We start from the raw sequence: 245,482 nt of genomic DNA, 5'->3' as shown, positions 1-245,482 counted from the left end.
CTCGAGCACTGTAGCCCGCAGCCACCTCCTAGACTAGGCTCACTAACACCACCTCCTGTTGTAAAATTTCTGTTTCAATACAACGGCATTGGGCACGAACTAGAACATTTTATAAAGAATCATCTTTATCAAGAATCGATCGGTTCACTAATTGGTAGTGTAAAGCTCACGAGTTGAGTCAAAGGGTTTACACGTGACTGCAGGAAACGTGCTCTTTTCACCTTCAAATATTTCGAAAATCAAGGCACGAGCTTAGAATACATTGAAAACAAGCTCTGGTGAGTCTTACAAATCGTCTCCCATATTCGCTAGGACCACAAAATTCAAAAATTCCCCTTTGGTGTTATCAGTAAAAGAATGGAACGCCCTACCCCAAGATATTGTTTCAATCACTGACCCGTCTGCCTTCCAATCTGCCCTGGACACATATTTAAATGTATAAAAATGTTCAACTGCCACTTCTTGCTTGGCCTCTGTTAAATATATGAAAGTGTTTTGTAAATGGTGCGCTTTTCCCACACCCACCTGCCGCCTGTGCCTTGTTGAAACGTGCCGTCTATAGCAAACGTGAATTGTACCCTGTACTGTCATCCTAATTTCCTTTCGTTATTTTTATTATTCTTTTTTTGCAAACTATATCTCTTACCGAAACCTGTGCTTGATTGTTGTCTTCACTCGTTTTTTATTGCGTTGACATATCACATGTGGATTGTATTGCACCCCCCTTCCCCCCTATGTAATGCCTTTCGGGGACCTATAGGGTACGCAAAATAAATAAATAACTAAATAAGCAAATAAATAAATCATGCCGCCGCCACTTAGAAGGCGCCGGGTCGGTGCTTTCGCCGCTGGGTGTTATGTCACGGTGCCACGAGAGGGACAAAGAGGACGATAACTAACAAGACGACAGATACGACGTAGTGGGGCTAATCTTAGGTTCGGCCATACTGGTTGTACCGGCCATATCTTCCGCAGAGTAAACGCGATCCCACCAGTTATTATATCTCTGGCCCGTTTCAATATATATTGATAAAGATGATTTTAAATTACGCTTTCCAGCCACCACCTGCGTCCGTCCAGTTGTCTACTGCTACCTGCGAAAGATAGCGTCAGTGAAGTGGGCAACACGGGCTCACAAGACACGCGCAATCGCAGCAACGTGTCATCAGCGCAGGACACGAGGGAAAAGGGGTGCGGGACTCTGGCGAAAAGACTGTGCACGTTGTAGCGAGGCTCTCGCTTACGTGTTTGTCGGGCACAAGTTCGCCCATTGGGAAGTGATTGAAGCACCGTCGCTCAACTGTGCGTTACAATTTGCACAGCACACGCACCGCGATGGACGAACCAGCGCTAAGGTTGAATTTCACAACACAATTTCCCTTCCACGTTCAGTAATCCCACCGATCATTTCTGACTTCGTTCAGGGGCAGACGCGGGCTATCGGCTTGGTCCTTGTTGTTGCCTCTGGAGCAAGAATATGGCTAGGAGCACGCACCGTGTACGCGCCATCACGAGCAATATACACACATCATTTCTCCAGAAGCTGACGCCGAAAACGGGTAGCGCGGGTATCTTGTTGGGCTGACACGAGGTCTTCGTGGTAGCCGAATTCCAAATACTGCATATGCGGGGAAGGAAGCTATATGTATTCCTCGATGGGTCATCTTGTCTATTGTTGTAGCACAGGCAGAACGATATGGTCATGGAAGGCAGATGAGAAAATACACAGTGCCGAAACGTTGACGTGCGCCTTGTCTCATCGCATAGAACTTTGGAAAGCGCCGTTGCGCACTCCAAAACAAACTTTAACTTCAACATGCTTCTAAATTACATAACACGCATATCATTTGCTCATGAAATAGAAAGGTCACCAATATTATCATGTAGGCGTTTTATTCATTACAATGAAATAATTATGCAGCTCGTGCCACGAAACCTGGCAGTAAGCAACCCGTCGCGGCACTCGCAGTGCTGAAATTGCAATCATGTGAAATTGGCCGAATTAAAATCGCACTGCGACACGTGTGACTGCACCGATTTTCATCGTTCCAGTCGCAGCATGTGAAGGAGCCTCAAGACTTGCGCTCTAAAATGTTATGCGCAACTTAAGAGACAGGAACAGAGGCGTAGATCAAAAGGAAACGTGAGTAGATATTTTCGTTGACATTAAGACAAGCAAGCTGAGCTAGGCATACCACGTATTGCCTAGGGCACATAACCGGTGCTCGATTCTAATTAGCTCTTGCCTTTGAATAGTTTTTGACTTAATAAAGCAGGTCCACTGCACAAAATGCACTAAAATTGACTCAGAGCAACATTCTTTTTGAAACGCGCTTCTTGTCCCTTCTAGCAACAGCTGCATTTTACATTGTTCTACTTACAACAAATATTACCCTAACTAAAAAAGAGCGTGTAAGTGTCACGTAGAAAACATAAATGGGTAAATTTCTGACTAACATGACAACAAATTGCAGGAGCAGCTCAAAGCCACACAAAAACATTTTACTGTATTTCGGTCTTCAGATCAGATGGACAAAGTCGTCAAATATGGCGCAACTTGGTTGGTGAGTGAAGATATTTATAAACAAGATAGGTAACTTCAGGAGTTGCCTAAATGTGCGAGCTGTTTTCCACCATCGTTAGGCGTTGACTAAGGCAGATTTCACTCTCTCAACCATCAACTTTTATTCCTGGATACACAGACGCGAAAGAAACATATGTCAACAGCGCTGCCGATAACGCAGGCACCATTCCCGGGAACTAATTTGGATAATAGAATGGTCTCGAACTTCCAGTATCCATTCGAGTGAGGTCATCGCCGCGGTCCTTCATGGCAGCCAGTTCAGTAACATTCAGGACGCGAGCGTCGGGAGCGACAAAATCAGACGTGCCGAAAAGAACTGAGCGAACCATCTGTCCCAAGGCTGTATCGTAGTCTCTGATGGTTGTCTCGTTAAGCTCCTGACCATACAGTGGGTCCTCTTTCACATGATGGCGGTGGTTGATTAAGGTGTGCATGGCGTAGGCGTTGCGCCAGTAGGGGATGAAGTGGGGCAAGTAGATATCTGGAAGCATGTATGTCTCGAGGCCGTGGTACATGCGGTGAAACAGGTGAGGCCGCTTGTAAACCAGTTCTGTGGTCGGCACGTCTGCGGAATTGTAGTCCCACAGTGATGCATTGAACCTGCGAGCAGAGCGGTAATTGAAGGTGCCGCAACAAAACAAAACAAAGAGAAACCTCACCAAGTATACTACGCAAATGAATTTCGGTTTAAAGGTTACAATCTACATATTCAAGGAGACATGCCGTTATTTATTCATTCTCAGTTCCTTTTTTGTATTTACCATCAGGCAAAAATTGTATATTAACGTCACAATGATATTGCAAATATAGAACCAGCAGGAAAATTAGATGCCTCACTTCTCCATCTCATTCTAAGTAATTACAAGAACAGGCACTTTCTCAAAACCGCTAATGCAATACGATCTTCTTAATTCCGTTCCCAACTAAGCTACCAATTAACCACACACAGTGCATCATGATCATTTTGTTCAATTCTATGAGCCCTAATATACAGAGACAGAAATTTTGTGAGACATGCATATGAATATTGCAATTACAGGAAGTATGCCCTAAGCTCCACACAGGCCTGGAATTACGACATCCTATGGTAGCACAACCCATGGTATGCCAACTAATTTCCTGGTGTGATAGTTTTGTTAAATTAGTTGTAAATATCAAACACACTTGTTTTGCTTGTAAAACACTTGATCACAACACCGCTGCATCATCACCATAGGAACAGCGAGAGGCAAAGAAACGACCAATATTGATGGCGGTATGGGTTCTATAATTCAAGCGAATACTGCATACCTAAAACTTCAAATTTGAGTACCTCTTCTGTATACAGATTAATACAAAAAATCTAAAGGTGAGCAGGTGCTGTAGCGTTTGTTACAGATCACCGGCGGTCTTTAGGATCATTGAACGGCTCTCAACGTCTAGCTTTGATGCAAACGCTACTCACAAGGGTGACATCGTCCCGCGTAGATGTACAGAAATTCCAGAACTGTAAGCTGCATAAGTTGGGGCATATTGCCTATTGTAAAGGGCATGAATGGAAGCTAAGTAAGGACAGTCGATTTTGAATTGGTTGTTTAGTTCCATCAACTAGGAACAAATAGTGCACAGAAAAATCACTTATACGAATACACCAAGCGAGCACATTATTGAAAATTGGTAATGACATATGCTAGAGTAAAATTTTATGACTACATTACATATATAAATCTTGGAAAACTTATCACAGTCACCTATGCAACCATTGATCTCAGTTACTCAAGGACATTACATGTTGCTTTTAATAGTCGCGGGCTTTGGTCGCATTGTAACACTTATGTCATTTTTCGTAGAATTTTAGTTTGATAACAAGGGACTTAGCATGGTCAAATACAAGAACGGAATACTCCAGGCCTGCACTGATATAAAGCTTAGTTACGGCAAGTTCGGGGAACGGGACGCTGCAAAGGGATGACAGAAATTATAGGAGAACGCCGAGAATTAACAAATGAGTTTTCTTGAGTGGGTGCAGGAACCTCTCCTGTGCAGCAAAACAATATATAGAGAGAAGAAAAAACGAAGTTTTCCCTATAAATCTTCAAATCTTAAATCTTCAAATCTTCTACAAAAACTAACAAAGGTCGTGGGTGCCACAAAATGAACAGAATGGTTCAAAATCAAGTAACGAGGCTTCAGAATGCAATTTATTGGTAGAATTTATTGGCAATCATCGGCGAGAACGGGCTTTTGAAACGGAAGGGCAAAAAGATAGCTAGCGGGTGTGCCGAACAACACCGAAACTTCAAGGTCTGCTGTTGCAGCGACTACCTATGTTCACGGATTGAGCCAGAACCAGTAATGACGTGAGTAAAATACGATGCAAATACGTGGTTTCTTTTCTGCATCCCTGTGGCGTACTCAATCGTAATAGCGATTCGTAAATCGTAAATGCACATGGACGCCATCTACATTCATCATTTATTATCATCTACGTTCAATCAAATTTCCCGTCAGGAGAGCACTCGTCAAAATCCAGCTCGCCTTGTCCTTCTCGAAGGTCGCGCTGGTCACTCAGCATCTGGAACGCTAGGTCGTGGAGGCAACAGGACGCCCACACTAGATTACCACAAGCACAGATGAGCAACACGGCCAGAAACGACTGCCACAAAGTCAGTCGCACTGCACGCAAGTCATCACGGCTTCCACATGAAAGCAAGAGTGACAGCGCTCAGTCCAGGCAAAACGGAAATGGTCTAGCGAACACTGAGCGAGAACGGGAACTGTGTCGACTAAACTGTGTCAACTCACAACACCAGAGCCCACATCAGCATAGCATATAGCCTTGTGCGACCTTGACGCAAGGTGAGAGGGCACGCTTGCACGGCATGTACTGCTCGCATGTGCCTGGATGCGGCACGCTTCGCAGCGAACCTTGCCCCACTCCCTTTCCGAACCTTCCTCGAAAGGGCGCGAAAAATAGTGAAACGAGAAACCGAGCAGATACAGGTAGGGGGAGATCGAAGTGCGGGATCGTGGCCGACTTAGGAGCGTCAACTTGAATTGCCGGTCTTGCGATAAGGAGGCGCGTGGAACTGATGCGTGAGCGTTTGGCAAGGTGATGGATAAGGGCAGAAGAGGTCATTGCCGCTGTGGCGTAAAGACGGACAGCAAGGCCGACGACGATCGTGTACTCTCGCGCTCAATTTTTTTTTTTCGTTATGCAGTATTGGAATTTACACTGGGCGCCGTATCGCTTTGCTACCATCACCGCGACTTTAGCGAGTTTTTGTTTTGGGCGGCAAAATTAAGAGTACTCACTGATATTCAATCACAAAATAGATTTATTGTTCAGGACTCATTCGGCCTTAGTGAATAAAGTTCTACTGAGCTCGCCTCAATCCGACCCAGACTCACTAAAGTTATACTCAACCCGGCTCACTCGGACACAGACTCACAAGCATTTTACTCGGCATGGCTTACTCGTGCTCAGACTCACCGAACTCCTGTCCAGCAGCGCTCACTCACAGTCGCGGCTTGGTGAATGAGTCAGGTCATCGGTGAGTTTGGCTTCCTCTGCTACTTGGCGACACATTGCCGTAGCTGTGGTTGCCGGCACGCCTCATAAATAGATACGCGCGCTCAGCCAAATTAGACACACAAAGGCGTGTGTTATCTAAGAGACGGTGGCGATACAATAGAAAGACAGCTGGTGCATCAGCATAAAACGGAATCTCTTCCTGCCACGTGCCTGAGTCTCAGAAACTAACACTATTCAAATGCGTAAGTTCATTTCTTTAGTTTTCTTTAAGACATCCTTTTTTGCCTCGACATACAGATGTCTATTCCTCTTCAGTTGTATGTTAGTCGTGTTGTCTTTTTTTTTCTGTCCTCACTGTGAAATGCCATGCTGGTCGGACACTTCATTATGCACCAGATAGCTGTAAAATTTTTGCTATCTTTTTGCCGCTTTTTTGCCATTTTTTGCCACATTTTTGCCAAATTTTTGCCACTTTTTGCTTCTGCGTGTTCTCGTAATTTGACGATCTGAACTTTGTCGCTAGCGCGCAAAACATTTGTTTTCGCAACTGCTGCATCGGCGCGCTACTCACTCGCGGTAGGTGTCCATGAACAGACGCATGACACGGGAGTTGTTGTGCGCGATCATTATCATGTTGCCAAAAGTTCCATCTTCTACGCAACCCACGGTGGCCTCGTAACGAAGGAACCGTCGCAGAGACTGCACCACGAACACGTCCGCGTCGAGGTAGATGCCCCCGTAACGCATCAGGACACGCATGCGCACAATGTCCGTTGAGTGGTGGCCCCATTCTGGCTAGAAAACAAAACAAACGGCGTTGTGATGAACAGAATGCGCGCACACGATATTCTTTACCAGATGCACACACAGTTCGCAATATTCAATTTCAATCCATCGATCAATTGTGTTTTCCTGTTTGGAAAACTGAAGGCAGCAAGACAAATGCAGTCTCCCAGGAGTGTTTGTTGACCCTGGCAGAGGCGTACAGAGAATTATAAATCAATGCATTCGTCAGCTAATTGTAAACAAATGTACATTTTAAACCATAATTTTGCCAATATGCCTCGGTTATAAAAAGACGCACTGGACAGTCTCTGCAATAATGGATACCTCTGTTTCAATATGCTTCCTCTAGTTATTCGATTCCTCGATTTCAAAATGATGTACTTTCATTTCGATTTATCCTACAATAAATGTTAATTGCAATGCGCTGTCTCTGCAATTAACACTGGTTCATGTACGTTTGTCACCGACAACAGAAATGACACTTTTGTTCTATGATTTTTCAGGGTGAGTTCTTGCTTTCTGTGGCTGGCAATTGCATCGAAGCTATCTTTCGATTTCTCTTGGACGGGCACACCGCGAAGAAACAGGCAATCTTTTTTTTTCATTAAATTGCGCATTTTTATCTGCTTGCAGGATGCGACGCATTTAGCTCAACAGGTTCATTTCGCTTTTCCACCCGCCATATTGACACGTGAACTTATTTATCTTTTACGGGTGGGTGCCTTTCACCGTCTGAGAAAATTTATCGCGCTGCGCAGGATGCGGCTGCATGTTAGGCAAACTTGAGCCTGAATGTTTACATGCAGGCACAAGTTAGCCCAATAAAAGGATAGTTACATCATTCCCAGTTTTGCTGCTTTTTTCACCGTCACAACTACGTGAAAATATAGTTGCAATACTAGGAACTCGCTATGCGAATACAGATGTTAAACCGTAGGAACGCGAGTAGACGTGAAGTCCAGCATTTCTTATGTTACACCTATACACACCCCTACGAGGTAACGGAGTACATGACACAAAACTGCCCACGGAAATAAATAAGGAAGAGAATCACCATCAAAACAATCGTTAACATATAGGCAATTCCCTGACTGTGGAATAGCCATGTATATATATATAGTTAAAAAACTCGACAGTTGTAGTAGTAGTATAAAACTTTTATTTAAAAAAATCACATTCAGGCCCAGTGGGTGGGTCCCTCAGTCCAGGGCCCCACTGGCGATCGCGGCACGCCGGGCTTGGTCGAGCAGGGCCAATTGGTCCTCCCGCACCATGCTGGCTAGCCACACATCCCACTGCCGGCTGTCGGAGTTTTGCCCCATAACGGGTGATTGGGTTTCTTGTGGCCGACTCTGGCGCGACCATGTGATATGGTCAAGAGATGGCCGCCCTCCGCACCAAGGGCAAGTGTTGGGATACCGGGTGGAGTGTATGTGGTGTGGTAGGAGTAGGTGTGGGTATGTACGGGTTTGTAGTCGGCGCCAGTACCGCATTTGCGCTGAGTCCAAGGATGTGTCTGGAAAGCTATACCGTTGCCTTCCTCGTCGCTGTGCCTCCAAGATATCTTTTGCCGTGATCGGAGATTCTACGAGAGTGCGTTCCGTCGCTCGGATGCTATATTCCCGAGCGAGGCGGTCCGCCCTCTCGTTACCCCTCACTCCGGCATCTGCCGGACACCACGTACTAGCGTGGTGTTCCGTGAGATTTCTTCCTAGGATTTTGATGGTGAGTGTGGGCAGGGTGCCTGCCATGAAAAGGCGACATGCCGAGTGCAAGTCAGTTAGTATTAACGCAGAACGTGCTCTGTTTTCAGCGTCACGTATAGCCAGAGCCACCGCAGTAGTCTCTGCTGTGGCCACCGACACTGTTCTGACTGTTGCGGAAATAGTAGTTTCTGCGTTTGTGGCTACCACAGTGAAAGTTTTGCTATCCTGTTTCCACGCGTCCGTGTAATAAACCTCCGTATTTCAACCGAACCTGCGTTCGAGTGTCCTGGCCCGTGCAAGGCGCCGTTGTCTGTGGTATTTCTCGCTCATGTTTTTAGGGATTGGGGACACAGAGATCTGAGCTCGTATGTCCGGTGGGAGGAGTTCTGTTTGGTCGTTACAATGTGACGGTCTCAATGGATACACTCATCGACGGAGAAGTGTTCGACCTTGCTCCGTGGAATTGAGCCTTTCTCGTTGTGCGATCAGTGTTGGAGCCACGAGTTCTTCAAATGTGTTGCTAATACCTATTGCATTAAAAAGGGTCGTGCTAGTGCAAATCCGTAGACCAAGCGCAGCCTTATTACCTGAGCGTGCAAGGGCGTTTATTTTAGTTTCCTCTGAGTTCGATACTTTTTGGAAAGGAAGGCCAAAGGTTACACGGCCTATCATAAATGCCTGTACGAGCCTTATCGTCTCTTCCTCCTTGAAGCCTTTTCTGTTTCTTGCTACTCTGTTTATCATCCCAGACACGCTGTTAACCGTTTTCCGGAGATTTGCGATTGTGTGCCCTACTGCTCCATTTTCCTCTATCCATAGTCCGAGTATCCGATATTTAGATACCTCCTGCATTGTTTGACCACTCAGAGCAAGCTTTATCGGAAATCTATCGTCCTTTCGTGTATAAGGCGCTCTTACTTGGATTAGTTCGGACTTCTCCGGGGCGCAATTCATGCCAGTTTTGTTACATGACCCTCAACAATAATAATTGCCTTCTGGAGGGTTTCCTGACGTTCCCCTAAAGATCTCTTTGCAGTCCAGACAGTTACGTCATCCGCGTAAATCATATGTCCTAAGTTTGGGATCCGTTGTAGTTTTACCGCTAGTCCTTTCATCCCTATATTGAAGAGTAGCGGTGAAAGAATTGAACCTTGCGGCGTTCCTCTTTTGGGGTCCGTAGAACATCCGAGCGGGTGGATCCCAGCCGTATCGTGGCTTTGCGGTTGTCTAGAAAAGATTTTATGTATTCATAAGTGCGCTGTCCGCAGTGCAAGTTCGATAGTTCCGTTAGAATGCTTTCGTGCGAGATGGTACCGAAAGCTTTTTTGATATCTAATGCCACTACGAATCTGTCTGCATTTACTCTCTCTGTGTTTAATACTTCTTCTTTCTGTGCGAGAAACACGTCCTGTACCGACATATGCTGTCTAAAGCCGAACATAGTTTCCGGGAAAAGGTTGCTGTTTTCTATGTACCTAGTGAGTCTCATCTGTATAACCTTTCAAAATGCTTACCCAGACATGAGGTAAGGGATAAGGGTCGGAGGTTTTTTATGTCCCTCAGTTTCCCTGGTTTCGGTATTAGAATTATCTCTGCATGCTTGCATGCCTGTGGGATTTCACCTTCTTCAGTCCATACATGTTTGTTAAAAAGATCCGTTAGCCCTGTTAAAGCATTGAGGCTAATATTGCGAATCATGGCGTTTGTTATTTTGTCTGGTCCAGGCGCCGTATTTTTCTTGAAAGTTTGGGTTGCCGCGAAAACATCTGCCACCGATATAGAGGCATCTAGCTCCTCATTGTTCCCTCCTAAATATGTGGGAGTATCATGGTTTTGCGTGGAATTTGCTCCTATATACATGTCTTCTATATAGTGTGTCTAGGAGATGGGTGTCAGCGTCTCCAAATTCACATTCAAGTAATCGCAGATCTCGGTTCGTCACTGTTTTTGTACTTGCAGGATCTATCATGCTTCTTAAAATGGCCCATGTATTTTTTGTATGTAAGTTTTTGTGTAGAAATTCACAGAATTGGTGCCAATTATTGTTTTCTAGTGTTTGTGCATAAGCATCATTGTCATAAGCAATCACTGTCACCTGTATCGTTGCATTCATACGAGCCTGAGTTGGCGCAGAAAATGTGTAGCGTCTTCTTTGTATCTGCTGTTGCCAGTTTAAGCGTTGATCTACCATTGTTGAGCGATATTTCATTGAAATTATTTGTTTGAGACTCTCTCTCTGATTATCTCTCTTTCATTAGCGTTCATGGATTTTTACCTCGGGAGGAACGTACCACACTTATTATTCTATTGTTATTACTTCGTCTGTTACTTGATAACCATCAGGTACCTCATTTTCACTCAACGTTTGCTTTCACTTAAAGTTAATCCGGATTATTAGATGTCATGATACATCACGTATCGTCAGCGTACATCACTACGTTAAAAGACTTATACTATATAAAGAACTATATATGCCGAATCGCTGCCATAAAGAGATGAAAATTAGTGATCCAGGTACGATCCTTGTAGGCCACTGGTGCGCTACTCTCGCATAGAAGACGTGATGGTATTCATTAGCACTGCTCATATAGTATTTTTATGGTAATGGGAACGTAGCTCAATACATTCCCATGAAAACCGTAATTTAATCATTGATTTTCGCATACCTTGTAATAAGAGCATCAAATGCTATTTCGAGATAAAAAAAGATAATCCTATAAAGCGACGCCGATAAACGATGTGTGTTATTTGAGAAAGGGTCTTAGCGGCAGTGATGGTACTGTGTACGGTGATTGCTACTGTGTCCTTCATACGTCATTCCACGTGACATCTAGTGAAGGTGCTATTCCTTCATGCACCGGACACCCCCGACAAGCCGTGACCCATGCGCGAACCCCAACGAGTACACCAACGTAGTCCCGGACCATCGAGCAAGCCCCGTCTTCAGCAGCTGCCCCCGGAGCACGGACGTCTACCTGAGAAGACCAAGAAGATTGTGGCCAAAGCAACCATAATGGCAGCCCCAGTGTCACCCATCGTATGTCAACAGCCCAGAGCGCCCCCTACCTTCCGTGTAACTACGCCGGAGGATTAGGAAACCTGGCTCGAAACCTTCGAAAGAATCTCGACCTTCAACAACTAGAGTTCTGAGGATAAGCTACATGTGCACTGCTCCTTGGAAGATGCCGTGAGGACTTGGTTCCGGAACCAGGAGCCCGCCCTTACAACATGGGAAGTGTTCCGCAGTAACTTGCTGAGGACGTTCACGAGCGTTGTCAGTGAAGAAAAGGCCAAAGTTCTGCTGGAAACCCGAGCCCAACTACCCAATGAGACCATTGCCATCTTCAGGCAAGAGATGACCCGACTTTTCCGGCACGCGGACCCGGAAATGTCCGAAGAGGAAGAAGTGAGTTTCTTGATGCGAGGCGTGAAGCAAGAACTTTTCGCCGGACTCATCAGAAACCCACCGCAGACCGTACCCGAGTTCTTGACAGAGGCAAAGACGATTGAGAAAACTTCAGAAATGCGCACTAGGCAATATAAGCGTCAAGTGCTGACACATCAGGGCGCCATTCAAGCACTGGGTTCCGGGGATCTGCAAGAGACCATCAGGGCCATTGTGCACGGAGAACTGCGCATGGTCTTGCCTTCGTCGCAGACTCAAGTGGCCTCAATCGCTGACATCGTGAAGGATGAGGTTCAGCGATCGCTTGGAGTTGCTGAGGCGTAAGCTCAATTACCGCAGCCCCAGCCAGAAGCGATGACCTACGCCGCTGTCGCACGCCGTCAAGGTCCCCCTTCACGATGTCACTAGGGCCCTGTAACGCCCCAATTCCGTGGTCCGCCACCGCCGCCGCCAGCACGCCCACCCGTCGCCCAGCGCACCTACGCGAGAAAGACGGACATTTGGCGCACCCCCGACTACCGCCTGCTCTGCTACCACTGCGGCGAAGCGGGCCTTGTGCACCGCCAATGCCCATAGCGCGACTTGGAATTGCGAGGCTTCGCCGTCAACGCAGTGCTCACGAGGGAAGGTGAACGCCCTCGTGACATCGCCGACTACCTCGCCGCGACTCAGTGGAGCCCTCGACGACCGTCCCATTCGGCATCACCAGGGCGCTGCCGGTCGCCGCAGCGCTGTCCATACACTAGCCGAGCCCGGGGCCGGTCCGTGAGTCCATACCCGGGAAACCATACCCGCAGCAACCGATGGAGGTGCGGTTGCTCTTCATCGAACTGCCGAAGATCCTCCGCTTGCCTACGAAGACTACGAAAAGACTACCTCGACGACATAAGGACACTCTGGCGTCCCAACAAAGTCTGGAAGCAAAGAATACGCAAACGAAAGACCACCTGACGACGCCACCTACCAGCCACAGGTAAACGCGACACAGCCGTGAGCCGACGCCAAGACCTAACCATAACGCAAGGCAAATAACCACCGACCTCGACGTGCTCATCGACGGCCACGCATTCACCGCCTTAGTAGACACAGGAGCCGATTACTCAGTCATGAGTGGACCCATCGCCGCCCAGTAGAAGAAAGCTAAGACTGCGTGAGAAGGCCCGTGAAATCGGACCACTCGAGGACACATCATAACGCCTATTGGAATCTGCACGGCAAGAATTAGCATTCATGACCGGACTTACCCTTCCAGTATCGTTATACTCCAACAATGTTCACAAGACGTCATTCTCGACATGGACTTCCTGAACCAACACGGCGCAATCATCGACCTGAAGCCAAAGTCAATAACGCTGTCGGAAGATCAAGCTATACCGCCGGAGAGCCATCGGAGTCACCATGCCTTGAGCGTGCTAGAAGATCAAGTGGGCAACCCGCCTAGCTCCAGCATTGTTATTTCAGTCGGCACCTAAACACCTGCTGACGTAGAAGGCGTCATCGAAGGCGACCATCGTCTACTGCTAGACCATGAAATTTGCGTCGCTAGAGAGATCGCTCGATTGCGCGGAGGAAACACGAAGTTGATGTTGACAAACTGCAACCAGGAGTTCAAGCACATCAACAAGGGCTCGACGATCGCATATACCGAGGAAATTCTAGAGCAATGCGTTTGTCCTCTCGGATTCTGCCGCATCTGCACCGACGACCGTAGTTCCCGAGCCAGACATCGATATAAGTCCAAGTCTCCCCGTTAATAAGCAGCAACAGCTCAGAAGTCTGCTTCAACGATACAAAGATACTTTTCGACGTCATTGAAAATTTCACAAACACCAGTTGCAATGCATCGCACCATAACCGAAGAGTGCGCTCGACCACTCCGCCAGAGCCCTTACCGAATTCCGACGGGAGAACGCGAAGCTGTAACACAACAAGTCGACGAAGTGCTGGGCGAAGACATCACCCAGCAGTCGAAAAGCCCGTGGGCGTCTTCTGTTGTCTTACTGAAGAAAAAGGACGGGACGGAACCCTACGTTTCTGCGTCGATTATCGTCAACGGAACAAGATCATGAAGAAGGACGTATACCCAGCCTCTCTACCAGATATCACGTGGAGTGACTTATGAAGAACACAGTAGCAATAATGCGAAAGACAAAACTAACTTTTAATGGGTGAACCTGTGCCAACAAGAACAGGCTGCCTTAAAGAACGGCGACAACGGCGAACACAGGCGGCGATCGCCAGAATCTGATCAGCGGGTCAAACGCGTCGGCTTTTATAGATCAGTCGTCGAATGTTCCAGCGTAACCCCTGGGACCCGCCTCCCTTACGCAATGCTCGACACCATTCGCGTTGCGCATACATGCACTCAGATTACACATGGTTCCGTGACAACAGACAGCAGATAGAAGTATCAATAATATTCTAGAAATTTCCGATACATGTACACGCGTCCTGCGCTGATTGATAACAATTTTTAGAGGTTAAAAGCGCTCCGCCGTAAAAGATAAACGAGTTCACGTGTCATTATGATGAGCTCGGTATTGTTCAATGTCATAATAGACAATGTATTGAAAATCTACTTTTTTAATGATCCGAAAAGTTGGGAGAATTCTTGTAAATTGTTCCTAGTAAATCAGATGTGTGATTCCGCAAACAAAATTTGTGCGAGGAAAACCTTCCCGATGCTCAGAAATATTTACAGTCATAATTGAATTTGGGCTATTTGGCATCTGCAGCCTAGCATTGCTCAAGTATGCTAGCCTTAGCAGAACCTAAACGTTCGTTTGCAAGCTCTGAACATGTGGCATACAGAGAACTGAACCGTCCTAGACAGCCCTAGTACACCTCCATCTCACTCTGCATAAAGCTTTGAGCGACATTTCATTATCTTGACCAACTGTCAGTCGGTGCCAGGAGCTTCAGAGCTTTACCTTTTAAATATGTACCGCTTGGAATATACTGGTATATTTAGGAGGAACATCCTAACTACTTATCAAAATTCAATTTACATCTTACTATGATTTAAGTACAGAAGTCATTTACGACGGTACCTTAATATTTTAACTGATCCAAATGATTTGTATCCAAAGTTAGCATTTGCACGATGCTGTAGTACACTTTCTTCGAAGTATCACTATTACTTCGAAAATATATTTTTTTGTAAAAAATGTTGTTTTTATTTCCTCGTAACTATTCTCCTTTAATTATAGCGACCGCTTTGTTACAGTGCAAGGACGGCCCATAAACGTTGAATGAAACTTTTTAGCTGTCAAAATAAAACATTCTGCAAGGCCGCTTATTAAACAGTATTCAAGAGAACATCTCAAAATAAGTAAAGTAAAAAAGTCAAACAAGACACCAACAATTAAACGACTTGTTGTGTGCACCGCGTCGTCACCAGACAACAGTGCCAAGGTTCAGTGCAGGCACATAATGTTAATTGTTTACACTTTCTCGAGTCACCCTTAGGTGTCAGATAGAGGACATCACTACAGTTATCATTTAAAGGTAGCACCTAGGAAGAGAACCAAGCATAATTCACTGTGATGAGTTGCGTAGGGTGTCCGTCTCCGAGGCTAAGACATTCACTTACATTTATAGGTGTGCCGAAGATGTCTTTGGGGAATACTGTCGGCACATAACTGAACGGAATGCCTTCAACCAAGCGAGCGTAGGGCCCAGTGAATCCACACGGACTACAGTGGACCATTATCTTCTGCGGTCTGTGGTTGAGGTACATAGCGCGGTAGAACACAGCGTCAGGAAAGCTGAGCTCCGCCTGATTGTACCTGGGACAAAGGCAACGATATCTTCATTTATTGGCACTAGAGCATGCCACACTTGACAGTTCGTCATTTACTCCATTTATGCGAAGGGATTCTGAGCGTACTATAAGGAGACGTCTATCGCAAAGCTGCAGAAGTGTTTGCAAGCAACAACTACAAAAAAAGACGATTGCAGTGCTACGCTTTAAAGGATGGTATGCAGAATATTTTTTTTGTGAATTAGTAAAATTGTATATCCTCATAATGTCTACCGCGAAAGGTTGGTTTATAATTTCTATTAAGCATGTCATACTACACAGGAGGATAAATTAGAGGTTTGTATGCAATAAATAAATAAGAACAAAAGTAGAGAACACGACAATATCGTGCTGCTTATTTCAGCTCCTCCTGACCATACTGGTGGTGTTGGTAAAAATATCTTCACTTATTGTCACTAGGTCAAGCCATCTCTGCTAGTTTATTGTTAACTTCGCTTATTTAAACAGATTCTAAGTGCATTATAATGACGCGTCTGTAGCAATGCTGCAGAAGTGGTTGCAAGCAACAAATATACAGAAAGAATACGATTGCACTTTTACGCTTTGAAGCATGGTAGGCAGAGTACTTATTCTAGTCAATATTAACATATAACATTCGCATAATGTCTACTATAACTTGCACAGTAGCGCAGAAGCACTGGAAAGATGGGACACGGCGTTGTTTCCCCTCTTTTTCTTTCATTTTTTTTCGTCTGCCACGTGCTTCTGCTCTACTGTGTAAATAATGCAATACCACCAACTATCCCACCAGATAGTCATTTTGAATTTCTAGTAGCCGCAAAAGGCTGACTTATGACTTTGTGTAAGCATTTATTGATGTAGAGGATGAAAAATTGAAGGCTAGCACGCATTCAACAAACAAGAGAAAAAGTACAGAATGCGACAACACGGTGCCGCTTATTTCTAAGAGCAATCTCTTTCTTAGCGATGTACTACCACTTTTCCGTATCAATTATGTTTCACGTCCTTAATCATGGGCCTGTCCCTGACATAGTGCAGCCATAGATATGTGGGCTGGCATGTGCTACCAAGACCACTGGCCACCACGTCGTTGCCAACGGATATGTGTTTAATAGCACTTAAGCAAACGTAAATAAAAATTGCAAGGCGCTTAAACTTCGCCTTCAAGAGTGGAACACGATAACACCCAAAGATCACTGACTGCTTCTCATGCTTCCTGGCAACTCATGCTTATGTAACCTGACATTTACCGGGAAAGGCTGGCGGCGAACGCTATGCACGAAAGCAACTTCTCTGGTAAAAACGCGGCCTCTTGCGTGGGCCGATCCCGGAGGTCGTGCACTGTAGCGCCACACAAATTAAAACATTTCCAGCTTCCCATTATTGTTTCGCACATTTAATAATTAACTCGGATAACATATAAAGTAAAAGGCACGTGCTAACGGTGTTTTCTTTCACGACACTTATTCGTGGGCTGTCGTCTTCAAAATTCCGAGGAGTGACTTCATCAAGAATGAACGACAAGGTATGGGCACCATTAGAGACAGAATTGTGCGACATCATAACGCGCATATACCGCATGTCGTATAGCAAGGCATGTCATATACATATGCCTAAATACATACGAAGTCCTCCGTTCCTGGACAAGCCCACCGGCGCCGTAATTTATGCGACACGGAGCCCTTGACACTCTCGCGTTAAGATTGTCCGACAAAAGAATGGAACAGAGGACCCCCAGCACATCATCCCATGCTCTAGTCCTTAGCCCACGGATATACATGCCCCACCCATTTCCCGAATGGCTCCTTAGCCATTTCCCGAAGGCAAGCCAGAGCTTTCCAAGGCGCTTGGCGGCTTGTATCACAATAGCAATTCTGTGAACAATCCATGCCATCTTTCACGATCGTCGCTAATTGCACACAAAATTGTGACTTCCTCGGGTTTCTAACTTTTTCTCAATACAGTACTCATATCCTACTCTCAAAACCCTGTGCTATGCCGGATTAAGGGTCCAGTGTCGCCCGCTGCATGCTGGGCAGTTGCGGTATACTGGGAGGCACTGGCTACCGGTGCTACAAGCAGCGCCAGAGCGAGATAAACGCGGTGCCTGGCTACGGCATATATTTTTTTTAACGCAGAAAACGTTAGAGAGTGTTTGAGAGCAATAAAAATTTCGAGAACAACTAAAGATTCCATTACCAGGATTCCATCATCTAACCTGTACATCACGAGCTCAGTACTTTACCTCTAAGCCATGACAATTTATGCATAATTAATCATACAGACGCAGCCGCAATTATACATCCCAGATATGCCTCGAAGAGACATGGTAGATAGGCTATCACCCCGCTACTAAATCCTCACGCCTTTATCAGGAAGAAAAGGTTGTCCGCATGCAATGGTATGCACGGAAGTACCACAACACTTATTTTCTATGCGATCGGTACTTTAACTTAGAAAAATGTCCTAAATGAGCCGTCAATCCGGGACGCTGTATGGGCTGTTAGTGCCGATTTTGATAGCCGTTTCTTGTTCTTCGAGCAAGGTATATGCAACATTTCCTTAGTTTAACGATTTGTTTCAATCGGCACGTCTGTCTAGTCCCATATTTTCGTCAGAGAAGCGTAGGCTTGTGCTGGCAGCCTTCAGCGACAGGCCATATACCCATCTTTATAGCACACCACATCGGCGCTCATGGCTTATGGGCTGATATTGTAGACATAAAAAAATGTTTATTTAAGAAAATCGATGCAAAACATGAAATATAGAGTGATTTATCCTTGTTAGACTTGTTGATTCATGAGCCCAGTCGGGCCGATGGCGTGTAGACGCTAGGCCTAGGCTTCGCTGGAAGGGGCCGATCTCGGCGCGGGTACCTCGCGATTGCTAAAATGTTTGTGTTTGTGCCTCAGAACCTTTAATTAATATGTTATACAATCAATGGAAGTGGAATCGCACAAATAGCCTCAGCTTTGTGATCGGTGTAATAATATCAATCACCGGCAAGCTTCCTGGAGTACGTTCGACCTTGTCTGAAGGACTTCTCGATTTCGTGTCGACTCCACAACACCTCGACAACAGCGACAGCTCGCAGTCATCGGCTGTGCACAAAATACTACAAAGAAGGCGTTTTCGACGTTTCCGTAATTTTGTTCGAGAATATTGCTATCTACTCAGTCAAAAGGGAAATTCAAAAACCGAAAGTGATCTTCCGTGTCACATCGTTAGCATCATCAGCAGCATCTCGGTTTTTTCGTTCCACGCGTTTATCTTTTGGTGTCGGGAGCGCCCGTGCCATTTCGCCGTCGGTAATGGATCAGGCCTTGGCCGGCTTGGAGGACACAGTGTGCTATGTCGATGATGTCCTCACAGCAGGAAAGACCAAACACGAGTGCGTGATATGCACCAAACAGGTGCTACAGAGATTACGGAAGCATGGAATACGGGCCAACGCCGATTAATGTAAATTTTTGAAACACCGTGTGCACTACCTAGGTCACGAAATCGACGCAGTCTGCATTTATCTCACGAAGGATAAAGTGGAAGTCATATCGAGGGCTCCAACCCCCACTGGCGTCTCCGAACTGAAGGGTTTCTTGAGACTCGTGAATTTTTACGCTTGATTCCTTTCCTAAATATTAACGACCTTAGAACCGCTCTACAAGCTAGTTTGAAATTCACATTAGCTGCAATTCATTACCACCACAACGGTATCAATAGCCTACACAAACAGGGAGGCGGTGCCTTCAATTAATGTCAGTGTACCGACAAACCGTCGTCAAGAAACCTGTTCCCAATATATTGTCTCCTCTATAAATGAAAGAAACAAGGGAAAAAAGACGCCTATGACCCCGGTAGTCCACTTGAAGAAGGGAGCCAGTAACCGCAAAGCTGAGCCCTTGTGCAGCAGGCGGCAGGGGCTGGTTACTGCTGAGGAGATAAGTGCAAGATGGCATCGCGGCTCCGGCAGAGCATGTGACAATCCCTCGGCGACCATATTGAGGGAGCAGCATCCTATTGGAAGTTACTTCTGCAAGGCCTTTCGCAAAGCATCGTCACGGTGCTGGCCGCAGCATCTGGCGCACCGATCTAGCTGTCCTACCGTGTCTGCGACAATACTCACACCACCTTTGCAGCGGTGGCCTGCAAGTCGTTTCCTCCTCCCAATATTCCGTGAATTCCTACAATAAACTTCCACCTGGATAACAACAGCGTCAATATACAGCCTCAACACTTCTTTGGCGAGCTCGTCATCATCGTTCTCCCACCGATTGATCATCGGCAGCCGGTTACCTGCCTGGTCCTTCTGCCAGTGGTTCTCAACTAACGCGTGTTTTCCGGCCTTTCTACCCATGACCTAAAAGCATGCTAGACAGTCTATTGTTTGAGTGCCATTGATGACTTTTGTTTCCTTGTAAAAGTAGGATCTTGGCTCCTCAGCGGGCTAACTGGTGTTCTCCTGCACCTCGCCTACACGTCGTCATTGCGTTTCACAACAGACCTTTACGACTACCTGCTTCCGTCACGGCATACACATTTGTGTGCGAGGCTTATTTTTGTCGTTACTGTACAGTAGCAGCAAGGAATTGATCAGGGTAAATTGAGCAGTCTGTTTACTAAAGTACCTCCATTTTACTTCTGAGGGAAATCGTTACATATTTACGACACTCGTGGCGTGTCTTACTGTATACGACAGCATGCCGTTCGAAGGTTCGGACACGAATCTTTATTGCTTCCGTCTCGGAGCATATATATACGAAACAGAGAGGGGGAACGGGGAAAGGGAGAGCAAGGGAAAGACGTCAAACGATAAACGCACGTGCCGTCAGCGCATGCAAGGCAGTCTGATTGGGGCTCAGGTCAGATTACAGACGACCGCTCTGATGAAGGCACAAACGTTTTTGACGGGACGCGTATTTCGTGGGGTGTTTCAGTACCCTTCGGAAAATAAGTTTATTTTTTCCTTCCTGTCAATTCCTGCAGCAAACAATAACATATTCATTTAATTTGTGCCGGTGATTCAATAAGTTTTATGAAGAAACGTAGGATGCCTGACTCAACAATAAATAGGGAAAATATGGGGAAGGCTGGAAATGGAAATTGAAGACAGTGAGCAAAACGGAAACAAGGTAAAGGCAGGAGTCAACATTTCGGCAAGTTGACTTCTCATATTCAAGGAGAGATACTCTTTACTGAGCACAGTATATATAAGTAGAGTTCTAAAGGGAGAGGAGGCAAGGCGGGCGTACGAGGTAACGACCGAGGGTATGTTAGCAGCGAGGGTATAGAACTGAGAAGAACAATGTCCTTTCCAACTCGGTGGAGGAACCTCAGAAAGCGCCGGGTGGCAGACGGCTGACGTGTCACCGGCTGACACGGCTGGTGACATGGGCGTGCGTCAGCCGGCGGTTTGTTTTGATAAGAGCCTGCACGACGATGGGGGGATTATCTGTCCCGCTGCAGATCAGTGGAGCCGATTATCGCTTCCCCTCCCCCGTTGTCCAGGCTCCTTCCGCGAAAATTGTTCGGAGCACTTCCACCCTGTGAAAAGAGAAGTCCAGCGAAGCTGGCGATGTGGTTGGTTTTGCAATGTTCGGGTTTTCCTATGTTGGGGGGGGGGGGGGTATTTGCGATGTTGAATTTGACTAATATGAGTTTAGTATTGGGCGAATAAAGAGACATTTACTGAAAGAGCGCAGCTGTCATCATTTGTTGCGCGACCATTGTAATAATTGCCTTGGGATCACTGTGGTACACGGCAACTGGCTGCATTTCACTGTGTTAAGGTGGAACCGCATGGCGCGATTTCAGGCGCGGTGAGACGCGCGCGTCATTTTGACGGGTGCTCAGCATGATCTGTCACGAAATCGCGCCGCCGCGTTCTGCTGCTCGGAGTATAAAAAAAAACGCGTCGCGCGGCGCGTGCGCCAATCAGAGTTCAAGTAAGTCACGTGGCATTTTGGTTTTGCAACCAGATGGCCCTGCTCTCTGCGCATCTCTAAAGCCCCTTCATAATTTGAAAGTAGCGACACTCTCTTGCTCACGGCGCTTTCCTCCTCGATTTTCCTCGCCCGCCGGTGCGCACGGCACGCTTTTCCTCCTGGGCTTTCGCGGATGGGCCGCAGGATTCTATGGAGGCGTGTTATTTTGGGCCAGTAGCACGCTCCAGTGGGGTTGAAAATTTTGAGAAATTCTAGTAACAGCATCGATAATGCTGGAGGCGAAGTTTATGAGGAGGTTGGTTTTTTTTCTTAAAGCCTTATGAATGGGGTATACTGATGTAAAGGGAGCTTTGAGGCGAGTTCTATACTCTAGACAATTTTTCTGCCACATGATCACATGCTTTACTTCGTGCCTCTGATCTAGCATTGCTTGTGACAAACATCCCTTGCGTGTGGCTTATTGAGCGAAAGCCTTAGATCTCTGTTTCAAGGTCCCATTGTGAGCTACAGAAATATCACCTGACCGGAGGAAGGCGGGAAGCGAACCAAAGCATGTGCAGCCGCGTATAAGAGATGATTAACGATTAGCAAAGTAATCATTGATTAGGGATTGGATTAAGATGAATTCGGTTGTATTCAGGTGGATTAAAGTCGATGAAGGTGCATTAGGGTGAATGAAGGACTATGTTTGATTAAGGTCGATGAATGCGGATGAAGGTGCGTTGAGGTGCATTAAGGACGATTATAGTGGATTAGGGTGGATTAAAATGCAAGAAGGATAACGGTGGATTAAGAAGGATTAAGGTGCATTTAGGAAGATTATGGTGTGTTAGAGTGAATTAAAGTGAATGAAGGAGGATTAGGGTGGCCTAAGGTAGATGAATGCGGATTCGGGTGGAATAAGGTGAATTAAGGACAATTACAGTGGATTAGGGTAGATTAAAGTGAATTAGGTAGCATTAGGGTTGATTAAGGAGGAATAAAGTGCATTAAGGAGGGTTAGAGTAGAATAAGGTCGATGAAAGTAGATTAGGGTGCATTAGGACGACTTTCGTGGATTATGGTGGAATAAAGTGAATGAAGGAGGATTAAGATCGCTGAATGTGGATTCGGTGGATTAATGTGCATTAGGAGGATTATGGTAGACTAATCGGTCTTAATACTCAATGAACCCTAACTCTCCTTAGACGACCCTAATTCACCTTAATACTCCCTATCCACCTTAATACAACCTAATCAACATACATCGACCCTAACGCACCTTAGCTTACCCTTTACGGCCTTAATCCTCCTTTATCAACCCTAATCCATCACAGTCCGCCCTAATCATCCTTCATTCACCTTAATCCTGCATCATGAATGAACCTTAATCCAACTTAATCCTGATTAACAGTCCCAATCTACCTCAATACACCCTAATACACCTCTATCAAACCTAATCCAGCTCCATGGTCCCTAATTCACCCTAATAGGTCTTAATCCTCCTTTATAAACCCTAGTTCACCTTAATCCACATTATACGACCTTGCTCTCCCTTTACCCACCTTAATCCACCGTAATCATTGTTCATGCACACTAACCCACCTTAATCGGTATTAATACTCTCATCAACCCTTCTCCTTAATCCACCATAATCCGCGTTATTCCTCCTCCCTCACCTAAATGTTTATTCATGCATCTTAATCCTCTCTTAATACACTCCCATTCACCTTATTCTTCTTTAATACATTTTAATCAACGTTAATCATTCCTAATCCACCTTATGTCAATCACTAATGATTCATTAATTAACTTGGGTAATCATTCTGTTTTACATGGGTGGACATGCTTTGGGTCACCTCTGGCCTTCCTTGGGCCACGTGATACGTCTAGTTTACAGCGCGACCTTGAAACAGATCTAAAGGCTTGGAACCTGGAATACCACGGGTATACTTGCCACAAACTTTTCCAGGGCGCAAGGCAAAATCTATAATGCCGCACTTCCGACTGAATAACAACAATTAGAGACGTGCGAGGTGAAGGAGCCGTCCCAGCATATTAAGCATACTGAGGACAACCGCAACAAAAACGCTGGTGAGCACGCCAGAAAAATGAAAAAAAAAATGCAGCATTACGGGATGCTTTGCTACGAGCTCTAGAAGGATGCCTCAGCTCGCAAACAACGCTGTTCTTTGTCGGAACAAAGTTCTTTTGGCCAATGTCATGCAGGCACTGCGTTTTGCGCAAGCCGTCACGCCTTCCTTGTGGTATGATAAAAACGGCATAACCATCTTCAGGCTTTTTGCTGCAGTTATATTTATGCCCAACAGTCCGGCATAGCGCTACAACGTTCAGTACGCCGAGCTAAAGTGCCGAGCCAGCTCTCCTCAGGAGGAAAATGGCGCGAACGAAAAAGAAAAACACAAGCAAAACTCAAGATCCGCGAGTTTCCAAGGGCAACGGCAGGGAGACCAATCGTCGTGCAGAAAAACGGGGGCAAAACTGGTTGCCGCGGGGGAACGCGGGAAGAGCGAGGAGGAGGCGAGGAGGTCTCGCGGCGGCGGCAGAGTTCAAAGAGTGTCGCTACTTTCAAATTATCAAGGGGCTTTACGCATCTCGACGGAACCTCTGTGGCGCATTTATTTTTTCTCGAAAAAACTGGTGCGTGCCTCAAAGAAAGCACGTGCTACCGTGATTTCGCTCGCGCATCGTGTTGGTTCCTGCATCGTGTTCACCAAAATAGACAAAGAAACCTCCAACGAGGCCCTAATAACTGAAGTGGAGAAGCGTCGCGTCCTGCAGGACGTACGCGACCGCAATTACAAGAACAACATCAAACGTGACCAGGCTTGGCGAGCTATAGCAGATACCGTCAGCGTAGACGGTATAGCAGATGACCTCAGCATCCCCCTAAAATGTAGCGATCGCCTCTTCTGATCGGTAGTAAGCGGCCGACACTCTGTTTTCTATGTGAAGTTGTAAACAAGCAGCGGCCTCTCAGCCCGCGGAAGGTACATAGTCACAGTTTCGCCCCCAATTTTCCTGCTTGAAATTAAGCTTGATAAGTACACTCCGGAGAAAAATGTCGCGGCCTAATTACACTAACATCATTTTTATTGTAGTGTTATCTGTGTTTAAGGGCACATTGTATATGCGGTAGCAGAGACAGTTAATGTCGTTGAGAGTCATGTTGTCTATCAACCCGGAAAACTCGACGCGAAAGCACCGCTCCCTTTTTTCGTGCGGGTGCTCGCGCGTCGGGGGCAACGCGAGCGTGCGCCACGCCATAGGTTTTTCGCTCGCGGAAAACGCGCGGTTGAAAGGCGGTTGAAGGATTTAAGGATTATCGCTAGGCTAGCCGCAGTCACGTGCCCCTTGAGGAACATGCGACATGTCTCCTGGGAGTCTGTGACCAGGACCAAGTCCCTTTGTGAACGCTCGGCGTGAGCGAGTGCGATCACCCCTGCTAATATTTGAGCCGAGGTGGGGGATCCCGCCGTGGCCGACGTGATAATTTGCTCTTGGCTGATCGCATTCACGACTGTCAGGGCATACCTCGTTTGGTAGCACTGCCCGGTCGCTTCTGCACACACAGTTGCGTCCGTGTAGTACGTGTTGTACCTATGGTTATTAGAGTACGCTGATTGAATGTGTTGTGCGCGTGCTTTGCGCTTTTCTTTGTTGTATACTCGGGATGCATATTCTTTGGAATTGGGGCTACTGTAATTTTGGATCTCATCGAAGGAGGAAGAGGTACAGCCTGCTGTGTGAGGTAAATGGGGTATGCTGAGATATTGAGTCTAGCCAATATTGCCCTACCAGTTTTTGTGAAGCTGAGGCGCTCCCTCTGTCGCATCAGGGTGGCCTGCCTCAGTTCGTCGGAAGTATTGTGCACTCGCAAAGCTAACATGCGCTCCGTTGAAGTACACTTAGGCAGGCTCAGAGCAGCTTTGAAAGCGGTTCGGTTTATTGTTACCCTGCTTTTCCTCCTCCGTGTTCAGGATTTGGTACTATAAGCCATACGTGATTTAACTAACCACTAAGGCCTGTACGAGCGTTAGGGTATCGTCTTCTCGCATTCCCACTTTTCGATACGTCACGCGACGTATCATTAAGGCTATGTTGTGGGCTGTGGATTTGAGGGTCTTGAGTGTCTGTAGTGCTCTCCCGTCGTTCTGAAGCCACAAACCCAGCACTCGCATCGTGGGTACCTCTCGGACTGACTGGCCCTCAACCACGACATTAATCGATCCTCTGGATTTGTTGCCTTTCGCGTGTATCCGGACGACCTCAGATTTTTCGGGTGCGCACTTCAGGCCACTCCATGTAGAAAATGTTTCCACCGCTAATACTGCGCTTTGGAGCATATATTCCGTATCCCCAAGTGAACCTCTGCTCGTCCACAGCGTGATGTCGTCCGCGTAGAGCGTGTAACCTAGGTCGAGTATCCGATCCAGATCGCGCGCGAGGCAACACATCGCCAAGGGTAAGCTCTATGAACGGGTTATCCACAGCAGATTGCAGCGATACCTAGAAGAGCGGAGCTGGTTCGCGGACTCCACGATAGATTTCGCACGGGTTTATCTTGCCAGGACGGGTGCCTCCTACTTAAAAAGGAAATTCTAACTAATATACCGTACGGCGACGAGAGACTAGTCCTAGCACTAGAGCTCATAGGAGCCTTCGACAACGTCTCTCAGCCGCAATATTAGAGGAACTCGAACTCATGGGTTGTGGTGAGCGCACATATAATTACTTAAGAGCGTTTCTTTCCAACCGCGAGGCGAGCATCAGTATTGGCCAGATCACTTCGGATTTACTTAAAATGCCTCACAAAGGAACACCTCAAGGAGCTATATTATCACCCTTATATTAGAACTTCCTGCATGCTTCTGGAGCTGGGCCCGCTTTTTAGGTTTTGTGATTTGATATCGCTTACATCTGGCCCTAATGCGGTAGTTCACGTGGCATTGCGCGCACGTCTGATGTCGAAAGCAGCGCTTGTTTTTACAGCGGTGGGAACCATAAACTTGCTTATCCAATGGATGTTTTTAGCTGCGAGAATGGGCAAAATTCGCGAAAATTCTTTCTAAATTGGCTTTATGAATTTCACGCAGGGTTTTTCGCAGTTAGCGGCTGCACATACCTAACGAGATGGAGGATGTCGGGAACGACGTCATAGCTGTATCCCGTTACACCGTCCGTGTCGTAGAAGCTTTTTGGACGCTGGTGGACTTGCTTTGGGGGCGCTGTTGGTCGCCGCTGGGGTTGCGTCTTGAATTGCCACTTAAGCTTGCTCAACTTGATGCCAAGAAGGATGTTTATCACCGCAAGCACTCCAAATATCGTCCTGCAGCAACACAAGGTATTACATTTTCAAGAACACCACAGAGACGTTGCTTAAGGAAGTAAAGTTCTTCCTTGGAGGTAAACACTGTAAAATGATGCATTAGCCACAACACGTAAAGTGCGGCGGGCAGACATTTTAGGCCTAAAGAAGGTCACGGTATGTTGTGTCTTATAGTTTATTTATAGAAATGTATGAAGCTTTGAAAGTACATGACTCGACTTTAGCAACAAGGCGATTACGGCCTATAAGGAAGTAGGCTGGTGTTGAATTATAGAGCTTTATACAGTCTGGCTATTTGCATGAGCAGATCTAGCCTCGCGTAAGGCAGTATACGAAATTGAACATAGAACACGAGCCACTGTTCGTCAAGCTAACTTATGGAAGGTTGTCTTTCGTTCGTTTTTTTTTTGCTACCCAAACATTTCCATCATTGCGTACATTGTGCACATCGCATCATACTTAGTACGCGCGCCTCATCTGTTGCAAGGCTCCCCGAGGTGTCCGATGTCCAGAGGTACAAGACAAGGACGTTTAATAATTTCGCACAAGAATCGACCACACGGAACGCCTTGTAACCGTGAGAAGTGGAGATGATTGGCGATTGTTTGAAGCTGAACGAAAAGCGCACACACGTGGGAGCTTCGTGTTACACGCTGTTCAATTCACGAGGACACATGTCCTGCCGGGGTTTTCAACACGCTCCTGCTCACACAGCAATACAAAACAATTCCGCGTGAAGGAAAACACGTGCCGACTAATATGTGTGATCTCCAACGAGCATGTCATTTTCTTTTGTAGTACTGCCACTCGGCATGCACCATGGATTTATCGTGACAACAAAGACGAATTAACGGCTCCACGAGCTATTGTCTCTCAACTACACGGCCGCACAGACAAAAGCAGGGCGCGTGCCTCTCTCTTGTGAACAGCGTAGCCCACGACACTCGAACTGGACGGTGTCGTTTACCCTTCCGCGTATCACTGCCGTTCTCGCCGCTAGTCCTGGTTCTGTGGTTTGTCATTCCGTGTAGTCAACGATCACACCGTAATATTAAAATCCAGGAGGCTGAACTTGTGGTGGCCCGTCTCCTTCTATTTCAGTTGACAAGTATATCCAGATTATGTGGTACGTCTTATAAAACAAAACGCTAAAATTTACTTCGTCATATACATATATGTGAGGTGCAACACGCATACCTAAAATATTCAGTTATCGATTAATTAGAAAGGGCGGTCCTTCATTCTTAGGTTGTTCCGTGGCACAAAGGATTGAAATTGCCTTTTGAGGCACACACCTCTCTATGAACAGCTCATGGTCTTCATTGCTGCTATGCTCTACGAAAGCTGCTTGCGAAAATTGTTTTCCTCGCTTCCACAAATTTTGCGCTTTGCGTTCTCTCGTTGCTGCGAAGTTGTGAGCTTCAATGGACTTTATGAATGTAATACGGTAATATACTAATTAAATAAATCACAGTAATGAAAATAACGTATCCCACGCATTTGTGGGAACCGGTTGCAAGCGAAGCTTCCTTCACTTCCATAATATATTCACTTATATGTTGCGCAACATTTTTCGCTCAGTGCTGGTTCTGGTGCCATTTTATAATGATAATGATGATTACAATGTTAATGATCTTTTTGTAAAATATAGCACGCACCCACGATGCTGCTATGAATCGGCTGTTTCTACAATAATTTATGACAGAATAGAACATAGGAGGGTGTACCGGTGAATAAAAATTTGGACCACGGTTCAGCTTCGCCTTTAAGAGTGAAACACGATAGCATTCAAAGACCCCTGACTGCTTTTCATGCTTTCTGGGAACTGCAGCTAAACTATGTAACCGCAAAGTTTACCGGGTGACACGGGCAACGAAAGCTTTGCACGAAGGCAAGCTTTCTGGCAGAAACGCGGCCTCATGCGTGGGTGGATATCCTCTTATTGTTTCGCACTTTTAATAATTTTGTCTGAGAAGAACTAACATAAAAGATATGTGCTGTAGGTGTTTTTTTTTCATTGCATTACATTACGTTTTCATTAGAGTTGCCGTTATGAAAATTTCGAGAAATTTCTTTCTTTTTTTATTTATTTATTTATTTAAGATACTTTCAAGGCCCGAGAGCTTTACAGAAAGGAGGAAGTGAACATACCAAAAAATTGTGCAATATACAAACATATTCAACGTGGCGTATTATGAATGCTGGTTTAGAAGGCGTCGGTATCCAGGATGACTGCTACGGTGGCGGGAAGGTGGCTCCAATCTTTGATTGTGCTAGGGATGAATGCATTATTACAAAGTTTAGTACGTGAAGACGGCACACCAACATTGAAACTGTGGTCAGGGCGAGATGACTGTATGATGGTTGGGTGATAAGCTGTTCTTTCAGCGATCAGTTATGGTAGTATAATTTATGGAATAGCGAAAGGCGGAAGCATCTGCGACGGAAAGAAAGTTCTGGCAAGTAAAATGTCGTTTTCATTGAGGTAACGCTAGCATGTCGGGAGTAGTATGATAATGTGAAACGCGCTGCACGATTTCCGATGGCTTCTATGCTGTTTATGAGTGTAATGTTAGCCAGGCCCCAAATGGCGCATGCGTATTCTAGTTTGGAGCGAAATAATGTTTTGTAAAGAGTTAGTTTCAGTGACGATGACGTGGATGAGAAGTTTCGGCGCAAATAGCCCAACATGCGATTGGCAATGCTACATATAATGTCGACATGGATGTGCCAGGAGAGGTTGCTGGTGATGTTTAGTCCGAGGTATTTGTACGATGAGACAACTGAGAGAGGGCTATTATTGAGGCAATAGGTATGCAGATTAGGATTAGTGCGTTGTGATACGAGCATGCATTTACATTTGCTTTAGTTTAGCTTCATAGACCGCTTGTTACACCATAACAGAATGTTATAATGTAATAACTCAGTAAAGACTGAAACACAAGGTATGAGCAACTCTGGTGGTAGAAGAGTGGTTGGTTATGCGTTGTCCGAAATTTGGTTTGAACTTCCTTTCGCCGAAGCGACGTCCGATGCCGGACGAGGAACGGCGGTCGCCGACGCCGGATTTTTTGCGACACGGGACCGTTAACGCTATCGCGCTAAAACACAGTTTTTAATTGAGCAGTGAGACCAAATAAATGAAGTAGTAACCTAAAAAACAGACAACTATTTGGAAAATTTAGAATAGAAGGCATTTGCAATAATAATAAGAATAACAATTAGAAATGCAATAAGAATAGAAGGCATTTAGAGGCACGGCACCACTTCCAAAATTACAGGCTTACGTCCGTTGCCTTTTCAGGTCACGTTCACCATGGTCTTGTGTTTCAGACTGCTCGGTTCGTCTATGGTGTTTGGCTGCTGAGCACGAGGTCGCGGGATCGAACCCCGGCCACGGCGGCCGCATTTCGATGGGGGCGAAATGCGAAAACACCCGTGTGCTTAGATTTAGGTGCACGTTAAAGAACCCCAGGTGGTCAAAATTTCCGGAGTCCTCCACTACGGCGTGCCACATAATCAGAAAAGTGGTTTTGGCACGTAAAACCCCAAATATTATTATTATTGCTCGGTTCGTGCCATCTTGCTGCAGAGGATTCGCACCCAGCACGGCCACCATGGTTGCGCGGGACGCTAAGCTTGGATACAGCCAGCCAGCTCATCTGGCAACATGAATCCACCACGATTACGGTGGACGCAACCGGCTCCCTTCATAATCGTCAGGTAGCAGCAGCTTCGCTTGGGCGCGACACCACTTCCAGAATTGCAGGCTTATTTACTCTGAGCCCCACCGATTCTCAAAGGACCGAGTCTGCGTCTTTCACTTCTTACAATCGTGCTCGCTCCCTATTCGTAAAGCACCCACCGTGGTGAAAGGTGGCAGGCATGAATCAGCTTCAGTCTGTCTTGCTGCCCGAGTTTCCTCACGTAATTTCTGGAATGCGGCGGCGCAAGAAACAAGAAAGCAGGAAATATTCGCAAGAAAATCGCACTTGTAGGCCTATTATCTCCTGATGGGTACTGGTTCGTGTTCAACAGATCCCATAATACTGCTGAGCTATGCATATCTGAATGCCAAGCGAGAGGCTAAATGATACCAAAATATTCAAGGAACGTCAATCGTAGGTCTGCAGAGATATATGCGATAACGATATAAGGTGTTTTCGTTACATGTGGTTTTAGCGAGTGTTTCCTTCTGACCAATTTTAAAGATGTTTCACGTCAATACCAACTCTTCCTCTGTACAATGGGTTGATCTCTCTGGCAGATTAGATTACGGTAACAAATTTGAGCAACTTTATCATCCTGGGTGATACGCACGGGACAGCCTACATTTGTAACCTTTTGTGCATAGGACATGCAGTGCGTGCCAAGTTCGAAAAATCCTATTACGACAATGACGTAAATAAACCAGCCTAGGTTAGGAAAGTACTGCGATGGCGATCACATATATTCTCTCTCAGTGCATTTATTACTAATCTGGATTGCGCTAGCATATGCAGTACCAGAGCTCCTTTAACACAGCGACTGCTCCACCAAAGTCAAGCTGCACTGAAGGCATTTTACACATTCACAAGCTGTCACCAGATTATCATTATTGTCGATGAACTGCGTGCATTTAAAGGTGCGACCATGCCTAAAAATTTACACGGATGAAGAAATAATTTTTCACTCACCACAAGCTTGCTTTCAGCAAACGACGCCTATCTGTTGTAGCACATGATTTCCTCGGTCTGTTACCTGCCTTGATCGCTTCTGTCATGGTGTCCTGCACAGTTGTACGTACTGTTCCTCGACAACAACGCTAAAAATGATTGATGCTCAATAACTGAAACGCTGTATCTTCTTGCTGTCAAAGAAAAGCACTTCACCGCTCTCTATGCTTCTTCTTCTTCCTCCCTTCGAAGCTATAGATGATGTTTATGACGCTGCCCTTCCAAAGAAAACTATTTTTGCAGTGGATACGAAATTATTCGAGCTTAGCGAATAGTGTAAATGCAAGAAAGCATTCTTTTATCTTGCCTTCAGTGTCTGGTAAGGCTAAAATAAACGTTGGATGCATCAGTTGTATTACCTTTCAAGTTTTGATGTCTACGTATAAAAAAGGCCAACAATACTTCATCGTTTTTCGTAGTCTCCAAGATCGACATAGGAGGCCAAGGGTTTTTCAAATACTGCCATCGCTCTTGCTGTGCCTGTAGCTTAACGCATAAATGCCAAGATGTGCCACAGTGCGCACTCAGTTTCAGTATAAATTTAATATTATTTAAATACGATGAATGGGTAAGAGACAATATACAGGCGAGGGTCCCAAAGCAAAAGACTGCGACGGAACCCTCGGTTAATAATCACAATAGAGAGAACTGTTAAAGATGAGCAAGTGAACTAAAGCAAACAAATACAATCGCAAAAATACAACCTATATAAATTAAGCTAACTAAAACAAATTGTCTGTATGCAAGCCTAGACTACATAAAAAACAGCCGTCAATACAAACAAATGGCAAATGTAGTGTAATTAATGAAGCAAACTTAGTTATACAAATAAAAATCCTTAATGGCACGACTAAATGCATGAAAGGATGATGAGGTAAAGGTGTTGGTTAAGCCATTCTGCAGTTTTATAGCAGCGAATGATGATGTCATTTTTAAATAGTTAGAATGAACCATAGGCAGTAGAAAATTCGAGTTACGTGGAAACCTGGTATTGTTATTGTAGTGGGCTGAGGTGACAAATGAGAGGTCTGGTGGGAACGCGGGGAAGAAGAGGAAGAAGATTAAAGAGATCGTGCTTTGGTTCTGTGCGCGCTTGTCAGGGAATGTTCAATTGGCCCAGTCTATGACAGGATACAAGCCTTTATTATGTGGATAACGCTGAGTATAGCCAGAGGCGCGCAACGTCATTGTATTCTTCAACGTGTGAAGTGCATGAAGATGCCAAGTATGATTTACCCGAAAACGTCACGACCCCCCAAGCTTCGTTAGTTCATTGCCCAAAAGGCTGGGAAGACGCTGCAGGAGATTAATGTTCAAGCATCAGTGAAGATAAGAATGAAGGACTCAGAATTTCGAAAACATATCATGACACCTGTTGTGTCGGCAGCGGCAGGCAAGCGGGGGGCACCGACCAGCGAACGCGCGTCTAGCGCCGGCGCAGAGAAGGAGACTCGGAGCGAACTGCTCCCGATGAAAACCGGAAGGAAGACTCGACCGACCCTCGGCCGTTTATTCTTAAAAAGGTTTCACACGCCAGATGACACTTCCCTATTGGTCCAATGTTCGTCACATGACAGAAGGGGGGTGCGCTATCTAGCTAAACAACTAGAAAACATACATGTACGATGACACATAGATCTGACAGGGGGCGACACTATACTACATGAACCCCCCCTGGAAACAAAGTAAACATAGTGAAACGCGCACACTAGACGCGTACTTAAGTCCAAAGGTGATTTCAGTTCATTCCCCCCCCCCATGTTCACACACGCGCACCAGTTTCACACAAAGCACGCACTTAAGTCCACAACAAATTCAATCCGTCCCCGCCCAAGTTCACATACACGCGCACCAGTCTTGGGCACCAAAACACAGGCAGTCACTCAAACAAAGTTCAACAAGGAACACGGCACAAAACTCACTGCACCGCAACAAGGAACACTTTATACCGTGTAAATGAAAGATGTGGACTGTCTCCTAAATGTGGCAGCGAGGCCCCTAGCCGTGGCATTTCGAAGACGGCAATGCGCTCTACACTGCATAAACAAAATCATCGAGCCACGGAGGCCGTTTCCTGTCACGATGAGGACGCGTGCGTACCTCAGAAGAACTTTGGGGGTTGCGACGCGTATCGGTCGACTTTAAAGACCCAGTCGTCCCACTACTATTTCCCTCCCCCTGGTTGGACAATTGAATGTGGTTGTTGCTCAAAGCTGGAGAGGGTTGCCCAGGAAGCTCCTCTCGACGTCCCAACAAGTCCTGGGAGGCTACCGATCCCCCATGGAATCAGAGATGACTGCTGACTGCATAGACTCGGAAGTGATACAGTCAGACAAGCTACTTAACTGATGATGATGAAGAAGACGATGTCACTACAGACGAGTCATCGGAATGACTATCCAAGTTTGAATATGAGTACAAAAAGTCTCTATCATTTGTACACAATGTACTACCTGCGGAATCCTTTATCACTAGGGTTAACTTAGACACATGCTACGTCTTCCTATCACTGAGTAGAAAAGTAGATGGTCCTATCTGGGCCTTGACTTTACGAGGTTTACTGCACTTAAAAATTCCTTTCCTGTTAAATCTAATTCTGACGGTGTCTCCCACCTTGACACGAGTTGCCTGAACACCTCTACGTTTGTCTACGTACTGTTTGGTCTGCTACTGTTTCTGCAAGACCCTTTCTTGAACTTGAGATACAAGACTGTCCTGTTCCCGTGAATCTACACAGAGCCGCATGGTTCCATCCTTCTTGTGCACCACCACGAGTGGAGACACCCACTCAGAAGCGTCGACGCGCTCGATGACGTCGCAGTCCTCGAGACGTCGCAATTCATTTGTGACCTGGTCACGGAGAGCCAGGGGTAGTCGGCGCAACTTTGAAGATACTGGTTTCGCATCTTGCTGCCGATGAATTCGGTGCACAAAGTTGTTGACGAGACCCAACTCGTCACTGGAAAGGTGATCAAAACCCGGAGGCACACTTGTGGGGCTCTGTACTGAAGGAAGTGATGGTAGACATGTCAGCGACGTACCGTCGATCTGTATGCCCAAGCGTTGGATGGCGTCTAAACCCAGCAGTGATGTTCCTGTAGTCGTTACGTGGAACGTGACGGAGCATGACCTTTGAAAAAACTGGACAGTGGCTTGAAACAGGCCTTGAATGTCGATGCGCTGCTTGGAGAAATTTTTCAAGTCCACTGTTTGTGACAGTCTGGGCTGTCGACCATAGTGCTTTCCAATATCTTCGGCCGTCATCAATGAGACAGACGCTCCCGTATCCACCGGCAGTCGCATGGAGACGCCGTTAACTACGACCGGAACTTCCAAATCTTCAGTTTCAAAAGCGCTTACCGTCACGAGAGACGCGGACGGCTGTCCTGCGGAAGTTGAAGACAGCGTCTCTGTGGAAGAGACGTGCTGAACAGTACGGGTTTTTCGGCATACTGATGCAAAATGGCCCAACGTGTGGCAGGCGTTGCACCGCCGGTTCCTTGCGGGACAATTCCTGTATGTGGCAATATGTTTCGTGCTGCCACACCGATCGCATGCACCACGGTTCCCGGAGGAGCCATGTGCGAAATGTCGGCCCTCTTGGCGGCCTCTCGGAAGAAGTCCGTCGTCTTGGCGGCCTCTCGGAAGAAGTCCGTCGTCTTGGCGGCCTCTCGGAAGAAGTCCGTCGTCTTGGCGGCCTCTCGGAAGAAGTCCGTCGTCTTGGCGGCTTCTCGGAAGAAGTCGGACGTCTTGGCGGCTTCCCGGAAGAAGTCGGACGTCTTGGCGGCTTCCCGGAAGAAGTCGGACGTGTTCATGGCCTCCCGGACTACGTCGGCCATCTTGGCGGCTCCCCGGAAGAAGTCGGCCATCTTGGCTCGTCGACGGAACGCCAAGTTGAAATGCCTCAATTCTTCTTACATTTCCGGAGCCGAACGCGCGGTTCACTCGATGCAAGGCTTCTAACGAGCATCCAATTTCTTCTGCCTTGTCCAGGGACAGGGTTTCGCCATGAGCCAATAACTTTTCGCGAACGCTGGCGTTCGCTACCCCATGTATGATTTGGTCTCGGACGCGCTCGTCATAGCTTGTGCCGAAGTTGCACTGTACCGCCTTCTCCTTCAATGCGGTCACGAATTCCAGGAATCCTTCTCCCTCGAACTGCTTTCTGCTGGTGAATTCGTGCCGTTCCGCCAGGACATTTGTTGACGCGGCGAACAGCCGGTCAAGCCGCTGCAAGAGTCTCGGAAACTCTGACGCTGGCGGGACCGCATCACTTGACGTTGACGGTGCGCCGGTCGACTGCCTTGCTGCTTCGCTTGAAGCTGATGCTGCGCTGGTTAACTGCCTTGCTGCTTCCTGCTCCTCGGCTGCAAAGTGCTTCCGTTGTCCCTCACGCCCGAGAGCGCTGACGAGCGCAGACGCTCGTCGCGCGTCCGTCCAGTCGCCACCGCCGGCCGCTTCGAGGTGGGCCTGAAAAATTTTCTTCCAGCGATACCAGGGAATTAACGGTGGGCAGGGCACTTCAAGAAAAACGGGAAGGTTCGCCGTAAAAGCCATGTCGGGTAGCGTGCAGGAGACAGTGCAGGAGGCAAGCCGGAGCTCGCCGCAGGAATGGGGCACGGAAGAGCAAGGGGGCGAGTAGGCCTAGGCTCGGAAGCCTCGCGACGCCAAGTGCGTTGGCGGCGTTTGCCGGCCGTGCAGACACGGAAGGGACGCTTCACTTACGAAGCTCGTTCGTTTCCCGGGGCTTCGGTCGGAACCGCAGCGGGAATCCCATCCTCGTCGCCAAAAGATGTTGTGTCGGCAGCGGCAGGCAAGCGGGGCGCCCCGACCAGCGAACGCGCGGCTAGCGCCGGCGCAGAGAAGGAGACTCGAAGCGAACTGCTCCCGATGAAAACCGGAAGGAAGACTCGACCGACCCTCGGCCGTTTATTCTTAAAAAGGTTTCACACGCCAGATGACACCTCCCGATTGGTCCAATGTTCGTCACATGACAGAAGGGGGGTGCGCCATCTAGCTAAACAACTAGAAAACATACATGTACGATGACACATAGATCTGACAGGGGGCGACACTATACTACAACACTGCTGGTGCAGCTGACAGCAGGAACTGCACCGAGCAAGACCGACTCTTCCATAGACACCTGCCTGCTAGAAACGCTTCGCCTGCAGCAGAAACACGCCGAGCGACAGCAGCAACTCATGGAAATTCTTCTGACTGTTATTCAAGCCCAGACACTTGGATACAGTTCTACGAACAAGCGTATGAGAAGGGCTCCTGTGGTGAACCCTGCGATCGCATGAGGAACATGCGTCAGTTTCTCAGCGGACTTGCCAAGAAATGGTGTGGCATTCATTACGCTGGACATATGACGGATACATGGAAGTAGTGGAGAACGAGCAGTTTGGTAAATTTTGACGAAAACCCAGTTTAAAGGCGGGAATGAGCTATTTTTCATAAATATCGCTTAGAAAAGCACCTAGAAAATTTTCACGAGAAAAGACGGCTACTTCACAAGGCAAATGTGGAGCTACCGGGGTCCGCAATAGTGTGACTGATTGTTCATGGCTTACCCCTGGAACTTCAGAGCCATGTGCAAGTAAAGTTGCCTTAAACTATCAAAGAACTGTTGCGATGTCTCAAGAATATCTGCACGATTTGACACCACAAAATGTGCGTCGGACAGATCCGACTTTTGAAAGTGCTCCATGCAGGTCTCGCGAGTTCGAAAATCTTCATAGGCGAAATCGAGTCGTCAACCTAATGTCTACTAACAGCAATGACGCAGAACCAGGAGCCGCTTATTCAGAGGAAGCGCAACCAACCAAACTAATAATAGAGGGTGTCCCGTCTCGCTTGACGACAAAAATTGAGATGGTTTTCTAACCGCCCTTAACCTTGTGAATATTAAACTCAATATCTATTGAGACGATGTTGATACATTGGTTGATAGTGGTGCATCTGTATCTGTAATAAATGAGGCTATTGTTGTAACTGGCAAAATAAGTAGAGGAAGACTGGTGCAGGTGCAGAGCTTCAATGGGATGACGCAAATATACTATGAATGGGCGAAAGGTAATATATCTTATCAAGGCCGGAACGCTAATGTCGACGCCCGTGTTGTGCAAGGATGTGACTATAAATTCCTGCTTTCGATATGAGATATGCAGGCACTGAAGTTAAACATTTAGATGAATGATGAAGCAACTGTGGCGCAAGATAAGTGCGCGTCCTCGAACGTCGCAGACCATCTTGTTAAGTGTGAAAAAGGCGTTCGTGAAACATTCCCTGAACTTATCTGTCTAGGGAACTATCCACCGGCTACAACAAAATTTACTGTTCCCTTTCAGCTGAGAGATGTTACGTGGGTCAGAAAAAGCCTTACAGTATATGTCACGCGAAAAGCAAGTTCGGTTGAAAAGTGAGACCGAAATTATGTTACATGCTAGAATAATACGGCCATCTGTGTCGAAGTGCGCCCCGCCCATTAATATGGCTTCGAAAGAGGACGGATCTCTGCACCTGTGCACTGATTACTGTACTGCACTGATTACTGAACTATGTACTGAAGCCAGACAATGTACACGCAGTAAGAGTTTTTCTTGGCTTCGCAAGACATTTTATAAACTACATAAAGGATTTCGCGGCACGAGCTAAACCGTTGAACAACCTACTCCGTAAAAACACAGATTTCATTTGGTATGAAGAATGTGAAAGGGCGTACAGAGATTTGGTATTAGCCTTATAATCAGACCCGGTCCTCTCAACACCCGACTTCACTGTTTCATTGGAACTTACAGGGGATGCATTGAACTATGGAGCAGGTGGTGTACCGTACCAAGGAAGAAGCACAAGTGGCAGCGAAAGAGCAAGACAAGTAGTTGGATATTACCCATATACTTTCACAAAATCAGGGCAAATATACAGCACAACTGAAAAGAAGGCACTAGTTGTTGTGCTAGCGATTAGGTATTTTATTAGGATTAGGATTAGGTTTTAGCTCAAGCTCCCTAACGCCGACCTATTGCATTGATACTCAAGGATAAGTACTGCAGAATAGTTGTGTGGAAACCACGCACCGAGTTTGAGACATTCGGCCGGAAAAAAACGAAAAAAAACGCTAAATATTAATTAGGAACGTGACCACACCCTGAACATTAATAATTCTTCCATCTTGATCGGCACACATAGGAAGGCATTACAAAAAATAGTGATCAGCTTCGTCCTGTTATTAAACGGACTTATTGCTGGAAAAGTATTCTATGCGGCCTTTCAGTAAATTAAACTAGGTTCATTGAACTACGAGCGAAGTGTAGTAATTACTTCTAAAGTGTTCCTCTTTGCCCAGTGCTGATATGCGACCGCTGTGGTGTAAATAAAAAACGTGACTTAATGCTTGAGAAAAAATGCATTAGTTTCTAAACCACCACGGCTGATATGCACTCATCAAAATTCCGCTTTGATGAGGTGTTCGCATTTTAAGTGGCACTTTGTTTTCTACAATTTTATTATAGCCGGTGGATGACTTACTGCCACAAAAAAGAGAACGAACCTTTTTGTATTTTTACGCGATGCTTGCGCATAACTGGTATCTCCGTGAATCTATCTGAGTTGCATTTTGGTGCGGATCAGTCTTAGTGAGCCAGGCAGAGAATATAATTTCAGTGAGTCTGAGTGCGATTGAGCGCTGAGAAAAAAATGCATTCCGGCATTTAGCATGCCACCCGTATCACACGGCACGTGTTTGTTCCAAAAACAAAGAGTTCCAGGAACTCTCTTTGAAGGAGCAGCTGCTTGTCCCATATATCACTCCCTTTTCGAGAGCATATCGACTCCCTTTCAGAGTGAGCCGAATGATTCCCCCCGACAGTTTTGTTACTCCACCGCAAGGGAGTGCTAGTATTGTTCTGCCAGAGTGATAATATTGTCCCCACAATGCCAGCAGTATTTCCCCAGACGGAGTGCTTCTACTCCTCCAGACGGAGTAGTTATTCTCCCCAAAACAGGGCGCTTGTACTCCTCCTAACAGATCTAACGTACTCCTTCAGAACAGTGCTAGTACTCTTCCAAATAGTGGGAAAGCACTCACGTTTTAGAGCCATGGTCACGTTAGAAGGGATTCGCAATACTTACATGTGGCGAATATTTGATTGCCTCATAAGCAGCTCCTACACTTATGCGTGCTGAATTGGATGTAATTTGTAGGAGCCGAGCTACTCATCTGAAATATTTGGCGGTTTTGATCGTTTTTACATCGCGGCCAACGGCCTAGCCCATGCCTAATGAATTTTAGTGATGCATTTTGTATTGCGAAAATATATTATCTGCTCTAGTGGAGACGCGTAAGATTGTGTAATTTTAATACGCCGGTGTCAATATATTCCCCTAAATATATGACCGAATTATGGTATTTTCAGGTACCCACGACGCAGGAAGCTTCGAATGCTGCTTATGTGCAAATGCCGCATTAATCGCAGCGGGAAATGCATTGATATCCGCAAGAAAAGCACAATCGAGAAAAAAAAAGCAATCTGCATAAAAACTTCTGATATTCTAGGCCTAAAAATTTCTTTTTTTTGCTTCACATGGTAGACAAATTTACATTCACCAATTTCTCAGCGTTCGCCACTAGATGTCCGTACATTACAAATAATTGAGTGTAATCAACGTGCGAGGATAGGAGCACGCTTGCGCACAGACGTCGTGAACACTCATCGGACTTCGCTGCTAAGGCGAAGCCATTTTGAAACTCGTGCTTGAACATCAATCGCCTGCAGCGTCTTCCCAGCCTTTTGGGCAATGAACTGACGAAGCTTGGGGGGTCGTGATGATTCGGGCAAATCATACTTGGCATCTTCATGCACTTCACACGTTGAAGAATACAATGACGTTGCGCACCTCTGGCTATACTCAGCGTCATCCACGCAATAGATGCTTGTATCCTGTCATAGACTGGGCCAATTTAACATTCCATGACAAGCGCGCACAGAACCAAAGCACGATCTCTTTAATCTTCGTCCTCTTCTTCCCCGCGTTCCCACCAGATCTCTCATTCGTCATCTCGGCCCACTTCAATAACAATACCAGGTTTGTACGTAAGTCCAATTTTCTACTGCCTATGGTTCATTCTATTTAAAGATGACGTTATCATTCGCTGCTATAAAACTGCGGAATGGCTTACCCAACAACTTTAACTCATCATTTTTTCATGCATGCAGTCGTGCCATTAAGGTTTTTGATATGTATAACTAAGTTTGCTTCATTAATTACACTACATTTGCAATTTGTTTGTATTGACAGATGTTTTTATGCAGTATAGGCTTGCATATAGATAATTTGTTTTAGGTAATTTAATTTATTTAGATTCTATTTTTGCGACTGCATTTGTTTATTTTAGTTCGCTTGCTCATATTTAACAGTTCTCTCTATTTTGATTATTAACCGAGGGTACCGTCGCGGTCTTTTACTTAGGGACCTTCGCCTGTACATTTTCTCTTACCCATTAATTGTATTTTAAGAATAATAAACTTAAACTGAAACTGAGTGCGCATTGGGGCACATTCTGGCATTTATGCGTTAACGTACATGTACAGCATGAGTGATGGCAGCATTTGAAAAATCCTTGGCCTCCCATGTCGATCTCGGAGACTACGAAAAGCCATGAAGTATTGTTGGCGTTTTTATACGTAGACATTATAACTTGAAAGGTTATACAACTGGTGCGTCCAACGTTTCTTTTAGCCTTACCAGACACTGAACGCAGGACAAAAAATGCTTTCTTGCATTTACACTATTCGCTAAGCTCGAATAATTTCGTATCCCCTGCAAAAATAGTTTTCTTTGTAAGAGCAGCGTCGGAAACATTATTTAGCTTCGAAGGAAGGAAGAAGAAGAAGCATAGAGAGCGGTGAAGTGCTTTTCTTTGCCAGCAAGAAGATAGAGCGTTTTAGTTATTGAACATAAATCATTTTTAGCGTTGTCGAGAAACAGTACATACAACTGTGCAAGACACCATGGCAGAAGCGATCAAGGCAGGTGACGCACCGGAGAAATTATGTGCTACAACAGATAGGTGTCGTTTGCTGAAAGCAAGTTTGTGGTGAGTGAAAAATTATTTCTACCTCCGTGTAAATTTTTAGGCATGGTCTCGCCTTTAAGTGCACGCAGTTCATCGACAATAATGATAATCTGGCGACAGCTTGTGAATGTGTAAAATGCCTTCAGTGCAGCTTGACTTTGATGGAGCAGTCGCTGTGTTAAAGCAGCTCTGGTACTGCATATGCTAGCGCAATCCAGATTGGTAATAAATGCACTGAGAGAGAATATATGTGATCGCCATCGCAGTACATTCCTAACCTAGGCTGGTTTATTTACGTCATTGTCGAAATAGGATATTTCGAACTTGGCACGCACTGCATGTCCTATGCACAAAAGGTTACAAATGTAGGCTGTCCCGTGCGTATCACCCAGGATGATAAAGTTGCTCGAATTTGTTACCGTAATCTAAGCTGCCAGAGAGATCAACACATTGTACAGAGGAAGAGTTGGTATTGACGTGAAACATCTTTAAAATTGGTCAGAAGGAAACACTCGCTAAAACCACATGTAACGAAAACACCTTATATCGTTATCGCATATATCTCTGCAGCCCTATACGATTGACGCGTCATAAATTATTGTAGAAACAGCCGATTCATAGCAGCATCATGGGTGCGTGCTATGTTTTACAAAAAGATCATTAACATTGTCATTATCATTACCATCATAAAATGGGACCAGAGCCAGCACTGAGCGAGAAATGTTGCGCAACATGGAAGTGATTATAGTACGGAAGTGAAGGAAGCTTCGCTTGCAACCGGTTCTCACAAATCTGTGGGATACGCCATTTTCATTACTGTGAATTATTTAATTGGTATATTACCGTATTACGTCCATAAAGTCCATTGAAGCTCACAACTTCACAGCAACGAGAGAACGCAAAGCGCAAAATTTGTGGAAGCAAGGATAACAATTTTCGCGAGCAGCTTTCGTGGAATACAGCAGCTATGAAGAGCATGAGCTGTTCATAGAGAGGTGTGTGCCTCAAAAGGCAATTTCAATCCTTTGCGGCACGGAACAACCTAAGAAGAAAGGAACGCCCTTTCCAATAATTCAATAACTAATATTTTAAGTATGCGTGTTGTACCTCATATATATGTATATGACGAAGTCAAATTTAGTGTTTTGTTTCACAAGACGTACCGCATAATCTGGATATACTTGTCTACTGAAATAGAGGGAGACATGCCACAACAAGTTGAGCCTCCTGGATTTTTAATAATACGGTGAGATCGTTGACCACACGGAATGTCAGCACCTCAGAACCAGCACTAGCGGCGAGAACCGCAGTAGTACGCGGAAGGGTAAAACACACCGTCCAGTACGAGTGTCGTGGGCTACGCTGTTCACCTCAGAAGGGCACGCGCCCTGCCTTTGTCTGTGCGGCCGTGTAGTTCAGAGACAATGGCTCGTGGAGCCATTAATTCGCCTTTGTTTTCAGGATAATCCATGGTGCATGCCGAGTGGCAGTATTACGAAAGAAAATGGCATGCCCGTCGGAGATGACAGATATTAGTCGGCACGTGTTTTCCTTCAGGCGGAATTGTTTTGTTTTGTTGTGTGAGCAGGAGCGTGGCGGAAACCCCGGCAGGACTGGTGTCCTCGTGAATTGAACAGCTTGTAACACGACGCTCACACGTGTGTGCGCTTTTCGTTCAGGTTCAAACAATCGCCAGTCATCTACACTTCCCACCGTTACAAGGCGTTCCATGTGGTCGATGCTTGAGCGAAATTATTAAAGAACCCTGTGTTGTACCTCTGGAGATCCGATACCTCGGGGAGCCTTGCAAAAGATGAGGCGCGCGTACTATGTGCGGTGCGATGTGCACAATGTACGCAATGATAGAAATGTCTGGGTAGAAAAAATAGTAAAGAACGAAAGAAAACGTTCCGTAAGTTGCCTTGACGAAGAGTGGCTCGTGTCCTATGTTCAATTTCATATACTGCCTTACGCGAGGCTAGAACTGCTCATGGAAATAGCCAGACTCTATAAAGCTCTATAATTCAACACCAGCCTACTTTCTTACAGGCCGAAATCGCCTTCTTGCTAAAGTCCAGTCATGAACTTTCAAAGCTTCGTATATATCTATAAATAAACTATAAGAAACAACATACCGTGACTTCTTTAAGCCTACAATGTCTGCCCGCCGCACTTTACGTACTGTGGCTAATGCATCATTTTATAGTATTTGTAAGTAATGTAATACCTTGTTTAATGTAATACCTTATTATAGTATTTGTATTTGTAAGTAATGTAATGCCTTGTTTTGCTGCAGGACGATGTTTGGAGTGCTTGCGGTGATAAACATCCTTCCTGGCATCAAGTTGAGCATCCTTAATGGGCAATTTAAGACGCAACCCCAGCGGCGACCGACAGCACCTCCGACGCAAGTCCACCACAGTCCAAAAAGCTTCTACGACACGGACGGTGCAACGGGATACAGCTATGACGTCGTTCCCGACATCCTCCATCTCGTCAGGTATGTGCAGCCGCTAACTGCAAAAAAGCGTGTGTGAAATTCATAAAGCCAATTTAGAAAGAATTTTCAGGAATTTTCGCCATTGTCGAAGATAAAAGCGTTCTTTGGATAAGCAAGTTTATGGTTCCCACCGCTGTCAAAAAAGCGCTGCATTCGACAACAGACGTGCGCGCAATGTAACCTGATCTACCGCATTAGGGCCAGATGTAAGCGATATCAAATCGCAAAACTTAAAAAGCAGGCCCAGTTCCTCAAGTATGCAGGAAGTTCTAATTTAAGGGAGATAATATAGCTCCTTGAGGTGTTCCTTTGTCAGCCATCTTAAATAAATCCGAAGTGATTTGGCCAATACTGATGCTCGCCTCGCGGTTGGAAAGAAACGCTCTTAAGTAATTGTATGTGCGCTCACCAAAACCCACGTGTTCAAGTTCCTCTAATATTGCGGCGTGAGAGACGTTGTCGAAGACTCCTATGAGGTCTAGTGCTACGACTAGTCTCTCGTCGCGGTATGGTATATTAGTTAGAATTTCCTCTTTAAGTAGGAGGAACGCGTCCTGGCAACATAAACCCGTGCGAAATCCTATCACGGAGTCCGGGAACCAGCTCCGCTCTTCCAGGCATCGCTGCAATCTGCTATGGATAACCCGTTCATAGAGCTTACCCTTGGCGATGTGTTGCCTCGCGCGCGATCTGGATCGGATACTCGACCTAGGTTACACGCTCTACGCGGACAACATCACGCTATGGACGAGCCGAGGTTCACTAGGGGATAAGGAATATACGCTCCAAATCGCAGTATTAGCGGTGGAGAAATTTTCTACATGGAGTGGCCTGAAGTGCGAAACCGAAAAACCTGAGGTCATCCGGATACACGCGAAAGGCAACAAATCCAGAGGAACGATTAACATCGTGGTTGAGGGCCACTCAGTCCGAGAGTTACCCACGATGCGAGTCCTGGTTGTGTGGCTTCAGAGTGACGGGAGAGCCCTACAGACACTCAAGACCCTCAAATCCACAGCCCACAACAAAGCCCAAATGATACGTTGCGTGACGTATCGAAAAGTGGGAATGCGAGAAGACGGTACCCTAAGGCTCGTGCAGGCCTTAGTGGTTAGTTGAATCGCGTATGGCTTACAGTACCAAATCCTGAACAGGGAGGACCAAAACCAGGCGACCGCAATAATCTCAACCAATTTCAAAGCTGCTCCGGGCCTGCCTGCTTGTACAGTCGCGGACATAATATCATAGACCATGAAATCTATGAAAAAGCTGAATATCTCCGCAACCTCACAACGCAATCTCGTATTTGCATTTTGGAGCTCGACTAGAATAGGCTTACAACGTTGTCGAGGGCAGTTTTACTGGTTACTGCTACAGGCTGCTCGGGAATTGAACGTTTTCGGAGATCCCGTGGTCCATTTTATTCTGTCCGCGACTGTACTTCAACGGAGCGCATGTTAGCTTTGGGAGTGCACAATACTTTCGACGAACTGAGGCAGGTCACCCTGATGCGGCAGAGGGACACCTCAGCTTCACAAAAACTGGTAGGGCAATATTGGCTAGACTCAATATCCCAGCATATCCCATTTATCTCACACCTCAGGCCGTACCTCTTCCTCCTTCGATGAGATCCAAAATTACAGTAGCCCCAATTCCAAAGAATATGCATCGTGAGTACAACAAAGAAAGGCGCAAAGCACGCGCACAACACATTCAATCAGCGTATTCTAATAACCATAGGTACAACACGTACTACACGGACGCAGCTGTGTATGCAGAAGCGACCGGGCAGCGCTACCAAATGAGGTACGCCCTGGCAGTCGTGAACGCAATTACCCAACAGCGAATTACCGCGTCGGCCACGGCGGGATCCCCCACCTCGGCTAAAATATTAGCAGTCGCGATCGCACTCGCTCACGCCGAGCGTTCACAAAGGGACTCGGTCGTGGTCACAGACTCCCAGGAGACATGTCGCATGTTTCTCAAGGGGCACGTGACTGCGGCTAGCCTCGCGATAATCCCCAAATCCTTCAACCGCGTTTCAACCACGCGTTTTCCGCGAGCGAAAAACGTAAGGCGTGGCGAACGCCCGCGTTACCCCTGACGCGCGAGCACCCGCACGAATAAATGGACCGGCGCCTTGGCGTCGCGTTTTCCGGGTTTCCAGACAACATAACTCGCAACGACACGAATTGTCTGTGTTACCACATATACAACGTGCCCTTAAACACACAGAACACTGGAATAAAAATAATCTTGTGTAATTAGACAGCGACCTTTTTCTCCGAAGTGTATTTATCAAGCTTACAAGCTTAATTTTAAGCAGCAAGATTGTCTGCGAAACTGCGACTATGTACCTTCCGCGCGCTGAGAGGCCGCTGCTTCTTTACAACTTCACGTAAAAAACAGAGTGTCGGCCGCTTACTACCGATCAGACGAGGCAATCGCTACATTTGAGGGGGATGCTGAGGGCATCTGCTATACCGTATACGCTGAGGATATCTGCTAAAGCTCGCCAAGCCTGTTCACGTTTGATGTTGTTCTTGTAATTGCGGTCGCGTACGTCACACAGGACGCGATGCTTCTGCACTTCAGTTATTAGGGCCTCGTTGAAGGTTTCTTTGTCCATTTTGGTGAACACGATGCAGGAACCAACACGATGCGTGAGCGAAATCACGGTAGCACATGCTTTCTTTGAGGCGCGCGCCAGTTCTGCCGAGAAAAAATAAATGCACCAGAGAGGTTCCGTCGAGATGCGTAAAACCCCTAAACTTCGTAACCTAGTGCCACGCTTTGAAGAATGCCGCCTCCTCCTCGCGCGCTCTGGCCGAGGCCGACGCCGCGTCGCTATTGGCATAATAGCATCACGTGAGCCCTCGCGCCATGCATCAGCGCCATTTTTGCTCGAGAAGCGTCTACGGAGTGGCGAGGAGCGCATGTTCGTGCCATTGCGACGTGCGAGCAATGTAGGTGGCGCCGCGATCGTGGAGGGTGCGTGAAAGAGAGGAGAAACGAGGAGGAGGGAAGGCGGAGGAAGACAGTGTCACTACTTTAGGAAGTTTAAGGAGTTTTAGAGATGCGCAGAGAGCAGGGCCATCTGGTCGCCAAACCAAAAACCAAAATGCCACGTGACTTACTTGAACTCTGATTGGCGGACGCGACGCGTTTTTTTTTTTTTACTGCGAGCAGCAGCACGCGGCGGCGCGATTTCGGGACAGGTCATGCTGGGCACCCGTAAAAATGACGCGCGCGTCCCACCATCCGCGCGTCAATCGCGCCTGAAATCGCGCCATGCGGTTCCACCTTAACACAGTGAAATGCAGCCAGTTGCCGTGTACCACAGTGATCCCAAGGCAATAATTATGATGGTCGCGCAACAAAAGATGACAGCACCGCGCTCTTTTAGTAAATGTCTCTTTATTCACCCAATAATAAACTCATATCAGTCGAAATCAACTTTGCAAATTTTCTAAGACATTTTTCTAAGTTAAAGCACCGATCGCAAAACAAATCAGTGTTGTGGCACTTCCGTGCATACCATAGCATGCGGACAACCTTTTCTTTCTGATAAAGGCGTAAGGATTTAGTAGCGGGGTGATAGCGTATCTACCATGTCTCTTCGAGACATATCTGGGATGTCTAATTGCGGCTGAGTCTGTAGACAAATTATGCATAAGTTGCCATGGCTTAGAGGTAACGTACGGAGCTCGTGAGGTACAGGTTAGATGATCGAATCCTGGTAATGGCACCTTTAGTTTTACTCGAAATTTTTAGTGCTCTCAAACGCTCTGTAGCGTTTTCTGCGTCAAAAAAATATATACGGTAGCCAGGCACCGCGTTTATCTCGCTCTGGCGCTGCTTTTAGCACGGGTACCCAGTGCCTCCCAGTAAACCGCAGCTGCCCAGCATGCAGCGCGCGAAACTGGACCCTTAATCCGGCATAGCACAGGGTTTTGCGAGTAGGGTATGAGTACGGTTATTGAGAAAATGTTATAAACCCAAGAAAGTCACAATTTTATGTGCGATTAGCGACGATGGTGAAAGATGGCATGGATTGTTCACAGAATTGCTGTTGTGATAGAAGCCGCCAAGCGCCTTGCAACGCTCTGGCTTGCCTTCGGGAAGTGGCTAAGGATGTTCTGTTTCGCTTGCTGGGGCATGTATATCCGTGGTCTAAGGACTAGAGCATTGGGATGATTTGCTGAGTGTCCTCTGTTCCAATCTTTTGTCGGACAATCTTAACGCGAACGTGTTGAGGGCTCCGCGTCGCATAAATTACGGCGCCAGTGGGCTTGTCCGGGAACAGAGAACTTCGTATATATTTAGGCATATGTATATGACATGCCTTGATATACGACATGCGGTATATGCGCGTTATGATGTCGCACCATTCTGTCTCTAATGGTGTTCATACTTTGTCGTTCGTTCTTGATGAAGTCATTCCTCGGAATTTTGAAAACGACAGCCCACGAATAAGTGTCATGAAACAAAACACCGTCAGCGCGTGCCTTTTACTATATATATTATCCGACTTAATTAATAAATGTGCGAAACAATAAAGGAAAGCTGGAAATGCTTGAATTTGTGTGGCGCTACCATGCACAACCTCCGGGATCGGCCCACGCAAGAGGCCGAGTTTTTACCAGAGAACTTGCTTTCCTGCATGGCGCTCGCCGCCAGCCTTTCCCGGTAAATGTCAGGTTACATAAGCATGAGTTGCCGGGAAGCATCAGAAGCGGTCAGTGATCTTTGGGTGCTGTCGTGTTCCACTCTTGAAGGCGAAGTTTAAGCGCCCTCCAATTTTTATTTACGTTTATTTAAGTGCTATTATACACATATCCGTTCGCAACGACGCGGTGGCCAGTGGTGCTAGTAGCACATGCCAGCCCACATATCTATGGCTGCACTATCTCGGGGACAGGCCCACGATTAAGGACGTGAAACATAATTGATACGGAAAAGTGGTAGTACATCGCTAAGAAAGAGATTGCTCTTAAAAATAGGCGTCACCATATTGTCGTATTCTGAACTTTTTCTCTTGTTTGTTGAATGCATGCTAGCCTTCAATTTTTCATCCTGTGCATCATTAAATGCTTACACAAAGTCATAAGTCAGCCTTTTGCGGCTACTAGAAATTCAAAATGACTATCTGGTGGGATAGTTGGTGGTATGGCATTATTTACACAGTAGAGCAGAAGCACATGGAAGACGAAAAAAAAATGAAAGAAAAAAAGGGGAAACAATTCTGTGTCCCATCTTTCTATTTCAAGTCCATGTGCTTCTGCGCTACTGTGTAAGTAATAGTAGACATTATGCGAATGTTATATGTTAATATTGACTAGAATAAATACTCTGCCTACCATGCTTTATAGCGTAAAAGTGCAATCGTATTCTTTCTGTATATTTGTTGCTTGCAACCACTTCAGCAGCATTGCTACAGACGCGTCATTATAATGCGCTCAGAATCTGTTTAAATAGGCGAAGTTAACAATAAACTAGCCGAGATGGCTTGACCTATGACAATGGGTGAAGGTATATTTACCAACACCGCCAGTATGGTCAGGAGGAGCTGAAATAAGCAGCACGATATTGTCGTTTTCTCTAGTTTTGTTCTTATTTGTTTATTGCATACAAACCTCTAATTTATCCTCCTATGTATAATGACATGCTTAATAGATATTATAAACCAGCCTTTCGCGGTAGACATTATGAGGATATACAATTTTACTAATTAAAAAAAAATGTTTTTTGCATACCATCCTTTAAAGCGTAGCACTACAATCGTCTTTTTTTGTAGTTGTTGCTTGCACGCACTTCTGCAGCATTGCTACAGACGTCTCCTTATATTACGCTCAGAATCTCTTCACATAAACGAAGTAAATGACGAACCGTCAAGTGTGGCATGCTCTAGTGCAAATAAATGAAGATATCGTTGCCTTCGTCCCAGGTACAATCAGGCGCACCTCAGCTTTCCTGACGCTGTGTTCTACCGCTCTATGTACCTCAACCACAGACCGCGGAAGATAATGGTCCACTGTAGTCCGTGTGGATTCACTGGACCCTACGCTCGCTTGGTTGAAGGCATTCCGTTCACTTATGTGCCAACAGTATTCCCCAAAGACGTCTTCGGCACACCTATAGATGTAAGTGAATGTCTTAGCCTCGGAGACGGACACCCTACGCAACTCATCACAGTGAATTATGCTTGGTTCTCTTCCTAGGTGCTACCTTTACATGATAACTGTAGGGATGTCCTCTATCTGACACCTAAGGATGACTCGAGAAAGTGTAAACAATTAACTTGATGTGCCTGCACTGAATCTTGGCACTGTTGTCTACTGACGACGCGGTGCACACAACAAGACGTCGAATTGTTGGTTTCTTGTTTGATTTTTTTCTTTACCTATTTTGAGATGTTCTCTTGAATACTGTTTAATAAGCGTTCTTGCAGAATGTTTTATTTTTACAGCTAAAAAGTTTCATTCCACGTTTATGGGCCGTCCTCGCACTGTAACAAAGCGGTCGCTATAGTTAAAGTAGAATAGTTACGAGGAAATAAAAAGAAATTTTTTGCAAAAAAATATATTTTCGAAGTAATAGTGATACTTCTAAGAAAGTGTACTACAGCATCGTGCAAATGCTAACTTTCCATGGAAATCATTTGGATAAGTTGAAACATTGAGGTACCGTATTAAACGAGTTCTGTACGTAAATCGTAGTACGGTGTAAATTGAATTTTGATAAGTCGTTAGGATGTTCCTCCTAAATATAACAGTATATTCCAAGCGGCACATATTTAAAAGGTAAAGCTCCGAAGCTCCTGGCACCGACTGACAGTTGGTCAAGATAATGAGATGTTGGTCAATGCTTTATGCAGAGTGAGATGGAGGTGTACTAGGGCTGTCTAGGACGGTTCCGTTCTCTGTGTGCCACATGTTCAGAGCTTGCAAACGAACCTTTAGAGTGTTCAAAGGCTAGCATACTTGAGCAATGCTGGGCTGCAGATGCCGAATAGACCAAATTCAATTATGACTATATATAATTCTGAGCATCGGGCAGGCTTTCTTCGCACAAATTTTGTTTGCAGAATCACACATCTGGGCTACTAGGAACAATTTACAAGAATTCTCCTAACTTTTCGTATCACTAAAAAAGTAGATTTTCAATACATGGGCTATTATGACATTGAACAATACCGATTCATCATATTGACACGTGAACTCGTTTATCTTTTACGGCGGAGCGCTTTTAACGTCTAAAAATTGTTATTGCTCAGCGCAGGACGCGTCTAAATGTATCCGAAGTTTGAAGAATATTATCGATACTTATATCTGCGGTCTGTTGTCACGGAACCTTGTGTAATCTGAGTGCATGTATGCGCGACGCGAATGGTGTCGAGCATTGTGGAAGGGAGGCGGGTCCCAGGGGTTACTCTGGAACATTCGACGACTGATCTATAAAAGCCGACACGTTTGACCATCTGATCAGATTTTGACGATCGCCGACTGTGTTCGCCGTTGTCGCCGTTCTTTAAGGGCAGCCTGTTTTTGTGGGCACAGGTTCGCCCAATAAAAGTTAGTTTTGTCTTTCGCAGTACTGCTACTGTGTTCTTCATAAGTCACTCCACGTGATATCTGGTAGAGGGGCTGGGTATACGTCCTTCTTCGTGATCTTGTTTAGTTGACGATAATCGACGCAGAAACGTACGGTTCCGTCCCGTCATTTTTCTTCACTAAGACAACAGAAGACGCCCACGGGCTTTTCGACAGCTGGGTGATGTCTTCGCCCAGCATTTCGTCGACTTGTTGTGTTACAGCTTCGCGTTCTTCCGTCGAAATTTGGTAAGGGCTCTGGCGGAGGGGTCGAGCGCACTCTTCGGTTATGGTGCGATGCATTGCAACTGGTGTTTGTCAAATTTTCAATGACGTCGAAAAGTATATTTGTGTCGTCGAAGCAGAATTCTGAGCAGTTGCTGCTTATTCACGGGGAGACTTGGACTTATATCGAAGCCTGGCTCGGGAACTACGATCGTCGGTGTAGATGCGGCAGAATCCGAGAGGACAAACGCACGGCTGGTCTCTAGAATTGTCTTGGTATATGCGATCGTCGTGCCCTTGTTGACGTGCTTGAACTCCTGGTTGCAGTTTGTCAGCAACAACTTCGTGTTTCCTACACGCAATAAAGCGATCCCTCTTGCAACGCAAATTTCATGGTCGAGCAGCAGGCGTTGGTTGCCTTCGATGACGCCTTCTACGTCAGCAGGTGTTTCGGTGCCACTGAAATAACAATGCTGGAGCTAGGCGGGTTGCTCACTTGACCTTCGAGCACGTTCAAGGCATGGTGACTGCGATGGCTCTCCGGCGGTATAACTTGATCTTCCGACAGCGTTATTGACTTCGACTTCAGGTCGATGATTGCGCCGTGTTGGTTCAGGAAGTCCATGTCGAGAATGACGTCTCGTGAACATTGTTGGAGGATAACGAAAGTGGAAGGGTAAGTCCGGTTTTGGATGCTAATTCTTGCCGTGCAGATTCCAGTAGGCGTTATGATGTGTCCTCGAGCGGTCCGATTTCACGCGCCTTCTCATGCAGTCTTAGCTTTCTTCAACTGGGCGGCGATGGGCCCACTCATGACAGAGTAATCAGCGCATGTGTCTACTAATGCGGTGACTGCGTGGCCGTCAATAAGCACGTCGAGGTCGGTGGTTCTTTGTCTTGCGTTACAGTTAGGTCTTGGCGTCAGATCATGGTTGTGTCGCGTTTACCTGTGCATGGTACGTGGCGTCGTCAGGTGGACTTTCGTTTGAGTATTATTTGCTTCCAGACTTCTTTGGGACGCCAGCGTGTCCTTTTGTCGTCGAGGTAGTCTTTTCGTAGTCTTCGTAGGCTGTCGGAGGATCTTCAGCAGTTCGACGAACAGCAACCGCACCTCCATCGGTTGCTGCTTCTAGTTTCCCGGATATGGGCTCACGGACCGGCCCCGGGCTGGGCTAGTGTATGGACGGCGCTGCGGCGACAGGTAGCGGCCTGGTGATGGCGCAACGGGACGGTCGTCGAGGGCTCCACTGAGTCGCGGCGAGGTAGTCGGCGATGTCACGAGGGCGTTCACCTTCCCGCGGGCGCGCTGCGTTGACGGCGAAGCCTCGCAATCCCAGGTCGCGCTATGGGCACCGGCGGTACACATGGCCCGCATCGCCGCAGTGGTAGCAGAGCAGGCGGTAGTCGGGGGCGCGCCAAATGTCCGTCTTACTCGCGTAGGTGCGCTGGGTGACGGGTGGGCGTGCTGGCGGCGGTGGTGGCGTCGGAACACGGAATTTGGGCGTTACAGGGCTCTGGTGACGTCGCGAAGGTGGACCTTGACGGCGTGCGACAGCGGCGTAGGTCATCGCTTCTGGCTGGGTCTCCGGTAATTGAGGTTACGCCTCAGGAACTCCAAGCGATTGCTGAACCTCATCCTTCATGCTGTCAGCGATTGAGGCCACTTGAGTCTGCGACGAAGGCAAGACCTTGCGCAGTTCTCCGTGCACTATGGCCCTGATGGTCTCTTGCAGATCACAGGAACCCAGTGCATGGATGGCGCCCTGATGTGCGAGCACTTGTAGCTTGTATTGCCTAGTGCGCATTTCTCAAGTTTTCCCAAACGTCTTTGCCTCTGTCAAGAACTCGGCTACGGTCTGCGGTGGGTTTCTGATGAGTCCGGCGAAAAGTTCTTGCCTTACGCCTCGCATCAAGAAACTCACGTCTGTCCCTTCGGACGTTTCCGGGTCAGCGTGCTGGAAAAGTCGGGTCATCTCTTCCTTGAAGATGAAGATGGTCTCATTGGGTAGTTGGGCTCGGGTTTCCAGCAGAACTTCAGCCCTTTCTTCACTGACAACGCTCGTGAAGGTCCTCAGCAAGTTACTGCGGAACAGGTTGCATGTTGTAAGGGTGGGCTCCTGGTTCTCGAACCAAGTCCTCACGGCATCTTTCAAGGAGAAGTGCACAGGTCGTAGCTTATTTTCAGAAGTCTAGTTGTTGAAGGTCGAGATTCTTTCGAAGGTTTCGAGCCAGGTTTCCTAATCCTCCGGCGTAGCTACGCGGAAGGTAGGTGGCTCTCTGCGCTGTTGAAATACGATGGATAAGACTGGGGCTGCCATTATGGTTGCCTTGGCAACAATCTTCTTGATCTTCTCAGGTAGACGTCCGAGCTCCGGGTGCAGCTGTTGAAGACGACTGCTTGCTCGATGGTCCGGGACCACGTTGTTGTTCTATTTGCGGTCCGGGCTTGGATCACGGCTTATCGGGGTTGTCCGGTGCATGAACGAAAAGCACCTCCACCAGATGTCACGTGGAATGACGTTTGAAGGACACAGTAGCAATCACCGTACACAGTACCATCACTGCCGCTAAGGCCCTTTCTCAAATAACACACATCGTTCATTGGCGTCGCTTTATAGGAATAACTTTTTTTATCTCGAAACAGCATTTGATGCTCTTAATAAAATGTATCCGAAAATCAATTATTAAATTACGGTTTTCATGGGAATGTTATTGAGCTACGTTGCCATTACCATAAAAATACTATATGAGCAGTGCTAATGAATACCATCACGTCTTCTATGCGAGAGTAGCGCACCAGTGGCCTACAAGGATCGTACCTTGATCACTAATTTTCATATCTTTATGTCAACGATTCGGCATATTGTCACGTGGTGGTGATGTTAAGAACATAGTAGCAATACTGTGACAGAAAAAACTAACTTTTATTGGGCGAACCTGTGCCCACAAAACAGGCTACACTTATAGCACAATGATAGCGGCGAACACGATCGGCGTTCGTCGAAAATCTGATCAGCGGTTCAAGCGCGTCAGCTTTTATACACAATCGTCGAATGTTCCAGAGTAATCGTTGGGACCCGCGAGCCTTCCATAAAGTTCTACATCATTCGCGTCAGGCGAATAAATCAAATAACACAAGGTTCGGCAACAACAGACTGCGGATAGAAGCATCGATAACTTTCCAGAAACTTCGGATACATGCAAGCGCGTCCCGCGCTGTGCGATAAGATTTGTTAGGCGGTGAAACCTGGTCGCCCGATGAATATAAATACACGTGTCAATATATAGTGAACTCCTTTACGTAAACAGAGCCCGTTCTGCGTTAATACTAGTCGACTCGCAGTCGGCATGTCGCCTTTTCATGGCAGACACCCTGCCCATACTCACCATCAAAATCCTAGGAAGAAATCTCACGGAACACCACGCTATTACGTGGGGTCCGGCACACGCCGGAGTGAGGGGTAACGAGAGGGCGGACCACCTCGCTCGAGAATATAGCATCCGAGCGACGGAACGCACTCTCGTAGAATCTCCGATCACAGCAAAACATATCTTGGAGGCACAGAGACGAGGAAGGCAACGGTATAGCTTTCGAGACACATCCTAGGACTCAGCGCAAATGCGGGACTGGCGCCGACTACAAACCCGTACTAAACACACCTACTCCTACTGCATCACATACACCCCACCCGGTATCCCAACGCTTTCCCTTGGTGCGGAGGGCGGCCATCTCTTGACCATATCACATGGTCGTGCCAGAGTCGGCCACAAGAAATCCAATCATCCCTTATGGGGCAAAACTCCAACAGTAGGCAGTGGGAGGTGTGGCTAGCCAGCACGGTGCGGGAGGACCGATTGGCCCTTCTCGAGCAAGCCAGGCGTGCCACGATCGCCAGTGGGGCCCTGGACTGAGGGACCCACCCACTGGGCCTGAATGTGATTTTTCTAATGAAAGCTTTATACTACTACTACTACTGTCGAGTTTATTGAAGTATATGTACATGGCTATTCCACAGTCAGCGAATTGCCTATATGTTAACGACTGTTTTGATGGTGATTCTCTTCCTTGTTTATTTCCGTAGGCATTTTTGTGTCATGTACTACCTCGTAGGGGAGTGTATAGGTGTAACGTAAGAAATGGGGACTTCACGTCTACTCGCGTTCTTACGGTTGAACATCTGTATTCGCATAGCGATTTCCTAGTACTGCAATTATATTTTCACGTAGTTGTGACGGTGAAAAAAGCAGCAAAACCGGGAATGATGTAACTAGCCTTTTATTGGGCTAACTTGTGCCTGCATGTAAACATGCAGGTTCAAGTTTGCCTTACATGCAGCGCATCCTGCGTAGCGCGATACACTTTTTCAGACGGTGAAAAGCGCCCACCCGTAAAAGAGAAATGACCCTGTTGAGCTAAATGCGTCACAGCCTGCAAGCAGATAAAAATGCGCAATTTAATGAAAAAAATAAGATTGCCTGCTGCTTCGCTCTTTGCCCGTCCAAGAGAAACCGAAAAATAGCTTCGACTCAATTGCCAGCCACAGAAAGCGAGAACTCGCGAGAACTCACCCTGAATTATGAGATAGATTAAAAGTGTCATTTCCGTTGTCGTTGACCAGCGTACATGCACCAGTGTTAATTGCAGAGACTGCGCAGTGTAATTAACATTTAATGTAGGACAAATCGAAATGAAAGCACCACATTTGGAATCGAGGAATCGAATAACTTAAGGAAGCGTAATGAAACAGGGGTATCCAATATTGCAGAGACAGTCGAGTGCGTCTTTTTATAACCGAGGCATATTGACAAAATTGAGGTTTAAAATGTACATTTGTTTGCAGTTAGCTGACGAATGCATTAATTTTTATTTCTATGTACGCGTTTGGCCAGGGTCCACAAACACTGCTGGGAGACTGCATTTGTCTTGCTACATTCAGTTTTCCAAACGGGAACATGCAATTGACCGATAGATTGAAATTCAAGATTGCGAACTGTGTGTGCATCTGGTAAGGAATATCGGGTGCGCGCATTCTGTTCATCACAACGCCGGTTTTTTTTTTTGTTTTCTAGCCAGGAAATCGCCACCACTCAACGGACATTGTGGGCATGCGTGTCCTGATGCGTTACGGGGGCATCTACCTCGACGCGGACGTGTTCGTGGTGCAGTCTCTGCGACGGTTCCTTCGATACGAGGCAACCGTCGGTTGCGCAGAAGATGGAACTTTTGGCAACATGATAATGATCGCGCACAACAACTCCCGCGTCATGCGTCTGTTCATGGAGACCTACCGTGAGTGAGTAGAGCGCAGATGCAGCAGTTGCGAAAACAAAGGTTTTGTGCGCTAGCTGCAAAGTTCAGATCGCCAAAATACGAGAACCCGCAGAATCAACAAGTGGCACTTTATAACAGGACAATGTTTACAGCTATCTGGTGCATAATGAAGTGTCCGACCAGCATGGCATTGCACAGTGACGACAGAAAAAAAAAAAACGACAACACGACTCACATACAACTGAAGAGAAATAGACACCCGTATGTCGAGGCAAAAAAGGATGTCTTAAAGAAAACAAAAAAATTGAACTTACGCAATTCATTAGTGTTGCTTTCTGAGACTTGGGCTCGTGGCAGGAAGAGATTCTGTTTTATGCTGATGCACCAGCTGCCTTTTTATTGTATCGCCACCGCCTCTTAGATAACACACGCCTTCGCGGGTCTAATTTGGCTGAGCGCGCGTATCTATTTATGAGGCGTGCCGGCAACCACCGCTACGGTAATGTGTCGCCAACCATCATAGGTAGCCAAACTCACTTATGACCTGACTCATTCACCAAGCCGCGACTGTGAGTGAGCGCTGCTGGACAGGAGTTCGGTGAGTCTGAGCGCGAGTAAGCCATGCCGAGTAGAATGCTTGTGAGTCTGAGTCCGAGTCGGCCAGGTTGAGTATAACTTTAGTGAGTCTGAGTCGGATTGAGGCGAGCTCAGTAGAATTTTATTCATTAGGGCCGAATGACTCCTAAACGATAAATCTATTTTGTGACTGAATATGGTTGAGTACTCTTAATTTTGCGCCCAAAACAAAAACTCGCTAAAGCCGCGGTGATGGTAGCAAAGCGATGCGGCAACCAGCGTAAATTCTAATAGTGCATAGCGAAAAAAAAATTGAGACCGAGAGTACACGATCGTCGTCGGCCTTGCTGTCTGTCTTTACGCCACAGCTGCAATAACCTCTCCTGCCCTTCTCCAACACCTTGCCAAACGCTCACGCATCAGTTCCACGCGCGTCCTTATCGCAACACCGGCAACTCAAGTTGACGCTCCTAAGTCGGCCACGATGCCGCACTTCGATCCCCCCCCCCACCTGTATCTGCTCAGTTTCTCGTCTTCCTATCATCCGCGCCCGTTCGAGGAAGGTTCGGAAAGGAAGTGGGACAAAGTTCACTGCGAAGCGTGCTGCATTCAGGCACATGCGAGCAGTACATGTCGGGCAAGTGTGCCCTCGCACCTTGCCTCAAGGTCACACAAGGCTATATGCTATAGTGATGTGGGCTCTGGTGTTGTGAGTTGACACAGTTTAGTCGACACAGTTCCCTTTCTCGCTCAATTTTGGCTAGACCATTTTCCTTTTGCCTGGACTGAGCGCTGTCACTCTTGCTTTCATGCCGAAGCCATGATGACTTGCGTATACAGTGCGACTGACTTTGTGGCAGTCGTTTCTGGCCGTGTTGCTTAACTGTGCTTGTGGTAACCTAGTGTGGGCGTCCTGTTGCCTCCACAACCTAGCTTTCCAGATGTTGAGTGACCAGCGCGACCTTGGAGAAGGACAAGGCGAGCTGGATTTTGACGAGTCCACTCCTGAAGGGAAGTTTGATTGAACGTAGATGATAATAAATGGTGAATGTAGATGACGTATATATGCATTTGCGATTTACGAATCGCTATTACGATCGAGTAGGGATGCAGAAAAGAAACCGCGTTCTTGCGTCGTATTTTACCCAGCTCATTACTGGTTCTGGCTCAATCCGTGAACCTAGGTAGTCGCTGCAACAGCAGACCTTGAAGTTTCAATGTTGTTCCGCACACCCGCTAGCTTTCTGCTCGCCCTTCCGTTTGAAAAGCACGTTCTCGCCGATCGTTGCCAATAAATTCTACCAATAAATTGTATTCTGAAGCTTCGTTACTTGATTTTGAACCATTCTGGTCATTTTGTGGCACCCACGACCTTTGTTAGTGTTTGTATGCATGATGCAAAGATTTATAGGGAAAACTTCGTTTTTTTATTCTCTCTATAGACTGCTTTCCTGCACAGGAGAGGTTCCTGAACCCATTCAAGAAAACTCATTTGTTAGTTCTCGGCGTTCTCGTATAATTTCTGTCATCCCTTTGCAGCGTTATGTTCCCCGAACCTCTCGTGCCTAAGCTTTATATCAGTGCAGGCCTGGAGTATTCCGTCCTTGTATTTGACCATGCTAAGTCTCTTGTTATCAAACTAAAATTCTACGAAAAATGACATATGTGTTACAATGCGAACAAAGCCCGCGACTATTAAAACATTCTGTAATGTCCTTGAGTAAATGAGATCCATGGTTGCATAGGTGAATATGATAAGTTTTCCAAGATTTATATATGTAATGTAAGCATACAATTTTACTCTAGGATATGTCCTTGCCAATTTTTAATTATGTTCTCGCTTGGTGCATTCGTAAAAGTGATATTGCTGCGCACAATTTGTTCCTAGGTGATGGATCTAAACAACCAATTCAAAATCGACTGCCCTTACTTAGCTTCCATTCATGCCCTTTACACTAGCCAATATGCCCCAACTAATGCAGCTTACAGTTCTGGAATTGCTGTACATCTACGCGGGACGATGTCACCCTTGTGAGTAGCGTTTGCGTCAAAGCTGGACGTTTACACATATGACTGAAGCGGTCTGCTCAGCTGCGTACTTGTTGAGAGCCGTTCATTGATCCTAAAGACCACCGGTTATCTGTAACAAACCTTACAGCACCTGTTCACCTTTAGATATTTTGTATTAATCTGCATACAGAAGAGGCACTCAAATTTTAGGTTTAATGCATGCAGTAGTCGCTTGAATTCTAGAACCTATACCGCCATCAATATTGGTCGTTTCTTTGCCTCTCGCTGTTCCTATGGTGATGATGTAGCGCTGTTGTGATAAAGTGTTTTACAAGCAAAACAAGTGTGATTGATATTTACAACTAATTATAATAAACTATCACACCAGGAAATTAGTTGGCATACCATGGGTTGTGCTGCCATAGGATGTCGTAATTTCAGGCCTGTGTGAGCTTGGCGCATACTTCCTGTAATTGCAATATTCATATGCAGATCTCACAAAATTTCTGCCGCTATATACTAGGGCTTATAGAATTGAACAAAATGATCATGATGCACTGTGTGTGGTTAATTGGTAGCTTAGTTGGGAACAGAATTAAGAAGGTCGTATTGCAGTAGCGGTTGTGAGAAATTGCCGGTTCTTGTAATTACGTAGAATGAGATGGAGAAGCGAGGCATCTAATTTCCCTGCAGGTTCTATATTTGCAATATCATTCTGACGTTAATATACAATTTTTGCCTGATGGTAAGTAGAAAAAAGGAACTGAGAATGTATAAATAACGGCATGTCTCCTTGAATATGTAGACTGTAACCTCTTAACCGAAATTCATTGAAGGATTATACATGTTGTGCATTTATGTTCGTCTGGAGATGAGACTCTTGATCCATGACGATCTAGGTGCCACTGTTATGTCTGTGTAACAAAAAAGAAATTCAAGATAGTATACACATTGAGACGTGAGTAAGCTTTGAAAAGAAAAAAACATTGAAGCGTTCGCAGTGCAACGTTCATCAATATATGGCCATTCAGTTTTTTCATTCAACTCCTCAAAGGTTCGCTAGGGGGACACGGGCTCACATTGGTGCAGTGAGTACAAAGACCCGGCACGTCGTTAATGTTGGCGCTACAAGACAACACGAAATTTGGAAGGTTCACACAGCTAATAAAGTTGGAAAGCGATTCAACGCCTAGTTCAAGTCCATGAAAAAGAACGTCCTCCAGGGTGAATTGGGGGTGAGAATGGGTGTATGAACGGTATGACTTATTGAAGGAGCGTCGCGCCATCAACTGCATCGATCGACTTCAACAAGAGGACAAAGCGCCTCCCAAGGATTTGACATCAGCTATCACGAAATCTTCGTCGTCATTACGATAATATTTCTCATTGCCATCATCACAATCATTACCAAAGTCATCACTACAGACATGAGGTTAAGGCCCAAAAAAGATATGTTTTAAGCGTCTCTAACGGGCAAAAAGTTGTCATCGCGTGGATATGTAGGCGTCAAAAGCTGTCCTTTAGGCTCATGCATAGGCACAATAAATGAGAACTTCCACTCTGCACTTCAGGATAAGCGATGATCGTCTAATGAGCACGGCCAACTACATCATGGTATTGTGAAATTTATTTTCTCGATAAAATGGAACGAGCAAAAATGTGTAGGTCAGCATATGTATCGGAAATATGGTGCGACTACTTAGCGCGAGCAAAGTTCGGAAAGCACTGACAAAGGAGCATCATCTCAGCATTTTCGAGCTTCACATCGTACATTTCTTTCACTGAGTATATCAGTTTGCATGCATAAGAGAAACACACTTAGTATTGGCCAAAGTTAGTGTCACATAGTTGTATTTCGGAACGTTCAATACTGCAATGCCCTCTGGAATTGCAGAACGTCTGCCGTTCAGAACCTTTAAGAGTTCCTTCAGTAGCGAAAGCCGGGGATTTGTCCAAGACAGTTTGAAGTTTTGAATTCACTCTCGGCAACAGATTCATTGCGGATGGTTGCGGACCTTTCCGGGAGTATACAGCGGGGCGGGGCACTTGTGGAGACTACGGACGTTTGTGCGCAAGCGCGAGTAAGAACCGGTGCGAGATAGGAAATGTGGGGACTTTTGCCTAGAAAATACGGAGGAGTTCTTGGCGCTTGATTTATGCGATTCTCCCTAGGCGTGCCGACAGAAGTCGCGGGGCATTGTAGTGCTGAACTTAGCATCGCAAGTTGGCTGCTCGACGCAATTATATTTTTACGTGTGGATAAACACAGACGAAAGATGCTATTTACACGCTATTTACACTGGAGGAGGCAGCCAGGCTGACGCTCACTCGTGCCAAGGGCACCGACCAAATTCTTCGTCGTGCTCACGGCGGCTCGTCTCTTGAGCATCGCTTGATGATATCGTAATATTATCCCCCGGCAGCAAAAACACCATCATGGTGCTAAATATCCAAGGTGCATGGATAGTTGTAGGGCATGAGTCGGGCAACGTGGACAATGTCACTGGTTGTCACAGCGGTGGACGTAGTGGGCGTGTCTAGAACGATTTCGTAGGTGACATCGGTCACTTTGCGTATCACGCGATATGGGCCTACGTAACAGGAAAGCAGTTTTTCACACAGGCCGACTTTACGCGATGGTGACCAAAGCAACACGAGGGCGCCGGGCACAAAATGGACATCACCGTGACGGAGGTCTTAGCGTTGTTTCTGCTTGTCTTGAGACACTTGTAGGCGAGCGCGCGCAAGTTGGCGAGCATAGTCAGCATGCGCGATTGCATCAGGGGCATAATCGCTAGTTGAAGCTGTGGCGGACGGAAGCACAGCGCCCAGTGGTAGCGTTGGTTCGCGGCCATACAAGAGGTAAAATGTGGAAAATCCGGCAGTTTCGAGACGGAAAGAGTTGTATGCAAAGGTAATGTAAGGGAGAGCCAAGTCCCAGTCACGGTGATCGTCTGAAACGTATCGTAAGGCCGTTGTTTGGGGGTGGTAGGAGGTGGTAAAATTATGCTGTATTGAGCAGGCACGCATGATGTCGGCAATGACTTTGGCCAAAAAGGTGCGGCCGTGATCTGTAAGCCATGGACGTGGAGCACCATGCATAACAATGATATCATGTAGGAGGAAGTTCGGAACATCAGTTGCTCAACTGGTCGGAAGAGCAGGGGTTATGGCGTAGCGGGTCACGTAGTCCGCCGCGACTGCAACCTACTTGTTTCCTGATGTGGATTCCGGAAACTGGCCGAGAAGGTCCAAGCCGACATGATGGAAGGGCTTGGCAGGGATGTCGAGTGGCAGCAAGTAACCAGCGGGGTGCTGGGAAGGCTTCTTGCGTCGTTGGTAAAGTTTACAAGCGGCGACGTAGCGTCGTACGGAACGGGCAAGGCCCGGCCAGAAAAAACGGCGACGTACACGGTTATAGGTTCGAGATACGCCGAGGTGTCCTGCCGTTGGTGCGTCGTGAAACTCTTCTAGAATGGTGGAGCGGAGGTGTTTAGGTATTACAAGCAGGTACTCAGAGCCGTCCGGATGAAGGCTACGACGGTACAGAGTACCGTCGCGGAGGACGAAGAGGCGTAGAGCAGCATCGGCCGGAGAGTGTTCAAAACGGTCGATGAGTGCTCTGCTGCCGGCGTCACGGCGTTACTCGTCGGTGAAATGAAGCAGCTGGGATACAAAGAATCCGCAAGAAGCCGTGGCAATATTGGAGGATTCAGAGTCGTTAACAAGGTAACGCGAAAAACCGTCAGGGTCTTGGTGCAGGCGACCAGGCTTGTACATCACGGTATATGAAAATTCCTGCAGCCTGAAAGCCTATCGACCAAGCTGGCCTGTAGGATCTTCTAGCGATGAGAGCCAGCAGAAAGCATGATGGTCATTGACTACGGAAAAAGGCTGACCGTAAAGGTAAGGACGGAACTTTGCTACCACCCAGACAATAGCAAGGCACTCTCGTTCCGTAATGGAATAGTTGCGCTCCGATGGTGCTAGGAGGCGGCTCGCATAAGCAATAACGTGATCCATGCCACTCTGACGCTGGGCTAAGACGGCACATACGCCATGACCGCTGGCATCTGTACGTAATTCGGTAGGGGCCTCGGGGTCGAAGTGGGCGAGAATGGGTGGTAAGGTTAGAAGAGTGACGAGACGAGAGAAGGCGGCGGCTTCTGCAGTGCCCCACGAGAATTGTACGCCTTTCTTCAAAGGCTTAGTTAAGGGCCTAGCAATTGTCACAAAATTTGGAACAAAATGACGAAAGTACGAGCACAGCCCAACAAAACTTCGAACGTCTGCGGCTGTCTTCGGAACTGGAAACTGTCGGACAGCACGAGTTTTGTCGGGATCAGGCTGTACTGATCAGATGGCCCAGAAGAGTAATTTGTCGGTGGCCAAAACGACATGTGGAAGAGTTGCAGCTTCGCCTTTCGAAATACATCGAGTATAGTTGTGAGACGCTCAAGGTGAGTGTCGAACGTTGGCGAGAAGACGATGACGTCGTCGAGGTAGGAGAGGCATATGGACCATTTGAAACCTTGGAGCAACGAATCCATCATACGCTTAAAGGTGACTGGGGCGTTGCATAATCCAAACATCATCTTCATCATCATCGTCAGCCTAGTTACGCCCACTGCAGGGCAAAGGCCTATCCCATACTTCTCCAACAACCCCGGTCATGTACTAATTGTGGCCATGTTGTCCCTGCAAACGTCCTAATGTCGTCCGCCCACCTAACTTTCCGTCGATCCCTGCTACGCTTCCCTTCCCTTGGAATCCAGTCCGTAACCCTTAATGACCATCGGTTCTCTTCCCTCCTCATTACATGTCCGGCCCATGCCCATTTCTTTCTCTTGATTTCAACTAAGATGTCATTTACCCGCGCTTGTTGCCTCACCCAATCTGCTCTTTTCTTATCCCTTAACGTTACACCGATCATTCTTCTTTCCATAGCTCGTTGCGTCGTCCTCAATTTCAGCAGAACCCTTTTCGTAAGCCTCAAGATTTCTGCCCCATATGTGAGTACTGGTAACACACAGCTGTTATACACTTTCCTTTTGAGGGATAGTGGCAACCTGCTGTTCATGATTTCAGAATGCCTGCCAAACGCACCCCAGCCGATTCTTATTCTTCTGGTTATTTCAGTCTCATGATCCGGATCCGTGGTCACTACCTGCCCTAAGTAGATGTATTCCCTTACCACTTCCAGTGCCTCGCTACCTATCGTAAACTGCTGTTCGCTTCCGAGTTTCCCTTTAGTTTTCTGCAGATTGATTTTCAGACCCACCCTTCTGCTTTGCCTCTCCAGGTCAGTGAGCATGCATTGCAATTGGTCTCCTGAGTTACTAAGCAAGGCAATATGATCAGCGAATCGCAAGTTGCTAAGGTATTCTCCATCAACTTTATCCCCCATTCTTCCCACTCCAGGTCTCTGAATACCTCCTGTAAACATGTGGTGAATAGCATTGGAGAGATCGTATCTCCCTGTCTGACGCCTTTCTTTATTGGGATTTTGTTGCTTTCTTTGTGGAGGACTACGGTGGCTGTCGAGCCGCCATATATATCTTCCAGTATTTTTACATATGGCTCATCTACACCCTGATTCCATAATGCCTCTATGACTGCTGAGGTTTCGACTGAATCAAACGCTTTCTCGTAATCAATGAAAGCTATATATAAGGGTTGGTTATATTCTGCACATTTTTCTATCACCTGATTGATAGTGTGAATATGGTCTATTGTTGAGTAGCCTTTACGGAATCCTGCCTGGTCCTTTGCTTGACAGAAGTCTAAGGTGTTCCTGATTCTATTTGCGATTACCTTAGTAAATACTTTGTAGGCAACGGACAGTAAGCTGATCGGTCTATAATTTTTCAAGTCTTTGGCATCCCCTTTCTTATGGATTAGGATTATGTTAGCGTTCTTCCAAGATTCCGGTACGCTCGAGGTTATGAGGCATTGCGTATACAGGGTGGCCAGTTTCTCTAGAACAATCTGCCCACCATCCTTCAACAAATCTGCTGTTACCTGATCCTCCCCAGCTGCCTTCCCGCTTTGCATAGCTCCTAAGGCTTTCTTTACTTCTTCTGGCGTTACCTGCCGCATTTCGAATTCCTCTAGGCTATTCTCTCTTCCACGATCGTCGTGGGTGCCACTCTTCAGCCACTTGAACTATCTCATCCATATTAGTAACGATATTGCCGGCTTTGTCTCTCAACGCACACATCTGATTCTTGCCTATTCCTAGTTTCTTCTTAACCGTTTTCCGGCTTCCTCCGTTCCTGAGAGCCTGTTCAATTCTATCCATAATATAGTTCCTGATGTCCACTATCTTACGCTTGTTGATTAACTTAGAAAGTTCTGCCAGTTCTATTCTAGCTGTAGGGTTAGAGGCTTTCATACATTGGCGTTTCTTGATTAGATCTTCTGTCTCCTGCGATAGCTTACTGGTTTCCTGTCTAACGGCGTTACCGCCGACTTTTATTGCACAATCCTTATTGATGCCCACAAGATTGTCGTTCATTGCTTCAACAATAAGGTCCTCTTCCTGAGCTAAAGCACAATACCTGTTCTGTAGCTTGATCCGGAATTCCTCTAGTTCCCCTCTTAGCGCTAACTCATTGATTGGCTTCTTGTGTACCAGTTTCTTCCCTTCCCTCCTCAAGACTAGGCAAATTCGAGTTCTTACCATCCTATGGTCACTGCAGCGTACCTTGCCGAGCACGTCTACATCTTGTATGATGCCAGGGTTCGCGCAGACTATGAAGTCAATTTCATTTCTAGTCTCACCATTCGGGCTCCTCCACGTCCACTTTCGACTAACCCGCTTGCGGAAAAAGGTATTCATTATCCGCATATTTTTCTGTTCTGCAAACTCTACTAATACCTCTCCTCTGCTATTCCTAGAGCCTATGCCATATTGCCCCACTGACTTGTCTCCAGCCTGCTTCTTGCCTACCCTGGCATTGAAGTCGCCCATCAGTACAGTGGATTTTGTTTTGACTTTACCCATCACGGATTTCACGTCTTCATAAAAGCTTTCGACTTCCTGGTCATGATGACTGCATGTAAGGGCATAAACTTGTACCACCTTCAATTTGTACCTCTTAAGTTTCACAAGAAGACCTGCCACCCTCTCGTTAACGCTATAGAATTCCTGTATGTTACCAGCTATTTCCTTATTAATCAGGAATCCGACTCCTAGTTCTCGTCTCTCCGCTAAGCCCCGGCAGCACAGTATGTGCCCGCTTTTTAGCACTGTATATGCTTCTTTTGTCCTCCTAACCTCACTGAGCCCTATTATATCCCATTTACTACCCTCTGATTCCTCCAATAACACTGCTAGACTCGCCTCACTAGATAACGTTCTAACGTTAAACGTTGCCAGGTTCAGATTCCAATGGCGGCCTGTCCGGAGCCAGGTATTCTTAGCACCCTCTGCAGCGTCACAGATCTGACCGCCGCAGTGGTCAGTTGCTTAGCGGTTGCTAGAGACTGAGGGCCGGGGTTTGATTGTTGTATTCATATGGGAGGTTGTGGCCAAGTACTGCACCAGGGTGGCGAATCCTGCTCTGGTGAGAGAGTGCGTTACCGGTTCAGGTCGCCGGGATCAGGCCACACTCCAGGCCTGTTTGTGCAATTTTCTCAACACACGTTTTTTTTTCTATTTTCCGGTGGAGAATTGCGCGGCACCGAGATTTGAACCACGGTCCTCTTGCACGGGAGACGGATACTCTACCGTCCCCACAGTAGTTAAATAAAAAAATAAATTATGGGGTTTTACGTGACAAAACTACTTTCTGAGTATGAGGCACGCCGTAGTGGGGGACTCCGGAAATTTCGACTACCTGGGGTTCTTTAACGTGCATCTAATTCTAAGTACACGGGTGTTCTCGCATTTCGCCCCCATGGAAATGCGGCCGCCATGGCCGGGATCCGATCCCGCGCCCTCGTGCTCAGCAGTCTAACACCATAGCCACTGAGCAACCACGGCGGGTCCCGCAGTTGTTGTACGCCTCATTTAACCTACAGTGGTGCGTTATTTGATCAGTCAGGGTTGACCAATCTGAGCTCGGTTATACCGCACGGATGGCACTCGGCTAGAGAACCTGGTATTTATTACTTGCACATGTGTCGCCATACCTGATTGAGGATGTATATAAATTTTTTTTAGGAGGGTTCCCGTGCCGTCATAAAATAAAGGCAAAGACATTAAAAAGAAAGAAAAAAAAGAAAAAAGGGGAAAAAAGGAACATGACAGGTGATTTGAACTCATGACCCTTGGACGTTGCCCGGAAAGATAGCTCAGTCGGTTGGTTCGTCAGGTCCCAGGTTACTTTCAAGCGCCATTGCTCCTGCTCCGAGCCTCATACTTACGTGGAAAGGGACTGGCGTGGAAAGTGGTTGGAAGGCATAATTTCTTGGGAAAATGGGGGGGGGGACAGATAAGGGGGGAAATATGCGCTCACCGAGAGGGCGTCGTGAGCACGCGACCACCACCAGGCACCTTACTGAGATGTGGGGAGCTTCGCGGCCGGAACGAAGCCTCCCTTCTCCGCCGGCCAAGAGGGGAAAACGCGCTTTCCGATGGATCAACGTTGCGCGGACATAGTAGTATCGCTCTAGCGTCTAGGAAAAGCTTAAACAGGTGCGAGGGCGGCAAACATAGCGTGGGAAGCTAGCCGCCAGAATAGCTATCTCAAGGACTGCTGCTGACGATGGCGAAATACCTTCGTGTAATTATCATATCCCTAATAGGAGTACTTTCGAAAGAACAAAAAAAAGAAAAGAAAGGAAATGGCCCAGAAGGCTATATTACGAGAGCTATGACTGATAATTCAGTCAGAGCTATGACTGATAACAGATTAGTTTAAATTGGTATAGGCCATCAGCTGTGATGAACGCGGTTATTCTCTGTGTATATCGCCGACCACTTCGGAGTTCCGTGGTGAGGACGGGGATTGCTGACCTCCACCACGGATGTTACGTGTGGAAAAACACAGAAGAAAGATGCTATTTACACGCTATTAACACTAGACCCAGGCAGCCAGGCTAATACTCGCTCGTTCCAAGGGCACCGACCAACTTCTTCGTCGTTTTTGCGGCAGCTCGTCTCTTGAGCATCGCTCGATGATATCGTAATAATATTTATTCAAGAATGTTTTACTAATGAAAACAACGTGTCAATATTTCACATTATTGGCGCTGCCTCCACGACACCAAAGCGGCAACGGGGACATCAAAGCTAGAAGCCGGACTGGCCCGTGGGTTGGCGCTCGCAGAGGCCTGCGCGGGCCAGGGGAGTATAAGATCGGCTGTCTGCGGCAGCGGACAGCCAATTTTTTGTTTGTAAAAAATCCGATCTATCGTCGCGACGAAAAAAGTGACCCGCGAATTATACAACACCATTCAGAACATTGCCCCCTTCATCACCAAGCGGCGTCCGCGCCCACTGCCTCACCCCGCCAGCAGCCAGCGGCGGAGCCTGAAAAAACTCGAACGCACGCCGCAATGCCGGCATGTGTAGTGGTCAAACGAATACAGCGCGCGCTCAGAAGCCTCCTCGGTAGTGCTTAGGCTGAGTCATATATTCAAGGAGCAAATCCCAGACATTTTCTCTCTCGCGCCCGCTCTTACTCGCGCCTGCGCAGAAACGTCGAGCGCCGTAAAAAGCACCACCCCCCGCTGTACATACTAGCAATTGTGAAAACGCTTCCGGGGAGACGTCCAGAGTGAGCCGCACGTAAGGCAAAGTTGCGCCCAAGCATTGAAATTTCTCCCAGTCAGCTAAAATCTTCAAATGGACGCACAAGTACGCTTTCTGTCACGTTCAAGTTTATCGCCACGTAGAGCAGTATAAGTCCTCCTCACAGCGATACTCTCGTCTGCAGCAGCGCGATTAATAAGGCACTTTAGACAAACGAGCAGTTCGTTCAATTATCAGCTGCCTTCAGTGAAGTTCACCATGGGAGCTAGGATTATACGTATCAAGGGCTAAGGAAAAACACGGAAAGAAGGCATTTCAAGGCCCTTAAAATTCAATGTACACACCAATATTTTAGACGCATAGCTTATATTTTAAAATAAATTGGCACAATAATTACTTTAAAATGTAGGCATGTTGCCTGACCTGTTTTCTAGATATCAGATAACCAGTGGCCACAGTGCCACATATCCAGTATTCGTAGGATAGCATGCCAAGGGGTACATGCTCAGTGACCCCAGTTGTGCGTAGTACTCTTGGCGAGGTTTCTCTTTGTTTTCTTTTGTTGCTGCACCATCAATTACTGCTCTGCTCGCAGGTTCAACGCATCACTGTGGGACTACAATTCCGCAGTAGTGCCCACCGCGCAACTGGTTGTGAAGCGGCCTCACCTGTTCCACCGCATGTACCACGGCCTCGAGACACACATGCTTCCAGCTGTCTACTTGCCCCACTTCATCCCCGACTGGCGCAACGCCTACGCCATGCACAACATAATCAACCACCGCTATGTTGCGAGAGCGGACCCACTGTATGGTCAGGAGCTCAACGAGACAACCATCAGAGACTACGATACAGCCTTCGGACAGATGGCTCGCTCAGTTCTTTTCGGCACGTCTGATTTTGTCGCTCCCGATGCTCGCTTGCTGAATGTTACTGAACTGGCTGCCATGAAGGACCGCGGCGATGACCTCACTCGAATGGATACTGGAAGTTCGAGACCATTCTATTATCCAAATTAGTGCCCGGGAATGGTGCCTGCGTTATCGGCAGCGCTATTGACATGTGTTTCTTTCATGTCTGTGTATCCATGAATAAAAGTTGATGGTTGAGAGAGTGAAATCTGCCTTAGTCAACGCCTAACGATGGTGGAAAACAGCTCGCACATTTAGGCAACTCGTGCAGTTAGCTGTCTTGTTTATCAATATCTTCACTCACCAACCAAGTTGCGCCATATTTGCCGACTTTGTCCGTCTGATCTGAAGACAGGAATGCAGTAAAATGCTTTTGTGTAGCTTTAAGCTGCTCCTACAATTTGTTGTCGTGTTAGTAAGAAATTTCCCCATTTATGTTTCCTACATGACACTTACACGCTCTTCTTTAGTTAGGGTATTATTTGTTGTACCTAGAACGATGTAAAATGCAGCTTTTCCAAGAAGGGATAAAAAGCGCGTTTCAGAAAAAAATCACTTGCTCTGAGTCAATTTTAGTGCATTTTGTGCAGTGGACCTGCTTTATTAAGTCAGAAACTATTCAAAGGCAAGAGGTAATTAGAATCGAGCACCAGTGTCTGCCCTACGCAATGAGTGGCATGCCCAGCTGCGTTTGCTTGTCTTAATGTCAACGAAAATATCAGCTACACATGTTTCCTTTTGATCCACGCCTCTCTTCTTGTCTCTTAAGTTACGCCTAACATTTTAGAGCGCAAGTCTTTAGGCTCCTTCACATGCTGCGACTGGAACGATGAAAATCGGTGCAGTCACACGTGTCGCAGTACGATTTTGATTGGGCCAATTTCACATGATTGCGATTTCAGCACTGCGAGTGGCGCGACCGGTTGCTTACTGCCAGGTTTCGTGGCACGAGCTGCATAATTCTTTCGTTGTAATGAATAAAACGCCTACATTATAATATTGGTGACCTTTCTTTTTCATGAGCAAATGATATGCGTGGTATGTAATTTAGAAACGTGTTAAAGTTAACGTTTGTTTTGGAGTGCGCGACAGCATTTTCTGAAGTTCTATGCGATGAGACAAGGCGCACGTCAATGGTTCGGCACTGCGTATTTTCTCACCTGCCTTCCTTGACCGTTTCGTTCTACCTGTGCTACAATATACAAGATGACCCATCAAGGAATACATATAGCTTCCTTCCCCGCATATGCAGTATTTGGAATTCGGCTCCCACGGTGACGTCGTGTCAGCCCAACAAGATCCTCGCGCTACCCGTGCTCGGCGTCAGCTTCTATAGGAATGATGTGTGTATATTGCTCGTAATTGCGCATATGGGGTGCATGCTCCTAGCCATATTCTTGCTCCAGAGGCAACAACAAGGACCAACTGGATAGCCCGCGTCTGCCCCTGAACGAAGCCGCGAATGATCGGAGGGATTACTGAACGTGGAAGGGAAATTGTGCTTTAAAATTCAACCTTAGCATTAGCTAGCCTGGTTCGTCCATAGCGGTGCGTGTGCTGTGAAAATTGTAACGCACAGTTGAGCGAAGGTGCTTTATTGGGCGAACTTGTGCCCGACAAATACCTAAGCGTGAGCCTCCCTACAACGTCCACAGTCTTTTCGCAAGAGTTCCGCACCCCTTTTTCCCTCGTGTTCTGCACTGATGACACATTGCTCCGATTGCGCGTGTCATGTGAGCCCGTGTTGCCCACTTCACTGACACTATCTTTCGCAGGTAGCAGTAAACAACTGGACGGACACAGGTGGCGGCTGGCACGCGTAGTTTAATATCACCTTGTATCAATATATATTGACACGGGCCGGAGATATAAGCACTAATGGGACCGTGTTTTGTCTGCAGAACATATGGCCGGTACGACCAGTATGGCCGAACCTAAGATTAGCCCCACTACATCGTATCTGTCGTCTTGTTAGTTATCGTCGTCTTTGTCTCTCTCGTGGCACTGTGAGATAACACCCCGCGGCGAAATCACCGACCCGGCGCCTTCTAGGTGGCGGGTCGGTGATTTCGCTTTATCACATCTTCACGGGCGTTCTTGATGACCGACGCTGCAATTCTGCGACAAGCATCGCCAATGAAGTTGCGATAAAGCGAATTCAGCGCTGCGTAGCTGCAGAAGGAGCCCTATTCGAACACGCCATTTACGCAGCAGCTGGTGTTCAACGCCGCTTACGAAATGCCAGGTAACAAAGCCACGCTGAAATCTGATGGTTTTCTTATTTTTGTTTTTTTTTTCTGCAGACGCCCCAATTAGAGAGATATGACAGCATCAGCATTTCTTTTCCTGGCTTGGCAGCTAGCATTCTTGAATATTCACCATTGACTATTCAAAAGGACTGCGTTTTCTTCACTCCCTTCGCTTTCTTTCTCCAGTTCATCGAAATCAACATGTACGTTTTCAAATGGCGCATTTCATTGAGATGGAGAAATCTTGCTGTCTGTCTTCTGCTTATATTTTGCTTTGTTCAGTCGACATTGTTGACAAGAGCTAATGTGATCGCTAATATATTTCTTTTTACCGGGCCATGCAAATCTTCTCCTCATTTTGTTGTATGTTCGCCTGGAGCCGCCATGCCCTCTTGACTCTGGACTGTCGTGATAGAGGTCGAGAACTTTTCTTTTCAGTGTATCCGGTACGTGAAAATTTTTGTCTGAATGCATCAGCTGTTCTGTGCCTTCCCACTATTTAAATGAGTTCACGCTTTCCTCGTTCCCCCAGTTACTAACAGTGGCAGGACGAAAGAGTGCATCATTATCTGCGAAAGCTTGTCCGCTCCTTTGTGCCACCTCAGAATCAAACTGCTGAATTTCACTGATCCAGCGAGCAATCCATCCCTTTAGTTGACTACCGTTCAGCAAGTGAGTAATCGCCTGATGGTCAGTGAACAGTTTGAATTTCGTGCCTTCTAGGTACGATGGAAAATACCTAAGCGCTAGCACAACAACTTATGCCTCCTTTTCAGTTGTGCTGTATATTTACTCCAATTTTGTGAAAGTGTAAGAGTAACATACAACCACTTGTCTTCCTCTTTCGCCGGCACTTGTGCTTCTTCGTTGGCAGAGTACACCTTGTGCTCCATAGTTCGATGCATCCGTTGTAAGTTCCAATGAAACAGTGAAGTCCGGTATTGTGAGGACTGGGTCTGATGATAAGGCTAATAACAAATCTCTGCCCGCCTTCTCACATTCTTCAGTCCAAATGAAATCTGTAATTTTATGCAGTAGGTTGTTCAACGGTTTAGCTCGTGCTGCAAAATCCTTTGTGTAATTTCTAAAATGTCCTGCGAGGCCAAGGAAAACTCTTACTGCGTGTACATTGTCGGGCTTCTTCATGTGTCGTACACGTTCCATGGACTCCTCTTTCGTGCTCTGTGCGAATTCGTCCAAAATATGACCGAGAAATGCAATTTTATGTTTAAAAAATTCGCGTATCTTAAAATTCACTTTACGTTTGGCGTAACTTAATGCCATCAGAAAATATGTCAAGTATTCGGCGTGTGATGTTTCATCCTTGGAGTGAACTATGATGTCGACCACATGCACCTCACAGAATAATCCGAAAAATTGCTTGAGAAAACTATTCATTACGTTTTAGAACCATGCTGCACTGTTGTTCCTCCCAAAAGGCAAGCGATTATATTCGTACACATAAAATGGAGTGACAATGGCTGTATACATTTTATATTCCTCTTCGAGCGGAGTCTGCCAAAATCATTCGCAGAGGTCTATACGGGAAAATACTTTGTAGCCTCCGGTTTCTGGAATTATCTCGTCGATCCTTGGCATTCGAAAAAGAAAAATGTCCGTTTAGCTATTCAAGATCCGATAATCAGTACACAGTCGCAAAGATCCGTCCTCTTCCGAAGTCATATTATTGGGCGGGGCGAACTTCGACACGGATGGCCGTACTATTGCAGCATGTAAAATATTTTGGATCTCATTTTTCAACCAAACTTTCTTTTCGCGTGACATATACCGTAACACTTTCTTTATTACCCGCGTAACATCTGTCAGCTTAAAGGGAACAGTAACAGTAAAACAGTTAGAAAAACCATCTAAATTTTTGTCGTCAGGCGAGACTGGACACCATCTATTATTAGTTTTGTTGGTTGCGCTTTCTCTGAATAAGCGGCTCCTGGTTCTGCGTCATTGCTGTTAGTAGACATTAAGTTGACGACTCGGTTTCGCCTATGAGGATTTTTGAGCTCGCGAGACCTCAATGGAGCACTTTCGAAAGTCGGATCTGTCCGACGCACATTTTGTGGTGTAAAATCGTGCAGATATTCTTGAGACATCGCAACAGTTCTTCGATAGTTTTAGGCGACTTTTCTTGCACCTGGCTCTGAAGTTCCAGGGGTAAGCCATGAACAATCAGTCACACTATTGCAGACCCCGGTAGCTCCGCATTTGCCTTGTGAAGTAGCAGTTTTTTTCTCGTGAAAATATTTTAGGGGCATTCTTGAGCGATATTCATAAACAATAGCTTGGTCGCGCCTTTCAACAGGGTTTTCGTCAAAAGCTGCAAAACACCTCGTTTTCCACTGCTTCCATGCAACCGTCACATGTCCAGCGTAATGGATGTCTTACCACTTCTAGGCAAGTCCGCTGAGAAACTGACGCATGTTCCTTATCCGATCGCTGGGCTCACCCGAGGAGCTCTCCCCACACGCTTGTTCGTAGAACTGTATCCGAGTCTCTGGGCTTGAATAACAGTCAGAAGATTTTCCATGAGATGCAGCTGTTTCTCGGGGTGTTGCTGTTGCAGGTGAAGCATTTCTAGCCAGCAGGAGTCCATGGAAGAGTCGGCCTTGCTCGGTGCAGTTCTTGCTGTCAGCTGCACCAGCGGTGTCATGATATGTTTTTGAAATTCTGAGTCCTTCATTCTTATCTTCACTGATGCTTGAACATCAATCTCCTGCAGCGTCTTCCCAGCCTTTTGGGCAATGAACTAACGAAGCCTGGGGGGTCACGACGTTTTCGGGTAAATCATACTTGGCATCTTCATGCACTTCACACGTTGAAGAATACAATGATGTTGCGCGCCTCTGGCTATACTCAGCGTTATCCACATAATAAAGGCTTGTATCCTGTCATAGACTGGGCCAAATGAACATTCCATGACAAGCGCGCACAGAACCAAAGCACGATCTCTTTAATCTTCTTCCTCTTCTTCCCCGCGTTCCCACCAGACCTCTCATTTGTCACCTCGGCCCACTACAATAACAATACCAGGTTTGCACGTAACTCCAATTTTGTACTGCCTATGATTCATTCTAACTATTGAAAAATGACATCATCATTCGCTGCTATAAAACTGCAGAATGGCTTACCCAACACCTTTAACTCATCATCCTTTTATGCATTTAGTCGTGCCATTAAGGATTTTTATATGTATAACTAAGTTTGCTTCATTAATTACACTACATTTGCCATTTGTTTGTATTGACGGCTGTATGTTATGCGGTCTAGGCTTGCATAAAGACAATTTGTTTTAGTTAGCTTAATTTATTTAGGTTGTATTTTTGTGATTGTATTTGTTTGTTTTAGTTCGCTTGCCCATCTTTAACAGTTCTCTCCGTTGTGATTATTAACCGAGGGTCCTGTCGCCTTCTTTCACATTGTGACCCTCGCCTGTATATTGTCTCAAACCCATTCATTCTATTTAAAGAATAATAAACTTAAACTAAAACTGAGTGCGCACTGTGGCACATCTTGGCATTTATGCGTTAAGCTACAGGCACAGCTAGAGCGATGGCAGCATTTGAAAAGCCCTTGGCCTCCCATGTCGATCTCGGAGACTACGAAAAACGATGAAGTATCGTTGGCCGTTTTTATACGTAGACAATATAACTTGAAAATTAATACAACTGGTGCGTCCAACGTTTCTTTTAGCCTTACCAGACACTAAAGGCAGGACAAAAGAATGCTTTCTTGCATTTACACTATTCGCTAAGCTCGAATAATTTCATATCCACTGCAAAAATAGTTTTCTTTGGAAGGGCATCGTCAGAAACATCATCTATAGCTTCGAAGGAAGGAAGAAGAAGAAGCATAGAGAGCGGTGAAGTGCTTTTCTTTGACAGCAAGAAGATACAGCGTTTTAGTTATTGAGCATCAATCATTTTTAGCGTTGTTGGCGAGGATCAGTACATACAACTGTGCAGGACACCATGACAGAAGCGATCAAGGCAGGTAACAGACCGAGGAAATCATGTGCTACAAAAGATAGGTGGCGTTTGCTGAAAGCAAGTTTGTGGTGAGTGAAAAATTATTTCTTCATCCGTGTAAATTTTTAGGCATGGTCTCACCTTTAAGTACACGCAGTTCATCGACAATAATGATAATCTGGTGACAGATTGTGAATGTGTAAAATGCCTCCCGTGCAGCTTGACTTCGGTGGAGCAGTCGCTGTGTTAAAGCAGCTCTGGTACTGCATATGCCAGCGCAATCCAGATTAGTAATAAATGCACCGAGAGAGAATATATGTGATCGCCATCGCAGTACTTTCCTAACCTAGGCTGGTTTATTTACGTCATTGTCGTAATAGGATATTTCGAACTTTGCACACACTGCATGTCATATGCACAAAAGGTTACAAATGTAGGCTGTCCCGTGCGTATCACCGAGGATGATAAAGTTGCTCAAATTTGTTACCGTAAACTCATCTGCCAGAGAGATCAAGAAATTGTACAGAGGAAGAGCTGGTATTGAGGTGAAACATCTTTAAAATGGGTCAGAAGGAAACGCTCGCTAAAACTACATGTAAGGAAAACACGTTATATCGTTATCGCATATATCTCCGCAGCCCTATACGGTTGAGGCGTCTTCAATATTTTGGCATCATTTAGCCTCTCGTTTGATATTCAGATGTATAGCTCAGCAGTATTATTGTCGATCAAAGCGGGATCTGTTGAACACGAACCAGCACCCATCAGGAGATAATAGGCCTACAAGTGCAATTTTGTTGCGGAAATTTCCTGCTTTCTTGTTTATTGCGCCCCCGCATTCCAGGAATTAGGTGAGGAAACTCGGGCAGCAAGACAGACTGAAGCTGATTTATGCCTGCCACCTTTCACCATGGTGGGCTCATTACGAATAGGGAGCGAGCACGATTGTAAGATTGTAAGAAGTGAAAGACGCAGACGCTGTCGTTTGTGAATCGGTGGGCTCAGAGTAAATAAGCCTGCAATTCCGGAAGTGTTGTCGCGCCCAAGCGAAGCGGCTGCTAGCTGACGATTATGAAGGGAGCCGGTTGCGTCCACCGTAGTCGTGCTGGATTCATGTTGCCAGATGAGCTGGCTGGCTGTATCCAAGCTTAGCGTCGCGCGAAACAATGGTGGCAGTGCTGGAAGCGACTCCTCTGCAGCAACACGACACGAACCGAGCAGTCTGAAACACGACACCCAGGTGAACGTGACCTGAAAAGGCAACGGACGTAGGCTTGTAATTTTGGAAGGGGTGCTGTCTTCTATAAATGCCTTCTATTCTTATTGCATTTCTAATTCTTATTCTTATTATTATTGTAAATGCCTTCTACTCTAAATTTTCCAATTAACTGTCTGTTTTTTGAGGTTACTACTTCATTAATTTGGTGTCACTGCTCAAGTAAATAATTGTGTTTTAGCGCGATAGCGTTAACGGTCCCGTGTCGTAAAAAATCTGGCGTCGGCGACCGCCGTTCCTCGTCGGGCATCGGACGTCGCTTCGGCGAAAAGAAGTTGGAACCAAATGTCGGACAACGCATACCCAACCACTCTTCTACCACCAAAGTTGCTCATGCCTTGTGTTGCATTCTTTACTGAGTTATTACATTAACAACGTTCTGTTATGGTGTAACAAGTGGTCTATGGAGCTTAACTTAAGCAAATGTAAATGCATGCGCGTATCACAGTGTACTAATACTAATCTGCATACCTATTTCCTCAATAATAGCCCTCTCTCAATTGTCTCATCGTACAAATGCCTCGGACTAAACATCACCAGCAACCTTTCCTGGCACATGCATGTCGACATTATATGTAGCAATGCCAATCGCATGTTTTGCTATTTGCGCCGAAACATCTCATCCGCATCATCGTCACGGAAACTAACTCTTTACAAAACATTAGTTGGCTCCAAAGTAGAATACGAATGCTCCATTTGGGGCTTGGCTAACATTACACTCATAAACAGCATAAAAGCCTTTGAAGATCGTTCAAGCCATTCCATCGTAGATGATTCCGCCTTTCGCTATTCCATAAAATCTACTACCACAACTGATCGTTGAAAGAAGAGCTTATCACCCAACCGTCATACATATCATCTCGCCCTGACCACAGTTTCAAAGTTGGTGTGCCGTCTTCACGTACTAAACTTTGTAATAATGCATTCATCTCTAGCACAAGCAAAGATTGGAGCCACCTTCCCGCCACCGCTGCAGTCATCCTGGATACCGACGCCTTCTAAACCATCATTCATGAAACGCCACGTTGAATATCTTTGTATTTTGCACAATTTTTTGGTATGTTCACTTACTCCTTTCTGTAAAGCCCTCGGGCCTTGAAAGTATCTTAAATAAATAAATAGATAAAAAAATAAATTAATTTCTCGAAATTTTCATAACGGCAACTGCAATGAAAACGTAATGTAATGCAATGAAAAAAAAACACCTACAGCGCACATCTTTTTATGTTAGTTCTTCTCAGACAAACATATTAAAAGTGCGAAACAATAACAGGATATCGACCCACGCACGAGGCCGCGTTTCTGCCAGGAAGCTCTCGACTCCAGCGTCACCCGGTAAACTTTGCGGTTACATAGCTTAGCTGCAGTTGCCAGAAAGCACGAAAAGCAGCCAGGGGTCTTTGAGTGCTATGGTGTTCCACTCTTAAAGGCGAAGCTGAACCGTGGTCCAAATTTTTATTCACAGGTACACCCTCCTATGTTGTATTCAGTCATAAATTATTGTAGAAACAGCCGATTCGTAGCAGCATCGTGGGTGCGTGCTATGTTTTACAAAAAGATCATTAACATTGTCATCATCATTATCATCATAATATGGGACCAGAACCAGCACTGAGCGAAAAATGTTGCGCAACATATAAATGAATATATTATGCAAGTGAAGGAAGCTTCGCTTGCAACCGGTTCCCACAAATGCGTGGGATACGTCATTTTCATTACTGTGATTTATTTAATTAGTATATTACCGTATTACATCCCTAAAGTCCATTGAAGCTCACAACTTCGCAGCAACGAGAGAACGCAAAGCGCAAAATTTGTGGAAGCGAGGAAAACAATTTTCGCAAGCAGCTTTTGTAGAGCAGAGCAGCTATGAAGAGCATGAGCTGTTCATAGAGAGGTGTGTGCCTCAAAAGGCAATTTCAATCCTTTCTTGCACAGAACAACCTAAGAAGAAAGGAACGCCCTTTCTATTTAATCGATAACTGAATATTTTAGGTATGCTTGTTGCTCCCCATATATATATGTATATGACAAAGTAAATTTTAGCGTTTTGTTTTATAAGACGTACAACATAATCTGGGTATACTTGTCAACTGAAATAGAGGGAGACGTGCCACCACAAGTTCAGCCTCCTGGATTTTTATAATACGGTGTGATAGTTGACCACACGAAATGACAAACCACAGAACCAGGACTAGCGGCGAGAACGGCAGTAGAACGCGGAAGGGTAAAACACACCGCCCAGTACGAGTGTCGTGGGTTACGCTGTTCACCAGAGAGAGGCACGCGCCCTGCTTTTGTCAGTGCGGCCGTGTAGTTCAGAGACAATGGCTCGGGGAGCCGTTCATTCGTCTTTGTTTTCACGATAAATCCATGGTGCAAGCCGAGTGGCAGTACTACAAAAGAAAATGATATGCTCGTCGGAGATCACACATATTAGTCGGCACATGTTTTACTTCACGCGGAATTGTTTTGTATTGCTGTGTGAGCAGGAGCGTGTTGAAAACCCCGGCAGGACATGTGTCCTCGTGAATTGAACAGCGTGTAACACGAAGCTCACACGGGTGTGCGCTTTTCGTTCAGCTTCAAACAATCGCCAATCATCTCCACTTCCCACGGTTACAAGGCGTTCCGTGTGGTCGATTCTTGTGCGAAATTATTAAACCTCCTTGTCTTGTACCTCTGGACATCGGACACCTCGGGGAGCCTGGCAACAGATGAGGCGCGCGTACTAAGTATGATGCGATGTGCACAATGTGCGCAATGATGGAAATGTTTGGGTAGCAAAAAAAAAAAACGAACGAAAGACAACCTTCCGTAAGTTACCTTGACGAACAGTGGCTCGTGTCTTATGTTCAATTTCGTATACTGCCCTACGCGAGGCAAGATCTGCTCATGCAAATAGCCAGACTGTATAAAGCTGTATAATTCAACACCAGCCTACTTCCTTATAGGCCGTAATCGCCTTGTTGCTAAAGTCTAGTCATGAATTTTCAAAGCTTCATACATTTCTATAAATAAACTTTAAGAAACAACATACCGTGACTTTCTTTAGGCCTACAATGTCTGCCCGCCGCACTTTACGTACTGTGGCTAATGCATCATTTTATAGTATTTACCTCCAAGGAAGAACTTTACTTACTTAAGCAATCTCTCTGCGGTGTTTTTGAAAATGTAATACCTTGTTTTGCTGCAGGACGATATTTGGAGTGCTTGCGGTGATAAACATCCTTCTTGGCATCAAGTTGAGCAAGCTTAAGGGGCAATTCAAGACGCAACCCCAGCGGCGACCAACACCACCTCCGACGCAAGTCCACCAGAGACCAAAAAGCTTCTACGACACGGACGGTGTAATGGGATACAGCTATGACGTCGTCCCCGACATCCTCCATCTCGTCAGGTATGTGCAGCCGCTAACTGAGAAAAACCCTGTGTCAAATTCATAAAGCCAGTTTAGAAAGAATTTTCGCGAATTTTCCCCATTCTCGAAGCTAAAAACGCCCTTTGGATAAGCAAGTTTATGGTTCCCACCGCTGCAAAAACAAGCGGTGCATTCGACAACACACGTGCGCGCAATGTCACGTGAACTACCGCATTAGGGCCAGATGTAAGCGATATCAAATCACAATACTTGAAGAGCAGGCCCAGCTCCTCAAGCATGTAGGAAGTTCTAATATATGCGTGATAATATAGCTCCTTGAGGTGTTCCTTTGCCAGGCATTTTAAATAAATGCGAAGTGATTTGGCCAATACTGATGCTCGCCTCGCGGTTGGGAAGAAACGCTCTTAATTGTATGTGCGCTCACCACAACCCGCGAGTTCGAGTTCCTGTAATATTGCGGCTGAGAGATGTTGTCGTAGGCTCCTATGAGCTCTAGTGCTAGGACTAGTCTTCGTCGCCGTACGGTATATTAGTTAGAATTTCCTCTTTAAGTAGGATGAACGGGTCCTGGCAAGATAAACCCGTGCGAAATCCTATCATAGAGTCCGGGAACCAGCTCCGCTCTTCCAGTTGTCGCTGCAATCTGCTATTGATAACCCTTTCAGAGAGCTTACCCATGGCGATGTGTCGCCTCGCGCGCGATCTGGATCGGATACCCGACCTAGGTTACACGCTCTACGCCGACGACATCACGCTGTGGACGAGCAGAGGTTCACCAGGGGATACGGAATATATGCTCAAAAGCGCAGTATTAGCGGTGGAGAAATTTTCTACATGGAGTGGCCTGAAGCGCGCACCCGAAAAATCTGAGGTCATCCGGATACACGTGAAAGGCAACAAATCCAGAGGATCGATTAACATCGTAGTTGAGGGCCAGTCAGTCCGAGAGGTACCCACGATGCGAGTGCTAGGTTTGTGGCTTCAGAGCGACCGGAGAGCACTACAGACACTCAAGACACTCAAATCCACAGCTCACAACATAGTCCAAATCATACGTCGCGTGACGTATCGAAAAGTGGGAATGCGAGAAGACGATACCGTAAGGCTCGTACAGGCCTTAGTGGATAGTGAAATCACGTATGGCTTATAGTACCAAATCCTGAACAGGGAGGAGGAAAATCAGGCTAACAATAATCCGAACCGCTTTCAAAGCTGCTTTGGGCCTGCCTAAGTGTACTTCAACGGAGCGCGCGTTAGCTTTGGGAGTGCACAATACTTTCGACGAACTGAGGCATTCCACCTTGATGCGACAGAGCAGGTGCCTCAGCTTCACAAAAACTGGTAGGGCAATATTGGCTAGACTCAATATCCTAGCATACCTCATTTATCTCACACCTCAAGCCGTACCTCTGCCTCCTTCGATGGGATCCAAAATTACAGTAGACCGAATTCCAAAGAATATGCATAGCGAGTACAACAAAGAAAGGCGCAAAGCACGCGCACAACACATTCAATCAGCGTACGCTAATAGCCATAGGTACAACACGTACTACACGGACACAGCTATGTATGCAGAAGCGACCGGGCAGCGCTACCAAACGAGGTACGCCCTGGCAGTCGTGAACGCGATCAGCCAACAGCAAATTACCGCGTCGGCCACGGCGGAATCCCCCACCTCGGCTAAAATATTACCAGTGGCGATCTCACTCGATCACGCCGAACGTTCAGAAAGGGACTCGGTCGTGGTCATGGACTCCCAGGAGACACGCCGCATGTTTCTCAAGGGGCACGTGACTGCGGCTAGCCTCGCGATAATCCCCAAATCCTTCAACCGCCTTTCAACCACGCGTTTCCGCGAGCGAAAAACGTAAGGCGTGGCGAACGCCCGCGTTGCCTCTCGACGCGCGAGCACCCACACGAAAAAATGGAGCGATGCTCTTGCGGCACGTTTTCCGGGTTGCCAGACAACATAACTCGAAACTACATGAATCGTCTCTGCTACCGCATATACAATGTGCCCTTAAACACACAGAACACTGCAATAAAAATAATCTTGTGTAATTAGACAGCGACTTTTTCTCCGAAGTGTATTTATCAAGCGTAATGTCAAGCAGCAAGATTGTCTGCGAAACTGCGACTTTGTACCTTTCGCGCTTAGAGGCCGCTGCTTCTTTACAACTTCACGTAAAAAACAGAGTGTCGGCCGCTTACTACCGATCAGACGAGGCGATCGCTACATTTGAGGGGGATGCTGAGGGCATCTGCTATACCGTCTACGCTGAGGATATCTGCTAAAGCTCGCCAAGCCTGGTCACGTTTGATGTTGTTCTTGTAATTGCGGTCGCGTACGTCACACAGGACGCGATGCTTCTGCACTTCAGTTATTAGGGCCTCGTTGAAGGTTTCTTTGTCCATTTTGGTGAACACGATGCAGGAACCAACACGATGCGCGAGCGAAATCACGGTAGCACGTGCTTTCTTTGAGGCGCGCGCCAGTTCTGCCGAGAAAAAATAAATGCCCCAGAGAGGCTCCGTCGAGATGCGTAAAGCCCCTAAACTTCGTAACGTAGTGCCACGCTTTGAAGAATGCCGCCTCCTCCTCGCGCGCTCTGGCCGAGGCCGACGCCGCGTCGCTATTGGCCTAATAGCATCACGTGAGCCCTCGCGCCGTGCATCAGCGCCATTTTTGCTCGAGAAGCGTCTACGGAGTGGCGAGGAGCGCATGTTCGTGCCGTGCGTGAGGGTGCGTGAAAGAGAGGAGAAACGAGGAGGAGGGAAGGCGGAGGAGGAGAGTGTCACTACTTTACGAAGTTTAAGGAGTTTTAGAGATGCGCAGAGAGCTGGGCCATCTGGTCGCCAAACCAAAAACCAAAATGCCACGTGACTTACTTGAACTCTGATTGGCGGACGCGACGCGTTGTTTTTTCTTTTTTTTACTGCGAGCAGCAGCACGCGGCCGCGCGATTTCTGGAGAGGCCATGCTGGGCACCCGTCAAAATGACGCGCGCGCCCCACCATCCGCGCGTCAATCGCGCCTGAAATCGCGCCATGCGGTTCCACCTTAACACAGTGAAATGCAGCCAGTTGCCGTGTACCACAGTGATCCGAAGGCAATAATTATGATGGTCGCGGAACAAAAGATGACAGCACCGCGCTCTTTCAGGAAATGTCTCTTTATTCGCCCAATACTATACTCATATTAGTCGAATTCAACATCGCCTATTTTCTAAGACATTTTTCTAAGTTAAAGCACCGATCGCAAAACAAATCAGTGTTGTGGCACTTCCGTGCATACCATTGTATGCGGACAACCTTTTCTTTCTGATAAAGGCGTAAGGATTTAGTAGCGGGGTGATAGCGTATCTACCATGTCTCTTCGAGACATATCTGGGATGTCTAATTGCGGCTGAGTCTGTATGACAAGTTATGCATAAGTTGCCATGGCTTAGGTAACGTACGGAGCTCGTGATGTACAGGTTAGATGATCGAATCCTGGTAATGGCATCTTTAGTTTTTCTCGAAATTTTTATTGCTCTCAAACGCTCTGTAGCGTTTTCTGCGTTAAAAAAATATATACGGTAGCCAGGCACCGCGTTTATCTCGCTCTGGAGCTGCTTTTAGCACCGGTACTCTGTGCCTCCCAGTATACCGCAGCTGCCCAGCATGCAGCGCGCGACACTGGACCCTTAATCCAGCATAGCACAGGGTTTTGCGAGTAGGGTTTGAGTACGGTTATTGAGAAAATTTTATAAACCCAAGGAAGTCACAATTTTATGTGTGATTAGCGACGATGCTGAAAGATGGCATGGATTGTTCACAGAATCGCTGTTGTGATAGAAGCCGCCAAGCGCCTTGCAATGCTCTGGCTTGCCTTCGGGAAGTGGCTAAGGATGTCCTGTTTCGCTTGCTCTGGCATGTATATCCGTGGTCTAAGGACTAGAGCATTGGGATGATTTGCTGGGTGTCCTCTGTTCCAATCTTTTGTCGGACAATCTTAACGCGAAAGTGTTAAGGGCTCCGCGTCGCATAAATTACGGCGCCAGTGGGCTTGTCCGGGAACAGAGAACTTCGTATATATTTAGGCATATGTATATGACATGCCTTGATATACGACATGCGGTATATGCGCGTTATGATGTCACACCGTTCTGTCTCTAATGGTGTTCATACTTTGTCGTTCATTCTTGATGAAGTCATTCCTCGGAATTTTGAAAACGACAGCCCACGAATAAGTGTCATGAAACAAAACACCGTCAGCGCGTGCCTTTTAATTTATATATTATCCGACTTAATTATTAAATGTGCAAAACAATAAAGGAAAGCTGGAAATGTTTGAATTTGTGTGGCGCTACCATGCACAACCTCCGGGATCGGCCCACGCAAGAGGCCGAGTTTTTACCAGAGAACTTGCTTTCCTGCATAGCGTTCGCCGCCAGCCTTTCCCGGTAAATGTCAGGTTACATAAGCATGTGTTGCCGGGAAGCATAATAATAATAATATTTGGGGTTTTACGTGCCAAAACCACTTTCTGATTATGAGGCACGCCGTAGTGGAGGACTCCGGAAATTTTGACCACCTGGGGTTCTTTAACGTGCACCTAAATCTAAGCACACGGGTGTTTTCGCATTTCGCCCCCATCGAAATGCGGCCGCCGTGGCCGGGATTCGATCCCGCGACCTCGTGCTCAGCAGTCCAACACCATAGCCACTGAGCAACCACGGCGGGTTGCCTGGAAGCATGAAAAGCAGTCAGTGATCTTTGGGTGCTGTCGTGTTCCACTCTTGAAGGCGAAGTTTAAGCGCCCTCCAATTTTATTTACGTTTATTTAGGTGCTATTATACACATATCCGTTCGCAACGACGCGGTGGCCAGTAGTCCTAGTAGCACATGCCAGCCCACATATCTATGGCTGCACTATCTCACGGACAGGGCCATGATTAAGGATGTGAAACATAATTGACACGGAAAAGTGGTAATACATCGCTAAGAAAGAGATTGCTCTTAAAAATAGGCGTCACCATATTGTCGTATTCTGTACTTTTTCTCTTGTTTGTTGAATGCGTGCTAGCCTTCCATTTTTCATCCTGTGCATCATTAAATGCTTACACGAAGTGATAAATCACCCTTTTGCGTCTACTAGAAATTCAAAATGACAACCTGGTGGGATAGTTGGGGGTATGGCATTATTTACTGAGTAGAGCAGAAGCACATGGAAGACGAAAAAAGAATGAAAGAAAAAGAGGGGAAAAACGCCATGTCCCATCTTTCTATTTCGTCGTCCATGTGCTTCTGAGCTACTGTGCAAGTAATAGTAGACATTATGCGAATGTTATATGTTATTATTGACTAGAATAAATAGTCTGCCTACCATGCTTTAAAGCGTAGAAGTGCAATCGTAGTCCTTCTGTATATTTGTTGCTTGCAACCACTTCTGCAGCATTGCTATAGACGCGTCTTTATAGAGCGCTTAGAATGTGCTTAAATAAGCGAAGTTAACAATAAACTAGCAGAGATGGCTTCACCTAGTGACAACAAGTGAAGGTATTCTTACCATCAACGCCAGTATGGTCAGGAGGAGCTGAAATAAGCGGCAGGATATTGTCGTTTTCTCTAGTTTTGTTCTTATTTGTTTATTGCATAGAAACCTCTAATTTATCCTCCTATGTATAATGACATGCTTAATAGAAATTATAAACCAGCCTTTCGCGGTACACATTATGAGGATATACAATTTTACTAATTCTCAAAAAAAAAATTCCGCATACCATCCTTTAACGCGTAGCACTGCAATCGTCTTTTTTTTTGTAGTTCTTGCTTGCAAACACTTCTGCAGCTTTGCTATAGACGTCTCCTCATAGTACGCTCAGAATCTCTTCACATAAACGGAGTAAATGACGAACTGTCAAGTGTGGCATGCTTTAGTGCCAATAAATGAAGATATCGTTGCCTTCGTCCCAGGTACAATCAGGAGGAGCTCAGCTTTCCTGACGCTGTGTTCTACCGCTCTATGTACCTCAACCACAGACCGCGGAAGATAATGGTCCACTGTAGTCCGTGTGGATTCACTGGCCCCTACGCTCGCTTGGTTGAAGGCATTCCGTTCACTTATGTGCCGACAGTATTCCCCAAAGACGTCTTCGGCACACCTATAGATGTAAGTGAATGTCTTAGCCTCGGAGACGGACACCCTACGCAACTCATCACAGTGAATTATGCTTGGTTCTCTTCCTAGGTGCTACCTTTAAATGATAACTGTAGGGATGTCTTCTATGTGACACCTAAGGATGACTCGAGAAAGTGTAAACAATTAACATGATGTGCCTGCACTGAACCTTGGCACTGTTGTCTACTGACGACATGGTGCACACAAGACGTCTAATTGTTGGTGTCCTGTTTGACTTTTTTCTTTACTTATTTTGAGATGTTCTCTTGAATACTGTTTAATAAGCGTTCTTGCAGAATGTTTTATTTTGACAGCTAAAAAGTTTCATTCCACGTTTATGGGCCGTCCTTGCACTGTAACAAAGCGGTAGCTATAATTAAAGTAGAATAGTTACGAGGAAATAAAAAGAAAAATATATTTTCGAAGTAATAGTGATACTTCTAAGAAAGTGTACTACAGCATCGTGCACATGCTAACTTTCCATGGAAATCGTTTGGATCAGGTAAAACATTAAGCTACCGTCGTAAACGACATCTGTACGTAAATCGTAGTACGATGTAAATTGAATTTTGATAAGTAGTTAGGATGTTCCTCCTAAATATAACAGTATATTCCCAGCGGTACATATTTAAAAGGTAAAGCTCCCAAGCTACTGGCACCGACTGACAGTTGGTCAACATAATGAGGTCTTGCTCAAAGCTTTATGCAGAATGAGATGGAGGTGTACTAGGGCTGTCTAGGACGGCTCAGTTCTCTGTGTGCCACATGTTCAAAGCTTGCAAACGCACCTTTGGGTTCTTCAAAGGCTAGCATACTTGAGCAATGCTAGGCTGCAGATGCCGAATAGACAAATTCAATTATGACTATAAATATTTCTGGGCATCGGGCAGGTTTTCTTCGCACAAATTTTCTTTGCAGAATCACACATCTGGGTTACTAGGAACAATTTACAAGAATTCTCCCAACTTTTCGGATCACTAAAAAAGTTGATTTTCAATACATGGGCTATTACGACATTGAACAATACCGAGCTCATCATAATGACACGTGAACTCGTTTATCTTTTACGGCGGAGCGCTTTTAACGACTAAAAATTGTTTTTGCTGAGCGCAGGACGCGTGTACATGTATCGGAAGTTTCTAGAATATTATTGATCCTTCTATCTACTGTCAGTTGTCGCCGAACCTTTTGTAATCTGAGTGCATGTATGCTCGACGCGAATGGTGTCGAGCATTGTGGAAGGGAGGCGGGTCCCAGGGGTTACTCTGGAACATTCGACGACTGATCTATAAAAGCCGACGCGTTTCACCCGCTGATCAGATTTTGACGATCGCCGACTGTGTTCGCCGTTGTCGCCGTTCTTTAAGGCAGCCTGTTCTTGTGGGCACAGGTTCGCCCAATAAAAGTTAGTTTTGTCTTTCGCAGTATTGCTACTGTGTTCTTCATAAGTCACTCCACGTGATATCTGGTAGAGAGGCTGGGTATACGTCCTTCTTCGTGATCTTGTTCAGTTGACGATAATCGACGCAGAAACATAGGGTTCCGTCCCGTCCTTTTTCTTCACTAAGACAACAGAAGACGCCCACGGGCTTTTCGACGGCTGGGTGATGTCTTCGCCCAACATTTCGTCGACTTGTCTTACAGCTTCGCGTTCTCCCGTCGAAATTTGGTAAGGGCTCTGGCGGAGTGGTCGAGCGCGCTCTTCAGTTATGGTGCGATGCATTGCAACTGGTGTTTGTCAAATTTTCAATGACGTCGAAAAGTATCTTTGTATCGTCGAAGCAGACTTCTGAGCTGTTGCTGCTTATTCACGGGGAGACTTCGACTTATATCGAAGTCTGGCTCGGGAACTACGGTCGTCGGTGCAGATGCGGCAGAATCCGAGAGGACAAACGCATTGCTGGTCTCCAGAATTGCCTCGGTATATGCGATCGTCGTGCCCTTGTTGACGTGCTAGAACTCCTGGTTGCAGTTTGTCAACAACAACTTCGTGTTTCCTCCACGCAATAAAGCGATCCCTCTTGCGACGCAAATTTCATGGTCGAGCAGTAGGCGTTGGTTGCCTTCGATGACGCCTTCTACGTCAGCAGGTGTTTCGGTGCCACTGAAATAACAATGCTAGAGCTAGGCGGGTTGCTTACTTGACCTTCCAGCACGCTCAAGGGATGGTGACTGCGATGGCCCTCCGGCGGTACAGCTTGATCTTCCGGCAGCATTATTGACTTCGACTTCAGGTCGATGATTGCGCCGTGTTGGTTCAGGAAGTCCATGTCGAGAATGACGTCTCGTGAACATTGTTGGAGGATAACGAACGTGGGAGGGTAAGTCCGGTCATGAATGCTAATACTTGCCGTGCAGATTCCAGTAGGGGTTATCATGTGTCCTCCAGCAGTCCGACTTCACGGGCCTTCTCATGCAGTCTTAGCTTTCTTCAACTGGGCGGCGATGAGTCCACCCATGACGGAGTAATCGGCTCCTGTGTCTACTAAGGCGGTGACTGCGTGGCCGTCAATAAGCACATCGAGGTCGGTGGTTCTTTCCCTTGCCTTACACTTAGGTCTTGGCGTCGGATCGTGGCTGTGTCGCGTTTACCTGTGGATTGTACGTGGCGCCGTCAGGTGGACTTTCGTTCGAGTATTGTTTGCTTCCAGACTTCTTTGGGACGCCAGCCTGTCCTTTTGTCGTCGAGGTAGTCTTCTCCTAGTCTTCGTAGGCAGGCGGAGGATCATCGGCAGTTCGACGAACAGCAACCGCACCTCCATCGGTTGCTGCTTCTAGTTTCCCGGATATGGGCTCACGGACCGGCCCCGGGCTACCTGCGGCGACAGGTAGCGGCCTAGTGATGGCGCAACGGGACGGTCGTCGAGGGCTCCACTGAGTCGCCGAGAGGTAGTCGGCGATGTCACGAGGGCGTTCACCTTCCCTCGGGCGCGCTGCGTTGACGGCGAAGCCTCGCAATCCCAGGTCGCGCTATAGGCATCGGCGGTACACATGGCCCGCATCGCCGCAGTGGTAGCAGAGCGGGCGGTAGTCGGGGGCGCGCCAAATTTCCGTCTTTTTCACGTAGGTGCGCTGGGTGACGGGTGGGCGTGCTGGTGGCGGCGGTGGCGGCGGACCACGGAATTGGGGCGTTACAGGGCTCTGGGGACGTCGCGAAGGGGGACCTTGACAGCGTGCGACAGCGGCGTTGATCATCGCTTCTGACTGGGGCTGCGGTAATTGAGGTTACGCCTCAGGATCTCCAAGCGATCGCTGAATCTCATCCTTCACGATGTCAGCGATTGAGGCCACTTGAGTCTGCGACGAAGGCAAGACCTTGCGCAGTTCTCCGTGCACAAAGGCCCTGATGGTCTCTTGCAGATCACCGGAACCCAGCGCTTGGATGGCGCCCTGATGTGTGAGCGCTTGATGGTTATATTGCCTATCGCGCATTTCTGAAGTTTTCTCAATCGTGTTTGCCTCTGTCAAGAACTCGGCTACGGCCTGCGGTGGGTTTCTGATGAGTCCGGCGAAAAGTTCTTGCTTTACGCCTCGCATCAAGAAACTCACGTCTTTCTCTTCGGACATTTCCGGGTCAGCGTGCCGGGAAAGACGGGTCATCTCTTCCCTGAAGATGGCGATGGTCTCGTTGGGTAGTTGGGCTCGGGTTTCCAGCAGAACTTCGGCCCTTTCTTCACTGACAACGCTCGTGAAGGTCCTCAGCAAGTTACTGTGGAACAGGTCACATGTTGTAAGGGTGGGCTCCTGGTTCTCGAACCAAGTCCTCACGGTATCTTCCAAGGAGAAGTGCACATGTCGTAGCTTATTTTCAGAAGTCTAGTTGTTGAAGGTCGAGATTCTTTTGAAGGTTTCGAGCCAGGTTTCCTAATCCTCCGGCGTAGCTACACGGAAGGTAGGTGGCTCTCTGCTCTGTTGAAATACGATGGGTGACACTGGGGCTGCATTGTGGTTGCCTTGGCCACAATCTTCTTGGTCTTCTCAGGTAGACGTCCGTGCTCTGCGTGCAGCTGTTGAAGACGACTGCTTGCTCGATGTTCCGGGACTACGTTGTTGTTCTCTTTGCGGTCTGGGCTTGGATCACGGCTTGTCGGGGTTGTCCGGTGCATGAACGAAAAGCACTTCCGCCAGATGTCACGTGGAATGACGTATGAAGGACACAGTAGCAATCACCGTACACAGTACCATCACAGCCCCTAAGGCCCTTTCTCAAATAACACAATCGTTCATTGGCGTCGCTTTATAGGATTAACGTTTTTTTTTATCTCGAAACAGCATTTGATGCTCTTATTACAATGTATCCGAAAATCAATTAATAAATTACGGTATATAGTGAGCTCCTTTACCGCACGCTGACGATACGTGATATATCATGACATCTAATAATCCGATTAACTTTAAGTGAAAGCAAACGTTGAGTGAAAATAAGGTACCTGATGGATATCAAGTAACAGACGAAGTACTAAATGTAGAATAATAAGTGCGGTACGTTCCTCCCGAGGTAAAAATCGATGAACACTAATGAAATAGAGATAATCAGAGAGAGAGTCTCAAACAAATAATTTCAATGAAATATCGCTCAACAATGGTAGATCAACGCTTAAACCGGCAACAGCAGATGCAAAGAAGACGCTACACATTTTCTGCACCAACTCAGGCTCGTATGAGTGCAACGATACAGGTGACAATGATTGAAAGCAAGATATGTTTTATTCATTGTCACCTCTCATATTGCATTGTGACTTGGACTGACCCCATACCTGTGCTCGTAACGCTGGATTCACACGGCTGGTGCGATTGCGGGCAAATCGGTCACGTGGCGTCAGACGTCAGTCGGATGACGTCGCACGCACAGTGAGCATTCACGCGACAGAGGGTGACAGTGCGGCTGGAGCAGCCCTCGCCTGGGCAACGACGACTTCGCCCTCCGCGGTATCGCCAAGCGCCTTCTCGCGTGGACGGAGCGAACGCCACGTGAAGCCGAGTTCGCAGGCGCCTCTTCCACTACTCGCTGTGTGCAAAATGCGCACCTGTAAGGAGGAGCAGAACGGGCAACCAGGAAGGAGGGGAGAAGGGAGCCTCAACACGCAGTCGTGGGGAGAGGGCGGGGTGCCCCAGGGGGACAAAGTAAACGGCGGAGAGCTTTGCCTCACCCCCAAGTGAAATTCGGGCATAAAGCGCACGTCAACTTTCCTGTCGAGTTTTTTGATACATATCGAGCCAAAATCCGTCGCTCCCTAGGGAGGGCTTGCATTACAGACTGGACTGTACATCGAAATAAACAAGAGCAGCTCATTTTCACCGAAGATATTGAAACCTGGGTGGAGCAAATACGCGAAATACACGAAAGAGCAACGAGGGAGATTGCTACAACATCGGATATAGCAGTGGTAGACAGCCGCCCCATACATTTATGGGAAGCACGCAGAAGCCTGACTAGACGATGGAAAAGAGAAAGATTAAATAGAAAGCTCAAAATACGTATAGCTCAACTAACACAGGAGGCTAACGCTTATGCACAAACACTAGAAAACAATAATTGGCACCAGTTCTGTGAATCTCTACACGGAAACTTACACACAATATATACATGGGCCATTTTAAGAAGCAGGATAGATCCTGCAAGTACGAAAACAGCGACGAACCGAGATCTGCGATTACTTGAATGCGAATTTCGAGACGCTGACACCCATCTCCTAGACACACTAGAAGACATGTATATAGGAGCAAATTCCACGCAAAACCATGATACTCCCGCATAATTAGGAGGGAACAATGAGGACCTAGATGCCTCTTTATCGGTGGCAGAGGTTTTCGCGGCATTCCAAACTTTCAAGAAAAATACGGCGCCTGGACCGGACAAAATAACAAACGCCATGATTCGCAATCTTAGCCTCAATGCTTTAACAGGGCTAACAGATCTTTTTAACAAACATGTATGGACTGAAGGAGGTGAAATCCCACAGACATGGAAGCATGCAGAGATAATTCGAATACCGAAACCAGGGAAACCGAGGGACATAAAGAACCTCCGACCCATATCCCTTACCTCATGTCTGGGTAAGCTTTTTGAAAAGGTTATACAGATGAGACTCATTAGGTACATAGAAAGCAGCAGCTTTTCCCGGAAACTATGTTCGGCTTTAGACAGCATATGTCGGTAAAGGACGTGTTTCTCCTACTGAAAGAAGAAGTATTAAACACAGAGAGAGGAAATGCAGACAGACTCATAGTGGCATTAGATATCAAAAAAAGCTTTCGATACCATCTCGCACGAAAGCATTCTAATGGAACTATTGAACATGCACTGCGGACAGCGCACTTATGAATACATAAAATCCTTTCTAGACAGCCGCACAGCCACGATAGGGCTAGGATCCACCCGCTCAGCTGTTCTACAGACCCCCAAAAGAGGAACGCCACAAGGTTCAATTCTTTCACCGCTACTCCTTAATATAGGGATGAAAGGACTAGCGGTGAAACAACAACGGATCCCAAACTTAGGACATGTGATTTACGCGGACGACGTAACTCTCTAGACCGCAAAGGGATCTTTGGGGGAACGTCAGGAAACCCCCCAGAAGGCAATTAGCATTGTTGAGGATCATGTAACAAAAGCTGGCATGAATTGCGCCCCGGAGAAATCCGAACTAATCCGAGTCAGATCGCCTTATACACGAAAGGACGATACAATTCCGATAAAGCTTGCTCTGGGAGGTCAAACCATGCTGGAGGTATCTAAAGCTCGCATACTCGGACTATGGATACAGGAAAATGGAGCAGTAGGGCACACGATCGCAAATCTCCGGAAAACGGCTAACAGCGTGTCTAGAATGATAAACAGAGTAGCAAAAAACAGAAAAGGCATCAAGGAGGAAGAGACGATAACGCTCGTACAGGCATTTATCATAAGCCGTGTAACCTTTGGCCTTCCTTTCCAAAAAGTATCAAACTCAGAGGAAACTAAAATAAACGCCCTTACACGCACAGCTTACAAGGCGGCGCTTGGTCTACCGATTTGCACTAGACGACCCTTTTTAATGCAATAGGCAAAAGCAACACATTTGAATAACTCGTGGCTGCAACACCGATTCCACAATGAGAAAGGCTCAATAGCTTTCCAGACACATCCTTGGACTCAGCGCAAACGCGGGACTGGCGCCGACTACAAACCCGTACATAGCGACACCTACTCCTACTACACCACATACACCCCACCCGGTATCCCAAGACGTGCCCTTGGTGCGGAGGGCGGCCATCTCTTGACCATGTCACATGGTCGTGCCAGAGTCGGCCACAAGAAATCCAATCACCCCATTATGGGGCAAAACTCCAACAGTAGGCAGTGGGAGGTGTGGCTAGCCAGCGCGGTGCGGGAGGAACGATTGGCCCTTCTCGATGAAACCCGGCGTGCCGCGATCGCCAGTGGGGCCCTGGACTGAGGGACTCACCCACTGGACCTGAATGTGATTTCTTTAATAAATGTTTTGTACTACTACTACTACTGTCGAGTTTTTTAAATTATGTATATACATGGCTATTCAACAGTCAGCAAACAGCCTATATGTTACGATTGTTGTGATGGTGATTCTCTTATTTATTTCCGTAGGCAGTTTTGTGTCGTGTACTCAGTTACCTCGTAGGGGCGTATATAGGTGTAACGGAAGAAATGCTGGACTTCACGTCTACTTGCGTTCTTACGGTTGGACTTCTGTATTCGTATAGCGATTTCCTAGTACCGCAATTATATTTTCACGCAGTTGTGATGGTGAAAAAAGCAGCAAAACTGGGAATGATGTAACTAGCCTTTTATCAGGCTAACTTGTGCCTGCATGTATACATGCAGGCTCAAGTTTGCCTAACATGCAGCCGCATCCAGCGCAGCGCGATACATTTTTTCAGACGGTGAAAAGAGCCCACCCATAAAAGGTAAATAAGTTCACGTGTCAATATGGGGGGTGGAAAAGCGAAATGAACCTGTTGAGCTAAATGCGTCGCAGCCTGCAAGCAGATAAAAATGCGCCATTTAATGAAAAAAAAAACATTGCCAGTTGCTTCGCTGTGTGCCCGTCCAAGAGAAACCGAAAAATAGCTTCGACACAATTGCCAGCCACAGAAAGCAAGAACTCGCGAGAACTCACCCTGAAATATGAGGTAGATTAAAAGTGTAATTTCTGTTGTCGGTGACCAGCGTACATGCACCAGCGTTAACTGCAGAGACTGCGCAATGTAATTAACATTTAATGTAGGTTAAATCGAAATGAAAGTGTCTCATTTTGAAGTCGAGGAATCGAATAATTTGAGGAAGCGTATTGAAACCATGGTATCCAATATTGCAGAGACAGTCCAGTGCGTCTTCTTATAACCGAGGTATATTCACAAAATTATGGTTTAAAATCTGCGTTTGTTTACAATAAGCTGACGAATGCATTGATTTATAATTTTCTGTACGCGTCTGGTCAGGGTCCCCAAACACTGATGGGAGACTGCATTTTTCTTGATACATTCAGTTTTCCAAATGGGAACATGCAATTGACCGATGGATTGAAATTGAATATTGCGAACTGTGTGTGCATCTGGTAAAGAATAGCGTGTGCGCGCATTCTCTTCATCACAACGCCGTTTTTTTTTTTTTTTTCTAGCCAGAATGGTCCCACCACTCAACGGACATTGTGCGCATACGTGTCCTGATGCGTTACGGGGGCATCTACCTCGACGCGGACGTGTTCGTGGTGCAGTCTCTGCGACGGTTTCTTCGTTACGAGGCCACCGTGGGTGGCGTAGAAGATGGAACTTTTGGCAACATGATAATGATCGCGCACAACAACTCCCGTGTCATGCGTCTGTTCATGGACACCTACCGCGAGTGAGTAGCGCGCAGATGCAGCAGTTGTGAAAACAAAGGTTTTGCGCGCTAGCGACAAAGTTCAGATCGCCAAATTACGAAAACCCGCAGAACCAACAAGTGACACTTTATAACAGGACAATTTTTACAGCTATCTGGTGCATAATGAAGTGTCCGGCCAGATGATTTTGATCTGGCGGGGCGTGAAATGTACTTTCTTTAGAATTTGTAGCGCCGGTTCGTGGGTTCTGCCTTTGGCAAAATTACACACTGCCGTCTTGGAGTCGCAGAAAATTATTTTGGCTGCGGTATTTGTGATAGCTATTGCTATCGCGGTTTCTTCCGCTTCTTCCGCGTGCCTTCCAAAAATGGTAACCGCGGTGATTGGTTTGAGGCCGTTTCCTATCTCGGAGAACCTATTTCCTAACTCGGAGAAAGCGTCGCGTTCTCCCAGTTCGGCTACGTCTACGTAGACCGCCTCCTCGTGGTTTGCGTAGTGTCTCTGGAGTGCTTTGGCCCGGGCCTGTCTCCGTTTGCTGTGATACTCCGGGTGCATGTTCTTTGGGATTAGGTCAACCCTGAGGCGATTGAAGATGTCAAGGCACTCTCGTTCCGTAATGGAATAGTTGCGCTCCGATGGTGCTAGGAGGCGGCTCGCATAGGCAATAACGCGATCCTTGCCACGCTGACGCTGGGCTAAGACGGCACCTATTGTAGGGGCCTCGAAGTGGGCGACAATGGGTGATGAGGTTAGAAGAGTGACGAGACGAGAGAAGGTGGCTCCTTCTGCAGTGCACCACGAGAATTGTACGCCTTTCTTCAAAGGATTAGTTAGGGGCCTAGCAATTGTCGCAAAATCTGGAACAAATGACGAAAGTACCAGCACAGCCCAACAAAACTTCGAACGTCTGCGGCTGTCTTCAGAACCGGAAACTCTCGGACAGCGCGAGTTTTACAGGGATCAGGTTGTACTGATCAGATGGCCCAGAAGAGTAATTTGTCGGTGGCCGAAACGACATGAGGACGAGTTAAGTTGCAGTTTCGCCTTTCGGAATACATCAAGTATAGTTGTGCGACGCTCAAGGTGAGTGTAGAACGTTGGCGAGAAGACAATGACGTCGTCGAGGTAGCACAGGCATATGGACCATTTGAAACCTTGGAGCAAGGAGTCCATCATACGCTCAAAGGTGACTGGGGCGTTGCATAATTCAAACAGCATTACTTTAAATTGGCATAAGCCATCAGGTGTGACGAACGCGGTTTTTTCTTGTCCATATCGCCGACCACTTCGGAGTTCCGTGGTGAGGACGGGGATCACTGACCTCCACCACAGATGTTACGTGTGGAAAAACACAGACGACAGATGCTATTTATAGGCAATTTACAATGGAGCCAGGCAGCCCGGCTGATACTCGCTCGTGCCAAGGCCACCAACCGACTTCGTCATTCTCGCGGCAGCTCGTCTCTTGAGCATCCCTCGATGATATCGTAATTATATTTATTCAAGAATGTTTTTACTAATGAAAACAACGTATCATTATTTCGCATTATTGGTGGCGCCTCCAGGACACCAAAGCGATAACGGGGAGATCAAAGCTAGAAGCCGGACTGGCCCGTGGGTTGGCGCTCGCAGAGGCCTGCGCGGGCCAGGGGAGTATAAGATCGGCTGTCTGCGACAGCGGACAGCCAATTTTTTATGCGAACACGCCCTGGCACTATACGGACTCCGCGGGCCTCTTCCACGGGCCGCCCTGCTTCCAGCTTTGATCTCCCCGCTAACGCTTGCGTGCCCCGCAGATCCTGTGCCACCTGGTTTAATACAACTTCAGCTGCTCTCTTGAGGTTTCCATTTGTCGGTCACATGTGCCCTTCTGGAGCAGTGTTTGTAAAAAATGCGATCTATCATCGCGACGAAAAAAGCAACCCGCGAAATATACAACACCATTCAGAACATTGCCCCCTTCATCACCAAACGGCGTCCGCGCCCGCTGCCTGACCCCGCGGGCAGCCAGCGGCGGAGCCTAAACAAAGTCGACCGCACTCCGCAATGCCGGCATGTCCAAGGGACAAAGGAAAACAGTGCACGCTCAGAAGCCTCCTCGGTAGTGCTTAGGCTGAGTCATATATTCAAGGAGCAAATCCCCGACATTTTCTCTCTCGCGCCCACTCTTACTCGTGCCTGCGCAGAAACGTCGAGCGCCGTAAAAAGCGCCACCTCCGCTGTATGTACTAGCAATTGTAGAAACACTTCAGGGGAAACGTCCAGAGTGAGCCGCACGTAAGGCAAAGTTGCGCGCAAGCATTTCAATTTCTCCCAGTGAGCTAAAATCTTCAAATGGACGCACAAGTGCGCTTTCAGTCACGTTCAAATTTATCGCCACGTAGAGCAGTATAAGTCCTCCTCACAGCGATACTCTCGTCTGCAGCAGCGTGATTAATAAGGCACTTTAGACAAACGACCAGTTCGTTCAATTACCAGCTGCCTTCAGTGAAAATCACCATGGGAGATTGCATTATACGTATCAAGGGCTGAGGAAAAACACGGAAAGATGGAATTTCAAGGCCCTTAAAGTCCCATGTACACACCAATTATTTTAGACGCATAGGCAATAAATTGGCACAATAATGACTTTAAAATGTAGGCATGTTGACTGACCTACTGTTTTCTACTTATCAGATAACCAGTGGCCACAGTGCCACATATCCAGTATTCGTAGGATAGCATGCCAAGGGGCACATACTCAGTGGTCCCAGTTGCGCGTAGTATACTTGGTGAGGTTTCTCTTTGTTTTGTTTTGTTGCGGCACCTTCAATTTCCGCTCTGCTCGCAGGTTCAATGCATCACTGTGGAGCTACAATTCCGGAGACGTGCCCACCAGAGAACTGGTTGACAAGCGGCCTCACCTGTTCCACCGCATGACCCACGGCCTCGAGACACACATGCATCCAGCTGTCTACTTGCCCCACTTCATCCCCGACTGGCGGAACGCCTACGCCATGCACACTTTAATTAACTACCGCCATCTTGCGAAAGAAGACCCACTGATTGGTCAAGAGCTCAACGAGACAACCATCAGAAACTACGATACAGCCTTGGGACAGATGGTTCGCTCAGTTCTTTTCGGCACGTCTGATTTTGTCGCTCCCGATGCTCGCTTGCTGAATGTTACTGAACTGGCTGCCATGAAGGACCGCGGCGATGACCTCACTCGAATGGATACTGGAAGTTCGAGACCATTCTATTATCCAAATTAGTTCTCGGGAATGGTGCCTGCGTTATCGGTAGCGCTGTTGACATGTTTCTTTCACGCCTGTGTATCCAGGAATAAAAGTTGATGGTTGAGACAGTGAAATCTGCCTTAGTCAACGCCTAACAATGGTGGAAAAGAGCTAGCACGTTTAGGCAACTCGTGTTGTTACCTATCTTGTTTATCAATATCTTCACTCACCAACCAAGTAGTGCCATATATTTGACGACTTTGTCCGTCTGATCTGAAGACAGGAATACAGTAAAATGTTTTTGTGGGGCTTTAAGCTGCTCCTACTATTTGTTGTCATCTTAGTAAGAAATTTACCCATTTATGTTTTCTACATGACACTTACATGCTCTTATTTAGTTGGGGAATATTGGTTGCAAGTAAAACGATGTAAAATGCAGCATTTGCTAGAAGGGATAAAAAAAATGGCTGTGGCTTAGGTAAGGTTAAGCCCAGGATGCGAAGCATACTAGCCTTTATTTTAGTTGTTGAACCACTGTTTAGCCTGGTGAACTGCTGTTGCTTGGCTATATTTGGTTCGGCTAGACGAAGAAACAACTCATGCATTACTGCTTCGCCTTCAAGAGTGGAACGCGACAGCGTTCCCGTCGACCCGCCAAGGGGTGTAAGACAATGGGCTACAGGGCAGCGACTACGCGCCCCGCATTGGACGCGGTGAGCGTCGAGCAAAGCAGCGTTCGGCGCGGCAACGAAATGTGCGCCTGAGCAAGAGACGCACGCCTTAGAAACAGCTCGTTTCTAAGGCAACACCGCATTCACTAGAGGCGCTTTTGTACCGCTTTGAAGCATCGTACTCGTGGCTCAGTGGTAGCGTCTCCGTCCCACACTCCGGAGACCCTGGTTCGATTCCCACCCAGCCCGTCTTGCAAGAGTTGAGCCAAAGCCACTTCTCCTCTGTCGTGACGTCACGGTGTCACGTGGTTTCATGGCGACACCGCCGCGCCTGAGGAGCTGGGTTGAGCTCTCGTAATATGCTTCGCATAAAAGCGTGTTTCAAAAAGAATGTTCCTCTGAGTCAATTTTAGTGTGTTTTGTGCAGTAGACCTGCTTTATGAAATCGGAAACTATACAAAGGCAAGAGGTAATTAGAATCGACCCCGGGTTATGCGCTCTACGCATTACATGGCATGCCCCGCTGCGTTTGCTTGTCTTAAGGCCAGAATACATGGAGCAAATATGCGAAGAATAGTCGGCGTTCGGCGCCCGGCGGCGTACGCACGACGAGCGGCGGTGGAGAAAACGTCGTTCGGCGCCGATCCAGCTGGAGCAGAAAAGTTCGTCGGGCGGCGACGATACCGGAAGCGGCAAACGAGCGGCGCCCCAAAGCGAGTCAATCAGTTCTCACTATCCGCCCCGACTTCCGGCTAGGCTTCCCCGCTTGTCGGTGTATCCCGATCCCGCTCTATCGTTCACGCCGGTCTCCTGCTTTTCGTACTCATGGCATCCAAAGCGGTTAATAAGTTAATAACAGCCATGGTCAGACAAGCTCACGTGCGCTACTTTCGGGTCTGCTTGCTTCTGCCGCGCGCGCGTTGAGCCACAGAACAGAGCCGCGGATTTGGAGGTGCCGAAAGGTGTTTACCCGCAAAGTGTTGCCACAACGCATAGCATCGCCGCTTTCTTTAAACTACATCGGCACATGAATCTCTTAAAGACATAAAAAACTCTAGAAATCAAACAAAAATTAACGCGCTTTTAGAGTGTTCCGCAATTCAAAAGCGAAAATAGTTGTCGTTAAAGTTCTTGTTTTTTGTGTCACGTGTTTCACTGCAGCGCATTTGCCTCGTCTATGTTTGAAGTATTGGCTTAGCGCTAATCAAACTGCCTAGCCACACCGATACCAACGCAGCGACTCACCGGTGGCGGCCGCCGTTCTTCGCTCCATGCAGCGCAGCCCGATGAACATACGGCGTCGCGGAGCGGCAGATTTTCTGCCGCCCGAACTTCGTCGTGAAAGTTCGCTCCGTGTATTCTGTCCTTTAATGTCAAAGAAAATATCAGCTATTCACGTTTCCTTTTGATCCACGCCTCTCTTCCTGTCTCTCAAGTTACGCCTAACATTTTAGAGCGCAAGTCTTAAGGCTCGTTCACATGCTGCGACTGGAACGACGAAAATCGGTGCAGTCGCACGTGTCGCAGTGCGATTTTAATTGGGCCAATTTCACATGATTGCAATTTCAGCGCTGCGAGTGGCGCGACGGGTTCCTTACTGCCAGGTTTCGTGGCACGAGCTGCATAATTCTTTTACTGTAATGAATGAAACGTTTACAGTATAATATTGTTGACCTTTCTTTTTTTATGAGCAAATGATATGCGTAATTTGTAATTTAGAAACGTGTTAAAGTTTGTTTTGGAGTGCGCAACGGCGTTTTCGGAAGTTCTATGCGATGAGACAAGGCGCACGTCAACGGTTCGGCACTGCGTATTTTCTCACCTGCCTTCCATGACCGTTTCGTTCTTCCTGTCCTACAACAATATACAAGATGACGCATCAAGGAATTCATACAGCTTCCTTCCCCGCATATGCAGCATTTGGAATTCGGCTGCCACAATGACGTCGTGTCAGCCCAACAAGATCCTCGCGCTACCGGTGCTCAGCGTCAGCATCTGGAGAAAGGATGTGTGCATATTGATCGTAATTGCGCATATGGGGTGCGTGCTCCTAGCCATATTCTTGCTCCAGAGGCTACAACAAGGACCAACCGGATAGCCCGCGTGTGCCCCTGAACGAAGCCGCGAATGATCGGTGGGATTACTGAACGTGGAAGGGAAATTGTGTTGTGAAATTCAACCTTAGCGCTAGCTAGCCTGGTTCGTCCATCGCGATGCGTATGCTGTGAAAATTGTAACGCACAGTTGAGCGACGGTGCTTCAATCACTTTCCAATGGGCGAACTTGTGCCCGACAAACACCTAAGCGAGAGCCTCGCTACAACGTCTACAGTCTTTTCGCAAGAGTCCCGCACCCCTTTTTCCCTCGTGTCCTGCGCTGATGACACGTTGCTCCGATTGCGCGTGTCATGTGAGCCCGTGTTGCCCACTTCACTGCCGCTATCTTTCGCAGGTAGCAGTAAAAAACTGGACGGACGCAGGTGGCGGCTGGCACGCGTAATTTAAAATCAGCTTGTATCAATATATATTGAAACGGGGCCGGAGATATAAGAACTAATGGGACCGTGTTTACTCTGTAGAAGATATGGCCGGTACAACCAGTATGGCCGAACCTAAGATTAGCCCCACTACGTCGTATCTGTCGTCTTGTTAGTTATCGTCGTCTTTGTCCCTCTCGTGGCACCGTGACATAACACCCAGCGGCGAAAGCACCGATCCGGCGCCTTCTAGGTGACGCCCACAGGATTTATTGATTTATTTATTTATTTTGCACACCCTAAAGTCCCCGAAAGGCATTAACTTAGGGGGGAGGGGAGGAGGGATACAATTCACACATGATATGTCAATGCAATAAAAAACAAGTGAAGACAACAATCAAGCACAGATTTTGGTAAGAGATATAGTTTGTAAAAAAAATAACGATAAGAAATTAGGGTGAGAGTACAGGGCACAATTCACATTTACTATACATGGCACTATTCGACAAGGCGCTCGCGGTAGGTGGCTGTGGGAAAAGTGCACATTTACAAATTACATTCATATATATAACACAGGCCAAGCAAGAAGTGGCAGCTAAACATTTTATACATTTAAAAATGTGCGCAGGGCACATTGGAAGACAGACGGGTCAGTGATTGTAACAATATCGTGGGGTAGGGCGTTCCATTCTTTCACTGATAACACCAAAGGGGAATTTTTGAATTTTGTGGTCCTAGCAAATATGGGAGACGCTTTGCATGCGTGACCATTGCGGGTGGACAGATAATGGGCGGGCAAGATGGGAGCAGATGGAAAGATGCACTGCAATAGTAAAGGGAGTGAAAAAAAGACAGACGGAAGTATTTCCGTCGTGTGCCAGATCCGGAAGATTAAGGGTCTGCGTTAACGCCGACACACTTTGGTATGGAGAGTAGGAGCGCAAAATAAAACGGGCAGCCTTATTTTTAATTGATTCGATGCAATCTTAAAGGTGACTTATGTGAGGGCTCCAGATAATTGAGGCGTAATTGAGGGTTGCTCTGAGAAGGGAAATGTATGCAGGAAGCCTTGTGTCACTGTTTGCAAGGTACAGGCGGCACTTTGAAATGCTAAGTTTTTTCAGTGCCTTGTTGCTTAACATCCATGGCCCAGCTTATCTCGGACGTAAGAATAACGCCCAGGTATTTCAAAGAAGAGGTTCGTTTGAGTACGCAATTGCGTAGAGTGTATTCGTGTGACGGAAAGCTTGGTTTGGAAGAAAATGGCATGTCCTTAGTTTTATCTGCATTAATTTCGACACCACTCAGCTAATGTGGTTAAATCTTTTTGTAATATGGCAACGTCATCAGGGGTGGACATCTGTCTATAACTTACACAATCATCGGCAAACAGCCGTATTGATGAAGTTATATTTGTAGCTATGTCAATAATATATCTTAGGAATAATAATGGGCCTAACACTGACACTTCAGGCACCCCTGAACTAATGCGGCAGAAAGTAGATTGGGTGTTGTTAATAGTCTAATGTGGCTTGACATGATCCACGTGGACTATATTAGTGAAGTGGACGACGGGGAAGCATCGGCTGGAGCTACTTCATACGTCCCTTCATTGAGCTGTCCGACGACGCGGTAAAGGCCAGAGTACCACGAGAGCAGTTTTTCCGATAGGCCCACACGCCGCGAAGGAGTCCAAAGGAGGACGAGGTCGACGGCAGGGAATTGGACGGTTGTCATAAAGAGACTTCTATTTTGCCTGCGACTCAGAAAGGCGACGGTGGGCAATCTGACGTGCCTGAGCGGCTGTAGCTATAGCGTTGTGAGCGTACTCAGGCGGGGACTCGAGAGGAGTTGGCAGGAGCGTGTCGAAAGGCAATGTCGGGTCACGACCAAAGAGGAGACAGAAAGGGGAGTAGAGAGCGCTCTCGTAACGTGACGAGTTGTAACGCGAACGTCACATATGGAAACGCGGCGCCCCAGTCATGATGAGCTGAGGAGACATACATCGAGAGAATATCTAAGTGTTCGGTTAAGGGATTCAGTGAGGCCGTTTGTTTGAGGATGGTATACTGCCGTGAACTTGTGTTTCGTAGCACAAGAGCGAAATAGATCTTCAAAATCTCGGTATAAAAAGTAGCGGCCCCTGTCAAGCTGGCGAGGAGCTCCATGGTGTACGATGAAGTCTTGGAGTAGGAAGTCCGCCACGTCGGTAGCACAACTGGTCTGGATGGCCCGTGTGATGGCATAGCGGGTTGAATAATCTGTTTCAACAGCGATGCTCCAGTTCTGGAGATAGGTAAAGGGCCAAACAGGTTGAGACCAGCACGATAAAGCGGTTCGGTGGGTATATCAATTGGCTGGAGGGTTCCAGCTGGAATCAGATCAGGCTTCTTACGACGTTGGCATGGTTCGCAAGCCTCGACATAATGGCGCTCGGTACGGTAGAGTACAGGCCAGAAAAATCGTTGCCCGGCACGGTCGTAGGTCCTGGAAACACCCAGGTGCCAGCGGTAGGGACATCATGGTGTTGCAGGAGTACTGTTGCCCAGAGTTGAAAAGGAACCACTATGAGCAGTTCATGTCCTTTTATGCGCAGATTTCGGTGGTAGAAGATGCCCTCCAAAACGAGGAACAAGCTAAGCGGGTCAGAACGGCGACGGCTTATTAGGTCGCACAACGATGTATCACGCGCTTGCTCCTCACCGATGCGGTGGAAGGCGGAGAGCGCGAATATTCTAGCAGTTGCATCACTGGAGGCAGGAGCGTCGACGGGGTGCCGAAAGAGACAGTTGGCGTTCTGGCGTAGCCTATCGGATTTGTACACACAATTGTGTAGGTGAATTCTTCGAGACGTAGTGCGCAGTGGCCTAGACGACCCGTTGGATCCTTGAATGTCGAGAGCCAACACAAAGCGTGATGGTCTGTGGTAACAGTGAAAGGTCGACCGTATAAGTACGGCCGCAATTAGCAATTAGGGTCTGCAGGATGGAGAAAGCCGGCCGTTTTGACTGGTGGTTTCTAGCGGCGCTGACAATCGCGGCAGCTCTTCACGTACCGTTGTACAGAAGTATAAAGCCGGGGCCAGTAATACTTCTGTCGTATCCTTGCTAACGTATTAGCGAATCCCAGGTGTCCAGCGCATGGCTCATCATGGCACGCCTGCAAAATGTCTTGGCGCAGCGCCAACGGCATGACAAGGAGGTACGCATTGGGACCACTTCCGCAGTTTTTCCTGTGAAGGACCTTGTTGTGCAAGTAGTATGATGATAAGCCGCGCACGAGCGAGTGGGGTAAACCACCTGCAACTCCTTGAAAGCGCTGGATCAGCGGCAGCAGCGCAGGGTCAGAGCGCTGGTGTTCAGCCATTTTTATGGCGTCGATAACGCCGACAAATGGCAAGTCATGGTCAGGGTCCGATGACGTCGCAGGGAGTGGTGTGCGTGACAGTCAGCGTCACTGTGCTTCCTTCCAGATCGGTATGCAACTGTAATGTCTTAATCTTGAATGCGCAGGCTCCAACGTGCTAGTCTGCCTGAAGGATCCTTGAGGTCGGCAAGCCAGCACAGCACGTGGTGGTCACTGACTGCCTTAAATGGTCTACCATACAAGTAGGGTCGGAATTTACTAATTGCCCACACAACCGCTAAGCATTCTTTTTCAGTGGTTGAGCAGTTTTTCTCAGCCTTGGTGAGACTGCGGCTTGCATAAGCAATGGTGCGTTCCACACCACCTAGGCACTGCACAAGAACTGCGCCGAGATAGAATTGCTGGCGTCAGTATGAATTTCAATGTCAGCGTCTTCGTCAAAATGAGCAAGTATTCGGTCCTTGACACAAAGATGTGGGGCTCCCGCAAGGAGTCGGTATTGCCCAAGGGCATAGCGAGAGGGCCACGCATTAAGGTCCACACGTCGCGGTTGTATTGCCGCGTTCGTGCTGCAGTGCCTTTTCAATTTATGTGGCTTCGGTGAGAAGCTCTGCAATGGTCTTTGGTGGGTTGCGTATTAGGCCACCGAATAACTCTTGCTTGACACCGCGCATCAAGTTCCGGAGCTTCTCTTCTTCCGGCATGGATGGATCCGCGCGTCGGAAAAGTTGGCACATATTTTCAACGAACATTGCGACGCTTTCGTTCGGCCGCTGTACTCTCGCCTGAATTGCAGATTCAGCTCGCTCCTTGCGATCGAGTCTGGCATATGTGCCGATCAGCTGCCGTCGGAATTCGTCCCATGTCGATAGGGACGCCTCACGGTTCTCAAACCGTGTCCGCGCATAGTCCTCGAGGGCAAAATAGGCGTTGCGTAGCTTGCGCTCTGGTGTCCTCGCCGTTGTATTCTGCGATACGCTCAAAGTGATCGAGCCAGTCCTCAACATCCTCGAGGTCTCCTCCATGGAAGGACGTGGGGATTCGCGGCTGGTTGAGGAAGACCTCGGTCGGCGCGGTCGAGGATAATGATAGAACCGACGTACTCATCCTTTTGACTTGGTGGGGTAGCGGCTCGTGCTCAGGTGGCAGTCCTTGAAGTCGGCGGCTTGTCCGTACGTGCAGAGGAGTCAGCTCGACCAGACACCGTACTGGGCTCGTAGATGGTGTAGGATGTGGGAGTGGTAGCATATACGCCGCACCTCCACCAGAAAAATCTAACGTAGATTCGAGACGGAATGTTATAAAATAGAAGGAGGAAATAACTTTACTGGGTCCTGAGGAACCCCTCCCCACCCATTCTTTGTTTAGTGGTCGGCCAGGGTCGCGGGCCACACCCACGTTGGGGCTGGAAGCCAGTGAACCTTCGCCCTTTCGTGAGCCCTCTGGATGGCCCGAAGCTGGGTCTGGTGGTCGTCGCTTCGCAGGGCGTCCACCCAGTCTTCTTCTTTAGTGAACACGGTGCCGCTTAACGCGGAGCATTGCCAGAGCATATGCGCTACCGAGCAGTACGATGCGCCACAATCCGGACATTGCAGCTCTACTTCTGGCGAATAACGGTGTAACCTTCGTAATAACGAAGGTTACAAAATAGATCTTTCTCTTTAATGGCGGGCCATACGAAGACCGTGCAGCTTACGCACGTCATCGTCTTTCATGGCGGCGACAGATGCGCGCGCCGTTTTGCGGTGCGGGAGCCCCACATCTTTGTGTCAATATGTTTGCTACAAATCCGTGTTGTCTCTGTTTGCGACAATGGACTTCTGCCGACATTGTGCGGAAATAAATAAAATATATCGCCGCATAGCACAAATAAGACATGCTCACACAACTTTAACTAGTACGTCCCCTACAGCATAGAATAGAAGCAACAGCGTAAACAGCTTGGCAATTTTTAACAGTGCCCAAGAGACGGAAGTCGAAAGCACTGGTAATCATTTCTGCTTCAGCAATGCCGGCGTGACCAAGACGCGGGCGTGTATTGCCCAGTAACTCGATCCTTCGGTGCAGTGGTGATGCATCAATGGACTTCGGTCATGTTCACTGCATCGTGCACATATTCAGTTCCTCAGCACGCGCGAACTCCGGTCACTGCTAGCGCATACAACAGAAGTGGTTTCCAGTCTTGGGCAGCGCACACACAAACCAAACACCAGAAAGAAGATAGGACAAGCGCTGGTCTAACAATTGAAAGTTTTTACTTTGATAAAAGGATTACATACCCAGTAATTGTGAAATTCATGTGGATTACATGCAAAAACCGTCATACATTCAGGATTGATAAATGAGCGGCATCACTTCGTTTGTCAGTTGTTTACTTTGTTCGGCGCACCGCAGTGATCCATATTTGTCGTGTGCTTTTTTCGTACAATTTTCTTGTGAATCGGCAGAATTTCATTGGTGGCATCAATCCGTTCGTGCTTACATTGCTGTTGTGGCAGTTAACAACACAACAATACGTTCCAGTGATCCGGAGAGGCACCGTCGGCAACAAGAGACGTTTCGTGCGCAGCTCGAGCTAAACGCGGGCACAGGGAGAAACGCCAGGGTGAGAAACGAGCGCTGGCGTCTAGGATGAAATAGTGTTGCTATTAGTACGAAAAGTACTAATTGCAACATTACGAAACGAAACTTGATGTGCGGATGTCTATAGGCATGGAATGTTTCAAAATCCCGGCTCTTTTCGTGCCGCATCGAAACAGTGCGCGCAGCTATATTTTGCGCCAGAAACTTGCTTCGGACCAAAGCCAGCTTAAAGTGACCATTTATTTTTCCTGAAAGTGTATATGTTCTGCAAAAACAGGTTCGTGGCAAAAAAGAATAATAAAAGCGAAATAAACCGATCGGGAAGTGACCCACTTGTAGAGTAAAAGCAAATAATATAATTACGGGTTTTACGTGCCAAAACCAATTTCTGATTATGAGGCACGCCGTAGTGGGGGACTTTGGAAATTTTGACCACCTGGGGTTCTTTAACGTGCACCTAAATCTAAGAACACGGGTGTTTTCGCATTTCGCCGCTATCGAAATGCGGCCGCCGTGGCCGGGATTCGATCCCGCGACCTCGTGCTCAGCAGCCTAACACCATAGCCACTGAGCAACCACGGCGGGTAGCTAGCATCCTTGACTATTCATCCTTGACTATTCAAAAGGACTGCGTTTTCTTCACTCCCTTCGCTTTCTTTCTGCAGTTCAGCGAAATCAACATGTACGCCTTGAAATGGCACACTTCATTGAGATGGGAAAATTTGCTGTCTGTCTTCTGCTTATATTTTGCTTTGTTCAGTCGACATTGTTGACAAGAGCTAATGTAATCGCTAATATATTTCTTTTTACCGGGCCATGCAAATCTTCTCCTCATTTTGTTGTATGTTCGCCTGGAGCCGCCATGCCCTCTTGACTCTGGACTGTCGTGATAGAGGTTGAGAACTTTTCTTTTCAGTGTATCCGGTACGTGAAAATTTTCGTCTAAATGCATCAACTGTTCTGTGCCTTCCCACATTTTAAATTAGTTCACGCTTTCCTCGTTCCCCCATTTATTAACAGTGGCAGGACGAAAGAGTGCATCAGCTTCTGCCAAAGCTTGTCCGCTCCTTTGTGCCACCTTAGAATCAAACTGCCGAATTTCACTGATCCAGCGAGCAATCCATCCCTTTGGTTGACAACCATTCAGCAAGTAAGTAAGCGCCTGATGGTCACTGAACAGTTTGAATTTCGTGCCTTCTAGGTACGATCGAAAATACCTAAGCGCTAGCATAACTAATGTCTCCTTTTCAGTTGTGCTGTATATTTACTCCGATTTTGTGAAAGTGTCAGAGTAACATCCAACCACTTGTCTTCCTCTTTCGCTGCCATTTGTGCTTCTTTGTTGGCACAGTACACCTTGTGCTCCTTAGTTCGATGCATCCGTTGTAAGTTCCAATGAAACAGTGAAGTCCAGCATTGCGAGGACCGGGTCTGATGATAAGGCTAATAACAAATCTCTGCACGCCTTCTCACATTCTTCAGTGCAAATGAAACCTGTGATTTTATGAAGTAGATTGTTCAACGACTTAGCTAGTGCTGCAAAATCCTTTGTGTAATTTCTAAAACGTCGTGCGAGGCCAAGGAAAACTCTTACTGAGTGTACATTGTCGGGCTTCTTCATGTGTCGTACACGTTCCACGGACACCTCCTTCGTGCTCTGTGCGAATTCGTCCAAAATATGACCGGGCAATGCAATTTTTTTAAATTCGCGTTTCTTAAAATTCACTTTACGCTTGGTGTCACTTAATGCCATCAGAAGATATGTCAAGTGTTCGGCGTGTGATGTTTCAGCCTTGTAGTAGACTATGATGTCGTCCACATGCACCTCACAGAATAATCCGAAAAATGGCTTGAGAAAACTATTCATTACATTTTAGAACCATGCTGCACTGTTTTTCCACCCAAAAGGCAAGCGATTTAATTCGTACACATAAAATGGAGTGACAAAGGCTGTATACATTTTATATAACTCTTCGAGCGGAATCTGCCAAAATCCTTTGCAGAGGTCTATACGGGAAAATATTTTGTAGCCTCCGGTTTCTGGAATTATCTCGTCGATCCTTGGCATTGGAAAAAGAAAAAAAATGTCCCTTTAGCTATTCAAGATCCGGTAATCAGGACACAGTCGCAAAGATCCGTCCTTTTCCGAAGTCATATTATTGGGCGGGGCGAACTTCGACATGGATGGCCGTATTATAGAAGCATGTAAAATATTTTGGATCTCATTTTTCAACCAAACTTTCTTTTCTCGTGACATGTACCGTAAGACTTTTTTTATTACCCGCGTAACATCTCTCAGCTTAAAGGGAACAGTAACAGTAAAACAGTTAGAAAAACCATCTAAATTTTTGTCGTCAGGTGGGACTGGACACCCTCTATAATTAGTTTTGTTGGTTGCGCTTTCTCTGAATGAGCGGCTCCTGGTTCTCCGTCATTGTTGTTAGTAGACATTAGGTTGACGACTCGATTTCGCCTATGAGGATTTTCGACTTCGCGAGACCTCTATGGAGCACTTTCGAAAGTCGGATCTGTCCGACGCACATTTTGGGGTGTAAAATGATGCACACGTTCTTGAGAGATCGCAACAGTTCTTCGATAGTTTTAGGCGATTTTACTTGCACCTGGCTCTGAAGTTCCAGGGGTAAGCCATGAACAATCAGTCACACTATTGCGGACCCCGGTAGCTCCACATTTGCCTTGTGAAGTAGCAGTTTTTTCTCGTGAAAATATTCTAGGGGCATTCTTGAGCGATATTCATAAACAATAGCTTGGTCGCGCCTTTCAACAGCGTTTTCGTCAAAAGCTACCAAACAGCTCGTTTTCCGCTGCTTCCATGTATCCGTCACATGTCCAGCGTAATGGATGTCATACCACTTCTTGGCAAGTCCGCTGAGAAACTGACGCATGTTCCTTATCCGATTGCAGGGCTCGCCCCAGGAGCTCTCCCCACACGCTTGTTCGTAGAACTGTATCCAAGTCTCTGGGCTTGAATAATAGTCAGAAGATTTTCCATGAGTTGCTGCTGTTTCTCGGCGTGTTGCTGTTGCAGGAGAAGCATTTCTAGCAGGCAGGAGTCCATGGAAGAGTCTGTCTTGCTCGGTGCAGTTCTTGCTGTCAGCTGCACCAGCGGTGTCGTGATATGTTCTTGAAATTCTGAGTGCTTCATTCTTATCTTCACTGATGTTTGAAGTTCAATCTCCTGCAGCGTCTTCCTAGTCTTTTGGGCAATGGACTGACGAAGCTTGGGAGTCGTGATGTTTTGGGGTAAATCATACTTGGCGTCTTCATGCACTTAACACGTTGAAGTATACAATGATGTTGCGCGCCTCTGGCTATACTCAGCGTTATCCACTTAATAGAGGCTTGTATCTGTCATAGACTGGGCCAATTTAACATTCCGTAACAAGCGCGCACAGAACCTGAGCACGATCTCTTTAATCTTCTTCCTCTTCTTCCCCGCGTTCCCACCAGATCTCTCATTTGTCACCTCGGCCCACAACAATTACAATACCAGATTTGCACGTAACTCCAATTTTCTACTACCTATGGTTCATTCTAACTATATAAAAATGACATCATCATTTGTTGCTATAAAACTACGGAATGGCTTACCTTTAACGCATCATCTTTTCATTCATTTGGTCGTGCCATTAAGGATATTTATATGTATAACTAAGTTTGCTTCATTAATTACACTACATTTGCCATTTGCTTGTATAGAAAGCTGTTTTTTATGCAGTATAGGCATGCGTATATACAATTTGTTTTAGTTAATTTATTTAGGTTGTATTTTTGCGATTGTATTTGTTTCTTTTAGTTCTCTTGCCCATCTTTACCAGTTCTCTCCGTTGTGATTATTAACCGAGGGTCCCGTCGCAGTCTTTTACATTGGGACCCCCGCCTGTATATTGTCTCAAAGCCATTCATTGTATTTAAAGAATAATAAAGTTAAACTAAAACTGAGTGCGCACTGTGGCACATCTTGGCATTTATGCGTTAAGCTACAGGCACAGCAAGAGCGATGGCAGCATTTGAGAAGCCCTTGGCCTCCTATGTCGATCTCGGAGACTACGAAAAACGATGAAGTATTGTTGGCCGTTTTTATACGTAGACAATATAACTTGAAAATTAATACAACTGGTGCGTCCAACGTTTCTTTTAGCCTTACCAGACACTAAAGGCAGGACAAAAGAATGCTTTCTTGCATTTACACTATTCGCTAAGCTCGAATAATTTCATATCCACTGCAAAAATAGTTTTATTTGGAAGGGCATCGTCAGAAACATCATCTATAGCTTCGAAGGAAGGAAGAAGAAGAAGCATAGAGAGCGGTGAAGTGCTTTTCCTTGACAGCAAGAACATACATCGTTTCAGTTATTGAGCATCAATCATATTTAGCGTTGTTGTCCAGGAACAGTACGCACAACTGTGTAGGACACCATGACAGAAGCGATCAAGGCAGGTGACAAACCGAGGAAATTATGTGCTACAAGAGATAGGTGTCGTTTCCTGAAAGCAAGTTTGTGGTGAGTGAAAAATTATTTCTTCCTCCGTGTAAATTTTAAGGCATGGTCTCGCCTTTAGGTGCACGCACTTCATCGACAATAATGATAATCTGGCCACAGCTTGTGAATGTGTAAAATGCCTTCAGCGCAGCTTGACTTTGGTGGAGCAGTCGCTGCTGTAAAAGCAGCTCTGGTACTGCATATGCTAGCGCAATCCAGATTAGTAATAAATGCACTGAGAGAGAATATATGTGATCACCATCGCAGTACTTTCCTAACCTAGGCTGGGTTATTTACGTCATTGTCATAATATTATATTTCGAACTTGACACAGACTGCATGCCCTATGCACAAAAGGTTACAAATGTAGGCTGTCCCGTGCCTATCACCCAGGATGATAAAGTGGCTCAAATTTGTTACCGTAAACTAATCTGCCAGCGATATCAACACATTGTACAGAGGAAGAGTTGGTATTAACGTAAAACATCTTTAAAACTGGTCAGAAGAAAACGCTTGCTAAAACCACATATAACGAAAACGCGTTATATCGTTATCGCATATATCTCCGCAGCCCTCTACGATTGAGGCGCCTTCAATATTTTGGCATCATTTAGCCTCTCGCTTGACATTCAGATATATATAGCTCAGCAGTATTATCGTCGATCCAAGCGGGATCTGTTGAACACGAACCAGCACCCATCAGGAGATAACAGGCCTACGAGTGCGATTTTCTTGCTGAAATTTCCTGCTTTCTTGTTTATCGCGCCCCCGCATTCCGAAAATTACGTGAGGAACTCGGGCAGCAAGAAAGAGGGAGGCTGATTCATGCCTACCACCTTTCACCATTGTGGGCCCATTACGAATAGGGAGCGAGCACGATTGTATGATTGTAAAAGGTGAAAGACGCACACACTGTCGTTTGTGAATCGGTGGGCTCAGAGTAAATAAGCCTGCAATTCCGGAAGTGTTGTCGCGCCCAAGCGAAGCGGCTGCTGGGTGACGATTATGAAGGGAGCCGGTTGCGTCCACCGTAGTCGTGCTGGATTCAGGTTGCCAGATGAGCTGGCTGGCTGTATCCAAGCTTAGCGTCCCGCGCAAACATGGTGGCCGTGCTGGTAGCGACTCCTCTGCAGCAACATGGCACGAACCGAGCAGTCTGAAACACACGACCTAGGTGAACGTGACCTGAAAAGGCAACGGACTTAAGCCTGTAATTTTGGAAGTGGTGCCGTGCCTCTAAATGCCTTCTATTCTTATTGCATTTCTAATTCTTATTCTTATTATTATTGTAAATGCCTTCTATTCTAAATTTTCGAAATAATTGCCTGTTTTTCAGGTCACTACTTCATTATTATGGTCTCACTGCTCAATTAAACAATTGTCTTTTAGCGCGATAGCCTTAACGGTCCCGTGTCGCGAAAAATCCGGCGTCGGCGATCGCGGTTCCTCGTCCGGCATCGGACGTCACTTCGGCGTAAGGAAGTTCGAACCAAATTTCGGACAACGCATACCCAACCACTCTTCTACCACCAAAGTTGCTCATACCTTGTGTTTCAGTCTTTACTGAGTTATTACATAATAACATTCTGTTATGGTGTAACAAGCGGTCTATTAGGCTAAACTTAAGCGAATGCAAATGCATGCGCGTATCACAACGTACTAATACTAATCTGCATACCTATTTTCTCAAAAATAGACCTCTCTCAGTTGTCTCATCGTACAAATACCTCGCACTAAACATCACCAGCAACCTTTCCTGGCACATGCATGTTGACATTATATGTAGCAATGCCAATCGCATGTTGGGCTATTTGCGCCGAAACTTCTCATCCGCATCATCGTCACTGAAACTAACTCTCTACAAAACGTCAGTTCACTGCAAACTAGAATACGTATGCGCCATTTGGGGCCCGGCTAACATTACACTCATAAACAGCATAGAAGCCATTCAAAATTGTGCAGAGGGTTTCACATTATCACACTTCTCCTCACATGCTAGCGTTACCTCAATCAAAACAACACTTTACTTGCCAGAACTTCCTTTTCGTCGTAGATGCTTCCGGCTTTCGCTATTCCATAAAATTTACTACCACAATTGATTGTTGAAAGAACAGCTTATCACACAACCGCCATGCATATCATCTCGCCATGACCACAGTTTCAAAGTTGGTGTGCCTTCTTCACGTACTAAACTTTGTTATAATGCATTGATCTCTAGCACAAGTAAAGATTGAAACCACATTCCCGCCTCCGTTGCAGTCATCCTGGATACCGACACTTTCTAAACCAGCATTCATGAAACAACACGTTGAATATGTTTGTATTTTGCTAAACGTTTTGGCATGTTTACCCACTCCTTTCTGTAATGCCCTCGTGCCTTGAAGGCATCTTAAATCACTCAATAAATAAATAAATAAATAAATAAATAAATAAATAAATAAATAAAAAAATAAATTTCTCCAAATTTTCATAACGGCAACTGTAACGAAAACGTAATGTAATGCAATGAAAGAAAACACCTACAGCGCATATCTTTTTATGTTAGTTCTTCTTAGACAAACATATCAAAAGTGCGAAACAATAACAGGATATCGACCCACGCACGAGGCCGAGTTTCTGCCAGAAAGCTTGCCTTCGTGCAAAGCTTTCGTTGTCAGTGTCACCTGGTAAACTTTGCGGTTACATAGCTTAGCTGCAGTTGCCAGAAAGCACGAAAAGCAGCCAGGCGTCTTTGAATGCTATCGTGTTTCACTCTTAAAGACGAAGCTGAAACGTGGTCCACAGTTTTATTCACAGGTACACCCTCCTATGTTGTGTTTTGTCATAAATTATTGGAGAAACAGCCGATTCATAGCAGCATCGTGGGTGCCTGCTATGTTTTACAAAAAGATCATTAACATTTTCATCATCATTATCATCATAAAATGTGGCCATAGCCAGCACTGAGCGAGAAATCTTGCGCAACACAGAAGTGAATATAGTATGGAAGTGAAGGAAGCTTCGCTTGCAACTGGTTCCCACAAATTCGTGGGATACGTCATTTTCATTACTGTGTTTTATTTAATTGGTATATTACCGTCTTACGTCCATAAAGTCCACTGAAGCTCACAACTTCGCAGCAACGAGAGAACGCAAAGCGCAAAATTTGTGGAAGCGAGGATAACAATTTTCGCGGGCAGATTTCGTAGAGCGTAGCAGCTATGAAGAGCATGAGCTGTTCATAGAGAGGTGTGTGCCTCAAAACGCAATTTCAATCCTTTGTGGCATGGAACAACGTAAGAAGAAAGAAACGCCCTTTAAAATTAATCAATAACTGATATTTTAAGTACGCGTGTTGCACGTGTATATGTATATGACAAAGTAAAATTTAGCGTTTTATATTATAAGACGTACCACATAATCTGGATATACTTGTCAACTGAAACAGAGGGAGACGTGCCACCACAAGTACAGCCTCCTGTATTTTTAATATTACGGTGTGATCGCTAACCACACGGAATGTCAGCACCAGAGATCCAGGATTAGCGGCGAAAACGGCAGCAGTACGGGGAAGGGTAAAACACACCGTCCAGTACAAATTTTGTGGCCTACGCTGTTCACCGCAGAAGGGCACGCGCCCTGCCTTTGTGTGTGCGGCCGTGTTGTTGAACAGCGTGTTACACGACGCTCACACGGGTGTGCGCTTTTCGTTCTGATTCAAACAATCGCCAATCATCTCCACTTCCCACCGTTACAAGGCGTTCCGTGTGGTCAATGCTTGTGCGAAATTATTAAAGAACCCTGTGTTGTACCTATGGACATCGGACACCTCTTGGAGCCTTGCAAAATATGAGGCGTCTGTACTAAGTACGATGCGATGTGCACAATGTACGCAATGATGGAAATGGTTGGGTTGAAAAAAAAAGAAAGAAATAAAGAGAGCGTTCCGTAAGTTACCTTGATGAACAGTGGCTTGTGTCCTATGTTCCATTTTGCATACTGCCTTCCGCAAGGCTAGATCAGTTCATGCAAATAGCCAGACTCTATAAAGCTCTGTAATTCAATACCAGCCTACTTCCTAATAGGCCGAAATCGCCTTGTTGCTAAAATCGAGTTATGAACTTTCAAAGTTCCATACGTTGCGTGCACATTTCTATAAGTAAACTATAGAAACAACATACCGTGACTTTTTTTAGGCCTACAATGTCTGCCCGCCGCACTTTACGTACTGTGGCTAATGCATCATTTTATAGTATTTACCTCCAAGGAAGAACTTTACTTACTTAACCAATCTCTCTACGGTGTTCTTGAAAATGTAATACCTTGTTTTGCTGCAGGATGATATTTGGAGTGTTTGCTGTAATAAACATCCTTCTTGGCATCAAGTTGAGCATGCTTAAGGGGCAATTCAAGACGCCACCCCAGCAGCGACCAACAGCACCCCCGACGGAAGTCCACCAGAGTCCAAAAAGCTTCTACGACACCGATGGTGTGAGGGGATACAGCTATGACGTCGTTCCTGACATCCTCCATCTCGTCAGGTATGTGCAGCCGCTAACTGTGAAAAACCGTGTGTGAAATTCACAAAGCCAATTTAGAAAGAATTTTCGCGAATTTTCCCCATTCTCGGAGCTAAAAACGTCGTTTGGATAAGCAAGTTTATGGTTCCCACCGCTGTAAAAACAAGCGCTGCATTCGACAACACACGTGTGCGCAATGTCACCTGAACTACCGCATTAGGGCCAGATGTAAGCGATATGAAATCACAATACTTAAAAAGCGGGCCCAGCTCCTCAAGCATGCAGGAAGTTCTAATATAAGGGTGATGATATAGCTCCTTTAGGTGTTCCTTTGTGAAGCATTTTGAATAAATCCGAAGTGATTTGGCCAATACTGATGCTCGCCTCGCGGTTGGAAAGAAACGCTCTTAAGTAACTGTATGTGCGCTCACCACAACCCGCGAGTTCGAGTTCCCCTAATATTGCGGCGTGAGAGACGTTGTCGAAGGCTCCTATGAGGTATAGTGCTAGGACTAGACTCTCGTCGCCGTACGGTATATTAGTTAGAATTTCCTCTTTAAGTAGGAGCAACGGGTCCTGGCAAGATAAACCGGTGCGAAATCCTATCATAGAGTCCGGGAACCAGCTCCGCTCTTCCAGGTATCGCTGCAATCTGCTATGGATAACCCTTTCAGAGAGCTTACCCTTGGCGATGTGTCCCCTCGCGCGCGATCTGGATCGGATACTCGACCTATGTTACACGCTCTACGCAGACGACATCACGCTGTGGACGAGAATAGGTTCGCTGGGGGATAAGGAATGTACGCTCCAAAGCGCAGTATTAGCGGTGGAGAAATTTTCTACATGGAGTGGCCTGAAGTGCGCACCAGAAAAATCTGAGGTGATCCGGATACACGCGAAAGGCTACAAATCCAGAGGATCGATTAACATCGTGGTTGAAGGCCAGTGAGTCCGAGAGGTACCCACGATGCGAGTGCTGGGTTTGTGTCTTCAGAGCGACGGGATAGCACTACAGACACTCAAGACCCTCAAATCCACAGCCCACAACATAGCCCAAATGATACGTTGCGTGATGTACGGAAAAGTGGGAATGCGAGAAAACGATACCCTAAGGCTCGTACAGGCCTTAGTGGTTAGTTAAATCACGTATGGCTTACAGTACCAAATTCTAAACAGGGAGGAGGCAAAGCAGGCTAACAAGAATCCGAACCGCTTTCAAAGCTGCTCTGGGCCTGCCTAAGTGTACTTCAACGCAGCGCATGTTAGCTTTGGGAGTGCACAATTCTTTCGACGAACTGAGGCAGGCCACCCTGATGCGACAGAGGGAGCGCCTCAGCTTCACAAAAACTGGTAGGGCAATATAGGGTAGACTCAATATCCCAGCGTATCCCATTTATCTCACACAGCAGGCCGTACCTCCGCCTCCTTCGATGAGATCCAAATTACAGTAGCCCCAATTTCAAAGAATATGCACCCCGAGTACAAGTAAGAAAGGCGCAAAGCACGCGCACAACACATTCAATCAGCGTACTCTAATAACCCTAGGTACAACACGTACTACACGGACACAGCTGCGTATGCAGAAGCGACCGGGCAGCGCTACCAAACGAGGTACGCCCTGGCAGTCGTGAATGCGATCATTTAACAGCAAATTACCGCGTCGGCCACGGCGGGATCCCCCACCTCGGCTAAAATATTAACATTGGCGATCGCACTCGCTCACGCCGAGTGTTCACAAAGGGACTCGGTCGTGGTCACGGACTCCCAGGAGACATGTCGCATGTTTCTCAAGGGGCACGTGACTGCGGCTAGCCTCGCGATAATCCCGAAATCCTTCAACAGCGTTTCAACCGCGCGTTTTCTGCGAGCGAAAAACGTAAGGCGTGGCGAACGCCTGCGTTGCCCCCGACGTGCGAGCACCCGTACGAAAAAAGAAAGCGGCGCTATCGCGTAGAGTTTTCCAGGTTGATGGACAACATAACTCGCAACGACATGAATTGTCTCTGCTACCGCATACACAAAGTGCCTTTAAACACAGAGAACACTGCAATGAAAATAATCTTAGTGTAATTAGACAGCGACATTTTTCTCCGAAGTGTATTTATCAAGCATAACTTCGAGCAGGAAGATTGTGTGCGAAAATGCGACTATGTACTTTCCGCGCGCTGGGAGGCCGCTGCTTCTTTACAACTTCACATAGAAAACAGTGTCGGCTGCTTACTACCGATCAGAAGAGGCGATTGGTACATTTGAGGGGGATGCTGAGGGCACCTGCTATACCGTCTACGCTGAGGGTATCTGCTGTAGCTCGCCAAGCCTGGTCACGTTTGATGTCGTTCTTGTAATTGCGGTCACGTACGTCCCACAAGACGCGATGCTTCTCCACTTCAGTTATTAGGGCCTCGTTGAAGGTTTCTTTGTCCATTTTGGTGACACGATGCAGGAACCAACACGATGCGCGAGCGAAATCACGGTAGCCCGTGCTTTCTTTGAGGCACGCGCCAGTTATGCCGAGAAAAAATTAATGCGCCAGAGAGGTTCCGTCGAGGTGCGCAGAGAGCAGGGCCACCTGATTGCAAAACCAAAAACCAAACTGCCACTTGACCAAATGCCGCGTGACTAACTTGAACTCTGATTGGTGGACGCGCCGCGTGACGCCTTCATTTTTTTTTTACTCCGAGCAGCAGCTCGCGGCGGTGCGATTTCGTCACAGATCATGCTGGGCACCCGTCAAAATGACGCGCGCGTCCCACCATCCGCGCGTCAATCGCGCCTGAAATCGCGCAATGCGGTTCCACCTTAACAGAGTGAAATGCAGCCAGTTGCCGTGTACCACAGTGATCCCAAAGCAATAATTACAATGGTCGCGCAACGAATGATGACAGCCGCGCTCTTTCAGTAAATGTCTCTTTATTCGCCCAATACTAAACTCATATTAGTCAAATTCAACATCGCAAATCCCCCCCCAACATAGGAAAACCCGAACATTGCAAAACCAACCAAAGCACCAGCTTCCATGGACTTCTCTTTTCACAGGGTGGAAAAGCTCTCAACTTTTTTTCGCGGAAGGAGCCTGGACAACGGGGGAGGGGAAGCGATAATCGGCTCCACTGCCCTGCAGCGGGACAGATAATCCCCCCATCGTCGTGCAGGCTCCTATCAAAACAAACGGCCGGCTGACCTATGACCATGTCACCGGCCGTGTCAACCGTCTGACACCAGGCGCTTTCTCACATTCCTCCACCGAGTTGTAAAGGACAGTTTTCTTCTCAGTTCTATACCCTCGCTGCTAACATACCCTCTGTCGTTGCCTCGTACACCCGCCTTACCTCCTCTCTCTTTAGAAGAACCCTACTTATATATACTGTGCTGAGGAAAGAGTATCTCTCCTTGAATAAGAGAAGTCAACTTGCCGAAATGTTGATTCCTGCCTTTACCTTGTTTTTGTTCTGCTCACTGTCTTCAATTTCCATCTCCCGCCTTCCCCGTGTTTTCCCTATTTATTGTTGAGTCAGGCATCCTAAATGTCTTCATAAAACTTATTGAATCACCGGCACAAATTGAATGAATATGTTACTACGCGTCCTGTCAAAAACGTTGGTGCCTTCATCTGAGCGGTCGTCTGTATACTGACCTGAGCCGCAATCAGATTACCTTGCTTGCGCTGACGGCACGTGCGTTTATCCTTTAAAGTATTTCCCTTGCTCTCCTTTTCCCCGTTCCCCCTCTCCGTTTCTTATATATATGCTGCGAGACCGAAGCAATAAAGAATCATGTCCCAACCTTCGAACGGCATGTTGTCGTATACAGTAAGACACGCCACGTGTGTCGTAAATATGTAAGAATTTCACTCAGAAGTAAAATGGAGGTACTTTAGTAAACAGACTGTTCAATTTACCCTGATCTATTCCTTGCTGATACTGTGCAGAAACGACAAAAATAAGCCTCGCACACAAATGTGTATGCCGTGACTGAAGGAGGTAATCGGAAAGGTCCGTTGTGAAACCCAATGATGACGTGTAGACGAGACGCAGGACAACTCCAGTACGCCCGCTGAGGAGCCAAGATCCTACTCTTAGAGGGGAACAAAAGCCAGCAATGGTAGCCAAACAATAGACTGTCTAGCATGCTTTTAGGGCATGGGTAGAAAGGCCGGAAAGCACGCGTTAATTGAGAACCACTGGCAGAAGGACCAGGCAGGTAACCGGCTGCGGATGATCAATCGGTGGGAAAACGATGGTAACGAGCTCGCCAAAGAAGTGTTGAGGCTGTATATTGACGCTGTTGTTATCCAGGTGGAAGTTTATTGTAGGAAGTCGCGGAAAATTCGGAGGAGGAAACGACTTGCAGGCCACCGCTGCAAAGGTGGTGTGAGTATTGTCGGAGACATGGTAGAACAGCTAGATCGGTGCGCCAGATGCTCCGGCCAGCACCGTGACGATGCTTTGCAAGAGGCTTTGCAGAAATAACGTCCAATAGGATGCTGATCCCTTAATATGGTCGCCGAGGGATTGTCGCATGCTCCGCCGGAGCCGCGATGCCGTCTTGCACTTATCTACTCAGCAGTAACCAGCCCCTCCCGCCTGCTGCACACGGGCTCAGCTTTGCAGTTACTGGCTCCCTTCTTCAAGAGGACTACGGGGGCCATAGGCGTCTCTCTTCCTTTGTTTCTTTCCTTTAGAGAGGAGACAATATATTGGGAAGTGGTTTCTTCACGACGGTTTGTCGGTACACTGACATTAATTCAAAGGCACCGCCTCCCTGTTTGTGTAGGCCATTGATACCGTTGTGGGGGTGCTGAATTGCAGATAATGTGAATTTCAAACTAGCTTGTAGAGCGGTTCTAAGGCCATTAATATTTAGGAAAGGAATCTATCGTAAAAATTCCCGAGTCTCAAGAAAGTCTTCAGTTCGGAGACGCCAGTGGGGGTTGGAGCCTTCGATACGACTTCCACTTTATCCTTCGTGAGATAAATGCAGACTGCGTCAATTTCGTGACCTAGGTAGTGCACACGGTGTTTTAAAAATTTACATTAATCGGCGTTGGCCCATATGCCATGCATCCGTAATCTCTGTAGCACCTGTTTGGTGCATCTCACGCACTCGTGTTTGGTCTTTCCTGCTGTGAGGACATCATCGACATAGCACACTGTGTCCTCCAAGCCGGCCAAGGCCTGATCCATTACCGACGGCGAAATGGCACGGGCGCTCCCGACACCAAAAGGTAAACGCGTGGAACCAAAAAAGCCGAGGTGCTGCTGATGATGATGACGATGTGACTCGGAAGATCACTTTCGTTTTTTGCATTTCCGTTTTGACTGGGTAGATAGCTATATTCTTGAATAAAATTACGGAAACGTCGAAAACGCCTTCTTTGTAGTATTTTCTGCACAGCCTATGGCTGCGAGTTGTCGCTGTTGTCGAAGTGTTTGTGGAGTCGACACGAAACCGAGAAATCCTTCAGACAAGTTCGAACGTACTCCATGAAGCTTGCCGGTGATTGATATTATTACACCGATGACAAAGCTGAGGCTATTTGTGCGATTCCACTTCCCATTAATTCTATAAAATATTAGATTAAAGGTTCTGAGGCTCAAATACAAACATTTTAGCATTCGCGAGGTACTCGCGCCGAGATCGGTCCCTTCAAGCGAAGCTTAGGCCTAGCGTCTACACGCCATCGGCCCGACTGGGCTCATGAATCAACAAGTCTAACAAGGATAAATCACACTATATTTGGTGTTTCGCATCGATTTTCCTAAATAAACATTTTTTTTCATGTCTACAATATGAGCACAAAAAGCCATGAGCGCCGGTGTGGCGTGCTTTATTATAAAGATAGGTATATGGCCTGTCGCTGAAGGCTGCCAGCACTAGCCTACGCTTCCCTGACGAAAATATGTCACTAGACAGACGTGCCGATTGAAACAAATTGTTGAACTAAGGAAATGTTGCATATACCTTGCTCGAAGAACAAGAAACAGCTATCAAAATCGGCACTAAAAGCCCATACAGGGTCCCCGATTGACGGCTCATTTAGGACATTTTAGTTTAGGACAGTTAAAGTACCGATCGCAAAACAAATCAGTGTTGTGGCACTTCCGTGCATACCATCGGATGCGGACAACCTTTTCTTTCTGATAAAGGCGTAAGGATTTAGTAGCGGGGTGATAGCGTATCTACAATGTCTCTGCGAGACATATCTGGGATGTCTAATTGCGGCTGCGTCTGTATGACAAATGATGCATAAGTTGCCATGGCTTAGAGGTAACGTACTGAGCTCGTGATGTATAGGTTAGATAATCGAATCCTGCTAATGGAATCTTTAGTTTTTCTCGAAATTTTTATTGCTCTCAAACACTCTCTAGCGTTGTCTGCGTTAAAAATTATATATACGGTAGCCAGGCACCGCGTTTGTCTCGCTCTGGCGCTGCTTTTAGCACCGGCACCCAGTGCCTCCCAGTATACCGCAGCTGCCCAACATGCAGCGCGCGACACTGGATCCTTAATACGGCATAGCACAGGGTTTTGCGAGTAGGATATGAGTACTGTTATTGAGAAAATGTTATGAACCCAAGGAAGTCACAATTTTATGTGCTATTAGCGACGATGGTGAAAGATGGCATAGATTGTTCACAGAATTGCTATTGTGATAGAAGCCGCCAAGCACCTTGCAACGCTCTGGCTTGCTTTCGGGAAATGGCTAAGGATGTTCTGTTTCGCTTGCTGGGGCATGTATATCCGTGGTCTAAAGACTAGAGCACTGGGATGATGTGCTGGGGGTCCTCTGTTCGAATCTTTTGTCGGACAATCTAAACGCGAAAGTGTTAAGGGCTCCGCGTCGCATAAATTACGGCGCCGGTGGGCTCGTCCGGGAACGGAGAACTTCGTATATATTTAGGCATATGTATATGACATGCCTTGCTATACGACATGCTGTATAATGGCGTTAAGACAAACAGGCCTGGAGTGCGGCCTGATCCCGGTGACCAGAACCGGTAACGCACTCTCTCACCAGAGCAGGATTGTCACCCTGGTGCAATACTTGGCCACAACCTCCTATATGAATACAACAATCAAACCCCGGCCCTCAGTCCCCAGCAGCCGCGAAGCAACTGACCACGGCGGCGGTCAGATCTGTGACGCTGCAGAGGGTGCTAAGAATACCTGGCTCCGGACAGGCCGCCATTGGAATCTGAACCTGGCAACGTTTAACGTTAGAACGCTAACCAGTGAGGCGAGTATAGCAGTGTTATTGGAGGAAGTAGAGGGTAGTAAATGGTATAGAATAGGGCTCAGTGAGGTTAGGAGGACAAAAGAAACATATACAGTGCTCAAAAGCGGGCATGTACTGTGTTACCGGGGCTTAGCGGAGAGACGAGAACTAGGAGTCGGATTCCTGATTAATAAGGAAATAGCTGGTAACATACAGGAATTCTATAGCATTAACGAGAGGGTGGCAGGTCTTGTTGGGAAACTTAATAAGAGGTACAAATTGAAGGTGGTAAAAGTCTATGCCCCTACATGCAGTCATGATGACCACGAAGTCGAAAGCTTTCATGAAGACGTGGAATCGGCGATGGGTAAATTCAAAACAAAATACACCATACTGATGGGCGACTTCAATGCCAGGGTAGGCGAGAAGCAGGCTGGAGACAAGTCAGTGGGGGAATATGGCATAGGCTCTAGGAATAGCAGAGGAGAGTTATTAGTAGAGTTTGCAGAACAGAATAATATGCGGATAATGAATACCTTTTTCCGCAAGCGGGTTAGCCGAAAGTGTACGTGGAGGAGCCCGAATGGTGAGACTAGAAATGAAATCGACTTCATACTTTGCGCGAACCCTGGCATCATACAAGATGTAGACGTGCTCGGCAAGGTACGCTGCAGTGACCATAGGATGGTAAGAACTCGAATTAGCCTAGACTTGAGGAGGGAACGGAAGAAACTGGTACACAAGAAGCCAAGCAATTAGTTAGCGGTAAGAGGGAAACTAGAGGAATTCCGGATCAAGCTACAAAACAGGTATTCTGCTTTAACTCAGGAAGAGGACCTTGGTGTTGAAGCAATGAACGACAATCTCATGGGCATCATTAAGGAGTGCGCAATAGAAGTCGGTGGTAACGCCGTTAGACAGGAAGCCAGTAAGCTACCGCAGGAGATGAAAGATCTGATCAAGAAACGCCAATGTATGAAAGCCTCTAACCCTACAGCTAGAATAGAACTGGCAGAACTTTCTAAGTTAATCAACAAGCGTAAGACAGCGGACATCAGGAACTATAATATGGATAGAATCGAACAGGCTCTCAGGAACGGAGGAAGCCTGAAAACAGTGACGAAGAAACTAGGAATAGGCAAGAATCAGATTTATGCGTTAAGAGACAAAGCCGGCAATATCGTTACTAATATGGATGAGATAGTTCAAGTGGCTGAGGAGTTCTAAAGAGATTTATACAGTAGCAGTGGCACCCACGACGATAGTGGAAGAGAGAATAGCCTAGAGGAATTCGAAATCCCACAGGTAACGCCAGAAGAAGTAAAGAAAGCCTTAGGAGCTATGCAAAGGGGGAAGGCAGCTGGGGAGGATCAGGTAACAGCAGATTTGTTGAAGGATGGTGGTCAGATTGTTCTAGAGGAACTGGCCACCCTGTATACGCAATGCCTCATAACCTCGAGCGTACCGGAATCTTGGGAGAACGCTAACATATTCCTAATCCATAAGAAAGGGGACGCCAAAGACATGAAAAATTATTGACCCATCAGCTTACTGCCGTTGCCTACAAAGTATTTACTAAGGTCATCGAAAATAGAATCAGGAACACCTTAGACTTCTGTCAACCAAAGGAACAGGCGGGATTCCGTAAAGGCTACTCAACAATAGACCATATTCACACTATAAGTCAAGCAATAGAGAAATGTGCAGAATATAGCCAACCCTTATATATAGCTTTCATTGATTACGAGAAAGCGCTTGATTCAGTCGAAACCTGAGCAGTCATGGAGGCAATACGGAATCATGGTGTAGATGAGCCATATGTAAAAATACTGGAAGGTATCTATAGCGGCTCCACAGCCACCGTAGTCCTCCATAAAGAAAGCAACAAAATCCCTATAAAGAAAGGTGTCAGACAGGGAGATACGATCTCTCCAATGCTATTCACAGCATGTTTACAGGAGGTATTCAGAGGCCTGGAGTGGGAAGAATTGGGGATAAAAGTTGATGGAGAATACCTTAGCAACTTGCGACTCGCTGATGATATTGCCTTGCTTTGTAACTCAGGAGAACAATTGCAATGCATGCTCGCTGACCTGAAGAGGCAAAACAGAAGGGTGGGCCTAAAAATTAATCTGCAGGAAACTAATGTAATGTTTAACAGTCTCGGAAGAGAACAGCAGTTTACGATAGGTGGCGAAGCACTGGAAGTGGTAACATCTACTTATGGCAGGTAGTGACCACGGATCCGAATCATGAGACTGAAATAACCAGAAGAATAAGAATCGGCTGGGGTGCGTTTGGCAGGCATTCTCAAATCATGAACAGCAGGTTGCCACTATCCCTCAAAAGGAAAGTGTATAACAGCTGTGTGTTACCAGTACTCACATATGGGGCAGGAACCTGGAGGCTTACGAAAAGGGTTCTGCTGAAATAGAGGACGACGCAACGAGCTATGGAAAGAAGAATGATAGGTGCAACGTTAAGGGATAAGAAAAGAGCAGATTGGGTGAGGCAACTAACGCGGGTAAACGACATCTTAATTGAAATCAAGAAAAAGAAATGGGCATGGGCCGGACATGCAATGAGGAGGGAAGATAACCGATGGTCATTAAGGGTTACGGACTGGATTCCAAGGGAAGGGAAGCGTAGCAGGGGGCGTCAGAAAGTTAGGTGGGCGGATGACATTAAGACGTTTGCAGGGACAACATGGCCACAATTAGTACATGAACGGGGTAGTTGGAGTAGTTGGAGAAGTATGGGAGAGGCCTTTGCCCTGCAGTGGGCGTAACTAGGATGATGATGATGATAATGATGATGATGATGACGACGACGACGACGACGACGACGACGACATGACATGACATGCCTTGCTATACGACATGCTGTATAATGGCGTTATGATGTCGCACCGTTCTGTCTCTAATGGTGCTCGTACCTTGTCGTTCATTCTTGATGAAGTCATTCCTCGGAATTTTGAAAACGACAGCCCACGAATAAGTGTCATGAAACAAAACACCGTCAGCGCGTGCCTTTTACTTTATATATTATCCGACCTAATTATTAAATCTGCGAAACAATAATGGGAAGCTGGAAATGTTTTAGTTTGTGTGGCGCTACCGTGCACAACCTCCGGGATCGGCGCTACCTCCGGGATCGGCACACGCAAGAGCATAGCGTTCGCTGCCAGCCTTTGCCGGTAAATGTCAGGTTACATAAGCATGAGCTGCCGGCAAGCATGAGAAGCAGTCATGGATCTTTGGGTGCTGTCGTGCTCCACTTTTGAAGGCGAAGTTGATACGGAAAAGTGGTAGTACATCGCTAAGAATGAGATTGCTTTTAAAAATAAGCGGCACCATATTGTCGTATTCTGTACTTTTTCCCTTGTTTGTTGGATGCGTGCTAGCCTTCAATTTTCCATACTGTGCTTCATTAAATGCTTACACGAATCCATAAATCAGCCTTTTGCAGCTACTAGAAATTCAAAATGACTACCTGGTGGGATAGTTGGTGGTATAACATTGTTTACAGAGTAGAGCAGAAGCACATGGAAGACGAAAAAAAATGAAGGAAAAAGAGGTGAAACCACGCTGTGTCCCATCTTTCTATTTCGTCGTCCATGTGCTTCTGCGCTACTGTGTAAGTAATAGTAGACATTATGGAAATGTTATGTGTTAATATTGACTAGAATATATACTCTGCCTACCGTGCTTTAAAGCGTAAATGTGCAATCGTAGTCTTTGTGTATATTTGTTGCTTGCAACCACTTCTGCAGCATTGCTATAGGCGCGTCTTTAAAATGCCCTTGGAATCTGTTTAAATAAGCGAAGTTAACAATAAACTAGCACAGGTGGCTTGACCTAGTGACAAAAAGTGAAGGTATTCTACCATCACTGCCGGTATGGTCAGGAGGAGCTGAAATAAGCGGCACGATATTGTCGTTTTCTCTAGTTTTTTTCTTATTTGTTTATTGCATACAAACCTCTAATTTATCCTCCTATGTATAATGACATGCTTAATAAAAATAATAAACCAGCCTTTCGCGGTAGACATTATGAGGATCTACAATTTTGCTCATTGACAAAAATAAATATTCCGCATACCATCCTTTAAAGCGTAGCACTGCAATCGTCTTTTTTTTGTAGTTGTTGCTTCCAAACACTTCTGAAACATTGCTATAGACGTCTCCTTATAGTACGCTCAGAATCGCTTCACATAAACGAAGCAAATGACGAACTGTCAAGTGTGGCATGCTCTAGCGCCAATTAATGAAGATATCGTTGCCTTTGTCCCAGGTACAATCAGGCGGAGCTCAGCTTTCCTGACGCTGTGTTCTACCGCTCTATGTACCTCAACCACAGACCGCGGAAGATAATGGTCCACTGTAGTCCGTGTGGATTCACTGGGCCCTACGCTCGCTTGGTTGAAGGCATTCCGTTCACTTATGTGCCAACAGTATTCCCCAACGACGTCTTCGGCACACCTATAGAAGTAAGTGAATGTCTTAGCCTTGGAGACGGACACCCTACGCAACTCATCACAGTGAATTATGTTAATTTCTCTTCCTAGGTGCAACCTTTCAATGATAACTGTAGGGATGTTCTCTATCTGACACGTAGGGATGACTCGAGAAAGTGTAAACAATTAACATGATGTGCCTACAGTGAACCTTGGCACTGTTGTCTACTGACGACGCGGTGCACACAACGAGACGTCTAATTGTTGGTTTCTTGTTTGATTTTTCTCTTTACTTATTTTGAGATGTTCTCTTGAATACTGTTTAATAAGCGTTCTTGCAGAAAGTGCTATTTTGACAGCTAAAAAGTTTCATTCCACGTTAATGGGATGTCCTTGCACTGTAACAAAGCGGTCGCTATAATTAAAGTAGAATAGTTACGAGGAAATAAAAAGAAATTTTTTGCAAAGAAAAATATATTTTCGAAGTAATATTGATACTTCGAAGAAAGTGTACTACGGCATCGTGCAAATGCTAACTTTCCATGGAAATAATTTGGATCAGTTTAAACATTAAGGTCGTCGTAAACGACTTCTGTACGTAAATCGTAGTACGATGTACATTGAATTTTGATAAGTAGTTGGGATGTTCCTCCTAAATATAACAGTATATTCCAAGCGGTACATATTTAAAAGGTAAAGCCCACCGACTGACAGTTGGTCAAGATAATGAGATTCTTGCTCAAAGCTTTATGCAGAATGAGATGGAGGTGTACTAGGGCTGTCTAGGACTGTTCAGTTCTCTGAGCGCCACATGTTCAGAGCTTGCAAACGAACCTTTAGGTTCTTGAAAGGCTAGCATACTTGAGCAATGCTAGGCTGCATATGCCGAATAGACCAAATTCAATTATGGCTATTATTATTTCTGAGCATCGGGCAGGTTTTCTTCACACAAATTTTGTTTGCAGAATCGCAAATCTGAGTTACTAGGAACAATTTACAAGAATTCTCTAAACTTTTTGGATCAATGAAAAAGTAGATTTTCAATACATGGGCTATTATGAAATTGAACAATACCGAGCTCGTGATAATGACACGTGAACTCGTTTATCTTTTACGGCGGAGCGCTTTTAACGTCTAAAAATTGTTATCGATCAGCGCAGGACGCGTGTACATGTATCGGAAGGTTCTAGAATATTATTGATACTTCTATCTGCTGTCTGTTGTCACGGAACCTTGTGTAATCTGAGTGCATGTATGCGCGACGCGAATGGTTTCGAGCATTGTGGAAGGGAGGCGGGTCCAAGGGGTTACGCTGGAACATTCGACGACTGATCTATAAAAGCCGATGCGTTTCACCCGCTGATCAGATTTTTACGATCGCCGACTGTGTTCGCCGTTGTCGCCGTTCTTTAAGGCAGCCTGTTTTTGTGGGCACAGGTTCGCCCAATAAAAGTTAGTTTTGTATTTCGCAGTATTGCTACAGTGTTCTTCATAAGTCACTCCACGTGATATCTGGTAGAGGTGCTGGGTATACGTCCTTCTTCGTGATCTTGTTCAGTTGACGATAATCGACGCAGAAACATAGAGTTCCATCCCGTCCTTTTTCTTCACTAAGACAACAAAAGACGCCCACAGGCTTTTCGACGGCTGGGAGATGTCTTCGCCAGCATTTCGTCGACTTGTTGTCTTACAGCTTCGCGTTCTCCCGTCGAAATTTGGTAAGGGTTATGGCGGAGTGGTCGAGCGCACTCTTCGGTTGTAATGCGATGCTTTGCAACTGGTGTTTGTCAAATCTTCAATGACGTCGAAAATATCTTTGTATCGTCGAAACAGACTTCTGAGCTGTTGCTGCTTATTCGCGTGGAGACTTGGACTTATATCGAAGTCTGGCTCGGGAACTACGGTCGTCGGTGTAGATGCGGCAGAATGCGAGAGGACAAACGCATTGCTGGTCTCCAGAATTTCCTCGGTATATGCGATCGTCGTGCCCTTGTTGATGTGCTTCAACTCCTGGTTGCAGTTTGTGAGCAACAACTTCGTGTTTCCTCCACGCAATCGAGCGATCCCTCTTGAGACGCAAATTTCATGGCCGAGCAATAGACGTTGGTCACCTTCGATGACGCCTTCTACGTGAGCAGGTGTTTCGGTGCCGACTGAAATAATGCTGGAGCTAGGCGGGTTGTTTACTTGATCTTCGAGCACGCTCAAGGCATGGTGACTGCGATGTCTCTCCGGCGGTATAGCTTGATCTTCCGACAGCGTTATTGACTTCGACTTTCGACTTCGACAGCGTTATTGACTTCGGCGCAATCATCCAGTGCTTGGATGATTGCGCCGTGCTGGTTCAGGAAGTCCATGTCGAGAATGACGTCTCGTGAACATTGTTGGAGGATAACGAAAGTGGAAGGGTAAGTCCGGTCATGAATGCTAATTCTTGCCGTGCAGATTCCGGTAGGCGCTATGATGTGTCCTCCAGCGGTCCGATTTCACGAGCCTTCTCATGCAGTCTTAACATTCAACTGGGCGGCGATGGGTCCACTCATGACGGAGTAATCGGCTCCTGTGTCTACTAAGGCGGTGACTGCGTGGCCGTCGACAAGCACGTCGAGGTCGGTGGTTCTTTGTCTTGCGCTAAAGTTAGGTCGCGTTTACCTGTGGCTGGTACGTGGCGTCGTCAGGCGGTCTTTCGTTTGCGTATTCTTTGCTTCCAGACTTTGTTGGGACACCAGCGTGTCCTTATGTCGTCGAGGTAGTCTTTTCGTAGTCTTCGTAGGCAGGCGGAGAATCTTCGGCAGCTCGACGAACAGCAACCGCACCTCCATCGGTTGCTGCTTCTAGTTTCCCGGATATGGGCTCACGGACCAGCCCCGGGCTGGGCTAGTGTATGGACGGTGCTGCGCCGACAGGTAGCGGCCTAGTGATGGCGTAACGGGACGGTTGTCGAGGGCTCCACTGAGTCGCCGCGAGGTAGTCGGCGATATCACGAGGGCGTTCACCTTCCCTCGGGCGCGCAGCGTTGACGGCGAAGCCTCGCAATCCCAGTTCACGCTATGGGTATCGGCGGTACACATGGCCCGCTTCGCCGCATGGCCCGCTTCGCCGTACACATGGCCCGCTTCGGCTCGCCAAATGTCGGTCTTTCTCTTGAAGGTGCACTGGGCGACGGGTGGGCGTGCTGGCGGCGGCGGTGGCGGCGGTGGCGACGGCGGCGGATGACGGAATTGGGGCGTTACAGGGCCCTGGTGCGGTCGCGAAAGGGGACCTTGACGGCGTGCGACAGCGGCGTAGGTCATCGCATCTGGCTGGGACTGCGGTAATTGAGGTTACGCCTCAGGAAGTCCAACCGATCGCTGAACCTCTTCCTTCACGATGTCAGCGATTGAGGCCACTTGAGTCTGCGACGAAGGCAAGACCTTGCGCAGTTCTCCGCGCACAATGGCCCTGATGGTCTCTCGCAGATCACCGGAACCCAGTGCTTGGATGGGAAACCAGGGAAACCGAGGGACAAAAAAACCTCCGACCCTTATCCCTTACCTCATGTCTGGGTAAGCTTTTTGAAAAGGTGATACAGATGACACTCGCTGGGTACATTGAAAACAGCAACCTTTTCCCGGAAACTATGTTCGGCTTTAGACAGCATATGTCGGTACAGGACGTGTTCCCCTAATGAAAGAAGAACTAATAAACACATAGAGAGGAAATGAAGATAGATTCACAGTGGCATTAGATATCAAAAAAAGCTTTCGATACCATCTCGCACGAAAGCATTATAACGGAAATATAGAACATGCACTGCGGCCAGCGCACTTATTAATACATAAAATCCTTTCTAGACAACCGCATAGCCACGATAGGGCTATGATCCACGCGTCCAGATCTTCTACAGACCCCCAAAAGAGAAACGCCGCAAGGTTCAGTTCTTTCTCCGCTACTCTCCAGTATAGGGATGAAAGGACTAGCGGTGAAACTACAACGGATCCCAAACTTAGGACATGCGATTTACGCGGACGACGTAACTCTCTGGACCGCAAAGAGATCTTTAGGGAAACGTAAGGAAACCCTCCAGAAGGCAATTAGCATTGTGGAGGTTCATGTAACAAAAGCTGGCCTTAATTGCGCCCCGGAGAAGTCTGAACTAATCCGAGTAAGAGCGCCTTATACACGAAAGGACGATAGACGTCCGATAAAGCTTGCTTTGGGAGGTAAAACAATGCAGGAGGTATCTAAAGCTCGGATATTCGGACTATAGATACAGGAAAATGGAGCAGTAGAGAACACGATCGCAAATCTCCGGAAGACGGTTAACAACGTGTCTAGGATGATAAACAGAGTAGCAATAAAGAGATAGGCTTCAAGGAGGAAGAGACGATAAGGCTCGTGCAGGCATTTATCATAAGCTGTGTAATCTTTGGCCTTCCTTTCCAAAAAGTATCAAACTCAAAGGAAACTGATATAATCGCCCCTATATGCACAGCTTTTAAGGCGGCGCTGGGTCTACCGATTTGCACTAGCACGACTCTTTTTAATTCAATGGGTATTAGCAACACATTTGAAGAACTCGTGGCTGCAACACTGACTGCACAACGAGAAAGGCTCAATTCCACGGAGCAAGGTCGAACACTTCTACGTCGATTAGTGTATCCACTCAGACCGGCACATTGTAACGACCAAGCAGAACTCCTCCCACCGAACATACGAGCTCAGATCTCTGTGTCCCCAATCCCTAAAAATATGAGCGAGAAATACCACAGACAACGGCGCCTTGCATGGGCCAGGACACTCAAGCGCAGGTTCGGTAGAAATCCGGAGGTTGATTACACGAACGCGTGGAAACAGGATAGCAAAACTTTCACTGTGGTAGCCACAAACGCACAAACTGCTATATCCGCAACAGTCAGAACAGAGTTGGTGGCCACAGCAGAGGCTACTGCGGTGGCTCTGGCTATACGTGACGCTGAAAATAGAGCGCGTTCTGCGTCAATACTAACCCACTCGCAGTCGGCATGTCGCCTTTTCATGGCAGGCACCCTGCTCAAACTCACCATCAAAATCCTAGGAAGAAATCTCATGGTACCCCACGCTGTTACGTGGCGCCCGGCGCACGCCGGAGTGAGGGGTAATGAGAGGGCGGACCGCCTCGCTCGAGAATATAGCATACGAGCGACGGAACGCACTCTCGTAGAATCTCCGATCACAGCAAAAGATATCTTGGAGGCACAGAGACGAGGAAGGCAACGGTATAGCTTTCCAGACACATCCTTGGACGCAGCGCAAATGCGGGCCTGGCGCCGACTACAAACGCGTACATACCCACACCTACTCCTACTACACCACATACACCCCACCCGGCATCCCAACACTTGCGCTTGGTGCGGAGGTCGGCCATCTCTTGACCATATCACATGGTCGTGCCACAGTCGGCCACAAGAAATCCAATCACCCCTTATGGGGCAAAACTCCCAACAGTAGGCAGTGGGAGGTTTGGCTAGCCAGCACTGTGTGGGAGGACCAATTGGCCCTTCTGGACCAAGAGTGGCATGCTGCGATCACCAGTGGGGCCCTGGACTGAGGGACCCGCCCTCTGGGCCTGAATGTGATTTTTGTAATAAAAGTTTTGTACTACTACAACTACTGTCGAGTTTTTTGAATTATATAAATACATAACGGTCCCACAGTCAGCGAATAGCCTATATGTTAACGATTGTTTTGATGGTGATTATCTTCCTTATTTATTTCCGTAGGCAGTTTTGTGTCATGTAATCAGTTACCTCGTAGGGGCGTGTATAGGTGTAGCGTAAGAAATGCTGGACTTCACGTCTACTCGCGTTCTTACCGTTGAACTTCTGTATTCGTATAGCGATTTCCTAGTACTGCAGTTATATTCTCACGTAGTTGTGGCGGTGAAAAAAGGAGCAAAACTGGGAATGATGTAACTAGCCTTTTATTGAGCTAACTTGAGCCTGCATGTAAACATGCAGGCTCAAGTTTGCCTAACATGCAGCCGCATCCTGCGCAGCGTGACACATTTTTTCAGGCGGTGAAAAGAACCCACCCGCAAAAGATAAATAAGTTCACGTGTTAATATGGTGGGTGGAAAAGCGAAATGAACCTGTTGAGCTAAATGCGTCGCAGCCTGCAAGCAGATAAAAATGCGCCATTTAATGAAAAAAAAAAGATTGCCTGTTGCTTCGCTGTGTGCCCGTCCAAGAGAAATCGAAAGATAGCTTCGATGCAATTGCCAGCCACAGAAAGCAAGAACTCACCCTGAATTATGATAGATTAAAAGTGTCATTTCTGTTGTCGGGGACCAGCGTATATGCACCAGTGTGAATTGCAGAGAATGCGCAGTGTAATTAACATTTATTGTAGGATAAATCGAAATGAAAGTACCTCAGTTTGAAATCGAGGATTCGAATAATTTGAGGAAGCGTATTGAAACAGGGGTATCCAATATTGCATAGACAGTCCAGTGCGTCTTTTTATACCCGAGGCATATTGATAAAATTAAGGTTTAAAATGTACATTTGTTGACAATTAGCTGACCAATGCATTGATTTATAATTCTCTGTATGCGTCTCGCCAGGGTCCAGAAGCACTCCTGGGAGACTGTATTTGTCTTGCTACATTCAGTTTTTAAACGGGAACATGCAATTGACCGATGGACTGAAATCGAATATTGCGAACTGTGTGTGCATCTGGTAAGGAATATCGTGTGTTCGCATTCTGTTCATCACAACGCCGTTTTTTTTTTTGTTTTCTAGCCAGGAAATGCCCACCACTCAACGGACATTGTGCGCATACGTGTCCTGATGCGTTACGGGGGCATCTACCTCGACGCGGACGTGTTCGTGGTGCAGTCTCTGCGACGGTTCTTTCGCTACGAGGCAACCGTGGGTTGCGTAGAAGATGGAACTTTTGGCAACATGATAATGATCGCGCACAACAACTCCCGCGTCATGCGTCTCTTCATGGACACCTACCACGAGTGAGTAGCGCGCAGACGCAGCAGTTGCGAAAACAAAGGTTTTGTGCGCTAGCTGCAAACTTCAGATCGCCAAATTACGAGAACCCGCAGAAGCAACAAGTGGCAATTTATAACAGGACAATTTTTACAGCTATCTGGTGCATAATGCAGTGTCCGACCAGCATGGCATTGCACAGTGAGGACACAAAAAAAAACGACAACACGACTACCATACAACTGAAGAGAAATACACGCCTGTATGTCGAGGCAAAAAAGGATGTCTTAAACAAAACCAAATAATTGAACTTACGCATTTGAATAGTGTTGCTTTCTGAGACTTGGGCACGTGGCAGGAAGAGATTCTGTTTTATGCTGATGCACCAGCTGCCTTTCTACTGTATCGCCACCGCCTGTTAGATAACACGCGCCTTTGTGTGCCTAATTTGGCTGAGCGCGCGTATCTATTTATGAGGCGTACCGGCAACCGCAGCTACGGTAATGTGTCGCCAAGCAGCATAGGTAGCCAAACTCACTTATGACCTGACTCATTCACCAAGCCGCGACTGTGAGTCAGCGCTGCTGGACAGGAGTTCGGTGAGTCTGAGCGCGAGTAAGCCATGCCGAGTAGAATGCTTGTGAGTCTGAGTCCGAGTTAGCCGAGTTGAGTATAACTTTATTGAGTGTGAGTCGGGTTGAGGCGAGCTCAGTAGAGTTTTGTTCATTAAGGCCGAATGAGTCGTAAACAATAAATCTATTTTTTGATTGAATATGTGTGAGTACTTCTAATTTTGCCGCCCAGAACAAAAACTCGCTAAAGTCGCGGTGATGGTAGGAAAGCAATGCAGCGCCCAGCGTGAATTAAAATGGTGCATAACGAAAAAAAAAATTTGTCCCGAGAGTACACGACCGTCGCCGGCCTTGCTGTCCGTCTTTACGCCACAGCGGCAATGACCTCTCCTGCCTTTCTACATCACCTTGCCAAACGCTCACGCATCAGTTCCACGCGCCTCCTTATCGCAACACCGGCAACTCAAGTTGACGCTCCTAAGTCGGCCACGATGCCGCACTTCGATCCCTCCCTACCTGTATCTGCTCGGTTTCTCATTTTATTATTATTCGCGCCCGTTCGAGGAAGGTTCGGAAAGGAAGTGGGGCAAGGTCCGCTGCGAAGCGTGCCGCATCCAGGCACATGCGAGCAGTACATGCCGTGCAAGCGTGCCCTCTCACCTTGCCTCAAGGTCACACAAGGTTATATGCTATGGTGATGTGGGCTCTGGTGTTGTGAGTCGACACAGTTTAGTCGACACAGTTCCCTTTCTAGCTCAGTGTTCGCTAGACCATTTCCGTTTTGCCTCGACTGAGCGCTGTCACTCTTGCTTTCATGGGGAAGCCGTGATGACTTGCGTACAGAGCGACTGACTTTGTGGCAGTCGTTTCTGGCCGTGTTGCTTATCTGTGTTTGTGGTAATCTAGTGTGGGCGTCATGTTGCCTCCACGACCTAGCTTTCCAGATGGTGAGTGACCAGCGCGACCTTTGAGAAGGACAAGGCGAGCTGGATTTTGACGAGTGCTCTCCTGAAGGGAAGTTTGATTGAACGTAGATGATAATAAATGATGAATGTAGATGGCGTCCATATGCATTTACGATTTGCGAATCGCTATTACGACTGAGTACGCCACAGGGATGCAGAAAATAAACCACGTTCTTGCGTCGTATTTTACTCACCTCATTACTGGTTTTGGCTCAATCCCTGAACGTAGGTAAAATTATGGGGATTTACGTGCCAAAACCACTTTCTGATTATGAGGCACGCCGTAGTGGAGGACTCCGGAAATTTCGACCACCTGGGGTTCTTTAACGTGCACCTAAATCTAAGTACACGGGTGTTTTCGCATTTCGCCCCCATCGAAATGCGGCCGCCGTGGCCGGGATTCGATCCCGCGACCTCGTGCTCAGCAGCCTAACACCATAGCCACTGAGCAACCACGGCGGGTCTGAACGTAGGTAGTCGCTGCAACAGCAGACCTTGAAGTTTCGATGTTGCTCGGCACAACCGCTAGCTTTCTGCTTGCCCTTCCATTTCAAAAGCCCGTTCACACCGATGATTGCCAATAAATTCAACGGATAACTTGTATTCTGAAACTTCGGTACTTGATTTTGAACCATTCTGGTCATCTTGTGGCACCCACGACCTTTGTTAGTGTTTATATGTATGATGCAAAGTTTTATAGAGAAAACTTCGTTTTTTCTTCTCTCTATATATTGCTTTCCTGCACAGGAGAGGTTCCTGCACCCATTCAAGAAAACTCATTTGTTAGTTCTCGGCGTTCTCGTATAATTTCGGTCATCCCTTTGCAGCGTCACGTTCCCCGAACTTGTCGTAACTAAGCTTTACATCAGTGCAGTACTGGAGTATTCCGTTCTTGTATTGGACCATGCTAAGTGCCTTGTTATGAAAAGAAAATTCTACGAAAAATTACATAAATGTTACAATGCGAACAAAGCCCACGACTATTAAAACATTCTGCAATGTTTTGAGTAACTGAGATCAATGGTTGCATAGGTGAATATGATAAGTTTTCCGAGATTTATATATGTAATGTAATCATAAAATTTTACTCTAGCATATGTCCTTACCTATTTTAAATTATGTGCTCGCTTGGTGCTTTCGTAAAAGTGATTTCGCTGTGCACTATTTGTTCCTAGGTGATGGAACTAAACAACCAATTCAAAATCGACTGTCCTTACTTAGCTTCCATTCATGCCCTTTACACTAGGCAATATGCCCCAACTAATGTAGCTTACAGTTCTGGAATCGCTGTACATCTACGCGGCACGATGTCGCCCTTGTGAGTAGCGTTTGCATCAAAGATGGACGTTGATACATACGACTGAAGTCTTCTGCTCAGCTGCGTACTTGTTCAGGGCCGTTCATTGATCCTAAAGACCGCCGGTGATCTGTAACAAACCTTACAGCACCTGCTCACCTTTAGATTTTTTTGTATTAATCTGTATACAGAAGAGGTACTCAAATTTTAGGTTTTATGTATGCAGTATTCGCTTGAATTATAGAACCTATACCGCCATTAATATTGGTCGTTTCTTTGCCTCTCGCTGTTCCTATGGTGATGATGTAGCGGTGCGGTGATCAAGTGTTTTACAAGCAAAACAAGTGTGATTGATAGTTACAACTAATTAGACAAAACTATCACACTAGGAAATTAGTTGGCATACCATGGGTTGTGCTGCCATAGGATGTCGTAATTTCAGGCCTGTGTGAGCTTGGTGCATACCTCCTGTAATTGGAATATTCATATGCAGATCTCACAATATTTCTGTCGCTATATACTAGGGCCTTTAGAATTGAACAAAATGATCATGATACACTGTGTGGTTAATTGGTAGCTTAGTTGGGAACAGAATTAAGAAGGTCGTATTGCAGTAGCGGTTGTGAGAAAGTGCCTGTTTTTGTAATTACTTAGAATGAGATGGAGAAGCGAGGCATCTAATTTTCCTGCAGGTTCTATATTTGCAATATCTTTCTGACGTTAATATACAATTTTGCCTGATGGTAAGTACAAAAACGGAACTGAGAATGAATAAATAACGGCATGTCTCCTTGAATATGTAGATAATAACCTTTTAACCGAAATTCATTTAAGGATTATACATGTGGTGCACTTATGTTCGTCTGGAGATGAGACTCTTAATCCATGACGATCTAGGTGCCACTGTTATGTCTGTCTAACAAAAAAAGAAATTCAAGATAGTATACACATTGAGTCGCGAGTAAGCTTTTCTCGAAAAGAAAGAAAAATTGAAGTGTTCGCAGTGCAACGTTCATCAATATATGGTCATTCAGTTTTTTTCATTCAACTCCTGAAAGGTTCGCTAGGGGGACACGGGCTCACATTGGTGCAGTAAGTACAAAGACCCGGCACGTCGTTAATGTTGGCGCTACAAGACAACACGAAATTCGGAAGGTTCACATAGCTAATAAAGTTGGAAAGCGATTCAACGCCTAGTTCAAGTCTATGAAAAAGAACGTCCTCCAGGGCGAATCGGGGGTGACAATGGGTGTACGAACGGTATGATTTATTTTTGGAGCCTCGCACCATCAACTACATTGATCGACTTCAACAAGAGGTCAAATCGCCTCCCAAAGTTTTGACATCAGCTATCACAAAATCTTCGTCGTCATTGCGATAATATTTCTCATTGCCATCATCACAATCATTACCGTAGTCATCACTAGAGACATGAGGTTAAGGCACTAAAAAATTATGTTTTAAGCGTCTCTAACGGGCAAAAAGATGTCCTTGCCTGGATATGTAGGCGTCAAAAGCTGTCCTTTAGGCTCATGCATAGGCACAATAAATGAGAACTTCTGCTCTGTACCTTAGGATAAGCGATGGTCTTCTAATGAGCAAGGCCAACTACATCATGATATTGTGAAATTTATTTTCTCGATAAAATGGAACGAGCAAAAATGTGTAGGTCAGCATATGTATCGGAAATATGGTGCGACTAGTCAGCGCGAGCAAAGTTCGGAAAGCACTGACAAAAGAGCATCATCTCAACATTTTCGAGTTTCACATCGTACCTTTCTTTCACTGAGTATATCAATTTTTATGCATAGGAGAAACACACTTAGGGTGCGATCTTGTACGCGTTCCAAACTCGAACGGAGGCGGTCCGTTCTTTCCGTCGCCAAATTGGCGGTCCGTTCCGTTGCGTTCGTCCGATAGCAGACAACACGGAATGATTGACAGCAGATATCACTTCACAATTGACGTCATGGCGTTCTTCACCGTTCAAACTGACCAACCGTGTGCGGCTCGGTGGAACGGACCGCCTCCGTTCTATTTTGGAACGCGTACAAGATCGCACCCTTAGTGTAAGCCAAAGTTAGTGTCACATAGTTGTACTTCGGAACGTTCAATACTGCAATGCCCTCTGGAATTGCAGAACGTCTGCCGATCAGAACCTTTAAGAGGTCCTTCAGTAGCGAAAGCCGGGGATTTTTGTCCAAGGCAGATTGAAGTTTTGAATTCACTCTCAGCAACAGATTCATTGCGGATGGTTGCGGACCTTTCCAGGATTATTTCCAATTGCTAGTAGGTACAGCGGGGCGTGGCACTTGTGGAGACTACGGACCTTTGCGCGAAGGCGCTAGTAAGAACGGGTGCGAGACAGGAAATGTGGGGACTTTTCCTAGATAATACGGATGAGTTTTTGGCGCGTGTTTTATGCGCTTCTCCCTAGGCGTGCCGACAGAAGTCGCGGGGCACTGTAGTGCTGAACTGAGCATCGCAAGTTGGCGGCTCGACGCAATTATAATTTCACGTGCGGAAAAACACAGACGAAAGATGCTATTTACACCCTATTTACACTGGAGCAGGCAGCCACGCTGACACTCGCTCTTGCCAAGGGCACCGACCAAATTCTTCGTCGTGCTCGCTGCGGCTCGTCTCTAGAGCATCGCTCGATGATATCGCAGTATTATCCCCCGGTGGCAAAAGCACTGTCACGGTGCTAAATATCCAAGTTGCATGGAGAGTTGTAGGCCTTGAGTCGGGCAACGTGGACAATGTCACTGGTTGTCACAGCGGAGGACGTAGTGGGCGCGTCTAGAACGATTTCGTAGGTGACATCGGTCACTTTGCGTATCACGCGATATGGGCCTGTGTAACAGGAAAGCAGTTTTTCCCAAAGGCCGACTTTGGGAAAAAGCAACACGAGGGCGCCGGGCAAACATTGGACATCACCGTGATGGAGGTCGTAGCGTTCTTTATGCTTGTCTTGAGACACTTGTGCACGAGCGCGCACAAGTTGGCGAGCATGGTCAGCATGGGCGATTGCATCATGGGCATAATCGCTAGTTGAAGCTGTGGCGGACGGAAGCACATTGTCCAGTGGCAGCGTTGGTTCGCGGCCATACAAGAGGTAAAATGGGGACAAGCCGGAAGTTTCGAGACAGGAAGAGTTGTATAAAAAGGTAACGTAAGGGAGAGCCAGGTCCCGGTCAGGGTGGTCGTCTGAAACGTATTTGGATAGCATGTCTGTAAGGGTGCGATTCAAACGCTCAGCAAGGCCGTTCGTTTGGGGGTGGTAGGAGGTGGTAAAATATGCTGTATTGAGCAGGCACGCATGATGTCGGCAAGGACTTTGGCCAAAAACGTGCGGCCGCGGTCTGTAAGCCATTGACGAGGAGCACCATGCATCAAAATGATATCATGTAGGAGTAAGTCCACAACATCAGTTCCTCAACCGGTCGGAAGAGCAGCGGTTACGGCGTAGCGGGACACGTAGTCCGCCGCGACTGCAACCCACTTGTTTCCTGATGTGGATTCCGGAAATGGGCCGAGAAGGTCCAAGCCGACACCATGGAAGGGCTTGGCAGGGATGTCGAGTGGCTGCAGGTAACCATCGGGGAGCTGGGAAGGCTTCTTGCGTCGTTGGTAAAGTTCACAAGCGGCGATGTAGCATCGTACGGAACGGGCAAGGCCCGGCCAGAAAATACGGCGACGAACACGGTCATAGGTTCGAGATATGCCGAGGTGTCCTGCCGTTGGTGCGTCGTGAAACTCTTCTATATTGGTGGAGTGGAGGTGTTTAGGTATTACAAGCAGGCACTCAGAGCCGTCCTGATGAATGCTGCGACGGTACAGAGTACCGTCGCGGAGGACGAACAGCCGTAGAGCAGCATCGGCCGGAGAGTGTTGAAAACGGTCGATGAGGGCTCTGATGTAGGCGTCACGGCGTTACTTGTCGGCGAATTGAAGCAGCTGGGATACAGAGAATACGCAAGAAGCCCTGGCAATAATGGAGGAGTCAGAGTCGTCAACAAGGTAACGCGACAAACTCTCAGCGTCTTGGTGTAGGTGGCCAGACTTGTACATCACTGTATATGAAAATTCCTGTAGCCTCAAAGCCCATCGACCAAGCCGGCCTGCAGATACATTTAGCGATGAGAGCCAGCAGAGAGCATGATGGTCAGTGACTACGGAAAAAGGGTGACCGTAAAGGTAAGGGCGAAACTTTGCAACCGCTCAGACAACAGCAAGGCACTCTCGTTCCGTAATGGAATAGTTGCGCTCCGATGGTGCTAGGAGGCGGCTCGCATAAGCAATAACGCGATCCTTGCCACGCTGACGCTGACGCTGGGCTAAGACGGCACCTACGCCATGACCGCTGGCATCTGTGCGTAATTCGGTAGGGGCCTCAGGGTCGAAGTGGGGGGGAATGGGTGGTGAGGTTAGAAGAGTGACGAGACGAGAGAAGGCGGCGGCTTCTGCAGTGCCCCACGAGAATTGTGCACCTTTCTTCAAAGGATTAGTTAGGGGCCTAGCAATTTTCGCAAAATCTGGAACAAAACGACGATACTACGAGCACAGCCCAACAAAATTTCGAACGTCTGCGGCTGTCTTCGGAACCGGAAACTCTCGGACAGCACGAGTTTCGTCTTGATCAGGCTGTACTGATCTGATGGCCCAGAAGAGTAATTTGTCGGTGGCCAAAACGACATGTGGACGAGTTATGTTGCAGCTTCGCCTTTCGAAATACATCAAGTACATTTATGAGACGCTTAAGGTGAGTGTCGAACGTTGGCGAGAAGACGATGACGTCGTCGAGGTAGCAGAGGCATATGGACCATTTGAAACCTCGGGGCAAGGAGTCCATCATACGCTCAAATGTGACAGGGGCGTTGCATAATTCAAACAGCATTACTTTAAATTGGTATAAGCCATCAGGTGTGATGAACGTGGTTTTTTCTCTGTCCATATCGCCGACCACTTCGGAGTTCCGTGGTGAGGACGGGGATCACTGACCTCCACCACAGATGTTACGTGTGGAAAAACACAGACGACAGATGCTATTTACGGGCTATTTACACTTGAGCGAGGCAGCCAGGCTGATACTCGCTCGTGCCAAGGCCACCAACCGACTTCTTCGTCGTTCTCGCGGCAGCTCGTCTCTTGAGCACCGCTGGATGATATCGTAATTTTATTTATTCAAGAATGTTTTTACTAATGAAAACAATGTATCATTATTTCGCATTATTGGCGGCGCCTCCAGGACACCAAAGCGATAACCGGGAGATCAAAGCTAGAAGGCGGACTGGCCCGTGGGTTGGCGCTCGGAGAGGCCTGCGTGGGCCAGGGGAGTATAAGATCGGCTGTCTGCGACAGCGGACAGCCAATTTTTTATGCGAACACCCCCTGGCACTATTCGAACTCCGCGGGCCCCTTCCACGGGCCGCCCTGCTTCCAGCTTTGATCGCTCCGCCAACGCTTGCGTGCCCCGCAGATCCTGCGCCGCCTCGTTTAATACAACTTCAGCTGCTCTCTTGAGGTTTCCATTTGCCGGTTACATGTGCCCTTCTGGAGCAGTGTTTGTAAAAAATCTGATCTATCATCGCGACGAAAAAAGCGACCCGTGAATTATACAACACCATTCAGAACATTGCCCCCTTCATCACCAAATGGCGTCCGCGCCCGCTGCCTCACCCCGCGGGCAGCCAGCGGCGGAGCCTAAACAAACTCGACCGCACTCCGCAACGCCGGCATGTCCAAGCGACAAAGGAACACAGCGCGCGCTCAGAAGCCTCCTCGGTAGTGCTTAGGCTGAGTCATATATTCAAGGAGCAAATCGCCGACATTTTCTCTCTCGCGCCCGCTCTTACTCGCGCCTGCGCAGAAACGTCGAGCGCCGTAAAAAGCGCCACCTCCGCTGTACATACTAGCAATTGTAAAAACGCTTCCGGGGAGACGTCTAGAGTGAGCCGCACGTAAGGCAAAGTTGCACGCAAGCATTTAAATTTTTCCCTGTGAGCTAAAATCTTCAAATGGACGCACAAGTGCGCTTTCTGTCACGTTCAAATTTATCGCCACGTAGAGCAGTATAGGTCCTCCTCACAGCGATACTCTCGTCTGCAGCAGCGTGATTAATAAGGCACTTTAGACAAACGAGCAGTTCGTTCAATAACCAGTTCACCATGGGAGGTAGGATTATACGTATCAAGGGCTGAGGAAAAACAAGGAAAGAAGGTATTTCAAGGCCCTTAAAGTCCAATGTACACACCAAATATTTTAGACGCATAGGCAATAAATTGGCACAATAATGACTTTAAAATGTAGGCATGTTGCCTGACCTACTGTTTTCTAGTTATCAGATAACCAGTGGCCACAGTGCCACATATCCCGTATTCGTATCATCGCATGCCAAGGGGCACATACAAAGTGGTCCCAGTTGTGCGTAGTATACTTGGTGAGGTTTCTCTTTGTTTTGTTTTGTTGCGGCACCTGCAATTGCCGCTCTGCTCGCAGGTTCAATGCATCACTGTGGACCTACAATTCCGCAGACGTGCCCACCAGAGAACTGGTTGACAAGCGGCCTCACCTGTTCCACCGCATGTACCACGGCCTGGAGACATACATGCTTCCTGCTATCTACTTGCCCCACTTCATCCCCGACTGGCGCAACGCCTACGCCATGCACACCTTAGTGAACCACCGCGATGTGAAAGAGGACCCACTGTATGGTCAGGCGCTCAACGAGACAACCATCAGAGACTACGATACAGCCTTCGGACAGATGGTTCGCTCAGTTCTTTTCGGCACATCTGATTTTGTCACTCCCGATGCTCGCTTGCTGAATGTTACTGAACTGGCTGCCATGAAGGACCGTGGCGATGACCTCACTCGAATGGATACTGGAAGTTCGAGACCATTCTATTATCCAAATTAGTTCTCGGGAATGGTGCCTGCGTTATCGGTAGCGCTGTTGACGTGTTTCTTTCACGCCTGTGTATCCAGGAATAAAAGTTGATGGTTGAGAAAGTGAAACCTGCCTTAGTCAACGCCTAACAATGGTGGAAAACAGCTAGCACGTTTAGGCAACTCGTGTTGTTACCTAACTTGTTTATCAATATCTTCACTCACCAACCAAGTAGCGCCATGTATTTGACGACTTTGTCCGTCTGATCTGAAGACAGGAATACAGTAAAATGTTTTTGTGGGGCTTTAAGCTGCTCCTACTATTTGTTGTCATCTTAGTAAGAAATTTACCCATTTATGTTTTCTACATGACACTTACATGCTCTTATTTAGTTAGGGTAATATTTGTTGCAAGTAAAACGATGTAAAATGCAGCTTTTGCTAGAAGGGATAAAAAACGTGTTTCAAAAAGAATGTTCCTCTGAGTCAATTTTAGTGTATTTTGTGCAGTGGACCTGCTTTATTAAATCGGAAGCTATACAAAGGCAAGAGGTAATTAGAATCGACCACGGGTTATGCGCTCTACGCATTACATGGCATGCCCCGCTCCGTTTGCTTGTCTTAAGGCCAGAATACATGGAGCAAATATGCGAAGAATAGTCGGCGTTCGACACCCGGCGGCGTATCCGCGACGCGCGGCGGTGGAGAAAACGTCGTTCGGCGCCGATCCAGCTGGAGCAGAAAAGTTCGTCGGGCGGCGACGATACCGGAAGCGGCAAACGAGCGGCGCCCCAAAGCGAGCCAATCAGGTCTCATTATCCGCCCCGACTTCCGGCTAGGCTTCCCCGTTTGTCGGTGTATCCCGATCCCGCTCTATCGTTCACGCCGGTCTCCTGCTTTTCGTACTCATGGCATCCAAAGCAGTTAATAAGTTAATAACAGCCATGGCCAGACAAGCTCACGTGCGCTACTTTCGGGTCTGCTTGCTTCTGCCGCGCGCGCGTTGAGCCACAGAACAGAGCCGCGGATTTGGAGGTGCCGAAAGGTGTTTACCCGCCAAGTGTTGCCACAACGCATAGCATCGCCGCTTTCTTTAAACTACATCGGCACATGAATCTCTCAAAGACATAAAAAACACTAGAAATGAAAGAAAAATTCACGCGCTTTTAGAGTGTTCCGCAGTTCAAAAGCGAAAATAGTTGTCGTTAAAGTTCTTGTTTTTTGTGTCATGTGTTTCACTGCAGCGCATTTGCCTCGTCTATGTTTGAAGTAGTGGCTTAGCGCTAATCAAACTGCCTAGCCACACCGATAACAACGCAGCGACTCACCGGTGGCGGCCGCCGTTCTTCGCTCCACGCAGCGCCGCCCGATTAACATACGGCGTCGCGGAGCGGCAGATTTTCTGCCGCGCGAACTTCGTCGTGAAGGTTCGCTCCGTGCATTCTGTCCTTTAATGTCAAAGAAAATATCAGCTATTCACGTTTCCTTTTGATCCACGCCTCTCTTCCTGTCTCTCAAGTTACGCCTAACATTTTAGAGCGCAAGTCTTAAGGCTCGTTCACATGCTGCGACTGGAACGACGAAAATCGGTGCAGTCGCACGTGTCGCAGTGCGATTTTAATTGGGCCAATTTCACATGATTGCAATTTCAGCGCTGCGAGTGGCGCGACGGGTTCCTTACTGCCAGGTTTCGTGGCACGAGCTGCATAATCCTTTTACTGTAATGAATGAAACGTTTACAGTATAATATTGTTGACCTTTCTTTTTTTATGAGCAAATGATATGCGTGATTTGTAATTTAGAAACGTGTTAAAGTTTGTTTTGGAGTGCGCAACGGCGTTTTCTGAAGTTCTATGCGATGAGACAAGGCGCACGTCAACGGTTCGGCACTGCGTATTTTCTCACCTGCCTTCCATGACCGTTTCGTTCTTCCTGTCCTACAACAATATACAAGATGACGCATCAAGGAATTCATACAGCTTCCTTCCCCGCATATGCAGCATTTGTAATTCGGCTGCCAAAATGACGTCGTGCAGCCCAACAAGATCCTCGCGCTACCCGTGCTCAGCGTCAGCTTCTGGAGAAATGATGTGTGCATATTGCTCGTAATTGCGCATATGGGGTGCGTGCTCCTAGCCATATTCTTGCTCCAGAGGCTACAACAAGGACCAACCGGATAGCCCGCGTCTGCCCCTGAACGAAGCCGCGAATGATCGGTGGGATTACTGAACGCGGAAGAGAATTTGTGTTGTGAAACTCAACCTTAGCACTAGCTAGCCTGGTTCGTCCACCACGGTGCGTGTGCTGTGAAAATTGTAACGCGCAGTTGAGCGACGGTACTTTATACGCTTTACATTGGGCGAAGTTGTGCCCGACAAATACATAAGCGAGAGCCTTCCTACAACGTCCACAGTCTTTTCGCAAGAGTCCCGCACTCCTTGTTCCCTCGTGTCCTGCGCTGATGACACGTTGCTCCGATTGCGCGTGTCTTGTGGGCCCGTGTTCCCCACTTCACTGCCGCTATTTTTCGCAGGTAGCACTAAACAACTGGACGGACGCAGGTGGCGGCTGGCACGCGTAATTTAAAATCATCTTGTACCAATATATATTGAAACGGGCCGGGGATATAAGAACTAATGGGACCGTGTTTACTCTGCAGAAGATATGGCCGGTACAACCAGTATGGCCGAACCTAAGATTATCCCCACTACGTCGTATCTGTCGTCTTGTTAGTTATCGTCGTCTTTGTCCCTCTCGTGGCACTGTGAGATACACCCCGCGGCGAAATCACCGACCCGGCGCCTTCTAGGTGGCGGCCGCATGATTTACGTATTTATTTATTTATTTTGCACACCCTAAAGTCCCCAAAAGGCATTACATAGGGGGGAGGGGGGTAGGGATACAATTCACACATGATATATCAACGTAATAAGAAACGAGTGAAGACAACAATCAAGCACAGATTTCGGTAAGAGATATAGTTTGTAAAAAAAGAATAATAAAAATAACGAAAAGAAATTAGGGTGAGAGGACAGCGTACAATTCACATTTGCTATAAATGGCACTTCTCAACAAGGCGCACGGGGCAGGTGGGTGTGGGAAAAGTGCACATTTAGAAAGTACATTCATATTATAACACAGGCCAAGCGAGAGGTGGCAACTAAACATTTTTATACGTTTAAAAATGTGCGTGTCGGGGGCGTTTCCAGCGCTCGTTCCGCTCGGACGTGTTTTTCCGTAGCTCCAGATTTTCGCTCCGTTTGCTGGTTTCTTTTCCCCGCTACTGGACATCTGTTGTTTATGGACCACTTTGGCGGTTCGTAATTACTACCGACGCCTATCTACAAGGTCCGTCGTCATCTGCACCCTCCTGCTGCGTCGTCCAACTCCAATTCTTGCGCGGCTTCGCGAGTGCGAGTGCCCCCGCGACACTCGCCGCGTCGGCGCGGAGCGTCCAAGCTGCTGTCCGCTGCGTCGAAAGAGCGGAGCGTTGCCGATGCAACTGCCATCCAAGCCAGGAACGTCTCCTTCGTGGGGTCAAGTGCAACCTGCGGAGACGGTACCCTGAGCATGGATACCACCACCAATGAGCAGAACAGGCCTGCTGTCGTGGCGCACACCACAGCCAAGACAATGAAGGAAGCTACTGGCCTTCCATCGGATGAAAATGTAGCTCCAGCAGCCCCGAAAAGACCTCGCTCATCGCAAGGCCTGCCCGCACGACCGACACGCACGTCTCCGGAGTAGCAGAAACAAACCAATCGGGAAGCGACCCCCTTGTAGAGAAAAGGCAAAACTCATGCTTTCAAAGAGGTAAATGTACCACTTTTAAATGAGCCGAATTGGGAATCGGGGCGTCTGCACCAAAAGCAACAAAAAGAAAACCATCAGATTTCAGCGTGCCTTTATTACCTGTGATTTCGTAAGCGGCGTTGAACACCAGCTGCTGCGTAAATGGCGTGTTCGAATAGGTCTCCTTCTGCAGCTTCGCAGCACTGATTTCGCTTTAACACATCTTCAGGGGCGTTCTTGATGACCGACGCTGAAATTCTGCGACAAGCATGGCCACTGAAGTTGCGATAAAGCGAATTCACGCTGCGTAGCTGCAGAAGGAGCCCTATTCGAACACGCCATTTACGTAGCAGCTGGTGTTCAACGCCGCTTACGAAATCCCAGGCAATGAAGCCACGCTGAAATCTGATGGTTTTCTTTTTTGTTGTTTTTTCTGCAGACGCCCCGATTAGAGAGGTATGACAGAATCAGCATTTCTTTTCCTGGCTTGGCAGCTAGCATCCTTGACTATTCACCCTTGACTATTCAAAAGGACTGCGTTTTCTTCACTCCCTTCGCTTTCTTTCTCCAGTTTAGCGAAATCAACATGTAGGTTTTCAAATGACACATTTCATTGAGACGGAGAAATCTTGCTGTCTTTCTTCTGCTTATATTTTGCTTTGTTCAGCCGACATTGTTGACAAGAGGTAATGTAATCGCTAATATATTTCTTTGTACCGGGCCATTCAAATCTTCTCCTCATTTTGTTGTATGTTCGCCTGGAGCCGCCATGCCCTCTTGACTCTGGACTGTCGAGATAGAGGTCGAGAACTTTTCTTTCAGTGTATCCGGTACGTGAAGACTTTCGTCTAAATGCATCAACTGTTCTGTGCTTTCCCACATTTTAAATGAGTTCACGCTTTCCTCGTTCCCCCAGTTACTAACAGTGGCAGGACGAGAAAGTGCATCAGCTTCTGCCAAAGCTTGTCCGCTCCTTTGTGCCACCTCAGAATCAAACTGCTGAATTTCACTGGTCCAGCGAGCAATCCATCCATTTAGTTGACTACCATTCAGCAAGTGAGTGAGCGCCTGATGTTCAGTGAACAGTTTGAATTTTGTTACTTCTAGGTACGATGGAAAATACCTAAGCGCTAGCACAACAACTAATGCCTCCATTTCAGTTGTGCTGTATATTTACTCCAATTTTGTGAAAGTGTAAGAGTAACATCCAACCACTTGTCTTCCTCTTTCGCCGCCACTTGTGCTTCTTCGCTGGCACAGTACACCTTGTGCTCCATAGTTCGGTGCATCCGCTGTAAGTTCCAATGAAACAGTGAAGTCCGGTATTGTGAGGACCGGGTCTGATGATAAGGCTAATAACAAATATCTGCACGCCTTCTCACATTCTTCAGTCCAAATGAAATCTGTGATTTTATGGAGTAGGTTGTTCAACGGTTTAGCTCGTGCTGCAAAATCCTTTGTGTAATTTCTAAAATGTCCTGCGAGGCCAAGAAAAACTCTTACTGCGTGTACATTGTCGGGCTTCATCATGTGTCGTACAGGTTCCACGGACTCCTGTTTCGTGCTCCGAATGAATTCGTCCAAAATATGACTGAGAAATGCAATTTTATGTTGAAAAAATTCGCGTTTCTTAAAATTCACTTTACGTTTGGCGTCACTTAATGCCATCAGAAGATATGTCAAGTGTTCGGCGTGTGATGTTTCATCCTTGGAATAGACTATGATGTCGTCCACATGCACCTCACAGAATAATCCGATAAATGGTTTGAGAAAACTATTCATTACGTTTTAAAACCCTGCTGCACTGTTTTTCCACCCAAAAGGCAAGCGATTATATTCGTACACATAAAATGGAGTGCCAAAGGCTGTATACATTTTATATACCTCTTCGAGCGGAATCTGCCAAAATCCTTTGCAGAGGTCTATACGGGAAAATATTTTGTAGCCTCCGGTTTCTGGAATTTTCTCGTCGATCCTTGGCATTGGAAAAAGAAAAAAAAATGTCCGTTTAGCTATTCAAGATCCGGTAATCAGTACACAGTCGCAAAGATCCGTCCTCTTCCGAAGTCATATTATTGGACGGGGCGAACTTCGACACGAATGGCCGTATTATTGCAGCATGTAACATATTTTCGATCTCATTTTTCAACCAAACTTTCTTTTCGCGTGACATGTACCGTAAGACTTTTTTATTACCCGCGTAACATCTCTGAGCTCAAAGGGAACAGTAACAGTAAAACAGTAAGAAAAACCATCTCAATTTTTGTCGTCAGGTGGGACTGGACACCCTCTGTTATTAGTTTTGTTGGTTGCGCTTTCTCTGAATGAGCGGCTCCTGGTTCTGCGTCATTTCTGTTAGTAGACATAAAGTTGATGACTCGATTTCGCCTATGAGGATTTTCGAGCTAGCGAGACCTACATGGAGCACTTTCGAAAGTCGGATCTGTCCGACGCACATTTTGGGATGTAAAATCATGCAGATGTTCTTGAGACATCGCAACAGTTCTTCGATAGTTTTAGGTGACTTTACTTGCACCTGGCTCTGAAGTTCCAGTGGTAAGCCATGAACAATCGGTCACACTATTGCAGACTCCGGTAGTTCCACATTTGCCTTGTGAAGTAGCCGTCGTTTCTCGTGAAAATATTCTAGGGGTATTCTTGAGCGATATTCATAAAAAATAGCTTGGTCGCGCCTTTCAACAGGGTTTTCGTCAAAAGCTACCAAACAACTCGTTTACCGCTGCTTCCATGTATCCATCATGTGTCCAGCGTAATGGATGTCATACCACTTCTTGGCAAGTCCGCTGAGAAACTGACGCATGTTCCTTATCCGATCGCAGGGCTCGCCCCAGGAGCTCTCCTCACACGTTTGTTCGTAGAACTGTATCCAAGTCTCTGGGCTTGAATAACAGTCAGAAGATTTTCCATGAGTTGCTGCTGCTTCTCGGAGTGTTGCTGTTGCAGGTGAAGCATTTCTAGCAGGCAGGAGTCCATGGAAGAGTCGGTCTTGCTCGTTGCAGTTCTTGCTGTCAGCTGCACCAGCGGTGTCATGATATGTTCTTGAAATTCTGAGTTTTTCATTCTTATCTTCACTGATGCTTGAACATGAATCTCCTGCAGCATCTTTCTAGTTTTTTGGGCAATCGACTGACGAAGCTTGGGAGTCTTGATGTTTTGGGGTAAATCATACTTGGCGTCTTCATGCACTTAACACGTTAAAGAATACAATGATGTTTTGCGCCTCTGGCTATACTAAGCTTTATCCACATAATAGAGGCTTGTATCCTGGCATAGACTGGGCCAATTGAACATTCCGTTACAAGCACGCACAGAACCAGAGCACGATCTCTTTAATCTTCTTCCTCTTCTTCCCCGCGTTCCCACCAGATCTCTCATTTGTCACCTCGGTCCACTACAATTACCATACCAGATTTTCACGTAACTCCAATTTTCTACTGCCTATGGTTCATTTTACCTATTTAAAAATGACATCAAAATTCATTGCTATAAAACTACGGAATGGCTTACCCAACACCTCTAACCCATCATCCTTTCATTCATTTAGTCGTGCCATTAAGCAGTACCATAAGGTAGTCGTGCCCGTAAGTTTGCTTCATTATTTAAACTACATTTGCCATTTGTTTGTATAGAAAGCTGTTTTTTATGCAGTATAGGCATGCATACATACAATTTGTTTTAGTTAAGTTAATTTATTTAGGTCGTATTTTTGCGATTGTATTTGTTTCTTTTAGTTCTCTTGCCCATCTTTAACAGTTCTCTCCGTTGTTACTATTAAGCGAGGGTCCCGTCGCAGTCTTTTACTTTGGGACCCTCGCCTGTATATTGTCTCTTACCCATTCATCGTATTTAACTAATAATAAATTTATACTGAAACTGAGTGCGCACTGTGGCACATCTTGGCATTTATGCGTTAAGCTACAGGCACAGCAAGAGCAATGGCAGCATTTGAAAAGCCCTTGGCCTCCCATGTCGATCTCGGAGACTACGAAAAACGATGAAGTATTGTTGGCTGTTTTTATACGTAGACAACATAACTTGAAAATTAATACAACTGGTGCGTCCAACGTTTCTTGTATCCTTACCAGACACCAAAGGCAGGACAAAAGAATGCTTTCTTGCATTTACACTATTCGCTAAGCTCGAATAATTTCATATCCACTGCAAAAATAGTTTTCTTTGGAAGGGCATCGTCAGAAACATCATCTATAGCTTCGAAGGAAGGAAGAAGAAGCATAGAGAGCGGTGAAGTGCTTTTCTTTGACAGCAAGAAGATACATCGTTTCAGTTATTGAGCATCAATCATTTTTAGCGTTGTTGTCCAGGAACAGTACGCACAACTGTGCAGAACACCATGACAGAAGCGATCAAGGCAGGTGACAAACCGAGGAAATTATGTGCTACAAGAGATAGGTGTCGTTTCCTGAAAGCAAGTTTGTGGTGAGTGAAAAATTATTTCTTCCTCCGTGTAAATTTTTAGGCATGGTCTCGCCTTTAAGTGGACGCAGTTCATCGACAATAATGATAATCTGGCCACAGCTTGTGAATGTGTAAAATGCCTTCAGCGCAGCTTGACTTTGGTGGTGCAGTCGCTGCTTTAAAAGCAGCTCTAGTACTGCATGTGCTAGCGCAATCCAGATTAGTAATAAATGCACTGAGAGAGAATATATGTGATCGCCATCGCAGTACTTTCCTAACGTAGGCTGGTTTATTTACGTCATTGTCGTAATAGGATATTTCGAACTTGACACATACTGCATGCCCTATGCACAAAAGGTTACAAATTTAGGCTGTCCGTGCGTATCACCCAGGATGATAGAGTTGCTCAAATTTGTTACCGTAATCTGAGCTGCCAGAGATATAAACACATTGTACAAAGGAAGAGTTGGTATTCACGTATGGGTGTTGCAACGTATGCGTGCAACGTATTTGCGACGTTGCAAATACGTTGCACGCTTTGAATACGTAATTGCAACGTATTTTACGTATGCGTGTTGCAACCTTTTATATATGTATATGACGAAGTCAAATTTAGCGTTGTGTTTTATACGACGTACCACATATTCTGGATGTACTTGTCTACTGAAACAGAGGGAGACATGCTACAACAAGTTAAGCCTCCTGGATGTTTAATGATATGGTGTGAGCCTTGACCACACAGAATTTCAGAACCTCAGAACCAGAACTTACAGCTGGAGAGGCCCTACTACGCAGATGGGTAAAACACAGCGTTCAGTACGAGTGCCGTGGACTACGCTGTGCTCCTGAGAAGGGTACGCGCCCTGCCTTTGTCTCTGCGGCCGTGTATGTCAGAGGAAATAGCTCGTGGAGCCGTTAATTCGCCTTTGTTTTCACGATAAATCCATGGTGCATGCCGAGTGGCAGTACGACAAAAGAAAATGACATGCTCATTGGAGATCACACATATTAGTCGGCACGTGTTTTCCTTCACGCGGAATTGTTTTGTTTTTCTGCGTGAGCAGGAGCGTGGTGAAAACCCCGGCAGGACGTGTGTCCTCGTGAATTGAACAGCGTGTAACACGAAGCTCACACGGGTGTGCGCTTTTCGTTCAGGTTCAAACAATCGCCAATCTTCTCCGCTTCTCACCGTTACAAGGCGTTCGTATGGTCGATGCCTGTGCGAAATTGTTAAAGAACCCTGTGTTATACCTCTGGACATCGGATACCTCGGCGAGCCTTGCAAAAGATGAGGCGCGCGTACTAAGCACGATGCAATGTGCGCAATGTACTCAATGATGGAAATGTTTGGGTAGAAAAAAATAACAAAGAACGAAAGACAACGTTCCGTAAGTTACCTTGACGAACAGTGGCTCGTGTCCTATGTTCAATTTCGTATATTGCCTTACGCGAGGCTAGATCTGCTCATGCGAATAGCCAGACTCTTTAAAACTCTATAATTCAACACCAGCCTACATCCTTATAGGCCGTAATCGCCTTGTTGCTAAAGTCGAGTCACGAACTTTCAAAGCTTCATACATTTCTATAAATAAACTGTAAGAAACAACATACCGTGACTTTTTTAAGCCTACAATGTCTGCCCGCCGCACTTTACGTACTGTGGCAAATGCATCATTTTTTAGTATTTACCTCCAAGGAAGAACTTTACTTACTTAAGCAACGTCTCTGTGGTGCTCTTGAAAAGTAATACCTTCTTTTGCTGCAGGACGGTATTTGGAGTGTTTGCTGCGATAAACATCCTTCTTGGCATCAAGTTGAGTATGCTTAAGGGGCAATTCAAGACGCCACCCCAGCAGCGACCAACAGCACCCCCGACGGAAGTCCACCAGAGTCCAAAAAGCTTCTACGACACGGACGGTGTAATGGGATACAGCTATGACGTCGTTCCCGACATCCTCCATCTCGTCAGGTATGTGCAGCCGCTAAATGCGAAAAACCGTGTGTGAAATTCGTAAACCAATCAAGAAAGAATTTTCGCGAATTTTCCCCATTCTCGAAGCTAAAAACGTCCTTTGGATAAGCAAATTTATGGTTCCCACCACTGTAAAAACAAGCGCTGCATTCGACAACAGACGTGCGCGCAATGTCACGTGAACTACCGCATTAGGGCCAGATGTAAGCGATATCAAATCACAAAACTGAAAAAGCAGGCCCAGCTCCTCAAGCATGCAGGAAGTTCTAATATAAGGGTGATAATATAGCTGCTTGAGGTGTTCCTTTGTCAGGCATTTTAAATAAATCCGAAGGGATTTGGCCAATACTGATGCTCGCCTCGCGGTTGGAAAAAAAAAACGCTCTCAAGTAATTGTATGTGCGCTCACCACAACCAGCGAGTTCGAGTTCCTCTAATGTTGTGGCGTGAGAGACGTTGTCGGAGGCTCCTATGAGGTCTAGTGCTAGGACTAGTCTCTCGTCGCTGTACGGTATATTAGTTACAATTTCCTCTTTAAGTAGGATCGAGGAACGCGTCCTGGCAAGATAAACCCGCACGAAATCCTATCATAGAGTCCGGGAACCAGCTCCGCTCTTCCAGGTATCGCTGCAATCTGCTATGGATAACCCTTTCATAGATCTTACTCATAGCGATGTGTCGCCTCGCGCGCGATCTGGATCGGATACCCGACCCAGGTTACACGCTCTACCCGGACGACATCCCGCTGTGTACGAGCAGAGGTTCACTAGGGGATACGAAATATACGCTCCAAAGCGCAGTATTAGCGGTGGAAACATTTTCTACATGGAGTGGCCTGAAGTGCGCACCCGAAAAATCTGAGGTGATCCGGAAACACGCGAAAGGCTACAAATCCAGAGGATCGATTAACATCGTGGTTGAGGGCCAATCAGTCCGAGGGGTACCGACGATGCGAGTCCTGGGTTTGTGGCTTCAGAGCGACGGGAGAGCGCTACAGACACTCAAGACCCTCAAATCCACAGCCCACAACATAGCATTAATGATACGTCACATGACGCATCGAAAAGAGGGAATGCGAGAAGACGATACCCTAAGGCTCGTATACAGGCCTTAGTTGTTAGTCGAGTCACGTATGGCTTACAGTACCAAATCCAGAAAAGGGGGGAGGAAAAGCAGGCGAACACTATAATCCGAACTGCTTTCAAAGCTGCTCTGGGCCTGCCTAAGGGTTCTTCAACGGAGCGCATGTTAGCTTTGGGAGAGCACAATACTTTCGACGAACTGAGGCAGGTCACCCTGATGCGACAGAGGGAGCGCCTCAGCTTCACAAGAACTGGTAGGGCAATATTGGCTAGACTCAATATCCCAGCATACCCCATTTATCTCACGCAGCAGGCCATACCTCTGCCTCCTCCGATGAGATCCAAAATTGCAGTAGCCCCAATTTCAAATAATATGCATCCCGAGTACAACAAAGAAAGGCGCAAACCACGCGCACAACACATTCAATCAGCGTACTCTAATAACCATAGGCACAATACGTACTACACGGACGCAGCTGTGTATGCAGAAGCGACCGGGCAGCGCTACCAAATGAGGTACGCCCTGGCAGTCGTGAACGCAATTACCCAACAGCAGCTTACCGCGTCGGCCACGGCGGGATCCCCCACCTCGGCTAAAATATTAGCAGTGGCGATCGCACTCGCTCACGCCGAGTGTTCACAAAGGGTCTCGGTCGTGGTCACGGACTCCCAGGAGACACGCCGCATGTTTCTCAAGGGGCACGTGACTGCGGCTAGCCTCGCGATAATCCCCAAATCCTTCAACCGCCTTTCAACCGCGCGTTTTCGCGAGCGAAAAACGTAAGGCGTGGCGAACGCCCGCGTTGCCCCCGAAGCGCGAGCACCCGCACGAAAAAAGGGAGCGGCGCTTTAGCGTCGCGTTTTCCGGTTTGCAAGACAACATAACTCGCAACGACAAGAATTCTCTCTGTTACCGCATATACAATGTGCCCTTAAACACGCAGAACACTGCAATAAATATAATCTTAGTGTAATGAGACAGCGACATTTTTCTCCGAAGTGTATTTATAAAGCTTAATTTCAAGCAGCAAGATTGTGTGCGAAACTGTGACTATGTACCTTCCGCGCGCGGAGAGGCCGCTGCTTCTTTACAACTTCACATAGAAAACAGAGTGTCGGCCCCTTACTACCGATCAGAAGAGGCGATCGCTACATTTGAGGGGGATGCTGAGGGCATCTGCTATACCGTCTACGCTGAGGGTATCTGCTGTAGCTCGCCAAGAGTGGTCACGTTTGATGTTCTTGTAATTCGGTCGCGTACATCCCACAGGACGCGACGCTTCTCCACTTCAGTTATTAGGGCCCCGTTGAAGGTTTCATTGTCCATTTTGGTGAACACGATGCGCGAACCAACACGATGCGCGAGCGAAATCACGGTGCACTCTAAAAACAGTTTGCACCCTTTGGTGTGTATGTTTGTCCCACTACAGTAATCGTCATCTGCCTTGCTTGCATTTCCTTTCTTGAAAACTCGGCGCTCGCTACTTTCCTGTCGAGAATGCTGCGTCACACTGATAACGCGCATGCTGTTCGTGACTGGGAAGTATCGGGCTCGCAGCGTTAATGAATGGAAACGCGGGCAAGACAGATGACGATTATCGTTCACTCTTAGAAAAATTTACACCCTTTGGGGCTTATCTTGTCATGCTACGATAATCGTCATCCGTCTTGCCCGCGTTTCCTTTCTCACCCGGCGAGCCCGGTACTTCCCACTCACGAACGGCATGCGCGTTATCAGTGTGACGCAGAATTCTCGACAGGAAAGTAGCGAGCACCTAGTTTTCAGGAAAGGAAACGCAAGTAAGGCAGATGACGATTATTGTTGTGGGACAAAGTTACACCCCAAAGGGTGCAGCAGTTTTAAGAGTGTTGTGGGACAAATATACACCCCAAAGGGTTCAAACTGTTTTTAGAGTGTAGCACGTGCTTTCTTTGAGGCGCGCGCCAGTTCTCTCGAGGAAAAAAAAAATGCGCCAGAGATGTTCCGTCGAGATGCGCAGAGAGCAGGGCTATCTGGTAGCAGAGCCAAAAACCAAAATGCCACGTGACCAAATGCCACGTGAATTACCTGAACTCTGATTGGCGGGTGCGCCACGCGACGCGTTTTTTTTTTCTCCTCCTCCGAGCAGCAGCCCGCGGCGGCGCGATTTCGTGACAGATCATGCAGCACTCTAAGAAAAAAGAGAGTAAAAAGTGAGTCACAGCAACTTGACTCTCTTTTTTCCTACGAAGACCCATTTTCGCGCGGGTAGAGTCACAAAATAAGAGTCAACATTTGTGTGTGGGTCGTTTGACTCTTAATAGGACGCGAAGAGTCGTCGTGCAAGATTGCGACTCCTCTGATATTCGAGATGAGTCTGGCGAGAGAGAGATTAAAATGCAGGAGAAGAAATACCAGATAACGTCTTCTGTTTTAGGCAGGCCCTCGGGTTCCTGTCCTGGTTGTAATCAGTTCAGTTCAGTTCAGTTTCATTCCTTAAAGGCCCCCATTTCAGGGGGTGTTACATAAGGGGTGGGATTACATTTGCAGTGAGGAAAACAAACAGCGATGGTGATTTAATATGAAGGTGATCTGTTACGCGTTCTTGAAAAGCAGGTGTTGAAGCGATGGCGACGATGTCATGGGGTAGGCCGTTCCAGTCCGTGGCTGCTCGAAGAAATAACAAGGCTGAAAACGTAGTAGTACGTGATAGTGGGCGGGCAACTTGAAGGGGATGACTGGTGCGGTGAGATATGCGTAATGCGGCGGCGATATACGGTGCTTGATTGAGAGGAGAATAAAAGAATTTGTGATAAAGGGTGAGGCTAGCAATGCGACGACGAAAAGAGAGGGGGACAGTCCGGATGTAGCTTTCAAGGATGAAACACTGACGTCATATGAGTATGAGGAATGAATGAATCGGGCAGCACGATTCTGCACAGCTTCCAATGCGGTGATTAGATATGCTTGAAGTGGGCTCCAGACGGAGCATGAATATTCTAATTTGGGTCTTATAAGTGATTTATACGCGAGCAATTTAGCATGTGGTGGGGCAAGACGAAGGTGACATTTTAGAAAACCGAGTGTTTTGTTTGGTGCTGAAATGATGTTACCGACATGTGGTGTATCATTCGTTCGTCAAGCTTGTCATGTTCTGCAATTACATCGAACTCTAAATATCGATTTTCCTTGAACATGTTTGTTGATATATCACACGCTTAAGCGATAGCTGGCTTCCTATGCTAAGGAAGACCCGGATTTGTCACAATGGATTCTGACCATAAGTAAATCTAAAAAATATAGCATCGGCTACTAAAGAGAGCACAGCAACGAGATAACAAGTTCAGTAGGCGCACTCAACAGTGTCGATTGTAAATGTAATTGCGCTACGTAAAGTTAAATTTTGAGGATTTAGGTTCCAAAATCAAGATCTTGTTATGAGGCGCACGGTAATGGAAAACTGCAGATTTATTTTCAGCAGCTCGGGTTATTTAACGTGCACGGAATGCACAATATACGCGCGTTTTCGCATTCTGCCCCCATTGGAATGCGACTGCTGCGGTTGTCATTGGACCCGTGACCTCGAGCTCAGCAGCGCAACACCAAAGCCACTGGGCTACCGCAGTGCGTTGCGTTCCGCGACCAGAAACAAACACTAGCGTACGCAGCACTGCTTTTGAACCCCCCAGAAATTTAAAAACAAAAATATAGCAGTTTCCCCCCAATGCTGCATGAACCACTGCACGAACAACTGCACGATCAAGGTTCGTAGCTTCATCGCCTGAATAAACTGCAGTAAACAATCGCTTACTCCGTAAATTAGCAAGCACGGGGTCACGCGCGCACGTGCAAACATGAACAGATTTCACTCAATGACCGCGAACACTCGCTCCCACAGCGTCCGCGTGATGAAGGGCGCGAACAGAGCGGACAGAACGCTTCTGCTGCCTCGTCCTTCAAAGCGTCCCCGAAACTTGAAATGGCGATATAGAAGCGCCTTTCCCCCCCCCCCCCCCCTCCCCACTTGGCACCCATCGGGAATTATCTCCAAGACAGAGCGAGAGTGGCGCCAGACCGGGCTAGAGCAACGGCCAGAGGAGAAGCGTGCTAAACCAGCGCCTCTTTTCCCGGGCTTGCGCGCGTTTTATCACGTGACCACCTATAGATACTTGGGGCACCCATCCAGGCACTATACATCTCGGCTCGCCCTCGTACACTTCCTTTAACGCGCGCAGCTAACGGCGCAGGATAGGATCTTATCGCACTTTATACGTAAGCTCACGGCAACACCGACAGATATATTTCGGCGGTTGTGTCCATATAATTGCTATCGCAAAATTCGCAATACATAGAAAATTTTACTCAGGACCAACCACGCAGCTGCCATGTCGTGATAAAGCGGTGAACGATAGTTCTAGAAAATGTGTTGCTAAATCTCCGCCAAATGACTATACGGTCGCATTTGGTGAGAGCTGCACACAGTCGCAAGAACTTGTGGAGGAAATACCGGAGTTCTGGCAGCTTCAGGTGCACTAGATCATTCAGTAACATGGGCGGCTTTGTAGTTCTACCTTACATCAGAGCAAACTGCACCGTTATAGCTAAGCAAATTAAGGACAATTACGCCACGTCTTCAGACTTCGAGCACGCTCCGACAGCCCAGCGATAGATATTTAAAACACAACCACACTCGGACGAGAAAATTTTGCTTCTGCCAAGTGAACGTAGCGGGTATTTCAAGACGCGTGTTAAATTCATGGCTGTTTCATTCATAAACATTACTTAAGTGACGTAAAATTATCAGTGAGCAAAACAGTTTTTATTTCAACGCAAGGAAACAAAACCGAAACTAGCGCAACTGTTTTGCCCAGTTGTGCAGATACAAAATGATCCAAAGCCGTAGCCGTCAATAGCATGACGCCATTTTGAACTTGTGCTGCATCACGCGCGAGTACGTTGTCGTTGAGTGGTTCTGAAATCGCTACGTTAAGGGCGACTGCAACCAAGCGTTGTGGCAAGTTACGGTGGGAGCTTCTGTCCGTGCTGTGTGATTGCAACGAGGGGACCGCCGCCAGCAGCAGCGTATCGCCGATAAGCGCCCCATGTGCTGCGGTTTGCACTGCATCTTTCATTGTGATATGGGAGATCGCAACGGACAGAGACGACCAGATGCATACGAACGACTACCAGCGGAGAGTGACCTGTGCCATATTTCTCTTAACGTCTCAGGTAAGCATATCAGCTTTTGTTCCGAGTTTACAAACGGCGCGTACTCGGCCCTTCCGGTACGGCTACATTTTGCGCCATGTTTCTCTTGGCAGTTCACAGACGTTTCTTAGGCATGCGTGCGCGTATGTATGCGGAAATACTACTGGCAGACGGAAGCCTCAGGATAAACACCGTTCTTAACGACTCTAGTGACGAGTGGCCTGTCGCATCGAAAAATCCGTAGAATATCAAGTACTGCGTAACTTGAAGTGTAGATACAATACTAGCACCAGTGTGACTTTCGCATGGCGAAGACAGGTAATCGAAAGGGCAGCTTGTGCATTCTGAAGATTTACTAGCGCTTTAGGTATATTGCCGCGAATAATAAAAGCGCTACAACGCTCTATGGCAGTGTCAGGCGATGTGGCAGCACAGATATTTTAAGAGCGGTCAAGCGGCTGCATGCACAAGCGAACAGACACAGCGCTTTCAAAGCGCTGAAAGAGAACAAACTTTTTGTGCATTTGACTGTAAGTTGAAAACACATTAGCTCACAATCTAAGCCTATATATAATGTATTATTTTTACGTAATCTTTATTTTCACGGTTGTAAAAATTTAAAAGCATGAATATGCTGCAACATTTATATATATATAGTAAATCCTACTACGCTTACAAAACCTGGCTGTGTTATGTGGTAAAATTGTACTATTGCTACTGGATATTTTATATTGAGTCCGGTGGTTTATGAAAACAAAAGGTCCTTTTATGTGTAGTTTTATGTTAGTGCGTATATGTGCCCAGCAGAAATGAGTTGATTGCAAAGTTATACCTTCCAGTGAGCTGTATATGAACCCAAGTTTATCCTGTCTTGGCTATTGTAATGTGCATACAACAATTTTAAGTATTTACAGCTGTAGTTGGCTTAGTCGCTGCAACATATTTTGTAAAAGTAGAAGGCCATTTATTATTTTGCTGCTTCCATGCAGAAATACCTTTTTTCTTGTAGCAAGAAACGCTGACAGTATTGAATGAAATGAAGTGTGTTGTATTTTTCTACAAACTTAATAAAGGAAATTTCGTCTGCCGTGTATCGAAGATTAGTTAACCTTCTTGTACTAAACAATGCATTATGTCCACGGCTACTGCTGTTGTCCTGTGTATTTTTATAATTTTGAAATGTATTTTATTTTAGGTATTCAAGAAATGGCAACAGCCAGAAGTCACCATCTTACCAGCACGTTATGGGTGAGACAAATCGTAGCAGGCAATTTTGCATATCTCATTAGCATATGATGCTATTTGTTGTAATTTTTGTGTCCACTTTCCTGTCTTTATGCATTTTACTATTATTGTGCAAAGGGTAACAGTTTTACATTGAGACAGAGTAATCACCCAAAGGGGAGACATGGCTGGAGGAGACAACACACACAAGCCTCCTTTGTCCGTATCTTTATGTTGCGCAGTTACTCTGTCGTTATCTACCAACAAGCCCAAGTTCCTCATCGGCTACATTTACTAATGATCCGTTATTACAGTTTCATTGACATAACATTGAAAGTACAGAGGTACACAGGAAGACAAGAGACTTGAACTGATGAAGAGCCGTAGAACAAGGACCGCTGGAGCCAATATTTCAACAAAGAGGAGATTTTTCTTCTCAAAACGTTGGCTCCAATGAATTTTCTTGTTCTATCACTATTTACGGTTGAAAGAAAGCATTATTCCTCTTGCTGAAGTATTATCCACTATGGCATAAAAATTAGCAGGGTGAAATATGAGGAATGTCAAAATTCTTGTATATTCCAGTGCTAAAGCGAAAGCCAGGAAAACAAAATGTAGAGAACCACATTGTTATTTTTCACTGCCCAGTTTAGCCAGCTTTATTCCAAGCTTGCACTTTGTTGCATTAACGACCACTGGAATTCGTTAATTGAATTAGCTTGGTGATTTACTTACATTAAGAGATTTTGAACTTGTATTAATGCAGCTTAACATAATGCATGTAAAAATAATTTACAATGACATATTTAGGTGGCAGGCTTGCAGTTGTCTAGCAGACCACTTGATGGTATGAGCTCAGGTTTCAACCGAGCTTCCATGCACAAACCGGTTACACATTTTTTGTTTCATTGTTTGGATTTTCATAAACATAAGTACCGTTTCTTTTTTTGTTGGGCTTCTAGTTGTGTCGTAGGACCTAACTGTTTACCTTTGTTTGTATTGGTAGCCATGTTACACAGACAGCTCAGTTTTATTGTAAATCATGTCATGGTAGGACTAAGAACATTTGTGCAAATTTGTTGCAGGTACACTCTGGCGGCTCCTACCCCTGTGTCCTCCCACCACCCTGTCCTGACTACATCCACTAGGTAGTTGGGAGCCTTTGGCGGCTTCTTCCACTGCATCCTGCCGCCACCATGTCCCAACTATGTCCACTAGGGAGTTGGCAGCCTTAGTGATGATGCCAGCAGGCTGACAGCCGACAGAAAGTTCAGGTAAATACCTGTAATTAAGTGACGTCTTTTTGAGTGAAATGGCTTGTCACTCAGCAATGAAAGACGTAACTTCGAAGCAGTTTAGACTCCCTGCTATCTGTGCAGGGATGCTCAAGTCCATGCATCTTGTCTTAGCCGCCAAGAGGCTATGTGTATTAGACGAAATGCGATGTAAATTTTCAAACTGCAAGAGACCACTTGCACAATTTTTTTTGCTTAACACAAAAACTACTTTGATAAAGCTTTACCAATTTAAAAAGAATACCATGTACTCTCATACATGGTATTTGGCATAAATTTACTAGGGCTGCCTCAATGGTAAGCAGGCCGATAAACGTACACCAAAACTGTCTCCTTTTCCAAGTTCATCCTCCTCTCTGCACTGCTGCATAATGTATCTTTCTGATAGCACTCTTGCGCACAGCACAAGTCCTAAACACATGGATTGCATAAATTTGCAGCTTTTGCTGTAGGTTTATTTTGTGAAAATAAATCAGCCATAATAAACTGAGCAGTGGCTAATAAGCAGTCAAGTTTTTGGTGTAAGGCCTCTCTTCGTTGTTAAAAATTTGGCCCTCTTAATGAAATAACCAAATTTTGGCTGCCATTTTATGATGCATACTTAGGTGCATTACACGAAATTTGACATAATGTTTATGGCAGTAAAATTTTTTTTTTGCTTCAAGTATTGTGTGAAATTGAGATTTGTTCTATATTGAAAGGCCCTCAGTTTTCAAGAAGAAATTCCAAGTGGTTGTGTGCCAGGTTGGAACAGCTGGCATGGAATAGCCTACTTACACAAATAGGGAGGGTCATGTACACTTGACTTTATGTTAAGATACTATTATTCATCCACAAAAGACACATTGAAGAATTCCATCCTATAAGCAGCTCTTCACATTCATTTCCACTTTTGCACATTTATATACCTTGAGTCTGGTGACTTGTGTCTGTTTTCATCATCTGCTATGTGCAGATGGTAAACTTCAGATTTGCCCTATGGTACAGAATATTTTGGTGCTAATATATGAATCTGTGTTTTTAAGGTTGCCTCGAAATTTTACCCAAGCCATGCCGCACACTCGGGCCAGGCCTCTTGCGAACGACGTATAACCAGGCTCAACGCATCAGGGTCGAGAGAGTCCGGAGATCAAGGCAACCTACTGTGCAACCAGCGTGCAGCCTTTGGTGACTCCTCTACATGTGCTACCTATTTCACAGCTGTGTCTCACCTACCATCTATCCAAACAGCATCACCGGCTGTGATCACTTATCGAACCATGGATGACTGTTGGGGTGGAGTGATTTGAACAGACATTCTATTTGTCTCTTCAAATTCTTTGTAAATGTTTCTGTTATAATTCATATGTGTCTTTAGTATCTAGTTTTTAATAGTTCCTTTCTCTTAGAATTCTCACCATCAGCCCCTGCTATTCTAATGTATACCTGCCTTTAAGCCCTGTTTCTCGTAGTTCCTTCGTACTTGTGGATGTAGTTGATAGGTTATTAATTCTTGTTGTACGGAAGGCTAAAATACGAACTTACGGCATTTTTTCTTCCTTTGATAATCTACAGCACTGCAATGTGTTCAAGAAATGTAACATAACACGGGCTCTGGTGCAGGATAAATTTAAGAGCAATATAGAGTACTTATTTCAAGCACCCATTATTTTTTAAAAACTCAAGAATATAGGAGCACAAGAAAGAAACTATTGAACTAGAGAAACATTGGTTCCCCTCATAAGTCTGGTAATAATGTGACTTCCTTCACTGCAAAGATACTGGTACTCGCATACAAGGTTTGAGACATGAAAGCTATGATACCATTGGCATTTCTCGGTGCTTATTTGCCACACTGACGAATGTCAAAGGCAGCATAGGTTTCATGCACACATTGGTTGTATTACACCTTTTGAGTATTGCATTCCTCAAACACACGGGTTTGCAGCAGTGCTTTAAATAGCAGATGTATTTCCTAATTTTCAGAATTTGTTAGTGCAAGAGTAACGCTACAGATCATTTAAAAATAATTTTACAGACTATATGTCCATGGATGCATGTTTCTTCTGATGACGTAGCAGTGCCATGTGGTCGGGGGATGAATGTCTATTTCAGATTTAAATATTGGCTTCCTGGCCTAGGTTAGTCTCCTACACTGAGTATTCTAAGTCAAAGCCCAGTTACTAGAGGAAAGTGAATAAAACTAGGAATTATAAACATCAAAAGATCTTGTTCGGGACACTAATGTAACAATCAGCAAGGTTCTTTGTGCATTCATTTCCAGATTTGCGAGATTATATTTTGACTGGTTTCAATAATGCGAAAACAAATATTTGTTTATTCTCATGCTAGAGTTGGCTGCCCTCATTCGCATGCAACCCCTTTACAGGCTAAAAATTAAGTGTATTAATAGGCTGTTTTTCGGTTTTGCGCCCTCAGTGTTAAGGGATGCAAACAACAACAGACATACAACAACATACAACAGAATGCAGAAAAATGTAAGGAATGCAAGCAGGGCCTGGGACTTTTAGACAGATGCATGCGTGTGCTATTTATAAAACTCCCTATGGTATGCCTCAAGGCGTTTTGTAACCCTTTGGTAGAAACACTGACACCCACTTATTAAGGGGAAATGCTCCTCGAAACAACTTCTTTAATTTGTACTAGAAATTTGAATGTACTGCTATTCATAGGGAGATTTATGTAGATTTGAATTGTCATTGGTTTTTGTGTAGCTGGCGTTTAGTTATGTCCTACATAGTGGCAATATATTTTTATGGGCACTTGTGTGTAAAAGTTTCGCAAATGGTTTCATGCTGTATCTTATTTAGCTAGGTGTATACCGCAAAGTGGCGATACCTATCCAAACAGCTTGTACAATTACTGGAATTATGCAAAAAATATTAGGCCACTTTAAATAATTTTTAGATTGCAATTTCAATTAGATACTGGTATTCTGCTTATAATGAAGAGTATGTGTGCCAAATTTAATTTGTATAGGACAATTATAAAGCACGAGGTTATTCTCATGCTATTGTGAGAAAAAAATTATTGAAGTATTCTCAATAACTTTAGTAGCAGGCCTGCCTGCCTGCCTACTAATCTTGCATACTTCTAGTAACTTTACGTGCTGTTTGAATAGATATCGGCACCTGGCAGTCTACAGGGAGCTGAGTTAGCTGCAGCACATTGCTTTTTTGTGAAAATTTAATACACAAGAAAGTGCCCGCAAATATCACTATGTATTTTGCCGTTGTATAGGACATAACTCAAGAAGCAGCTAAACAAAAATTAATGGAATATATGAAATCTGCATGAAGAACTCTACAATTGGCTCTCTTTTGAAACCTCTAGTACAAATAATAAAAATATTTCGAGTAATATTCAATCAGCAAAACGTTCCCCTTGCTACAGTGACCTACAACATAGCGACGCAAAGCTTAAGGCAAGTCCTCTTGTCGAAGCGAATATGGGCTGTCTTCCCAAGGGCTTCTGTTAAAAACGGTGAATTTTCCTGCATTTACCAGAAGTGCAATACTAAAATGTTTGTGAATGTGCGATTGGTATTGGCACACTAACAGAAAAAAAGACAGTTCTGTGAAATGTAGACTTGAGACGTGACTTTGTAGGACATTTAAATTTTGACTCCATATATTTGTGTTTTGTACTGAGTGTTTCACCGGTGACTGCCACTAATTATTGAACATAACTGCTTCATGACAGTGCGACAATTTTCACTAACATAAATTTTAGCTGTGGCAGGCATTAGAATTACAGTACTCAATAACGTCTACTTTGTAAGAACTCAGCTAGCACCAGTTCTGAGATACATATACTCAAAAAGTAATGATCAAATAGATTTCTTTTCCACACAGAATTGTCCTACAAGGATTACAGAAGGCTTTTTGGCAAAGTAATATCCGAAAGGGCAAAGCATGTTCCACCAAGTATGGTGACAAATATTTCAAAGCTGCCAGTCTGAGGACTCCTACAAACTAACAATACCTTCAGCACTGACTAGCTTCAATAATGGGATGTCAGTGTTTTGCTAAAATTGATGAAACTTCAATTATTGGGATCTTGTTTAAGAATACATATGTAATTAACATTCAGTTCTAATCTCTGTCACTTTTGTAAATATTTCCCAATTATCTTTTCAGGCTACAATTTTTGGTAATAATGGTATTCATTGCAGAACAAGCTAGTACATGGCATTTAATAAAGAAGGTACTGGTCATTGTAGATTTTCTGTCTTCAGCATTTGTTCTGTTCCACAGCTGTTTCTTGAAATCTGAAATGATGTACCCATCACTTTGTTAGCGATCAACAGGGAAATCTGTTAGTGTGTTTTGTTTAAAATGGAGCTGATCAACCCAATAGTTAGGCTATTTCGTAATTATAATTTACAATGATAATAGTACAGGACCATAAGAACAGACTGATGCTGAGTAACAGCTGCGCCCAGCTACATCCACGCAGCTTTGCCACACAATGTGCATGTGTTCAGAAGAGCCAAATGCCCCAGAGAGAAAGCAACAGTAACTAATTGTTCGTCATCTTGTACAAGCAGATTATGCGCTAGATGTAAATCATGCTCAGTAAATACATAAGTCAGTCATGTGAGGTGTTTCACTTTTGGTTGCAAGTTGAAACTTATTGCAATCTTGGTTGTTTTTATTTTGTTTCCTTTGTGAGCATGAGTGACTTAGTTGCCTTGGCACATATTATCAAAACTGTTTCTTCATCACTGGGAATCACAAAATTTGAATTACACATAAAATTTCCAGTTACTGATATGGTAGACTTCGAAGTTAATTCTCTTATCTACCAAGTAGTTTTATCATTCATTGAAACATATCCATGCAATGCACAATGGGAACCCAAATTATAAATATCTGTTCTTGCTTTCTACCCTGCTCTACAACATTATGAAGATACAAAGCAAAACTATAAGTTTACAATTGTCCCCCATAACCTGAGTTTCGCTTAGAATTTGAAAAACAAAATTGACATCCTGCTATAGTGTGAGAGTTGCTTTGGGCACCAAGTGAACTGCGTAGCACCTGTGCTAGAGTACACAACAAAGAAGAAAATCGCACCAGATTGCAATGGCAGTGATAAGTTAAGAACAGATGTTTTATTTCACGCACCATTAATGTGGCTTATCATCTCCTCCTGTTTTGTGGGAACGCATACATTGGGAAGACAATTTTTTGCACCAATCTTACCTTAGTGGGACACTTGAGAAAGGTAGAAATCAAGAACAGGTATTCACACTTTGTTGCCCACAGTGTATTTATTATCTGAATGTGTTTCACTCTACAAAAGACTACTGTGGTAGATAATCATAAAGACCAAGACAAAAGAATTAAAAGAAGTATGTGTCAGTTATCCTTCCATGGATCTCCCATGTTTATAGAAACACTTCTTTCTGCATATGTGCGAAAGTGTAGGGAAGCATTACATAACTAAGTCATGCTTTCCAAGTTAAAAATCGGAATAAGGACGATCACAAGAACATTGTATGAGTGATTTGTAAATGTGGCATCTAATGGAACTTATTTACGTATGTGCTGAGGGTACATTACAGCCAGTGCATAATCTGTCTGCTCTTAAAGGATAGCTTGTGATGAGTAAAAGAAGCCTTCCTCACATTTTCCTCTTGGTTTCTTTTGGACCTCGGTGCACCATGTGTATTGTTACAGCTGCATGCATGCAGCTGGGTATAGTTTATGTGTTCTGCTACTTCCCTTGTCGTCATTATTCATGTGCTATCTTTGCCGTAACAAAATACAGCTACCTGTGCTACATATTTTGTCAGCGTGTTTGCATTATGGCAAGTTTTGTATTAAAGGTTATTGCAATCTGCGAAATTGTCTGTCAGCTATTATACTTCGTCTTGAAAAGTATGTTTGTCAACATAAATAAACAATTAGTATAAATTTTGCTTTATTTATTTGTGTGATATTATCTGTTGTGAAGCTTTTATACACTGTTGCATGTTGTATGCCAATAAATTGATGCACAACTTTTTAATGTGGTATTTTTCAGATCAATTTTCAGCTGATGCTAACACGCACAAGTTGTGGGGGAAAAGTGCCAACAAGAGTGCCATAAGGTAAGACAGCTGTTCTTACTGTTAGATTGGATTATCAATTGCCAACCAGTTGTTTTCAGCAAGCATAGTATAACGCATAGATTATGTAATCTAAGTTGGAATATTGTTTTTATTCCACTTGATTATCTGGGTCTCCTTTGTACATAAGTGCGGCCTTCTATATTTGTTATGTGTAGCTTACTTGCTTAAAATGTTAAATCATAAGTTCTAAATAAAAACACGTCTCGAAGAACAGTGAAATACTTATAAACTAATGTCAAAACTTATAAATGTTTTGACATTAGAGACCTGTGCAGTGCTGAATTGAACTTCTACATGAGTTACATAATATTTTGGGGTCTCATTATGGTTCTGAGTTGCATTGCAGTGTCATGCATATGCACCTGCAGGCTACATATTGGATGTTTATTTAAGACTGTTTTGCTTGGTTGGCTATTGATTCCAGTTTAATAGTAATGAGAACTGTCTTGCTTTCATGGTGATTCTGTGCTGACTAATACATTTGAATTTTCCTGAAGACAACAAAGGGTGATGAAATGTTAACATTTTGTTGCTAACCTGCCACGTCCTTTTTGGAAAGCTTGCTATGGGTTCTTTCTTATATGTTGTCTTTTCACAGTAGCCATCTTGCGAACTAGCCATAGTCGTGTGTACTTACAGCAAAAGTTGGTGACACATTTTGAAAAGCGGCTCGACACTGCCATCCGAGAGTCAAACGACTTACATGGATTAGTTATTTTACTCCATTTACAAGAGTCCTGCACCACGCACTAAGGGTAACTTGACACACACTGCTGGAGTCATCAGACTCATCAAGAATAGTTGTCCGAATCCTTCAGCAGTGGTCATGTCACCCTTTTATTTTGGGTCGTTCGACTCATTTAGAATTGGTAACGGACTCCCTCAGCACTAGTCTTGTAACCCTTTTGAGAGGGTATAGGCGACTATTACAACAGAGTGTGCATGACTATTGTGTGCGGAGTCACGCAAACACCTTGTATTGAGCAAGGATAGTCTCGGGACTCTCTGCCGAAAGAGAGTTCGGGTGTCTCCCACAAAGTGTGTCGTATACGTGGCGAGTCCAGACTCTCCGAAAAGAGTAAGAGGTACTCTTTTTTTTCTTAGTGTGAGGGCACCAGTCAAGATGACGCACGCGTCCCACCATCCGCGCGTCAATTGCGCCTGAAATCGCGCCATGCGGTTCCACCTTAACACAGTGAAATGCAGCCAGTTGCCGTGTACCATAGTGATCCCAAGGCAATAATTACAATGGTCGCGCAACAAATGGTGATAGCCGCGCTCTTTCAGTAAATGTCTCTTTATTCGCCCAATACTAAACTCATATTAGTCAAATTCAACATCGCAAATCCCCCCAACATAGGAAAACCCGAACATTGCAAAACCAACCACAGCGCCAGCTTCGATGGACTTCTCTTTTCACAGGGTGGAAGGGCTCTGAACTTTTTTTCGCGGAAGGAGCCTGGACAACGGGGGAGTGGAAGCGATAATCGGCTCCACTGCCCTGCGGCGGGACAGATAATCCCCCCATCGTCGTGCAGGCTCCTATCAAAACAAACGGCCGGCTGACCTATGACCATGTTACCGGCCGTGTCAACCGTCTGACACCAGGCGCTTTCTCACATTCCTCCACCGAGTTGTAAAGGACACCTTTCTTCTCGGTACTATACCCTCGCTGCTAACATACCCTCGGTCGTTGCCTCGTACGCCCGCCTTACCTCCTCTCTCTTTAGAAGAACCCTACTTATATATACTGTGCTGAGGAAAGAGTATCTCTCCTTGAATAAGAGAAGTCAACTTGCCGAAATGTTGACTCCTGCCTTTACCTTGTTTTCGTTCTGCTCACTGTCTTCAATTTCCATCTCCCGCCTTCCCCGTGTTTTCCCTATTTATTGTTGAGTCAAGCATCCTAAATGTCTTCATAAAACTTATTGAATCACCGGCACAAATTGAATGAATATGTTACTACGCGTCCTGTAAAAAGCGTTGGTGCCTTCATCAGAGCGGTCGTCTGTATACTGACCTGAGCCGCAATCAGATTACCTTGCATGCGCTGACGGCACGCGCATTTATCCTTTGATGTCTTTCCCTTGCTCTCCTTTTCCCCGTTCCCCCTCTCAGTTTCGTATATATACGCTCCGAGACCGAAGCAATAAAGAATCATGCCCCAACCTTCGAACGGCATGTTGTCGTATACAGTAAGACACGCCACGTGTGTCGTAAATATGTAAGAATTTCACTCAGAAGTAAAATGGAGGTACTTTAGTAAACAGACTGTTCAATTTACCCTGATCTATTCCTTGCTGATACTGTGCAGAAACGACAAAAATAAGCCTCGCACACAAATGTGTAGGCCGTGACTGAAGGAGGTAATCGGAAAGGTCCGTTGTGAAACCCAATGATGACGTGTAGACGAGACGCAGGACAACTCCAGTAAGCCCGCTGAGGAGCCAAGATCCTACTCTTAGAGGGGAACAAAAGCCAGCAATGGTAGCCAAACAATAGACTGTCTAGCATGCTTTTAGGGCATGGGTAGAAAGGCCGGAAAGCACGCGTTAGTTGAGAACCACTGGCAGAAGGACCAGGCAGGTAACCGGCTGCAGATGATCAATCGGTGGGAGAACGATGATGACGAGCTCGTCAAAGAAGTGTCGAGGCTGTATGTTGACGCTGTTGTTATCCAGGTGCAAGTTTATTGTAGGAAGTCGCGGAAAATTCGGAGGAGGTAACGACTTGCAGGCCACCGCTGCAAAGGTGGTGTGAGTATTGTCGCAGACATGGTAGGACAGCTAGATCGGTGCGCCATATGCTGCGGCCAGCACCGTGACGATGCTTTGCGAAAGGCTTTGCAGAAATACCGTCCAATAGGATGCTGCTCCCTCAATATGGTCACCGGGGGATTGTCGGATGCTCCGCCGGAGCCGCGATGCCGTCTTGCACTTATCTACTCAGCAGTAACCAGCCCCTCCCGCTTGCTGCACACGAGCTTAGCTTTGCAGTTACTGGCTCCCTTCTTCAAGAGGACTACGGGGGCCATAGGCGTCTTTCTTCCTTTGTTTCTTTCCTTTAGAGAGGAGACAATATATTGGGAAGTGGTTTCTTGACGACGGTTCGTCGGTACACTGACATTAATTCAAAGGCACCGCCTCCCTGTTTGTGTAGGCCATTGATACCGTTGTGGGGGTGCTGAATTGCAGCTGATGTGAATTTCAAACTAGCTTGTAGAGCGGGTCTAAGGTCGTTATTATTTAGGGAAAGAATCTAGCGTAAAAATTCACGAGTCCCAAGAAAGCCTTCAGTTCGGAGACGCCAAGGGGGGTTGGAGCCTTCGATATGACTTTCACTTTATCCTTCGTGAGATAAATGCAGACCGTCAATTTCGTGACCTAGGTAGTGCACACGGTGTTTTAAAAATTTACATTAATCGGCGTTGGCCCATATGCCATGCTTCCGTAATCTCTGTAGCACCTGTTTGGTGCATCTCATGCACTCGTGTTTGGTGTTCCCTGCTGTGAGGACATCATCGACATAACACGCTGTGTCCTCCAAGCCGGCCAAGGCCTGATCCATTACCGACGGCGAAATGGCACGGGCGCTCCCGACACCAAAAGGTGAACGCGTGGAACCAAAAAAAGCCGAGGTGCTGCTGATGATGATGACGATGTGACACGGAAGATCACTTTCGTTTTTTGCACTTCCGTTTTGACTGGGTAGATAGCTATATTCTTGAATAAAATTGCGGAAACGTCGAAAACGCCTTCTTTGTAGTATTTTCTGCACAGTCGCTGACTGCGAGTTGTCGCTGTTGTCGAAGTGTTGTGGAGTCGACACGAAACCGAGAAGTCCTTCAGACAAGTTCGAACGTACTCCAGGAAGCTTGCCGGTGATTGATATTATTACACCGATGACAAAGCTGATGCTATTTGTGCGATGTCACTTCCCATTGATTATATAAAATATTAGATTAAAGGTTCTGAGGCTCAAATACAAACATTTTAGCATTCGCGAGCTACCCGCGCCGAGATCGGTCCCTTCCAGCGTAGCTTAGGCCTAGCGTCTACACGCCATCGGCCCGACTGGGCTCATGAATCAACAAGTCTAACAAGGATATATCACTCTATATTTCATGTTTCGCATAGATTTTCTTAAATAAACGTTTTTTATGTCTCCAATATCAGCCCAAAAACACATGAGCGCCTATGTGGCATGCTATAAAGATAGGTATATGGCCTGTCGCTGAAGCCTGCCAGCAGTAGCCTACGCTTCTCTGACGAAAATATGTGACTAGACAGACGTGCCGATTGAAACAAATCGTTAAACTAAGGAAATGTTGTATATACCTTGCTCGAAGAACAAGAAACACCGATCAAAATCGGCACTAACAGCCCACACAGCGTCCCGGATTGACGGCTCATTTAGGACATTTTTGTAAGTTAAAGTACCGATCGCAAAACAAATCAGTGTTGTGGCACTTCCGTGCATACCATTGGATGCGGACAACCTTTTCTTTCTGATAAAGGCGTGGGATTTAGTAGCGGGGTGACAGCGTATCTACCATGTCTCTTCGAGACATATCTGGGATGTCTAATTGCGGCTACGTCTGTATGACAAATTATGCATAAGTTGCCATGGCTTAGAGGTAAATTACTGAGCTCGTGATGTACAGGTTAGATGATCGAATCCTGGTAATCGAATCTTCAGTTTTTCTCCAACTTTTTATTGCTCTCAAACGCTCTCTAGCATTTTCTGCGTTAAAATAATATATACGGTAGCCAGGCACCACGTTTATTTCACTCTGGCGCTGCTTTTAGCACCGGTATCCAGGGCCTCCCAGTACACCGCAGCTGCCCAGCATGCCGCGCGCGACACTGGACCCTTAATCCGGCATAGCACAGGGTTTTGCGAGTAGTATATGAGTACTGTTATTGAGAAAATGTTATAAACCCAGGAAGTCACAATTTTATGTGCAATTAGCGACGATGGTGAAAGAAGGCACGGATTGTTCACAGAACTGCTATTATGATAGAAGCCGCCAAGCGCCTTGCAACGCTCTGGCTTGCCTTCGGGAAATGGCTAAGGATGTTCTGTTTCGCTTGCTGGGGCATGTATATCCGTGGTCTAAGAACTAGAGCATTGGGATGATGTGCTGGGGGTCCTCTGTTCAAATCTTTAGTCGGACAGTCTTAACGCGAAAGCGTTAAGGGCTCCGTATCGCATAAATTACGGCGCTGGTGGGCTTGTCCAGGAACGGAGAACTTCCTATATATTTAGGCATATGTATATGACATGCCTTGGTATACGACATGCGGTGTATGCGCGTTATGATGTCGCACCGTTCTGTCTCTAATGGTGCTCATACCTTGTCGTTCATTCTTGATGAAGTCATTCCTCGGAATTTTGAAAACGACAGCCCACGAATAAGTGTCATGAAACAAAACACCGTCAGCGCGTGCCTTTTACTTTATATATTATCCGACTTAATTATTAAACGTGCGAAACATTAATGGAAAGCTGGAAATGTTTTAATTTGTGTGGCGCTACCATGCACTACCTCCGGGATCGGTCCACGCAAGAGGCCGTGTTTTTACCAGAGAACTTGCTTTCGTGCATAGCGTTCGCCGCCAGCCTTTCCCCGGAAATGTCAGGTTACATAAGCATGAGTTGCCGGGAAGCATGAGAAGCAGTCAGTGATCTTTGGGTGCTGTCGTGTTCCACTCTTGAAGCCGAAGTTTAAGCGCCCTCCAATTTTTATTTACGTTTATTTAAGTGCTATTATACACATATCCGTTCGCAACGACGCGGTGGCCAGTAGTTCTCGTAGCACACGCCAGCCCACATATCTATGGCTGCACTATCTCGGGGACAGGCCCACGATTAAGGACGTGAAACATAATTGATACGGAAAAGTTGTAGTGCATCGCTAAGAAAGAGATTGCTCTTAAAAATAAGCGTCGCCATATTGTCGTATTCTGTACTTTTTCTCTTGATGTTGAATGCGTGCTAGCCTTCAATTTTTCTTCCTGTGCATCAATAAATGCTTACGCGAAGTCATTAATAAGCCTTTTGCGTCTACTAGAAATTCAAAATGACAGCCTGGTGGGACAGTTGGTGGTATGCATTATTTACAGAGTAGAGCAGAAGCATATGGAAGACGAAAAAAGAATAAAAGAAAAAGAGCGGAAACAACGCCGTGTCCCATCTTTCTATTTCCTCGTACATGCGCTTCCGCGCTACTGTGCAAGTAATAGTAGACATTATGCGAATGTTATATGTTAATATTGACTAGAATAAATACTCTGCCTACCATGCTTTAAAGCGTAAAAGTGCAATCGTATTCTTTCTGTATATTTGTTGCTTGCAACCACTTCTGCAGCATTGCTACAGACGCGTCCTTATAATGCGCTTAGAATCTGTTTAAATGCGCGAAGTTAACAATAAACTAGCAGAGCAGAGAGGTAAGGTATTCTTACCATCACCGCCAGTATGGTCAGGAGGAGCTGAATAAGCGGCACGATATTGTCGTTTTCTCCAGTTTTGTTCTTATTTGTTTATTGCATACAAACCTCTAATTTATCCTCGTATGTTAAATGACATGCTTAATAGAAATTATAAACGAGCCTTTCGTGGTAGACATTATGAGGATTTACAACTTTACTAATTCACAAAAATAAATATTCTGCATGTCATCCTTTAAAGCGTAGCACTGCAGTCGTGTTTTTTTGTAGTTGTTGCTTGCAAACACTTCTGCAGCATTGCTATAGACGTCTCCTTATAATACCCTCAAAATCTCTTCACATAAACGAAGTAACTGACGAACTGTCAAGTGTGGCATGCTCTAGTGCAAATAAATGAAGATATCGTTGCCTTTGTCCCAGGTACAATCAGGCGGAGCTCAGCTTTCCTGACGCTGTGTTCTACCGCTCTATGTACCTCAACCACAGACCGCGGAAGATAATGGTCCACTGTAGTCCGTGTGGATTCACTGGGCCCTACGCTCGCTTGGTTGAAGGCATTCCGTTCACTTATGTGCCGACAGTATTCCCCAAAGACGTCTTCGGCACACCTATAGATGTAAGTGAATGTCTTAGCCTCGGAGACGGACACCCTACGCAACTCATCACAGTGAATTATGCTTGGTTCTCTTCCTAGGTGCTACCTTTACATGATAACTGTAGGGATGTCCTCTATCTGACACCTAAGGATGGCTCGAGAAAGTGTAAACAATTAACATGATGTGCCTGCACTGAACCTTGGCACTGTTGTCTACTGACGACGCGGTGCACACAACAAGACGTCGAATTGTTGGTGTCTCGTTTGACTTTTTTCTTAACTTCTTTTGAGATGTTCTCTTGAATACTGTTTAATAAGCGTTCTTGCAGAATGTTTTATTTTTACAGCTAAAAAGTTTCATTCCACGTTTATGGGCCGTCCTTGCACTGTAGCAAAGCGGTCCCTATAATTAAAGTATAATAGTTACGAGGAAATAAAAAGAAAGTTTTTGCAAAAGAAAATATATGTTCGAAGTAATAGTGATACTTCTAAGAAAGTGTACTACAGCATCGTGCAAATGCTAACTTCGGATAGAAATCATTTGGTTCAGTTAAAACATTAAGGTACCGTCGTAAACGACTTCTGTACGTAAATCGTAGTACGGTGTAAATTGAAGTTTGATAAGTCGTTAGGATGTTCCTCCTAAATATAACAGTATATTCCAAGCGGTACATATTTAAAAGGTAAAGCTCCGAAGCTCCTGGCACCGACTGACAGTTGGTCAAGATAATGAGATGGTGCTCAAAGCTTTATGCAGAGCGAGATGGAGGTGTACTAGGGCTGTCTAGGACGGTTCAGTTCTCTGTGTGCCACATGTTCAAAGCTTCCAAACGAACCTTTAGGGTCTTCAAAGGCTAGCATACTTGAGCAATGCTAGCCTGCAGATGCCGAATAGACAAATTGAATTATGACTATAAATATTTCTGAGCATCGGGCAGGTTTTCTTCGCACAAATTTTGTTTGCAGAATCACATATCTGGGTTACTAGGAACAATTTACAAGAATTCTCCCAACTCTTCGGATCACTAAAAAAGTAGATTTAAAATACATGGGCTATTATGACATTGAACAATACCGAGCTCATCATAATGACACGTGAACTCGTTTATCTTTTATGGCGGAGCGCTTTTAACGTCTAAAAATTGTTATCGCTCAGCGCAGGACGCGTGTACATGTATCGGAAGTTTCTAGACTATTATCGATACTTCTATCTGCTGTCTGTTGTCACGGAACCATGTGTAATCTGAGTGCATGTATGCGCGACGCGAATGGTGTCGAGCATTGTGGAAGGGAGGCGGGTCCCAGGGGTTACTCTGGAACATTCGACGACTGATCTATAAATGCCGACGCGTTTGACCCGCTGATCAGATTCTGACGATCGTCGACTGTGTTCGCCGTTGTCGCCGTTCTTTAAGGTTCTTTAAGGGCAGCCTGTTTTTGTGGGCACAGGTTCGCCCCATAAAAGTTAGTTTTGTCTTTCGCAGTATTGCCAAGGCCGATCCAAATAGGTCGCGAAGCTTCGGGCGAAAACGGTTCAGTACAGATTGTCACCGCCATCAGCATGGAGGATTATGGGAGCAGCAATTGAAGCGCGACTATGTTTGGAGGGAACAAACATTGGGAAAGAAAAACGCGTTTTTTAATTCAAAGGACACACAGTTAGATCCATTCAACGAAAATAAAATTCCTAGACAATTTTATACATTCTTGACGAGTTAAGAAAAAACAAGTTTAGTTTTATTCTTATTATTAAATGCATTTCTTTTAAGCGCCCATCGCTACAGGGGGCGTTGACACCACTATCACTCGCAATGCAATGTACGACTTGAAATGGGCAGAAAGGCGCACTCGTATCACCTGTTGAAATACGCCCCCCTCACAATTTGTGCTTTCTTGCTTGTCGAAGTTTGTCTGAATTTGGTGACGCGGGTAGCTTCATTGCTTCTTACTCTGTTCAGTCAAAAGTAGTGAGTTACGACCGCCAGATAATTGTGTAGTTGTTTTCGTGCGACTGCGCTGGCCGACGGGCTTGGCATCCGACAATAGTATCAGCACTCTACACCTAAAGCTTTCGTCGGCCTCCAAAGAAAGTATGTTCTGTACAGGGATGCGATTTCGACAACCGTACGGCTGGCCTTTTCCTGCATCGCTTTCCACGCTGAAAGCTCGAAACGCCTATCAAGTCGAATGGCAGGGCAATTGAATATATAGCTCCAAAAGAAGAACTACAAAACAAATTTCACGCCTTCGAAAACAAAATGACGTCACTTCTGCTTTTAACGGACATGGCGTCACATTATTTTTTCTTCCACCGGAAGTGTTCCTACCACATACAGATGGTGCTAAACCCCATGGACCGCCGATGGACCGCCAGGTTTTGAACGTATGGGCTCCTATGGAAGCTTCGCTACCAACCTTGGTATTGCTACTGTGTTCTTCATAAGTCACTCCACGTGATATCTGGTAGAGGGGCTGGGTACAGCTAAGACTGCATGACTTCTCATGCAGCCTTAGCTTTCATACGTCCTTCTTCGTGATCTTGTTCAGTTGACGATAATCGACGCAGAAACGTACGGTTCCGTCCCGTCCTTTTTCTTCACTAAGACAACAGAAGACGCCCACGGGCTTTTCGACGGCTGGGTGATGTCTTCGCCCAGCATTTCGTAGACTTGTTGTCTTACAGCTTCGCGTTCTCCCGTGGAAATTTGGTAAGGACTCTGGCGGAGTGGTCGAGCGCACTCTTCGGTTATGGTGCGATGCATTGCAACTGGTGTTTGTCAAATTTTCAATGACGTCGAAAAGTATCTTTGTATCGTCGAAGCAGACTTCTGAGCTGTTGCTGCTTATTCATGGGGAGACTTGGACTTATATCGAAGTCTGGCTGGGGAACTATGGTTGTCGGTGTAGATGCGGCAAAATCCGAGAGGACAAACATTGCTGGTCTCTAGAATTGCCTCGGTATATGCGATCGTCGTGCCCTTGTTGACGTGCTTGAACCCCTGGTTGCAGTTTGTCAGCAACAACTTCGTGTTTCCTCCACGCAATAAAGCGATCCCTCTTTCGACGCAAATTTTAGTAGGCGTTGGTTGCCTTCGATGACGCCTTCTACGTCAGCAGGTGTTTCGGTGCCACTGAAATAACAATGCTCGAGCTAGGCGGGTTGCTCACTTGACCTTCGAGCACGCTCAAGGCATGGTTACTGCGATGGCTCTCCGGCGGTGTAGCTTCATCTTCCGACAGCGTTATTGACTTCGACTTCAGGTCGATGATTGCACCGTGTTGGTTCAGGAAGTCCATGTCGAGAATGACGTCTCGTGAACATTGTTGGAGGATAACGAAAGTGGAAGGGTAAGTCCGGTCATGGATGCTAATTCTTGCCTTGCAGATTCCAGTAGGCGGTATGATGTGTCCTCGGGTGGTCCGATTTCACGCGCCTTCTCATGCAGTCTTAGCTTTTTTCAACTGGGCGGCAATGGGCCCACTCATGACGGAGTAATCAGCTCATGTGTCTACTAAGGCGGTGACTATGTGGCCGTCAATGAGCACGTCGAGGTCGCTGGTTCTTTGCCTTGCGTTACAGTTAGGTCTTGGCGTCAGATCATGGCTGTGTCGCTTTTACCTTTGGATGGTATGTGGCGTCGTCAGGTGGACTTTCGTTTGAGCACTGTTTGCTTCCAGGCTTCTTTGGGACGCCAGCATGTCCTTTTGTCGTCGAGGTAGTCTTTTCGTAGTCTTCGTAGGCACGCGGAGGATCTTCGGCAGTTCGACGAACAACAACCTCAGCTCCATCGGTTGCTGCTTCTAGTTTCCCGGATATGGGCTCACGGACGGGCCCCGGGCTGGGCTATTGTATGGACGGCGCTGCGGCGACAGGTAGCGGCCTTGTGTTGGCGCAACGGGACGGTCGTCGAGGGCTCCACTGAGTCGCGGCGAGGTAGTCGGCGATGTCACGAGGGCGTTCACCTTCCCTCGGGCGCGCTGCGTTGACGGCGAAGCCTCGCAATCCCAGGTCGCGCTATGGGCATCGGCGGTACACATGGCCCGCATCGCCGCAGTGGTAGCAGAGCGGGCGGTAGTCGGGGGCGCGCCAAATGTCCGTCTTACTCGCGTAGGTGCGCTGGGTGACGGGTGGTTGTGCTGGCAGCGGCGGTGGCGACTGCCGTCGCTGCCAGCGGCGGTGTTGTGCTGGCAGCGACGGCATCTTCCAAGGAGAAGTGCACATGTCGTAGCTTATTTTCAGAAGTCTATTTGTTGAAGGTCGAGATTCTTTCGAAGGTTTCGAGCCAGGTTTCCTAATCCTCCGGCGTAGCTACGCGGAAGGTAGGTGGCTCTCTGCGCTGTTGAAATACGATGGATGAGACTGGGGCTGCCATTATGGTTGCCTAGGCCACAATCTTCTTGGTCTTCTCAGGTAGACGTCCGTCCTCCGGGTGCAGCTGTTGAAGACTGCTTGCTCGATGGTCCGGGACTACGTTGTTGTTCTCTTTGCGGTCCGGGCTTGGATCATGGCTTGTAGGGGTTGTTTGGTGCATGAACGAAAAGCACCTCCACCAGATGTCCCGTGGAATGACGTATGAAGGACACAGTAGCAATCACCGTACACAGTACCATCACTGCCACTAAGGCCCTTTCTCAAATAACACACATCGTTCATTGGCGTCGCTTTATAGGATTAACTTTTTTTTTATCTCGAAACAGCATTTGATGCTCTTATTACAATGTATCCGAAAATCAATTATTAAATTACGGTTTTCATGGGAATGTTATTGAGCTACGTTGCCATTACCATAAAAATACTATATGAGCAGGGCTAATGAATACCATCACGTCTTCTATGCGAGAGTAGCGCACCAGTGGCCTACAAGGATCCTACCTTGATCACTAATTTTCATCTCTTTATGTCAACGATTCGGCATTTATAGTGAACTCCTTTAACGTAGTGATGCACGCTGACGATACGTGATATATCATGACATCTAATAATCCGATTAACTTTAAGTGAAAGCAAACGTTGAGAGAAAATAAGGCACCTGATGCATATCAATTAACAGACAAAGTACTAAATATATATTAATAGGTGCGGTACGTTCCTCACGAGGTAAAAATCGATGAACGCTAATGAAAGAGTGATAATCAGAGAGAGAGTCTCAAACAAATAATTTCAACTAAATACCGTTCAACAATGGTAGATCAACGCTTAAACTGGCCACAGCAGATGCAACGAAGACGCTACACATTTTATGCGCCAACTCAGGCTCGCATTAATCCAACGATACAGGTGACAATGATTGAAAGCAAGATATGTTTTATTCATTGTCACCTCACATATTGCATTGTGACTTGGACTGAGCCCATACCTGTGCTCGTAACGCTGGATTCACACGGCGGGTGCGATTGCGGGCAAATCGGTCACGTGGAGTCAGACGTCAATCGGTCGACGTTGCACGTGCAGTGAGCATTCACGCGACAGAGGGTGACAGTGCGGCTGGAGCAGCCCTCGCCTGGGCAACGATGACTTCGCCCTCCGCGGTATCGCCAAGCGCCTTCTCGCGTGGACGGAGCGAGCGCCACGTGAAGCCGAGTTCGCAGGCGCCCCATCCACTACTCGCTGTGTGCAAAATGCGCACCCGTAAGGAGGAGCAGAAGGGTCAACCAGGAAGGAGTGGAGAAGGGAGCCTCAACACGCAGTCCTGGGGAGAGGGCGCGGTGCCCCAGGGAGACAAAGAAAATGGCGGAGAGCTTTGCCTCACCCGCAAGTGAAGTTCGGGCATAAAGCGCACGCCAACTTCGCTGTCGAATTTTTTTATACATATCGAGCCAAAATCCGTCGCTCCCTAGGGAGGGCTTGCATTACAGACTGGTCTGTATATCGATATAAACAAGAGCAGCTCATTATCACAGAAGATATTGAAACCTGGGTGGAGCAAATACGCGAAACACACGAAAGAGCAACGAGGGAGATTGCTACAACATCGGATATAACAGCGGTAGAGAGCCGCCTCATACATTTATGGGAAGCACGCAGAAGCCTGACGAGACGATGGAAAAGAGAAAGAAAAAATAGAAAGCTCAAAATACGTATAGCTCAACTAACACAGGAGGCTAATGCTTATGCACAAACACTAGAAAACACTATTTGGCACCAATTCTGTGAATCTCTACAAGGAACCTTACACACAAAAAATACATGGGCCATTTTGAGAAGCATGATAGATCCTGCAAGTACAAAAACAGCGACGAACCGAGATCTGCGATTACTTGAATGCGAATTTCGAGACGCTGACACCCATCTCCTAGACACACTAGAAGACATGTATATAAGAGCAAATTCCACGCAAAACAATGATACTCCCGCATAATTAGGAGGGAACAATGAGGACCTAGATGCCTCTTTATCGGTGGCAGAGGTTTTCGCGGCATTCCAAACTTTCAAGAAAAATACGGCGCCTGGACCGGACAAAATAACAAACGCCATGATTCGCAATCTTAGCCTCAATGCTTTAACAGGGCTAACAGATCTTTTTAACAAACATGTATGGACTGAAGGAGGTGAAATCCCACAGGCATGGAAGCATGCAGAGATAATTCGAATACCGAAACCAGGGAAACCGAGGGACATAAAGAACCTCCGACCCATATCCCTTACCTCATGTCTGGGTAAGCTTTTTGAAAAGGTTATACAGATGAGACTCATTAGGTACATAGAAAGCAGCAGCTTTTCCCGGCAACTATGTTCGGCTTTAGACAGCATATGTCGGTAAAGGACGTGTTTCTCCTACTGAAAGAAGAAGTATTAAACACAGAGAGAGGAAATGCAGACAGACTCATAGTGGCATTAGATATCAAAAAAGCTTTCGATACCATCTCGCACGAAAGCATTCTAATGGAACTACTGAACATGCACTGCGGACAGCGCACTTATGAATACATAAAATCCTTTCTAGACAGCCGCACAGCCACGATAGGGCTAGGATCCACCCGCTCAGCTGTTCTACAGACCCCCAAAAGAGGAACGCCACAAGGTTCAATTCTTTCACCGCTACTCCTTAATATAGGGATGAAAGGACTAGCGGTGAAACAACGACGGATCCCAAACTTAGGACATGTGATTTACGCGGAAGACGTAACTCTCTAGACCGCAAAGCGATCTTTGGGGGAACGTCAGGAAACCCCCCAGAAGGCAATTAGCATTGTTGAGGATCATGTAACAAAAGCTGGCATGAATTGCGCCCCGGAGAAATCCGAACTAATCCGAGTCAGAGCGCCTTATACACGAAAGGACGATAGACTTCCGATAAAGCTTGCTCTGGGAGGTCAAACCATGCAGGAGGTATCTAAAGCTCGCATACTCGGACTATGGATACAGGAAAATGGAGCAGTAGGGCACACGATCGCAAATCTCCGGAAAACGGTTAACAGCGTGTCTAGAATGATAAACAGAGTAGCAAAAAACAGAAAAGGCATCAAGCAGGAAGAGACGACAAAGCTCGTTTATCATAAGCCGTGTAACCTTTGGCCTTCCTTTCCAAAAAGTATCAAACTCAGAGGAAACTAAAATAAACGCCCTTACACGCACAGCTTACAAGGCGGCGCTTGGTCTACCGATTTGCACTAGACGACCCTTTTTAATGCAATAGGCAAAAGCAACACATTTGAATAACTCGTGGCTGCAACACCGATTCCACAATGAGAAAGGCTCAATAGCTTTCCAGACACATCCTTGGACTCAGCGCAAACGCGGGACTGGCGCCGACTACAAACCCGTACATAGCGACACCTACTCCTGCTACACCACATACACCCCACCCGGTATCCCAAGACGTGCCCTTGGTGCGGAGGGCGGCCATCTCTTGACCATGTCACATGGTCGTGCCAGAGTCGGCCACAAGAAATCCAATCACCCCATTATGGGGCAAAACTCCAACAGTAGGCAGTGGGAGGTGTGGCTAGCCAGCGCGGTGCGGGAGGAACGATTGGCCCTTCTCGATGAAACCCGGCGTGCCGCGATCGCCAGTGGGGCCCTGGACTGAGGGACTCACCTACTGGACCTGAATGTGATTTCTTTAATAAATGTTTTGTACTACTACTACTACTGTCGAGTTTTTGAAATTATGTATATACATGGCTATTCAACAGTCAGCAAACAGCCTATATGTTACGATTGTTGTGATGGTGATTCTCTTCCTTATTTATTTCCGTAGGCAGTTTTGTGTCATGTACTCAGTTACCTCGTAGGGGCGTATATAGGTGTAACGGAAGAAATGCTGGACTTCACGTCTACTTGCGTTCTTACGGTTGGACTTCTGTATTCGTATAGCGATTTCCTAGTACCGCAATTATATTTTCACGCAGTTGTGATGGTGAAAAAAGCAGCAGAACTGGGAATGATGTAACTAGCCTTTTATCGGGCTAACTTGTGCCTGCATGTATACATGCAGGCTGAAGTTTGCCTAACATGCAGCCGCATCCAGCGCAGCGCGATACATTTTTTCAGACGGTGAAAAGAGGCCACCCATAAAAGGTAAATAAGTTCACGTGTCAATATGGGGGGTGGAAAAGCGAAATGAACCTGTTGAGCTAAATGCGTCGCAGCCTGCAAGCAGATAAAAATGCGCCATTTAATGAAAAAAAAAACATTGCCTGTTGCTTCGCTGTGTGCCCGTCCAAGAGAAACCGAAAAATAGCTTCGACACAATTGCCAGCCACAGAAAGCGAGAACTCACGAGAACTCATCCTGAAATATGAGATAGATTAAAAGTGTAATTTCTGTTGTCGGTGACCAGCGTACATGCACCAGTGTTAATTGCAGAGACTGCGCAATGTAATTAACATTTAATGTAGGTTAAATCGAAATGAAAGTGTCTCATTTTGAAGTCGAGGAATCGAATAATTTGAGGAAGCGTATTGAAACCATGGTATCCAATATTGCAGAGACAGTCCAGTGCGTCTTCTTATAACCGAGGTATATTCACAAAATTATGGTTTAAAATCTGCGTTTGTTTACAATAAGCTGACGAATGCATTGATTTATAATTTTCTGTACGCGTCTGGTCGGGGTCCCAAACACTGATGGGAGACTGCATTTTTCTTGATACATTCAGTTTTCCAAATGGGAACATGCAATTGACCGATGGATTGAAATTGAATATTGCGAACTGTGTGTGCATCTGGTAAAGAATATCGTGTGCGCGCATTCTGTTCATCACAACGCCGTTTTTTTTTTTGTTTTCTAGCCAGAATGGTCCCACCACTCCACGGACATTGTGCGCATACGTGTCCTGATGCGTTACGGGGGCATCTACCTCGACGCGGACGTGTTCGTGGTGCAGTCTCTGCGACGGTTTCTTCGTTACGAGGCCACCGTGGGTGGCGTAGAAGATGGAACTTTTGGCAACATGATAATGATCGCGCACAACAACTCCCGTGTCATGCGTCTGTTCATGGACACCTACCGCGAGTGAGTAGCGCGCAGATGCAGCAGTTGTGAAAACAAAGGTTTTGCGCGCTAGCGACAAAGTTCAGATCGCCAAATTACGAAAACCCGCAGAACCAACAAGTGACACTTTATAACAGGACAATTTTTACAGCTATCTGGTGCATAATGAAGTGTCCGGCCAGATGATTTTGATCTGGCGGGGCGTGAAATGTACTTTCTTTAGAATTTGTAGCGCCGGTTCGTGGGTTCTGCCTTTGGCAAAATTACACACTGCCGTCTTGGAGTCGCCGAAAATTATTTTGGCTGCGGTATTTGTGATAGCTATTGCTATCGCGGTTTCTTCCGCTTCTTCCGCGTGCCTTCCAAAAATGGTAACCGCGGTGATTGGTTTGAGGCCGTTTCCTATCTCGGAGAACCTATTTCCTAACTCGGAGAAAGCGTCGCGTTCTCCGAGTTCGGCTACGTCTACGTAGACCGCCTCCTCGTGGTTTGCGTAGTGTCTCTGGAGTGCTTTGGCCCGGGCCTGTCTCCGTTTGCTGTGATACTCCGGGTGCATGTTCTTTGGGATTAGGTCAACCCTGAGGCGATTGAAGATGTCAAGGCACTCTCGTTCCGTAATGGAATAGTTGCGCTCCGATGGTGCTAGGAGGCGGCTCGCATAGGCAATAACGCGATCCTTGCCACGCTGACGCTGGGCTAAGACGGCACCTATTGTAGGGGCCTCGAAGTGGGCGAGAATGGGTGATGAGGTTAGAAGAGTGACGAGACGAGAGAAGGTGGCTCCTTCTGCAGTGCACCACGAGAATTGTACGCCTTTCTTCAAAGGATTAGTTAGGGGCCTAGCAATTGTCGCAAAATCTGGAACAAATGACGAAAGTACCAGCACAGCCCAACAAAACTTCGAACGTCTGCGGCTGTCTTCAGAACCGGAAACTCTCGGACAGCGCGAGTTTTAAAGGGATCAGGTTGTACTGATCAGATGGCCCAGAAGAGTAATTTGTCGGTGGCCGAAACGACATGAGGACGAGTTAAGTTGCAGTTTCGCCTTTCGGAATACATCAAGTATAGTTGTGCGACGCTCAAGGTGAGTGTAGAACGTTGGCGAGAAGACAATGACGTCGTCGAGGTAGCACAGGCATATGGACCATTTGAAACCTTGGAGCAAGGAGTCCATCATACGCTCAAAGGTGACTGGGGCGTTCCATAATTCAAACAGCATTACTTTAAATTGGCATAAGCCATCAGGTGTGACGAACGCGGTTTTTTCTTGTCCATATAGCCGACCACTTCGGAGTTCCGTGGTGAGGACGGGGATCACTGACCTCCACCACAGATGTTACGTGTGGAAAAACACAGACGACAGATGCTATTTATAGGCAATTTACAATGGAGCCAGGCAGCCCGGCTGATACTCGCTCGTGCCAAGGCCACCAACCGACTTCTTCGTCATTCTCGCGGCAGCTCGTCTCTTGAGCATCCCTCGATGATATCGTAATTATATTTATTCAAGATTGTTTTTACTAATGAAAACAACGTATCATTATTTCGCATTATTGGTGGCGCCTCCAGGACACCAAAGCGATAACGGGAAGATCAAAGCTAGAAGCCGGACTGGCCCGTGGGTTGGCGCTCGCAGAGGCCTGCGCGGGCCAGGGGAGTATAAGATCGGCTGTCTGCGACAGCGGACAGCCAATTGTTTATGCGAACACGCCCTGGCACTATACGGACTCCGCGGGCCTCTTCCACGGGCCGCCCTGCTTCCAGCTTTGATCTCCCCGCTAACGCTTGCGTGCCCCGCAGATCCTGTGCCACCTGGTTTAATACAACTTCAGCTGCTCTCTTGAGGTTTCCATTTGTCGGTTACATGTGCCCTTCTGGAGCAGTGTTTGTAAAAAATGCGATCTATCATCGCGACGAAAAAAGCAACCCGCGAAATATACAACACCATTCAGAACATTGCCCCCTTCATCACCAAACGGCGTCCGCGCCCGCTGCCTGACCCCGCGGGCAGCCAGCGGCGGAGTCTAAACAAAGTCGACCGCACTCCGCAATGCCGGCATGTCCAAGGGACAAAGGAAAACAGCGCACGCTCATAAGCCTCCTCGGTAGTGCTTAGGCTGAGTCATATATTCAAGGAGCAAATCCCCGACATTTTCTCTCTCGCGCCCACTCTTACTCGTGCCTGCGCAGAAACGTCGAGCGCCGTAAAAAGCGCCACCTCCGCTGTATGTACTAGCAATTGTAAAAACGTTTCAGGGGAAACGTCCAGAGTGAGCCGCACGTAAGGCAAAGTTGCGCGCAAGCATATAAATTTCTCCCAGTGAGCTAAAATCTTCAAATGGACGCACAAGTGCGCTTTCTGTCACGTTCAAATTTATCGCCACATAGAGCAGTGTAAGTCCTCCTCACAGCGATACTCTCGTCTGCAGCAGCGTGATTAATAAAGCACTTTAGACAAACGACCAGTTCGTTCAATTACCAGCTGCCTTCAGTGAAGTTCACCATGAGAGATAGGATTATACGTATCAAGGGCTGAGGAAAAAAACGGAAAGAAGGAATTTCAAGGCCCTTGAAGTCCCATGTACACACCAATTATTTTAGACGCATAGGCAATAAATTGGCACAATAATGACTTTAAAATATAGGCATGTTGCCTGACCTACTGTTTTCTAGTTATCAGATAACCAGTGGCCACAGTGCCACATATCCAGTATTCATATTATCGCATGCCAAGGGGCACATACCCAGTGGTCCCAGTTGTGCGTAGTATACTTGGTGAGCTTTCTCTTTGTTTTGTTTTGTTGCGGCACCTTCAATTACCGGTCTGCTCGCAGGTTCAATGCATCACTGTGGACCTACAATTCCGCAGACGTGCCCACCACAGAACTGGTTGACAAGCGGCCTCACCTGTTCCACCGCATGACCCACGGCCTCGAGACATACATGCTTCCAGCTATCTACTTGCCCCACTTCATCCCCGACTGGCGGAACGCCTACGCCATGCACACTTTAATTAACCACCGCCATCTTGCGAAAGAAGACCCACTGATTGGTCAAGAGCTCAACGAGACAACCATCAGAGACTACGATACAGCCTTGGGACAGATGGTTCGCTCAGTTCTTTTCGGCACGTCAGATTTTGTCGCTCCCGATGCTCGCTTGCTGAATGTAACTGAACTGGCTGCCATGAAGGACCGCGGCGATGACCTCACTCGAATGGATACTGGAAGTTCGAGACCATTCTATTATCCAAATTAGTTCCCGGGAATGGTGCCTGCGTTATCGGAAGCGCTGTTGACATATGTTTCTTTCACGTCTGTGTGCCCAGTAATAAAAGCTGATGGTTGAGAGAGTGAAATCTGCCTTATTCAACGCCTAACGATGGTGCAAAACAGCTCGCACATTTAGGCAACTCCTGCAGTTACCTATCTTGTTTATAAATATCTTTACCCACCAACCAAGTTGCGCCATATCTGACGACTTTGTCCGTCTGATCTGAAGACCGAAATACAGTGAAATGTTTTTGTGTGGCTTTGAGCTGCTCCTACAATTTGTTGTCATGCTAGTAAGAAATTTCCCCATTTATGTTTTCTACATGACACTTGCACGCCCTTCTTTAGTTAGGGTATTATTTGTTGTACGTAGAACGATGTAAAATGCAGCTTTTGCTAGAACAGATAGATATCGCGTTTCAAAAAAAATGTTGCTCTGAGTCAATTTTATTGCATTGTGTGCAGTGGACCTGCTTTATTAAGTCAAAAACTATTCAAAGGCAAGAGGTAATTAGAATCGACAACCGTTTATGGGCCCTACGCATTAAATGGCATGCCCAGCTCAGTTTGCCTGTCTTATTGTAGAAGAGAATATCGGCTACTCACGTTTCCTTTTGATCCACGCCTCTCTTCCTGTCTCTTAAGTTGCGCCTACCATTTTGGAGTGCAAGCCTAAAGGCTCCTTCACACGCTGCGACTGGAACGATGAAAATCGGTGCAGTCGCACGTGTCGCAGTGCAATTTTAATTCGGCCAATTTCACATGATTGCAATTTTAGCACTGCGAGTGGCGCGACGGGTTGCTTACTGCCAGGTTTCGTGGCACGAGCTGCATAATTCTTTTACTCTAATGAATGAAACGTTTCCATTATAATATTGTTGACCTTTCCTTTTTATGAGCAAATAATATGCGTGGTATGTAATTTAGAAACGTGGTAAAGTTAAAGTTTGTTTTGGAGGGCGCAAATGCGTTTTCTGAAGTTCTATGCAATGAGACAAGGCGCACGTCAATGGTTAGGCACTGTGTATTTTATTGTCTGCCTTCTATGACCATTTCGTTATACCTGTGCTACAACAATATACAAGATGAGGCATCAAGGAATTCATATAGCTTCCTTCCACGCATATGCAGTATTTGGAATTCGGCTGCCACGAAGACGTCGTGTCCGCCCAACAAGATCCTCGCGCTACCCGTGCTCAGCGTCAACTTCTATAGACATGATGTGTGTATATTGCTCGTAATTGCGCACATGGGGTGCGTGCTCCTAGCCATATTCTTGCTCCAGAGGCAACAACAAGGACCAACCCGATAGCCCGCGTCTGCCCCTGAATGAAGCTGCAAATGATCGGTGGAATTACTGAACGTGGAAGGGAAATTATGTTCTGAAACTCAACCTTAGCGCTAGCTATCCTGGTTCGTCCATCGCGGTGCGTGTGCTGTGAAAATTGTAACGCACAGTTGAGCGACGGTGCTTCAATTACTTTCCAAAGGGCGAACTTGTGCCCGAGAAACACCTAAGCGAGAGCCTCGCTACAATGTCCACAGTCTTTTGTCAAAAACGAGTGAAGACAACAATAAAGCACAGATTTTGGTAAGAGATATAATTTGCAAAAAAAAGAATAATAAAAATAACGAAAAGAAATTAGGGTGAAAGTACAAGGTACAATTCACATTTGCTATACATGGCACTTTTAAACAAGGCGCACGCGGCAGCTGGGTGTGCGAAAAGTGCACAAGTGGCAGCTAAATATTTTTATACATTTAAAAATGTGCGCAGGGCATATTGGAAGGCAGACGGGTCAGTGATTGTGACCATTCCTTGGGGTAGGGCGTTTCATTCTTGCGCTGGTAACACCAAAGGGGAAATTTTGAATTTTGTGGTCCCAGCAAATATGGGAGACGCTTTGCATTCATGATCATTGCGGGTGGACAGATAATGGGCGGGTAAGATGCGAGCAGATGAAAAGATGCACAGCAATAGTAAAGGGAGTGAAATAAGGCAGACCAAAATATTTCGATCGTGTGCCAAGATCCGTAAGATTAAGGGTCTGCGTTAACGCCGACACGCTTTGGTATGGAGAGTAGGAGCTCAAAATAAAGCGGGCAGCCTTATTTTTTTTTTTTTTGATTCGATGCATTCAGAAAGGTTAGCTGTGTGAGGGTTCCAAATAATTGAGGCGTAATCGAGGGTTGCTCTGGCAAGGGAAATGAATGCACGAACTCTTGTGTCACTGTTTGCAAGGTACAGGCGGCGCTTTAAAATGGTAAGTTTTTGCGTGCCTTGTTAGTAATATGCTCAACATGCACGGCCCAGCTTATATCAGATGTAAGAATAACGCCCAGGTATTTATAAGAAGAGGTTCGTTTGAGTACGCAATTGCGTAGAGTGTATACGTTGGACGGAAAGCTTAGCTTGGAAGAAAATGACATGTCCTTAGTTTTATCTGCATTAATTTCGACACCACTCAGGTAATGTGGTTAAATATTTTTGTAATATGGCAGCGTCATCAGGGGCGGTCATCGGTCTGTAATTTACAGAATCATCGGCAAACAGCCGTATTGATGAAGTTGTATTTCTAGCTATGTCATTAATATATATTGGGAATAATAATGGGCCTAACACTGACACTTCAGGCACCCACGAACTAACGCGGCAGAAAGTAGATTGGTTGTTATTAATAGTCTAACGTGGCTTGAGACGATCCACGTGGACTATATTAGTGAAGTGGACGACGGTGAAGCATCGGCTGGAGCTACTTCATAAGTCCCATCATTGAGCTGTCCGACGACGCGGTAAAGGCCAGAATATCCGCGAGAGCAGTTTTTCCGATGGGCCCACACGCCGCGAAGGAGCCCAAAGGAGGACGAGGTCGACGGCAGGGAATTGGACATCACGATGACGGTTGTCATAAAGAGACTTCTATCTTGCCAGCGGCTCAGAAAGGCGACGGTGGGCAATCTGACGTGGCGTAGCGGCTGTAGCTATAGCGTTGTGAGCGTACTGAGACGGGGACTCGAAAGGAGTTGGCAGAAGCGTGTCGAAAGGCAATGTCGGGTCACGACCACAGAGGAGACAGAAGGGGGAGTAAAGAGCGATGTCGTAACGCGACGAGTTGTACGCGAACGTCACATATGGAAACGCGGCGTCCCAGTCATGAGCTGAGGAGACATACGTCGAGAGAATGTCTAAGTGTTCGGTTAAGGCATTCAGTGAGGCCGTTTGTTTGAGGATGGTATACTGTCGCAAACTTGTGTCTCGTAGCACAAGAGCGAAATAGATCTTCAAAATCCCTGGATAAAAAGTAGTGGCCCCTGTCTGTCAGAAGCTGGCGAGGAGCTCCGTGGTGTAAGGTGAAGTCTTGGAGCAGGAAGTCTGCGACGTAGGTAGCACAACTGGTCTGGATGGCCCGTGTGATTTCATAGCGGGTTGTATAATCCTTTCCAACGGCGATGTTCCAGTTCGGGAGATAGGGAAAGGGCCAAACAGGTTGAAACCAACACGATAAAGCGGTTCGGTGGGTATATAAATTGGCTCTAGGGTTCCAGCTGGAAGCAAAGCAGGCTTCTTACGACGTTGGCATAGTTCGCAAGCAGTGACATAGCGTCGCTTGGTACGGTAGAGTCCAGGCCAGATAAATCGTTGCCCGGCATGGTCGTAGGTCCTGGAAACACCTAGGTGCCAGCGGTAGGGACATCATGGTGTTGCAGGAGTACTGTTGCCCAGAGATGAAAAGGAACGACTATGAGCACTTCATGTCCTTCTGTGCGCAGATTTCGGTGGTAGAAGATGCCCTCCGAAACGAGGAACAAGCTAAGCGGGTCAGAACGGCGGCGGCTTATTAGGTCGCACAACGATGTATCACGTGCTTGCTTCTCACGGATGCGGTAGAAGGCGGAGAGCGCGAATATTCTAGCAGTTGCATCACTGGAGGCAGTAGCGTCGATGGGGTGCCGAGAGAGACAGTTGGCGTTCTGGTGTAGCCTATCGGATTTGTACACACATTTGTGTAGGAGAATTCTTGGAGACGTAGTGCCCAGCGGCCTAGACGACCCGTTGGATCCTTGAATGTCGAGAGCCAACACAGAGCGTGAGGGTCCGTGGTAACAGTGAAAGCTCGACCATATAAGTACGGCCACAATTCGCTCACTGCCCGTACGAGTGCGAGGCACCCGCGCTCTCTAATGGAGTAATTGCGTTCAACGTGTGAAAGCAGGCGACTTGCGTACGCAATAACGTTGTCACGCCCATGTTGATACTGTGCTAAAACCACACCAATTCTATAGCCACTAGCATTTGTACGGGTCTCAGTTCGGGCAGATGGGACGAAGCGAATAAGAATTGGCGGAGTAATGAGCAGGGTCATAAGAAGTTGGAAGGCAGCGTCTTGGTCAGGACCCCATGAAAAGGGGGCGCCTTTCTTCAGAAGTTCAGTCAGAGGTCACTCGCTTCGAGAAGCAATTAGCTTCCGTTTCAGTTATCATAAATTTTTTCTTTCCTGATTTCGTTTTTTCCTCTTAAGTAGTTACTCATGGCTGGTCTATTTTCCATTGCCACCACCCATGAGATTCTTTTGACGTGTCTGACTTTACGCTTGACGTTTTTGTTGCTTTGTTGCCTACCCTACAGGCTGCATACTTGCTGGTAAGCTTCCTAGTTCTCTTCCCCCACTGTGAATCAATATTTTTCCTGTACAGATACCTCAACATTCTCCCAGCCCATTTACTTTCTTCCATATTCCTCAGTCCTTCTTCATACTCAATTTTACTGCGAGCTTCCCTCACTTCAAGATTAGTCCAGCCCATATTACCCTTCATTTCTAGTCTTCCCGTGAGCGCCCAATGCGAGGCGTGCCACTGACCTTTGGTTCATATCGAGTCCTGATTGTACCCCTGATTTAAAGCAAACAACCGCATTTCAAAAAGTAAGTCCTGGAACCATTACACCTTTCCACATACCTCAGAGCAACTCGTACCTATTGCATCCCTGTAGAGCTGTGTGCTTCATTGTAGCTGCATTTCTTTACCATCGAGATCTTGTCTCAGCGCCGCATCGCGGGCCTGCTTGATGGTCAAGAGTTGGTCGGGAGGTCGGCGCTGCGCAGAGCGGCTGCCCACTTCGGCGATAGGCTCTCCGAATTTAACTAGTTGTTGCGTTGGGCGTTATATTCCCATAGTATGTCCTTGAGTTTAGCTGTGTCCTGCTTACATATGTGGCATGTGTCCCCCCTCTTTTTTTGTTTAATTTTTATATTTATTCCATTCCAGGAATTTTTTTTCACGAGCATAGTTTTCTGCCTCTTCTTTTATTATCTCTTTCAGACAGACGATAGCACATCGACCTCCAGCGAAGCACAATATAAAGGGGTGCTGTAGACATGGCTGTTGAGACGCGCGCTGACGCATGGCCATGTCATTCACCAGCCGTGTGTATAGCACCCTTTTCTTCTCAGTTCTACACCCTCGCCGCTAACACACCTTCGGTCGATGCCTTAGCCACCTACCTTACCCCCTTTCTCTTTTAGAAAAACACCACCCATACAGATTGTGCCGAGCAATGCACCTGCCACTTTGATAAAGACAAATCCACTTGTCGAAACGTTCACCCCCCCTCTTTTACCCTGTTCTTTTTTTGTTCATCGTCTTGAATTTCCATTTAGCGCTTCCCGTGTTTTTATTTCTTTAGTTGTAGTTCTTGATCATCAGGATGTCGTCAAAACGACCTTCGGTGTTGCGCTCCAATACAAACGTTGCCTCGAGGGCAGCCACTTTAGCGATAAGTAAGTTGATGTGATTTTTAGCCGTTTCTTGCTCTTCACTTACTCGTTTCAGGTGAGCTAATGTCACCTCGATAAAGGTACGGAAGGAGCACCAACAGCAGGTTTCTCGGCTTCGCAGCCACTCCTTCCTTTTACTCGTGGTAACGCTGCCGAAGCGCCGCTCTTACCACGCACGAAGCGCGAAAATCAATGGAATACACAAAAACAACACAAACAGCTTCATGCACGCGTCATTCTTCACCGCGCAAACGATGCTCGAGTGCGACGCTTAGCTCGAGGCGACAACGCGCCGATTGGCGCTCCTTTCGCTTCTGGAAACAACCCATATTCGGATCGGTCCAACTCAAAGAGGCAGCAGAGAACGGTGGCATGTTTCGGTTATCGCTTATTAAAATTTTACAGTAGGTCTTCAACGGCAAACCGCCGCTCTAGATAAAGATGCTTACTGCGGTAGTTTTTGCGGTGATAGACGATAAGGTGAGCCCGTCGGCGGCTTTGTTCTTTGACCACGTCACCACACCTCTGTTCATTTGCGCTGTGTATCCATGTACAGTCACCACGCGGAAGCTGTGACTAATCGGTTGGCCGTTCTCCGAAAATCCCAGAGAGGCGAAATATATTTCGCGGTGCGCCGCATCATTAGAAGCAACCTAAATCGAGGCGCGCTTAACCGCTACGGCACAAAAGGCGATCACACTAACCGTATGGTATACGATGAGCCCCTACGGAAAAAAAAATCTGATGTTCCACGTGCCAAACCAACGATCTGATTATGAGGCACGTCGTAGTTGGGGGCTCCGCATTAATTTTGACTTCCTGGAAATTTTTACGCGCATACAATGCACAATGCACGAGCGCTTTTGCATTCCGCTCCTTTGGAATGCGGCCGCTGCAGGCATCGTATCCACGACCTCGATCCCCAAATTGCCACGGAGGCCGCCATAGTTACGAAATGCGTAAGCGTGAAGTGCAACACTGTCTTCCGGTACGAGTGTGGTACATGCGTAGCACAGCTGCGCACCTGCTGCACGATTATTTGTCGCGGTTCTCCTAAACTCGTAGTGCCTGCCTAAATACCTTGAAAGGCAGCGCGCCTCTCACGTATCGGAACGCGATAACAAGCGCTTAGACGGCACACGTGAGCCGCCATGAAAAATGACGTGGCCACTGTACAAAATTATCACTGCGCAGAGAAGCCGATCGTTATGTTCCAATTGTGTTCTCTCATACAAATGAAGGAAACGTTATTAGACATGTAAAAATGAAGCAATGCAATTTTATGTACATGGGGCGCCGCTGCCTCTTCGCCTACCATTGTTTCAAACAAAGTGACGGCGGCAGCGACAGTTAGTATCGCGCGCATTTGCTCCGGGGCATGCGGTTTGCTTCAAGAAAGTGAACGGTGTGCTTAACATGTCACGCTCGTCCATGTCAAAATAGAAAAGAAGGCTACGTGACCAAGAAAACGAGATTACTTACCTATCTTCAGAATTGCGGCTGCGACTGTTTCGGAGTGCCTTCTCTCCAACAGGCATCATGGCCTCTGCCGCGCAACTCATCAAAACCGTCAAGCTCACACATCAGTAGAAGACTAGTTGTTGGTTGAGCCAACCACTTCACCGGATAAACTTCCCACTTATCGTCCTTAAAGCATTCCACCAAAATGTGCGTCATGATGTCCGAAAAGAAAATACTTTCATCAAGAAGCACGAGGCGCGACCCATCGCATAACTGCAGCCGAATAACTGAGTCCGAAAGCCGTTCACAGCTTCACATGGTTTCACTATCGTATTCAGTTATAAAAACCTTTCAAACACAAAATAACGGCACTTAAGGACCACTAATTATATAGCAATAATTTTTTATCAACTAACCTTCATAAATTATGAAGAACTACCTAATTTATAGCGTAAACAATAAATACTACGACCCAAAAATGCGACTACGAAACTAGCGGTAACCATGTGTACTGTTGCAAAAGTGTGCGCAAAACGAAGCTCGGTTGCGCCCATTTGCGCGCACACATACACACCCGAACGCTCCCTTAACGTTTGTCGCGCCACCTAGAAATAAAATCACTACTAGTTTTGCTATTTTTACAAAAATAAAGCTTCTAAAATAGTTTGTAGCGTTTTTGGAGATGACGAGGTGACAAGTAAGGTACAATAAGAGTCCGTTACCTGTAATTCTTTCATTTCCCTTTGGTGTTCTTAACTGAACATACGAGACCTGCAGGCTTGGGGGAGGACGACCGTTCGGCGAGGCTCAAATAAATCGCGTGCTGCTTGCAAGGCGAGGAACAGGAGCAGCCGCAGATACAGCGATTAGCTGTAATTCTGTTGCGGCTGTTGCTGAATCTGAAGCTCTTTGAAGTCAATGGTTATAGCGGCTGCGCGCTGCGGTCTCAAAGCGCGTTCGTTCTTTGATCTCTGGTACCACGGACATTGGACAAAAACTATATTTGCTTTACGGACAGAGGGTACGTCGCAGGAAATTCGAAGGCCTCACCCGTGTATGTTTGTAGCGTGTGCGCGCTTGCATCCTACGGTTCCCACAGTGCGTCCGATGCTCGAAGGTAGCGTCGTCGCCTGTCGGCACCTGTCTTATCGCCGGCCGCGCTGCCGCCGTGTCTACTTTTGGGGAACTCCACATGCGCGTAGTCACCGTGTTGGCAAGTGAGTTTCGCATTCTTCTGCTCCCCAAAACGTGCTCATTTCGGATCGTACCAATGGTTATGTACGATGGCGTTTGTACACCGGCGAATAAATAAATCGTTATGAACTTGGGCGGTCATGAATCTAGTCTAACGTTGCAGTTTTTACGTAGCCAAAATGGCTACGAAAGTGGGGCGGTCCCGGAGATAGGCGCTTCAAAGCGCCAGCTGTAGCGAAAGCACCAGGAAGTGGCACGCGGCGCACACGCCAAGAATTTCAGAGCTCACTGGCTTTCGAATGAGAGGAGTATGCGCGCGCTCGTGGCCTATTGGTTAGAGTACCGGGCTCGACGGCCGACGTTCGATTCCACCCCATCGGTCACACATAATTTTCTATTAATGAAAGCGAGGCGAAAGAAGAACCTACCTGCCGCAAAGTGACAGGAATGAGATTCGAACGCATCGCAAAACATGTTTGAAATGTCTTCATATGCGAGTCCTAATTATTGTATACTGGACTCAACTGCTACACAACAAAAGAACTAGAAAAATCAACTCAAATTACCCAATAAATTGTTTATTGAGAACAATCAACGGTAATATTGTTGTGCAAGGATTGAGTGAACGCAATTGCTCTTGAAAATTTGTTGAGGTCAGTTGTTTCAACATTTCCCCAACAATATATCAATGGTTAATCAACACTCATTTTTGTACAGGATACAACTTCGAAAAGCGTAAACTGTGTTGTCTCCTGTACAGCCGTGTTATAAGCGAAAATTACACAGGGTAAAATCTCGTCCCACGTCTTGTGCGCTACGTCGACATACACGGAGAGCATATCAGCCAGCGTTCTGTTCAGACGTCCCGTTAATCCATTGGTTTGAGGGTGATACGCTGTGCTCTTGCGGTGAGAGCTATGCGTCAGGTAGTGAACGTCCTGCATAAATTCCGCTGTAAATGCTGTACCGCGGTCGGTGATGACAACAGACGGTGCACCATGTTGTAGGACGATGTGGCGTACAACAAACTTGGCCACTTCATACGAGTTTGCTTGAGGGATTGCTGCAGTTTCGGCGTACCAGGTTAAGTAGTCGGTAGCGACGACTATCCATCTGTTGCGCGAAGAGGTCAGTGGGAATGGCCCAAGTAGATCCATTCCCATTCGTTGGAACGGTGCTTGAGGAGGGTCTGCAGGACAGTGAAAGCCAACCGTTTTGACTGGTGGTATCTTGCGGCGCTGACAATCGCGGCAGGTCTTCACGTACCGTTGTACAGAAGTATAAAGCCGGGGCTTTATACACTTTTGTCGTATCCTTGATAATGTATTAGCTAATCCCAGGCGTCCCGCGCAATGTTCATCATGGCACGCTTGCAAAATGTCTTGGCGCAGCGCCAACGGCATGACAAGGAGGTACGTATTGGGACCACTTCCGCAGTTTTTCCTGTGAAGGACGTTGTTGCGCAAGTAGTATGATGATAAGCCGCGCACGAGCGAGTGGGGTAAACCACCTGCAACTCCTTGAAAGTGCTCGATCAGCGGCAGCAGCGCAGGGTCTGCGCGCTGGTGCTCTGCCATTTTTATGGCTTCGATAACGCCGACAAATGGCAAGTCATGGTCAGGGTCCGATGACGTCGCAGGGAGCGGTGCGCGTGACAGTCAGCGTCACTGTGCTTCCTTCCAGATTCGTAGACAACTGTAATGTCTTAATCTTGAATGCGCAGGCTCCAACGTGCTACTCTGCCTGAAGAATCCTTGAGGTCGGCAAGCCAGCACAGCGCGTGGTGGTCACTGACTGCCTTAAAGGGTCTACCGTACAAGTAGGGTCGGAATTTACTAATTGCCCACACAACCGCTAAGCATGCTTTTTCAGTGGTTGTGTGGTTTCTCTCAGCCTTGGTGAGACTGCGGCTTGGATAAGCAATGGTGCGTTTCGCACCACCTTGCCACTGCACAAGAACTGCGCCGAGACAAGAATTACTGGCGTCACTATGAATTTCAATGTCAGCGTCTTCGTCGAAATGAGCAAGTATTGGGGCCTTGACACAAAGATGTGGGGCTCCCGCAAGGCGTCGGTATTGCCCAAGGGCATAGCGAGAGGGTCATGCGATAGGGTCGACACGTCGCGGTTGTATTGCCGTGTTCGTGCTGCAGTGCCTTTTCAATTTATGTGGCTTCGGTGAGAAACTCTGCAACGGTCTTTGATGGGTTGCGTATTAGGCCACCGAATAACTCTTGCTTGACACCGCGCATCAAGTTCCTGCGCATCTTTTCTTCCGGCATGGATGGATCCGCGTGTCGGAAAAGTCGGCACATAATTTCAACGAACATTGCGACGCTTTCGTTCGGCCGCTGTACGCTCGCCTGAATTGCAGATTCAGTTCGCTCCTTGCGATGGAGTCTGGCATATGTGCCGATCAGCTGCCGTCGGAATTCGTCCTATGTCTATACGGCCACCTCACGGTTCTCAAACGATGTCCGCGCACAGTCCTCGAGGGCAAAATAGGCGTTGCGTAGCTTGTGCTCTGGAGTCCTAGCCGTTGTATTCTGCGATACGCTCAAAGTGATCGAGCCAGTCCTCTACATCCTCGACGGTGTCCCCATGGAAGGACGTGGGGATTCGCGGCTGGTTGAGGAAGACCTCCGTCGGCGCGGTCGAGGTTGATGATGGAACCGACGTACTCATCCTTCTGTTTTGGTGGGGTAGAGGCTCGTGCTCAGGTGGCAGTCCTTGAAGTCGGCGGCTTGTCCGTACGTGCAGAGGAGTCAGCTCGACCGGACTCCCTACTGGGCTCGTAGACGGTGTATGATCTGGGAGTGGTAGCATGTAACCCGCACCTCCACCAGGAAAATGTAACGTAGATTCGAGACGAAGTGTTACAAAATAGATGTTTCTCTTTAACGGCGGGCCAGACGAAGAGCGTGCTGCTTACGCACGTCATCGTCTTTCATGCCGCCGACCTTTGCGCGCGCCGTTTTGCGGTGCGGGAGCCCCACATCTTTGTTTTATTATCTTTGCTACAAATCTTCAGTGGCGTTCTTGATGACCGACGCTGGAATTCTGCGGCAAACATCGCCACTGAAGATGCGATAAAGCGAACTCAGTGCTGCGTTGCTGCAGGAGGAGACCTATTCGAACATGCCATTTACGCAGCAGCTGGTGTTCAACGCCGCTTACGAAATCCCATGTAATAAAGCCACGCTGAAATCTGATGGTTTTCTTTGTTGTTGTTTCTTTTCTGCAGACGCCCCGATTAGAGAGATATGACAGTATCAGCATTTCTTTTCCTGGCTTGGCAGCTAGCATCCTTGGCTATCCATCCTGGACTATTCAAAAGGACTGCGTTTTCTTCACCCCCTTCGCTTTCTTTCTCCAGTTCAGTAAAATCAACATGTACGTTTTCAAATGGCACATTTCATTGAGATGGGAAAATCTTGCTGCCTGCCTTCTGTTTATATTTTGCTTTGTTCAGTAGACATTGTTGACAAGAGCTAACGCAATCGCAAATATATTTCTTTATACCGGGCCATGCAAATCTTCTCCTCATTTTGTTGTATGTTCACCTGGAGCCGCCATGCCCTCTTGACTATGGACTGTCGAGATAGAGGTCGAGAACTTTTCTTTCAGTGTATCCGGTACGTGAAAATTTTTGTCTGAATGCATCAACTGTTCTGTGCCTTCCCACAATTTAAATGAGTTCACGCTTTCCTCGTTCCCCCAGTTACTAGCAGTGGCAGGACGAGAAAGTGCATCAGCTACTGCGAAAGCTTGTCCGCTCCTTTGTGCCACCTGAGAATCAAACTGCTGAATTTCACTGATCCAGCGAGCAATCCATCCCTTTCGTTGACTACCGTTCAGCAAGTGAGTAAGCGCCTGATGGTCAGTGAACAGTTTGAATTTCGTGCCTTCTAGGTACGATGGAAAATACCTAAGCGCTAGCACAACAACCAATGCCTCCTTTTCAGTTGTGCTGTATATTTACTCCAATTTTGTGAAAGTGTAAGAGTAACATCCAACCACTTGTCTTCCTCTTTCGCCGGCACTTGTGCTTCTTCGTTGGCAGAGTACACCTTGTGCTCCATAGTTCGATGCATCCGTTGTAAGTTCCAATGAAACAGTGAAGTCCGGTATTGTGAGGACTGGGTCTGATGATAAGGCTAATAACAAATCTCTGCCCGCCTTCTCACACTCTTCAGTCCAAATGAAATCTGTGATTTTATGCAGTAGGTTGTTCAACGGTTTAGCTCGTGCTGCAAAATCCTTTGTGTAATTTCTAAAATGTCCTGCGAGGCCAAGGAAAACTCTTGCTGCGTGTACATTGTCGGGCTTCTTCATGTGTCGTACACGTTCCATGGACTCCTCTTTCGTGCTCTGTGCGAATTCGTCCAAAATATGACCTAGAAATGCAGTTCTATGTTCAAAAAGTTCGCTTTTCTTAAAGTTCACTTTACGTTTGGCGTAACTTAATGCCATCAGAAAATATGTCAAGTGTTCGGCGTGTGATGTTTCATCCTTGGAGTGAACTATGATGTCGACCACATGCACCTCACAGAATAATCCGAAAAATTGCTTGAGAAAACTATTCATTACGTTTTAGAACCATGCTGCACTGTTGTTCCTCCCAAAAGGCAAGCGATTATATTCGTACACATAAAATGGAGTGACAATGGCTGTATACATTTTATATTCCTCTTCGAGCGGAATCTGCCAAAATCATTCGCAGAGGTCTATACGGGAAAATACTTTGTAGCCTCCGGTTTCTGGAATTATCTCGTCGATCCTTGGCATTGGAAAAAGAAAAATGTCCGTTTAGCTATTCAAGATCCGGTAATCAGTACACAGTCGCAAAGATCCGTCCTCTTCCGAAGTCATATTATTGGGCGAGGCGAACTTCGACACGGATGGCCGTACTATTGCAGCATGTAAAATATTTTGGATCTCATTTTTCAACCAAACTTTCTTTTCGCGTGACATATACCGTAACACTTTCTTTATTACCCGCGTAACATCTGTCAGCTTAAAGGGAACAGTAACAGTAAAACAGTTAGAAAAACCATCTAAATTTTTGTCGTCAGGCGAGACTGGGCACCATCTATTATTAGTTTTGTTGGTTGCGCTTCCTCTGAATGAGCGGCTCCTGGTTCTGCGTCATTGCTGTTAGTAGACATTAGGTTGACGACTCGATTTCGCCTATAAGGATTTTCGAACTCGCGAGACCTCCATGGAGCACTTTCGAAAGTCGGATCTGTCCGACGCACATTTTGGGGTGTAAAATCATGCAGATGTTCCTGAGACATCGCAACAGTACTTCGATAGTTTTAGGCGACTTTACTTGCACCTGGCTCTGAAGTTCCAGGGGTAAGCCATGAACAATCATGAACAATCATGAACAATTGCGGACTCCGTTAGTTAGTTCCACATTTGCCTTGTGAAGTGGCCGTCTTTTCTCGTGAAAATATTCTAGGGGCATTCTTGAGCGATATTCATAAAAAAGAGCTCGGTTGCGCCTTTCAACAGGGTTTTCGTCAAAAGCTGCAAAACACCTCGTTTTCCACTGCTTCCATGCAACCGTCACATGTCCAGCGTAATGGATGTCTTACCACTTCTAGGCAAGTCCCCTGAGAAACTGACGCATGTTCCTTATCCGATCGCTGGGCTCACCCGAGGAGCTCTCCCCACACGCTTGTTCGTAGAACTGTATCCGAGTCTCTGGGCTTGAATAACAGTCAGAAGATTTTCCATGAGATGCAGCTGTTTCTCGGGGTGTTGCTGTTGCAGGTGAAGCATTTCTAGCCAGCAGGAGTCCATGGAAGAGTCGGCCTTGCTCGGTGCAGTTCTTGCTGTCAGCTGCACCAGCGGTGTCATGATATGTTTTTGAAATTCTGAGTCCTTCATTCTTATCTTCACTGATGCTTGAACATCAATCTCCTGCAGCGTCTTCCCAGCCTTTTGGGCAATGAACTAACGAAGCCTGGGGGGTCACGACGTTTTCGGGTAAATCATACTTGGCATCTTCATGCACTTCACACGTTGAAGAATACAATGATGTTGCGCGCCTCTGGCTATACTCAGCGTTATCCACATAATAGAGGCTTGTATCCTGTCATAGACTGGGCCAAATGAACATTCCATGACAAGCGCGCACAGAACCAAAGCACGATCTCTTTAATCTTCTTCCTCTTCTTCCCCGCGTTCCCACCAGACCTCTCATTTGTCACCTCGGCCCACTACAATAACAATACCAGGTTTGCACGTAACTCCAATTTTGTACTGCCTATGATTCATTCTAACTATTGAAAAATGACATAATCATTCGCTGCTATAAAACTGCAGAATGGCTTACCAAACACCTTTAACTCATCATCCTTTTATGCATTTATTCGTGCCATTAAGGATTTTTATATGTATAACTAAGTTTGCTTCATTAATTACACTACATTTGCCATTTGTTTGTATTGACGGCTGTATGTTATGCGGTCTAGGCTTGCATAAAGACAATTTGTTTTAGTTAGCTTAATTTATTTAGGTTGTATTTTTGTGATTGTATTTGTTTGTTTTAGTTCGCTTGCCCATCTTTAACAGTTCTCTCCGTTGTGATTATTAACCGAGGGTCCTGTCGCCTTCTTTCACATTGTGACCCTCGCCTGTATATTGTCTCAAACCCATTCATTCTATTTAAAGAATAGTAAACTTAAACTAAAACTGAGTGCGCACTGTGGCACATCTTGGCATTTATGCGTTAAGCTACAGGCACAGCTAGAGCGATGGCAGCATTTGAAAAGCCCTTGGCCTCCCATGTCGATCTCGGAGACTACGAAAAACGATGAAGTATCGTTGGCCGTTTTTATACGTAGACAATATAACTTGAAACTTAATACAACTGGTGCGTCCAACGTTTCTTTTAGCCTTACCAGACACTAAAGGCAGGACAAAAGAATGCTTTCTTGCATTTACACTATTCGCTAAGCTCGAATAATTTCATATCCACTGCAAAAATAGTTTTCTTTGGAAGGGCATCGTCAGAAACATCATCTATAGCTTCGAAAGAAGGAAGAAGAAGAAGCATAGAGAGCGGTGACGTGCTTTTCTTTGACAGCAAGAAGATACATCGTTTCAGTTATTGAGCATCAATCATTTTTAGCGTTGTTGTCGAGGAACAGTACATACAACTGTGCAGTACACCATGACAGAAGCGATCAAGGCAGGTAACAGACCGAGGAAATCATGTGCTACCACAGATAGGAGACGTTTGCTGAAAGCAAGTTTGTGGTGAGTGAAAAATTTTTTCTTCCTCCATGTAAATATTTAGGCATGGTCTCGCATTTAAGTGCACGCAGTTCATCGACAATAATGATAATCTGGCGACAGCTTGTGAATGTGTAAAATGCCTTCAGTGCAGCTTCACTTTGGTGGAGCAGTCGCTGTGGTAAAAGCTGCTCTGGTACTGCATATGCTAGCGCAATCCAGATTAGTAATAAATGCACTGAGAGAGAATATATGTGATCGCCATCGCAGTACTTTCCTAACCTAGGCTGGTTTATTTACGTCATTGTCGTAATGGGATATTTCGAACTTGACACTGACTGCATGCCCTATGCACAAAAGGTTACAAATGTAGGCTGTCCGTGCGTATCACCCAGGATGATAAAGTTGCTCAAATTTGTTACCGTAATCTAAGCTGCCAGAGATATAAACACATTGTACAAAGGAAGAGTTGGTATTGACGTATGCGTGTTGCAACGTATCCTTTTTGCAACGTATGCGTGTTGCAACGTATGCGTGCAACGTATTTGCGACGTTGCAAATACGTTGCACGCTTTAAATACGTAGTTGCAACGTATTTTACGTATGCGTGTTGCAACCTCATATATATGTATATGATGAAGTCACATTTAGCTTTGTGTTTTATAAGACGTACCACATATTATGGATGTACTTGTCTACTGAAACAGAGGGAGACATGCTACAACAAGTTAAGCCTCCTGGATGTTTAATGATATGGTGTGAGCCTTGACCACACAGAATTTCAGAACCTCCGAACCAGAAGTTACAGCTAGAACGGCCCTACTACGCAGATGGGTAAAACACAGCGTTCAGTACGAGTGCCGTGGACTACGATGTGCGCCTGAGAAGGGTACGCGCCCTGCCTTTGTCTCTGCGGCCGTGTATGTCAGAGGAAATAGCTCGTGGAGCCGTTAATTCGCCTTTGTTTTCACGATAAATCCATGGTGCATGCCGAGTGGCAGTACGACAAAAGAAAATGACATGCTCATTGGAGATCACACATATTAGTCGGCACGTGTTTTCCTTCACGCGGAATTGTTTTGTTTTGCTGCGTGAGCAGGAGCGTGGTGAAAACCCCGGCAGGACGTGTGTCCTCGTGAATTCAACAGCGTGTAACACGAAGCTCACATGGGTGTGCGCTTTTCGTTCAGGTTCAAACAATCGCCAATCATCTCCGCTTCTCACCGTTACAAGGCGTTCCGTATGGTCGATGCCTGTGCGAAATTGTTAAAGAACCCTGTGTTGTACCTCTGGACATCGGATACCTCGGCGAGCCTTGCAAAAGATGAGGCGCGCGTACTAAGCACGATGCGATGTGCACAATGTACTCAATGATGGAAGTGTTTGGGTAGAAAAAAATAACAAAGAACGAAAGACAACGTTCCGTAAGTTACCTTGACGAACAGTGGCTCGTGTCCTATGTTCAATTTCGTATATTGCCTTACGCGAGGCTAGATCTGCTCATGCAAATAGCCAGACTCTTTAAAACTCTATAATTCAACACCAGCCTACTTCCTTATAGGCCGTAATCGCCTTGTTGCTAAAGTCGAGTCACGAACTTTCAAAGCTTCATACATTTCTATAAATAAACTGTAAGAAACAACATACCGTGACTTTTTTAAGCCCACAATGTCTGCCCGCCGCACTTTACGTACTGTGGCAAATGCATCATTTTTTAGTATTTACCTCCAAGGAAGAACTTTACATACTTAAGCAACGTCTCTGTGGTGCTCTTGAAAAGTAATACCTTGTTTTGCTGCAGGACGGTATTTGGACTGTTTGCTGCGATAAACATCTTTCTTGGCATCAAGTTGAGTATGCTTAAGGGGCAATTCAAGACGCCACCCCAGCAGCGACCAACAGCACCCCCGACGGAAGTCCACCAGAGTCCAAAAAGCTTCTACGACACGGACGGTGTAATGGGATACAGCTATGACGTCGTTCCCGACATCCTCCATCTCGTCAGGTATGTGCAGCCAGTAAATTCGAAAAACCGTGTGTGAAATTCGTAAACCAATCAAGAAAGAATTTTCGCGAATTTTCCCCATTCCCGAAGCTAAAAACGTCCTTTGGATAAGCAAATTTATGGTTCCCACCACTGTAAAAACAAGCGCTGCATTCGACAACAGACGTGCGCGCAATGTCACGTGAACTACCGCATTAGGGCCAGATGTAAGCGATATCAAATCACAAAACTGAAAAAGCAGGCCCAGCTCCTCAAGCATGCAGGAAGTTCTAATATAAGGGTGATAATATAGCTGCTTGAGGTGTTCCTTTGTCAGGCATTTTAAATAAATCCGAAGGGATTTGGCCAATACTGATGCTCGCCTCGCGGTTGGAAAAAAAACGCTCTCAAGTAATTGTATGTGCGCTCACCACAACCCGCGGCTTCGAGTTCCTCTAATATTGCGGCGTGAGAGACGTTGTCGAAGGCTCCTATGAGGTCTAGTGCTAGGACTAGTCTCTCGTCGCTGTACGGTATATTAGTTACAATTTCTTCTTTTAGTAGGGTCGAGGAACGCGTCCTGGCAAGATAAACCCGTACGAAATCCTATCATAGAGTCCGGGAACCAGCTCCGCTCTTCCAGTTGTCGCTGCAATCTGCTATTGATAACCCTTTCAGAGAGCTTACCCATGGCGATGTGTCGCCTCGCGCGCGATCGGGATCGGATACCCTACCTAGGTTACACGCTCTACCCGGACCCCATGCCGCTGTGTACGAGCAGAGATTCACTAGGGGATACGGAATATACGCTCGAAAGCGCAGTATTAGCAGTGCAGAAATTTTCCACATGGAGTGGCTTGAAGTGCGCACCCGAAAAATCTGAGGTGATCCGGATACACGCGAAAGGCTACAAATCCAGAGGATCGATTAACATCGTGGTTGAGGGCCAATCAGTCCGAGGGGTACCGACGATGCGAGTCCTGGGTTTGTCGCTTCAGAGCGACGGGAGAGCGCTACAGACACTTAAGACCCTCAAATCCACAGCCCACAACACAGCCCAAATGATACGTCACGTGACGCATCGAAAAGTGGGAATGCGAGAAGACGATACCCTAAGGCTCGTATAGAGGCCTTAGTTGTTAGTCGAATCACGTATGGCTTACAGTACCAAATCCAGAAAAGGGGGGAGGAAAAGCAGGCGAACACAATAATCCGAACTGCTTTCAAAGCTGCTCTGGGCCTGCCTAAGGGTTCTTCAACGGAGCGCATGTTAGCTTTGGGAGTGCACAATACTTTCGACGAGCTGAGGCAGGCCACCCTGATGCGACAGAGGGAGCGCCTCAGCTTCACAAAAACTGGTAGGGCAATATTGGCTAGACTCAATATCCCAGCATACCCCATTTATCTCACACAGCAGGCCGTACCTCTGCCTCCTCCGATGAGATCCAAAATTACAGTAGCCCCAATTTCAAATAATATGCATCCCGAGTACAACAAAGAAAGGCGCAAACCACGCGCACAACATTTTCAATCAGCGTACTCTAATAACCATTGGCACAACACGTACTACACGGACGCAGCTGTGTGTGCAGAAGCGACCGGGCAGCGTTACCAAATGAGGTACGCCCTGGCAGTCGTGAACGCGATCAGCCAACAGGAAATTACCGCGTCGGCCACGGCGGTTTCCCCCACCTCGGCTAAAATATTAGCAGCGGCGATCGCACTCGCTCACGCCGGGCGTTCACAAAGGGACTCCGTCGTGGTCACGGACTCCCAGGAGACATGTCGCATGTTTCTCAAGGAGCACGTGACTGCGGCTAGCCTTGCGATAATCCCCAAATCCTTCAACCGCGATTCAACCGCGCGTTTTCCGCGAGCATAAAACCTAAGGCGTGGCGAACGCCCGCGTTGCCCCCGACGCGCGAGCACGCGTACGAAAAAAGAGAGCGGCGCTTTGGCGTCGCGTTTTCCGGGTTGCCAGACAACATAACTCGCAACGACAAGAATTCTCTCTGTTACCGCATATACAATGTGCCCTTAAACACGCAGAACACTGCAATAAATATAATCTTAGTGTAATGAGACAGCGACATTTTTCTCCGAAGTGTATTTATCAAGCTTAATTTCAAGCAGCAAGATTGTGTGCGAAACTGCGACTATGTACCTTCCGCGCGCGGAGAGGCCGCTGCTTCTTTACAACTTCACATAGACAACAGAGTATCGGCCGCTTACTACCGATCAGAAGAGGCGATCGCTAAATTTGAGGGGGATGCTGCGGGCATCTGCTATACCGTATACGCTGAGGGTATCTGCTAAAGCTCGCCAAGCGTGGTCACGTTTGATGTTGTTCTTGTAATTGCGGTCGCGTACGTCCCACAGGATGCGACGCTTCCCTACTTCAGTTATTACGGCCTCGTTGAAGGTTTCTTTGTACATTTTGGTGACACGACGCGCGAGCGAAATCTCGGTAGCACGTGCTTTCTTTGAGGCACGCGCCAGTTCCGCGAGAAAAAAGAAATGTGCCAGAGAGGTTCCGTCGAGATGCGTAAAGCCCCTCAATTTTTCAAAAGTAGCGCCATTCTTAGATCTTTCCGCCACCCCGCTCACCCTCGACACGAAACCGAAAAGTCCTTCAGACAAGTTCGAACGTACTCCAGGAAGCTTGCCGGTGATTGAAATTATTACACCGATGACAAAGCTGAGACTATTTGTGCGATTCCACTTCCCATTGATTCTATAAAATATTAAATTAAGGGTTCTGAGGCTCAAGTACAAACATTTTAGCATTCGCGAGCTACCCGCGCCGAGATCGGCCTAGCGTCTACACGCCATCGGCCCGACTGGGCTCATGTATCAACAAGTCTAAGAAGGATAAATCACTCTATATTTCATGTTTCGCATCGATTTTCTTAAATAGACATTGTTTTTCATGTCTACGCTATCAGCACAAAAAGCCATGAGCTCCGATGTGACGTGCTATAAAGATAGGTATATGGCCTGTCGCTGAAGGCTGCCAGCACAAGCGTACGCTTCTCTGACGAAAATATGGGACTACACAGACGTGCCGATTGAAACAAATCGTTAAACTAAGGAAATGTTGCATATACCTTGCTCGAAGAACAAGAAACGGCTATAAAATCGGCACTAACAGCCCATACAGCGTCCCGGATTGACGGCACATTTAGGACATTTTTCTAAGTTAAAGTACTAATCGCAAAAAAAAATCAGTGTTGTGGCACTTCCGTGCATACCATTGGATGCGGACAACCTTTTCTTTCTGATAAAGGCGTAATGATTTAGTAGCGGGGTGATAGCGTATCTACCATGTCTCTTCGAGACATATCTGGGATGTCTAATTGCGGCTGCGTCTGTATGACAAATTTTGCATAAGTTGCCATGGCCTAGAGGTAAAGTACTGAGCTCGCGATGTATAGGTTAGATGATCGAATCCTGGTAATGGAATCTTTAGTTTCTCTCTAAATTTTTATTGCTCTCAAGCACTCTCTAGCGTTTTCTGCGTTAAAATAATATATACGGTAGCCAGGCACCACATTTATTTCGCTCTGGCGCTGCTTTTAGCACCGGTATCCAGGGCCTCCTAGTATAGCGCACCTGCCCAGCAAGCAGCGCGCGACACTGGACCCTTAATCCGGCATAGCACAGGGTTTTGCGAGTAGGATATGAGTACTGTTATTGAGAAAGTGTTATAAATCCAGGAAGTCACAATTTTATGTGCAATTAGCGACGATGGTGAAAGAAGGCATGGATTGTTCACAGAACTGCTATTGTGATAGAAGCCGCCAAGCGCCTTGCAACGCTCTGGCTTGCCTTCGGGAAATGGCTAAGGATGTTCTGTTTCGTTTGCTGGGGCATGTATATCCGTGGTCTAAGAACTAGAGCATTGGGATGATGTGCTGGGGGTCCTCTGTTCCAATCTTTTGTCGGACAGTCTTAACGCGAGAGCGTTAAGGGCTCCGTATCGCATAAATTACGGCGCCGGTGGGCTTGTCCAGGAACGGAGAACTTCGTATATATTTAGGCATATGTATATGACATGCCTTGCTATACGACATGCGGTATATGCGCGTTATGATGTCGCACCGTTCTGTCTCTAATGGTGCTCATACCTTGTCGTTCATTCTTGATGAAGTCATTCCTCGGAACTTTGAAAACGACAGCCCACGAACAAGTGTCATGAAACAAAACACCGTCAGCGCGTGCCTTTTACTTTATATATTATCCGACTTAATTATTAAATGTGCGAAACATTAATGGAAAGCTGAAAATCTTTTAATTTGTGTGGGTCTACCGTGCACAACCTCCGGGATCGGCCCACGCAAGAGGCCGCGTTTTTACCAGAGAAGTTGCTTTCGTGCATAGCGTTCGCCGCCAGCCTTTCCCGGTAAATGTCAGGTTACATAAGCATGTGTTGCCTGGAAGCATGAGAAGCTGTAAGTGACCTTTGGGTGCTGTCGTGTTCCACTCTTGAAGGTGAAGTTTAAGCGCCCTCCAATTTTTATTTACGTTTATTTAAGTGCTATTATACACATATCCGTTCGCAACGACGCGGTGGCCAGTAGTCCTAGTAGCACATGCCAGCCCACATATCTATGGCTGCACTATCTCACGGACAGGGCCATGATTAAGGACGTGAAAAATAATTGATACGGAAAAGTGGTAATACATCTCTATGAAAGAGATTGCTCTTAAAAATAAGCGTCGCCTTATTGTCGTATTCTGTACTTTTTCTCTTGATGTTGAATGCGTGCTAGCCTTCAATTTTTGTTCCTGTGCATCATTAAATGCTTACACGAAGTCATAAATCAGCCTTTTGCGTCTACTAGAAATTCAAAATGACAGCCTGGTGGGCAGTTGGTGGTATGGCATTATTTATAGAGTAGAGCAGAAGCTTATGGAAGACGAAAAAAAAATAAAAGAAAAAGAGGGGAAACAACGCCGTGTCCCATCTTTCTATTTCCTCGTCCATGCGCTTCCGCGCTACTGTACAAGTAATAGTAGACATTATGCGAATGTTATATGTTAATATTGACTAAAATAAATACTCTGCCTACCATGCTTTAACGCGTAAAAGTGCAATCGTATTCTTTCTGTATATTTGTTGCTTGCAACCACTTCTGCAGCATTGCTACAGACGCGTCCTTATAATGCGCTTAGAATCTGTTTAAATGCGCGAAGTTAACAATAAACTAGCAGAGATGGCTTGACCTAGTGACAATCAGTGAAGGTATTCTTACCATCACCGCCAGTATGGTCAGGAGGAGCTGAATAAGCGGCACGATATTGTCGTTTTCTCCAGTTTTGTTCTTTTTTGTTTATTGCATACAAACCTCTAATTTATCCTCCTATGTTAAATGACATGCTTAATAGAAATTATAAACCAGCCTTTCGTGGTAGACATTATGAGGATTTACAATTTTACTAATTAACAAAAATAAATATTCTGCATTCCTTTAAAGCGTAGCACTGCAATCGTCTTTTTTGTAGTTGTTGCTTGCAAACACTTCTGCAGCATTGCTATAGACGTCTCCTTATAGTACGCTCAGACTCTTCAGACAAGCAAGGGCAGAGTATGTACAAAGAACACTGGCAACTAGACATGACACAGTGTACGTAGACGCCGCTACCTACACTCAGGACAAAAACCACAAGAAAAGCAAAGTCGCAACGGTGATCAACTCGGACTTAAAAGAAATCACCAGCGCATCAATTCGGAACTGTACGGTAGTTGAGGCCGAAGAGGCAGCCGTGGCTCTAGCGGCAGCGGAGGGCTACCGATGGAACAGGTCCTTAACCATACTCACAGATTCACAAGCAGCATGCCGCAACTACCTAAACGGCAGAATCAGCCACAGCGCGCTCCGCATCCTCCGCTCAAGTGGCAAAACCGTCAACAACCAGGCCAAACACACGATAGTTTGGGTGCCGGGACATACCGACATTACGGGAAATCAGGAGGCCGAGAGGATAGCTCGAGGGCACGCAACAAACCGAGCATCCAACATTCCCGACCCCACTGAGGAACCCGAGCCGGTAGCCCAAAGCTATTCAGAGATACTCAATTACTACAGAGGCATCAGACGAAAATACCCACCCCCTCACAAACAACTAAACAGAGAAGACGCCGTAGCATGGCGACAGCTACAAACGGGAACATTCCCGTGCCTAAACATGCTCAGCAAGATCTACCCCACGCAGTACGAGAGCAAGTGCCCATGGTGTGGAGATAAACCAACCCTATATCATACCACATGGGCTTGCCAGAAAACAGAAGGGCTAGCCATAATAAAAAACCCGAGTGCGGAACAGTGGGAGAGGATGCTATCCAGCGACACCCTGAAAGTCCAACAAGGACTAGTAAGGCGTGCACGCAGGGCAGCTACACTCAGCGGAGCCCTGGACTAGGGGAACCGACCCTGGAGAGAAGATGGAAGACTCCATCTGATGCCGCAAAAATCACTGCAAAATAGAGAAAATAAACGTTTTTCATCATCATCATCATCTTCACATAAACGAACTAAATGACGAACTGTCAAGTGTGGCATGCTCTAGTGCAAATAAATCGTTGCCTTTGTCCCAGGTACAATCAGGCGGAGCTCAGCTTTCCTGACGCTGTGTTCTACCGCTCTATGTACCTCAACCACAGACCGCGGAAGATAATGGTCCACTGCAGTCCGTGTGGATTCACTGGCCCCTACGCGCGCTTGGTTGAAGGCATTCCGTTCACTTATGTGCCGACAGTATTCCCCAAAGACGTCTTCGGCACACCTATAGATGTAAGTGAATGTCTTAGCCTCGGAGACGGACACCCTACGCAACTCATCACAGTGAATTATGCTTGGTTCTCTTCCTAGGTGCTACCTTTACATGATAACTGTAGGGATGTCCTCTATCTGACACCTAAGGATGACTCGAGAAAGTGTAAACAATTAACTTGATGTGCCTGCACTGAACCTTGGCACCGTTGTCTACTGACGACGCGGTGCACACAACAAGACGTCAAATTGTTGGTGTCTCGTTTGACTTTTTTCTTTACTTCTTTTGAGATGTTGTCTTGAATACTGTTTAATAAGCATTCTTGCAGAATGTTTTATTTTTACAGCTAAAAAGTTTCATTCCACGTTTATGGGCCGTCCTTGCACTGTAGCAAAGCGGTCCCTATAATTAAAGTATAATAGTTACGAGGAAATAAAAAGAAAGTTTTTGCAAAGAAAAATATATGTTCGAAGTGATAGTGATACTTCTAAGAAAGTGTACTACAGCATCGTGCAAATGCTAACTTTGGATAGAAATCATTTGCATCAGTTAAAACATTAGGGTAGCGTCGTAAACGACTTCTCTACGTAAATCGTAGTACGGTGTAAATTGAAGTTTCATAAGTCGTTAGGATGTTCCTCCTAAATATAACAGTATATTCCAAGCGGTACATATTTAAAAGGTAAAGCTCCGAAGCTCCTGGCACCGACTGACAGTTGGTCAAGATAATGAGATGTTGCTCAAAGCTTTATGCAGAGCGAGATGGAGGTGTACTAGGGCTGTCTAGGACGGTTCAGTTCTCTGTGTGCCACATGTTCGAAGCTTGCAAACGAACCATTAGGGTCTTCAAAGGCTAGCATACTTGAGCAATGCTAGCCTGGAGATGCCGAATAGACAAATTCAATTATGACTATAAATATTTCTGAGCATCGGGCAGGTTTTCTTCGCACAAATTTTGTTTGCTGAATCACATATCTGGGTTACTAGGAACAATTTACAAGAATTCTCCCTACTTTTCGGATCACTAAAAAAGTGGATTATCAATCCATGGGCTATTATGACATTGAACAATACCGAGCTCATCATAATGACACGTGAACTCGTTTATCTTTTACGGCGGAGCGCTTTTAACGTCTAAAAATTGTTATTGCTCAGAGCAGGACGCGTCTACATGTATCGGAAGTTTGAAGAATATTATCGATACTTCTATCTGCTGTCTGTTGTCACAGAACCATGTGTAATCTGAGTGCATGTATGCGCGACGCCAATGGTGTCGAGCATTGTGGAAGGGAGGCGGGTCCCAGGATTTACTGCGGAACATTCGATGACTGATCTATAAAAGCCGACGCGTTTGACCAGCTGATCAGATTTTGACGATCGCCGACTGTGTTCGCCGTTGTCGCCCTTCTTTAAGGGCAGCCTGTTTTTGTGGGCACAGGTTCGCCCCATAAAACTTAGTGTTGTCTTTCGCAGTATTGCCAAGGCCGATCCAAATAAGTCGCGAAGCTTCGGGCGAAAAGCGGTTCAGTACAGATTGTCACCGACATCAGCATGGAGGATTATGGGAGCAGCAATTGAAGCGCGACTATGTTCGGAGGGAACAAACATTGGGAAAGAAAAACGCGTTTTTTAATTCAAAAGACACACAGTTAGATTCATTCAACGAAAATAAAATTCCTAGACAATTTTATACATTCTTGACGAGTTAAGAAAAAACAAGTTTAATTTTATTCTTTTATAATAAATGCATTTCTTTTAAGCGCCTATCGCTACAGGGGGCGTTGACACCACTATCACTCGCAATGCAATGTACGACTTGAAATGGGCAGAAAGGCGCACTCGTATCACCTGTTGAAATACGCCCCCCTCACAATTTGTGCTTTCTTGCTTGTCGAAGTTTGTCTGAATTTGGTGACGCGGGTAGCTTCATTGCTTCTTAATCTGTTCAGTCAAAAGTAGTGAGTTACGACCACCAGATAATTGTGTAGTTGTTTTCGTGCGACCGCGCTGGCCGATGTGCTTGGAATCCGACAATAGGATCAGCACTCTACACCTACACTCTACGCTTTCGTCGGCTTTCAAAGAAAGTATGTTCTGTGCAGGGATGCGATTTCGACAACCGCACGGCTGACCATTTCCTGCATCGCTTTCCACGCTGAAAGCTCGAAACGCCTATCAAGTCGAATGGCAGGGCAATTGAATATATAGCTCCAAAAGAAGAACAACAAAACAAATTTCGCGCCTTCGAAAACAAAATGACGACACTTCTGCTTTTAACGGACATGGCGTCACATTATTTTTTCTTCCACCGGAAGTGTTCCCACCACATACGGATGGTGCTAAACCCCATGGACCGCCGATGGACAGCCAGGTTTTGAACGTATGGGCTCCTATGGAAGCTTCGCTACCAGGTACATTTACCTTGGTATTGCTACTGTGTTCTTCATAAGTTACTCCACGTGATATCTGGTAGAGGGGCTGGGTACAGCTAAGACTGCATGGCTTCTAATGCAGTCTTAGCTTTCATACGTCCTTCTTCGTGATCTTGTTCAGTTGACGATAATCGACGCAGAAACGTTCGGTTCCGTCCCGTCCTTTTTCTTCACTAAGACAACAGAAGACGCCCACGGGCTTTTCGACGGCTGGGTGATGTCTTCGCCCAGCATTTCGTCGACTTGTCTTACAGCTTTGCGTTAAATTTGGTAAGGACTCTGGCGGAGTGGTCGAGCGCACTCTTCGGTTATGGTGCGATGCATTACAACTGGTGTTTGTCAAATTTTCAATGACGTCGAAAAGTATCTATGTATCGTCGAAGCAGACTTCTGAGCTGTTGCTGCTTATTCATGGGGAGACGTGGACTTATATCGAAGTCTGGCTCGGGAACTATGGTCGTCGGTGTAGATGCGGCAGAATCCGAGAGGACAAACGCATTGCTGGTCTCTAGAATTGCCTCGGTATATGCGATCGTCGCGCCCTTGTTGACGTGCTTGAACTCCTGGTTGCAGTTTGTCAGCAACAACTTCGTGTTTCCTCCACGCAATAAAGCGATCCCTCTTGAGACGCAAATTTCCTGGTCGAGCAGTAGGCGTTGGTTGCCTTCGATGACGCCTTCTACGTCAGCAGGTGTTTCGGTGCCACTGAAATAACAATGCTCGAGCTAGGAGGGTTGCTCACTTCACATTCGAGCACGCTCAAGGCAGAGTGACTGCGATGGCTCTCTGGCGGTGTAGCTTCATCTTCTGACAGCGTTATTGACTTCGACTTCAGGTCGATGATTGCGCCGTGTTGGTTCAGGAAGTCCATGTCGAGAATGACGTCTCGTGAACATTGTTGGAGGATAACGAAAGTGGAAGGGTAAGTCCGGTCATGGATGCTAATTCTTGCCTTGCACATTCCAGTAGGCGTTATGATGTGTCCTCGGGTGGTCCGATTTCACGCGCCTTCTCATGCAGTCTTAGCTTTCTTCAACTGGGCGGCAATGGACCCACTCATGACGGAGTAATCAGCTCATGTGTCTACCAAGGCGGTGACTGCGTGGCCGTCAATAAGCACGTCGAGGTCGCTGGTTCTTTGCCTTGCGTTACAGTTAGGTCTTGGCGTCAGATCATGGCTGTGTCGCTTTTACCTTTCGATGGTACGTGGCGTCGTCAGGTGGACTTTCGTTTGAGCATTGTTTGCTTTCAGGCTTCTTTGGGACGCCAGCGTGTCCTTTTCTCGTCGAGGTAGTCTTTTCGTAGTCTTCGTAGGCAGGCGGAGGATCTTCGGCAGTTCGACGAACAGCAACCGAACCTCCATCGGTTGCTGCTTCTAGTTTCCCGGATATGGGCTCACGGACCGGCCCCGGGCTGGGCTATTGTATGGACGGCGCTGCGGCGACAGGTAGCGGCCTTGTGTTGGCGCAACGGGACGGTCGTCGAGGGCTCCACTGAGTCGCGGCGAGGTAGTCGGCGATGTCACGAGGGCGTTCACCTTCCCTCGGGCGCGCTGCGTTGACGGCGAAGCCTCGCTATCCCACGTCGTGCTATGGGCATCGGCGGTACACATGGCCCGCATCGCCGCAGTGGTAGCAGAGCGGGCGGTAGTCGGGGGCGCGCCAAATGTCCGTCTTACTCGCGTTGGTGCGCTGGGTGACGGGTGGGCGTGCTGGCGGCGGCGGTGGCTGCGGACCACGGAATTGGGACGTTACAGGGCTCTGGTGACGTCGCGAAGGGGGACCTTGACGGCGTGCGACAGCGGCGTAGGTCATCGCTTCTGGCTGGGTCTCCGGTAATTGAGGTTACGCCTCAGGAACTCCAAGTGATCGCTGAACCTCATCCTTCACGATGTCAGCGATTGAGGCCACTTGAGTCTGCGACGAAGGCAAGACCTTGCGCAGTTCTCCGTACACAATGGCCCTGATGGTCTATTGCAGATCACAGGAACCCAGTGCATGAATGGCGCTCTGATGTGCGAGCACTTGTCGCTTGTATTGCCTAGTGCGCATTTCTGAAGATTTCTCAATCGCCTTTGCCTCTGTCAAGAACTCGGCTACGGTCTGCGGTGGGTTTCTGATGAGTCCGGCGAAAAGTTCTTGCTTTACGCCTCGCATCAAGAAACTCACGTCATGCTCTTCGGACATTTCCGGGTAAGCATGCCGGAAAAGACGGGTCATCTCTTCCCTGAAGATGGCGATGGTCTCATTGGGTAGTTGGGCTCGGGTTTCCAGCAGAACTTCGGCCCTTTCTTCACTGACAACGCTCGTGAAGGTCCTCAGCAAGTTACTGCGGAACAGGTTGCATGTTGTAAGGGTGGGCTCCTGGTTCTCGAACCAAGTCCTCACGGCATCTTCCAAGGAGGAGTGCACATGTCGTAGCTTATTTTCAGAAGTCTAGTTGTTGAAGGTCGGGATTCTTTCGAAGGTTTCGAGCCAGGTTTCCTAATCCTCCGGCGTAGCTACGCGGAAGGTAGGTGGCTCTTTGCGCTGTTGAAATACGATGGATGAGACTGGGGCTGCCATTATGGTTGCCTAGGCCACAATCTTCTTGGTCTTCTAAGGTAGACGTCCGTCCTCCGGGTGCAGCTATTGAAGACGACTGCTTGCTCGATGGTCCGGGACTACGTTATTGTTCTCTTTGCGGTCCGGGCTCGGATCACGGTTTGTCGGGGTTGTTTGGTGCATGAACGAAAAGCACCTCCACCAGATGTCACGTGGAATGACGTATGAAGGACACAGTAGCAATCACCGTACACAGTACCATCACTGTCGCTAAGGCCCTTTCTCAAATAACACACATCGTTCATTGGCGTCGCTTTATAGGATTAACTTTTTTTTATCTCGAAACACCATTTGATGCTCTTATTACAATGTATCCGAAAATCAATTATTAAATTACGGTTTTCATGGGAATGTTATTGAGCTACGTTGCCATTACCATAAAAATACTATATGAGCAGGGCTAATGAATACCATAACGTCTTCTATGCGAGAGTAGCGCACCAGTGGCCTACAAGGATCCTACCTTGATCACTAATTTTCATCTCTTTATGTCAACGATTCGGCATATATAGTGAACTCCTTTAACGTAGTGATGCACGCTGACGATACGTGATATATCATGACATCTAATAATCCGATTAACTTTAAGTGAAATCAAACGTTGAGTGAAAATAAGGTACCTGATGCATATCAAGTAACAGACGAAGTACTAAATATAGATTAATAGGTGCGGTACGTTCCTCCCGAGGTAAAAATCGATGAACACTAATGAAAGAGTGATAATCAGAGAGAGAGAGTCTCAAACAAATAATTTCAACTAAATACCGTTCAACAATGGTAGATCAACGCTTAAACTGGCAACAGCAGATGCAAAGAAGACGCTACACATTTTGTGCGCCAACTCAGGCTCGTATGAATGCAACGATACAGGTGACAATGATTGAAAGCAAGATATGTTTTATTCATTGTCACCCCTCATATAGCATTCTGACTAGGACTGAGCCCATACCTGTGCTCGTAACGCTGGATTCAAACAGCGGGTGCGATTGCGGGCAAATCGGTCACGTGGCGTCAGACGTCAATCGGATGACGTTGCACGTGCAGTGAGCATTCACGCGACAGAGGGTGACAGTGCGGCTGGAGCAGCCCTCGCCTGGGCAACGACGACTTCGCCCTCCGCGGTATCGCCAAGCGCCTTCTCGCGTGGACGGAGCGAGCACCACGGGAAGCCGAGTTCGCCGGCGCCTCATCCACTACTCGCTGTGTGCAAAATGCGCACCCGTAAGGAGGAGCAGAAGGGGCAACCAGGAAGGAGTGGAGAAGGGAGCCTCAACACGCAGTCCTGGGGAGAGGCCGGGGTGCCCCAGGGAGACAAAGAAAATGGCGGAGAGCTTTGCCTCGCCCCCAAGTGAAATTCGGACATAAAGCGCACGCCAAGTTTGCTGTCGAGTTTTTTTACATATGGAGTCAAAATCCATCGCTCCTTAGGGAGGGCTTGCATTACAGACTGGACTGTATATAGAGATAAACAAGAGCAGCTCATTTTCACAGAAGATATTGAAACCTGGGTGGAGCAAATATGCGAAACACACGAATGAGCAACGAGGGAGATTGCTACAACATCGGATATAACAGCGGTAGACAGCCGCCCCGTGCATTTATGGGAAGCACGCAGAAGCCTGAGGAGACGATGGAAAAGATAAAGATTAAATAGAAAGCTCAAAATACATATAGCTCAACTAACACAGGAGGCTAATGCTTATGCACAAACACTAGAAAACAATAATTGGCACCAATTCTGTGAATCTCTACAAGAAAACTTACACACAAAAAATACATGGGCCATTTTGAGAAGCATGATAGATCCTGCAAGTACAAAAACAGCGACGAACCGAGATCTGCGATTACTTGAATGCGAATTTCGAGACGCTGACCCCCATCTCCTAGACACACTAGAAGACATGTATATAGGAGCAAATTTCACGCAAAACCATGATACTCCCACATATTTAGGAGGGAATAATGAGGAGCTAGATGCCTCTAGATAATGAGGAGCTAGATGCCTGCAGATGTTTTCGCTGCAGCGCAAACTTTGAAGAGAAATACGGCGCCTGGACCCGACAAAATAGCAAACGCCATGATTTAACAGTGCTAACAATGCTCAATGTTTAACAGGGCTAACAGATCTTTTTAACAAGCATGTATGGACTGATGGAGGTCAAATCCCACAGGCATGGAAACATGCAAAGATAATTCGAATACCGAAACCAGGCAAACCGAGGGACATAAAGAACCTCTGACCAATATCCCTTACCTCATGTCTGGTTAAGCTTTTTGAAAAGGTTATACAGGTGAGACTCACTAGGTACATAGAAAGCAGCAGCTTTTCCCGGAAACTATGTTCGGCTTTAGGTAGCATATGTCGGTAAAGGACGTGTTTCTTTTACTGAAAGAAGAAGTATTAAACACCGAGAGAGGAAATGCAGACAGACGCATAGTGGCATTAGATATCAAAAAAGCTTTCGATACCATCTCGCACGAAAGCATTCTAACGGAACTATTGAACATGCACTGCGGACAGCGCACTTATTAATACATAAAATCCTTTCTAGACAGCCACACAGCCACGATAGGGCTAGAATCCACCTGCTCAGATGTTCTACAGACCCCCAAAAGAGGAACGCCGCAAGGTTCAATTCTTTCACTGCTACTCCTTAATATAGGGATGAAAGGCCTAGCGGTGAAACAACAACGCATCCCAAACTTAGGACATGCGATTTACGTGGACGACGTAACTCTCTGGAGCGCAAAGAGATCTTTGGGGGAACGTCAGGAAACCTCCCAGAAGGCAATTAGCATTGTTGAGGATCATGTAACAAAAGCTGGCATGAATTGCGCCCCGGAGAAATCCGAACTAATCCGGGTCAGAGCGCCTTATACACGAAAGGACGATAGACTTCCGATAAAGCTTGCTCTGGCATGTCAAACCATGCAGGAGGTATCTAAAGCTCGCATACTCGGACTGTGGATACAGGAAAATGGAGCAGTAGGGCACACGATCGCAAATCTCCGGAAAACGGTTAACAGCGTGTCTAGGATGATAAACAGAGTAGCAAGAAACAGTAAAGGCTTCAAGGAGGAAGAGACGATAAAGCTCGTACAGGCATTTATCATAAGCCGTGTAACCTTTGGCCTTCCTTTCCAGAAAGTATCAAACTCAGAGGAAACTAAAATAAACGCCCTTACACGCACAGCATATAAGGCGGCGCTTGGTCTGCCGATTTGAACTAGCACGACCCATTTTAATGCAATAGGCGAAAGCAACACATTTGAATAACTCGTGGCTGCAACACCGATTCCACAACGAGAAAGGCTCAATTCCACGGAGCATGGTCGAACACTTCTCCGTCGATTAGTGTATCCACTCAGACCGGCACATTGTAACGACCAAACAGAACTCCTCCCACCGAACATACGACCTCAGATCTCTGTGTCCCCAATCGCTAAAAACATGAGCGAGAAATACCACAGACAACGGCACCTTGCACGGGCCAGGACACTCGAACGCAGGTGTGGTAGAAATCCCGAGGTTTATTACACGGACGCGTGAAAACAGGATAGCAAAACTTTCACTGTGGTAGCCACAAACGCACAAACTACTATGTCCGCAATAGTCAGAACAGAGTCGGTGGCCACGGCAGAGACTACTGCGGTGGCTCTGGCTATACGTGACGCTGAAAATAGAGCACGTTCTGCGTTAATACTAACTGACTTGCACTCGGTATGTCGCCTTTTCATGGCAGGCACCCTGCCCACACTCACCATCAAAATCCTAGGAAGAAATCTCACGGAACACCACGCTATTAGGTGGTGTCCGGCACATGCCAGAGTGAGGGGTAACGATAGGGCGGACCGCCTCGCTCGAGAATATAGCATCCGAGCGACGGAACGCACTCTAGTAGAATCTCCGATCACGGCAAAAGATATCTTGGAGGCACAGCGACGAGGAAGGCAACGGTATAGCTTTCCAGACTCATCCTTGGACTCAGCGCAAAAGCGGGACTGGCGCCGACTACAAACCGGTACATAGCCACACCTACTCCTACTACACCACATACACCCCACCCGGTATACCAAGACGTGCCCTTGGGGCGGAGGGCGGCCATCTCTTGACCATGTCACATGGTCGTGCCAGAGTCGGCCACAAGAAATCCAATCACCCCATTATGGGGCAAAACTCCAACAGTAGGCAGTGGGAGGTGTGGCTAGCCATCACGGTGCGGGAGGTCCAATTGGCCCTTCTCGACCAAGCCCGGCATGCCGCGATCGCCAGTGGGGCCCTGGACTGAGGGACTCACCCACTGGACCTGAATGTGATTTCTTTAATAAATGTTTTGTACTACTACTACTACTGTCGAGTTTTTAAAATTATGTATATACATGGCTATTCAACAGTGAGCAAATAGCGTATATGTTAACGATTGTTGTGATGGTGATTCTCTTCCTTATTTATTTCCGTAGGCAGTTTTGTGTCATGTACTCAGTTACCTCGTAGGGGCGTATATAGGTGTAACGGAAGAAATGCTGGACTTCACGTCTACTTGCGTTCTTACGGTTGGACTTCTGTATTCGTATAGCGATTTCCTAGTGCTGCAATTATATTTTCACGCAGTTGTGATGGTGAAAAAAGCAGCTAAACTGGGAATGATGTAACTAGCCTTTTATTGGGCTAACTTGCGCCTGCATGTAAACATGCAGGCTCAAGTTTGCCTAACATGCAGCCGCATCCAGCGCAGCGCGATACATTTTTTCAGACGTTGAAAAGAGCCCACCCATGAAAAATAAATAAGTTCACGTGTCAATATGGTGGGTGGAAAATCGAAATGAACCTGTTGAGCTAAATGCGTCGCAGCCTGCAAGCAGATAAAAATGCGCCATTTAATGAAAAAAAAAAAGATTGCCTGTTGCTTCGCTGTGTGCCCGTCCAAGAGAAACCGAAAAATAGCTTCGACTCAATTGCCAGCCACAGAAAGCGAGAACTCGCGAGAACTCCCCCTGAAATATGAGATAGATTAAAAGTGTCAATTCTGTTGTCGGTGACCAGCGTACATGCACCAGTGTTAATTGCAGAGACGGCGCAATGTAATTAACATTTAATGTAGGATAAATCGAAATGAAAGTGTCTCATTTTGAAATCGAGGAATCGAATAATTTGAGGAAGCGTATTGAAACCATGGTATCCAATATTGCAGAGACAGTCCAGTGCGTCTTTTTATAACCGAGGTATATTCACAAAATTATGGTTTAAAATTAACGTTTGTTTACGATTAGCTGACGAATGCATTGATTTATAATTCTCTGTACGCGTCTGGCCAGGGTCCACAAACACTGCTACGAGACTGCATTTGTCTTGATACATTCAGTTTTCGAAATGGGAACATGCAATTGACCGATGGATTGAAATTGAATATTGCGAACTGTGTGTGCATCTGGTAAAGAATATCGTGTGCGCGCATTCTGTTCATCACAACGCCGTTTTTTTTTTGTTTTCTAGCCAGAATGGTCCCACCACTCAACGGACATTGTGCGCATACGTGTCGTGATGCGTTACGGGGGCATCTACCTCGACGCGGACGTGTTCGTGGTGCAGTCTCTGCGGCGCTTCCTTCGTTACGAGGCCACCGTGGGTGGCGTAGAAGATGGAAGTTTTGGCAACATGATAATGATCGCGCACAACAACTCCCGTGTCATGCGTCTGTTCATGGACACCTACCGCGAGTGAGTAGCGCGCAGATGCAGCAGTTATGAAAACAAAGGTTTTGCGCGCTAGCGACAAAGTTCAGATCGCCAAATTACGAAAACCCGCAGAACCAACAAGTGACACTTTATAACAGGACAATTTTTACAGCTATCTGGTGCATAATGAAGTGTCCGGCCAGATGATTTTGATCTGGCGGGGCGTGAAATGTACTTTCTTTAGAATTTGTAGCGCCGGTTCGTGGGTTCTGCCTTTGGCAAAATTACGCACTGCCGTCTTGGAGTCGCAGAAAATTATTTTGGCTGCGGTATTTGTGATAGCTATTGCTATCGCGGTTTCTTCCGCTTCTTCCGCGTGCCTTCCAAAAATGGTAACCGCGGTAATTGGTTTGAGGCCGTTTCCTACTACCCTTGCGGAGAAAGCGTCGCGTTCTCCGAGTTCGGCTACGTCTACGTAGACCGCCTCCTCGTGGTTTGCGTAGTGTCTCTGGAGTGCTTTGGCCCGGGCCTGTCTCCGTTTGCTGTGATACTCCGGGTGCATGTTCTTTGGGATTAGGTCAACCCTGAGACGATTGAAGATGTCAAGGCACTCTCGTTCCGTAATGGAATAGTTGCGCTCCGATAGTGCTAGGAGGCGGCTCGCATAGGCAATAACGCGATCCTTGCCACGCTGACGCTGGGCTAAGACGGCACCTATGGTAGGGGCCTCGAAGTGGGCGAGAATGGGTGATGAGGTTAGAAGAGTGACGAGACGAGAGAAGGTGGCTCCTTCTGCAGTGCACCACGAGAATTGTACGCCTTTCTTCAAAGGATTAGTTAGGGGCCTAGCAATTGTCGCAAAATCTGGAACAAATGACGAAAGTACGAGCACAGCCCAACAAAACTTCGAACGTCTGCGGCTGTCTTCAGAACCGGAAACTCTCGGACAGCGCGAGTTTTACCGGGATCAGGTTGTACTGATCAGATGGCCCAGAAGAGTAATTTGTCGGTGGCCGAAACGACATGAGGACGAGTTAAGTAGCAGTTTCGCCTTTCCGAATACATCAAGTATAGTTGTGCGACGCTCAAGGTGAGTGTAGAACGTTGGCGAGAAGACGATGACGTCGTCGAGGTAGCACAGGCATATGGACCATTTGAAACCTTGGAGCAAGGAGTCCATCATACGCTCAAAGGTGACTGGGGCGTTGCATAATTCAAACAGCATTACTTTAAATTGGCATAAGCCATCAGGTGTGACGAACGCGCTTTTTTCATTGTCCATATCGCCGACCACTTCGGAGTTCCGTGGTGAGGACGGGGATCACTGACCTCCACCACAGATGTTACGTGTGGAAAAACACAGACGACAGATGCTATTTATAGGCAATTTACACTGGAGCCAGGCAGCCAGGCTGATACTCGCTCGTGCCAAGGCCACCAACCGACTTCTTCGTCATTCTCGCGGCAGCTCGTCTCTTGAGCATCCCTCGATGATATCGTAATTATATTTATTCAAGAATGTTTTTACTAATGAAAACAACGTATCATTATTTCGCATTATTGGTGGCGCCTCCAGGACACCAAAGCGATAACGGGGAGATCAAAGCTAGAAGCCGGACTGGCCCGTGGGTTGGCGCTCGCAGAGGCCTGCGCGGGCCAGGGGAGTATAAGATCGGCTGTCTGCGACAGCGGACAGCCAATTTTTTATGCGAACACGCCCTGGCACTATACGGACTCTGCGGGCCTCTTCACCGGGCCGCCCTGCTTCCAGCTTTGATCTCCCCGCTAACGCTTGCGTGCCCCGCAGATCCTGCGCCACCTGGTTTAATACAACTTCAGCTGCTCTCTTGAGGTTTCCATTTGCCGGTTACATGTGCCCTTCTGGAGCAGTGTTTGTAAAAAATCCGATCTATCATCGCGACGAAAAAAGCGACCCGCGAAATATACAACACCATTCAGAACATTGCACCCTTCATCACCAAACGGCGTCCGCGCCCGCTGCCTGACCCCGCGGGCAGCCAGCGGCGGAGTCTAAACAAAGTCGACCGCACTCCGCAATGCCGGCATGCCCAAGGGTCAAAGGAAAACAGCGCACGCTCAGAAGCCTCCTGGGTAGTGCTTAGGCTGAGTCATATATTCAAGGAGCAAATCCCCGACATTTTCTCTCTCGCTCTCACTCTTTCTCGCGCCTGCGCAGAAACGTCAAGCGCCGTAAAAAGCGCCACCTCCGCTGTATGTACTAGCAATTGTAGAAACGCTTCAGGGGAAACGTCCAGAGTGAGCCGCACGTAAGGCAAAGTTGCGCGCAAGCATTTCAATTTCTCCCAGTGAGCTAAAATCTTCAAATGGACGCACAAGTGCGCTTTCTGTCACGTTCAAATTTATCGCCACGTAGAGCAGTATAAGTCCTCCTCACAGCGATACTCTCGTCTGCAGCAGCGTGATTAATAAGGCACTTTAGACAAACGACCAGTTCGTTCAATTACCAGCTGCCTTCAGTGAAAATCACCATGGGAGATAGGATTATGCGTATCAAGGGCTGAGGAAAAACACGGAAAGAAGGAATTTCAAGGCCCTTAAAGTCCAATGTACGCACCAATTATTTTAGAAGCATAGGCAATAAATTGGCACAGTAATGACTTTAAAATGTAGGCATGTTGCCTGACCTACTGTTTTCTAGTTATCAGATAACCAGTGGCCACAGTGGCACATATCCCGTATTCGTATCATCGCATGCCAAGGGGCACATACGCAGTGGTCCCAGTTGTGCGTAGTATACTTGGTGAGGTTTCTCTTTGTTTTGTTTTGTTTCGGCACCTTCAATTACCGCTCTGCTCGCAGGTTCAATGCATCACTGTGGACCTACAATTCCGCAGACGTGCCCACCACACAATTTGTTGACAAACGGCCTCACCTGTTCCACCGCATGACCCACGGCCTCGAGACACACATGCTTCCAGCTGTCTACTTGCCCTACTTCATCCCCGACTGGCGGAACGCCTACGCCATGCACACTTTAATTAACCACCGCCATCTTGCGAAAGAAGACCCACTGATTGGTCAAGAGCTCAACGAGACAACCATCAGAAACTACGATACAGCCTTGGGACAGATGGTTCGCTCAGTTCTTTTCGGCACGTCTGATTTTGTCGCTCCCGATGCTCGCTTGCTGAATGTTACTGAACTGGCTGCCATGAAGGACCGCGGCGATGACCTCACTCGAATGGATACTGGAAGTTCGAGACCATTCTATTATCCAAATTAGTTCTCGGGAATGGTGCCTGCGTTATCGGTAGCGCTGTTGACATGTTTCTTTCACGCCTGTGTATCCAGGAATAAAAGTTGATGGTTGAGACAGTGAAATCTGCCTTAGTCAACGCCTAACAATGGTGGAAAAGAGCTAGCACGTTTAGGCAACTCGTGTTGTTACCTATCTTGTTTATCAATAACTTCACTCACCAACCAAGTAGTGCCATATATTTGACGACTTTGTCCGTCTGATCTGAAGACAGGAATACAGTAAAATGTTTTTGTGGGGCTTTAAGCTGCTCCTACTATTTGTTGTCATCTTAGTAAGAAATTTACCCATTTATGTTTTCTACATGACACTTACATGCTCTTATTTAGTTGGGGAATATTGGTTGCAAGTAAAGCGATGTAAAATGCAGCATTTGCTAGAAGGGATAAAAAGCGTGTTTCAAAAAGAATGTTCCTCTGAGTCAATTTTAGTGTGTTTTGTGCAGTGGACCTGCTTTATGAAATCGGAAACTATACAAAGGCAAGAGGTAATTAGAATCGACCCCGGGTTATGCGCTCTACGCATTACATGGCATGCCCCGCTGCGTTTGCTTGTCTTAAGGCCAGAATACATGGAGCAAATATGCGAAGAATAGTCGGCGTTCGGCGCCCGGCGGCGTACGCACGACGAGCGGCGGTGGAGAAAACGTCGTTCGGCGCCGATCCAGCTGGAGCAGAAAAGTTCGTCGGGCGGCGACGATACCGGAAGCGGCAAACGAGCGGCGCCCCAAAGCGAGTCAATCAGGTCTCACTATCCGCCCCGACTTCCGGCTAGGCTTCCCCGCTTGTCGGTGTATCCCGATCCCGCTCTATCGTTCACGCCGGTCTCCTGCTTTTCGTACTCATGGCATCCAAAGCGGTTAATAAGTTAATAACAGCCATGGTCAGACAAGCTCACGTGCGCTACTTTCGGGTCTGCTTGCTTCTGCCGCGCGCGCGTTGAGCCACAGAACAGAGCCGCGGATTTGGAGGTGCCGAAAGGTGTTTACCCGCAAAGTGTTGCCACAACGCATAGCATCGCCGCTTTCTTTAAACTACATCGGCACATGAATCTCTCAAAGACATAAAAAACTCTAGAAATCAAACAAAAATTAACGCGCTTTTAGAGTGTTCCGCAATTCAAAAGCGAAAATAGTTGTCGTTAAAGTTCTTGTTTCTTGTGTCATGTGTTTCACTGGAGCGCATTTGCCTCGTCTATGTTTGAAGTAGTGGCTTAGCGCCAATCAAACTGCCTAGCCACACCGATAACAACGCAGCGACTCACCGGTGGCGGCCGCCGTTCTTCGCTCCATGCAGCGCAGCCCGATGAACATACGGCGTCGCGAAGCGGCAGATTTTCTGCCGCCCGACCTTCGTCGTGAAAGTTCGCTCCGTGTATTCTGTCCTTTAATGTCAAAGAAAATATCAGCTATTCACGTTTCCTTTTGATCCACGCCTCTCTTCCTGTCTCTCAAGTTACGCCTAACATTTTAGAGCGCAAGTCTTAAGGCTCGTTCACATGCTGCGACTGGAACCACGAAAATCGGTGCAGTCGCACGTGTCGCAGTGCGATTTTAATTGGGCCAATTTCACATGATTGCAATTTCAGCGCTGCGAGTGGCGCGACGGGTTCCTTACTGCCAGGTTTCGTGGCACGAGCAGCATAATTCTTTTACTGTAATGAATGAAACGTTTACAGTATAATATTGTTGACCTTTCTTTTTTCATGAGCAAATGATATGCGTGATTTGTAATTTAGAAACGTGTTAAAGTTAACGTTTGTTTTGGAGTGCGCAACGGCGTTTTCGGAAGTTCTATGCGATGAGACAAGGCGCACGTCAACGGTTCGGCACTGCGTATTTTCTCACCTGCCTTCCATGACCGTTTCGTTCTTCCTGTCCTACAACAATATACAAGATGACGCATCAAGGAATTCATACAGCTTCCTTCCCCGCATATGCAGCATTTGGAATTCGGCTGCCACAATGACGTCGTGTCAGCCCAACAAGATCCTCGCGCTACCCGTGCTCAGCGTCAGCTTCTGGAGAAATGATGTGTGCATATTTCTCGTATTTGCGCATATGGGGTGCGTGCTCCTAGCCATATTCTTGCTCCAGAGGCTACAACAAGGACCAACCGGATAGCCCGCGTCTGCCCCTGAACGAAGTCGCGAATGATCGGTGGGATTACTGAACGTGGAAGAGAATTTGTGTTGTGAAACTCAACCTTAGCGCTAGCTAGCCTGGTTCGTCCATCGTGGTGCGTATGCTGTGAAAATTGTAACGCACAGTCGAGCGACGGTGCTTCAATCACTTTCCAATGGGCGAACTTGTGCCCGACAAACACCTAAGCGAGAGCCTCGCTACAACGTCTACAGTCTTTTCGCAAGAGTCCCGCACCCCTTTTTCCCTCGTGTCCTGCGCTGATGACACGTTGCTCCGATTGCGCTTGTGATGTGAGCCCGTGTTGCCCACTTCACTGCCGCTATCTTTCGCAGGTAGCAGTAAAAAAGTGGACGGACGCAGGTGGCGGCTGGCACGCGTAATTTAAAATCAGCTTGTATCAATATATATTGAAACGGGGCCGGAGATATAAGAACTAATGGGACCGTGTTTACTCTGTAGAAGATATGGCCGGTACAACCAGTATGGCCGAACCTAAGATTAGCCCCACTACGTCGTATCTGTCGTCTTGTTAGTTATCGTCGTCTTTGTCCCTCTCGTGGCACTGAGATAACACCCAGCGGCGAAAGCCCCGACGCGGCGCCCTCTAGGTGGCGGCCGCATGATTTATTTATTTATTTATTTATTTTTATTTTGCATACCCTAAAGTCCCCAAAAGGCATTACATGGGAGGGAGGGGGGGAGGGATACAATTCACACATGATATGTCAACGCAATGAAAAACGAGTGAAGACAACAATCAAGCACAGATTTCGGTAAGAGATATAGATTGTAAAAAAAAGAATAATAAAAATAACGAAAAGAAATTAGGGTGAGAGTACAGGGCACAATTCACATTTGCTACACATGGCACTTTTCAACAAGGCGCACGCGGCAGGTGGGTGTGGGAAATGTGCACATTGACAAAATACATTGATATGTCAAATACACAGGCCAAGCAAGAAGCGGCAGCTAAATATTTTTATACATTTTAAAATGTGCGCAGGGCAGATTGGAAGGCAGACGAGTCAGTGATTGTAAGAATACCTTGGGGTAGGGCGTTCCATTCTTGCACTGGTAACACCAAAGGGGAATTTTTGAATTCTGTGGTCCTAGCAAATATGGGAGACGCTTTGCATACATGATAATTGCGGGTGGACAGACAATGCGCGGGTAAGATGGGAGCAGATGAAAAGATGCACCGCAATAGTAAAGGAGCGAAAACAAGACAGACGGAAATATTTCGATCGTGTGCCAAGATCTGGAAGATTAAGGGTCCGCGTCAACACCGACACACTTTGGTATGGAGAGTAGGAGTTCAAAATAAAGGGGGCAGCACTATTTATAATTGATTCGATGCAATCAGAAAGGTTAGCTGTGTGAGGGTTCCAAATAATTGAGGAGTAATTAATGGTTGCTCTGACAAGGGAAATGTATGCACGAAGTCTTGTGTCACTGTTTGCAAGGTACAGGCGGCGCTCCAAAATGCGAAGTTTTTTTTAGTGCCTTGTTAGTAATATGCTCAACATGCATGGCCCAGCTTATATCAGATGTGAGAATAACGCCCAGGTATTTAAAAGAAGAGGTTCATTTCAGTACGCAATTGCGTAGAGTGTACACGTTGGACGGGAAGCTTAGCTTAGAAGAAAATGACAAGTCCTTAGTTTTATCTGCTTTAATTTCCACACCACTCAGCTAATGTGGTTAAATATTTTTGTAATATGGCAGCGTCATCAGGGGCGGTCATCTGTCTATAATTTACAGAATCATCGGCAAAGAGCCGTATCGTTGAAGTTGTATTTCTACCTCTGTCATAAATACATATTAGGAATAATAATGGGCCTAACACTGACACTTGAGGCACCCCTGACCTAACGCGGCAGAAAGAATTCTCTCTGTTACCGCATATACAATGTGCCCTTAAACACGCAGAACACTGCAATAAATATAATCTTAGTGTAATGAGACAGCGACATTTTTCTCCGAAGTGTATTTATCAAGCCTAATTTCAAGCAGGAAGATTGTGTGCGAAAATGCGACTACGTACCTTCCGTGCGCTGAGAGGCCGCTGCTTCTTTACAACTTCACATAGAAAACAGAGTGTCGGCCGCTTACTACGGATCAGACGAGGCGATCGCTACATTTGAGGGGGATGCTGAGGGCATCTGCTATAGTTCGCCAAGCCTGGTCACGTTTGATGTTGTTCTTGTAATTGCTGTCGCGTACGTCCCACAGAACGCCACGCTTCTCCACTTCAGTTATTACGGCCTCGTTGAAGGTTTCTTTGTGCATTTTGGTGACACGATGCGCGAACCAACATGATGCGCGAGCGAAATCACAGTAGCACGTACTTTCCGACACCAAAAGATAAGGCACGCGACACCAAAAGATAAACGCGTGGAACGAAAAAAGCCGAGGTGCTGCTGATGATGCTGACGATGTGACACGGAAGATCAATTTCGTTTTTTGCATTTCGCTTTTGACTGGGTAGATAGCTATATTCTTGAATAAAATTAGGGAAACGTCGAAAACGCCTTCTGTGTAGTATTTTGCGCACAGCCGATGACTGCGAGTTGTCGCTGTTGTCGAAGTGTTGTGGAGTCGACACGAAACCGAGAAGTCCTTCAGACAAGTACGAACGTACTCCAGGAAGCTTACCGGTGATTGATATTATTACACCGTTACCAAAGCTGAGGCTATTTGTGCGATTCCACTTCCCATTGATTCTATAAAATATTAGAATAAAGGTTCTGAGGCACAAACACATACATTTTAGCAATCGCGAGCTACCCGCGCCGAGATCGGCCCCTTCCAGCGAAGCCTAGGCCTAGTGTCTACACGCCATCGGCCCCACTGGGCTCATGAATCAACAAGTCTAACAACGATAAATCACTCTATATTTGATGTTTCCCATCGATTTTCTTAAATAGACATCTTTTTTTGATGTCTACAATATCAGCACAAAAAGCCATGAGCGCCGATGCGGCGTGTTATAAAGAGAGGTATACGGCCTGTCGCTGAAGGCTGCCAGCACTAGCCTACGCTTCTCTGACGAAACTATGTGACTAGACAGACGTGCCGATTGAAACAAATCGTTAAACTAAGGAAATGTTGCATATACCTTCCTCGAAGAACAAGAAACGGCTCTCAAAATCGGCACTAACAGCCCATACAGCATCCCGGATTGACGGCTCATTTAGGACATTTTTCTATGTTAAGGGACCGATCGGAAAATAAATCAGTGTTGTGGCACTTCCGTTCATACCATTGCATGCGGACAACCTTTTCTTTCTGATAAAGGCGCAAGAATTTAGTAGGGGGTGATAGCGTACCTACCATGTCTCTTCGAGACATATCTGGGATGTCTAATTGCGGCTGCGTCTGTATGACAAACTATGCATAAGTTGCCATGGCTTAGAGGCAACGTACTGAGCTCGTGATGTACAGGTTAGATGATCGAATCCTGGTAATGGAATCTTTGGAAATGGTAATGGAAACGCTCTCTAGCGTTTTCTGCGTTAAAAAATATTTAAGGTAGCCAGGCACCGCGTTTATTTCGCTCTGGCGCTGCTTTTAGCACCGGCACCCAGTGCCTCCCAGTATACCGCAGCTGCCCAGCATGCAGCGCGCGACACTGGACCCTTAATCCGGCATAGCACAGGGGTTTCCGAGTAGGATATGAGTACTGTTATAGAGAAAATGTTACAAACCCAAGGAAGTCACAATTTTTTTTGCAATTAGCGACGATGGTTGAAGATGGCAGGGATTGTTCACAGAATTGCTATTGGGATAGAAGCCGCCAAGCGCCTTGCAACGCTCTGGCTTGCCTTCGGGAAATGGCTAAGGATGTTCTGTTTCGCTTGCTAGGGCATGTATATCCGTGGTCTAAGGACTAGAGCATTGGGATGATGTGCTGGGGGTCCTCTGCTCCAGTCTTTCGTCAGACAGTCTTAACGCGACAGCGTTAAGGGCTCCGGGTCGCATAAATTACGGCGCCGGTGGGCTTGTCCGGGAACGGAGAACTTCGTATATATTTAGGCATATGTATATGACATGCCTTGCTATACGACATGTGGTACAGGGTCGTCCTTTTTGAAAGGGAACACGCGAGTGCGTGGCCTGTGCTCTGCGGCGGCTGCCTAGAGCGCCGGTCAGTGGCAGCGAGAGGAAGCACGTCCGCTTTTGGCGTCATCTATTGACGGTCAGAATGACTAGCCATGGCCGATTGGAAGCGCCTACTGGACTCCCTTACCCGTATTACTGATGCGCAAGGAGCGTGTCCTGCAGCTAGCAAATCGCGCTCGCGCTGCAGGCCCCGCTCCTTGCGCATTAGTAATACGGGTAAGGGAGTCCAGTAGGCGCTTCCAATCGGCCATGGCTAGTCATTCTGACCGTCAATAGATGACGCCAAAAGCGGACGTGCTTCCTCTCGCTGCCACTGACCGGCGCTCTAGGCAGCCGCCGCAGAGCACAGGCCACGCGCTCGCGTGTTCCCTTTCAAAAAGGACGACCCTGAAAATGCGCGTTATGATGTCGCACCGTTCTGTCTCTAATTGTGCTCATACCTTGTCGTTCATTCTTGATGAAGTCATTCCTCGGAATTTTGAAATCGACAGCCCACGAATAAGTGTCATGAAACAGAACACCGTTAGCCCGTGCCTTTTACTTTATATATTATCCGACTTAATTATTAAATGTGCGAATCAATAATGGGAACCTGGAAATGTTTTAATTTGTGTGGCGCTACCGTGCACTGCCTCCGGGACCGGACCACGCAACAGGCCGCGTTTTTACCAGAGAAGTTGCTTTCGTGCATAGCGTTCGCCGCCAGCCTTTCCCGGTAAATATCAGTGTACTTAAGCATGTGTTGCCTAGAAGCATGAGAAGCAGTCAGTGATCTTTGGGTGCTGTCGTGTTCCACTCTTGAAGGCGAAGTTTAAGCGCCCTCCAATATTTATTTACGTTTATTTAAGTGCTATTATACACATATCTGTTCGCAACGACGCGGTGGCCAGTGGTCCTAGTAGCACATGCCAGCCCACATATCTATGGCTGCACTATCTCACGGACAGGGACATGATTAAGGATGTGAAAAATAATTGATACGGAAAAGTGGTAATACATCGCTAAGAAAGAGATTGCTCTTAAAAATAAGCGTCGGCATATTGTCGTATTCTGTACTTTTTCTCTTGATGTTCAATGCGTGCTAGCCTTCAATTTTTGTTCCTGTGCATCATTAAATGCTTACACGAAGTCATAAATCAGCCTTTTGCGTCTACTAGAAATTCAAAATGACAACTTGGTGGGACAGTTGGTGGTATGGCATTATTTTCAGAGTAGAGCAGAAGCATATGGAAGACGAAAAAAGAATAAAAGAAAAAGACGGGAAACAACGCCGTGTCCCATCTTTCTATTTCCTCGTCCATGCGCTTCCGCGCTACTGTGCAAGTAATAGTAGACATTATGCGAATGTTATATGTTAATATTGACTAGAATAAATACTCTGCCTACCATGCTTTGAAGCGTAAAAGTGCAATCGTATTCTTTCTGTATATTTGTTGCTTGCAACCACTTCTGCAGCATTGCTACAGACGCGTCCTTATAATGCGCTTAGAATCTGTTTAAATGCCCGAAGTTAACAATAAACTAGCAGAGATGGCTTGACCTAGTGACAATCAGTGAACGTATTCTTACCATCACCGCCAGTATGGTCAGGAGGAGCTGAATAAGGGGCACGATATTGTCGTTTTCTCCAGTTTTGTTCTTATTTGTTTATTGCATACAAACCTCTAATTTATCCTCCTATGTTAAATGACATGCTTAATACTGGCGCTCTTTGGCCATGAGTGGCCCTTGCGCCATAAAACCCCACATATCATCACATGCTTAATAGAAACTATAAACCAGCCTTTCGTGGTAGACATTATGAGGATTTACAATTTTACTAATTCACAAAAATAAATATTCTGCATGTCATCCTTTAAAGCGTAGCACTGCAATCGTCTTTTTTTTGTAGTTGTTGGTTGCAAACATTTGTGCAGCATTGCTATAGACGTCTCCTTATAGTACGCTCAGAATCTCTTCACATAAACGAAGTAAATGACGAACTGTCAAGTGTGGCATGCTCTAGTGCAAATAAATGCAGATATCGTTGCCTTCGTCCCAGGTACAATCAGGCGGAGCTCAGCTTTCCTGACGCTGTGTTCTACCGCTCTATGTACCTCAACCACAGACCGCGGAAGATAATGGTCCACTGTAGTCCGTGTGGATTCACTGGGCCCTACGCTCGCTTGGTTGAAGGCATTCCGTTCACTTATGTGCCGACAGTATTCCCCAAAGACGTCTTCGGCACACCTATAGATGTAAGTGAATGTCTTAGCCTCGGAGACGGACACCCTACGCAACTCATCACAGTGAATTATGCTTGGTTCTCTTCCTAGGTGCTACCTTTACATGATAACTGTAGGGATGTCCTCTATCTGACACCTAAGGATGACTCGAGAAAGTGTAAACAATTGACTTGATGTGCCTGCACTGAACCTTGGCCCTGTTGTCTACTGACGACGCGGTGCACACAACAAGACGTCGAATTGTTGGTGTCTCGTTTGACTTTTTTCTTTACTTCTTTTGAGATGTTCTCTTGAATACTGTTTAATAAGCATTCTTGCAGAATGTTTTATTTTTACAGCTAAAAAGTTTCAAAGCGGTCCCTATAATTAAAGTATAATAGTTACGAGGAAATAAAAAGAAAGTTTTTGCAAAGAAAAATATATGTTCGAAGTAATAGTGATACTTCTAAGAAAGTGTACTACAGCATCGTGCAAATGCTAAATTTGGATAGAAATCATTTGGATCCGTTAAAACATTAAGGTACCGTCGTAAACGACTTCTGTACGTAAATCGTAGTAGGGTGTAAATGGAAGTTTGATAAGTCGTTAGGACGTTCCTCCTAAATATAACAGTATATTCCAAGCGGTACATATTTAAAAGGTAAAGCTCCGAAGCTCCTGGCACCGACTGACAGTTGGTCAAGATAATGAGATGTTGCTCAAACCTTTATGCAGAGCGAGATGGAGGTGTACTAGGGCTGTCTAGGACGGTTCAGTTCTCTGTGTGCCACATCTTCAAAGCTTGCAAACGAACCTTTAGGGTCTTCAAAGGCTAGCATACTTGAGCAGTGCTAGGCTGCAGATGCCAAATAGACCAAATTCAATTATGAGTATAAATATTTCTGAGCATCGGGCAGGTTTTCTTCGCACAAATTTTGTTTGTAGAATCACATATCTGGGTTACTAGGAACAATTTACAAGTATTTTCCCAACTTTTCGGATCACTAAAAAAGTAGATTTTCAATACATGGGCTATTATGACATTGAACAATACCGAGCTCATCATAATGACACGTGAACTCGTTTATCTTTTACGGCGGAGCGCTTTTAGCGTCTAAAAATTGTTATCGCTCAGAGCAGGACGCGTCTACATGTATCGGAAGTTTGAAGAATATTATCGATACTTCTATCTGCTGTCTGTTGTCACGGAACCATATGTAATCTGAGTGCATGTATGCGCGACGCGAATTGTGTCGAGCATTGTGGAAGGGAGGCGGGTCCCAGGGTTTACTGCGGAACATTCGACGACTGATCTATAAAAGCCGACGCGTTTGACCAGCTGATCAGATTTTGACGATCGCCGACTGTGTTCGCCGTTGTCGCCGTTCTTTAAGGGCAGCCTGTTTTTGTGGGCACAGGTTCGCCCCATAAAAGTTAGTTTTGTCTTTTGCAGTATTGCCAAGGCCGATCCAAATAGGTCGCGAAGCTTCGGGCGAAAAGCGGTTCAGTACAGTTTGTCACCGACATCAGCATGGAGGATTATGGGAGCAGCAATTGAAGCGCGCCTATGTTTGGCGGGAACAAACATTGGGAAAGAAAAACACGTTTTTTAATTCAAAAGACACACAGTTAGATTCATTCAACGAAAATAAAATTCCTGGACAATTTTATACATTCTTTACGAGTTAAGAAAAAACAAGTTTAATTTTACTCTTATTAATAAATGCATTTCTTTTAAGCGCTCATCGCTACAGGGGGCGTTGACACCACTATCACTCGCAATGCAATGTACGACTTGAAATGGGCAGAAAGGCGCACTCGTATCACCTGTTGAAATACGCCCCCCTCACAATTTGTGCTTTCTTGCTTGTCGAAGTTTGTCTGAATTTGGTGACGCGGGTAGCTTCATTGCTTCTTAATCTGTTCAGTCAAAAGTAGTGAGTTACGACCGCCAGATAATTGTGTAGTTGTTTTCGTGCGACCGCGCTGGCCGACGGGCTTGGAATCCGACAATACGATCAGCACTCTACACCTAAAGCTTTCTTCGGCTTTCAAAGAAAGTATGTTCTGTGCAGGGATGCGATTTGGACAACCGTACGGCTGGCCTTTTCCTGCATCGCTTTCCACGCTGAAAGCTCGAAACGTCTATCCAGTCGAATGGCAGGGCAATTGAATATATAGCTCCAAAAGAAGAACAACAAAACAAATTTGGCGCCTTCGAAAACAAAATGACGTCACTTCTGCTTTTAACGGACATGGCGTCACATTATTTTTTCTTTCACCGGAAGTGTTCCCACCACATACAGATGGTGCTAAACCCCATGGACCACCGATGGACCGCCAGGTTTTGAACGTATGGGCTCCTATGGAAGCTTCGCTACCAGGTACATTTACCTAGGTATTGCTACTGTGTTCTTCATAAGTCACTCCACGTGATATCTGGTAGAGGGGCTGGGTACAGCTAAGACTGCATGGCTTTTCATGCAGTCTTAGCTTTCATACGCTCTTCTTCGTGATCTTTTTCAGTTGACGATAATCGACGCAGAAACGTACGGTTCCGTCCCGTCCTTTTTCTTCACTAAGACAACAGAAGACGCCCACGGGCTTTTCGACGGGTGGGTGATGTCTTCGCCCAGCATTTCGTCGACTTGTTGTCTTGCAGCTTCGCGTTCTCCCGTGGAAATTTGGTAAGGACTCTGGCGGAGTGGTCGAGCGCACTCTTCGGTTATGGTGCGATGCATTGCAACTGGTGTTTGTCAAATTTTCAATGACGTCGAAAAGTATCTTTGTATCGTCGAAGCAGACATCCGAGCTGTTGCTGCTTATTCATGGGGAGACTTGGACTTATATCGAAGTCTGGCTCGGGAACTATGGTCGTCGGTGTAGATGCGGCAAAATCCGAGAGGACAAACACATCGCTGGTCTCTAGAATTGCCTCGGTATATGCGATCGTCGTGCCCTTGTTGACGCACGTGCTTGAACTCCTGGTTGCAGTTTGTCAGCAACAACTTCGTGTTTCCTCCAGGCAATAAAGCGATCCCTCTTGCGACGCAAATTTCATGGCCGAGCAGCAGGCGTTGGTTGCCTTCGGTGACGCCTTCTACGTCAGCAGGTGTCTCGGTGCCACTGAAATAACAATGCTCGAGCTAGGCGGCTTGCTCACTTGACCTTCGAGCACGCTCAAGGCATGGTGACTGCGATGGCTCTCCGGCGGTGTAGCTTCATCTTCCGACAGCGTTATTGGCTTCGACTTCAGGTCGATGATTGCGCCGTGTTGGTTCAGGAAGTCCATGTCGAGAATGACGTCTCGTGAACATTGTTGGAGGATAACGAAAGTGGAAGGGTAAGTCCGGTCATGGATGCTAATTCTTGCCTTGCAGATTCCAGTAGGCGTTATGATGTGTCCTAGGGCGGTCCGATTTCACGCGCCCTCTCATGCAGTCTTAGCTTTCTTCAACTGGGCGGCAATGGGCCCACTCATGACGTAGTAATCAGCTCATGTGTCTACTAAGGCGGTGACTGCGTGGCCGTCAATAAGCACGTCGAGGTCGCTGGTTCTTTGCCTTGCGTTACAGTTAGGTCTTGGCGTCAGATCATGGCTGTGTCGCTTTTACCTTTGGATGGTACGTGGCGTCGTCAGGTGGACTTTCGTTTGAGCATTGTTTGCTTCCAGGCTTCTTTGCGACGCCAGCGTGTCCTTTTGTCGTCGAGGTAGTCTTTTCGTAGTCTTCGTAGGCAGGCGGAGGATCTTCGGCAGTTCGACGAACAGCAACGGCACCTCCATCGGTTGCTGCTTCTAGTTTCCCGGATATGGGCTCACGGACCGGCCCCGGGCTGGGCTATTGTATGGACGGCGCTGCGGCGACAGGTAGCGGCCTTGTCGTCGAGACGGTCGTCGGGACGGTCGTCGAGGGCTCCACTGAGTCGCGGCGAGGTAGTCGGCGATGTCACGAGGGCGTTCACCTTCCCTCGGGCGCGCTGCGTTGACGGCGAAGCCTCGCAATCCCAGGTCGCGCTATGGGCATCGGCGGTACACATGGCCCGCATCGCCGCAGTGGTAGCAGAGCGGGCGGTAGTCGGGGGCGCGCCAAATGTCCGTCTTACTCACGTAGGCGCGCTGGGTGACGGGTGGGCTTGCTGGCGGTGGCGGTGGCGGCGGACCACGGAATTGGGCCGTTACAGGGCTCTGGTGATGTCGCGAAGGGGGACCTTGACGGCGTGCGACAGCAGCGTAGGTCATCGCTTCTGGCTGGGTCTCCGGTAATTGAGGTTACGCCTCAGGAACTCGAAGCGATCGCTGAACCTCATCCTTCACGATGTCAGCGATTGAGGCTACTTGAGTCTGCGACGAAGGCAAGACCTTGCGCAGTTCTCCGTGCACAATGGCCCTGATGGTCTCTTGCAGATCACAGGAACCCAGTGCATGAATGGCGCCCTGATGTGCGAGCACTTGTCGCTTGTATTGCCTAGTGCGCATTTCTGAAGTTTTCTCAATCGTCTTTGCCTCTGTCAAGAACTCGGCTACGGCCTGCGGTGGGTTTCTGATGAGTCCGGCCAAAATTCTTGCTTTACGCCTCGCATCAAGAAACTCACGTCATGCTCTTCGGACATTTCCGGGTCAGCGTGCCAGAAAAGACGGGTCATCTCTTCCCTGAATATGGCGATGGTCTCATTGGGTAGTTGGGCTCGGGTTTCCAGCAGAACTTCGGCCCTTTCTTCACTGACAACGCTCGTGAAGGTCCTCAGCAAGTTACTGCGGAACAGGTTGCATGTTGTAAGGGTGGGCTCCTGGTTCTCGAACCAAGTCCTCACGGCATCTTCCAAGGAGAAGAGCACATGTCGTAGCTTATTTTCAGAAGTCTAGTTGTTGAAGGTCGAGATTCTTTCGAAGGTTTCGAGCCAGGTTTCCTAATCCTCCGGCGTAGCTACGGGGAAGGTAGGTGGCTCTCTGCGCTGTTGAAATACGATGGATGAGACTGGGGCTGCCATTATGGTTGCCTAGGCCACAATCTTCTTGGTCATCTCATGTAGACGTCCGTCCTCCGGGTGCAGCTGTTGAAGACGACTGCTTGCTCGATGGTCCGGGACTACGTTGTTGTTCTCTTTGCGGTCCGGGCTTGGATCATGGCTTGTAGGGGTTGTTTGGTGCATGAACGAAAAGTACCTCCACCAGATGTCACGTGGAATGACGTATCAAGGACACAGTAGCAATCACCGTACACAGTACCATCACTGCCGCTAAGGCCCTTTCTCAAATAACACACATCCTTCATTGGCTTCGCTTTATAGGATTAACTTTTTTTTTATCTCGAAACAGCATTTGATGCTCTTATTACAATGTATCCGAAAAGCAATTATTAAATTACGGTTTTCATGGGAATGTTATTGAGCTACGTTGCCATTGCCATATAAATACTATATGAGCAGGGCTAATGAATACCATCACGTCTTCTATGCGAGAGTAGCGCACCAGTGGCCTACAAGGATCCTACCTTGATCACTAATTTTCATCTCTTTATGTCACGATTCGGCATATACAGTGAACTCCTTTAACGTAGTGATGCACGCTGACGATACGTGATATATCATGACATCTAATAATCCGATTAACTTTAAGTGAAAGCAAACGTTGAGTGAAAATAAGGTACCTGGTGCATATCAAGTAACAGACGAAGTACTAAATATAGATTAATAGGTGCGGTACGTTCCTCCCGAGGTAAAAATCGATGAACACTAATGAAAGAGTGATAATATGAGAGAGAGTCTCAAACAAATAATTTCAACTAAATACCGTTCAACAATGGTAGATCAATGCTTAAACTGGCAACAGCAGATGCCAAGAAGACGCTACACATTTTATGAGCCAACTCAGGCTCGTATGAATGCAACGATACAGGTGACAATGATTGAAAGCAAGATATGTTTTATTCATTGTCACCTCTCATATTGCATTGTGACTTGGACTGAGCCCATACCTGTGCTCGTAACGCTGGATTCACACGGCGGGTGCGATGGCGGGCAAATCGGTCACGTGGCGTCAGACGTCAATCGGATGACGTCGCACGTGCAGTGAGCATTCACGCGACAGAGGGTGACCGTGAGGCTGGAGCAGCCCTCGCCTGGGGAACGACGACTTCGCCCTCCGCGGTATCGCCAAGCGCCTTCTCGCGTGGAGCGAGCGAGCGCCACGGGAAGCCGAGTTCGCCGGCGCCTCATCCACTACTCGCTGTGTGCAAAATGCGCACCCGTAAGGAGGAGCTGAACGGGCAACCAGGAAGAAGGGGAGAAGGGAGCCTCAACACGCAGTCGTGGGGAGGGGGCGGGGTGCCCCAGGGAGACAAAGAAAATGGCGGAGAGCTTTGCCTCGCCCCCAAGTGAAATTCGGGCATAAAGCGCACGCCAAATTTGCTGTCGAGTTTTTTTATACAAATCGAGCCAAAATTCGTCGCTCCTTAGGGAGGGCTTGCATTACAGACTGGACTGCATATAGAGATAAACAAGAGCAGCTCATTTTCACAGAAGATATTGAAACCTGGGTGGAGCAAATATGCGAAACACACGAAAGAGCAACGAGGGAGATTGCTACAACATCGGATATAACAGCGGTAGACAGCCGCCCCATACATTTATGGGAAGCACGCAGAAGCCTGACGAGAACGATGGAAAAGAGAAAGATTAAATAGAAAGCTCAAAATACGTATAGCTCAACTAACACAATAGGCTAATGTTTATGCACAAACACCAGAAAACAATAATTGGCACCAATTCTGTGAATCTCTACAAGGAACCCCACACACAAAAAATACATGGGCCATTTTGAGAAGCATGATAGATCCTGCAAGTACAAAAACAACTCCTAGACACACTAGAAGATATGCATATAGGAGCAAATTCCACGCAAAACCATGATACCCCCACATATTTAAAAGGGAATAATGAGGAGGTAGATGCCTCTATATCGGTGGCAGATGTTTTCGCTGCAGCGCAAACTTTGAAGAGAAATACGGCGCCTAGACCCGACAAAATAACAAACGCCATGATCTAACAGTGCTAACAATGCTCAATGCTTTAACAGGGCTAACAGATCTTTTTAACAAACATGTATGGACTGAAAGAGGTCAAATCCCACAGGCATGGAAGCATGCAGAGATAATTCGAATAACGAAACCAGGGAAACCGAGGGACATAAAGAACCTCCGACCCATATCCCTTACCTCAAGTCTGGGTAAGCTTTTTGAAAAGGTTGTACAGATGAGACTCACTAGGTACATAGAAAGCAGCAGCTTTTCCCGGAAACTATGTTCGGCTTTAGACAGCATATGTCGGTAAAGGAAGTGTTTCTCCTACTGAAAGAAGAAGTATTAAACACAGAGAGAGGAAATGCAGACAGACTCATAGTGGCATTAGATATCAAAAAAGCTTTCGATACCATCTCGCATGAAAGCATTCTAACGGAACTATTGAACATGCACTGCGGACAGCGCACTTATGAATACATAAATTCCAGTCT

At 46.6% G+C, this 245,482-nt stretch overlaps 8 protein-coding genes and 1 long non-coding RNA gene across 11 annotated transcripts in view; 7 read left to right on the top strand and 2 right to left on the bottom strand.

The window, feature by feature from the left end:
- Nucleotides 1–2,660: 2,660 nt before the first annotated feature.
- On the bottom strand, nt 2,661–198,392 carry LOC135898650 (uncharacterized). 2 transcript variants are annotated; one of them, XM_065427719.2, is made up of 5 exons: nt 198,319–198,392; nt 26,848–27,051; nt 15,589–15,784; nt 6,670–6,893; nt 2,661–3,184 (listed from the first exon to the last, which is right to left on the bottom strand). In XM_065427719.2, exons 1-5 carry the CDS (start codon nt 198,375–198,377, stop codon nt 2,761–2,763), a joined length of 1,107 nt encoding a protein of 368 aa, XP_065283791.2. In that variant the 5' UTR covers nt 198,378–198,392; the 3' UTR covers nt 2,661–2,760. The 2 variants fall into 2 exon arrangements, with proteins under 2 accessions (XP_065283791.2, XP_065283790.1); XM_065427718.1 differs by lacking the exon at nt 198,319–198,392 and adding an exon at nt 31,728–31,945.
- Nucleotides 32,375–36,805, bottom strand: LOC135898598 (uncharacterized). Its single transcript, XM_065427645.2, has 2 exons — nt 36,492–36,805; nt 32,375–36,236 (listed from the first exon to the last, which is right to left on the bottom strand). Exon 2 carries the CDS (start codon nt 35,633–35,635, stop codon nt 35,129–35,131), a length of 507 nt encoding a protein of 168 aa, XP_065283717.1. The 5' UTR covers nt 35,636–36,236; nt 36,492–36,805; the 3' UTR covers nt 32,375–35,128.
- On the top strand, nt 41,665–70,835 carry LOC135898651 (uncharacterized). Of its 2 annotated transcripts, none has more exons than XM_065427720.1 (5): nt 41,665–41,868; nt 44,144–44,347; nt 50,295–50,490; nt 57,235–57,458; nt 70,318–70,835. In XM_065427720.1, exons 1-5 carry the CDS (start codon nt 41,783–41,785, stop codon nt 70,739–70,741), a joined length of 1,134 nt encoding a protein of 377 aa, XP_065283792.1. In that variant the 5' UTR covers nt 41,665–41,782; the 3' UTR covers nt 70,742–70,835. The 2 variants fall into 2 exon arrangements, with proteins under 2 accessions (XP_065283792.1, XP_065283793.1); XM_065427721.2 differs by having other exon boundaries at nt 57,235–57,454; nt 70,318–70,496.
- On the top strand, nt 76,731–99,878 carry LOC135898647 (uncharacterized). The gene is made up of 5 exons (XM_065427716.1): nt 76,731–76,951; nt 81,335–81,538; nt 87,479–87,674; nt 96,323–96,546; nt 99,357–99,878. Exons 1-5 carry the CDS (start codon nt 76,866–76,868, stop codon nt 99,778–99,780), a joined length of 1,134 nt encoding a protein of 377 aa, XP_065283788.1. The 5' UTR covers nt 76,731–76,865; the 3' UTR covers nt 99,781–99,878.
- LOC135898648 (uncharacterized) lies at nt 113,146–146,328 on the top strand. Its single transcript, XM_065427717.1, has 5 exons — nt 113,146–113,366; nt 117,662–117,865; nt 129,353–129,548; nt 136,277–136,500; nt 145,810–146,328. Exons 1-5 carry the CDS (start codon nt 113,281–113,283, stop codon nt 146,228–146,230), a joined length of 1,131 nt encoding a protein of 376 aa, XP_065283789.1. The 5' UTR covers nt 113,146–113,280; the 3' UTR covers nt 146,231–146,328.
- LOC135898599 (uncharacterized) lies at nt 154,243–191,142 on the top strand. Its single transcript, XM_065427646.2, has 5 exons — nt 154,243–154,449; nt 156,194–156,397; nt 178,180–178,375; nt 187,588–187,811; nt 190,625–191,142. The coding sequence occupies exons 1-5, from the start codon at nt 154,364–154,366 to the stop codon at nt 191,046–191,048; spliced, it is 1,134 nt and encodes a 377-aa protein (XP_065283718.1). The 5' UTR covers nt 154,243–154,363; the 3' UTR covers nt 191,049–191,142.
- LOC135898649 (uncharacterized) lies at nt 162,394–165,136 on the top strand. Its single transcript, XR_010563382.2, has 3 exons — nt 162,394–162,691; nt 163,866–163,918; nt 164,980–165,136. It is a non-coding gene; the product is annotated as an uncharacterized lncRNA (long non-coding RNA).
- Nucleotides 198,393–206,553: 8,161 nt separating the features above from the next.
- Nucleotides 206,554–229,568, top strand: LOC135898600 (uncharacterized). The gene is made up of 5 exons (XM_065427647.1): nt 206,554–206,760; nt 208,538–208,741; nt 215,319–215,514; nt 226,024–226,247; nt 229,047–229,568. Exons 1-5 carry the CDS (start codon nt 206,675–206,677, stop codon nt 229,468–229,470), a joined length of 1,134 nt encoding a protein of 377 aa, XP_065283719.1. The 5' UTR covers nt 206,554–206,674; the 3' UTR covers nt 229,471–229,568.
- Nucleotides 229,569–237,812: 8,244 nt separating this feature from the next.
- LOC135898602 (uncharacterized) overlaps nt 237,813–245,482 on the top strand; it is a 14,551-nt gene continuing 6,881 nt past the window's right edge. Inside the window, exon 1 of the mRNA XM_065427648.1 lies at nt 237,813–238,005. Coding sequence (XP_065283720.1) covers nt 237,859–238,005 — 147 coding nt within the window. The 5' untranslated portion in view covers nt 237,813–237,858. The remainder of the gene's footprint in view (nt 238,006–245,482) is intronic.

The sequence above is a fragment of the Dermacentor albipictus genome, chromosome 8 (genome assembly GCF_038994185.2).
Source record: "Dermacentor albipictus isolate Rhodes 1998 colony chromosome 8, USDA_Dalb.pri_finalv2, whole genome shotgun sequence".
NCBI lineage: Eukaryota > Metazoa > Arthropoda > Arachnida > Ixodida > Ixodidae > Dermacentor > Dermacentor albipictus.
This window is presented reverse-complemented; position numbering and strand designations above follow the sequence as displayed.

What these genes read in the sequence shown, in the direction of transcription:
- LOC135898599 (XM_065427646.2), top strand. Translation starts at nt 154,364, where the DNA reads ATGACAGAAGCGATCAAGGCAGGTGACAAACCGAGGAAATTATGTGCT. An exon ending in GACATCCTCCATCTCGTCAG is followed by an intron (nt 156,398 to 178,179) that starts GTATGTGCAGCC and finishes CCTTTGTCCCAG; the next exon opens with GTACAATCAGGCGGAGCTCA. An exon ending in TCTTCGGCACACCTATAGAT is followed by an intron (nt 178,376 to 187,587) that starts GTAAGTGAATGT and finishes TTTGTTTTCTAG; the next exon opens with CCAGAATGGTCCCACCACTC.
- LOC135898651 (XM_065427720.1), top strand. Translation starts at nt 41,783, where the DNA reads ATGGCAGAAGCGATCAAGGCAGGTGACGCACCGGAGAAATTATGTGCT. An exon ending in TTGCTGAAAGCAAGTTTGTG is followed by an intron (nt 41,869 to 44,143) that starts GTGAGTGAAAAA and finishes GTTTTGCTGCAG; the next exon opens with GACGATGTTTGGAGTGCTTG. An exon ending in TCTTCGGCACACCTATAGAT is followed by an intron (nt 50,491 to 57,234) that starts GTAAGTGAATGT and finishes TTTGTTTTCTAG; the next exon opens with CCAGGAAATCGCCACCACTC.
- LOC135898647 (XM_065427716.1), top strand. Translation starts at nt 76,866, where the DNA reads ATGACAGAAGCGATCAAGGCAGGTAACAGACCGAGGAAATCATGTGCT. An exon ending in GACATCCTCCATCTCGTCAG is followed by an intron (nt 81,539 to 87,478) that starts GTATGTGCAGCC and finishes CCTTCGTCCCAG; the next exon opens with GTACAATCAGGAGGAGCTCA. An exon ending in TCTTCGGCACACCTATAGAT is followed by an intron (nt 87,675 to 96,322) that starts GTAAGTGAATGT and finishes TTTTTTTTCTAG; the next exon opens with CCAGAATGGTCCCACCACTC.
- LOC135898598 (XM_065427645.2), bottom strand. Translation starts at nt 35,635, where the DNA reads ATGGCCGACTTCTTCCGGGGAGCCGCCAAGATGGCCGACGTAGTCCGG.
- LOC135898648 (XM_065427717.1), top strand. Translation starts at nt 113,281, where the DNA reads ATGACAGAAGCGATCAAGGCAGGTGACAAACCGAGGAAATTATGTGCT. An exon ending in TTCCTGAAAGCAAGTTTGTG is followed by an intron (nt 113,367 to 117,661) that starts GTGAGTGAAAAA and finishes GTTTTGCTGCAG; the next exon opens with GATGATATTTGGAGTGTTTG. An exon ending in TCTTCGGCACACCTATAGAA is followed by an intron (nt 129,549 to 136,276) that starts GTAAGTGAATGT and finishes TTTGTTTTCTAG; the next exon opens with CCAGGAAATGCCCACCACTC.
- LOC135898650 (XM_065427718.1), bottom strand. Translation starts at nt 31,813, where the DNA reads ATGACAGAAGCGATCAAGGCAGGTAACAGACCGAGGAAATCATGTGCT. An exon ending in TTGCTGAAAGCAAGCTTGTG is followed by an intron (nt 27,052 to 31,727) that starts GTGAGTGAAAAA and finishes GTGTTGCTGCAG; the next exon opens with GACGATATTTGGAGTGCTTG. An exon ending in GACATCCTCCATCTCGTTAG is followed by an intron (nt 15,785 to 26,847) that starts GTATGTGCAGCC and finishes CCTTTGTCCCAG; the next exon opens with GTACAATCAGGCGGAGCTCA.
- LOC135898600 (XM_065427647.1), top strand. Translation starts at nt 206,675, where the DNA reads ATGACAGAAGCGATCAAGGCAGGTAACAGACCGAGGAAATCATGTGCT. An exon ending in GACATCCTCCATCTCGTCAG is followed by an intron (nt 208,742 to 215,318) that starts GTATGTGCAGCC and finishes CCTTTGTCCCAG; the next exon opens with GTACAATCAGGCGGAGCTCA. An exon ending in TTCATGGACACCTACCGCGA is followed by an intron (nt 226,248 to 229,046) that starts GTGAGTAGCGCG and finishes CTCTGCTCGCAG; the next exon opens with GTTCAATGCATCACTGTGGA.